The sequence below is a fragment of the Exophiala xenobiotica genome (assembly GCF_000835505.1).
Source record: "Exophiala xenobiotica strain CBS 118157 unplaced genomic scaffold supercont1.1, whole genome shotgun sequence".
NCBI lineage: Eukaryota > Fungi > Ascomycota > Eurotiomycetes > Chaetothyriales > Herpotrichiellaceae > Exophiala > Exophiala xenobiotica.
Window position 1 is genome coordinate 1,928,407 of NW_013562494.1, and position 252,518 is coordinate 2,180,924.

Genomic DNA, 252,518 nt, shown 5'->3' on the forward strand with positions numbered 1-252,518 from the left:
GTAAAGCACTCCTCATGATGGCTGCCCATGGCAGTGCATCTCATTTGACTGTGGAGGATACCATACAATCGTCAGCGCTCAAGCCCTGCATCTCATCTCTTTAAAACTGTGCGTCGAACTCATTCTTTTCACTCTCCCATGAATCGATCAAGCTCTTTGGAGAGAATAGCAGAACCTGTCCGAGTCTTGACCAGAAGATCATGAGGTGGAAGAGCGTGTAGTGTCAACCGCGAGCCTTGGCCTGCGCAGCTCTGCCAAAAAGTCTCTCCGATGCTGTACTGGTAGTCTGCAAACCTAAACCCTTCGAAATCCTTCAGCAACAATTCAAAAATCACGGCAGCAAAGCAGCACAGCGGAACAGCTCTTCACTTCGTTTAACTGTAGGGTATATACTCCGCACCCTACTTTAACATTCCACCTCTGCATGTACCTACTTTTCGATCGACGGCATACTGTGATTCCCTGCCGCGTAGGCTACACAGCTTGCTTAGGCCACGGAGCAGGCAGTGAACGAGGCAATATCTGGTCGGAAAACCTGTTGCCTAGCTTACAAGAAGCTGCAACGAGATTCTCACCCTTCGAGTGGGCGATCGCCAATGAAGCAGGCCCTCACCCGACTAGCCAGGTGCAAATCCCCTTTCCTTGGGGAGACGGCATTGTAGGCGCACGCTCCAGACTGGTGCTCCTAGGTCGCCCGCCGGACTGACCGTGCGTCAGCGGCCTGGTCGAGGCGAGGAAACATGGGAGGCCTCTGATGGCCAAGGTAGTCCATTCACGTCCATTGTACGAGCGAGGCTTTCAAAGGGTCCATCAGCAAGTCGTGGTAGCCGGACGTGAATTCAACCGGATCGTTTCTAGAAGGGAGACACACCCAAGATCTCCCAGCTATCAGATACAAAGAGGCAAGGGGCGGTGCGACAATTCCCTTCGTAGGGGAGAAAACGACGAGGCAAACACGACGGGTATTCCCTGCATTGGAACGATGCAGTGTGTCCTTTGAAGCGCTTCAATGGTGGCGGGCAAGACCTTCCGAATGACGCTCGCATCATTGAACGAAGGATTTGACAGACGTACCTAAGGCCTACAGTACTGTGTACACTCTGACAGTATGAGCCAGTCAAGTCCGAACAATGATGACCTACGACTGAAATCGGGAGTCGTCCCCATACGTTGATTGAGATGCGCTGACGTTAGATAGACGCATGGCATACCTTGATGGTAGCGACGTTTGCAGTCTTGATGGCTTGCCAGTAGCGGGAATAAGGCTAGGTAGTTCAACGCCATGCCAAATTCAGCAAAAGCGACCTAGTATCTCGTTTGCTATCGCTCGGTTTGTCCTGGATCTGTGATGAGTGCCGATCATTGTGTCGGGCAGGTTGGCTGTGGCTGTCAAGGCAGGGGGGAGACGAGATTCATCATGTCAAGTTTGACAATTTGTTCTCTGCCCAGGCTGTCATGGCAAGGGTAAACGAGATTCATCACGTCAAACTTGTTCGTCGGTCTGTTCGGGCTGGGCTGTCATTCCACGCAAGCGTAAAGTGGTTGCTTGAAGCAGAGTGACAAGTTCCTCCTTTCCCGCAGCCTTGTCAGCTGTCAACCCTTTAGCCTGTCGTCTGTCATCGCTCCGCTTGCCGTAGCTCCCTTTGCAGATAGCCGCAGATTTTGATCGAGAAGACAGGCGTCCACTTGATCGAGTCGACAGTCTCTCTCACAGAGACCACGGAGACCTACCGAAGCTCCGCGCGGATGCGAAACTTCGGATGGCTAGGCTAAAGATAAATCCAAGGAGCCACAAAGCATCTTTTCATGTTTGATGGCAAATTGGAAAAGGATGCCGAACTGTTCGAAAAACGCCAGGCAGAAATCACAAGCACACACTGATGCCTGACTTGCTCATGGTGGCTCCTTCAATGTCACCAGAAAGGCATGTGGTCCCCGAGCATTGCCACAAGAGACGGTGGAAGAAGTGACCAAGAGAAGATTCTGAGGCATCACCAACAACGATGATCACGTGGATGCTGATGAAGCCACACGTGGAAGACTTCCGCTTCACCTCAAATTCCGTACAGCAGGTCACATCACGTGAAAGTAATTTCACATGCCTTTGTCGGATTCTTCAGCGAATTTCCTCCTCGGTGCAGAATTCCCGAGACACTTTCCCTTCACCCACTTCGCCCAGTCTTACGAGTATCTTTACTTGCCATGTGGTGCCCCGTACCGAGGCACCGATTCTGGAAAGATCGCGCCGAAAGGTTCTAACGAAAACGAAAACGGACTGAACCCCCAGCACGGACCAGTCGCTGCCATGAAGAGCAGACAAGACACCGTGACACCTTCTCTATGGTGTCTATGGCACCAGCAAACTTGAAACTTTCAACACTAACCCCCATGTCTGAGACTCTTACCGACATTTCGCCTGACAAGGTTTTGATTGCTTTGCGCAGGTGGATGAAAGGCCATGTCAGCGTTGCAATACCGGCGCAAGTAAGGGCTGGCACGCTGGGCACAGCTGAGACTTCAACCTTTCGGACGTACCACAAATCAACCCAGCCGTTTCGGCAATAATGATTGCAAATCCTCGTGTCGATAATCGTCAAATGCAACGCACCATTATTACTCGGAAAGTGCTGCTCACCGATGGTCATAGCGGCATCCGCGCTTCGAAAAAGTCGAGGGTTGATCGGCGCGCGGTCCGAGGCCCCATATAATGCGGACTTCGTAAATCCAAGCTCTTGACTGACTCATCAGAGCAACCCGCGCTGAAACAAATCTGCCCTTACTGTAGGAGTACTCGTACACTAGGCAAACCTTTGCCGACGTTGTGGCGAAATGTTCAACCACGCCAAGTCCAAAGCAGTTTCCCAAGCAAGGAATCGGATATCCCGCATTGGTTGAAGGGAGAGCGAGGGAGAGCGTGGGAGAGGTAAGTCGTGGGATGGTCATGAGTCAACACCATTACTATCAAAAGTCTGTCCAGCATACATTACGTGTGCGAGGACGGAGTAAAGGTCCATCTTGTCGTTGGCAGCCGACTCGACCACATGGCCCACGATGGCCTGGTGTGGGAGGGAGATGCACGAAACACGAAGCGTAGGAGGGAGTATTCTGCCTGAAGTCGAAGAATAGTGCGTTTAACGCCTCGAGGACGCCTGAGGCAGCCAAGAGCGAGGTGGACAGTCGCCCATCGGGCCTGGCACCGGATACTGCACCAGGAGCTACCCTGCCGTGGTCAAAATCATGCCCTACAGTGACTCGTTGGATGAAATACTGTAGAACCATCGGTGTGATTGATTATTCACGTTGATGTTTAACTGTGACAGAAGCCTGATTGTAAGATATCAGAAGGCACGAGGACTCGGTACTGAACAGAAACACACCGATGCCGAACAATCAAGGTGCCTTCTCATGATTGTTGTGCTGCCGTCAATACTTACCGAGTCTCTTTCGCGCAAAGAGCAAGTCACGCTTGTTGTATCCGTACAAAGCAGAACCCAAGTGCCTCTGACCTTTGATAATTGGCCGCGAATGAACGCCGCATATTGTAACATACGTAGTATTTGGCTTCCATGATCGAACTTGACTGTCGCAGCTTAGGGCTTCAATGCGTTGAACTGTCTCCATCCGGAGCAGATTGTTTCAAAATCGTGGTTGACTTTTCCAGCCATTAACATCACCATCCGTACTACCGTCGTCGCCGCCGACGACATTTGCCTGGCCGTGCCTGGCGCAACCGGAAAAAAGGGCATGGCATGGGATGGCAGCAAGGTACAGTACTGTCACACTGTGTAGATCTCCGCGTTGCTTTCCTGTCGGCGGATTGCCTCTCTCGGAGCAGCGTGCAGAGCAAAGCATGCATTCATTCTTACTTTGCGCGAAAACGTAACGTTTGCGTCAGTCGGAGAGGCAAAATAAGCCATCCATCGTCACAAAGGTTGCCCTTGCTGGTGGGTTGTACGTATTATGATTTCTCTCTACGGTGTATCCGTCGGGTGAATCCGCTGTAAACTTCCAAGCCCTGGAGGCGTTTTGCAGTTGTGCAAGATCCTTCCGTCGTCAGTGGCGCTGGCGGTGGCCAACAAAAACAAACAAACCACCATCTCTGGGTGACCAGCACCTCCTCCACGGTTGCTTCTGCCGTCTGGCCGAAGTTCATTGCATCGCATCAATCTTGCAAACCTCGGCAGGCAACCGTCATCGTCATCAACTCGAGAGATCATCGTCGCCACTGCCACTTGCCGAGCGAACAACTCGCCAAACATGTGCAGGATTTACTTGTATACAGGGGAGTTCTCCGTATGACGACAACAACTTACCAGGTAGCCGCCACATGCGCAGCCACCGCCAGCGCAGGCACGTCGGTGCGCCGGATCTATTCACCCGCAACACCTAGGTGGGCAATAATTCAAGAAACTCGCTTCATACCTCGTATACGGGAGTAACATACTGTGTAGCTACGTAGTTACCCCGTCACCCTTCGTGCCTGTTTTACCCCAGAGCCGTAGGCTCCGGGCACCTGCCGGGAAAAGAGAAGAAAGTGACATATGCCGTGCCCGGTTGGAACGACTTCGGAGGAAGAAACCCTCGAAGATCTAACTCGTAATTCCCATTCGTTCGTTTTTCATCTGTGGCCGACATTTGCCGAACCACCACCATACTGGCACACCCATCCATCGCGGATCTCGGCGACTTTGGACTTGGGCACACTTGGGTGTGAACTGGCACGACTGGCCACGACTTTCGGGGTGTTTGGGTGTTGGGCAGTCATGGGCAGTGCATTGCAGCCGACGCCCTGGGGGGGCGAGGTTCAAGCCACCCTGCGTGCCTGCCCGTTTGCCCGCCTGACCTTGGTCACACTGGAGAGAGGATGAGGCCTGATGATGCATACTGTCCACGAAAAATGAGTGATGCCTAAAGCAAGGCTCACTAGGCACCAAGGCGGCGCCAATCGATGATACCGACCTCCTAGATAGTAGTACTACTATAGGTACCTAATCATTCGTACGTCCGTAGCTTGTTCACGGTGGTTTTGAGGCAGCAAGGCCTCGTTTTAGGCGCACAACAAAAACAAACGGTGACGGGCCGCAGAATACATTGTACTGGGCGAGTAAAGCGAGGCCCGAAAAGAAACCAGACATGTGCAAACAGACACAGCAGGATGGCCGACTATACTACGTAGTAGTAATGCTGGCAGACAGTGATGAAGAAGAAACAAAAGAGGCATCTGTGTTTGAGCTTTCAATAGTAGATTGATTAAGCTAGTAATACTATTTCATCGAGGTCACCGATGCCCATGCCATTCTGTTGCAGGGTTGGTGCTCGGGCTTGGAGAAATATTCCAAGATGCCATCGCCATACTACTGTACACGTAGTAGGCCTGGGGAGGGGGTATCGTAGAAGCCATAATGCCCCAATGTGTAAATATATGCGCGCTTCAGAATCATCGCTTCGCTAAATTAGACAATTAAACTCAACACATTGAATCATTAAACCCAGAGGTCAGGGACCAGCCCTTTTTCCCGTCCCAGCGCAGGTCTCATTGAGGTCCGTTGAGACTGTTCAACCCGCGGCGGACATTGGTCTGACGCCTTTTCAGCGTACTCGGGCGACGCTGCTTCTCGTCACCTGGGCCGGCGAAGCGGACGACCTTGCGCTTTGAGGACTCGGAGTGTTGCTGGTGATGGGGGGCTTCTTTCTCTTGCAGGTCCCGAAGGAAGGCGATTTGCTCTTCGGTCGTCAGTTCCTTCTTGGGTGCAGCAACGGTTGGGATGGTCTCAACCGGTAATGATTCTGTTGTGAAGAGGAGGTCGTCATCTGATAGATAGGAACTGGGTTCTGCACCGAAGGATGACATGCACGATCTGTAAGGACTAGGCATCCACGAGGAGTTGCTGCTGTCGCGGCGCATTGCCACTGAAGATGGTTGTGAGGTCGCCGTGGATGCATCACTGTCTGAGCGCATCAGAGTGTGTGAGATGGGCCATGATGACGATGGCGACGCGCTGACGAGTGCTGAATATGCAGAGTTGGGCGCGCATGATGTGTAGTTGTAGCATGTGTTGGAGCCGGTAGAGTCGCGGGAGTCTGAACGCGACATGGCTACTGAGGTCATGGCCGGGGTAATGGTCGAGGTGGGCGATGAGAAGAACATTTTGTATGTTGGTATGAGGTGTGTAGAGACGCGACGGCGAGATCCAGCTTTATGGGCTGATATCCCCGGGCGGATGATGTGTTTATGATTGTTGTTGGCAGCCAGGGTTGTCGGACTTGTTTTCCCTGAATCGGGACTTGTGGCCTAACTGGAGGGTGACTGTTTGCGGGTGGTGATGCAATATGCGAGCAGGGTGCGTATCGCGGACGTGAGTCGGGTAATAATAACAATCGACGCGCGCGTTGTGCAGGGGGGTTTTCGGGGGTGAGCAGTGACTCGGAGTTGATGTGGGATCTGATCGGTGGGATTCCCGCGGGTAATCCAAGGAAATGGGTTACTAAGGCGCCAGGGTGTTGGCGAGCTGCGAAGCAGTCGACTTGATGGTTGGTTTGATATATCGCTCACAGTCAGTCAGAGCGGTTGCAAGAAGTGGTTGATAGGATCAAAGACCGGCTCGGTCGATGTATATGAATGAATCGGAATGAGTGATTCTTGGAAAGTAGGAGCCCCCTTCCCCGTGCTTCCTTTTGGATTGAAATCTTATCGATGGGGAATGGGATGGCGAAAACCCGGTGTCTCCCTAGTTCGGATGCGACTGCGACCTCGGTCGGTCCAGGTTGGGCTGTGTGCCAGTGTGGACTCGTTGCCAGACGGGACCCGGTATTCCTGTTTCGGGCTGTGGGGAGAGAAAGGAAATGCTAGGGGGAGTCGTCGATGGGCCCAAATATCTGTCAGTCACTTTTTTGGCACCCGTGCCCGTGGTTCCGCGATCAAGCTAGAGAGTAGGGGAGGCTGGTTGCGCGGAATGCGGCGTTAGATCGCTGGTTTCAGCCAGAGGTGATGTGGGTGATGAACGCAGGGGGCGTCGTTTATGAGGTGCTAGAGGAGAATGAACCTGTCTGCTTTTCCGACCTGGAGAGCAGAGGACTCTTATGTGTGTTGTTCAGTCCAGGGGGAAAGGGTGCTTGATTTGTTTGATTTCCGTCCGCAACGCTGGCTGACCTGGAAAGGAGCGGATGATTGATGAAGAAAGCCTACCACAGTATGAGTACAGACGTTCTGGGTCGAGTCGGTCTACTGACCGCCGAAAGGCTCCAAATAAACTGGCTAGGTGACTGGCACCGGCCACTGGACAGTAGTAGTGGGTGCGGAAGATGGAGGGTTTCGCAAGCTGAAGGCCTGAGACCCTGGTCTGGTTCTGCTTGGGCAATGGGCATTCACCGTCGATTCGGCTTGCAAGGGTTGGTGGGTGGCTGACGGGGCCGCACGGATGGCGCCTGAGAATGAAAGCATGGGGCGAGCACTGGCGAGATCTCTGAAAGGGAACCCCACGTCACCTCGACTGTCGACAGAGCGAGTTCGACACAAAGCGAACAAGCCCGAGCACACGGCTAAATGGCTAAATGGTGACCAGCGAGCCAGATCGTGGTGTGGGATGAGTGCTTGGACCATTCCCACGCCGAGGAGGAAGTATGCACCCTCGACTCGAGAGTTCGTGGTTTGATTCTCGTCCTATGATGAGACCGTGTAGCTGAACTGAGATATGATTTGCAAAGAGGGCAGTGATAATCAAAAGATGAGACGGACAATAATTCATGGCAGTGGGCAGTGTTTGGTCAAGAAGTGATACGGAGTGCCGTAGGTCATCACCAAAAACAGCCCTGATGGCCAGTAACACACAACCTTCTCTCTGAGACTCTACACAGTTCAGCGTTATTCGTACTACAGGCGGAGTAGTACCCCCGGACAATCGGGCAACACAGAGTTTTCTAATTATCGTCCTTCGTATAAGTTGGTGCGGTGGTGCTCTTCGGACATCTTTTGTCGGAGGAGTATTTTGAACCTTGCGTGCCTTTCTAGTAGCACCTCGGTGGACTTGGTGAGTAGAACACCAATGTCCGTCCGTCCGTCCGCCTGGCACTCATTCTTGATGCCTGGTCTCACGCAGAATACCGCATCGAGGGTGTGTTGTGATTACTTCAGCCGTCGCCTGGACACCCTTACCCTGCATCCCTATCGGTCTGCCGTAGTATCGCGTGGCTCAAGGTTGCTCTAATCCCACGCCCGCCTTGCTTTTCTACAACACAACATCATGTGAAGCAGCCAACAGCTCTGACTCATCGCATGCCGATGGTTGCTGCCCAAACTCCTTCTCCTCCTCCTCGGTATAAGCCTGGGGAAGGACCATCATGGACCCATTCTCCAACTTCCACCTCGGTCGATACCGGGAGCCAGAAGACTACACGGCAGACTATAGTCTTACCGTGCACCCTAGGTACTCGTACTAGAGGACCCTGGGACGATGGTCGAATTCTTTGTTTCGCGGAGCACATCCCGTAACACTACTGGAGAGCTCGGAGGGTACATTGGTACTTCCCGATTCACCGCCTACAAATACTATGGTACAAGTACCTGCTACCGGTGCTTAGGCGAAATTATAGGCTGGCGTCCTCAAACACTTCGCCTCGTTTGGGCTGCAGCTCCACCGGCACCCTGGTGACGGGGAAGTCGGCTCGACGGGCACGTCTCAAGCCTCAGTTCGTCTTCTCCCGACGTTTGGTCGTCCCGTCCTGCCAATTCAGGAATGTTCCGGTGAGTCTCGTCTCGAGGCAAACTGGTACCTTGCCACCAGTCGTTCGCTGAAAGAGTACATCCCTTGAAGACTCGGGGAGACGGTGGTACCTCGATCGCCTCGGCCAGACCCATACAAGTATCCATTATGCCTCTTCTTCAGTTGCTTTTGCTTGACCCTTTTAACCCCTGTTGCTTTCTCGGGTCCGCTCCGGTTCCCATACGTGTACCAGCAATTTGGGACTTCCAGAACAAACCCAGAACAACGTTTGTGGACATTTTTCCATTCTTCATGTCAAGTCAAGTCGAGTCGCTGCCGCTCTGACCCGGCGCTCAGCCCGACAGCCATCTCGACAACAATACTGCTGTTGAAGATCCAAGCGCTGCGCTGGGTCAGTTCCACGTTGCCAGTCCGCTTGCCAGATACAGGTATAATCCGAAGTCTACTGAGTATACTATGTACACAGTAGTAACCTGCTCTGTGCTCCCGAGGACTCTGCTTTCCAATATTGAGGAACAATTTAGCCCCACATCCTACGAAGTTTTCCGAGGCGTCGCCCCCATCTTCGAGCTGTGGCCAGCTCTCTCGGAACATGCCTGAAGCGACACTGACCGATGAAGTTCACAAGCCATGACTAGCTTTCCACATCTGTCAAATCTCAAATCTCAGGGTTTCATCAGATCACATCCTTTCTGCCCAGTGTCAGGTCCATCAAAACTCCATCTTGCCACGTTATTCACACCGCAATTCATATTCCATCTTCGGCTTATATACTCCGAGCACTCTTGCCGCAATGGACTGTGATCCGGCAAAAAGTCTTCTAAACGTCCCGTTCAACAACTGTGGAAGAGAAGACGTTGCTCCTTGGCGGCAATGCCCAGCTGGATAGGCCTGGATTTGGGCATCAAGCAGGGAAATCTGGACTCGATGATTTGTCTCTTTTCTCGTCCCAATGCTCTGCTGACTGCAAATCCCACGCTTCGTCATGGTATTACACCATCAACGGCGCAGCTGAATCACTCTCGCTCTCCAAAAATGGTCGGGCTTCCCTAGGGCCACCTCGGGCAACTGATCGGTCCAGAGCTGACACACCACATACATGACTGCATGCATAATGAGGCTGTGTCAGCGCCAATATGATGCCTCCTCAAGATGGGAGGTGGTCTACGTGGCCAGCCCTACGAACGATGCACAGCTGACTCGCAGATAGCCGAGACTTGTAACACCCCAGAATGGGGACGCTGTGTCGCTCCAGGGCTCGAAATAGAGGGTGCAGATTCCGCTGCCCGTCTTCAGGTCTCAAAAGGCCAGCTCAGCTTCGCTCCTTTCTCGCTTCCGTTGGGGACATAGTCGCGGAGCGAATCAATTCCGAGCCGCTGTTCGCTGTTCGTTGCCAGAAGCACTCCGCTTCATCTGCATTGCTTTGCTCTGAATACGGAGCACTAAGGCGTGCTTCTCCCCGGACTTTACATCTGTGGGGTGATTCTCTCATGGCACAGCACATAAGCACCCTGCGTAGATTCATGGTGCTCGGACCCAAGTCCAAAGATCGGGTACCTCTCCCCATTGCGTTGCCCGTGATTGGAGATCGCTCTCCTGCTTTTCGTTTGTATGGAATGCCTTTTCGTCGTCGGCATGCACCCCGCAACGGACTGGACCCGTCTTTCGATGCTTCACTCTGCGGAGCTCTTCAGGCGATCGGCCAAATGTTTGTTGTTCAACAAAGATGGGGCAACATGTGTCCGCCTTTTCTACTGCCACACGGGGTGAGCTGTCACAACAACAGGTGGTCATGAGAACTGTTTTGTCCAGCCGTATGTTTGGGTTGGCTGCCGTGAAAGCCTCGAAGGGTCATCCACCACGTCTGCGCATCTCCACGTTCAAAGCTGCAGACGTCGAGACGAGGTCGAAAGACCCCACCCACAAACCACCCTCTGGAAGCGAGGCACGTGAGGGAATATCTTTCGGTGATGGCCACTTCGTGCCACTTCCACCCCCAACCCCACTGCTTTCCGTCTCATTGTTATCGGCCCAAGGAGCATTCCAACAAGGCCCAGCCTAGATCTAGCGCCTACGACAATGAAATGAGTGCCATTTGTCGCCTTGGTCAAAACTCATCAGAGATCCGTCTAGGCTTCTGACCATTAATGAGTCCAGACCGGACGACGAGGACAACCCCACATAAGACCAATTCCATTGTCAGGTATCTGTCATGCCACTCTTTGTCAACCATTGGAGTCCAGAACGAGATAGAGCCTCACTCAGTCGCAACGCTCTTTCATTGTCTGGGATCGACGCAAGTTTGCCCAAACAAGGCCATGTGGCATGAATGTGGTACGAGCCTGACTTGCAATGGTCAGCCATAATGGGAGAGACAGCCCTTCGCAGCCTTGCTTGACTCTCTTCATGGAAGATCTGTGATCTATGCCACGCTTACAGCCTAGAACACCGTGTGTGTACGTGAGTGTCTCGTGATTGTCCGTGCTTTGACGACATCGTCGATGATGCTTGTATGCGGGCTGTAATCAGAGCCCAACCATTGCAGACACGGAAATTCTCCGAGCACGTTTTGACAATGGCAAAGCGATCATTGATTGTCACTGCTTCTTTCTGTCTTTGACAGATAGAAGGGGTGCTTGTTGGTCGTCTCCTTCTCAAGGGCGACAAACGCAGCCTTCATATGTTTGTGTTTGCCAGCACAATTCAACAATGTGCCCATAAAGCTGACTTGCTTGTTTACTGGCCTTAGGCCAGATGGATTTACTTGTCCAGCTGTATGGGTATCTTATAACAGCGGCCTTCAGGTCCTCAACCCTCATGGCAGGCCACAGTTAGTAGTGGAAGACCTGCTCACACGCGCAATCCACGATGACGGTGCTGGAATCGTTCTTGCCGCAAGCCTCGACGGCTTGAACCGAGGAGATGGGGCCCTCCGCCGAGGTGAGGATACATCTAATCCGCCAGAGCTGCGTGACACCGCACGAAGAGTGTTAGCCAGCCTGGGCGATGTTCACGACGACCGTGGCAATGTCAAAGCCTAATCAAGAAGATTACGACTTCACCACAGCAAATGGATCTGAACCCCCCTTGTCAACAAATCCGAACACCGAATCTCTTGAAGCTTCGGTCTGAAGAAGCCTGTGCATATTGCAGGATGCCAGATTGCCCGATCCTTGACAAATCCGTGCCAGACGACCCGACTGATTCGATCGGACGCGCTTTCAACAATGTCCTTACCCACCATCAATAGGTTTGTTTATATCAATAGTACATGCAACGAACATGTGTCTGGAAGAGACCATCCACGAGGACCTGCGTCACAGCCGTCGGCAAAGGAGCGCGACACGATATTTCGGTTATTGTCTGCCTCACTCATTTTCAGGGTCACTGCAGCATTGTCTTGACAAGGATGCACCATGATTCACAGCGCCCGGTCTCCCTCGTCTTTACTGCATTTCAGGAATGTCACTGTCAGTGCCTTGCTGGTTGAGGAAGCGACAATCTGTTGTCCAGGTCACCTGGTCGTTGATCACTGTTTCACGTGTGGGATGCTCGCAAAAAGATATCTGATTGCACTTCTGCTCGTATTCGCAAGCTGTCCAAAATTCTCTCCAACAAACGATACCTCAATCCTCTACAGCAAACTCTTCTTCCATTCATCACCAGTCGACGAAAGCGAAAATGGCGCACCAACTATTCTTTGCTGGCGATCAAGGCAGATGGACACCCACACCGGAGTTTCCAAACTTGATGGAACCTGGAGCGTGGTATAGTTATCCTCCTGTTGAAGCCGGCCCTCCAAGACCTTTTAACGTGACACGTCTTGGGCGGCTGCCTTCATTCCTTCTCGAAGAAATCTTCAAACACCTCCGTGATTTGGAAGGAACCTGGGACGTGACGGTTTAAAGCAGATGGTCAGAAGGGCGGCGCACACTCATGCGCCCCGTATGGAGGATGAAAGATATTTCCAACCTTATGGCCACATGTCGCCAGCTACGGATGGAGGCCTTGAATTATCTGGCAACATCCACGGTCCACACCTCTCGAGCGGCCTTGACCCTGCCGAGGCTTCCTCAAGAGATTTGCCTTCACAACGTGCGCTAGATCCATGTTCTAAAGGTTGATACTCACTTCTTCCTGAAGACACGATCAGAGCGCCATTTCCCAACTATGCTCGGCTTTCTCTGTGAGAACCTGCCCAACTTGATGCGGTTCCAGTTGTCGAGCACTTATGCAATCTCCGCCCATCCCTTCCCTCCGAACGAGGCTCACGATCTTCCCACTACCACACGCCATCAGCAGGAGGCTCGTGCCCTGGTGGGGTTTGGTGCATTCCTGGTTCTACGCCGTCCCAATCTGGACCTCCTCGTTTGGCCGTCGGATTCAGGTCCAACATATGAAGCAGGGGAAGGCAGAACAACTGCGTACATCGACGCCATCTCCAACACACTGAAGACTGGTCGGAGGAGATGCTCAAAGAAGCTTTCCGCGGACGCTCAAGAATATAGCTTTCGTCGAGGTGAGCATGTTTTCTCCAACTCAAACGAAGAAACAAATTACTAACATATAAAAGGATTGAGTGCTTAACGCCACAAAACTCCGTCGCTACCTGTGGGCTGAGATACCCACTATGAGCATCGACCAGTTCACCTTGCCAAAAGACAGCGACTTCTCGAAATGTTTTGAGGGCCACGGTTGTTTTCGAAAGGTAGATACGCAAGGACACTGGCACCCTCTTGGAACCAAAACCAAGAAGCCCAAATTCATCCCGGTGGACGGGCTCATCAGAATGTGCCGTAAGCACTACCGGAATGTCTATAAAGAAGACCGTGAAGAGGTCTACACAGTCTGGGATTCAAACCACAAATGGGACTTCTGTAATTCAACTGGACACTGGTAAATGAGACGGGACGCTGTCGAGGATGTGGCCGTGGCATATTAGCTCAGAGTGTCGTGCAGCAGTAGTTGTTCGAGTCGGCGGGTGTCAGGAACAGTTTGTTTTGCTTTCATACGGATTATCAGCTGTCGGGGATCACGACCTTGCGAGCTAGTGTATGCTGGCGTTACCGGGTTGAGGCTTCACTAAGGTAGGCTGAAGATGTCGTCGAGGTACGCTGGAAGGGGATGTTCTGCCGCAGATTGTGCGGTATATTTGCGAAACTGCAAGCTGCACCGCTTCGCCGCTTCACCGTGTCACTCGGGCAGTGGGAAATCAGTGAATTGTTACCGCTCGAGATGTCGTCTGAGCAGAGTTTTCCTGTGTGCTTCTGGTCTTCGAGTCCCTGCAAACCTGTGTGCCTACATCTCTCGCTGCTGTTGGTAGGAGCAATGGCGTCTTTTATCAAGAGCGCAATGCTCTGCGCCCTGCTTTGCATGTTCCACTTCTCCTCGCTTACAGCATGTCTGGACCCTCTGAAAGATGAAAAACTCCAATGGGCATGAAGCACCTTCAGGGTTTCAATTGGACCGCTACGTTCACCACTGGAGGCTGCTCAATTGCCCAAGCCCGCGTGCTCGTTGAGGCGGCGAGGGTGGGTGTTCAAGATATGCTTTTCTATGCAATGAAATACAAAGTCGACAACAATTTGGAATCGCTTCTTCATGGACGATGGCGAGGCTGACTGGGGTTATGGCTGGACGACGCGCGGAGATGTTAAGTTCTACTATATGCTGGATCGTCGACTGTGGCCCATGTTCCCGCACTGATCATATTCTCTCCTGCAGCAAAAGAGCCACAAAGTCTTCGACGACACAGCCGGGAACTTCGGTAGAGCTTTCCACTTCTACACGGGCGGGGTCAATGTGCACACAAGAAAGGGGAAGAACAAACTCAAGATCAGCTGTATGGACAACGGAATCAAGGACTGTCGTGACGACGTTGCAGCATATACTGCCCAACCAGTTGCGACTCCCGACAGTCAATGGACAATGGTCATTTGTCCATTGTTCTGGACCAAAGACAAGAAGTTTATCAATACATGGGGCCTAGAGATGCCAGGTGTACAACAACTCCCGAAGCTATTGACGTACGAAGGCCTTCTCCTTCACGAGATGTTTCATTGCGACCTTCCAAGATTCCCGGCCCACATTACCGATGTCAATGTGGGACGACTCGCCGTGGAAGGTAGTACCCGTGAACGGTTCAAACTTGTGTGAAGACCTCGCCTGGAAATACGGGCGTTCCAAGCCGAAGAAGATCAACCAAGAAACCGCCTGGAATGCGGACAATTATGCCTGGTATCTGGTCAGTCGATGGTTCAACGGACGTATGAAATGGGATGTACGGCATGATGAGTTGATGGTGGTCAATGGGTATACGACTACTGGGAGTGCACCTTTCCAAAGGTACAAGCACGAGTCCAGTTCTCGACTTGTGAAACGAGACAGTTCACGTCCGCCGTGCTGCTCTACGTAAAACTCCATGCTTCTGGTGTGCAAAGGAAGAGCTGGATTAAACATGGCGGAATTATCATTGGGCTCGTGCTCTCATGGAGAATGGAATAGATTGCCTGCCTCTTGTCAGACTTGGTAGGCTGATGCGCAACGGATGATGATGATGATGATCATGAGCAGTTGGTTTTTCGCAACACAACAGGAACCTTTGTGAACGTGAAAGACTAAAGGATAAGTCAATTGAGGAGATAGCCACACGTTGAATTCCTATTGCCATTAAGTTACAATTGGAACAAGGTCATCTATGACCAACGATGCTTGATCATGATTTTTCGCGCCCAATACTACAACCCGCTCAGCATAAGTTCCATCATGCCCGTAGTGCAAGCACAAGTAGCAGATGGACGAGACTGTCGCCACTACAAGACCCCTCCCGATATTGCTTTAGAGCTCGGTCTTTCTGTGTACTTGAGGACGCCAGCCGTCAATCGGCCGCATCTGATAAGTATCCAAGATCCAGGCGTGACAAGCAGCTCCCAAAGCAGCTCGATACGGACTCTGCTCCGCAATGATTTTGTCTGTCGATATGTGCAAAGTGGCAGAGATAGCAGCCGCCAGGTGGCGCGCAGCGTCAGCTGAAAGCTCTCCAGCCACCATGATTGTGTCAATGGCGGCATGGGGGTTTTCGGGTGGTCCTCGTGGGAGGTGTCTCTGCACAAGTTCTTTCAGCTGCTTATGAAATTCTGCATCATCTTCCCAGCCTTCAGTGCTGTTCATGGCTGACTATGCAAAGATCAGTCGCCACCCAATTGACCGGCAAAACGCTCCAGACGTCTGCTTACCTTGTCCAGTGATACGATTCTCTGTCCCCACCACAAACGTGGCCCCATGCTGTCAAATTCTCCAAGCAATATTTCCACGCGATCAAGCTCGTGATTGATGATCAAGAGATTGTATTCAAGGGTCGTCGTCCGGTGGCGCTCCAATCCGGGGTGCGGTGCAGTAGTTATTGGAGAATGCAGTGGCGGCCATTGTGAAGAAGGCATGTACATACTGTGGTTCGTGGAAAACTGGGCTGAATGCCTGTTCAGCGTGATAGATGGATCTTCTGGAAGTCCGGTTGAAATGTTGTGGATGTGCAATTGCTTCGATCTTCACCGAGGTGTCCAGGTGGTTTTGGGCCGCTTCCATAATGTTTCGAAGCCCGTTTCTCAGGATGCTTTCGACGTCCGTATCGTTATGGATCTCTGGCGGAGCAGGGAGGGTTTGACCATCGACTTTCATATGGTAGGTGCCGTCATAGAGACTATCCAGGCCCTATCAGCAGTGCAATACGGAAGCATCTGGTGTTGGGGATCGAGCGTCAGGAAGGATCTCGTCAACCTACAAGCGAACCCCGTCATGCTCGATAGTGTCAGTCATATACTCCTTGTATGCTTCGTGGCCTTCAATTCGCGTCACTGGAACAGGGATCCCATCGTAGTTCAGGCATGCGGCCGAACTACGGGTCTGTCAGTATTCTTGCGGCACGAGGAACAGGCATCAGGATCCTCCTACATGTGAGTCAAACCAAGGTGGACGCCGAGTGTGACAATGCCGCCGTTGACAAGAGTGCATGCTGTCGAAGAATTGGCCGAAAAGTCTGCCGAAACCCAACTCAAAAAGATGGTAATGACAAGAGCATGGCTCCAAAAGCCCTGGACTGTAGTCTTCATGGCGACGAAGAAGATGTGGTTCGTTGTCGGAGACTAAGGGCAGGTATTAATCAAGGATTCGGCAAGCTCAATAGTCATGTCAAGAGAACTTCCTTTGGTGTGGAAGAATTGGCAACCTCTTCGAAGTAGCAGCATCTATCAGAAGGGTGCTTGCATTCACTCGGAAGCGCAGGCAATCAGCTGGATGCATCTCAATATGCAAGTCACGAACACTTGGACTTCACTGTGGAGTTGCCACAGGCAAACGTGGTTTGTTAACTTCCTCCCACTCCAGTATCTTAAGCACGACTGCTTGGCCACGTAAAGCTCCGGTGCCAGAAATTTTTAGTCAGTGGGAATGTGGTGCTGGCCAACGTAGAAAACTAGCAATATGCTCCGACGTCGACGTCGTAGAGATCACTGCAGTCGTGTCACCATGGAGACCTTTTTCAGTCACTGACATGGACTCAAACAATATCTCATGCAGGGTCCTGAACATGGATGGCTTGATGAATTCACTGCTGGAGAAATCTTGCCGACCTCATTCTCCCTTCAACTCAAGTCAAGGTCACAACGAGGCTCTTGAACCTTGCGACTTTCTTCAACCACCTTGTCTCCGCTGCAGATGAACTGTTGCACTTGTTATTGCCTGGCCCAGACTGATCATTGTCGTGAGCTTGCAGAAAGTAAGCAGAAACGATCGCCGTGACACACTGTTCAGCTAAAGCGTGCCAGGACCTTGTCACCATGCCTCCTTTCGGCCCCGACGAGGCGAGCAATGCCTTGAATGCTGTACAACAAACCTTCTACATGGCGGTTCCTGGCCACAACTTCAAGATGGGCGCCTTCAAGGACAAGGTCACCAAGTCGACCTCGGCCGTGGAAGCTGCTGATATCTTTTTGGCATCCGATCTCTTGACCGAGGAGGAGAAAGAGCCGCTCCGAAAGATGCGCATCGGTCTTATCTACATGATTGCTCGTGGTCCGCTTTTGACCAGCGATGAGGCCATTGCCTCAATCGCGAATACATTTGAAGTCACCAACATCTTCGATGCGGATAGGAAGAAGCAGGGCCAATACGTACCTCCTATGATGGCGTATACGATGGGCGCAGACAACAAGGTGACTAAGTCCTTCGAGATTACGGACGACGGCATGAAAGAGACAGCTGGTGGAGAGGTAGGACAGGTTCCAGGTGCGCCCAAGGGGTTCAATCGTCGTCAGAAGGAGCATTAGGATGAACTGTTTGGTGGAAACCGAGGCCAAACCCAGCCACAGGATGGTGTTGCAGTTGGAAAATTCGAACCTGTGTATGAGAAGGAACCAGGTGAGCAACATCCACCAGCATTTTCAGCAGAGGGACAGCCTGATTGATACAATATGCAGGGACCAACGCAGAACAGAAGACAACCAACTCGGACAAGGGCAAAGAAGGTGGCGATTTTCGCAGTGACTTCAAGAAGAACCTCCGTGGTGCCTTCCTCTGAACCATCTGGCATTCGTGGCCCGGTTGCTGGATGACTCAAAGCTGGAACATGAAGACATGATACGGACGTCTTGGTTCAGGTCTGAGCAATACTACTGGAGGTGGTCCAAAATAGGAGAGCCTTTCGAATCCTTTGGTGGTTGCCTTAAAGTGAAGGCGTCTTTCTTGTACCATCCCGCCATTCCAGTCGGTCCGCTCCTAAAAGGAGACGCAACAGCTCAGATCCGGTGTTCTCTGATATTGCATGCGGTAGCTGGCATATAGCTGGCTGGCCCCTTTTGGGCAAGTAGTAGTACGTAGAAACCAAAATCATCCGAGATCCAGGGTCGGAGCCGGCAGCCGGACGGACGAGGGAATTATGCGATGCAACGGATGCACACGTGGAGCTCGGATGCACCAGATCTTGGTTTATGCAGTTCATAAGTGGGACGGAAATTCTCGGGAAAGACGCATTCCGGGCGCAGTCGAGAATCCAATCTCCCCAAATGGGTTTGGAGTCCGTCGCCAAAATCCCTTCGTAGGGTCTTCCTTTAGGTGGTCCCCATCATTAACTTCGGGGCGCGACGGGCGGGAATCTCGTACACCATGCCCATTTCGAGTGCCTATCCAGTACCACCAGTAATAATGGCGCCCGCAACCCAGGCTGCCCTTTACGAGTTACGTTACCGCCCACTGCCACCGTCGCATCGTATTCTTGACGTATACGCAATGCAATTCTCCGTCCGTGGTGCGTCTTGCGAAGAGTCATGCCAAGAGATGGCTCGAGATCCCAAGCATGCAGCATGAGGATCATGGATGTGAACCATCCGAATCCGAAGGGCAGGACGCCTGTCGCTTTTTGAACTCCACTGCCACTGCCACTGGTGCGTTGCTATTACCACTACCAGCTAGGTGGCTCGTTTAATTTATTGTCGAATGCAAAACATCGAATCTACCTCATCATATCTCTCCCTTCAGGCCTTCTTCTGTTGCTTGTACTTGTACCTTTCCCACCTTTTAATCCCTCTTTCGCTTCTCGACTTCAGCCCTCTTCGTGGCCGCCGGACGAAATTGGGTCTACCGTGTTAATATGGAATGTTAGTTGACACTTAATCACCACCAAACGCGACCATCTCGCACACTTCTTCTCAGGGCGGTTTGTTCCCTTTTCCAACATGTCGACCTTTCTGGTGGGCAATATCACCACCAACTATGACCGCAGCCGCCGGATGGCTGGTGCCTCTCCTGACGACCCAGCAGCCGACTATCCATACCTCGACAAGACTCATTCATCGACAGGAGGCCCCGTCGGAGGAGACAACCAAGATGAAAACAAAGAAGTCCGCGACCTCGCTCGACAGTATTCCCGTGCCTCGACAGAACCGGGCTACCATCCCTTCGATGCAGCCGTGGCCGATTCAGAGGTCGATCCGAATTCCGACAACTTCAATGGCCGTGCATGGACCAAAGCAATGTTGAAACTCCAGAAAATGTCCGGCCAGGAAAATGTCGGTCGCAAAGCTGGTTTCGCTTTTCGAAATCTCTCCGCCTTTGGCTACTCCAAAGGAAGTGACTTCCAGAAGACTGTCAACAATTATATTCTTGCCGGGGCTGATTTTGCGAGAGGTCTCATTGGCAACAAGGGCCGCCGTGTCGACATCTTGCGCAACTTTGAAGGCGTCGTGCAACCGGGTGAAATGCTTGTTGTTCTGGGTCCCCCCGGATCCGGCTGTTCTACTTTCCTGAAGACAATTGCTGGTGAAACCCATGGCTTTGCCCTTAGCGACGACACATATATGAACTATCAAGGTACCTCGCCGTCTCTTGTCGGGTCATCCTCCATCTAACCAAGATCCTTCAGGCATCAGCTACAAGAAAATGCACCACGACTTTCGAGGAGAAGCCATCTATACAGCTGAACAGGATATCCATTTTCCCATGCTCACTGTCGGCGATACATTATTATTCGCATCACGGGCCCGCACGCCACAGAACCTGAAATTGCCTGAGGGAGTGACCAAGCACATGTACGCAGCCCATCTTCGAGACGTGGTGATGGCTACATTCGGCATTCGACATACCATCAACACGAAGGTGGGAAATGATTTCGTCCGCGGCGTCAGTGGTGGCGAGAGAAAACGAGTTTCCATTGCAGAGGCCACCCTCAATGGCTCACCGTTACAATGTTGGGATAACAGTACGAGAGGTCTGGATTCGGCCAACGCCATCGAATTCTGCAAGACCCTTCGAACATCAACAGACCTGAATGAAACAACAGCAGCCGTCGCCATCTACCAAGCCCCTCAAAGTGCCTACGATTACTTCGACAAAGTCATTGTGCTCTACCAGGGCCGCCAGATATATTTTGGCCGCACAACGGATGCTCGACGCTACTTTGAAGAGATGGGCTTCGAGTGTCCAAAGCGCCAGACAGACCCCGACTTTCTCACATCAATGACAAATCCGATCGAGCGTGTCGTCAAGAAAGGCTGGGAGTCAAAAGTGCCACGAACTCCTGACGAATTTGCGGAGCGCTGGCAGAATAGCGAAGCGCGCCAGAAACTCCTGGCAGAAATCGAAGAATTTGAGGCGGCAAATCCCATCGGTGGGCCAAACTTCCACGCATTTCAACAGTCTCGACGTATCCAGCAGTCCAAGGCTCAGCGCAAGTCATCTCCCTACACTTTGTCATACTCGGGCCAGATCTCTCTATGCTTATGGCGAGGCTTCAAGCGCCTCAAGGACGATCCTTCCATTACCCTGACCCAGTTATTCGGCAACTGCATCAATGCGCTTGTCGTATCTTCACTTTTCTACAACCTAGCGGCAAATAGCGACTCGCTTCGCGCGCGAGCCTCACTCATTTTCTTTGCTGTGCTTCTCAATGCTTTTGGAAGTGCACTGGAAATCCTCACGCTTTACGCACAGAGACCGATCGTCGAAAAACATACCCGTTACGCGCTCTATCATCCTTCAGCTGAGGCATTTGCATCAATGCTGACAGACATACCGGCGAAAACACTCAACGCCATTGGATTCAACCTGATTCTGTACTTTATGACAAACCTGCGGCGGGAACCTGGCGCCTTTTTCTTCTTCTTGTTCACCTCTTACGTCCTCACTCTCACCATGAGCATGCTGTTCCGTTGTATCGCTTCGGTGTCAAGGTCTTTGATTCAAGCTTTGGTGCCAACAGCTGTGCTAATGATTGCCATTGTCGTCTACACTGGTAAGTTCTGCTCTCCGTCACCACCTGAATAAGAAAGAATCCGATCAACCCACCAGCACAGGAGCCTGTGGGGGCACTGTGACGAGCGACCTGCCTTTTTCCCACCCTTGAAATGTTCCAGAGACTCTGCTGACCCACTGAATAGGCTTCGTTATACCTGTCAGCTATATGCATGGGTGGGCACGATGGGTGAGCATTCTCTACCTTACTGGGTACTTGACAGTGTCCGCTGACATGCCTGCAGATCAATTACATCAATCCTACGGCATATGGCTTTGAAGCCCTTATGGTGAACGAGTACAGCCATCGAAGTTATCCCTGCTCCACCTTCATACCCCCAGCGCCTCAGTTCGGCGATGGCTCAACAACACGTCAGATCTGCGCTGTCGTTGGCGCTGTTGCCGGTCAAACCCAGATCGATGGCGACGCCTACATCAATATCTCGTACGGATACTACAGGTCGCATAAGTGGCGAGACATTGGAATCCTCTTTGGGTTCATGATCTTTCTCCTTGGGGTATATCTCGTTGCCACTGAAACTATTTCGGCCAAAAAGTCCAAGGGTGAAGTCCTGCTGTTCCGTCGAGGTCACAAACCAGCCTTCTTGAAGGAAAAGACTGCGGATACCGAATCAGGCAATTTTGACACAGCTGTTGCACTCGAGCGGCAACAAACCAAAGATGAACAGTTGCAGCGCCAAGTTTCAGCCGTCATTCAAAAGCAAACCTCCATCTTCCAGTGGAGAAATGTATGTTACGATATCAAAATCAAGGGTCAACCTCGCCGAATTCTTGACCACGTCGATGGCTGGGTCAAACCGGGCACGATGACCGCGCTGATGGTAAGCCAGACAATCATTTAATGTCTTAACGTTAATTGACCTTCCCCCAGGGCGTTTCTGGCGCAGGCAAAACCTCTTTGCTCGATTGTCTGGCAACTCGAGTCACAATGGGTGTCATTACCGGCGAGATGCTTGTAGATGGAAGGCAGCGTGACGAGTCATTCCAGCGCAAGACTGGCTACGTCCAGCAACAGGACTTGCACCTTCAAACATCGACAGTGCGTGAGGCACTGCGGTTTAGTGCTTTGTTGAGACAACCAAGAGACACACCACGAGCCGAGAAGATTGCATATGTCGAAGAAGTGATTAAGTTGCTTGACATGCAAGAGTACGCTGACGCCGTGGTTGGTGTCCCAGGTGAAGGTCAGTTCTTTGTGCCCTTTACGACCAGCATTTTATCGTGGCTGCTTTTTTCTTCCCGCGGTGCTGACAATCCATCTAGGTCTTAACGTTGAGCAGCGTAAGCGTTTGACTATTGGTGTCGAGCTCGCTGCCCGACCCCAACTACTCTTGTTTCTTGACGAGCCTACATCTGGTCTTGACTCTCAGACATCCTGGTCCATTCTCAATCTTCTCGAAAAGCTTACCCATGCCGGGCAAGCCATTCTTTGTACGATCCATCAACCGTCGGCAATTCTGTTTCAGCGTTTCGATCGACTTTTGCTTCTAGCCGCTGGGGGCAAGACCGTGTATTTTGGCCCTGTAGGTCGAGATTCGGATATCTTGATCGATTACTTCCAGAGGAACGGAGCGCCACAATGCCCCCCTGGAGCCAACCCTGCCGAATATATGCTCGAAGCCATCGGAGCTGCTCCAGGATCGCATTCCGATGTCGATTGGTTCGAGACCTGGCGGAACTCGCCCGAGTATCAAGAAGTGCAACGCGAACTTGACGAGATGAAGGAGGAGAGATCGCAAATCGAAAGACCTGCCACAGCCAACAAGAGTGACTACTTTGAATTTGCCGCTCCTTTCGGCGTGCAATTCTGGGAAACACAGAGACGTGTCTTTGAGCAATACTGGCGGACACCCGAGTACATCTACTCGAAATTGATCTTGTGCGCCTTGACTGTGAGTATCTTGACGTCCTAGCTGTCTCGTGTCTGCTAACACATATGCAGGGTCTGTTCATCGGCTTCTCACTCTTCAACGCTCCAAACACCCAACAAGGTCTTAACAACCAGCTCTTCGGTATCTTCATGCTGCTCGTTCTGTTCTCACAGCTTGTTCAACAAATCATGCCGCTTTTCGTCACCCAACGAAGCTTGTACGAAGCTCGGGAGCGTCCTTCAAAGACATACTCCTGGAAATCATTCATGCTGTCGAATATCGTGGTGGAACTTCCTTGGGCCACTCTAGGCGCCGTGGTGCTGTTCTTCTGCTGGTATTACCCTATCGGTCTGTACAACAACGCTGCGTACACCAATTCAGTCACCTCGCGTGGTGGCCTGGAATTCCTGTTTGTGTGGGAATTCCTCATGTTCAGCAGTACCTTCGCACACATGATGATTGCAGGTATCGCTACGGCAGAAGCTGCATCCAACCTGGCCAACGTGCTATTCTCGCTGTGCCTGTTATTCAACGGTGTCTTGGTCGGTCCCAATGCTATGCCTGGCTTCTGGATATTCATGTACAGGGTCTCGCCTTTCACCTATCTCGTCGAGGGGCTCTTGGGCAACGGCGTCGCTCACGCGCCGGTACATTGTGCGGACAACGAATTCCTGCACTTCAGTGCACCATCCGGCTCGACTTGCGCAGAGTATCTGCGACCCTACATCCAAGCCGCTGGTGGATATTTGGTTGACCCCGACGCCACGCAGTGCCAGTTCTGCTCGTTAGACAACACCGACACTTTCTTGTCAATGGTGAGCATTTCATTCGCACATAGATGGAGGGATTTTGGAATCTTGTTTGTGTACATTATATTCAATGTTTTCGCCGCTGTGTTCATTTACTGGTTGGCAAGGGTGCCCAAGGGCAAGAAATACGCCGGCAAAGACGAGCAGAAAGGATTGCTCAAGACCGAAAGTCGTGCATCAGGAGCGGCAGAGGTTAGTAGGGTGTCCGGAAAGGGCATCTCCACGGACAGCTCGACAAATGGACAATCTACTCCCGCACAGGCGAGAGCGAACGAGGACGGCGCCGCTGCGGCTGCAGCACCGGAAATCACAGAGAAGGAGCCCGTTGTGCCGGAGTCTGTGCCGGCCAAGGAAGACCGGCCCGTTGCATCACAGTCCGTCCTCGAAAAGGAGAAGGAGCCGATTCAGGAACCGATCCAGCAATCGACGCCAGAAGTAATAGGAACGACGGACGGTGGACAGAAAGATGAAGCTGGCACAGCAACAACGGATAGACCGGGGCCAGAACGATTTGTCACAGCTCACGAATTTTGAGTGACGATGTGGGCATAATTATCATGGAAGCGAGGTGTACGATATGCAGAGACCAGAATCATAGACCATCGTCCTCTGTGGGAAAAACTTGAGATGGACTTTCAGACCATGTATTGGAGGAATTAATTACATCCTCGAGAGATGCGTTTGTGCCTCTCTTGACATATATTTCGAGACGAAGCATATCCGCTAAAAGAGACATGGCGAGCTCCTTGGAGCCGTCAATAGTCATTGACAATACGAAGGATCCAAGGCAACATGGGACTTGTCGGGATTGTGCCAGAATGGTAGCCTCATCGTACAAAGCAGACAAGGCTACCTGTCAGGTGCCTGTCAGGCAAGGCTGAGCGTCGACCAATGGAACACTGACCCTTGGCTTCAATGCAGCTGTCGGCGTCGCAGCATGCTCAACTCTACACCAGTACTCCAGAGTGTCCAGAGTAACTGTTGAACCCTCAAGGCCATCCGCAACCCATCTCATTCTCCTTGCTCTACAACGACCTTACGTCTTCCTCAAGCTCGCTCGCTCACTCACTCACTCACCCACGATCCCATCGCCTACTCGTCAAGCATTCATCGCCCTCCACCACTGGCAGACACCACATCACACCTCCTCACATCATTCACTCCCAAGTCACCAACAACCGTTTCTGGCACGTACCTTCTCGCACCACACCCCAGGCGGCTCTCTTGCCTTCCAGGGCCCTGACCACACAGACCACCACACCATCACCCATCACCCACCACTCCCGCTTTCGCTACCACTACCGCCCGCCGGTCCCTTCCCCCTCTCCAAGTCCAATTCCAGAACCGAACCGCACAGTTCCAAGTGCCAACCCGCCAAAAATGATCACAGACTCCCAACTCTACTCCCTAGCCATCTTCCTCGGCGCCGCCGCCATGCTAATGATCGTGCTGTACCACTTCCTCGAAGTCAACGCCCAAGACGACGACAGCACGGCGGGCAGCCTGGACAGCAACAACAACACCACCACCACCAACAAACTGGCCAACGAAAAGACCGGCGTCGGCGCCGTCAAGCCCGCGCTTGTTGATCCTTCTCACTCGCGGACACCCTCGTCAGCAGAATAACACATAAACACACATGCACAAGAAGAAGAGAAAAAAAAAAAGAGTGCCTCCGGACGTACTACCACCACCACTACTCCTATCACCGCCGCCTCTACTTCTACTTCTACTTCCCTCCCTCCTTTTTCTCGCTTTCACTCCTCTACGGGCAAGCAAGTCACGGAAATGGAGATAAAGCACGAACCGTCGCACGGCCGGCCGACCAGACGAGGAGATGCAGTGTAAGAGAGGTGTCATCTATCTACCAGACACTCATAGATCACTCTCCATTACTACCTAGGGTACACAATCCGTGCCTGCCGACAGCTGCTGGGGGAACAAATCCATTCTTGATCCTGGAAGAGAGTGTAGCTTATCATCTCTCGACCGGCGAGGTTAATAAAAAGGGAAAGTACTTTGTTCTTCCACATTTCTTTCACGGCAAGCGGGCGTTGAGCGTCAGATGCGCTATGGACCAAAAATTTTGGCTCATTGAGGATTCAGCCGCCACTAGACTTTAAGGAGAGTATTGTGTAAAAGTGCAATGGCGGATGACGATGCTACATTGCCAGGAGTCTCCGGGGTATGCTCGATATGACATCGCAATACCACGAATGGTGTGGGTACGGAAATCATAAAAGAATAAAGTGCTTTGTAATAGTTTCAAGCTTTTGGAGCATTAAAACATTCATACAATAGTGCAGGTTTACGGCCTGTTTCATGGGACAGGCTTGCCATTGAAATCTGCCATAGCCTTGATATGTCACACACAATCAACGTTGCGCTTTGTCGGTCATCTCTTCCGACTGCCTTCGGCTCTTCTCTTCATCCTCGAGTCGGCTCATACCTCATAGGCAAGATCTCATCTCATAGCCCTGATAGCGCCTTGATGTATTTGCACTTCTGCATTGTGCCCAGACCTTTTTTCTTTCCATGATATCAATAATCAGGATCCACGACCTTAGCGAGGCCCTCATTCTGAATCAACGTCTTTCTCCTCTCTTCAGTGACCAATATAGCGCCACCTCTTTCAAGGCCCGGCCCAATTTCCGCCTTCCTGGCAGTCATGGCTCTCAGTGTCTCTTCTGCAAGCGCTTTCGGACTGCTCTTGGCCTCTTTACGATGTGTCTTCATGAAGCTGCGCTGGGCCGTCTTGTCGTGATCGTCGGATTCTGCCTTGGTGAGGGTCATTGTATCGCGCTCGAGGTCGTCTTGGGCTTTGGTTGAAGATGTAGGGGTAGTCGTGCGTCCACTTTCGTCGGAAAGGTATCGGCTTCTATCCTGGAGGACGGTCTGAGGGTCTAAGTAAGAAACAGTTCTAGCTTTCTGTTTTGGTGGAGGATGGAATATGAACTGTGAGACATCAAAAACTGATGTCTTTGACGTTTGCTTACCGATGTGTTTCGTGGAGGGGCCATCTCCGAGCTTCATCGCGACCTGGTAGAGATGGTCCTCCTCAATGTGATCGAGCCACGCTGCCGTGTTGTCAAACGTCTTGCTCGGACTGATTCCACCTTTCCCATCATCCTCCAAGTATTGGCATCTCTTCCACCAGCAAATGTAACCGAATTGATCGACGTCCTCTTGTGTAGGTTGGTGGAGTTTGGCAACGTGCTGGCGTAGCGTCTCAAGGTTGTGCAGATGTGCCTTGCAGCCTTTCCAACGACATTTGAATTGAGGCATAGAGGATTGCGACGATACAGTGACGGAGATCTGAGCAGGGTTGGCAGCAGCTTTTAGGGCTCTGACACCTGCATGAATGTTTTTGGCACCCGGAGGACGTCCCCGTCGTTTACCACTGGGGTAGAAAGAGCCGGCTTCCATTGTTTGGATTTTGTCGCTCTCAACAGAGGGTCTGACGTGAATTGAAGTAGATCGTGTCGAGCGGCCACGAGCGGGGTCAGGAATGAGTGAAGCGACACTGGAAATACTGTTGTGGCGCTTCAGTGAACTCCCGCTCGGTACATCCTGCCGCAGAGGCGACTGAGCAACAATAGACGACCTTGAGTGGCCATTAAGCTGCTTGTGTGAATGTGGAAGTGTGAATCGCTGTTCTACTCTCGTCGAGGAGGTGTCTCCAGGCGCATGCATTTCACGCTTGTCCAGTTTCGGCAAGCGTGATTCCAGTGCCTTTTCCGTGTTCCTTTTGACCATCTGACCGAGCTGATAGCGAGGTGGCTCTCTTGGAACATCGACAAAGGCCACCTGCGGAACAGGGGTTCCTCCTGGATCAATAGCGTCCCAATCAAAGGTGCTCAGATCAGAATCGAGGTCAATGTGCTTCCCAAGCAACCCTGCCATATGAGCGTTGAGCGGCCTCTCAAATGGGTGCCTTCCAGCTGCAATGAGAATATCTCGGGCCACCGTTTTGGGGTTGTAGTAGTTCTTCCGTAATGCTTCTTCCTTTTTGATCGCCTTAGCGAGGATCTTTGTCGTTTTGAGTGTCATTGGTGCTGGGGCTTGCGCGGGAACCATCGCGGTAGGCCTCGGTGCGTACTGAGACGCATCATTGGGATTGAATTTCAGAGGCGTGCCGTTCGCAGTGGTATATGGCCAGCCCTGCGGCGGTCCCTGTGAAGGTAGTATCACCGGTGGTGGCGGTACCGCAGTCATTTTCCTCTGGTATTCTTCAAACGGATCGGGCTCCGGAGATGGACTTTCGACTCTTGCTTGTTTCCGTGAAAGTACATAGTCTTCATCGTCATTCAACGCGGTCAAATCCACTATCTCTGAAAAGTCGCGTTTCCGCGCTTGTGCTTCCTTCGTCCCTTGCGCAGGTTCCGATCGTGACGGTTTGATTACATTGAACGAATTGGGTCTCGGCACTCTCATAGAAGATTGTGTATGCGTTGCTTGAAAATAGACAGGCTCAGCGTGTGGATGGCCAGAGAAGGCAGACCCATTGACGCTGCGAAACTGAGGAGGAGCGAGCCTTGGAGCGCCCGGTGGAATCGCTGCATTTGCTGGTGGACCACTCAAAGGAGGCATTGAAGGATTGCGCGTTCCGGGGGGCTGTAGGACTGGTCCAGATATAGGAGGCTGCATGGGTGTGGCAATAGGGACTCTCGAACCATCCATCGGGACAGAGACCGGTGGAGGGGGCGGGTGATGCAAAGCTGAAGCTTGCAGCTGAGCCTGAGGTTGGGATGGTGATGGTTTTGGCTCGGGCCCATTCAGATTGGGGACGTTGCTCAATAGTTGTCGAGCAAATTGGCCTCTGTGGTATTTGAAACCCTTTGCTTCTAGAATCTCGCATAGATCAATATAGCTTGGATTCTTTTCCAGTATGGCGTGGATATCTGCTGGTGCAATTTCGATAGACTCGTTGCCCGGGTATGATTTCAATGCCTTCACAGCTGCTTCGGCAAGAGCATTTCTTCTCTCTTCCGGCCAGACTGTCATTCCATGTGCTCCTCGCAGCGGTAGCCCTTGTGTAAGTGGAGGAGACTTCAAGGAAGGATCTTTTGCTGGAGCAGCCGAAGGTTGCGGTGGCAGTACCGGTGGTAGAGAAGGTGGAACTTGTTGCTGATCTGCGGGCTGAGGAGGAGGTACAGTGGTCTGCTGTGGAATGACCTGAGGGGGAGGTGCATTCGTCGTTACCTCTGGGGTCGCTCGGGCAGAATTTGATGCTCTCTTGCTAGTATTGTACGAGGCTCGTACCCGCCTTTCGGCAGGGAAACGGCCTAAATCGGGTAAGCCTTCAGCATTATCCTCTACCACGACCCTGTACCCATTAGAATGGGGGTGTGCGGCTACCCTGGGGGTCCTGGCTGGACTTGGCTGAGGAGCTGATGGCTGTTGCTGCACAGCAGGGACCATCGAAGGCGCTGCTGATGCAGTATGCGGCATTGGGGGAGGCGGGGATCTTGTAGGTTGCGCCATCGAGGGCGATGGAGGTTGCACCGGAGCCGTGGCTTTCCGCATATCGTCCCAGAGCTTCTGAAAGAGTGAAGGATCTTTGGTACGGAACTCCTTCATCTTGTCCATCATAGCTTTCAGCTCAGCTGCCATGTCTTTTTCGGTAGGTTCAGTGTCCCCTTCGGCGGGCGCGGACGGGTTCTCAGTAACTCCTTGAGGCGGCTTCAAAGCCTTCTTCCTGGACCTCTTCTTGCTTGCCTTCGGTGTGGAGTCAACCGCGGCTTCTTCCTGTTTCTTTCTGGCAGCATCCTCCTCCTCACGCCTCTTCGCTGCTGCAGCTTCTTCTTCCCTTCTCCTCGCTGCAGCAGCTACCTCGTCGGCTTTTCTTTTGGCCTCGGACTCAGCCTCTTTGCGACGTCTCTCATGTTCTCTGGCGTAAGGATTAAAAACCTGTGCTGGGTCGATGTAGCTCGGCATTGTGTTCTGTGTATTCGATGTAGCAGGATACTGTGCTTGAGGCGGCTCTTCAGTAGAACGAGTCACAAGATTTGAGATGCTATTTACTTGGGGCGCCTGTTGTTGAGGCTGATCTGGAGATTGCTGTACGCCATGGCTCGCGGCACGTATAGGTTTTCCGTTTCGATCCTGGGATGCCTGTTGAGTTGTTCCGCGAGGAGTGTTGGCTGTGGCCATGGCCGAAACAGCGGTCTGCTGAGCGTGAAATGAAAGTTTCCGTGGAGGTGGAGGTACATTTGACTGAAAATAAGGTGAGGCAGATCTTTGCGGGACGGCGCTCGGCACGTTGGCACCATTCAGGACCGGTGACACTGATGCTTGTGTGGAAGACGCCTGCGGAAAGCGTCGACTGACGGCACCAGCGAGAGCGGCTGCCGCCGCAGGCATCTGTGGTTGCTGGCTGGAAGTAGATGCGGCTTCGTTCTGATTGGCACGATCCGCAGACTGATTGGAGCTGTAACGCCGCGCTCCTTGCTGGGTGACAGGAGACTGAACACGGTTCGGCGCGTTTCCCGTAGCATACATCGAGCTCGAGGACATGCTCGACTGTTGGGGCCGAGGTCCTTGCCTCTGCGATCCCGAATCTTGTAGTCCAGACGCATAGGCTAAATTGTTAAGACCTTGAGTGCTCTGAGTCGTTGAACGTGCATTATAGTATTCCTGCCTGTTGCTACCCGCCGAGCTTTGTGTCGCATAACTCAACGTCTGCCGAGTATCGCCGTAAGATGCACCCTGTGTCCGTTCATCTTTCCACGAGGAACTATTGTAGGTTTGCTGGCGTGGACTGTCTGCATAGTTCTGCTGGTTTTGTCCTTGTCCCGACCAGTCATACCCGGACGAGCCATACTGACTCTGTCGAATGTCACCCGGATATGGGGCTTGGGTGGTATAGCGATCGTTCGGTTGCCTCGCAGTATTGTACGAATGCTGCGTGTTCTGGCCTTGGTTCGCGGTCTCGTAATATTCACCGTAACTGGAGATTGGAGGATACGACATGACCGGCGACCGGAGGTACTAGGCGGGATGTGCTGGTGCAAGAATGCCCCATGAGGTCGGTCGGTCTCTATATCTCATTTTCTTTCCTTTTTACGCAGTGTTGCCGCTGCTCGATCTACCTCGGTCATTGGTGGTTTTGCGCGAGAGTGAGGGCAGCTCCAAACGACGAGGACCAGTACGCAGTATTAGTGGCATGCATCTTAGTTATCATTGCCAGGCGCGCAGGTCTTGTGAGAAGCGAGGCATGTAGGCTTTACGCTGCAATGAATCTCCTACTGACGCGCAGGTGGAGATGCGCACCCCCAGAAAGACCATGCATCGATCGGCAGCCTCGTACCATAGCAAAGCCGGCAAGGCGCAGCCAAGCCGCCATCAGCACGTGACTTTAAAAACTCTTGGCGAGCTTTTAGTCGCACATCGAAAACTTGAGGAGCGACACCACAACGGAACAACTCTTGTTGTCGACATTCATTCTCACGCCAAACCCGCCAACATGACGAAGCTAAACTCCGGTATGCGTGCTTCTAGTTTCTATTGAAGAGCCGACAGGATTTCTGACCGGTGTAACAGGTCTGGCCTCCTCGAGGCGCAAGTCTCGCAAGCTGCACTACGATGCCCCCTCTGGCACTCGACGACTGATCATGAGCGCTCCTCTCAGCAAGGAACTAAGAGAAAAGCACAATGTACGATCAACCACTCAATCAAGATACTCTGTCGTCCGAGCACGAAGGCCGAGGTACTGGGAACGCCATGTCTAATATAAAATGGAAAATATAGGTCCGCAGCATCCCCATCCGAAAAGACGACGAAGTCACCGTTGTGCGAGGCACCAACAAGGGCCGTGAAGGCAAAGTCACCTCCGTCTACCGATTGAAGTACCTCATCCACATTGAGCGAGTGTCCCGCGAAAAGTCCAACGGCCAATCAGTCCCCATTGGCGTCCACCCCAGCAAAGTCGTTGTCACAAAACTCAAGCTTGATAAGGATCGGGAGAAGCTATTGGAGAGAATCTCAAAGGGTCGTGAGGCCGTCAAGTCAAAGTCCTCTTGAGTTCAGTCGGTGAGGCATGAGCTAGTGTGGTGATGAACCAAAAAAAAAAGAGGAAACGTGCGACGATCGAAGCATTTTCACAAGGGGTTCGTTTCAAGAGAAGAGTTGAACGGAGTGGGAAAGATAACGTAAGCTCAAGGATTGATAGAGCTGCGTCCTACATACCCGGCGTGGCATGACAATCTTGCATGAATGGAACAAATTTCAGACAAAAAAAGGCATCGATGCATTCTTGGACTTCCCCGTCTCGGGCGCCTGTCCTGAAAGGATGTCCGGTCAGTTCTTTGATTATTGCATATTCTGCCAGTAATATCTCCTTGCCTACCCATCTCCCGTGGTTGAACAAGGTATACGGCTGGCACAGATTGATGTTTACACGTGCTTCGAAGCATTGGTTTTTAAGGACCAGTGCTCAGGCACGTTCTCTCCGGCAGACTGTCTACGAGGATACGTTCCAATGAGTTGCAGGATTTGATGGCGAGACACAATACCAGCCAGTTGCCCTTCCCTTGTGCTTGACTCGAATGGTTCCCAATAACTGTGGATTGGGCTTCTGTTCAGAGTCAACAGTGGATCAGCCCGTGAAGAATGCCTGCCTCGACTGTGCAGATATGGTAATGTGAGTCGATACCTTTCATTTCTGATAGTCATACGTTCAGAATCTCCAAACTTAATTATACATTCAAGAGCTACACACCGAGAACGGTGCCAGTCCAATCTATACTTGTGCCACACATTCAAATCTTCAGACCTTCCTACCCCTTATGAACACTATCTGCACACGTACACATTCACTGCTCCCTGCTATCATCTCATCAAATAAGTCCTTCCTCTCCACTCGCCCTCCTTTAGAACTGCTTGCTCCTGACGCCATCCTCACCCGCGGCATTCATAAATCCCCTGTTCGCCTGCCACGGCTCCTCATTGTCACTGCTCAGATTAGTGCCTGTGACCCGACTGATATGCCTCTTGAGGCCCTCTTCACCCTCCTCATGCTCGGCATGTCCAGAGTGGATCTTCTGCAAACTATCCCTCATCAAGAACTCATAGTAACCTGTGGCAAAGATTGTGGCAGGGATATTGACCAAGATGCTGATCCAGCTGTAGGAGTTATCATACGTGAACACCTCCTTTCCGAAAAAGATCGCCGCAACAATTCTGGTGCCCAAGTCCCTAGCCAGGTTCGTTGAAAGCGTATTGCCCGCAAAACCCCAGACCATAGCCGCGTACGCAATGCCAATGGTGAATGGCACGGACACGGGACTGACGAAAGGGTTCGCAGGGTCCAAGCACGTCCAGATGACGATGCCGATGTAGCTGTCGACGAAAAACTCCTGAAAGAACAAGTATCCCTGGTTGGTCTGGTCTGGATTGGGAAATGAGCAGAGAATACTAGCGACACCGCCGTTGTACACGGTCGTTCCGTGTTCCTTGATATCTAGGGCCTTCGCAGCTTGGATTTGCGGCCAGTAGCATCCCATAAGCATCAATCCGGCCATGAAGGCACCGAAGATCTGAGCGAAAATGTAATGAGGGACCTTCTTCCAAGGAAAACCTTGCCAGATAGCCAAGCAAATGGTAATGGCAGGGTTGAAGTGTCCACCACTGACAGGAGCACAGGTCTGCCATCGTAAAAGTGTCAGCAAGAGATCCAGGCGTTTGATGGGAATGGTATCGTGACGAGACAGGGCAGAAAAACTTACAATGATAGCAAACGCGATACCAATAGCAAAAGCCCAACCGATTTGGAAGAGACTGCCAAAGATGTCTACTCCGATCACCGCAGCTACCGGGTTGGTTGTTGCCAGGGTGAAAGAAGCGACCGAGGCGATACCAGGAAAGACGTAAAAGAACACGCCGGTAGCCTCGGCCATCATTTCACGTAGTAGTCGTGGCCGTCGATGTTCGAAATTGAGCTTACGTTGGGTGACTGGCTTTGGTGGGACCACATGTCTGGTGATATGACGCTGGAGAGCGTCAGATACACCAATCTCGATATCATTGGTGTGCATTCTGGCCATGTCATGGCCATTGGGAGCCTCGGAGGACATGACGCTGCTCGCTTATCGAAGATGATCGTCGAGTATTGTGAGGATTAGTGAACACTGATGGAAATGAACCTGGGGCAAGCGAGTCTGGGGTAGAGAGGTTGAAGAGTAATCATTCACACGAACCTGGGGCAGGAGAGGGTTGATGTAGCCCCGTGGGTTACCCTCATTTGTGGGCATTCGTGAACTACCTCGGCCTCACCATGTTCTTTGCGCCGTCGTCATGAATCAATAATGATTTCCGGGACTACCGTGCATGCATTGAGTGGGATCAGAATGGCTACATCGGCTGTAATGTCGAATCGGAGCTCGAAGGAGAATCAAACCAGTGGATCAACCGGGTCTCGCAACAGTGCGCAAGTACTCAAAGCAGGCGACCCTGGCAAGCATAACAGGGGTCGATCGTCGTTGCACTGGTGCATAGCGCAAGCACTGGGAAGCAATGCAATCGTCACGATGAGGCAAACACCCAAGCAGGCTGATGAAAAACGTGCTGACAAGCTTTTGATCGCACGCCACAATTCGATTAGCGAATTGAAAGCCAAGGCCAAAAAGTGTTTTCACATCGAAGCATCCACGGCATGCTCTCAGCGCCGGGACGGTGATGAAATGAGGAAGGTGGCTAGGTCTGGTGGATGGCGTTGATCAATAACGGGAGTCCATGCGGCAATCAGAGACCTGGAAGTGGTCAAAATGCCTCGGTGAAACGGGTTAGTGGTTCGCAGAGTGAACGCTCACGACGCTTGATGAGACAGCATCCGCAAAACATTATGTCGGTGGCGGAGACAAGCTCCATACCCCGGCGCTCCCTAGGCTTGTTTCTTGTGGGGTAAGTCTTCGTTGTCATCCAACTGGATTCGGTGTAGACATGCAAATGTGTGGTGGTGCTTTTAGCCCCATCATGCCCCGTACGGTGACACCAACCCAGTCTGGATAACACTCGCACGGCTTTTCATCCGCAGGAAGCCGGCGGCACCGCTATGTCTGGGAATGTCGAATTTACTGCTTGATCAGCAGAACGACCAGCAGAAAACTTCGGATATGTTAAGTCCTAGTACGACTTGTGCAGTAGACAGTAAGTCCTCGGTCGAAATGTCGGCGCAGCCGAGAGCCACAGCAAGATTTCTGCACAATGAAGAGGAAAGAATAGAATCAGACCACCATGACGCGACTGCAAGAGCATATATAATTTTTTCATAGGTATAGGACCTGTGGACCTCCATTGTTTCCATCACCACTTCTCAATGTAAGGGCGAATGTCGAGTTCATTGGTGAAACATGTCCTGGGCTGGGTATGGAGATACCAGTACGAGTCGGCAATCTGCGGCAGCATTATCTTGGTCAGCACTCTCCCTTTGTTATTGCGCTGTGTCTGGGGCCGGACTCTTACCGCCTCTGGCTTAATCTTCGCATCTGGATGATCAAATTTGTAGTCCTTGGTTCTCTCAATGTCAATCACTCCGTCGATAATGGCGTGGGAGACATGAATGCCCTTGGGTCCAAATTCTCTCGCCAATGACTGCGCCAACGCTCTCATGGCAAATTTACCGGTTGCAAACGATGCACAGTTGGCCGACCCTTTCATGGCTGCCGTGGCTGAGGTGAAGATCAAGGTAGGCGGATATTCAGGAGAATTCTTAACTCTCTCCAGTAGCAGTGGTAAGACTGCTTGTGAGAAATGGAAAGCTCCTCGTCTGTTCAGGCTGATTGTCAGCACCCGAATGTATCGAGCAGATATCTTGTTGAAGATACAGGCACATTCGACGTACCCATTGGCCTCCCATCCAGCCTCAAAATCATCCTCTGACAAGTCTAGGAAGGGTTTCCGGACGAATCTTCCACCAACGTTATAGATTGCCGCAGCGAGTGGAGCATCTCCTATCTCGTTCTTCAGTTGCTCGAATGCGCTTTTCACACTCTTGCCATCTGCGCAGTCGGTGCTGATGCCAACGGCCTTTCCGCCTGCAGCCTCGATCTCTTTGACAAGTGGCTCGAAATTCGACGGGTTTCGGGCAAGGAGGGCAACGCTATACTTCTGCGCGAACCGACGAGCGACGCTGGCACCACTGTTGACGAGTTAGCTTTGTGCACACTTGTTGAATTGACAGTAGCAAGCTTACGTGCCAGGTCCAACACCGGCAACGATGGCCCAAGCCTTTTGCGATGACATTCTGGATGCTTTCAGTTTCCGCACTGGGCTGCTGAGCTTGACTTGAGCGATTGGCGAAGAATATGTAGTCGCAAAGTCGCAAAGCTACCCTCACCGCAAGAAAGGTCCTAGAAGTAGATCAGCAGCCAAATGGAACGCACCGGAGAAGTCCAAGGAGGACTGTGTATATACTGTGTATGAGTATCATTCAACTCCACAATGATGTGCTCGTGGGTGACAAATCGAAGGTCTTTGCCCGCAGCAGATAAGTAATCCACCAACGTCCACGGAACGTCAATAGGCGCGCTTCCCCGCAGCCCAGGCGTCGTGACTGCACCTGATCTCCTACACTAACGTTACAAGGCTTGATGTACCTACCAGGTAGTTGACCAACATGTGAGAAGTTTCCTTGAGTCAAGACTCTGAAATTATGCTTCTCATGAGCAGCTCCTCAACACATCTTCCTTTCGAGCCTTCTGCATAGAGTGACGAAATGCGGCGACAAAAGTCCACGAATCCGGAAATCGTAGGCTAGCACGGATTCTTAGACCTAGAAAGCTGAGATCGAGCCCCGATGGGCCTCGGTGCTCCAGAAGTCTTATAAATGAGGCCACAAAACGCGCCCGCTCTGGCATGGGCAATATCGATGAAGTGAACATCAACGGCAGGTCGTCCTTCCCGCCAGTCTCGCGTTGTTCGCCGTATCGTCTCATGAATTCAGAGTACAATACCTTACCAAAATCAGATCAATTTGACATGACATGCACAAACAGCGGTGAAGGACGCCCCTTGCGGGAAAATGGCAACAGGCCCATCCGAAGGGGCTCGTGGTACCTGCATCAAGAGCCTCAGCAGCCCAGACTCCCCAGCCAACCGCTTGGTTCGCCGTCCATTGAACCCCTATTCCCTGCAGCATCTGCCAGCCTCGTTCTCCCAGACAAGCGGTCAGACGTGTGCAACAAGTCTAATCAGTCAACTGTGTGAGACTCTAGCAGCCTGCCGTTCGGGTTCGGGGTATCCGTGCATGTGAAACCCTATATGTGTTCGGTACAACTGGTCATAACGTAGTGTTATGGAAGTGGCCAGTAAGGAGTATGTCAAAACGGATATGCAAACGTCAAATCAAGCAACAGGTTGCAGACCGGTCGCAGGCACACGTTGCTGCAGGGAAAACGAAGCCGAAGATACATTACATATCGCGGTGTATTGGAGGATATCAAAACTCGATGATACACGAAACAATCGATTTGGCTCCCAGTGTTAGCCACTTGCGGGCTTCCAGGGGGCGTTTGTTTCAGGTGTTCAGCTATCAAAAGCCAGGCACTTCCCCGCGACGCCTGGTGGAAATAGTCCCGAGTGGCGTCAAGCCATTCATGATAGACAACAGCACGACAAGACACTTGATTGGGCGAGACAATACGGGCCGATCGACTTGTCAACACTCTCAAGTCATCCAAGGCGGCAGTATACGAACACTCCAGTCCAAACCCTGAAACACTTTATCACTCATCAAGCAACAAGACAGAAAAGCGAATCCAGGCAACAGGTCTTCTGCATCAGGGTCAATCCATCGCCATTCGATGCGGTTTCCATGCAGCGTGCAGACGACCATGGTCTCCAGCGCGAGGGGCACGAATCATCTCAAAGTCCGCGCTGCCTTGCACCAGCCTGGTTCTCATTTTCTGTTCGGACTGGGTTGGAGGCTGGCCCTTCTCGATTGCACAGGTCTCTCTCGAGATGGGGAGAATATCGAGCATGTGAACACAACCAGATGTCCGTATCACACCCACCCTCATCCATAGTTCATGCATGGCGCTTGAGCTGTCCCAGCATGGGTAACACAAGACTGTCAGTAAGAGTCCAAACACGCACCATGGCGAGCGCATCACGGCGCCTGCGGAGTGCCGTGTCTCTTTGACAATCCTCTCGAGGGAATTGGCCATCCTCACATCAATCTTCACTGCGCCTGAAAAGAACCTAGCGATCTATTGAAGTCACACGCGTCGGATATACAAGGGCCTACATATAGCCGCGCCGTTTGCTTGTGTCTCGTCCAATAGACCCGTAAGGCCCTCCGTGCTCGGTCTGGGAATCAGGAAGCTGAAAATCCAGCAGACAATCCTTTGTGGCGAAGATGGGAGACACTTCTGAGTCCTCCCTCCCTCGCACTCCTCGGTAACATTGCCCTTTAGAGCAGGATACTGTAAGTACAGGAACCGATGGAAGCGAGTACGACCTGTTCGAGTCATCCAGATCGCTCCCACTCCACCCCTCCACGCATCTTTCTCACAACCATTCACCATCTTCCTGTACCCGCAGCTAACCACTCTACTTGTAACCTCATGCTTACACTCGCCCGCTTCTCGCATTTTAATGCCTATCATCAGGATTCCATGCGAGGGCGTGCTGCTCTCTAGGGTAGAACTAGTCCACCCCGGCACAACAGCTACTCGTCCGATGAGAGCAGACTAGGGCATACGACGAAGTTATGTTGCTATCTCGGGCACATTTATTTTGCTCGCCGATGCCCGCTGCAGTATTCAAGAAAGCATTCTACGCGCCGGACGTCCGTTCACGCAGCCCCTCCTCGCTACTAGCAACGAATAGGCGACTTGTCGGCCATTATCTTTTCCAATCCTATGCCCTGCAACACACCACTTGCCGAACACCCCATTCCGCCTCTGACCCTATCGACCCAGTCAGTGGTCAACCTTTCCCTCGGCCCCCAATCATGGAACGTGGTACAACTGCTCCCAAGGGAACTATAGTTCGCAGTTGCATGCAGTGCCATGCAGTGTTATGCACATACTCGGCATGCGGCACATTCACTACTAGTATTCGACCACTCAATGTCACGAAGCTAGCTGTATCTCCTGTTCTTCTCGAAGCATGACCCTACCCTGCTCGTATCCGCTAATCAACCACAGCTGCAGGACTATTCCCTCCTCAAGGCACACCTTTGTGATAGTTCGCTCTCCTTCGTGCATACTCCATCGTTCTCACCAAGTTCATCGATTCGTGGATCAGCAAAGGCCACCCAGAAATACTTCTCCAGAAGCCTGGGGCATCAACTCGCACACCTTTCGCGTTCTCGTGACCCATCCATCGACATTCCTCGCTCGTAACATACCATAGTAGGACCCTGTATGGAATCTTCAGCGCTTACAACACCCACACAACGATTCAGGATGCCGAACAATGCTGGTAGCGTACGGAATAAATCTTGCCGGTTGGTTGAAGTTTGGACAATTTCCAATCAAGCGTGACTCAGCGTGCTAAGTCACGGCTGGATTCAGAATCTCGAAAACCCCCCGAGCCCCCCGACATGAACGCCGACAGACCTACCTGTGATATTTTAAAACTCACTTACGGAGGACCACAATCCATAATGCGGTGCGATAGCTCATGAATGCAAAGAATCGTGTATTGTAACCGCAACGATTGATACCGTACTAAACCTTTGGAACGAACTGGCTGGTAGACGAGTGTAGGAGCAATTCCGGAGTACCTGGAAAACGAACAGAGGTTTGTAGCAGAAAGCAATTATGTATTAGTTCATTCCATGAGAGGTATCTAGTTTAGAATAGTTCCTGGTGCTCCATAGATCCCCGGTCCGTGAGTCCTCGAGAACAAGAGAAGCCTGGTACTCAAGAGACCTTCCCATCGACTCCAAAACATGCGGGCCCAATTAGTCCTCGCGGACAATTTTATCACCATGTAGACAAAATCCCCCAGATACAAATCCCACGCTCAATGCCACAGGAAAATGGTATACAGAACAAGACATTCCAGACCAAATGCAAGCCAGTCTGGTACAACAAATTGAGGGGGTATCTCGCAAGAAGATTCAGAAAAAGAAAGGCCCGAAGACAGAACGCCAAAATCCCTCCACCAGAGAACAACGCAAGATGCAGACGGCCGTACCAGATGCGTAGAGTACAAGATCGTCTGTCATGATGTTTCGTCCTTTCATGGCTTCATGAGGTTAAAGTTCCTCCTTTTGGTTGAGTGCCCATTTCCTCGATTCGCCATAATGCCTTTCACGAATGATATACTCTTCATAGAACATGTTGCTGAAAATGAATGACTCATAACCATCCATCCTCGCCAAATAAACAAGATGGAATGTTGTTACAGGCTGCCTGATTTTGTGCGCCAATGACACCTCATAAAAGACTGAGGGATAAACGTTGTTGATGTGTATAAGTGTGGCGAAGTCGTTTCTCCTTTTTTTGCCACCAATGGACGATCTCTTTTCCTGGAAATCGCAGTGCACGCGCAATGAGTAGTCGCCTTGTCTAGGCAGCAGAAGGCCTACGCAGCGCGTCCTCGCAGTTGACGTCGAACCGCATGTTCCAGAGTCTGATCTGGTTCATGATCCTCTCGGTCGACTCGAGGTAGCGATCGCGCCCGAAGATCGAGTCGACAAACTCGGTGCCTGCTTTCTTGCCCATGGTCTTTGTGGCGTCGCGCTTAGCAGCCTTGAGCATGAAATGTTCCGAGTCTTTGAGAAGACCTTTGAACTTGTCCCACAAGCGGTGGCCACTGACAAGGAAATCCTCGACGGTTTCGCGCTTGTCGTGGTTGCGAATGCGATCAACGCATTCTTCGGCTCTCTTCATCTTGCCCGCAAGTTTGATAAGAAGTAGCCACAGTTCGCCCGCCATGTCGGCCATGGGTGTCGATGCGCCATGGTGAAACACTGTCCAATCGTAGATCCATTTGCCCAAGGAATTGGCGTCGAAGACACTTCCAAGCAGGATGATGGGCAACTCTGTAGGGTCCCAGTGTTTGATCGAGTACCCAGCAGGTATACCGGCTCTAGCGGCGTCTTCTTCGCTTGCCTGTGGCGCAGGTGTAGGCTGCGATTTGGACTTGGACTTTGGCGATGTCTTGCTGGCGGTCGAAGCGCGTCGAGTCCTGGATCGTCTTGGTTGCTCATCTATGATCTGTTCCTGCCCGTAGTAAAAGTAGGTGTCAGTGCTTGGCTTCCTCGCATGCTTTGGCTTCGATTTTGATGGTTCTCGGTAGATGTATGTAGGCTGCAATCCTGCATATTCAGCTTCATCGTCATAGATGTAGATGGGCTGATTCTGCTTGCGCGACGAGGAGCGGGTGTGATATCTTGAGGTAGGAAATGTGTCGAAGTAGCCCTCGGGCTTGCGGCCCTTGCCTGTTGCCTCACTCACATAGATATCATCCCGCGGTACCGCATACTGGACGCCAGATTCATAAGGTGGTGGTGGCGAACCCGCAGGTGAAAACCAGCCTCCGACTCTGGGCGAAGGATTGTAGCTGGTCTTTCGAACGTGTTTTTTCGGAGTCGTGTCGTATTGCGGCGCGTAGTGAACATACTCTCCGCTGCTGTACGGCGAGGATACCCCGTAGTACTTGGTATAATGTGGCGGCGGTACACCGTAATGGTAACTCATCTTGACTGTATGTTGTGCTGGTGGGCGTCACTCCTCACTCCTGCCCCTGTCCGCAACAGTCTTCCCCCCGGTCCGGATCTATGTCTGGTTGATATGCTTCAGCGGTGTGTCGAGAAATAAGGTAGGTTCGGAGGATGTTGAACTGGCTTAATATCATAGCGTGGATGGCTTCGCCGTTGGTTGGTTTTGGGGTCCTGAAATTGAGCCTTGCGACTCAATCTTGTCGAAGATATGGAGTAGCTGATGTTCGTCCGCTGTTGCGCGTGACGTGCAAGTGTGCAGTGAAGAGGGGAAAGAGAAAGAATCCAGATGGCTGGGAAAAAGTTCGCGAGATATGTTGCTTCCTGGAGGAAGTGACCAGCCCAGAGTGGATCTTGCTAGGGGTCGCGGAACTAGGCTGCCGGTGTGAGTCGATTGACAGCGCGACGGGATGAGTCGACGGAGGAGTTGATGGGTCTGATAGAGCAGGATAGTCTTCTGTTGGCACTGGAGGACCGCGCGTTTGAACGCGGCTGAGGCTTGTGACTAATGATGGCTAGTGTTTGCCCGAAGCCAGCAGAAAGGCCTGGGACCAACTGGAACCAGGTGGCGAAATAGACCAATAGACAGTCCCGTCGACTCTGAGAGAGTCAGATTCTCTGTTGAAAGTGGTGATTGATTTTGGCTAGGCCAGAGGTTGGGAAATCAGGGGCAAAGGGCAATTAAAAAGGACATGTTCGGTAAAGAGAGGATGTGGATGCCTCTTCGCGGATGGCTTGGATATGTCCAAGACTCCAAAGCTAGTCCTGGGCGCCGATGCTGGTGACGAGCAGGGATGGTATGATGGCCAGGCAAGGTTTTTCTCAAGGTGTGTGGGTCGAGAATTTAGTTTCTTCCCAGCCCCTGACACCCACCTGATGGTCAAAGGAGGGGGAGGAGACCGAAAGGATCAGGTTGAGGTGGTTTCGGTAAGGTAAGAAACGGTAAATACGGAGATACCACGTTTTATAAACCGTGCTATTCACCTGTACCTGTACTGATGGTGGAGGGATGCGAAGAAGTGTTTTGTACCAGCAGATCGGGGAACCAGGCTGCCGGTGGCTTTGCTGAAGACGAATTGACTGTCGCCTAGCCGTCGCCTTGCGAGTGAAGATCTCTGAGTCCTACAGGAGCACACTAGATGTCTTGCCGCTGAATGAACGGCGGCGAAGTCGATGGAAGCCACGACGCTCACGAGGGTCAGGACAAATACAAGAGGCGAGTTGGAACTCCGAAGAAGGAGATCCGCATTTTCCGGCTTACCAGATCATATCTCGCCGTGATGCCAATAGAGGCTCAGAGAGGCCTCTTAGGCTTATTCTGGAAGTTCTAGGGGTCACACGAAGCATTTAGGCATGCCCGCAACGCTACCACACACCTAAAATCCTTAAACCCACCGCCGCAGATCAGCTCCGCGTCAGCTTACGCAAATCCTCTGCTTCCCAACCACATGGCGCCACTGCACCATTCCTATTACTGCTACCCTGAGCGAGGCTCTGAATACCTTCACTCGTGACTCTACACGTATATCTGCCAGATATCCGTGCATCCCGCTGTACTTCCTAGACGATCCTCGCTCCTGTCAGTCTGCACTGCCACTCTTTGGTGCCAGGATTATTGCTTTGTTTTGGAGACATATCTTTTCTGCCATCAGAAAATAAATTGCTGGTATGATATGGACCAACATTATGGACCTACTGTGGATACAAGATATATTCTCAGTGGAGCTGATCAAAGTCAAACAGCACGCGGATATCAGGTTCCCCGTGGACCGGATTGCAGCGAAATACAAGTAAGATCGGTAACCTAACCTCAACCCATGCGAAAAGAAAATGTTGTTTACGGCACTCGCTTCGAGTACGAGGTGCATAACTGGGACGTAGTCGACCTCTTGAAATCGAAGGGTATCCAATCATGCCTCCTACCGAAGATCAACTCCTTCAGTGGGTGATCGATTCCAGCTGAATGCTCAGGCGATGAGGCCCAATCAACTTCGAATTTATGCAAGATGAAGCCTCGTCGGCTGCTTGACCAGGTCAGCCGGCGCCACTCAAGCTGAAACTCGCACTGCATTGTCGTCAACTGTCTTTCTTGAGCGATTCCAACGATGGCCGTGGACGCCGGTCGTAATGATCTATCTGCGGGCCTTTTAAACCATATTTCTTACGCAAGTCAAGCTGTGTCCAGCTTGAAGGCGCCATCCGGTCCGTGGCGCCGTCACTGGATGTGAGTTGCGCTGAATCCATGCAGTCGACCGCGCAGCGATGGGCACCATCAAATGTTTGATAGGTGCCAAACAACAAGTGAGTATCATCGTCCCTTTCGCGGCAGCGTGCATGATCATGTGAGTTGACTCGACCGTCGAGAACGATGAGGATGCTTCATTGGGGGTGACACAAGACTGTATTGTTTGGGGCTTCGAGATCCGCCTAGATCCTCCTGGCCACGGATCTGCTTTGTCCTACCCAAGCGCACGCACCTTCTGACCCATTCCTTTCGGTGCTGGCTTTTCGGATACCTTCACACGTCTTCGACCCGTTCGAGGCCGTCTGATATTTACAGTACCTCCTGTATCGTAACCATGATCAAAATTACCTTACCACCTCAACAGTCCGCTGTCCTTCGGCTCCTTCGAATGGCCCGTATCCTTAGGCTGTCTGTTGCATGGAGGAAGACGAGTGAGAAGCTGCCAACTCAGCGCTGCTGCGCATGAGCCTTGGCAAGGCTTGGGCAGCATGTACCGATTTCCCACCAGTCTTGTTTTTGCCTTCTATCGCCAAATAACTTCACATCAGCACTGCCTTAAAGGCTTCAGACTGCATTTCCTATTGATCAAGAAATTTGGAAATGAGGCAATCCCACATGGCCAGGGCGCTAGATGCATCGACCCGAGCCGCTGGCGTCTGCCTTTTTGAGCCCAAAGCGTCGTTCTGAACAATCTGTGAGCATTATGACTGTTGATGGCCTCCCCTTGGGACCACTTACACCGCTTCTTTTCAGATCTTCGAGGCATGAATGGTTCTGATGATCGAAGTGGGTGTACCTCTGCTACCGACTCAGACTGAAACTGCACACTAGACGAGCCTTTTCATTGATGCCTGAAGAAGAAATCCACCCGAAGCTATTTGGAAGACCTACTGACAAGGATGGGCATTGAAGGCGGTCCTTCACAGCCTGATCTAGCTTCACCGCTTGAGTCACGACTTTGTGGCGTGGCGGACTGCTCGATCAATGTAAAGCTCTCCTTTCAGTATCTTGAGACCTATGGAGCCGTGTGCCCGAAACGCATGTGGTCCAAGTCACTACTGGAGTGTTCTGTTCGAAGACAACTTCGATCCCTTTCTTCTACTGTCTCTCAGGCCGCAAGGCAGCGTCATTGATTACAATCAGCTTTGAGTTTGGAAAGCTGGTGACTCCAACGTCTCTATTTCTGGCGCACGTGAAAATGTCCTCAATGCTGGGGAAGGACATTAGCGCGCCTTTGTTGGATATTCAGACAAGGCTTGCGCGCAGCGAGGCTTTTGAAGGATGCCAGATCCCTGCCAAAATGAAATGCAATTTGAGCCGTCGTGGCCATGCCATGTAATGCAATTTAACCTCGAGTCCAGGTTCATTGAAATCAATACTACTAGTAAGCACAAGTGAGCCCGTCAGCCTCGTGACTCTTGTCCATGATGAGGGCCAGACCATCGAATACACCGGCCTAAAGAATTCGAATGCACTGCCCCTCTACGCGCATTGTGCCCATACAGGTACGAGTACCAGATAGCAAGCGTTGCAATCATGATCCGATTTTCTGTTGCTTTCTCCAATAATCCTTCTCTTGTACTATGTACTCGGTACCGTGGTTCAGCAAGAGTGCGGAACCTGCAGAGTGGAATCGAAGAAGGTGACAAGGGCGGTGGCAAGCATGGCGAGGATGCATGAAAGGCGTCTCCGGTAGACAAACATGCGAATGAAATGTCTCACTTTGGGAGACCTATTACCTTGCTAGCTTGCATCTTCCCACGAACTACGGATTATGCTTCTGAAAGTACTTTTATTTGTGCTTGACTATCATGTTGGGCGGTGTTCGAAGTACTGTGGGAAAACATCTTCTACCGTTTCCAACACTCTTGGCCGTTGCTTGCTTCTGCAAATCTTGCGGATTGGGAGATAACAGGGTGACAGCGAAAGAGGGACTGGTCGGGGTCCCCCGATATGCCCGACCCATACCTAGTAGATGGCATGATGATGGAGAGGGAGTGAGAGGGGAAACTCGAAGTCGGATTGCCGATGGGGGGCACCGGCCTCTTTCTTCCCTGTGCCCTGTGCATTTCCCTACGAGTACTCCGTAATCCCTACCGAGTAACACCCCTCCCAACCCTCCCGCCTCCATGCGCATTGGCCTAATGGTGCTCGGTCCAACTCTTCTCTTCGGAGGAGCTTCCCCCCAGCCAATTGCACCCTGTGATGCAGCTGATAGACACCTATCTTTTCCACGGTAAGCTCAAAGTGCATTTGTTAGCGTAAGAAGATCGTTTCTCATGAGAGCATGGCAGCTGGTAAAATCTGCTTCCACCGAGGCTAAACACCGTTGGTACACTGTACTTCCACACAACTCGCGGACCTTGCAAACTACCGATAAGTAACCCGGGTGTCCCTCGCCAGCACCGATTGGCCTTCGGCCGCCACAACCGCATGCACTGGAACTCCCCGCGAAGCCCTCCATCGATTTCTTGCGAATAGGTAGTGGTGGTGGCGGTCACGGTTTGCTGCATTGCAGATCTCTGTCGATGAGCTCTAGACGCTGATTCTCCGTCCTATTGTTTCTTCATCCTCCGATTCCTGTGCCAATGCGACTGAAATTCAGAGATTCCTCAGCCAGTCTGGACGTCCGCGCTGCTCACGCATCTAGGGTCGAGTGCAGGCGGATATGAAGATCGTTTGATCTTCGTCCTCAACCAGAGGTCAAACCACTCCCATCACTTTCGCGCGTGACGTCGCCCCCTCCTCCCCCTCCTCTTAACACGCTTTCGGATTGCGACGGTCCTCAGCTCAGGCCTCCGGAAGAAAATGTCTGGGGCTCAACCCGAGGCTCAGGCCGTGATCGCCCCAAGTCAGACAGACGCAAATGCTCCGCGTAAGAGAAGGAAGCGCGCCCCTGCCGCTGGAGCAGCGGATGACTGTTTTACATGTGTCGCGCGCAATCTCCAGTGCGACCGCCGAAGACCATATTGTTCAAAGTGTTTGGATGATGGACAAGACTGCGGTGGCTACAAGACTCAATTGACCTGGGGAAACGGCGTTGCAAGTCGGGGCAAGTTGCGAGGTCTCTCGCTTCCAATTGCAGGCGCAGAGAAAACTGCCACTCCTCCATCGCCGACGAAATCAAGGAGGAGGCCATCCCAGCGTCAAACTACACGGCTCCGTGCAGGATCGCAACAGACTCTGTCCTCAGAGCCAAAAAGCGGCCCAACACTTTCCGCGCACAGCTCGAACTCTGCAAGCAAGACCAATGCTGGCCATCACTTTCATCAGTCTAATCCAACCTTTCCGTTTTCTGCGCCCTATACCACCTCGCATTGGACTCCGCCGACAGCAACTGCACCTGCGCCCACTACCATCAAGATAGAGACGCCACACTCCGCCTACCCCACAGCTTCTTCCGTATCTTTAAACTCTCCTCTTGATGGCTATGATTTCCCTGCAGGTTTCAAGTCTAACGTTACCTACAGCGGCAGTACATCGCCTGGATCGTTTTCAGCCACATCTCCAGAGTCTACATATTTTGGACGAGTCCTGAGCCATGGCTCTATAGGAGCGTCAAACCCACTATCTGGTTACCCTATCTCACCTCGGATCCCCTCACCATACGATACTGCCTTTTCGGATCAAGGCCAATTTTCGGTTTACCCGAACCAGAAAAGCTCGCATGTTCGCAGTGATCCATATGTCCAATTGCCCCAACACTTGGAACCTGTGCTAGAGCAAGGCCACAACCCGGCTGCCGAGGAAGAAATCGAGGAGATCAAGCGCGATGAGTACGATGACGGCTGTGCCGTCGTTGATGACGATTTGAGCGTTGGTCTACCTCGGTTCGTCTTCGATTACAACCTGTCGATTTCCCCGTTCTCTGGCATGAGCGCCATCGGAGCGACTCCTCGAATACAATACCTGATAAACTACTATAGCGAGGTCATTTCACCTGTTATAGTAGCCTTTGACGGCCCTTCAAACCCTTACAGGACTCAGATCCTACGATTAGCAGCAAGAAGCGAGACTCTTCAACATGCAATCGCGGCCTTGTCGGCCAGCAATTTGAGGCAACGGAGAGAAACAGGAGCACTATCAACGGGCAAGACTGACCCAGCAAGACGGTCGTCCATTGCGCATATGACACTGACGAATGAGTCCTGGCAAGACAACAGCATTTTGTCTCCGCAAGAACAAGCTTGTGAGGAAGCATTGCACAAAGGGATTGCAATTCAGTCATTGAACATACAACTTGCTAACCCCGTTCTGCGAAAAGACGACTCTATCTTGGCTACTCTTCTGATTTTGTGTCTGTTCCATATATGCGATTCTGGAGTCGCCAAATTCCAGACCCAATTTGCGGGTGTGAAGAAACTACTCGGTATGCGGCAAAAAGAACTGGGGTTGAATACGAAGGAGGGAAAGTGGTTTACCAGGATGTTTACGTGGTTCGATGCAATGACAGCTACCGTAAATAATCGAGAAGGACAACTCCAAGGATATCACTTGGACGTTTCTGCGCTCTCAGACGAGGACTGGGCGCTAGAAAACCTCGCGGGCTGTGACGGCCAGCTATTCAAGACGATTGCGAAGCTGGGCCGGCTGAACGTTCTTGGTCAAGGCAAGCCTGTTGAAGAAAGCCCCACACTCGTGTCTAGGCCGCTGCCACAGACGCCGTTCGCATTGAATCTAGACTACAATGATTTTGACGGTAATGGATGGATGCGGATGCTTGAAGACGAGCATCTATTCTCGGAGAAGACGTCGGATCCGGACGTCCAAGCCCAATTTTGGCGAGAATGGAGGGAGGTGCGCCAGAGCTTACAAACATGGCAGTTGGACACGACAATGTTCGACCGTTCCAGTCCAGAAGCACCACTTCTCACGCCTGAGCAAAGGGTCGATCTTGCAAACATATCAGAGTCTTTCCGCTACTCAGCTCTGCTGTACACCGAGCGCCTGGCGAACCCAGCAGTCCCAAGTACAGATACGTCTATCAGGTTCTGGGTGCAGAAATGCCTCACATACATCAAAGCTGTGAAATCGGATGTATACTTACTCTGGCCGCTCTTCATCACAGGCAGCGAATGTGTCGATGAGGCCGATCGCAAGGTCATTCGGGAACGGTGTCTGGACATCCAGAAGGACAGCGGCTTCCTCAACAACAAGAGCGCTCTTGAGCTGTTGGAGAAGGTCTGGCGACGGTATGACAAAGAACGCGGGAGAAATCCTCCGAAGTTGGAGTCGAGCCATGATACAGGGCAAGACATCGAACATGAGACTGGATTCAGATTCACGACGATAATGAGACTGGAAGGAAATGGAGGGGAGTATATCGTGGTCTGAGGTATTTTCAGGTCCCAGATGACTGGCTCATGGTATTGGTTTCAAAATAGTCCTTCGTTGACTTGCAAAGCCTTATGCAGTATACACGAGGAAGCGATTACAGAACTTACAGAGACGAATCGTACACACAGGAGAGAGAAGTGACATTCCAATCGAGGATACAGCCTCCTCCCCGACCTCGAGACGCCATGTATGAACGTGGCCATCATGAGACAGATTTTGCCCAGTAAACTGTAGTTTTCACACGAGCGCTTTCCCCTTGTTGACGGACCCTCAAATGCCCACAACATGTTCTGATACTCTTTTAAAGCAATCTTGAAGTAACGGCTTAAAGAAGGATATCAATTGTAGCATCAGTGGGCGGACGAGGCCTTCTGTATCATGATATGATTGGTCAAGTTGCGAATCGCATGCGCTTCTCAGCCTCGTGCCGGCAAAACTTCCCTCGTGCAACTTGTACCAACTTCGCAATAGCAACCTCAGTTGAAGCACAACTTTCCACTATAGCGCCCTGAGAATGTCGGGGCCTTCGAATCCCCCATCCGGTGCCTCCACGCCACGAGCCTTCACCAGCACCGGCTCAACAGCAGAGGACTTACTCAAGTCGCAAACGGTGGGCCTCGTCAACCTCGCAGACTTCCGGAAACGTCGCGCCGATGTTCTCGAGCAGAAGGAGAAAGAAGCGCGGAGCCCTCGCGATGCGGATGATAGTGACGGGTGAGTCTTTTCTCTTGTAGTGTTCGGGCAGGACTAATTTAGAAAGCACAGTGCGGTGACACGACGAGCGGACCGACCTCCCCAGAAGAAGAAAAAGAAGGCTGCGAAGGGTCTTTTGTCTTTCGGCGATGACGAGGATATTGGAGATAGTGGTATATCTACGCCTACAGCACGAAGTTCGCAGCCATCAGTTGAGCCGTCGCCTGAGCCGTCAGGCATTGCCACGAAATTGACGCCGAATCCCAAGTCGGGTTTACCTCCGCCGCGAGCAGTCACGAAGGCTGCACTCGCTGCTGAAGCGCTGGAACGGGAGCGCCTGAGAAAAGAATTCCTCGAGATGCAGGAGGCTGTGAAAGAGAGCGAGATCGCGGTGCCGTTTGTGTTCTATGACGGCGCGAATATACCGGGCGGCACTGTAAGGGTGAAGAAGGGAGATCACATTTGGCTCTTTCTGGAGCGCTGTCGCAAGGTTGGCGCGGAGCTGGGAGTGAGTGGGAGTGCGAATGGGAGTGGTGCGACGTTGAAGACTATCGAGAGCAGTAAGAAGCAGTGGGCACGGGTGGGTGTGGATGATCTGATGTGCGTGCGTGGGGAGGTCATTGTGCCGAATGTGAGTCTTCCTGTCGGCTAGTGGACCATTTGGCTAACGAGAAGAAGCATTACGAGTTCTATTACTTTATCGCGAACAAGATTCCCGACCCATCCAGAGAGGGAAGGTTGCTGTTTGAGTATGAGGGAACAGCCCCGAAAAAGACAGATGGTGAAGAGCCATCGTTGATTCGCGTGCCGGGTAGGGAGGAGTTAGAAGGGCAGAATGACGATCCGACAATGACGAAAGTAGTTGATCGGCGGTGGTATGAGAAGAACAAGCACATCTATCCTGCGAGTGTGTGGAAGGAGTTCAAAGTTGGTAAAGAGTTTGAAGAGATGGCGAAGGGCAGGAAAGATGCACAGGGAAATGCCTTTTTCTTTGGCTAAACAGAGACATGCCAGCACCCTGTCGAGATCACGTCTGAAGAACGGGAGAATGAAAAGGTCGCAGAATGGCCGTTGACAGCAGCTTGCTCCTCCAAGGTTGAAGAGGTCGATTGTTGCTTTTGTTCCTGCTCTATCTGCCTACACAAACTCCCAAGAGTCTCTCCCCTTCATCCAACCTCCAACCTCCAGTCACCTTCAATCCGAGATTCAACACTCTCCTTCTCCGCAGCCAATACGAATCCGATTCTCGCCATCCTGCCTTGAAAACAATGGAGCAACCTCTCACCTGCAACAATCAGAACGGAGGTGCCTGCCGAGCTGTCCTGAAGCGGGAAGCAGTGGTCACGACATGCTCGTAGGGATGCTGCTGGTACACTGCGCACGGAACTGATATCTGCCAGGCACATCTTTTGCCTCTCCTGCGCTCAGACTACCGGCCTGGCTGAAGCACCACTAGACCGACGTCGCTGCCCTGCCTGCCAGAGCCAGCTACCCAGCCCTGACGATGCTGTCCAGACACGATTGAACCCTACAGAGGAGTACAAAACCAGCGTTCTCAGTGGCCTCGATCCGGGGGCTATTCTTGATTGTGCTGGAAGAGCTATAGCATTCTGGACATATCAGATCACGCATGAGATGTGAGAAACTGCAGGTCCCCGACAGCACGCGCTGTACTAACGGAGTGACAGTGCTTATCAGCAATATGTGGCCAAAAATCTCACGGACAGATACACCAACCTCAACGCAGCAATGGACAATGTCGTTCACGAAGCCAATACCGAGATTCAAACAATGCAGAAGAAATTGGAAGGTGCGATAACTTAGCATTGGCAAACAACTCATCTGACACAAACCAGATCTTAGTCGCGCCCATCAGGGCTTGCAGCAGAGATATGACGAGTTGGCTGATTCTTACCGAGAAAAGAGCCGCAAGCTGGGCACCATTCAGAAGCTTTACAACGCTATCAAGCAACGAGATCAAGCTCGGGAGATGATTGCGCCCGCCGCGTCGAAGGATGTTGAACAAACACTCCAGTCACTTGGCAGTGTTCGACGATCTGAAGCAGGATTTCCAAAGCCAGATCTGCGTCGACAGACACAGCCAGGAACAAACCCATCTCTGCCTGAGCGAGGACCACACCCAATCGGAGCTGCACATGGCGGTGTCGAGCAGCTCCATCCTCAACAGAGGTCCGGCAGCAGTGTTCTCGGTACCCATCAAAGAGGGATGCCATCTGCACGCACACTCCCGGTCACCAAGCTTCGTCAGCGCTCTTCCCTCGGCTCCTCTCCTTGATCTTGCTAACGGCTCGTAGCAACTGCTGGTGTCTCTGGCACTCCCTTACACCGAGAAGCTTTGCCGACGCACGCTAGGACAGCAGTCAGTCGATCACAAATCCCAGTGACGTCCACAAGGGCTCAATTCCAGCATGATCAACATGTCCCAGGCTCTAGCCGACTACAATCCATTCAGGCTAGTAGCGTGCCGGTTTCGATGCAGAGTCACAGTGCTATTCCGTCTGGCGTCAAAAATGGTCGACCAGGCACGGCTGGATCGGTTGATATGAATCCAAAGTTCGACCAATATGCTGGTGAGTCGAACTTCGTTAGTACGGTCTACGACTAATCAGCTGCAGGAAAATTCTACCATACCACTCACCCGTGATCGAGAATCTTGAGCAAGAGGGCCGCCTACATTTGCCCTGAGAGCACATCATGGAGTCACGAGCAGACTATGATGAAGATGAGAATCTATTTTTGTTATGATTGTGTTTGTTTTGCTATCTTCAAGATGCAGCACGTTCCATTGACACCAGTCTTTTGCTGCCCGGTAGGGTTCGGCGCTGCTGGCATACTCCAATGTACTCCGACCACAAGATGGCGTTGGTGCTGATTTCCATTTTAGCAAGCCTCACTTCTTCCGTCCCATGGTTTCCCGTCGTCTCATGTGAGAAGGAGTTCTCCTGCTTTGAAAGAGTCGTACAGTTGACGTCGGCCCAGCCAAGCCACGCGGGAAATGGAGACCGAACCCTCCGTCAACCAGTCCTTGACTGCTGTACGCTGCGTCTTTCTCGGCATCAGTACCAACCAATCAAGCGCTGACCTGCCTTAGCCTTCTCGCTCTTAGGCATCTTCAGGTCGACACGTTTGATTTTGACCGTGCGAGTCTTTGTGATTCGAGTTTGGGTGGTGATAGTGACGCAGTCAGCAGAACGGCTTTCTCTGATCGTAGCTGATTTTGTCTCGGTGTCTTTCTTGGTGATCTTCTTGTTCTTGGTTTCGCACCCTGCCGTGACGACCCGTTTTTCGCCCTGGGTTCGAGAGTGCACCTGTTGAGCAGCTCCTCTCACGGTCTCCCGTCGATATCGACCAAAAGCAGTCGAGAATTTGCTCTCGCTGGCCTTGGCCACCTTGGTAGAACCCATTGTCCAGGTCAACTCTGCAGATGTTAGCAGTGGAGGAAACGTTGTCGCAGTTCAGCTTCAAACTGACTTTACAACAAGCTAGCAGAATCCCCTGGCCGGAAGACAATGACCACAGGCCTCGGAGGTTGAGGGAGGTGAGTAGCTGATGAGAAAAGTGTGCCAATGTCGATCTCACAGAAGGTGTGAACTATCGGGAGCATGTGAAGGTATCAGTGCACTTCGAGACGAGTGAAGTGAATATCTGGGCCGGAGTCATGGATCTAATCTCTGGTTCACTGGAGGAGCAGGATGAGTTATTCCTTCCATTCCACTTCGCTATCAGGCTGTGGCACATGGCATTCAGCAGTGACGGACTCTTCGTGGAAGGTACGATGAACTTTGCATGACTTCTGAGTTTCAGAGCTGATTTCAGCCTCTTCTTTTGCTTCCTCTGCCTTATCCCTCACATTCCTCCATCTAACACTTCTTAGCTGACATCTATTCCTTCATCCTTTTTCTTGTACTCATTTATACAATTGTCAGTTTCGCATTTCCCTCCTTTTGTCATGGCTTACCTTCGGATCGAAGGATCAGACCACGACGACATCACAGATATCGACACGATAGATGTCAGTATGAGTCAGAATAAGCCGTCTCAACCTCCTCTGGCAGTGGTGAAGAAGGCCACGGAAACAGTCCGTGCACCGTTTCCACCCTCACTAGCAAAACCTACGAGCACCAGGTCTCTCGGAGTCATCTTCAACAACCGGGTATTGCTGTCTTCGTTCATTCGCAACTTTGAGAGGAAGGACTATAGGTTTTTGTCACAGCTGGCTGCATCGATACCCGGAAGCTTAGCCTGGCCTGGATGGGATCCTCTCACACAGCCATGGCCTCTAAAGCTGCCATTCGACATACGAGACTTCCCGGTATCTTGCCAGGATCCACGGCCACCTATGCGCCACCTCATTGACCAGGGACCTACTCAATCTGGGTTGTACAGGTGGAAGTAGGTCTTCCCAACAACGGGACCCGATAGTGGCTTTGAAGGGTGCACTTTCACAGAGAAGGATCAAGGCCTACGACCCAAGCCAGGGGCTAATCTAGAGAAAGAGAAGGAAAAGAAACCTGTGGAGTTCCTTGAATGTGCAGGGTACAGATTGATGCTGCCTGATTGCTCTCGATTGAGCAACGCCTTGTGTCCTGAAATGCTGCGAACCTTGACTGAACCGGATGTTCGGCGCTCTCGCCATACTACAATAACAAGCCTGGCCGATTCACCGCATGGTTCTAGCGTAATGATCTGCTCTAATTGTGCATTCCGAAGTCATGTCAGCAACAGTGGGTGTATCTGGCAACCTCAAAGGATTCTACCCCTCTGTCGGGACTGTTCTCAGAACCCGCCTGCTCATATGTATAACTTCAAACTCGAGCACGATAGGCCATCAATTGCTGAAAACATCAGGAAATTCAGCGGGGGCGAGTCTTACTACGAATGTGACTGCTACGAGGCATTCTCGCCCAAGAATGGGTTTCATCTGTGCTCAGGATGCTCGGCCTTATTTCACTGCACGTTGGCCATCCGCCGTATGATCCTGTTATACAACCATGTGTCCTTTGTCAGTGCCTCATCTGCTGGAATTTGCGACTTTCCTGACGAACCCGAGTTCACCAGCCGGTCGGCACGCAACAATTGTCCATGCGGAAAGACGTGGCCGGAGCTTCTAAGCAGCTGGGAAGGACTGTCGGAGGCAGAACGCAAAGAGAAGATCTATCGCATTTGCTTGTTCTGCACTGGGCATGTTCGACACAAGAAGATGTTTACAACTGTGCCAACGAACTGTATCTGAAGGACAGTGCTCGAAAGGAGCGAAGGAAGTGCTCGATAATGCAGGTGTCGTTCCGGGGTGGCAGGATATAGTCCTGGATAGTGTGAGGTTCGAGACGCGGGATTCCAGGTAGCCAGCCACGGTGTTTCTGTTTATGGTAGTCTCAAGAAGCGGATCAAGGTTCTGAGATCTCATCGAGCTTGTAATCAGCGACGATGTCTTTGCAACCCCGTGTAGTTCGCGCGCGTTCGTCATTTTGCCAATGCAATACACATTTTCTGCCTCGCTGTGATACTCCCCTCCGCATTCCTCTTGTGATCCGTGTTCAGGTGAAACGTTCCTGTGAAGGCAAAAGTCGAATCTGACCATGATTCGCGCCTGCAAAGAGAGCAGTATCTGAATGCCTCTGGACTTTGGGTATATATGGCCGCCCACGTTTTTGGTGTCGGCTTCAGTAATGCTCGGGTGAATCGGGATGACGAAACTGTCTCTACCAATTTCGTCTCCCACCTTTGCCTCGTCCACGCCCGAAGCCACCTCCACCTCCGCCACCCATACCTTGGTCGAAGCCACTGCCACCGCCTCCTCCAAAGCCTCCGGGGCCTGTTGGCGGTTGCTGGCCCATCATACCGCCTCCCCCGGCGCCCATGAATTGCATAAACTGAGTTGGGTCCATGCTTGTCGGATCCATCCCTTGGGACGTCATTGCCGCGAACATCTGCTGCATCTGCGCCTCGCTGGGCATGGCCATTTGCGACATGTCCGGAGCACCACCGGCGGGCGGACCGCCAGGCATGGCAGGCATCCCGGGCATTGCCCCGCCTCCCGGGATCCCCTCGACGAAGGCTTTCATTTGCTCTGCCTGCTGTGTGATTTCTTTGATTTCCTTGGGCATTTGTTGCTGCTTGAGACAGTACGATGCCCATGTGAACTCGTCGAAGCCGTAGTTGAAGTAGTCGGTGATATCGGCGCCCGGTTTGCGCCAGGGCTTGGTGGACTCGGACGGGAAGTCGACGTCGAAGTCGGTGGAGAGGATGGGTTTGCCGGTTGCAGGGTGGACGGGGTTCCCGTTGGGATCGAGTTTCGAGGTATGGCGCGCCGGGTAGTCGGTGCCAGGACGGTCGTTGGGGGGTGGTTGTGAGCCGGTTCTTGCTTCGGCGGGTATGGGTGTTTCTGGTTTCGTTGTTGCGGGTTGCGGGGTTATAGATGCTTTTCGTAGGTCGGTCGGGGCGGGTGTGAGACCAGGGGGGCGTTTTGCTTGTCTGTGGTAACACGGTTAGAGTAAGGAATGGTATATGTGATTGTGCCGTGAGTGAACTGACGAGGATGGCTCTGATTTCTCTTCTTCTTTGACGTCTATGATGAAGTCGACATCGTCCTGTGAAGTGTGTCAGGTTAAAGCTGTTCTAGTTTATCGTTCGAGTGTGTGCCATACATCGCTGTCCTCGACTTCTTCGCCTTCTTCTTCCCCGTCTTCGACATCCTCCATTTTGTCTTCGGCCTGAGCTTGATAGCCATTCGACTCATTGTGCTGAGGGTATATGTCGTCCTCGTCGGAGTCCATCATCTTGTCTAACTGCGAGATTTTCCGATGGTGTATGAACGAGAGTGAAGGAACGAGCCACTATGGGAATCACTCGAAAGTGATATCGCAGGATGTTTGTCACGTTTGGCGGCGAGGCTCTATGGCAGCCTTGTCCCCAGACTCGGGGTCCATTTCAGCAACTTCTGAGGAAAGTTTGCCGATTGGATTCTTCCAGAAAAAAAGCCCAGGAACCTTCTGATCTGTTTACTCAGTTTCCGATTCTCTCTCTTTGCCCATCTTTTCGCTATCCTTGTTCGAAGCCTCATTCCGTTGCTATCTCCCTTCTGGACTACCCGTCGCAGTTTCACTTGGACAAAAATGGTCAGTATACATGTCCAGTCTTTCCGACCAGCCCTTGTCCGTTGCGACCGAGAGAGCTCTACGTGCTAACGGGAGGTTGATTATATAGACTACCGCACTCAAGAGCGTCCGGTCCCTCGCTCCCCTGCTCGACCGAGTCCTGGTTCAGCGCATCAAAGCCGAGTCGAGAACTGCTGGCGGCATCTTCCTCCCCGAGAGCAGCGTAAAGGAATTGAACGAGGCCAAGGTTCTTGCAGTCGGTCCCGGCGGTTTTGACAGGGAAGGGAAGAGAATGGCAATGGGCGTGAAGGAAGGCGACAAGGTGCTGATTCCTCAGGTATACTTCTGACTCCGCCTGTCAAGATCCGGATCATGGAGGCTAATGCGCATGGACAGTACGGAGGCAGCCCCGTGAAAGTCGGAGAGGAGGAATACCACTTGTTCCGGGATTCTGAGTATGTGTCAATCTTCTCTTGTTGGACGGACATTCCATGCTTACAGTGACAGGATATTGGCCAAGATCAACGAATAGACAACCGACCACACCGTACCATCGATTCCGGCGTTCAGGCAACCCTTCCAGGCCAGAGCCCACTGGCCGGGGGACATAAAAGCTCGAATTTAGCGATTTGTACACAATGTATTACCGTCGAGGAGCTTCTACGTATCACAGAAACTGATGTCACGAAGGTGAAAGCTTGGGAAGAGCAGGAAGCATATGTTATACCAGCATCAGTGACCGCGCGAAGCCGATAGCACCTGCATATATCCTGTGTAGTTACTAAAAGAAGCAAAAACATTTTCTCCGCTCATGTATTGCCCCTGACACGCGACTTCGATCTGCTCTGATCCCTGTTCTCTCCGGCGCCAATTCCAGGCGTGAGACCAGAGATATCCTTGACTTCGAGGCCCCTTCCGATGACCTCTCTGAAATTCAGACCAAAATCGCCCAACATTTCCTTCTCATGGTTCCACACAACATCCATGCATTCTCTCCACAGCTTGCCGTCTTTCTCTATCGCGCTCAACTGTCGGACGAGGAGCATGTTGAACGTTTCAAGATGCGTGTTCGCCCACTTGATACACGCACTGATCGTCGTCGGCGGGAAGGAAGCTTGATATATAAGCACAGTGTTCTTGACAACCGTGAAGTAGACGTAGGAGATGGAGAAGACGTATCGATGTAAATCGCCATCGAAGATGCACTGTCTGGCGCGCTTCGTCAAGGTCTCGCTGCGTGCGTTCAGGTAAATTTCACGAGCTCTGTCCTCGAAGCCTAGTCGGATGAGAAAGGACGTGGTTCTCTTGGTAGCTTCCATGAAAGACGGAGTCTCAACGAGCTCTCGACAAATGACCCCTGCGAGCTTTGCCGCACGTTCGTCGACTTTGACGGCGATAAGTTCATGTGCGATCGAATTGTTGTTGAGGTTCTGGGCGATTTTCCGGAGTCTCTCGACTTTGTCTACGGCTTCGTCGAAGCGTTGCATGGAGATGTCAATGTCGAGGTCATCAATCTGCCCTTCGACCCAGCGAAAGTTTTGCTGTTTGCCGTCTACCTCGATGAGGATATCTGGCTTGTCTTTGGCAGAGTTGATACTGTCGAAAATTTCAATGTTCGTTGCGGAAGCTGGATCTCGTGCGGCGAAATAATTCAGACTCTCACTCTGGCTATTGTTCTGCTCCTCCTGAGTCTTGGTGGCTTTGCGGACGTCCTCGGTTGCTTTTCGCAAAGCCATCAATAGGCCGGTCTTTGCTTTCTCCTCGCGCTTTTCGTGCCTGTACGTCAATGACCGTGCGCCGGAGCGAATCATCAATGCGGAAGCAATGGCTTTCTCTTCTGCCGGGTTGGAAGCTCCGTTGGCCAAGCTTGCTGCCATATCGATGATCTCAATGTCTTGCAGAGGCCAGCATTCCTCAGCAACCAACTTTGTAGGCGCCGGCCCTTGCTGAGGTACGTTTGGGTCGACCCGCTTGCGTTTCTTAGACGCAATGAGTAGATGATCGTTCAGCAGGACGATGTGGACGGGGCGTTTTGGCTTCCAGGTTGCACTGTCGAGCTCAATCCAATTGCCTGTCTCGGCGACGATATGCCGACCGGGAACAGCGGGAAGGAACTTCTGGGATTTCTCGATGTTCTTCCACAGTGCTTGCAGTTGGACGTTCCACATCTGTTCCAGGTTTGCAACGGATGTCCTATTTGCGTTTCGTCTAGCCTGCGAGGACGAGTGACTGAGATCTGGTGAGAGTGTATTGTTGGAGCTTCCTGAGTTGCCCTGTCCGATGGTGCTTGTGAGCTCGGACATGAGGTTCTGTAGGATAGCCATTTCTGCTTTCAGCTTCTCAGCCTCTTTGCTGATCTTGATGAACGACGTCCTGTTCTGGTAGACGCTTTGTTGCAATTCTGCTGAATTGCGATTCTTGAGACGCTGCAGATTTGCCTGGTATTCTTGAATATCCGACTCGGAGGCGTTGGAGAGGAGGTCTGTAACATAGGCTTCAGGCTTGAGGTTCGGGTCGCTGAGGGTGTCACTATCGACGAGGAGCGGTCGAGAAGAGGACCCTGTTCCTGGGCGGCGTGGAGAGCCACCTCCGGAACGTCGCTTCAGGGCACCAGGGAGTGTAGGAACAGGGGGTGCACCGATGTTGCTGAAGTCGGGAAGCTGGTTATATCGAGTCGAATATCGCCGCTTGACGAGATCGGAGGTCTCGGTGGGTGCATTGCGATCTCGTGGGACATTAAGAGTAGCACCGCTCTTGTTCTGCTGCGGCGCTGGTCGGGTGATGCCTGGGCCGGAGGCATTTTGAGGTGCGCTTATTGTAGGACGGTCCTTACGCTTCTTTCTCAATGTGAGACCGCGTGTATCCATCGCGACGCCTGTGTAGAGTGCGACCCACGGCCTTGACCTATGCTCCTTCCGCGAGAAGCATCCGCGGACGTTGACAAGTGAGTGTGGAAGTAGCAGGGCACGTAATGGGTCAGAAGCGGAGGGAGAGTACGGAGTACGATCTCGAGGCATAACCGACAGTCACGTGTTATCACGTGGTGATGTAGAACTCAGCCTCGTGCAACCCAACCCCTTTTCGTTCCGTTGGTTATCACCAAGAGCGAGGACCCCAAGCGCCCCCTTAAGGTTATGGTCACCAAGAGTCCGCACCTTTCTAACCATCCAAGGATCGACTGTTAGACGATCTCTAGACTTCACATATTCTTCGTAAAACCACGATAGGCAAAGCCACTAGAAGAATGTGCTTCAGCTTCATCACGTCCACGGAGAGTACAAATACAACAAGGCAATGCACTCGAAAGTATTTGCCTTTGGGCGTGCCCCAGTCGATCTTACAATCCTGCATAAGCATTCCGACCATCCCCATCCCTCCGTGCTGACGTTCCTATCAACGCTCCCCAATCAATAGGCACTCGCGCCAGCGACATTCCCTGCTGCCGAGTACTGTGCCACATAAATCCTTCTATCACCATTTGCCGTGTTGGCGGCGCCAATCCCAACCAAGGTTGTTGCTGGCCAAATGATCTGTTCGAAAACAAGCAAGGTCAGAAAGAACACGCCTTCACCCCGTCATCGCAGAGGTTCGAGTACACTCACTTGCGTATAATGCCCGTATTGTGCAAAATCGCCGTCAACAGGCTGACCATGGTAGTATTGTGCTTCATCCAGCCATCCTTGGGTCGCCGCCATGACTGTGGCGATATTGGCGGGGAAAATCACGTAGAGATTCTCGCCCACGTCTGGGGTACCGGAATGATCAAAGCCCTCGATTTGAGCGAGGTGATCGGCCCATCTTTGAGCGCTGGCTTCAAGGCCTCGATCCCAGGCTAGGTCTGGACGAGAGTGTCCTGTCTGAGCAGAGATGGCACGACGGGCGTCGTTGTGCATCTGGAGAGCGCTGGCTTGGTGGGGGTTGAGGTCCGACATGTTCAAAGCTATTTTGCAGTTTGAAGATCGTTCAAGGTTCTGATGAGTAGATCAAGTCGAACATCGGGGCTGCAAGTGTGGGTTTAAATAGTCCTGGAGTGTTCAAAAAGACATTTGTGTTGCCCGCTTGCCAGGTAGCCTCCAGGGCTGAACCTTTGTTGCGAAGCTCAGTAGTTCCTGCTTGATGGACTCTCCCGTATAAGCTCATGAGGAATGTTCAGCTTTGTGATTCTGCCCATCCATCAGTTGCAACTTCCAAGTAGCGGTGAAGAAAAGAAAGATGAAACCAACGAAGTTCGATTGCGCTCTAGCTCTCCATGGTAGCCCTCAGTAACTCTGACGAAGACCGGCTTCCAGACGAAGCTGCATAGAGCACAGAGCGGTAAGAGTCGAGTCCGCGCAACCACCTTCCAAAAGGAGAACTTATCTGTCTCGTATTCCCATGCACTAAATCAGAGCTGAAACATAGCGTACGCTGTGGAACCACCTTGCTGATTGGAATCACACCTCGTGTTGAGTCGTATGCTGACATTTTCAAGAGAGAGGAAGAGGGAGAGAAACGGATCAGGTCGCTTAGCTAGATGGAACTGGCTTATGGATTCTACGTTCCGATCTCCGAATGTTTAGCGACACGATCAGATATGCTTGGCTGCTGTTTTCACCCGCCAATACTCTTTACACGGACCTTAAGATGGCCAAATGTTGCTGGAGTATAGCAATCATGCCAATCCATATCATGTTCAGTAGTATCGTAGACTTCCAAATCGAACTTGCGAAAGAGGTACGCAAAGGTTGTAAAAAGCTCTGCGTATGCAAGACTAACACGCAAAACGTTAGTCGAGAAGGTAAGGCCGTGGTAGTAAATGGAGACGTAGGGGGACGCCTGGAGCTGCAACCGGAAATGGTCATTGGTGATAAGTCGCCGGGATGCTAGTAGAATGATTGTGTGGGTCGGAAACAACTGAAGCATGGTAACGAATTGCTTACTTGATACCTAGACATCCCCTGCTGCCGGCGGAGAAACTCAGGAGACATTTCTCCGTTTCCAGAGATTCGGAATCTAACCAGCGGTCTGGCTTGAAAGACTTGGCTTCTGGGAAGTAGTGATCACTCATATGATACGCATATGCAGAGTGGGAAATCACGGTCTGTTTTCAGGCATCATGTTGGGCAGAACAAGCAGGTGTTAGAGCTCACTCACATTAGGTGGAATCTGCTGGCCGCAGAAGACTGCGCCATTTCCTGGTACTACTCTTGGAAGCCGACCAGGGACGCCGAATGAGAGGCGAAGAGACTCTTTGATGATTGCACGCTGTGGGAACAAGTCAGCGAGGTGATGCTCATATTAGAAAGGCATCATAGCTTACCAAGAATGGAAGCTTCTCCAGCTCGATCCAACTCAGAATTGTTGCTGAATCGACATCCACGATCGCGTTGCAGAGTTCTTTGCGCAGGCGTGCGAGTATTGTTGGATTCTTCAGCAGGAACCAAGTTCCTGTCGTCAAAGCGTGTGCTGTTGTATCAGTTCCTATCCAAAAACCCCTGAGTCAGTTGTGGCAGCCCATGGGCAGATCGGAGCGACATTGAACTAACCAGCGCCAAAGAACACCAATGCATCAGCTGTGAGCTCTTTCAACACAGGTGCAGATCTGCCATTCTTTTGTTCCGGGAGTAGTGCTGTCTGAAAAATAGAGGGCATCGATGGATCCGGAGTAGTTTTCTGAAGAGTAACGATTCTTTCTTGACAAGCCTTGCCAACGGATTAGCTCATGGAGACTTGATATTTTGGAGCGACGTACCTTGTAAATCTCAAACGAAGCAGCCAATGGTTTTGCGATCGTCCCGGTCATAGAGATGGGCGCACGCTCCAGAATTCGACATAGGAGATTGAAAAGGTCGGGGAAGTACCAAGTATACGAGGCTGTCCCGAAAAGACCTTCCATGTCCTCGATGACTTTGAAACGAAAGTCAGTAGCGTCAAGAGCACCAAAGTTCTTCTGATAACAATACTCCATGACCACGTCAGCGGTGAGACATTTGAAAGCTAGTGTAAGATCGACGACCTTGCGGGCCTGTGAAGCCTTATGTAGGGCATCAAGCAACTTGTGGATTTTTTCATGGATTGAACCTTCGAGTTTCTGGATGGCTGCTCGAGAGAAATGAGGCGAGTACATGTCTTTGATATGTCTAACCGCCTTGGTCTCGTGGATGTTGAAGAAGGATCCATCAATAACGTAAGCGTTATAGAAGCCTGGATACTTTTTGAAAGGTGTTCCGGGTCTGTAAACTCTGTACATGGTCAGATTTCAAGTTGCATGAAAGCATTTTTGGGTCTCACTCTCGAAAAGAGTCCATATCTCGGATATGGAGTTCGTTCGGCCTTATTCGCACAATTGGGCCATACTCATCATGTAGTCGGGGCAGTTCCTTGCAGAAAGAAGACGCAAATGGCAGATCATACGAGCCGGCGTACATCATTGTAATTGCTGCGAGTCGAGGACCCGGAAACCTGGCCAATGGGTGATACGTCAGTCGGTAGATGACTTGCGCAACAAAGTAGAGTATCCAGGTCGAAAAAAGTTGCAAGCCGATCCAGGCCCAAACGTGCATTGCCATTGTGTTCAGACTTGTTGTCAGACCTTCAGTTTGAGATCAAACAATCTACTCTGCGAGGGATTCAACCTAGCCTAGACAGTATTTATTGCGGTCAAGTGTGCAGGTGGGCCGGGATTACTTGATGGTCGCACTCTTCATTATTCCAGACCGCATCCCATATGCTAGGCTTTTTGGTAATGTAACCCTTGCCCCGGAATTATACGAGGTAGAGGATGCAGCCATTTTGCTGGGTGACTAGGAATAATAAGCTTGGTGAGCTTGTGTTACGACAAGAGATCCCGGATTGTGAGGGCCAACCGAGCAGAAGTTCGCATCAGACGGTCCGTGGTCACTGCTGCACGTTAACTTGACGCCTTCTCGGTGCTAGTCACCCACAGCTGAACATCCCTGTCAGAGTTGGAAACTTTCGATTCCTGGTATCACGTAGATTGGACAAGGGGAGCTCGAACCAGAGCAGGGCATTTTGGAGTAGGGATCTAAGGGATATGGATAGCGTAGATGCTCAAGAAAAGGTGGGAAGATGTCGCTGTCCATCTGCCGTCGTTCTCTCTAGCTTCAGAAGGGATGGATTAGTCAGGGATCACTAAGCAAGGGCTCCGAGAGACGAGGCGAGGTCGGACAATCGGAGTTTCAGTGCTTGGCGTGGCCTAAGTTAAACGTGGTTAAAGCAGCCACGAGCAGCCTTGCGGTTGCCAGCGAGTTGTTGGATTCGGCGCCAAAGCTGGGAAATTTCGCAGAGCTGCATCACCGTTGCCTTCAACCCATTCCATCCCATTTTACACAGGCATTTTCAGCGCAGCTATTTCCGGGATTTGCTGCTAGTTGCAGACTCTAGGTTCTATTACGACGTCCTCGACCTCTCGCTATTCTTGCGCAGCCCCAGTTGCCGTCCCCAGACACTTAAACCAACATGAAGACATCGACGATTGTCTCACTATCCGTGGGAACAGTTGTAACCGGACTACTTGGTCAGTTGACGCATGAAGGATATCCTCCGCTCTCAAATGGTCACAATTAACAAGACGACAGCATATGCAGTGTATTTCGACTACAAGCGAAGAAATGATCCCGACTTCCGAAAAGCTCTGAAGAAAGAATCCCGGAGACAAGCCAGGATAGCAAAAGAAGAGGCCGAGGTACAAGGCAAGAGACAGAAGGAAGAGATCAAGCAGGCTGTGCAAGAAGCCATCGAGGAGGGCTTCCCTACAGACGTCGAAGAGAAGGAGGCATTCTTCATGCAACAAATAGCACAGGGCGAGGCATTGGCCGGAGATGGTTTGAACACCTTTTTAACCTACCAGCGATATGATGGCTTATCAACCTTAGGTTCCGATCCTGTTGGTGCCGCTCTCTGCTTCTACAAGGGCCTCAAGGTCTACCCCGAACCCTCTTCGCTTGTCCGCATCTACGATAATACCGTACCGAAAGAAATCCTCGAAATCCTCGCAGTCATGGTCGCCCAAGACAAGAGTCTCAAAGTGGGAGATTTTGGCGTCAGCAGCGAAGGAGCTTCCGACAGTGGACATGGAGTTGAATGAGCGCATGTGCTTTGACGAACAACAACCTTTGTACCAACAAAATTTAATCCTTCATCATGCGGATGGGCGCCCTTTTTCCCGGACCCTACCCTCTCTGTACCTCGCCTCTCTGTACGACTGTTGCATACCAGCGCCGGGTTGATATGCGAGCTTTAATTTGAAAGATAAATTTTGCTTGGACATAAATTCAGTGGTCACTCGACTAGTGGTCTCTTTCAATCAAAAGCTTTGAATGATACACGGATATCGGCGCAGTCTCCATGTCTTTCCACGAGCGCTCTGTTTCCTTTGTCGCAGCGGCTGTTGAAGATCTTAATAGGGCCTGTCGAGAACGCGCTTTGCTGACATCATCCTACAGTCGTCTCAGGAGCGTACTGTCAGTTCCGGACAGGCACCAAACGCTGATTGACGGCAGGGTAAACAATCACACCGTTTCCAGCTTCCACCATGTTGCGTCCTCCACCAAACGTGCGACGCATGCCATGGTTCTAGAAGGAATCCGGCTCCTCCATCCTAGCTACTCACGATGCGGACTTTCAGCCAAAAGCTAGGTTGACTGCAAGCAAGCTTAGCATGTTAAGGATGAGTCCTGTGCAATGTCTTTACTAAATCTAGATCGCCAGTTCTGCAGCAGCGGAACTAGGACAGGACCTGACCGTTGCTCACCGAATAGTACCGCATTTTTGATGGGAAGGCGATCGTCGCACATTTCCGGGAGTCGCTGTCACAATGAGTATCCAGCGGATACCTCCGATTCGATCTCGGCCAGGGATGCCAACTCCTGGCCTTTGTGGAAACTAGTTAGCAACTCGAGATATCTACTTCTTTCCTTTGTCAATCAAGGCGTGTCAAAAGGCGCGTCGTACTGAGTCCTTCTTGTGTCAACTTTCTCAGTATCAACTTGAGCATACATTTCACTTCCAATAACAGGACAGTGAGACTTCGGACGCTGTTTTTAAGCCATACTACAACTTGACCAACGCAACGTTCATATCCTGTAACAACACCGTCAGTGAGCAATTTTCTTGCATCAAAGCGATCTGGAGCGTTCGGAAATGTCGAAACAGTGGCCTCACCCACTGGACCCATTGACACCCGAAGAAATTTACCAAGTACGCATCATGCACCATCTTGTTGGTTCGAGCAACAACTGACTTCCAGGTTGCGGATCGTGTGCGAGATGCGTTTCCGGGAAAGGATGCTTACTTTCGTGTCATCACTCTGTCAGAACCACCAAAGGTGGAAATGATACCCTTTCTGGAAGCAGAACATGGTGGTCAACAACCAACTTCAATACCAGCACGTCTTGCTCTGGTGCAGACATTCCTGGGTCCGAAGGACAGCAGTCATTTTTACCAACTCAAAGTGGACGTCAACTCGGGCAATATTGTAGAACAGAAGCAACTGATTGGCTGCCATCCTCACGTCGACGCCAATGACATGCAAAAGGTCGAACGAGAATGCCTGAATGATCCTCAAGTGCAGAGTGCCATAAGAGATATGCAGCTTCCAGATGGTGCTCAAGTGAAGATCGAGCCATGGACCTATGCTACTGATGGTATGAACGACATGAGCCAGAAAATCACGATGTGCTACTTCTACATGAAGCTTATCGACCATCCCGATGCAAATCATTATGCTTATCCATTGGACCTCTGTGTTGAGATGTCTGGAGATGCTCAAGTAATGAAAATCTTCTACTTGCCTTTCGGAACGTCCAACGACATCAGCACCGCAGCCCAGGCTTACGACAAGAAGAAGATTCATGGTTCGGAAATCGAGTACCATCCCGACCTGGTCAATAATCATCGAACCACAACAAAGCCATATCATGTATCCCAACCAGAGGGTCCATCCTTTGAGGCACAGGGAAATTTGCTGCAGTGGGAAAAGTGGAGGTTCCGTGTTGGCTTTAACTACCGAGAAGGCCTTACTCTGCACGACGTGAGGTATGATGGGCGTAGTCTCTTCTACAGACTGTCTTTGTCAGAGATGTTTGTCCCATACGGGGATCCTCGAATGCCGTATGCTCGCAAGGCAGCATTTGACCTAGGAAATGATGGGGCCGGCCACTGTGCGAACAATCTTCAGCTTGGCTGCGATTGTCTAGGTCATATCAAGTACTACGACGGCTGGCATACCACAAGCGATGGAGAGCCGATCAAGATCCCAAACGCCGTTTGCTGTCACGAAGCCGACGACGGGATTCTCTGGAAACATACAAACTTCCGAACAGGCCATGCCGTTGTCACTCGCTCAAGAATATTGATATTACAAACCATCATCACAGTCAGCAATTACGAGTACATCTTCGCATTCCAGTTTGGTCAGGACGCCTCGTTGAATTACGAGGTTCGCGCCACAGGGATCGTATCCACCGTGCCAATTAGCATTGGCGATAAAGTACCTTTCGGCACGACTGTTGCCCCAGGTGTGATGGCTCCGTATCATCAGCACTTGTTCTCGCTACGCATTGACCCTGCAGTCGCAGGATATAAAAACTCGCTTGTCGTGGAGGAGTCGCGTCCAATGCCCATACAAGACCCTAATATACACAATCCATTTGGTATTGGTTATACGACGGAGTCGCAGATCGTGCAGAATGAATGCGGGCTTGACCTCGACCACTCCGTCAACCGTGTGTTCAAGATCGTCAACGAGGATGTGATCAATCCTGTTACAGGCGGTCCGGTGGGGTACAAGCTCGCACCGTGCTATAGCCAACTCCTTCTGGCGCACCCTTCGTCGTATCACGCGAAGCGATCCGAGTTTGGCGCTCATGCAGTTTGGGTCACGCGACATGACGACGAAGAGCTGTTTGCCGCCGGACAGCATACTATGCAATCGATGGGCGGGCAAGGCATTGCGTCCTGGATCAAAAGTCGGCAGGAGGAGAAGCAAGCCAGCAGTGTGAGAAACGAGGATATAGTCATTTGGCACACATTTGGCTCGACCCATAACCCGCGAGTGGAAGACTGGCCGGTCATGCCGGTCGACAAGATGGCTGTCGGGTTGAAGCCGGTCAATTTCTTCACCGCGAATCCGGCAATGGATGTGCCCATGTCAACGCAGGAGAAGAATCAGAGTGTGCTCGTTGATGGGGTGGCGCCGGTGCCGATGAATGGACACTGCGCATAGACAAATCCTGCTCGGGAGAAAAGAATACATAGACGTCCAGCATTTTGGTAATACCGTATATATTTTAGATACGTAGCGGACTGGACACCTTGGTAAGACCTAACATATACATGCTCACGGCCGTTAGAATAGAAGACAGGACAGCCACGAGAATTAGTTGAATGGCATTCCTTCTCTGAACTCCGGCTCTGATATCGCCGTACCAAAGCCGTTCACCGGCGTCCCGACGGGCGACCCTCAGACCAGGCAGGCCGTCCAAAGACCGCACGTTCATCTTCGCGCGGTAGTCATCCATCTCGCCGGCGGAAATGCGCTTGCCTGCCCAGTGGCCCAGCGTGTGGCGGTCTTCGAGACATGCAATATGCTTCTCTGCAGCTACCGGGTCAGGTCTGGTGGCCAGATACGGTACGGCATAGCCACAGGACGTTTGTGCCTGACGGCCATATCAGACCGAGAAGTTCAGTATACTTGGGGGAGGGGGGCCAAAACGGAGCCCACCTTGAAAACGTCAAGGATTATAACAGCCCTTGCGCCAGTCACGTTCTTATTGCCCATCCGCTGAAGCCAGCCGTCAAAGCCCGGTTCATCCCAGCCGACCACCCTTCCGGTGCAGAAGAAGCGCATGATGCGCGGACTGGCTTCGAAGGAGCAAAACATGACGGTGCATCGGCCATTTTCTTGGATATGGGAAATGGTTTCGATGCCTGAACCGGTGGCATCGACGTAGGCGCACAGATTGGGGGTCAGAATGCAAAATGAAGATGATGGGAGGCCCTTGGGGGAGAGGTTGATATGTTTGCCTCGCAGGGGGGCTGAAGCGACAAAGAAGACTTGTTGCTTCATGGCCCATTCGGCCAGGTCGGGCTCAATGGAAGTGTAGAAGTTGACCATGATTGCTGGTGATGGTCAAGACGGCACTGTGGCGGGCAGGCCAGCTTCAGTTGTCGCAGCCTACAATACTAGTTTCACGAAGACGGTATGATGATGGAGATACTCCGTGAAGACACTCACAGGAGAGTTGGTTTCCTAGGTACTCGGATAGATAAGGTAAGCAGGAATCAAGATATCCTTAGATAGGTCTGGATGGAGTCTTTCGTCCGTTTTTGGATACCTAGGTAAGGACTCCGTATCTTTTCTTGGTTCGAGGTTGGGGAGCTCCGAGTCTCTCCGCTCGCACATTCTTCTCCGCACGAATTTTCGAAGGTGTGAAGTCCATCAAGAACCCAAAAATGGAAAGAAAACAATTACTAGTTAGTATCTCAAGCAGCAAAAAGTTGGTCGCAAGACAAGCCTGGAACTTCGCATATCTTGTCACGGTGTAATCTCACGCCGCCAACTCCGGGTGGAGATGTCTCTGCAGAATTGCTTCCCTCAAGTGTCATCTCCATTGCTTAGCATCCCGTAGCGATCGTGGTCTACACACACGAGTACGATGGACGACCCGAAGCTCCGAGTGAGGCACACATGAACAAGTGGTGTGTGAAGCGACGCCCAAGGCTCAAACGCAACCTCCTAACTTTATGACCACGACAGCCAAATGTCAAGAGCTGCTTTGAAAAATATATACCTTGATTCTATTACATAGTGAAAAGGTGGATAATTACCAAGCCACTAATGGACTAAATTAGTTTGGCTTCACTCCATCACTCCAAGCACTGACATACTCCTCGCAGTACCTCCTCGCTCGCTCTAAACGGAGAAGTTCCCGAGCCTGACGACAAGCTGAGTAATAATTGACGAAGTTGGCGAGCTAAGCGATCGTTCGCAAGAGAAACGATTTGTAAAGGGTGACCTACTCGGTAGGTGCGCTGGTTCAGTTCCGCCGGCTCCCAAATTCGGGCGGAAATACTCCGATTCCATTGCGGCTGCCCCTCCATAGCTTACACGTTGCCCCTCCATCATCCCCATGGTACCAGTACCTACCTGCTAGGATATCGACGGCTCCGGAAGGGCAAGAAACAAGTCGAAACTCACGATGTCTGCCGGTCTTGTGCCCTAGCAGCATTCCTGATCAGTAAACTTGACCTACTTAGTTAGTTAGCAACTCCCGGGCCAAATGTCTCTCCGCATCACATCAGCACCGTTTCTCTTGCGGCCGAAACGTGAAGACTGGGTCATCCCGGCTGTTGCAAGAAATGGATGCAAGCTACCTATCTAAGGTACCTATCTAGATACAAGCCTTCTTCTTTACGAGGATGGTCAGGTTGAGCTCTTTGGAGACTTGTGTAGAGATGTGAGATCGCGCTAGTAATCAGTGGTCTGTAATCAAAGTTTCATCCAGCTGCTTGTACCGTTCGACCGTGCCTGTGTATAGCGGTCCTCGTTTCCGTACGTTCTGGATGGCAGCTGTATCCTCTTTCTTTTACTTTTCCGCTAGTTCCGTCCTTCTCATCTCGAACTCTGTCTAATATCCGATCAGCGGCTGAGCGGCCGCACACATTTTACATTACCAGGTAACCATGAAGATGACCCGATGAGTGACCTGAACAAGAGCTAATCGGCCAGATACCCCTCATTCGGGTGATTGCCACAGCATCAGAAGATCCATCTGTCTTGTTCCCATCCACCAATCTCGCACTTCGAATCGAATCCTCTGACCCTTCGAACCGTCTCCTTTAGTCCACCCTGCCACTCGTTGTTTTGTCTGACCCTCCATCGAACCCCGCAGTCGTTGTTCATTGTCGCCAATCGAGCTCAAGGTCTGACAGAAATCCCATCCTGCATCGACTCCTCTGCCCTGCGCCACCTGCAGCTGCCGTTCGACCAGTGGAACATCTCCCCAGAAACCCTGCTCAGTGGTTCGGTCCATAGGAAAGCGAAGCTTCTTGTGGATATCGATGCCCAGGGTGTCATGTCAGTTGGACTCTGCGCTCACCTTTCCCCGCGCATCAAAGATTTCAAATAAATAGAAGTCTCGCCCTCGGTTGATCGTCTGTTCCTCTTCTTCTGTTTATCCACAACTCCAGAGGACTCTTTAATTCATCGTGATACCCCTGCAAAAGTCGTTCTCATCATACTCAATACCGCAAATATGTCGTTGTTCACCAAGATCGAGACCCCCAGCATCACCTATGATCAACCGACCGGCTTGTACATTGATGGCAAGTGGGTGAAGGGTACCGAGGGCAAGACCTTCGAGACCGTCAACCCCACCAACGAGAAGCCCATCGTCGCTGTCCACGAAGCTGGCCCAGAGGGTATGTTCTCCTCATCTGCCGCATGCTACAGTTACTAATACTGCTACAGATGTCGACATCGCCGTCAAGGCCGCCCGGAAAGCCCTCAATGGCGTCTGGGGCCAGACGCTCCCCTCTGCCCGAGGTCAAGTGCTGACCAAGCTCGGTGACCTCTTCGACGAATACTCCGACACCCTCGCTGCCATCGAGTCTCTCGATAACGGCAAGGCTCTTTCTATGGCCAAGGTCGACGTCCAGTTGTCCTCCGGCTGCCTCAGATATTATGGTGGATGGGCAGACAAGATCCACGGAAAGACCATCGACACCGACCCAGAGACCTTCAACTACACAAGACACGAGCCAGTTGGTGTTTGCGGTCAGATTATTCCGTGGAACTTCCCTCTGCTTATGTGGGCATGGAAGATCGGACCTGCTCTGGCCACTGGCAACACTGTCGTCCTGAAGACTGCTGAGCAGACGCCGCTGTCCGGTCTGTTTGCCGCCACCCTCTGCGAGAAGGCTGGTATCCCCGCTGGTGTCGTCAACATCATCTCTGGATTTGGTAAGACTGCTGGTGCAGCCATTGCCTCTCACATGGACATCGACAAGGTCGCCTTCACTGGCTCGACCGTCGTTGGCCGAACCATCCTCCAAGCCGCAGCCAAGTCCAACCTGAAGAAGGTCACCCTTGAGCTCGGCGGCAAGTCTCCCAACATTGTTTTCAACGATGCCAACATTGAGGACGCGATCTCGTGGGTCAACTTCGGTATCTTCTTCAACCACGGCCAGTGCTGCTGTGCTGGCTCCAGAATCTACGTCCAATCCGGCATCTACGACAAGTTCATCGAGGCATTCAGGGCCCGAACAGCCAAGAACGTTGTCGGTGACCCATTCAAGCAAGACACCTTCCAGGGCCCTCAAGTCAGCAAGCTTCAATTCGACCGCATTATGAGCTACATCCAATCCGGCAAGGAGGCTGGCGCCAAGGTCGAGCATGGTGGTGAGCGTCACGGTGACGAGGGCTACTTCATTCAGCCCACCATCTTCTCCAATGTCAGCCCAGATATGAAGATTATGCAAGAGGAGATCTTCGGACCTGTCTGCACCATCAGCAAGTTCGAGACCGAAGATGAGGTTATCAAGGCTGGTAACGAGACCACCTATGGTCTTGCCGCTGCCGTTCACACCCAAGATCTCAACACGGCCCTTCGTGTGGCCAACTCGCTCAAGGCCGGTACCGTCTGGGTCAACAACTACAACATGCTCAGCTACCAAGTGCCCTTCGGTGGCTTCAAGGAGTCCGGTCTTGGTCGCGAGCTCGGCAAGTACGCTCTGTCCAACTATACACAAGTCAAGTCCGTCCGTGTCCGACTTGGTGGTGCTCTTTTCGGTTAAACATCCCGAAGAGGATAAAATCGAAAAACCACAATTTAAAAAAAGTCGAACATATGCAAGGAACCAAAGCACCGAAGATGTTGATGACTTGATTGTCTTGCATCTCCACTGGTGCTGGCGCGCTGGGGGCAAAAATGTAGCTTCGACTCCGGGCGTCGGTAACTCAGTCTAGCGCTTTTTGGTCTTCAGATTTTATGTATAGGTTAATGAGATATGAAGAAACAAAACATAAATGTCCGTGTTCAACTCAATTACCTTCGGGTACTTAAGGTAGGTAACGTAGTCACGTTTCTTCTGTCAAAAGAGCAACATACTGTGGTAAATTCCGACCAATCTCGACCGAGAGAAAAGGGCGATCACGTGGTATGTTGCATTTCAACTGTCGATTACCTCCGTATATCATCGAAATCCGTGATATCAAGATCGACCTCCGGAGCTACGGGCACCTGGTACCTTCTCGCTTCCTGTACTCGTATCTACAAGTACAACTTTTTAGTTTCAACCTCACCCACTCGTGTCGTACTTGCACTTGCACTTGCACGTTCGTTGGTTCCATTGTGAATTGGTCATGCTTACATGAACCCTCCTCCTAGCCTCGCATGCAGCTGGTTGTCTGGTCATTTTCCTTGATAAAGTTCCGAATCGCCGTATGAGGCGGTACTTTTGGGTTTTGTCGAGTCTGAGTCTGAGTTTGACTATTCTTATGGTGGCGATTGCTCTGGCATCGGTTCTGAGAAGCCATATCACCGGTCTTGCCGCGTCAATGTTGAACGTTGCGTATAGTCTCTCGGGGAATTTACCTGGTGTTTTCGGTCGGCAAAAGGCGGCGTTGGCGTTCTATTCGAGTTCGAGTTCGGGGCTGTCCACTGCAGCTACAACTGCATTTGCACCAACGTCGCTATCGACCGCGTCAAGAATATCGCAAGCGCAGGTTTCGTCGAGTGGCGCTGAGAGGTCGAGCAAGTCGATCTCGACAATGACCACGCCCGAACAAAACGGCGCCATGCCGGAACCACCGCTAGACAGCACGCAGGCGGCAAAACAGCCTGAGCTGCCGAAACTCTCGGCTGAGCAGTTTCGAGTGTACAATCGGCTGGCTGTTATGATGAATCAGTATGTAAGTATCTCCATTCTTTCTTTGTTACACTTCGGTGCAGCTGTGGTGGGGAGCCCATTGAAACCGACAACATCGAATCGGTCGTCATGCTGCTTGCCAGACCTTGCGTTCAGCGCTTCTCGCATACTGTATCTTCATTGCTAACGCCAACCCTTTTCTAGCACAACCATTTCCGGTATACCTGGAACATGCTGTACAAGACCTGCACATCCGGCAGCCGGCCAGCGAGTATGTCGATCCGGGGCTTCATCTCCCAGGGCCTGCATCTGTGCCAGGCACTCACGATCCACCACACGATTGAGGAACGACATGTGTTTCCCGAGCTCGCCGAACGGATGCCGCTCTTCCGCGAGAACGATCATCTGATCGCGCAGCATGAACTGATCCATGAAGGCCTGGTCAAGATGGAGAATTACTTGGACGCTTGTCGGACCGGAGAGAGGGAGTTGAGGCTCCCCGAGTTGAAGGAAGTGATGGATAGTTTCGGTGAGGTGCTGTGGACACATCTGGATGATGAGGTCGAGCAGTTGGGCGCGGAGAACATGAGGAAGTATTGGACTAAGGAGGAGATATTGTCGATGAACTGGTAGATTTCTGGTCAATTGTTGGGCTACGCCAAGGAGTCATGGCAGTGGGTTGGGTTCCGATCATATGCTGAGCGGAGATATCGTTGCCTAGAGGGCGCGATCCTGTTGTCAAGGCGTTTGGTAGATATGTTTTAGATCTTAAGAATGATACACTTTGGCTCGGCTAGTCGGCCCAGACGAGAGCTGGCCGCAACCCAGCTTCATCATAGTAATCCGCTTGCAACAAGACCCATGTTCAGCCTCGAAGGGCCGCCAGAAATATGCGTGCGCTGGACTTCATACTTCGTCCCTTTCCAAAAAGCCCGGGTCGTTCTGGACTTTCCTTTCGAACTTTGACCACCAGTCTTGAAAACTTTTCAGTGGCACGACCTCGATGCCATTGGCAGTATTGCCGGCAAAGCTGGCTAGGAAGTTGAAGGCGTTCTTGATGATCCGTTGCGCAAGGACCCGAGTGTCCGGAGGTCGTTTAGCAACGACCATAGCACCGGAGGAGGAAGATGACGAAGAGTCTTGTTGCAGCTGAGCCATCTGTGCTTGAATGTTCTGCACAGGCTCGACGGAAAGGCCCAAGTTGACCTGCTGTCCGGGTGCCAACATCGCCTCCGGAATATTGACCCGGAACAAGGCCGAGGGCTTTTCATTGCCGATGGCGCCGAAAAACTTGAAGCCTTGCTCGCCTGGCAGTTGCATGTAGACTCCGGCAGCCGTGCCCGGTGGTAGCTCTTGGTTCGGGTGCATGAAAACGCCCACGTTGTGGAACTGGGGAGACGCAGGGAATGATATCGCAAATTGCGTCGGAGATATTGTGCTCATTTCCGGGATCACCGGACGTGATGGGATGAAGACGCCGAACATGGTGTGTGTGTGTGTGAGGTGTGGGAGTTTGAAGGCCCGTAAGTATGGATATGCTGATGCTGGTCTGTGTACGGTGTACGGAGAAGTGCACCAAATGTAGTTGCCGCGCTAAAGTTGAATGACGAGGACGTCAAAAGACCATGTATTTTCTTTTCCGTCGCTCCGGACAACTGTCCCCGGAGATATCGGAGCTCGTAGCTTTACCCTTAATACTCGCCTAGTCCTTATCTCTAAGCTACCTAAAGTAAATTATCTTTAGTTAAGACTTTAGTTAAAGTATGACTATTCTCGAAGATATCGAAGCTTATTACTTTATCTCTAATACTCGCTTAATCTTTTCCTTAAGCTACCTAAAGTAAATTATCTTTAGTTAAAACTTTAGTTAAAACTTTAGTTAAGGCCGCCTAGAACAAGAGAAAATTAGCTGTCAGGTTGTGATCCTTCGTCATTCAACTTTAGCGCGGCAACTACATTTGGTGCACGTCTCCGTACGTGCGAAGAATATAGCTTGCCTTGGCTGATCGATTGGGTTTCGATGATGGTTTCCCCCGGGGAACAACTACCTGTAAGCAGGTCAGGGGGCCGCACAAGGACCTCGTTTGTTCGCGTACGTGGACAGGTCGGAGCAGGAGATTTGTTACCACAAAATATAGGCACGAGAGCATGGACCACAGGAGGGTGCTTAAGATACCTTAGGTCTGATGATTACATAAGACTGACTCTCACGTGATCATTCCATGAGCCCAATCCGTCATTCTAGGGGTTAAGGACTTTGAAATGACGCCCAGATTGCTCCGTAATCGTCCGGTATTCAGCAGCGAATCTGCACCTGGTAAGCAGTACTAGTACTATGTATTGCCACACCCGTCAACTTCGGCTCAGCCTCAGCGTGAGCTGCTCAGCTTGCTCAGGCCGCTGCTCACCCTCCTCATCCTTCTCATCAGCCGTTTCACTACTATATAGTTAGGATGGACACCCCTCTGGAGTCCATCGTAGTCAACTTCGTTATCATCCCTACCCATACCTTTAATTAACCAACACCTGATATGCCAGACCTGTCTGCTATCCGCAGTTGATAGTTCTAGCATTGACCCAAGGCTCCCCCTTATCAAGAGAACGATAAGGTCTGACACACCCTCACGGTACCAGGTCTTAACACGCTGGGGGATACATCAGCAGTGGGCGGCACTGCAGTCCCCGTCACCTAGTCATTTTAGCCGCCGCGGTAAAAAGGAGGACACAACGGTTGCTCCGACGTAAAAATGGCTACTCACTAGATTCCTCTCACCGCTCCATGAAATCTCCTGCTTATGGCATCCGCCACCTCGGCCATGCAGGTCCGAGGATCTGGGTCCCTTTCTCTGCTGTCCCTCTGGAGGGCCTCCAGTTCGGACGAGAGCCACTTGGACAGCAGACGCAACTCCAGACACCTATCAACCCCAGGATTTCGATCCGCCTCCGAGGCCGGCTCTTCGCAGACGCGGTAGTTTCGAACGACTGAGGATTTTAGTGGGAGTTTCCAGTGTCGCCGATGCCTCTTGTTGCCCTGTTCACACCGGCAGTTTGCGATCGAGTCTACCCCCGGGAAGGATGACGTGAGTGCTTTGCATGACGGGTACCACTTCATACCATTTATGACACTGACCGTCCAGTGTATGGTCTCCTTGGAGTCCATTGCGTTGACACTTGGCTCTTTGATGTTTTCGAAGGCGGTTGTTGTCCAGAAATGCCGACGTGGTTTCCGGTGTTTCTTTCCTGCGATGCGAAACATTGGTGTCATCGAGTCAGGTCCAATGATTTCGGGACGTACTACCGTAGCTTAATTGTCAGCCATTACGGAATCCAGAGTAGCTCTAAAAAGGAGATACTTGTGGACATTGGAAATGGAAAGGACGATTCGAAGATAAGAGTCGTCTCACAGATAGATGAGCCACCACTGTCAGGTTCTTCATGGAATTTCCAGCTTGACTTTGTTGGTAGAGGGCTAGAAAAGTTGGCGACCTCAAACTCCAGAAAAGGTTGAAGCCTTGCAATCATCCACGCGAGTGAAATATGACTAAGGCCCTGAGACTTCCTTCCGCCACCAATATCGCTGTGGTATCCTACAAACCAGCACTGTCGTAATCTTCGACTCTTGTTTATAAGTGTTCCTTCGGTATCAGATATCCTCCAGACAAGCGGCAGAAAAGGCCTACGACGTTCGTGGAGGGAAAGTGCATGTACCGCATTTTCGATTTCGTTGCCCAGTTCCGAGTTGACAAAGGCGAACTCGCTGGGAACCCGTATCGGCTGGATTGCAAGAAGGGGCGTATTGATTGCCGCAACTGTATCCCATAGCGCGCAGACCTTGATGGGAACGTCGCGGAGTAGATACGTGCTGTGTTGCAACAAAAATGTGAAAAGGGCATCCTTGTCATTTGGATCCACATCTTTCAGGCTTGGAACAACTTCTGAGACAGCAACTTGCTCATCACCGGTTGGGGGAGTATCTTCAAAGTCAACTTGCACCAAATCGGGATCATGTCGTGGGTACAGGCGCCCTTTGCTTGCTTTCCATTTTTCAAAGACGAGGTTGACAAGATGGGTGGCAGCTTTTGTGAGCACCCCGATTCTGCCCACCATATCAGCCACACATCTCATAATGAATGTGCCCCTGGAGAATCCCAGGAGGATTATCTGATCGCCATTGTTGTGGCTATAGTTGTCGCAAATAATGGTGTAACCTGCTTTGATCCTGTCTTCGATACCTATACATCACAAGTTAGAAGGTACCAGGAGCAGCGTCGAGGCTTTCAAGCCAGTTTGAAGAGGGCTCCCAGAATTCCGAAAAAGAAACTGCATCGGAGCCATCGCTATCACTATGGCGGATTGGTCGGGATGCCCACCTTTGGCATTGGCCTGGTGCAGTCTATCTGTGTGGAAGCCCTCTGCGCCAATCCCTTGGACATAAAAAGTTGATTGACGGGTGTTATCGCTGGTTATGGCCCTGACGTAACGCTTGATCCGTGATACGTTTGTAGGTCGTTTGTCGAGGTTATATTCTGATTGGCCGGTCCCGTCAGAATATATCACGATCCTGCTGGGCTGTTGAGACATCGTGTCGAGTCTCTTGGTCGGTCCAAACGTGAATGGAGAGGAGATTGTGAGAGTTCCATGACGCGGTAATTATGATCCCCTTCGAAAGGGAGAATCAGCCACCAAATTTTGCAGGAAGGGATACCAAACTTGCTTCCGCTACGGCTTCAGCCATTCACATGGGGTGCACTCGTCGAAACCGCGAAACCAGAGACATCAGCTCGACGGGGTGCCCGCAGGCCGCAGCCCAACATTCACCTCCCGGCTTTCAGCCTGACAGCCGCATGCAGGCTGGAGCGGGTTGGCGTACAACCCATGCCAATCAGGTTACCTGAAGAGGGCATGGTGGATCGTAGCAGTCGGGCGCTGATGGCCAGGCTCGTCAGGGTACGAGAATGTGCGTGACTGGACCAAAGTGGCTTTTCAATAGTTTTCACGTAGTCGTTGCTTAACGCAGCCGCGAGCAGCGCAGCGACACGTGTATCCCATTATTTGGATCAGATCAGGATTACCCCGCCCTCTCAACCCAGCCATGGTGCTGTTAGGCTGGTGAGGCTTTGGCACCCTGCTTGTTTAGGCCAGCTTCCCAGGCTTCAGGCTGCAGCCAGTGGAGGCGTAGACAACTACGCTCGAAAATGTCGTCCGTTAGTCTGTACGCATTGCTCGAACCAGGGAAACTTACGAAATGATCTATTCAAGGGTGATGGACTGTCCGCACTACAACAATTCAGCAAGTTGTAAGTTGGCGAGATAGATCCTCCAGTACTGGCATATGTAGTAAGATGAGTAGGCACTGCTTGATCCGTTTAGAGTTATCGTTGCACTTTTGCTCGGTTGATCCCGAATCCAAATCTGACCTTATTGGCACCTCCACCCCGTGTTAGGCTGTGCTGCCTGGCTGTCCTCGTATCTCTGCGAACGGATGACGAAAAAAAGAAAATGTGAGACTCAAGGCCACATCTCCGTCACATTTTATCTATCCATCGACCTCGCCAGCCCAAAAATCATGGTGGTTATTACACCCTACCCTTCAGCCTATACCTTCCAGTAATACCAGACTTACAGGACTGCAGAAATGCAAAGCGCCGAGCTTTACACTCCTGGTGGTGCGTTTGTGCGTTCGGGAAGAGGCTACCACCAATTGTTCGGAGAGCCGGATGCCGGCCTGAGGTGAGTTTCACCGTGAGCAACGAAATGAAGAATGAGGATCAACGCGGTGGCTGTCCTATGTCACAATGTCGGGGGGTTTTAGTAGAGGGACAGACTTTCTCATTATACCGTCGTTATTCTTGTCTAGTAAACAGGTATACCTGGAAGCTGCACCTTACCTTTTGGTCTTATGCGGATATGCAATCAGTGTTCTCTTGCTTGCTGTGCTAATCTCATATCTCAGGCTAACGATATCAGGTTTGTAGTACTACACGACTATGTCATCTCTGTTACTCCCTTGCAACCAAAAATAATGAAGCAGAACCCTGTGACATCGTTCAAGCAAATTTCAGCAGCGCAGGCTCGATTGCAGCGACGGTCCGGTATCCATGAATTTGAGGAATTCTTTCGCTCCCTTGTGGACAAGATACCTAATAGCGGCGGTGTCGCACTTCCGTATATCAACCCACCCATCAGCTCAATACACAGAATCCTCTCCCAGACTGAACTCGAAAACCATACAAACCGTCTTCTAGACTTCCTAGGCCGAGGTGAACTTGCTTCCAGGCATGAGATACTTGTTGGACACGGTTATGGGGGGTTGATTTGTGAACAGGCCTTTATGCGGCTACAAACCGACTCGGCGAGCCCAACCAGGGCCCGAGCGAAGAAACAATTGCGCGGGATGCTTCTTTTCAACACACCACATTTCCGAGCCGGGTTGGCGCAGTGGACTTTTTTGACTGCGAAAGAACTCAATCTCAGCACGGCGAGGAGCAGGCAGGATCAAGATTGGTCAGCTTGCTTGGATGATTTCATCAAAATATCCAAGATGCAAGCTAACTTTGCCGATATCTTCCAGCAACCAGAAAGCCAGGTCAGACTTGCGTGCTGTTTTGCAAAGCAACCTGATCCGGTGACCAAACTCGTGAGTTGTTTCTTGCCGCATCATCTCTGTTTTTCGTAAGGTGACAAGTCTGACTTGCAATAGCTCCTATCTCCAGAGTTTTGCTGCCTTCCTACTGTCGAAGCAATCGAAATACATGACTCGAGCCATTTTTGTATAAGCACAGCAAAAGAGGATCTTACGTACATCATCGAGAGACTGGCGGACTGGGCTAAAGCAATACAAGAGGGGGAAAAGCTCACACATGATCTACTCCCACTGCGATCCCTAGCTGGTTCGTCGCGGTCTAATGATCCCGCTTGGCAGTGGGACCCAAAGTCGGCCTATCGTTACTTCATTCTGAGCTGGAAGGAAGAACCGAATATCCCTGCTGTGAGCCCTGCGTTGGGCGACATTGTCAAGGAAATATGGTCGCCGAGTTCGAGAAAGCCACCAATTGCAAGGCGAGATGATGTCGTGCCTTCCCAGTACAAAGAACTAATTGACTTCGGGGTGTCGCACATCATCAAGAATGACTTTAAGTACTGGAAGTATCTTCTGAATCCTGACATTGAGGGCGCGGGTTACAGGGTCGTGGTCAGGGAGGAGTGGTCGAAAGATCGCACAGTCGAGTACGTGAAGGCTGCCCTGCAGTTAAAGGCTGTGAGAGAAAGCCTAAAGGTTGGAGAGTTCAAATTCTACGTCGTAACTGGGGTGATCTATGGCAGCAAAGATCCTGACGGCATTACGACCGAGCGGTCGGCGGCTTTGGGATACCGATGCCAGAAAGCTTCGGTGGTGCAGCTGTTCGAAGCACCGACGATCAGCACAAGGCTTGTTATTGAGCAGGTTGAGGTACGCTCAACCATTACGGAAGAACCGATATCAGAGATCGAGGTTGGGTCATCACGAGCTCCACTTACTGAAATGGAATCCAAAGCCTGGAAATCAGAAGATCCAAGAACCAAGAAGAAGCCTCCGAGACGTGGCATCAGGAAGGCAGTCGCGCAGTTGGGTGATCGAGCTGGAAATGCTGCAAATGTGATATCAATCATGGGCAGGCGCGCACTGGCCGAGATAAGCTGATCTGCGTAACGGAAAAACAGAGAAACAGGGCGACAGGGAGTGTGACGGGACACCTCCTGGAGACTGCGGTTTTGAATATCATGTTTGCAACGCTTGAGTTGATGAAATTGTAGTACGAGGGACTACAAACAAGGATGGCGGCGCGAGTGTCAGAGACACGTGGTATGGACCCCGCTGCAGACTGACGGCCTTCCTCAGGTTGCTGAACACACGCCTCAGGGGGCGCTCAGGATCGCACAGCCACAGCTCAAGATCGCTCACTCAGGATTCACGCAAAGCAGCAATGTGCTCAGGCCTGGAAGTGGATATGGATTTGGGAGAGGTCAAGATTCGCCGCTGAGTATACCGGTATTCAGCTGCGAAATCTACACATCAGCGTATTTTTTAGCACCCTATCGTACTGTAACGAACTCTATGTTTCAACCAGTCTATCTTTGTGCTGCTTCACAGAAACGGAGTTTAGGCAAGAGAGGGCTGGTTATTCAAACCGCAGAGATTGCCCTATGTTCGACTTCTTTGCTTTATCCAACATGGCCATCCCCAGCGCAATATCGCTCAGACTGAGGCCTCGATGCCAGAAAAGTATCGTCTCATCGTCGTTCTCGCGGCCAGGCTTTTGGCCACACACCACCTGGCCCATCTCACCATAGAGGCTTTCTTCTGTGATTCTCTCACTATCTACATGTTGACGGAGCGCGCCATACGGAAGCCCCTTTCTACACTGGCCCCAGTCATCAACCAAGACCTTGGACATTACATCCGTCAGGGAAAGTTCCACGGAACTCATGGTCCCGTACGGCATCACCAAGGCGCCCTTCTTGATCCACTCCGTCTTCAGCAAGGGCTCGGGCTCAGACAGACGAGACGCCTCGACTACAATGTCCGCCCCGCGGATCGTGTCCTCCCAGTTATCGAGCACCGTGACTTTCTTGCCCAGCTCTTTGGAGAGCCGATCTCCGAGGGCCTGGCGGCTTTCCTGTCGTTTCGAGTGCAGTCGGATCTCGTCAAAGTGGAAGATGCTGTCCATCAATCGGATGTTCCAGTAGGAGCTCCCTCGAGCTCCAATATGACCCAAGATCTTGCTGGACTTGCGAGCAAGGTACTTGGCTCCAATGGCCGTCATGGCCCCCGTGCGCATGTCCGTGATGGTGGTGGCGTCGATGATGGCCAGGGGCACGCCGGTCCGAGGGTCGAAGAGATTGAGGATGGCGAATTCAGAGGGAAACCCCAACTTGTAGTTGTTGACGAAATCTCCCACAATCTTGACGCCGGCCGCGTTCAACGGGTTGACCACGCCTCGCAGCACATTGAAATGCCCTTCAGCCGAGTCGCGTGGCACAAGGTGCACTCGAGGCTCGATTACAGTCTTGCCCCGGCCTTGTGCGTCGAGAGCATCTTCCACAGCTTGGAGAATCTCATCATTGGTCATCTCCAATGCGACTATATCTGGGCCGTTCAGATAGGTGAGGTATATTGGCTTCATCTTGGATATGCAGGAGGCTGCTGTAGTATCATAGAGGCAAAAGTACAGAGTTACCTTCCTGGCAGTAAAGCCGGTTTGATTTGGTGCGGTCCTGCAATAGTAGACTGACGACTTCTTTCTCTGATACACAAGGAGTCGATGGCCAAGCGGAAGGGAGGCTTCGAAATCACGCCTTATCCTCGGAACCGGGGCCGCGTACCGTGAAGGATTCAGTAGTAGTAGCAGCATACACACTCATCTGCCAGGGACCCCCCCTGACCTGAACACGCGCACTTCGCGGAGTTTGGCGTCACCCTGGAGATGTCCTTTCGGGAAGTGGCCGCGTCTCTTATCACCGGATTGCCAGTCCCAGCCCAATGTCGCCATTCTGGAAACACAAAACGCAAGCGGCACAGTATCAAAGGGATTTGCGCCCCGAGTTGGGATAAGTTCTTCTGTGGAGGTCTGGTCAATCTGGTGGCTTTGGTATGCAGGCAGGTACCTTGATATGCAGTTCCACTCGTGGCGCTGCGCTGGGTCCGGATATGTGCTATATGTCTTTTTGATCTGTCTAGCCTTCGGATCAATAAACATACCTCATGAGTGTCTAGTGTCTAGGATTAGATAATCTCATGTTTTATGGTCCCCTATCCTCGTCAACCATCAGCCCTTCAGTCTTGATCAACCAACTGTTCCGGTCATTCCAGGCACACGGATACCAGCTACAGTTTCTCTCCTGCTCAAGATGGCTATTTCAGAGACAGTGGGCGTTCCGGCACCCCATACTCGGGAACTAAATGCCTATAAACCTGCCACATTCGACCCCGAGAAACACATGAGTTACCGTACGCCTGAAGAAATCATTACGTTCGACGACCTGGGTCTCAACCCCCCTACCGCTACCTCCCCGGTCGCCATCACCACGCCCTTCCCGCTGCTCTCTGCCGACGGGGTCCGAGAACTTCGTGCGGACATCTTTCGCCGCGAGGTGGTTGGAAAGTACGGCTCCCTGAAGTATCCGGGTGTCTATCGTATCCGAGGCTATGGCCCAGATGCGCCTTTCACCTACGCTCTCTGGCGCAGCGAGGCTGTGCGGCAAGCCTGCTCGGAAGCCGCGGGCACGGAGCTCGACATCATCTACGACTACGAGATCGGACAGCTGAATGTCCAACTCCCTGCAGACGTCAATAAGGACGCGCCCATCACCGAGAATCTCCCTCCACCGGTGCCTCCCCGGAATTCCGCTCCCCTTGAAGAAGACGGCGCGCTTGCCGAGACCGAAAGTACTAGTAAGGCGCTGGTGTCTGCATGGCATAACGATTCCTACCCGTGGGTCTGCGTTTTGATGTTATCGGACCCCGTGGGCATGAAAGGAGGCGAGACCGCGCTCCGGACCGGTGACGGGTCTATCAGGAAGGTCAAGCCCCCGGGAATGGGGTACGCAGTCATGATGCAGGGAGGCTCCGTCAACCACGCCGCACTGCCGTGCCTGGGCGAGGGCGAGAGAATCACCTTCGTCACTTCGTTTAGACCCAGAGACGCTGCCGTGCGGGACTCGAGCAGCCTGAGGACGGTGAGGCCGATCAGCAACTTGGACGAACTGTACAGACAGTGGGCCAGCTATCGATTGGACGTCATGTCGCAACGCGCAGCTCTGAAGATGAAGGAGTTGGACGTGCGTGGACGCTCGGCGGATGAGATACGGCAAATGATGAGCCAATGGGTTCGAGACCAGGTGGAATACCTTGAGACTACGGTGAAGGAGATGATGTAGTCATACATCCAGACAGATCGGACTTTGAGCAATGATGTACGCATTTACCCCGTGATGACTTGGGGTCTCTCTCTTCATCCTTGATTGGTATGCACTTCTCCGCCCTTGAGGCGTACCAAACATGGTACAAGATATGATGAACATCCGCTGGACGAGACTGGGCCCGGTGAGGCCTGCATCTTGCTGTCATTCTTCACCGATGTAGTCGAAGGCACCTGGAAGAGGATACAATACAAAAGAGAAATTGAACTGGCACGTGACTGGGGAAAGAAGTTATATACCCGAATATCTATCGTTTGCTGGCTGATGAAAAGAAAAGCGGTCAGCCAGAAACTGCCATATAGGGTAGTATGGCGGCAGTAATTTTTTCTTCGTTGGTAGCGGGACGCCAGACACAGTCACAGACACCGTGTTGGCAAGGCTCCGAGGTTGGAAAGATATTCTCTAAGGTAGCCTCGCACGTTTCTCGATAGCCTCCATATCACGTGCGTCTCCGTCTAACTGTTCCCAGGATAGTAAGATACTCTCCAGCATTTTGCACGTGTTGTGTTGGTCGTCGAAGAATATGAAGCAGATGAGTTGCGCATCCCCGATGAACTGCTCTATGGGTCTGCAGAGACACTTCGGGTGACTCTTGAGGAGGTCACCAGCTGTCTAGGATCTCCTCGCAGCCAAGCAGCAGAAAGCGTGGTATCTGCAGTATCTACGACGCCCATGACAGTGACGATCGGTCGAGCGACCGAGTCACATATTTCCGCAGCTTTTCTCATCTTCACGCTTCTTCCACACTCACCTTTTCAAGCTTCGTAGGTACTTGTCCAGTCTGGCACGGTGGGTATATTCAACCTCACCTTCTCGCCTCAATTTCCAACCATGACATCCTCTCCGCGGCCTGTCTCAGCCTCCGCGACTCCTACAACCTCTCATCCCGCCCACACTCTCCTCCAGCGAGCCCACTCCCCCGACACAGCAAGCCGCATCTTCACCGACAAGGTCCGCAACAAACCACTCCTCCTGCAAACGACATCGTCCTCAGACAAAGACAAACGCGCGCTCCGCCGACACGTCCGGCTGCGCAAGAAGGAATATCACCTACGCAAGCGCAAGCCCAGGCCTCTTAGCGCGAAGGAGAAGAGGCAGCTCGGCGTGTTTGAGCTCAAGAAGGAGGAAATCAAGTATGAAATCTACCGGAAGCTGCACGAGATGTGGAACGGATATATGCTCGAAGTCCTCGGGTACACTCGAGACGGGAAGGTCAACGCGGGCGGGCTGAACAAGGCAGTGACCGCACAGGGCCATGGAAGTCTTCTTGCGAGCGCAGATTTCCACGGAGCGCTTGTCGAGGTTGTGCGTGCGAAAGACGTAGGCAAGGTTGGCAGCAAGGGCATTGTGGTTCGGGATACAAGGTATACGTTTGTCCTTGTGACCGAGCAGGACGAGGTGAAGACTGTGCCTAAGAAGGATTGCGTGTTCAGGTATGGCGTAGAGATCCCTCTGTACCAACAGACGGAGGAGCAGAAAATGGTGGAACATGACGGTGTTGCGACGAAGGAACACGAGCAGCCAGTGAACGGCGACAACGATGAGATGGAAGTCGAAAAGAAAGAAGAGGCGAACAAGACAAGGACACTGGTGTTCGAGTTGCATGGGAATCAATTCGAGTTTAGGCCGGCGGAGAGAGCAAATCGCAAATTCAAGTGGAAGGTCACCGACTATCTGTGAACGAGAATGAAGGATTTGAGGCATGCAATTCTCTCGTCAAGGACGGATACGCTGGAATGAATGCGCCTGTGATGATCATCATCGAGAATAAGGAAAAGACACAGTATTAGAAACGATGGGTCCAAGGCAGATCAACCGATGCATTATTATGAACACAATGAGCGGCAGTACAGGGCCTTCTCAAAGGCCATTATCACATTACGGCCCATTCGATACTGAAGGTTCTCACATCGCCTGCTGGGCTTGCTCCACCGAGTAAGAAGCCTTTCTTCACGCCGGTCCCGAGTCTCCCACCACCGACAATATCCATCAACTCAAGGGGTTCGTCCCATTCAACACCCACCGCCAGAAAGTGAGAATGAAATCTCAAGGGATCGCCCGGATAGACGGTGTATTGACAACCAAATCTCAATCCGGGAGTCATGAAGAAGCCGTTCTCATGTAGGTGCTTGTACATCGGATATGAAGCTGGCAGATCTGGGACGGCCGACTTTGGTGTTTGAGGAGGACTTGAGAGCAGAAATTGCGACGTTGTAGGTGTCACATGGTAGTTGGTCGATGTAGTGTCACTGATTCGTCCTTTCGTGGTAGATTCTGACTGCAGCGAGGCTGTTTCGGCAAGAGTAGAGCTCTCTGTCGGCACTACTGTGGATGATTCACCATCATCAAAGTCCAATAAATCTGCCACAGGCTTATCCTGACGCGGAGTAGAAGTCCCAGCAGAGGACATTTTTGCTAGCTTGCTCAAGGCACGCTTCCGGGATTGCTCCTTTTCTTGGATTCTGAATTGCTCGACTTGCTCCGACTGTTTGCGGATGCTCGCGAGATAGTCAGCCCGTCTGGCCTTGTCGGGAGATTGCATTGCTTTGTCGTGAGATCGAGCGTCATCGAGGATGAAACCAACGCCCTTTTCGACAAGCAGTTGAGCTTCTTCGGGCATGATCTCAATGGGGACGCCCAAAAAAAGATTCTGCGAAGGCGCCAGGGGGAGGGTTCCGGTCTGCGTGCCGCATATTCGATGCTCTCGACGGAGATAGGTGGCTATCTTGATGTCGAACAGAAGATATCGTCCTCCAACCTGAGAGATAGGGACCGGGAGATCGGGCAAGAAGTCAAATCCAAGATCTCTCTGGCTCTCCATTGCAGCAACTGTCCACCTAGGCGAGTCCGGCATTAGTGCCTGATCTCACGAGCCAATTTGAAAAACATGCAATCAGGGAGGATGCTTTCATATTTCAACAACGATTTTTCGCTTCAGTCATGTGGCTTCCAGGAAGCTTCTCAGTGGATTGACAGATTAAAAAAATGGGATTAATCATGCAAATGAAGATGGAGATGATTATTTTGTACGTACCTGCGACTTCAGAAGAGCCTTGAAATCTTGGTAGACTAGCGGGCGGCAGCTGGTAAGTCTTGCGCGATCGGACGTGAAAGCAGAGAGAGAAAGCTGGCTTGAAGACTGGCCTTCAAGCAGAAGGACGGAAGCTACATGGCTTGTTTGCCTGGTGAAGCAATTGTAGAGAACTGAAAGGTCGAGTCGAGTTACGAGTAGCATCGAGGTAATTAGAAATATTCAAAGTCATTTTCTTGGCAGCATCAGCGGTGTGTTGATCCGCCGTAGTGAATTACTACGTACTGTAGCCCTTTTACCTGTGCAAGACTACTGGCAATGCTTGTCCCCTTGTGCTGTGCTGTTATGTGCCGTTTCAACTACTTCAGTACGACGGAATAGTAGTGCTTTTTAGCAGCCTCCATGATCGACTTGACTTCCGCAGGGGGTACCTTCTCTTGACGATCGTAAGAATAGAGGCCATTGACCTCTTGCTCAATATCACATCTGCTTCAGCGTTAGGGGCAAGACCATGGTGGCAGCCACGATGGTGCCGAGGGACAAAAAAGGAAGAGGAGCAAAGGGCACCCACAATTGAGTGTACACAAAGCCACATGAATGACCTCCTTTGACAACCGCCATGACCAGCTTTTCGAGCCGACGCAGCAGATCCCGGGAGTCGGCAGCAGTGGTATAGCCCCAATCCTTTTCGCCGGCAGTTTCATTTTGCGCAGCAGCAATGTTGACGCCGCCGAACTCCGTACAGATGACTGGAGCGCCGGCTTGATGCTGTGCTCCTGCATCTAGAAGGATGGAGCCGGCATAGATAGGTTGTGTGAACATTTCGCGATTGGACTTCTTGTCGAGGATGCCACCCTCCATTCTGGAACATGACAAAGACAGCTCTGGGGAATCTGCGTAGTCGTGGTACGTGGTCAGATCGGTCTGGACGTGCTCCCAACCGCAGTTGTCATTGATGGGCCGAGTTGGATCGAGAGCTCTGGCCCCATGATTAGTAGCAGGCCACAAAGAAATCAGAAGCTGTTCATAACTGTCCACTTACTTCGTCATATAGTACAGCGAACGTATATGATCGCGTTGCTCGATGCTATTCTTCAGCGAGGGATAGCCCCAGCTCTCGTTGACCGGTGTCCAAGTGACGATGCATGCGTGATTGATGTCGCGCTTGACAGCTTCCATCCACTCGGCGTTGAATCTCTCGACGTATTCCTCGGCGAATTCGTAGGCATTGGCCATCTCCGCCCAGACGAGGTATCCCAGTCTGTCCGCCCAGTAGAGGAAGATGGGGTCTTCGACCTTTTGGTGCTTGCGGCATCCGTTGAAGCCCATCTTTTTTGACATCTCTATGTCGGCTTTCAGCGCGTCGGGAGATGGTGGCGTCATACCTGTCTCCTTCCAATAACCCTGGTCAAGAACCAGAGCCTGGAAGTACGGCTTGCCGTTCAATCGAAAAGTTCCGTCGCCGGTCTGCCAAGATAGACTTCTCATTCCTGTCGCGGTCTGGACTTCGTCCACCAAGGTCCCAATAGCATCGTACAGGCGTAGAGTCACATCGTATAGGATGGGATGCTCTGGATGCCACAAGGCGACACCGTTGAGCCAGCTGCCATCAATATTGAACGGAGCCGTTTTCTGCAGCTCAGCCGCGTTGGGTACGTGCAGACCTAACTCCAAGCCAACAAAATCCTTGTCTTTCGGTAGGTCTCTTCTGGTCTTGCCCACTGGAATGCCTTCGAGGCTAGCCTCAATCTCGACGGCGCATCTTCCACCCCTGTGTCGACCTAGGACAGCGACGCGGGCATGCAGCTGACCACTCTCGATGTCGTTTGACCGCAGGATCGTCCCCTCACTGGAGCTACCAAGGCGCATAACAGGCACACTCTCCAGCCAGACCGACAGCCAGATGCCGCTCGTGGGAGAGTAGAAGATATCCGCCGACACAGGACCCCAATACTGCTTCCCACGAGGTTGGCTGAGATCATATGGCGAGTCCCGTACGCGTAGGGTGAGCCGAACCGTCCCCTCTGTTGTATCGGACAGAAAGGCGTCGGTGACATCCAGATCGAAAGGCACATGGCCGCCACGGTGACCACCGATCCATCGACCGTCTGCCCAGACTGAACACTCGTAGTCCACAGCACCGAAGCGGAGCAACACGCGATAGCCTTGGGCGATCTCATGCTTGGGCCGGATGTCACAGATAGTGCGCTCGTACCAGATCACCTCGTGGGCTTCATGGATACCGATGCCGGACGCCGGTGTCTGAAACGCGTATGGTACTTGGACGGCGCGTTTGTCATGCCCACCTGTGTGAACGGGAATGCCTGTTCTCTGCCACAACTCAGACAGCCCCACGTCGGTATCGTCGAAGATAAAATCCCAGGATCCGTTCAGCGACGTCCAACTCAGAGCCTTACGTTGGAAGTCAGGGCGTGGATAAGCAAAGGAGGCGGTCATGTTTCCGCAAGCGCCCAAAGTCGACAGTTGCGTGTAGTCGACCAAAGAACATACAACGGGACTCAGGTGAATGACGATAGCTCGTCTAGATCGGAGTCTCTCAGTGGGAGAAAGCCCGGTGTGTATGTGGCAGCCCTCAAAGCAGTAATGATTGCTCCGAAACTGGACAGTTCGATCTACAGTACGACATATAAGCGCACCTGGCGACTTTATTTTGTGCAATCAACGTTATGAAAGAGCTAGCGGAGGGAGTCGAGACCTGCCCGAACAATTCTGCTCTTACAACTATAGTACCTGATTGCATCGATACTCCGTTTATTGCTGCATTTCTGACATCAAACAACAGAAAACACCCCGAGGCTGGTTGTACTGAGTAGTCTAGTCGGTCTCGTACCTAGCCATCCCACATTTTGCGTCCTTCTTGCGACTTTGCCCTGCTTGTAGCCCAGCAATGAAATTCCCGTTTCCATGTCCGCCACCGTTCGCCAGTTGAGGCTACTATCCTCAGGAGTCCTTGCACCAATCTGCCAGACGGTGTGATGATGGATCAGGCTCAAGTTATGTGTTTGTTTTCTCCACAAATTCACCGTTGTGGTGCTCGGAGTCTCCCTTCCCATCAGGCAATCCTTTTGCGGCGCCACTCTCTGAGCCGTTCAGAAGAGCTGTGAGACCAATGTCATTCTCGATCTTCTCCTTGCGCGCTTGATCGGCTTGCGCAAATCCAATGTCGCCGAAAAGCTCGTCCATCTCTTCCAGCGTTCTGCCTTTTGTCTCGGGAACCTGGTGCATAATATCAGCTTTGGCTCCAAGGTGTTTAACACCGACTTGAACTTACGAAGAAGTATACCCAGATGACGCCCACTGTAGTGACAGCACCGAAAAAGATCTATGTACCGTTAGAAGATGATACAAATGGGGCATAATGACTCAGAAGCATTGTCCGTCTTGATTCTGTGTTTGTGGAAGACAACTTACAAAGGCTCCGAATTGAGTAGCGGAGATGAAGGGTGATGTGGAGACGGCAACCGCAAACTGGACAGGATATTAGCATCGAGCCACGAGGTCAGATGAAGTACTCACATTGTTCAGCCAGTTGGATGATCCACCAATACTAACCCCCTTGGCTCGCATCCCTAATGGGAACACTTCAGATATTACTACCCATGCCACTGGCCCCCACGAAAAGCCGAAGCTGACAGCGTAACACCATACAAACACCACTGCTACCCAGCCAGCTGCCCTGTGAGCCGGCCAGTTGTCGCTGTAGGAGCCGATGATGCCGGCCACGATGAAGTGCGAACAGGCCATACCGATACCCCCAGTGATGAGGATAGCCTTACGTCCAAAGCGGTCAACGTATAGAACGGCTGGAATGGTCGCCAAGAACATGACGATTCCAACAACGCCGGTCGCGAGCAAGGATGTCGTACTACCATTGAGGCCGAAGCCTTTGAATATAAATGGTGCATAGTAGAGGACAGCATTGACCTGGAGATTGTATCAGCAAAGAGATTTCTGTATGCGAGCGTGTTCACGCGCCCCATTCCACTGCTGGAAAACCATGATAAGGACTGCAACTGTGGTTCGCTTAAACATCGACTTGTTGGTGAGAAGAGACATGTAATCGTGGAAGCCGATCATGAAATTGCTTTTGAAACTGCCGTCCTGGTACTGTGGAAACTTCTCTGCCAGGCGAAGCCGTTCAAATTCGCGCACGGCCTTGATTTCGAGGAATTCGATACGGACTCTCAAGTCCTCCATCGTGGTGCTGCGGAGTCGTGCCAATGTTTCCAAGCATTCCTGTTCGCGTCCGCGATTCACCAAGTGGCGTGGGCTCTGGGGCATGAAAAGCAGCATGCCAGCAGCCAAGACCGTTGAGGGTAGGAGCTGGATGCAGACAGGAACCAACCATGCGGCGTCAGACTGGCCCTGTCCCGTGCCGCCGATAAAATTTGTCCCGTACCCAATCCAATAAGAAACCATGATGCCTAGGTTGTATGTCAGTAAACTCCTTGATACATCAGGAAGAGATTATACCGAATGTGATCGCTAGCTGCTGGAGAGCAACCAGCGCACCGCGAACTTCTGGTGGCGCTAATTCGGCATTGTATAGGGGCACCAGCATGCTGAAGGCTCCGACACCGAGACCGGTGACGAAACGTCCAGCGAGGACGTAGTCCTTGTTCACGGTGCATGCTTGCACAATCACACCGACGGTGAACACGACGCAAGCAACCACCACGGTCATGCGTCGCCCCACAGCATCAGCCAGCCATCCGTTGACCAGAGTTCCCACCCAGGCACCGAGCTCTAGGATGGCTGTCAAAATGCCTTGCGCGATACCAGTATGCCCACTGTAGTACGGATTGATCTATCAAAGATTAGTACAGTACTCCTCGTAGCAGGACTTGAATACTCGCCCGTTCAACGAACGAGGTCATTGTCAGGATCTGTCCGAACATTCCCTGGTTATCTGGACGACCGGGTTAGAGAATGTATGCCTCGACGTAATGCGTGACCAAGACTCACATCCATAGACAAAGCCACCAAGGGCCGCAAAAGTCGCAATGGCCGAAGTCTTGCCATTGTGAAGGATACCTTTGATACCAGACGGACCAGCGTACTGGGCTCGTTTGGCCGAAAGGGTTTGTTCTTGACCTGTTGGAGCCATTGTAACAGCTGGATTTGCAGAGCATAAACCTGGAGGCTTGAGGGATAGAGGGTCTAGGAGCAAATGCCTGATATCATGGTGCTTTTAAGCAGCCTCATGTACCCCGGACTGGCTCCGCAGCCGCCTCGTCAGCCAAGTCGGAAAACGGGACTGCTGCGAAGATGGGCAGCCACCGTCGTCTTGTCAAGATCTCTAAGAGTTGTAATGGGCAATGGTCAGGAGTGCCGCACCAAGGCTTGAGCTTTATTCTGGCTAAAAGGACGCCTTTATCCGTCGCCATGTGGTCCTTGCATGCCGCAGGGGTACATCATTTCATGGCCACATGGAGCCTCGTCATCGTGCCTACCGTTTGCCTTGCTTGTGCGGATTTTCGGCACATCTTTGTGTTATTGCATCATCCATGAAGTTGGCGAAGTCGTACATGCCGCTATGCCGTATGATGCCTGGGCTTCGTATCAGATCTCACACGAAGCAGGCATCGAAGTCGCCAATCTTCGTCGACTCCGGAACCCTGTCTGGTGGGAGACAGCCATGCTAGTTGGACTGCCGAGAAGCCTAGGAAGGGTGGCTTGTGAGATCAGCGGTCACCTGCGCAGACAGCGATGATCAAACAGCCGGACCTACAGTACCTGTCCAGCAGATGAAGGATGGACGCAGGATCATACTCGTAGCAAACTCCGATATAGTTGATAGCACAAGTCCAAGAATACCTGGTAAGATGAGCGATGACCACACGCTACCGCCGTATTACTGGAGACCCATCAGTCAGCTTGGCAAACCTTTAGGCGACAACCACGCCTTGACTGAGGAGGCATCATGCTTTGTTCGTCAACGATAGCCTTATGCTTTCCATGCTCTCCTCCTGATCGCTGTCCCATATCTGATTATCTAGATTGCAGTGGGCTTTGCTTCTAAGCTAGTGCGGACTGCAGGCTATTGCAGCACTCCTCTGTCTTCCTCCATGGGTGTCTTGTGGCTCTTAAGCTTGCTCTTCTTCGTCCCCTTGCTATGTTTCGTGGGTATTTGCAAAGTCCCGCCCTCGACGAAGCATCACAGGCTAATCTATCGCACAGTCTTCCTTGCGCTGTCGTCATGCTTAGGCGAAGGATTCAGAGCAAGACTTCCAAGAGTCAGCATCAACCCTCGGCATGGATCGTATGACCAAATTTATTTCCGGACAATGACCAATCCCGGACCAGGTTCTTCGGAGCACATCGAGATGGAAACTATGCTCAATGAACGACATCGGCATCCTGATGACGACGAATAGGAACTCTTGAACGACAGGCTCAAAATTCCACATCTGCCTTCTTACCCTTCGGCTCCGATCCAGAAGCATGCTGAGCGTCTGTGTCGCCTTCAATTGGGGGTAGATTGAACGGCTTAATAGTGAACTTCCTCCTGCTCAAAGTAAAAGTCCAGTCGTTTTCCGCAGGGGCCGTGCCGCTAGCCCGGTCGTGTAGCATCGGTATACGATGAACCTGCAACAGCCCTTGAGATGGCTCTTCTGTGGTTCCAGAAGGCCCACGCGAAGCGTTCGCGTCGGCGTCTGCTGAGTGAGGAAAAGGGGAGAGCTCGAAAACACCATCGGCAAGGAGCTCAATCCACCTCACCAGTCCTGATGATCGAGGATAGAGAGACAGGGGAAGTGACATCATTGCTATGATCCGGTTGGCGTGTCCTGCGGACAAAGCCCGCAGCCCATGGAGGAATTGGAGGATATGGCGAGGCTCATTGCAATGAGGCGGATAGAGGGCAGGAGAAAGCATGGATGGTATAACGACCCGGTGGACCGTACTGGGTGCTGAATTCGACATCGCGGCACTCAGCTGTTCCAGCACTGGCCCAAAAGGCGATTGGGATGGATTCATGTTCAGCTGCAGGAAATCCAGTCGGGACGAAGCTGGGTGGACAAGCCTCTTTGTCAGATCGAAGGTATGACAGAATGACTGGGGCGTTGTCTCTTCCCCTTTGCCTTTTGAGGCACTTGGTGGCTGTGAACGTTCTGAAGGAGATTGACATGTCAGTGAAATGATACAGGCGAGAATGACAACATTGTCGAATCAATAGCATTGGGTCTAGCTTTGCTACAAGGAAGAATCTGCCCACCTCTTGCGTTTGTACTGTCCCCAAATTGTCCCAAGCTCTCGTATCTCCAAGCAATCTTCATCTTTTCGGTGCTTCCAGCAGGCTTCTCCTTCTTGTCGGAGTCCCCAACGGCTCCAGGCAGTTCACGACCCCAATGTTCCGGCATCCCGATGACATGCACATGGTGATCTTGTAGAAGGCCTTCTGCAGCGAAGAATCGGAGCAGGGCGCCAGCATAGTCTGTGGTGCCGCTCTCTTCAATGAGGAGTGTGCAGCCTAGACTCAGACCGGAGTGTCCAGCCAAAAGCGCATCAAGGCTGGCCGTCCCAGTCGACGTGACTGCACGTCCGTCAACGGCCGAGGGTCGACAGCCAGATAGTTGAGCTTGGTCATGTGGTGCCGTCTGAGCAACTGGAGACCGCCCAGAGCCCGAAAGGCCTACATTGCGCTTTCGGAAGGACATCGATGTATCATAGACCTCGCGCGTAAGATGGTGCCATCGTAGGGGAAGAGGTGTTGGTTGAGTGCGGATGGTTTTGCGGGGAGAAATTTTGTTACCAACGCCGACTTCACGCCTGCGCCCAAAAAAATATTTCATGTGTCCGACGCCATTGCTACAAGTAACCACACACGCCCACCTACACTCCTTCTCCTACGATCTAAGGACCCCTGAAAGCCTGTCATCAAGATGTCGGAAAACATCCTCTTCGAAAATAGCTTCAAAATCACCGAGCTCAACAACGCAAAGTACGACAGAGTGTCCCGCATAAAGGCCTTCAGCGAGGGCGGCAACGAAGTCCTCCTTACCCTCGATGTCAACACTGAGCTGTACCCCCTCAATGTCGATGAGCGCATGACCGTCGCGCTTGCGCTTTCTCTGAACCTGGACGGGAGCAAAGATGATGGAAAAGGATGGCGAGAAATTGGACGAGGAGAGCAGACACTTGCAGACGAGTTCGACTACGTGTGCCACGGCAAAATTTACAGATTTGAAGAAGGAGAAGGAGACAACATGTGAGTTAAAAACAAAATGCAAAGTGTTTCGCGGAGACTGATCTTTTCAATAGCAAGGTCTATGTGTCCTTTGGTGGTCTTCTACTCTACATGGACGGCCCATACGCCCTGCTCAACGCACTGAGAATCGACTATGTCTATCTTCTGATCAAGAAATAAGTTTGTGGTTGTGGTCGTTTGTGGCCCAGCTTCCAGAGTGTGTTTAGCGAAGGCGTTGGTGGCTGCATCGGTCTTTCCAGATATCAGGGCGTGGGAAATTCCAACTTTCTATGGCATCTGGAGACGATTTCGATATAGTCAGGCTCATTTTCCGGAGTCAATATTCCGTGTCTCACAAAAAAATCCACCAGCAAGTGAGCGCAATTCGGCTTGAATTTCCCAGCGGCCATTGCTTCCTGGACCTCTTCCACCGACAGAAGCTGGAAGTCGATCGCTTCATCATCTCCAGGTTTTGGTATGACGTCCGATGGTAGTTCGAGGTCATAAATATATTGACATTCGGGTTGGCAAAGGCCTGTTTCACCTCCAGCTCTGGAGTCTCGAACATGGAAGTATGTCAATGTCCCGCAAGCTCGAACAGGTTGAACAACACCGGCAGGCAAAGAAGCTTCTTCCTCGCATTCCCTCACAAGGCACTCAAAGGGCTTTTCTCCTGTGCTCAATCCACCAGCAACTGTGTTGTCCATCATGCCCGGGTACGTCTGTTTGGTCAACGCACGGCGAGGTGCCCATATCTTCATACCTTCATCAGTCCTCACATATCCTGTCATGTGCACACCGTACGTAACAACACCGAAAAGAGGCGATGCTGAGCGTTCCATGCTCAAGATCAGAGACTTGTCAGGGCCATAGATGGGGTATAGCTCATTACGCCAACCGTCAAGGACACGGAAGATTTTTCTCTCGCGAATGTTTTGGAGGTACTCGGCTAGAATCCTGTTGCGCTCTTCTAGAGCCTTGACAGGTTGACCGCTAGCATCTCGAGGCTGAAAGATCAGGCGTCTGTTGCTTTCATCGAGGCTCCAATGTTTCGTGAGCGGCATTCTCGTCGCCACTTTTGATGGCATATACCCCAAAGATGCTTCACATCCTTCTAGCTGGAAGTGATAATAGTCCTTGAACGTTGCGTCGAATACCTCGGGATTGTCCGAGTAGTATGGAAAGCTTTTCAGTCAGTCTGTATTGCCTGGGGGATGTTTCCCGTACTCACTTGTCGCACTCCTTTACTAGGTCCAGATTTGATTTTTTGTTTATCATTGTGCGATGAGACCCTGTTATAATATGTGCTCTAACAACCACTTTATTCGTCTACAGCTGCTCACTTAATTGTCGAAGAGATCAAGAAAATATCACTCATGGCTACCAGTAGCTGCCCCAGAACTGTTCAGTGTCGATCGGAGTTACCTTTTTCCAGATTCCGCATCTTGGCGACTTATGTAAGGTGAGGGATAAGTTGGTTCACCACGTGACCAAGAGCTTTTACAGCTTGCTGGGAGCCTCACAGCCTTCTGCCTTCTGGTCACGTCTGAAGTGATCAGGAGTCATGAGATATCCCCTCATCCAAAATCCTGGGGCCCCGGAACGCCTTGCGCAGACCACTGTCATACAAGTCAAATCCATGATGAGGTTGATGTCTCCCCTGTCGACCGGCCACGTTGTTGGGCTGCTTTGTCCGTACCTTGAGGACAGAACGTGCGAATGGCTCTTTGATCTTGGCCAAAGCGAAGGCAGACTCGGAGTTCTTGGATTGTCACAGGCTTTGAGAGACACCTGCTGTTCAGTCGTTCCACTACCGTCTGATTGACAGTGTGATAGATCGTTGTGGCCAAGACTTTTCCACAGGATGCTATAGAACAGCCCCAGCAACATAGGAACGGTTGGACGCTTATATAGCACGAAGAAACAGCTCTGACGATGCGATAGAGGCCCCTCCGATTCACTCTATCAACCAAATCAAAACACCTCATATTCGTTTATAAACAAAAATCATCTAACTCTCTAACAAGAACTCCATCAGCATGTTTTGGTCAAAGTGCAAACCAAGCGACGCTGCCATCCGGGACATCTTGAGGGCCTTCTATCAAGCTGAAGCCTTGTGTGGCGGGGTAAGGCAATTTTCTCGGGTTTCTTGATGTTGTACCATAACCATGGCTAGCTGCACTAGGGTCTACTGTTCTTGATGATCTATCTGACTGACATTTTGACCTCGTAGGTCGTGCTCGGTATCGTCAGCTGGTATCTCGCCCACTGGAACGACACGAAAAAGTATCCTGGTGCACGTCTGTGCTTCACCGAGATCATCGCCGGGCTTGCTACCGTCTATGGCAGCATCTTCATCTGGACCTGGGATTGGTTCCCCAGGCTCTCTGCCTTGATCAACCTCCTTTTCAGCCTAGCATTCTTCGCCGCCTACGGCGCGTTGATCGCATGGGAGTACGATAAGAACTGGGTTGGCTGGAAGGCCGACATGGGAGAGAGCTACAAGGCCTGCTGGAGGGCAGTTGAGGCATTCACGTTCATCAACGGCGTTCTGTTCCTGCATAGCGCTGGCTTTGCTCTTGAAAATTCCGACCACACACCATACCAACATAACGCGCCGCAAGGCCACGGAAACAGCAGTACTGCGCCGATGCAACAAGTCTAACCGGGTCGAGAAAGCCGATCATGACAGACTGGCTCGCGCCCTTGTCACCAACACTCCATGCTTACGGACCTTGAACAAGTCACATTGAATGCAGGTTTCAATCTGTTTGAATTACACTAATATGGGGGATCTTCGTTGACATGCACTCTTCTTGAGCGAATTGAAGATATTCTAGTGCCGAGAGGGCAGCTTGATATTGGCAGTGACCAGCATGAAACAGTATTCCACAGCCATGAGAAGAGATGGTCTACTCTTGCCTTACAACTTCTATTCACACTGGCAACATGTTTCGCCAAGTAACACTATGGCTGACTCACGAACCTTGCTCGATCTTCTCAAGCCTGCTGCCACAATGTATAAGTACCTCCCTCCTGCACTGCTGATCGAGGACCTGTCCCCAGCGCACAACACCTATGGGCCGAAGAGGCTAGAGCTCACTTCCTCGGTCATTTATCAATATATATATCTTCATGATGCAGCGCCGAGCTGAAGTCGTTTCAGACCATTGACGACACTGCTCCGCTCACCACGCGTCCTATTCAGTCAGCGACCGCCTCTCCTGCGACTCCCGTTCGTCCTCCCCATGTCGCCCGTGAGTTCCATTCGCCGATGTTGCGAGAACTCGTTGCTTCTGCTGCGGCAACCTCTCCCTCCGCCTAGCCTGCGAGCCCCCTCCTGCCGCGTCCGTCGCGCTCCCGCCAGAGGTGGCTGCTGTTTTTACTCGCATGGCAACCGCACTTGACTGCCTGTGGTCTGGCCAGGACATGTTGGTTGTACGTTGTCTCGGTCCCTTGCACCACCATGCAGTGACCAAGGTTGTTATCTCGGTCAATTAACAGAACTTCAATCGAGGCTGTATGACGAAGCGGTGAAGTATGTTTACGCCAAGGCGCACGGGCGATGAACTTCTTTTTCTTCTCACACCTCGTCGGCACTCTGACCTTTCATCCGTTCTCGGTTTTTCCCGGCTCGGACCTACAGCGCCGCCTGCTTGGCGGCAACCGTCCAAATGATACAAAACGAGGATGACCAGCTCGTCGAACTGGTCGCGCTCGATGAGGACAACGACAGCGATGCTGCTACTGCTGATGACGATGATCCCAACGACAATGTTGATGGCAAGCATAATGCCGACCCCAGCGGCCATCACCGCAATCCCACGACACTAGGGCCTCTGGCGGCAGAGTTGAGAGAGAAATTGGCTCCGGTTTTCGGCAAGATAGGTCTGGGAGACGCACGGAAGCCCGAACTGTCTCGACGTTGCATGGTCCTACGCTCCCTCGTCGGCCAATTTATCAAGGCTGGGGAGGAGACACTGATCCTGTCATCCAGGCTGTATGATCTCGACTATATAGAACTTGCCGGTATCGATCCTCGGGCCAAAATCTACCATATTGACGGAAAGGTGCGTGTCCAGGATCGGACTTCTCTCGCCGACAAGTTCAACAACGAGGAGACGCCTAACGTTATACTTTTGTCTATGACGGCCGGCGGCGTCGGCATCAATCTTTAGGGCGTATCGTGCGTCGTTATACTTCATATATGCTATACCCCCAGCACGGTTGAACAGGGGATTGATGGGGCCTGGCGTATACTACAGAAAAACCCCGTTTTTGTTTACCATTTACTCGCCGAGAATACCCTGGATGGCATTACCTTTCATGACTCCCAACCGAAGAAGTGGCGGCTAGCGTCCTGGGTGGTCGACAACAAACAGTTCAGCAAGACCCTCCAGGAGCGACGAAGCTGGAACTCTCGAATCTTTACCACTCGTCATGCAACAGCCGTCCACCAGCAATACACGACGATTCGAATTAGTGGCGCAGTCTGATCCGAACGGTCTCGCGTCAATCTTACCGGAGCTCGACTCGCTGGTTATCGACATCAAAGACCTGAGCACCCTTATTAAGGAGAAAGAGCACAACCGGTCACTATCGATTTGACTGGTGACGAAGATGTAATCAATTTGACCTAGTCCGAGTATAGAGCACGGTGACGAGGCCGCAATCTTCTCGCGTAGTGACGGCGCCAGGAAGGGGTTTGTGACAATGGCCTCGCTCAAAGCAAGAACAGATGCACAACAAGCGGGGGCACCTCACTGGCTTGGACGATGAGAGACTCCTCTGAATGTCGGCATCCCTTTGTCTACACTTCCCAGCATACCTTTAACGTAAGATTGGCAGCCGGGCGCAGCCGACTACAGCCTCATGCGATTTGATTGGACACCTATTGTCACCTATTGTTGCTGGTTTTACCTATTTCAACCCCAAACCGCCAACGGAGTCGCTTGAGGACCTGACCAAGAAGCCAGATTGGAAACGTCGACTAAGAATCGAAGTATGAGAATACTGGGCTGGTGGGACTGGCCTGTGGATACATCATACCTAACTTCACACCATCATTTGCGCCATGTATGATATGAGAGGGATATGCCATCAGTTATTTTCTCTTCGAGGTAAGATTGAGGTTCGGTTGGTACGCTGATGCCGGAACCAAAGCGGTTATTTTTTCTAGACTCCCCAGGTATTTTTCCCGCACTCAGGGGCTAATTACGGACCATCGACCCGAGCAGTCCCAGGCCACAAGATTACACCGCGTATTGCGCTCTATTATAAGATATCAGAAGCGGAATGGCAATTCATGGATAACCCTGCTGGGGTCCCCTATGTCTACATTCAGAATTACACCTTGCTGGGAGAATCATCTTGCGACAGAAGGGACCATCATATATCTGCGAAGTTGTCATCAAGCAAGTCAGATCCAGTTTATCGACGTTGTGGAGCGACTGAATTGTGCTACGCAATCTGCAGGATTCAGGCCTGGATCAACCGACCTCGGACGTCAAGGGTGCTCGAGGTGGCAGACTTGTGATTCGAATCGTTGACAACAATCCACGGTCTCGCGTGTCCGATCGCGTAGATAACCAGAACCCTTCTCCGGCCACAGAGAGTGCTTCTGTGGTCGCACCAGGATGCTAGGAGGCACAGCCTGATGATGGACCATGTACCAATTCTTTTCTGGAGCCAGAAAGTCAATCGTTCGTACTGGATATACCTGCACCACCGTTACGACCTTCTGTTCCGGCACGCTCGGACGGTTCTGTTGACGTACTCCAATCGGTCTCCCGTCTGACACGATCGGGGACTGGTCCAGGCATTCCCGCACGCATATGGAGGCCATCTTTGGTAAAATGCAGCGTCTGATACCTTCCCTTCGGGTCGCAACTCTACAGGTCAGTGTTCAAGGGCCCATTCCGCAAGCAGAGGCCATCTGAACTACACCACTCCGTCGGCACTTTGAGGCCCATTTGGCCTGTCGGTTTAGCTGAGCGCATGTGTCCAGAATGTGGGGATGACAAGGACGTTTTCTTCGAGATCAACGAGAACCGACCGCGTTCCAGTCACCGAACCGGCTCTACCTATCATCGCCCCAGCGAACCCGATACCATGGGGATACGATATCGCGGAGCAGAATGTCACGGACTTGCCCGTCCTGACGGAGATGATGGAGAGTCGCAATATTCGTCGAGATCAGTCGGATCATGAAGAAGGATCTCAACTTGATGCAGCAGCACCACCGTCGTTGATTATCGAAATGCTCTAGATGCCGCTGCCTAGAGGTTTTCATAGATAAGACGTTGTTGAAATCTCCATCGCCCTGTCACTACCATGTTTTGCTCACTTCGGCCGTAGTGATGATGAGTCCCACGAGTTGTCAGATAAAGAAGTGCCTCCAAAGAAAAGATCGATTGGTAGCAACGGTATTTGCGGTATTCATTTCCGTCCGTTCACAGTGGTAGTCCCACGCAGACATGTACATATACTCATCTCATATTGACATCGTTAGCATTAAAACAAGCGCTAATAAGCCCTTTTCAAGAGGAAATCCATCACTATATCCCGTTGCAGCCGTCATTTCTGACCCTGTCTTTCCGTTCCCGTCAAGTACGGCGTGGGTATCCCGTGGTAATTGCAGTGTAAAAGCATCCTTCAACTCCCAAGTCTGTTGTCTTCCCAGAACTGCTGGTCCTGTCCTAGATCAAACCAATGCCACGCCAATGTGAATATCTGAGCTGCGTTGAAAGACATATCCTCTGAGCGCCATGCTTGCATGTGTAATGGGGGCAGAGAAACCAGTTGTCAGTCGAATCCGCCTCTTGTCCCAGTGAGGGCAGAGAAACACACTAGGTTCCTTTAACGCCGAGTCCCCAATGCGAAATCTTGGTGAATTTGGTTCATAAAAGCGCACACATGTTCGTGATAGTGGAACTGCTGCTATCAGGACTGCATCATGGTAGGTATGCCAGAATATCCATAAATCTGGGTATTGTGCATGATGTGTCCAGGGGCTGGAGGAACGTAATTTCCTTCGTAGGGCGGATTCTGCGCCGAGAAGTCGGCATTCTTGTACAAAGGGTTAACAATACCGCTTGGATACGTTGGTCGCGGAGGCGTTGTTGGTGTTGGTGCTGGTGCTGTAGGAGCACTACTAGGTCCGGCATAGTATGAGGGTGTAGCGCCCATGCCGCCGTACTCTTGCGGACTGGTGTTCCAACCCCATTTCTCCTTGAGGTCATCATGGATGAATGTCACACGCCAACCTGTCTCTTTCTTGATCCGATCAAAGATCGAAAGGACCTCTTCTTGCTCTCGTCTGACTGTGAGATGTTCTCCGGCCACGGCCAGACAGCGTATCGATGCAGAAGCTACTCCTCTGTCCTTGACATGAGCCACGATACCGCATATTTGCCTCGAATGATAGAGTCTCATCTCCTGCATTTCCTCTGCTGTTTGAGGTTGCATATGAGCAAAGGGATGGACGGAGCCGAGCAATGCCATGGCTGTATGATAGAATAATCTCGCCACGATTGTTGCCCTCTTGATGAGCCAGACCTCGGGAAAAGCACTCTTCGAGTTGGTCATGTAAGGCGGGATGGAAGCTATTGCGTGCATAGTCGGCGGCACACATAGGTTCCAGCGGTCACAGAGCTGTCTCAGAGCAAGCCACTGTTGATGTCTTTGGTGTATACGTGCCTGCTCGGCATGAACAGAAGCCTCCTGGTATCGTGGCTGTACTGTCGAACGGAAATTCGTAATCTTGGACAGTATCCATAGCATCTTGTGCGCCCAATCCTCTTCATTTCCGCCCGTATGCTGAGGATTCATGGTCATGTCTATACCCCAGGTGTCGGGATCCCAAGCCACGCCCCAATTGAAGTGCAGGCAACTGAACAACTCAAGTCCGACATTCAGCCAGAAGCAGGCAGCTCCGATACCAGCAGACTGAGCGTCCCAGCGACATTCTTTTATAAGGGCACGGGCGCCGGCGATGTGGTTCATCCTCTGCAGAGCTTTCTCCGACATGACTTCGTAGACGTTGAGAATGGTGGCAGTGGTGGCACAAAGAGCGCTGTCCCGGTCGGGATTCTGGAGCGACTTCAGAAGTAATTGTGTTGCGTTGTTGTAATAGTTCAAGGCATGCTCTTCGGGGTAAGCAGCATTTACGAGCGTCAAGTGTCGAACACCACACGCAAGTAGTGCATACTTGAGCATTGGTTCCCTCAGCGCCTGGAAGGGGATGAGCCGCGAGAAATGCTTTTCTGCGTCCATGGAATCCATCCAGAGGCCTACCTCTTCAACAAAGACTTGCATGTACAGGACTTCGTCTCTGTTCTCCAGGTACGGCGGCGACGGACTCCGGTCGGTAGACACCAGCATTGCCTGCTCATATGAGTGTGTCACAGGTTGACGAGGTTCCGAATACGAAGCCATGGCATTCGCGGTATTTTCATACGACTGAGTGGAAGAACTCGCATACGCCGGGTGAGATGGCTCGACGTATGCATGCGAATATGACTGAGGTGCCGGGAGCTGTTGATGAGCCAACATTGGAGCAGTGATCTGGCCATATTCGTACTTCAGAAGCGGAATGCTCAATTTTTGTCGTTTGTGCTCTGGTTCGAGAGAGTGGTACTTCTCCAGGCCGCCGTGATACTCTGAAGCAATATCGCGAGAATCATCTTGGAATGTGACCTTCCAGTCAGCAGTTGGCGGAAGGAGGTGAGGTGGACGCTCGCATTGGATGTCAATGAAATTCAGCCGGACACCGCGTTTGCATTTCCTGTTCGACTTCCGGCAATTTTGACACTTGGGCAGCCCTTCATCGCACTTCAGGTGTCGCTCGCGACAAGTCAGACAGCCGGTCCTCACGCGTTTCGGTTTGGTTGTTGGGGGATTTTCAGGGTTGGCCTGGGAGGGAGTCTCAGGCTCAGTCATCGAAAGAGGGCTATGCTGCAGGGTCTGCGATGTGGGTGTCGATTTGGTCGACGAGGCCCTGGTCATCGAATGCTGGTCATTGCCCGTCGCATCTGCAGCCGCATGAGGTGGTGTTAAAAGTGTGGATCTTTTCCTGTATTGCTTGTCACCGTCGTGCTCTTGGGCCAGCTGCGGTTGTCGCGATAACGGGAGGTCGGGGTAGGTGTAGTGGTATGCGATAGCAGAAACTGAGGACCGATGATCGCCGGAGAGGAGGGGAGCCGCCGCGGGCAGGTGTGAGGAAGGATAGTGATGCGCCAGCTTGAATCCTTCACTGCGGTGTCATGGCCGCATACCTCTATGGCAGGTCTTTGTCGCTCTGTAAAGCAGGCGGACTGCTCTGTATTCGGACCAACTGTGGTAAGGTGTCGGAGGGGTCAAGCCAGGTCGTGGAAGATGATGGAGGATCGTGATCTGCAAGAGTGGGATTTATTGAACCGTCGGAATGAAGTTGCTGGAGGTGAGAAGTCAGTATGGGGTGCCTGAAATGCATTCGGACCACAGCTGTCAAGCTCAAAATCTTCATGAAAAAGAAGACCAGTGTTGCTGCTGCCAGATTTTGTAGCATAGCAAACCGAGCAATGTCGCACTTCCAGGGGGGTTTCAGTGCGAAGGATTCACCAGCTCCGTTGCACGCAGCAGATCAGGGCCTTGCTGCGGCGCCAATGACGGCATTCCCACCATCCGTACAGAGGCCGCCCCCAAAATATTGTTTGGCAAGGCTAATAAATGGAGTAGATCTCATAAGGAACAAACATCAGACGTACCTTTCTGGGTCGCTGTTCCAACGACACCTTTCTGAGAGTATTTCCTTGGATGTAACAGCTGAGGTTTGCGAAGGTTTGACGAGAGGCAGGTCGAGTCGGCGGACATGGAGCATACATATTGTGAAATGAAAGAACAGACGACCTCTTGACTTGTACGCAAGGGCCCAGGCTTTGCTCAAGGAAGTGGGTTCGGCGGCGTGATCAAGGGTCGATCCGCTGTTCCAACACTCTGGCTCGCTGGTGAAATTAGGGTGTGGCTTTCGACTAACTCGTATGAGTTGTGACTGGCTTGAGCATTTGACAGGAACTAGAGATTCGGAGTCGACGAGAGCCAGAACACAGCGGGTGATTGGCAGAGAGGCATCTCTAGCATCTCTTTGCAGCGGCGGTCGCCAAAGAGCAGCAGGGGTGAGAAGGAGATGCCGAGAGACTAGACATTGTAGCCGGGGTTGAGACTATGGGGCCGCCCAGGGCTGCACCAGGCACTTGACCAGGCCACCCAGGCTGGTGCAGGGCTGCTCGGTTTGACTTTACCATTCTGTGGAATAGGCGTCACCCGGGCGTCATTATTGTTGGCGTCTCCAGTGCATCTCCCACAGGTACCTTGTTCGCCTTGTTGACATGAAAAGCTGTACAGCTTTAACACGACACCTGCCAGCCCCAATGCTCATCAACTCCTCTGGCAAGGATATCCCTCCACGAGTAGGCAGACTATCGAAAGACGAAGAAACAAACAATACAAATTCAGAAGATCCCCCGGGAAGTACCTCGCCCACCTCGCCGTGCTCCCATCTGGCGCCAACACCTCGAGTATTGCTGGGCGAGTCTAGATGACCTTGATTTGTATTTTCCCTAGGCTGATTGACTCCGGTAATCGCTCTTGTCGCTAAGGATCTGTGGTCTGTGGTTGACGTCGCCAGCCTTAGTCCAAACGGGCAATCAGGACTGTCCATCCGTCCATCTCTTCTTTTTTCAGCTGTTGCATGTCTTCTGAATTCGTCATGCTTCCCTCATTCAGGACACTGGCACCTATCCTGTTGTTTCCTTCAGGTTCCTTCTGTCCTGGACCTTCCCTCAGCCCTCTGACCCGTACCCGCCTAAGGAATGAGCACTTCTGTCTTCTCTTTCAGGCTGTCGTGACACCAGTCGTCACTTGCTTGTGGCGAGAGGATCCGAACCTGCTGGCGTCGTATGACCTGTGCACACCCCGGTCATGTTGATGTGAAATAAGGAAAGATTTGGCTTTCTCCGCTCGCTTGGAATTCTCTATCCGCCTGAAACCGTTATCCTTCTTCGTCTTCGCTTGCTCTCTTTCAGCTCGACACTTCGAAATCAGCGGTACTATTTTCCCACCGTTTCTGCCGGTCTTTGATGGGCAGGATAAATCCGAAATTCCGGTTGCTCTAGTACTTGCATTGGTGTGGTCGACGAAAAGCAGATGGCACTTCCGTTTTAGTCCACTTCTCTGCTTGTGTCTTCCTCTCTAGGCAACTCCCCCGGCTACCCCTGCTTACCGCAGCCCTCGGCGCGCCCGACCAGCATCCTTCTGGACTCTTTCCCGCCCTGCCAGCTTCTTCTATCGGTATAGTCCTCGCTTCGACATGAGGTATCTGTCATCTTGTGGCTTCATTCCACGTGGCAGATAGTATACCCCATGTCCGTGATTTATGCAAGTGATGTGACTAGAGCTACTGTATGAAGCACGAGGTTTTGCGGCGGCCCTAAAATTTTGATGCCATCCGTGGGGCTGGACTCGCCAGTACCCCTGCACACCGCAATCCAGCTGAAGCCATTCCCCCCTAGCTTTCTCGCCTATAGGACGAATCGCCTTGTGCATCAACTCATGTTCAAAAAGGGATTCTTGTTGCGCAGAGACGTTTTTGGGGGACTTGCAGATCACCAGCTTGATCGTCTTGCATCCGCGATAATCGACGAGCTGAAGATTTAGTCAATGCAGGCGGCTTGCGAAGCTGGATAACCACTACAGTTCAGGAAGGGCTATCAATGGTGTCTCAAGAAGTAGACAATAAGGTAGTTATTGTTGACCTGCACTTGCGGTCCCGGACTTCTCTGTTGACACATCTTGAGAGCGCGAGGAGCCGAAGCCTGGATGGGCCCATGCTATTGTAGAAAAGCGTAGCCTAACTTAGTCTGAGTGAGGGTCACGCCTATTACACCATTGGCTGCAACAGAAGGTCACCTAGAGTCAGATGATACAGCTTAGCAATATCATATTCCGCTATTGATCTATGCAAAGCTAGAGACCGCCAGGACCATAACAGTGACTGATATGTTGGACTTCTGGTGGAATGCCGGAAATCGGAAACGCGGATTTTGGAAGGGAGTCTGCTGTGTCAGACAATGCAACTTTTAAATAGTCTGAGTGAAGCGTACGCTCTAGGTATAATCTCAACAGCAGCGACCTCCCAGAGAAGGCATACAGCCAGCGAATGCATAAGAATCATCTCTGTTATAGCTTTCTGTAGACCGTGAAAATATGCAAACTGGATGTAGCCTTTTCGCCTCGGGTTGCCGTGGAAGTCATGGTGTGTAATACGCCTTGTTTTGGCGTTGATGGTGCCTAAGACCCGCCAATCGGTGCCCAGGATCCACAATTATTGATCAAAGAATAGATAATCAAGAAGCACAATTCCGGGTGTAAATTATGTCACAGAATCTGCGCTCGCTTGGCCCAGGGGTAAGGCGTGTCACTCGTAGTCTCAAAAAACCTTTTCCAGTGAGATGACAAGATCATCGGTTCGAATCCGATAGTGAGCATGTCTTTTTGCATCCTCAGCAGTAGCGATGATAGAGAAGTTTGCTAAGTAGTATTTTTGCATTGATGGTCGAATGCTGAAAGTGCTTGGTGGACTCGATCGCTTTTTCGTGTTCTGTGCTGATGACAAGATGGGATGTGCGGCGTTCGGCCAATCAAGAATATGGACCTGCGGGAAGGAAGGGTCCACGTGATTGCAGTCTTGGCATGATGTCTACGTGTAGTATTATGGCCTGCATCGCTTAAGCCGTCCAATGTTGATTGGCATATGATCCGGCTTTCCAGACGTGTCAAACCTCAGCCTGAGTGATTCTTTATTGACCACGAGCTGGGCGGGAAATAATCTACTGGTGTCGTAGGCGACGATGGCCCTTAGTCGAAGGCTGTGAGCAATGGAACAGCGGCCAGCAGTGCCGACTTACGTCCTACGAGGCCACGACGCCCCCATTCATGCACTTCACTATTTTTGCAGGAATGCTTATCTAGCTTCCGGTGATAGTCAAGGTTGGTTGGTGATATGGAGTCTGGCGACTAAACGTCCCATGGCCGTCTGGAAAGGCCACGAAGGAGCAGTCATGGCCATCCGGCACTGGACTAATGACAGACTTGTCAGGTATGTCGCCCCGTCATGTTGTTCACGCAGAAAGCTGAACTGTACTCCTGCCAGCCATGGAAGGGATCACAAACTTTGCGTCTGGCAAGTTCGAAGCCAAGACATTGCGGTTCTGGATACGAAATTACCCGGCGATGGAGCGCATCCTGACCAAGCGCAGCCGTGGCTGTTGCATTCTATGCCAGTCAATGCCCTGAACTTCTGCGCATTCTCCATGTGCGACGAGACTCCCCAGGAGCATTCCGATGCCGAAGCCGCCCCTCAACTGATCGCCTCCCCCAACGGCCTTGATTCAGGAGGTATCGACATGTTTCAACTTCCTTCCAAGCGTCGAGTGTCACAAATCCCTTCTGACAAGATCTCCCCAACCGGCATGGTTATGGCAGTCTTTCTGTTCCACGACCCAAGTTCTAGACTCCTCTTGGTATCTGGCTACGAGGATGGACAAGTGATAGTCCATTCACAGCAAGAGGAAACGAACGCTAAGAGCAAATGGAAGAAGCTCATGTCGAGCAAACCACATTCGCAGCCTATTCTCTCACTTGATGTTTCACCTTCCAGGGGACATTTCATTACCTCGGGTGCCGACGCTACAATAGCGAAATTTGCACTGCACCTAACCGACGTCCCCGACGAGACACGACTTGAAAAGGCTGTCAACACTAAACACGCCGGCCAGCAAAGCCTGAGCATACGCTCGGACGGCAAGATCTTTGCCACGGCTGGATGGGACGGTCTTGTCCGGGTCTATTCCGTAAAGACAATGAAAGAGCTGGCTGTTCTACAGTGGCATAAACAAGGCTGTTATGCCACAGACTTTGCCGCAATCGAGCCTGACAATGGTGATGTGCATGCTGGTACTGTTACCGAGTCAGAGCCAGACATATCAGGCAGCCAGTCTGCCGAGGTCGTACCAAGGCCTACAGCACTTGAATTGATCAAGCGTCAACGAGAAGAAAAGGCCCTTCGCACACACTGGTTGGCAGCTGGTGGCAAAGACGGCAAAATTTCGTTATGGGATATTTACTGATGCCCATGCATAACGTGCTTCGTCCTGCTTTGAAGCCTTTTTGGTCGATATAGTGGACCAGCTGCTGACTCCTCCGATCGATATCTCGGAAAAACTGTTATAAACAGAACCATAGGTCGCATAAGGCATTCTTGCACTGGATAACATCATACCCGCCCTGATGTACCAATCATTTCGTCTCGCCCTCCCTTGGTTCCAGAATAACATTGTCAATCAGCCTCACCACTCTCTGGCCCACCTCCTCCTCACTTCTCGGCTCATCAACAGGCTGCACGTACACGGCAGCACTCAAGATTGCTCCTCGTCTGGGGTCAACCTTAGCAAAATCCGGAATCATCCCCATACTGTCCGGCTCGCTCAAGGCGATATAATCAATCTCCAGCTGACAACTTCCTCCCAGCTGGCCATCTTTCCTCTTGACTAGCGATCCTTGGTTGAAAACATCATACGCTGCGTTTCTGATCATTTTACCCCTGAGTTCGCCAGAGTTGTACAAATCTCTGGCAGCAAATAGTGCCCTGGACAATACAACGGCATCCTGCCTCCGTCGCTCACCGAGATATACATTCCGACTGCTCATAGCCAAGCCATCGGGCTCTCTACTCGTGGGGATGACACGTACTTCAGTCGGGATGTGGAAGTCCTTGACCATACGTTTGATCAGGACGCATTGCTGGATATCTTTCTGTCCAAAGTACACACGGTCGGCTTGCATGATGTTGAACAGTTTTGTGCAGACTGTGGCCACGCCGCGAAAGAAGATGGGCCGAGATGAACCCTCGAGTTGGTTTCCAAGGGGCGTGATTGTCACGAAGGACCCAGAACCTGCAATATCCGAGCTAGGCGGTAGAGTAGGATACATGACTTTGACGGTGGGCGCGAAGACGCCACGGATCTTGGAGCCCGAGTTTGGCCCCGATGAGGCAGCATGCTCGTCTTGTACTTGTTTCAGCTTTCGCAGATCGTCCTCCCAAGTCTTGGGGTAAGAATCCAGGTCTTCATGTGCAGCAAACTGTGTGGGGTTGACGAAGATGGAGACAAATACGTCTGTGTTTTCTTGTAGAGCATGCCTTACGAGAGACAGGTGCCCGTCATGTAGTGCCCCCATTGTAGCGACAAAGCCCACCTCCTTGCCTTCTCGAAACATCTTTTTGCGCATTTCTCGTAGAGGAGGGACGTCGCGAAAGATCGGAAATGGAGTTTGTGCCTCGCTCACGGTAGAAGTCCATCGTGAGGCAGACGTAGTCAGATGAGTAGGTAGCCGTCGTGAGTGAGACACAATTTGTCGTGTGCCTAGTCTAGTGAGTGCGCAGAGGCTGAATGCTCTCAATGCAACTCGTGTCATGGCTGGAGAGGGTGCCACTGGGGGTCTTTTGAGCGGCGGAAGACGTTGAAAGGGAAACGCAACATCCTCATCCTGAGCGACAAGGAGTCACCGCCCTTCGTGAATGAGTCCAAGTGTTCATGATGAGAAGTGCAGCGTGGTATGTAGAAGGCTGGCTAAAGGGTTCACGAGGGCTGTGAGCTGCATACCTAGGTAGGAGATGGAGACCGTCGTTGACCAATCGGAGTAGATTTTCCTCCGCATCGTCTTAAAAAAAGTCTCGAGGTTCTGATCATTCCGGTCTTTTCTTCCACCGCCAGCCTGCAATCTGGCCAGGCCATAAGACCACCGCCCTCTTTCTCGATAATGGCCGACGATGGTATGCTTCTGAACTTCTCCCTTGGAGAGAACATCAATACCAAAGCCCAAAAGTTCAAAGGTGGGTCCTGGAGAGAACGACTGCAAGCAAAGAGAACGGCTCAGCGAGGAGGGCAGAGAAAACCAAACGATCCGAACAGTGTGCCCTTACAACCACGACCTCACCCAAAGGAGCAAGGAGAAGAGTTCCCAAATCCTCGGCCGGCGAAGAGAAGGCGTGAAGATGGATATACGCCAGCTTCAGGCGAAGTTGCAGGAAATCCCCAGAAGCCCGTTGAGCAGAAAGCCTGGAAAGGACCACGCGAAGTCATATCTTCTCTCTTCACCTACAACCCGAAGCCAGTGTCGACAGTAGACAAGGAGAAAGAGAAGGATGCAGAAGACACACCTGCAGCGCCTTCAAACGCACCTCTCGTGGACGGCATCGACACGTTTACATCTCTCGGCTTGTCCCCTACAGTTGCTGCCCACCTCCTGACGAAGATGAACCTGAAGAACCCCACGGCCATCCAGAAGGCAGCCGTATCCCAAATGCTCAAAGAAGCAAACGACGCATTCATACAGTCAGAAACCGGTTCGGGCAAGACCTTAGCATATCTTCTCCCCGTCGTACAGCGCATCATCACCATGTCCGAATCGCAAAAAGGCGCCCACGATCCAGCCCTACACCGCGATTCCGGCCTTTTCGCAATTATCCTCGCACCAACCCGAGAACTATGCAAACAAATTTCCGTGGTCCTCGAACGTCTACTGGGCTGCGCACACTACATCGTCGCCGGCACTGTCATCGGTGGGGAGAAGAAAAAATCCGAAAAGGCACGCCTGAGGAAAGGCCTGAACATCCTCGTCGCCACCCCGGGCCGCTTAGTCGACCATCTCGAGCACACCAAGGTCCTCGACGTAAGCAATGTACGCTGGCTCGTCCTGGACGAGGGCGATCGTCTCGTGGACCTCGGCTTTGAAGAGGATATCACCAAGATTGTCAAGACTCTAGACCAAAAGAAGCGCAAAAGTGCCCGGCCGGGCCTTCCTGATCATCGCACGACCGTCCTTTGCTCAGCGACGCTGAAAATGAATGTACAGAAACTCGGCGAGATCAGTCTCAAAGACGCCGTCCTCATCAAGGGCGATTCGGACGGCAACGAAGAAACCAACGAGAGAGGCTCAGAATTTCTAGCCCCCGCACAACTCAAACAGTCCTACCTCGTCGCAGCCTCGAAGTTGCGTCTGGTGACGTTAACGGCCCTTCTCAAGCGAACATTCGCGCGCAAAGGCTCCGTGATGAAGGCCATCGTTTTCGTGTCGTGCGCTGATTCCGTCGAGTTCCATTATCGAGTCTTTTCCCGACTTCTGGATGATGGTTCTGGTGACTCTCTGACTACCGAAAAGACCACAAAATCTACCTCTGTTGTTACATCTTCTGACTCAGACTCCGATCCCGACCCTGACAGCAAACGCGCGCCATCCACCTCAAACCCCCTCAATCCTTCCTCTGACGCCACAAAGCCTGCCTCTAAAAGTCTAGCTATCGACCCCAGCGCGGACGCGATATCCCCATCCCCGATGCTCTCCACCCCGGCCAACCCTATAACCTTATACAAACTGCACGGCTCCCTCCCTCAAGCCACGCGGACGAGCATAGTCCGACACTTCGCGTCCACGACAACCCCATCCCTCCTGATCGCCACGGACGTCGCATCACGCGGTCTCGATCTCCCCAACCTCGATCTGGTGATCGAATATGATCCCGCATTCAGCTCCGATGACCATCTCCACCGGATCGGCCGGACAGCTCGTCTCGGCAGGGACGGACGCGCCGTGGTCTTCCTGTTGCCGGGCAAGGAGGAGGGCTACGTTGAGATCCTGAAGAAATCTTACAAGGCCTCCTCCGAAGCCGACACCTCACGGAATGTAACGCACCAGTCCGCCGAGGACGTTCTAAAGAAAGGCTTCAGCACACTAACTGGCGTGGTGTCAACCAAACGACAAGCAGCACAAGCCGACAAGAGTAAGCCGCAAGCAAATGGGAGTGGGAATGGGAATGGGAATGGCGATGTCGGGCATCCGGGAAACTGGGAAACGCAAGCGACTCAATTCCAGCTCTCGATCGAGCGCTGGGTCCTCTCGTCTCAGACCAACAAGGACCTCGCGAAACGCGCGTTCCAGAGCCACGTAAGAGCGTACGCGACCCACGTCGCCGCCGAGAGAAAGTATTTCGACATCAAGGACTTGCACTTGGGACATCTGGCCAAGAGTTTCGGCCTGCGGGATCCGCCTGGGAGAGTCAATGTCGTGGGCCAGCGAGGAGCTGCGTCGTCGGGCCAGGGCCAGGCACGGAAACGAACGTGGAATGGCGGCGAGAAAGCGGCCGTGGATGAGACGGATAACCCAGACGATGCGGCGAGGAAGATGAGGGAGAAAGTCCGCAAGGCCAACAAGATGATGATGGGCGGAGGCGCCGACGAGTTTAATATTGCTTGAGTCTCCCAAGTAGTTTCTCGTCAGACCTGATTTGGATGCTGTTTGTGCTTGTCGATGGAGCGAGCGAAGACCGACGAGCGAAGAGCGAAGAACGGCTTTTGGGCCAAGTCACTTTGTACCAAGTCTGGTCTGGATGGTTGGATTTTGACTTCACAGCCTACCTTAGCTAGTATGCAAGGCACGCACAACACCAGATTCTATCCCGCGTGAGCAAGTACCTATGATTCCGCATACTCGGGACTCAACTCGCTGTCCAGTCTATCTCTAGAATTCGATCTTGACATCTTCTCGTTCTATGTCGTGCATGCGCATGGGGCTTTTCAGACCACCATCGTTGCTTTTGTCCCTCCATTTCCATACCAGCCGGCCTGCTTCTTGGTCTCTTATCGACGTCTCGAGATCTACTTTTCCTCAGCAGCCCAAACAGCTATCGACGATTCGAGTGCCCATCAGAGTCGAGTTCTTCAGATCTTGAAGATGCCACTCTTACTCCTCACCCCATCAAACACACAAGTTCCTTCCACTGGCACATACTGCCTGGTGAGCAACTTGATCGCCTCCTGTGCGACCATTCCACCAAGTACACTCGAAATGTTATGCATTTCACCACCCTGAACTCTCTCAACCTCCTCCACTGCCTTTTCGTAGCTTTCCTGTACCTCGGCATCCTCTGAGAGTGTGCTTACATCGAGCGTGTTCGCCGCGTTCAGCGCAATGAAGACAGGCAGCATACCCTCCCAATCGTTCTCAACCAACCTCGGCAGTGCCGATAACGTCTTCGCATCGGAAACTGCCAACCGCAACGCCGGGACCGACGCATTACTCGGACTTGTCAGCACACGGACATGAGAGGCGTTCTTGCAGAATGCCTCGATCTCAGAAGCTTCAATCTTGGTCATCCTCGACAGGTCGTTCTCCAGTTGTCTGACGGTCTGCGTAACTTCAGCGACATCTGCACGTGCCTTGGCCTTGTAGATGCCTTGCAACTTGATATACTCTGCGCTGGTGGCTTTCATGTCTGGCAATGATCCCGGTAGAGGCAGAACGCCGTGCGTATCGTAGAACTTCTTGATGGCGTTGGCTATGATCCAGAAATTCGGAGAGCCAGCAGTCACTTGGGTACAGGACGGCATGCTCATCATCTCTTTACAACCGCTACCTACAGGCGGTGGTGCTATGCTTTTCAGCACAGAGGCACATGCTTCGTCGTAGTTCTCTTCCCCGCCTTCGGGATTGTTTGTTCGTGCACCGGATCGGATCAGGTCACGGAACTCTGTCTTCTCTTTAAAACTAGATGGGTATTTGCCATTGTGAGAGGTCTTCCATTCTCTTAGGTAATGCAGCAGGAGGAGGATATATGGGATGTGGCCATGGTCGTGGTCCGACAGGGTGTGGATGTCGCCTATTGAGTCTACTGCCTCTTCGAGTTCTGTCCAGGGAGCGAGAAGGCGGAGATCTTGTGTGCTCTCTGGATCGGGATGAGTGTCGACGATCGGAAATTCGTGAGGTAGTTGAATTGAAAAGGAAGCGTAAAAGCCCGCGGAGCGGATGTAGACGATTGGGATTGAGTTCTCTGACCCATAGGCGCATATTCCTTGGAGATATTCTGGCGAAATCGGGGCGCAGATGAGAATGAGGTTGTATGGTTGTAAAGAGTTCTCCATGGGGAGCCATTCTGGTAGAGGAGCTGTGATAGCATGGCCTGTAACGTCTGGGTTCAATTCTGAGAGAAGCCGTCTTGTCTCTTCTGCTCTGGACTTGTGAAGGCTGCCTGACTCGAGGAAGAAGTTGACGCCGAGATCAGCATCTGTAACTGTGGCAGAGTCGACAATGGTGAAGTTGCCGATACTGGGCAGGATGAGGTTCTTGAGGGTCTCGACGCCTGCGACGGTGCTGTTGGAGCCGTGGTTCTCATCTCCCACGATCAGGAGGACATGTGATTCCTCCAATGCTCTTTGGCCTGAAGCCGCCCATAGCCGCAATTGTCTGTCATATTTCTTCTCTTTGACCGTCGGAGCTTGCAGCGGAGGAGGAGTGACCTCGCGAGGTGCGATTTCGGTCATTGTTTCGGATTGGTGAGAGGAGGGAGGGGAAGGGAAATTGTCATTGCACCCAGATTGTAGAGTCGACGAAGGTTTTAGACATTCCCAGCTCTTGTCAACCGCTCATGATGCCCAACGGTGCAGGCACAATGCAGTGAGAACGAGGAGGGTGGACAGTGACACTCAACGTTAGGCATGGACAATTTGTCAATCGGGGGAAAGTCAAGCGGGATCGGATCGACGTCACTGGAGAGCAGCCACTAAAGCAGCCCAGCTTCATTCCTCACCCCACGTTCTTGGGATAAGAGATTAAAAGACTCATTTTTTCCTAGACCTGGATACAAGGCACTGTGCTGGACGACAGACAAAAAACCCTCTCAAGCCATTGCGAATTCTTCAATCGGCAGTCTCGACAGTCCTGTATATGCATGCTGTACAGTCAACCTCCTTCGGCGTACGTAATCTGCACTCAATAGAGGTGAATGCATGTACCTGACCGTCCTGTGTAACCGCACCCTGTAAGTAGACACGGAGCACAGCACTTTTATACCAACTCATCTAAAGTAGTCAGGACCCTCTCTAGCATATATCGACTTGGACACTCCTTCTTCACTCCCTGGCAGAGACCGGCACCGTCACTTCGCTTCCTCAGGCCCTTCCATATCACTCCCACGTTTGCCCACAAGATGGCAGCCGAAATAGAAGCAGCCAAGAAAGCTGCGGCAATAGAAGCAGTGCGAAATCACTTCCCCGAGAACCCGCGCTTCGTGGGAATCGGCTCAGGGACGACGATAGTCTACGTGGTGGAAGCCATCAAAAACTGCGGAGCGGACGTCTCAAGAATAGGCTTTGTACCGACGGGCTACCAGTCCAAGCAGCTCATCATAAATGCTGGCCTTGTGCCAATCGAGTTTGACGCTCTCCCAGACAGTGCCATGATAGATATCGCATTCGACGGCGCAGATGAGGTGGACGAAGAACTAAACTGCATCAAAGGAGGTGGCGCCTGTTTGTATCAGGAGAAGCTTGTCGCCATGCGTTCAAAGCAATTTGTTTGCGTCGCTGGTATGTCTCTCTTTTGCCGCATGTATGCCTGCTGACTGTCGACAGACTACAGAAAACTCCAGCCTCGCCTGATGACAAAATGGCCCACCATCCCCATCGAGGTGGAACCTAAGGCTGCTAGACAGGTCATTCAGCGGCTGAAAACGCTGGGAAGTCGCAGTGCCACCGGCGCCGGCCCCCTGATTCGAGAAGGCCACATGGCTAAAGCCGGACCCATCAAGACCGATCAGGATTTCTTCATCGTCGATGCGCCCTTCCCTCATCCTCTTCTAATATCTTCCGATGTGACCTCGGAGAAGTTAGGTAATGGTGAGCATGGCTACTGGGAAGTCGAGCAGCTCGCTCGTGCCATCAAAGAGATCAATGGTGTCCTCGCTGTAGGCCTTTTCTGTGGTCCGACCGGCCCAGAAGCCTTAGCAGCTCAGGTGATAGGAGGACAGAGACCGATTGCATGCTACTTCGGCATGGCGGATGGCACTGTTGCTTTGCGGAGAGCCAGAGAAAAGCGGCCTTCGATCGTGGCCCAGTATCCACCTTTGATACCTGTTCGCTCGTGCGAGGATTAGGGATAGACTCGATAGCCCACTTGGCATCCTGAAAGAGCCCGGGTAGATTTTCGCACCAAGTAAAAATAGACCGAGTCCGCAATCACTTCGCTTTCCTCTTGACTTCGTTCTCGCCAAGTTCCCGAATAAAGATACCGATCGAGCCTTCAGCGGTTTCATCCTTGCCGTCTTCGAACCCTGGACTGATTGCCGTCGCGAGGTACTTGCCATTGGAGCTAAACGCAACGGCCGCGACACTCGCAGCCAGTTTTGGATAGATACGTATCCTGCGCTTTGCAATAGCATCCCAGATGGCTACCACTCCGTCTCCACCACCAGTCGCAAACGTGCCATGAATGGGATGGAACGCAATGGCATTGACCGGGTAGACCACATCGACGTCGTCCACCGGTTGCCGATGGCATTTGAATGCATATTTCCGCGCCTGTGACTCATTCGATGGGTCGAACCATTCAACCGCCACACGACCCTCGATGCTGGAGGATGCATACCCTTCGTCGTTTGGCATACAGTCAACCGCCCTCGTCATAAACTTCAGGCTGCTCTCTCGTCGCTGCCATGGCTCAATATCCAACCGATTTTGTAACGAGTTCGCCGAGCTCTTGCACTCATTCGCCAGAATCTTCAAGTCGTAGATGTGCAGTGCCCGGTTCGCCATTGCTACCACGAGCTTCGAGGCCGAAACTGCCAAGGAGAAGGGTTTCGAGGGTAGGTTTATCGTCGCGGTTGACCAGGTCGCATCTCCACTTGGGTGGATGTGCAGTGTTGAGTCCCATGCAGCTGAGACAACGAGGGCATGTTCCTTGCTGTAGACGACAGATCGGACGCCATTGTCGTGTGTGCTCAGAACTGTCTGCGTCCCGGAAGTAGCGTCAATTCTGCTCCGTCAGCGTGGCTTGCTCATTGTCAGGATTGCTTGCGCACCTTCTTACATCCCAATCCAAGCACGCAGTATATATCTCGTCGTCGTCTGTGCCAAAACAGACGTCGAGGACGGGCCCTCTATGCTCAAACTTGGCGACCAGCTTGCATGACTTGCCGTCGATGAGTTCGTAGATGTATGCGTGCTTGTCCCATGAGGCCACGGCGAAGCGATAGGAATCTGGATGTGGTGAAAATCTGAGGGCAGAGATGGCGTCCGCAGGAGGATCGGAGATGGGAAATAGGCCTGCTGCAAATGTCAGTGGAGGTAAGGAAATCAAAGAGGTCAGACTTACTAGACATGTTGAGACGTGACACCCACAGAATTCATAGATTAATCATAAGTTGATTGATCATGGGCGCACGGTAGAAGCGAATGTTGTTTGAGGGGAAAACAACGGGAAAGATTCTGCCAGTCGTCACCGCCTTTGGATCTGGCATCATTCAGCCTTGCAGACGCCCGTTGCAGCCTCGTGACAGCCTGCATTGTGGCGGTTCTTGGACTTCAATGCTTGACGGACCATAGAGGATTGGTAAATTCATGTTTTTGAAATATACATCTAAATATCTAACCCTTTCAGGATCGATCTATCCATAAGGTATCCTGAAAGTATTACAGAGTAATGGTGCTGGAAGACCCATTTTCCTCTCTGTCGTTCGCTGAGCAATGATAAATTAACATATGCAACGGCGAATTTCAACGGAGTGTTCCGCTAAGAGTACGTCCAACTCCCGGATTCGGACAGGAAGCTTCAAGTGGGAGATGCCTGTCAGACCTCACGTCCTAGGCTACAAACCATATCAAGAAGAGAATAAGCCCGACTAGGGGTTGGCGAGATCGGGTTGGTGCAGGTCAGATAAACTCCCTCCATTCCTCGGGCACTTCGTCCACCGTGATCATGCGTCTCAGATCTTTCAAGACTGCATCGGTGCCCTTCTCGACAACAGCGAGTCTCGGGACGCGGAATCTGTTACCACTGACTTCGAGCGATCGCAGCTTTCCGGGTTCCTTGACACTGCCAGGCTTGTTTCCCAGCAGGCCAATCCTAGTAGGAAGCATCTCAATCTCGTTGTTGCGGATGTCGAGCACCTCGAGACCGCGGACACCCTCAACATCGACACTTGAGAACCAGTTATCCGTCGCAAGCAAGGTAGTACAGGTTGGCCACCACGCTCGCACCCATGGGACACGACCCGCCAATCGATGGCAGGAAATGTTGAGTTCTTGCAAAACCGGCGCTTTCAGATACGTCGTCAATGCGTCCAGAGAAGTGAGACCGGTGCTAACGATATACAAAGACTTCAGGTTCGGAAGAAACAGTTCGGAAGTCAGGTACTCCGTTGAATGCAAGAGAGGGTTGTGACTGAGGTCCAACAACTGCAAAGAGTACTTTAGCATCGGGTGGGCGAGGAGTTCGACCGGGAACATGGTGAGGTCATTGTTGGAAAGTTTTAGAGTCCGGATAGGGCCCTCTGATCCGTCGAGCTCAATATCGAGCAGGTTTATTGCCGACAGGGACTGAGAAGACATATCGAGAGTGCCCTGAGATACCTTAAATCGACAGTCACTTTCTGGCTTCGATTTTATCTCAGGTGATTCAGTTCCATGCTCAGGCGCTTCGAATTTCTTCTCAAGGTCCAGCTTCAGTTCAGCGGTGCTCATAGTCAGGTACTTCTTCTCTCGGAGCGGGTTTCCTGCCAGATTCATGCTCGAGAGGCTCTTCATGCCTGCTATCTCGGGAGGAACGATCCTGATGCTGTTGTGACCAAAGTCTGCAGTCACCAGAGCTTCGAGCTGCGACAGACCCTCAGGCACATCATGCAGCTGATTTTCTGCAATCGTCAGGGTTTGCAAGTGTTTGCACCTCGTTAGTCCAGGCAGCTTGACAAGTCGATTGCCGTCCAGGTTCATCGAACGTAAGCTGCGGAAATCGAGCACGTCCTCAGCTAGGCCTTCCAGATTGTTGTACGACGCATCCAGAACACGGATCTCTGGCAACGAAGTCGACTGTTCGAAGAGCATGCCGGACAATTGATTCTTAGAGACATTCAATTCTGCAAGCGGCAGGCTTACAAAAGCACCCCATGGCAGCCTCGATAGCTTGTTAGCACTGATGTCCAATTTCTTGAGACCTTTTAGCTGAGACAGCGCCTCTTCCTCCAAGCACTCTATGGCATTGCCATGAATATCGAGCACTTGAAGATGCTCGAATGTCCTGGATCCTAAAACTATTGCTCCGCCAATGAGGTTTTCACCTAGCATGAGTTCTTTCAGCTGCGGGATCTGCCCAATGATCTCAAACGCATTGTTGGTCAATCTGTTACCACTCAGGTTGAGTGAATGTAGTCTTGTCAGTCTCCGAATTCCGACGGGCAGTTGATGAATGTGGTTTCGGTGGAGGTCGATGACTTCTAGGCCGCCGAACTGGTTACTCTTGTCATCGTCATCCTGGAGCTGAGGATCCGAATAGCCCGGGAAAAATCGTTCCTCGAGTTCCTCAATTTCATTATCTGCTGCGTTCATTTTCGTGAGGTCCACCATTTCGGACCAGTTTAACTTTTGGTCTTCTGGATCATACATGTTCATTACTTCTGGAGGTATTCGTTTCAAGCTCATTCCGGCAATGTTCAGTTGCCCTGTCGTGACAGCCTGTTGGACACGTTTTCGTAACAAACCCTTGTTATCTCCACGTTCGATCGTCTGACCAGGGACCTCAAGCTCCCAGGTAGGATCTGTCGAAGCTTTCTCCGGTGCTCCAGCAGACTTTCTTAGCGCTTCTCTTTTGGCGGCTTTTGCTTTTGCGATCGTCTCTCGTAGAACCGCCGACGACTTTGGAGACATGGTCGTCTGCGTATCTTGCCCCATTAGGGGATCTCGATCCTGCTCCGACTTCGAGCTGCTCTGACCCTGGAGTTTTGATCTGGGCTTTGCAACAGTGGGCTTCGGACCAGTACCCGAAGCATTGTTCTTGGTCTCACGCTTGGGTGTAGGGGCAGGATCTCGGGCAGGATCTCTGAATATTGACGCAAGCGATGGCTTCGGTGCTGTAGAATATGACGATATTGTTTTGCTACTGTAGACCGGCTTCGACCTCATGGTTTGGGCCGGGGGTTCCCCTGACGGATCAATGTGGTGATCTAAAGACGGAATTTCGAAAGCGGAGCTGGCTGACCTCCTGGGATCTCGTAGAGGCTTTGCAATCCTCGACCGCTGGCCTCTCACGAAGGCTTTAGGTGGAGTATAAATGTCGCCTGGTGAAATGACTGGCGGAAGAGGTACGACGTCTTTCGCTGGTGAGCTCCTTCCTGGAGGCCGAAAATGTCGCTTGCTCGGGGATTCTGGACGAGGTGTTGCTGGCGTTGTGGGACGGGATATCCTCGAGGTCGGCCGAACAGGAGGTGGGATGCCGTCAGTGCTAAACAGGCTTGATCTCCTTGTCATGGGTGCCGGACAGGGTGATACTGTCGATAGAGTTTCGATTGTCCGTTCTGACAACGATGGTCGAGGTTTCGGCCGGTCTTTCGTCTCATTAATGGCTTCACCATTGCTTGGATTTTCAGAAGCGTCCTCGAATACCGGCACATCGTGCTTCGTGCCTGGTGGTGTGGTATCCAAGACTGCGGTGTGCGCGTCACGAAGAGCGTCTCGGACGGGAGACGCGCTTCTTGGTTTCCCGGATTTGTCGTTCCATGCGTAACGAGAGCGGATTTTGTGATTAAAACTTTCTCCCAACGGCCCTGGAGGGCCTGCTGGGCGAGGTAAGTTGGACTTCTTTCGTAAGTCATCCTGGTGCATTCCTGGAACAGTTGATGACCTGGCGGCGAGCTTCAGGTTGTCGATAGACGCGCTTGGACGTGGCATGGGTAGCCTTGACAGACGTGGAATGCCACCGCGCAGCGGAACGTTGGACCCGTACTCTTGGTCCATGCTCCAATACGGGATGAATCTTTCCGTCAGAGAGAGGTTGCTACGTTTATGGATCTTGGACAATTTATTGGAAACCCAGACATTGCATGCGTGGAACTGGTACTCGCAAGGGACGTGGAAATGGAGTAGATGGGTACCAGGTAAGTCCAAGCTCTGTGAAATAATGAGTTCCGGTGTTGACGGGAAAAGGGGGGGTTGCGGAGTGTGAAAGATCGACTGGTTGTCGTAGCAATGCGTGGTGCGCCATAGAGAGCGCCCAGTGGCGCCGATGATGGCTCGGATGGCCCTCAATGCCCCGAAACTGAACTAGCGGAAACGCCCCTGGGAGCCTAAATCTTCGACGCGTCTTGATGGGAAAGTCGCGGTGCTCGGTGGCCGCTAGTGGCAGTCTGCGAGTCGACCAGTCTCATCCATCGCTAGAGCCTGTGAGCCTTGTTCGTGCTGCTCCACCGTGACCACCTCACAGGCCTTCCCGCTTTCCCAGCCTCTTCTTCAATGGCCCAAACCCAGCCTGTCAAATATCATCCCTACTTCAACTTCCCCTCCGTACTATGCGCACTGTCTTCGACCTCTTGAATATTTACTACAACTCCTCCAACCAGCCGTCGCGTCTCACAGACATCAATCACAATGTGCCATCTGGCGGTCCGATCATCAACATAGGTGTTGCGATCTTCCCGTCACTTGACCGTTGCGCCCTCTTAACTCTCGACTCCACCGCTATCGATACCAACCCAGAGTGACAGCACATTCAAAGGTCGATCTTCGACATCCTTCATTTTTCCTCTTCCTCAGGTCGTGCGCAGCTGTAAACAGACTTCTCCGACCCGGGTTTTCTTACTCACTATGGCGGATACGGAAGACGCAGCGCAGGATTCCCAGTTACCTTCAACTCCTGCGCCCGCCCGCAGTCGTTCAGCAGACAGCATGAACAAGTCGGCCGCGTACGCTTCACCCCCACCAATGTCAGCAAGCATGACCCCTCCTCCGTCGACGCAGCCGCCTCGATTCCATTCACCCGTCAATCGCATGAGCGCTGGTCCTGCCGATGGATTACTTGCGTCGCCGCCTAGCACTGTCAAAACTAATGCCCTACGTGCATTGCCTACCCCAGACGCAATTGCCAAAGCCGACATTCAAGAACTGCGAGACATGGCGAAAGAATTGGTCGCAGCCGTTCAAGATGCCAGGACATCCGCGGCGCATTTCAAGCTGCAGCACAGTTTGTTGAGCATGGAGTCAGACGAGGCTGCCCAAAGAGCCGAAGTCGAGCGTCAGATGATTCGACGCGAGATCGAAGTCCTTCAAACAGTTGAACACAAGAACCGCACGTCGTTCTCAATGCGCAGCTCACAGCCACTTCCACAGCCACAGATCGAAGCATTGACAAGAACGTGCAGGATGTTGGAGGATGAGCGAGACGAAGCGGAGCACGAACTCTTGCGAGTCAAGAAAGTCCTCGACGCGGAAAAAGACAAGGTTGAATTACTGCTGGAGCAAAATGAGCGCCTCAAGAAACGCATTCGCGACAACAGAGAACACTTCAGCCGACTCAAAAGCTTGTCTCCATCATACACAACACCACGCGATGCTTATACGACACCACAACGCAAAGCGGTACCAAGATTCGCAGAGTCCGCACCAAGTCACGGAAATATAGCTGCACTTCTAGCAGCGGATCAGGTTTTGAGCCGTGAAAGTCTCAGTGTACCATCCACTCCCACGAAAACCCATGCGTCGAAGCTGAAACAGGGCCATACTCGAGGTGCTCATTCAATGTCCTCTTTGCACACCACACCTGCCCAACACCGTCCCACGACTAGTGATGGTTATCCGGAGTCCATGGTCCCATTCTCGGCTCCCGCTTCTCAACTGGTGATTGAATCTGCAGAAAGAGAACGACATGATCGAGACAGCACTATTTCAATCTCGGATGCTGAAGAAGGTAGCGCGGATGATGTTCCGCAGTCCCAGGCTAGCTCGCTCGCTAGCGATATGCTGCGTCGCAATCCTGGAAACCAGGAAAGCTTGCGACTATCTCAAGGTGCCGAGCGGTCAAGCAACCTTCTTCAGAGCAAACTTTTTGGTCCCGTCAAGAAGTCTGCTCATGGTAAGAAGCGCAGAGGCAGTTTTGGCGAGACAGATGTCAAAGTGAAGAAAGCAAAAATATCTCAGGGCGTTGGACTGGGTATTGAATCTTGGAGCCAATGATTGAGGCTATCAGTGCCAGCTTGGGCGTTTTTGTATGTGATATTCAGGATACCCACTCAATCCCATTGTTGTAATGGATGAAATACTCGATGTACCAAGTACAGTAGCTTAAGCTCAATCTCATGAATCAAGAAATCGTCCTCAACGTCCGTTCTTCAGTTCATACGAGCTTGGTCAATTCTTGTAACATTGTGCCTGATGACTGCTGTAATTTGGCTGCTTGCAACTGGATGGGAAAGCGTTTCCCAGACTTCGCTGAGTTTCCCCGTCAAGATCTTGTCTCATGTCTATTACAACAAGCTCTTCGTCGAAAGTTTCGGCACAACACGGCTAGGCAAGACGAGGCTGGGCTGAACTCGGCGTTCACCGACTGGTTGGGTCACATGACATTGAATGCCTTGGCGCACAATAATTTTCGCCAAGCCCGCTTCCTGGCGGCTTCACACTGGCATCTCAGCAAAACAAGCCCATTCGCGGCCAGATTTTCGAAATCCAACAACGACAACTCACCCTCCTTTCAGTTCAAGGTTGTGTAGCATCCTGCATCGTCGGACACAATGGCGATCAAACACAACCAGCAACTGCCCAACAACCACTTCCACAAGGACTGGCAACGCCGGGTCCGCGTGCACTTTGACCAGCCAGGCCGCAAATCTCGAAGACGGGCTGCTCGTCTATCCAAGGCCGCCGCCGTCGCTCCCCGACCAGTCGACAAACTCAAGCCCGTCGTTCGATGCCCTACGATCAAGTACAACCGTCGCGCCAGAGCTGGTAGAGGATTCACTTTGGTTGAATTGAAGGTACGACTGCACTCCCTCTTCCAATGCGAGCACAATGAGACTGTGGGTGGGGACGAGAAGAGAGGGACGAAAATATTACATGATCAGCTGGAAGTGTACTGCGCAACATGGGATTCAAAAGCATGGAAATGCTAGTCCCGGGGGGAATTGAGTCGTGCTTTGAAACATTCTTACACACAAAGTCCAATTGAGGCGGCGATACTAACAACGAGTCTCTACAGGAAGCTGGCATCCCCCGCAAACTCGCCCCAACAATCGGTATCTCTGTCGACGCTCGCCGTCAGACCACCAACCAAGAAACCCTGACCACCAATGTCGCCCGCCTCAAGGCCTACAAAGCCCGCTTGATCCTGTTCCCCCGAAAGTCCGGCCAGCACAAGAAGCTCGACAGCTCCGCCGAGGACGTCAAGATGGCGGAGGACGAGAGCAAGATCGTCAAGAAGGTCACCGCGGCCATCCCCATCGACAGCGGTGTCGGTCTCAAGCACGCCTTCCAGGAGATCAAGAAGGGTGACATGCCCAAGGGCGAGGAGAACGCTTTCCGCAAACTCAGAATCGCCAGGTCAGATGCCAGACTGGCCGGTGTCCGGGAGAAGAGAGAGAAGGCCAAGGCTGAGGCTGAGGATGCGAAGAAGAAATAGACGAATCGCGGGTTGGCGGGGCCTTGAAACAGAAAAGTGCGAAAGATTCCTAGCAAGTGCAGCGGTCCAGCAGAAGATGATGTTCCTTATCGGCTTCCCAAAGCCTTGCAAATGTTCATGGCTGGAGTGCATTTCCGAAAATCAGCAGCGAACATGGTCGAGGGTTGTGCCCCATTCACCATGGTCTCGCAATCGGTCTTCTCATGGACTAGTCCTTTTTGTCGTCCTTTCACACGACACGACATCAATGACAGGGAGATATCAATGAAATCAAGTTAACATCGGATCTTGCTCTCTACCACTTTGGCTCAATTATTCCACTCTCCAAGCTCACATACCATGAATTGGATTCTCTCGTCAACTTGAACGCATGGTATATTATCTCCATACAGCGTCGCTAATTCAACTTGACAGCAGGTAGCAATCCTCATCACCACCGATTTCCGGTATCTCAATCATAGTCATGACTCATACATCGTAGCACATCTCGCTTACACTTCATTTCGAAGGACGTTTTCGCTTCTTTCCTGTCTGCTTCTGTCCATCTGCCAGCTCTCGCTCGGTACCTTCATCCGCATGGATCATGTCCCAAACGTTGTCAAACGCTGCCATAACCCCCTTCGTCTGGTACAAACTCGAAAAGACCTCCTTCAGCCCTGTTTCTGCCTTCGTCGAGACCCCATTGAACGCCAGAGAGACATCAGAAACGACTTCCCCAGTCCAGTCGAGGTCGATGTTCCATATCAGCATGACTTTAGCTTTGCAGGCTGGATGCCTCTTCTTAGAGGTCGGCGCTTGGGCCACCATTTCGATCTGTGTCGCCTCGAGAAATGGGGACAACTCAATGGCCAGTTCTTGAGTCAATATCTTGTCGTGCACTTTGAATTCACCTTCGTTGCTGGCCGAAGAAGACTTATTGTACCGGACATCCAGCCTACGAAAGATTTTGGCGCGTTCAACAGTGGCGCCGAACCACTTTCCCATTCCCCAAATCACACCAGCGAGATCGAAGTGCTGTATGCATAGACGATCTTGCCGGTCCTGCAAGCGTTCGCTTGCCCACCTGTAAATTCCCCGTCTGGGTGTTTTGTAAGGTCGATTGTCGTGCATGAAATCTTTCATCTGGGCATGTTCCACTTGTCCGATCTCGGCATCGACGACCACTCTGAAGGCGCAAGCAAACACATTGGGGAGCCAAGGAGCTGGCGCTGAAATAGTCAAGATGTGGACAAGCTTTATTCGGCCATGTTCGTTTGAGGTCTTAGTGCGGCTCTTGAGCTGGAGATTGCCAGGTGAGAATAAGGTCAGATGTACGGGAGACGAGGAAGAATCAGTAAGACTTGAGGATACTCCGTTCTGAGATGGAAAATGTCGCAAGATTGTTAAGACACCATCAGTGAGAGCCTCTTCACTCTTGATCGAGTTCTCCAACTGCTCATTCTCTTCATTGAGCCGATTCAACTCCTCTCGGAGTGACCGAAGAGTTGAGTGCTTCTCTTGTAGTTCCGCAGGGAGATTTTCGGTCCCTTCATCTTCTGGTGCTTCAGGCTCGCTCTCCGGTGCTTCAGCAACATGGTTGTCTGTATTTGTCCGGGCTTCATCGCCATTCGTAGCTGGTGCGCGAGCCTTGGGTTTCAGAGGACTACTTGTGACGGCGACACCTGATCTTGTCCGTCTTCTGTGTCTTCCACTGCCTGCCTGTGAGCCTCTCGGACTGCTGCTGGACGCTAAGCCTCGAGGTCTTTCGGGTGCCGGATCCAGTCCCAACTGAACAGGCGTTGGAGGTAGCTCTGGCTCATTACTTCCTGGTCGAGTTGCAGCCTGAGCATTTGAATCTGTTCGACGTACAAGAGTAGGCATTATGGGCGGAGGTAGAGGATCCTGGCTAAAGTGTCTTCTTCTCGATCCATTGAGTTGCGACGGTTGACGTTCACTCAGTGGTGACCGAGTATTCCTGCTATAACGTGCCGAAATAGCAGGTGCAGTCTCTTTTTGTATATCAACTGACTCTTTCTCAGGCAAGCCCTCCTCTACTTGGTTCAGTGCTGGGCTATTGTCCTCGGTGTGATTGGTGTGGTTGGTGGGACTGGATGGCAGGGCCTCGGGCACTTCTGTAGGATTGGATTTCTTACTGGGGATTTCGTCTCTCAGAGTCTTCCCTCGATTTTCCGTCAAAGCGCCGCCGGTGGAACGTGTGATGAGGTGCGGATGAGATCGTGCTAGGGAACTCTTGGTGGGCGAGAGGTACGAGGCTCTGGTAGGAGTCGTAGGTTGTTGACCGTCATTGTCCGTAGGAATATCCGATTGTGGTTCAGGGCCAGTTATTCTCCGTCTCTTTGCGGGCGAGTTCAGCATTGTGCTTCTGTTTCCTAGAGATGTTGGTCTTCAGTGGACCTTCCTGCTGAGTACTTCGAGGAAGCGCGCCTTGAGGCCGAATAACGCGACGGACTGCCAAGACCAGGACAAGCAGTGACACGGTTTGGATCTAAATGACGATCATGTGATATATATTGTTCCACCAATCACCGTCTGGCTAATTCGCACTTTCCCCGGAAATGGAACCCGCGCGGATCTTTTCGCTTGGGATGTCTACAATGACGACATGTCACGTGCTTCACGACGTCATGAGCAGAAATCTCGGGCTTTGGACTAACCCTCGGTTCTGTCACTTGCGTAAGGAAGTGATTGGGAAGACGTGGGAAGGTAATTCCGTAGCTCCTTCACGTCCTTACAACTTCAGACCGTCTTCTTTTACCAGTCACAAGTCCAACAGCACTGCCCTGAGAGAAACTCATCTTGACACAGCATTCCTTGCAGTCCCGCTGCGTACCATTGACCATTTCCACCATCATGTCCTACCTCAGCCGCAGCTTGACCCCTCTACGGGCAACAGGAAGAGCTTTTCCATCACGATCAGTGGCAGCATTCCATATCTCTTCAGCACGCCGAGGCTTGAACGAAGAGAACATCCGTACGTGACTCTCTGTACTACCGCTGAATTCGAACGATGTCTACTCTTTGGTAATTGCCATCTGTTCCCAGCAGCGTCGAACAATCCACCACCACCGTAGCACAAAGGTTGTCTGTACCCAAGAATTCATATGCTGACACGGCTATCTTCTTAGACCGCGAAGACCGAGACAAGCACATCGAGCATCACAAATCCGATAGCTTGAAGAAAGCAAAGACTGGCCAAGGAGAGTGGAAGCCCGAGCTCGGAAGCAACAGTGAACAGAACGTCCGCGGTGACAAGCATAATATGACGATGGAGCAAATGCAGAAGCTGGGACAACAAAAGGCGAACGAAGATAAGAACCCAGGTGGGAGTGACAGCTCCAAGGGATCGCACCAAGTATAAATGCGAGTTCGAGACTGAAATATCCATTTCCAACGATGCTCGTGGCGGACATGGAGTTCGGAGCTCAAGATGAAATTGATGGCATCAAACCTGCTGATGTCTTGTACATAATATTATAACAATGCTCTGTACTCGAATCCCGGGGCAATCACATTTCATCGTTTGTGTCCCAAATTCTCAGGCATGTGACATATATATTTCAGAACTATCACGTCAGAGCATATATCGAAATCCGCCATTTTCGCTGTTGACCTTTCTGGAGCCTCCAATGAGGGTCTCCTCAACGTCTCCCAGCTCATCGTCCACTTCAATCTTGCCTCCAGCCCTCCCTACTAATTCATACTCCCCACTCTGTGCGGGCTTTGACAGACCATGCCGCTTGTTGGCATGATTGAGCACCAATCTCAATATTCCGGCCAGTCCAGCAACGCCGAATGCCATAAATCCAGCGCAGATGGCCATGCCCTGTACGTATAATGGACCCTGATCTTTAGGAAACACATGTACGCCAATAAGCGGACCGCACTGACCCACGATGTTCAAGAGGGTAAGCCCAGTCCCCTTGCCTGTCGCTGTAGCCTGATTATTCAACGTCCAAGTAATGATCAATGTGACCGAGGAGAATAACCCCATGGCTGCACCATATACACCGACGTAGCGTATCGTTATACTGCCAGCCTCACCCAGGGACTCATGAAGATATCCGGCAATGGAGATGCCAGCGTACGAAAAAGCGCTGAGTAACGAAACGCCTATAAGGAAGAGAGACCTTGAATCGGGCATTCTGTCGCTATACCGTCCTATCAGTAGGACGAAGAAGAAGGCGAAGAGATAGGGAGGAGCTGCTAGTGCTTGAGACGCTAATGGTGAGAAGGACATGCTGTTTATGATTGTCGGGAGGAAGACGGGTAGAGAGCTGAACGACACATTGACGCTGAGGAACATTAGAGCCGTGAGATAGGATTTGGGGTCGAGAATAGTAGAGAGGACGTCCTTGAGATCTAGGCGCCGTGCCAAGGTGGTGCCAGACGCGGACCCGTGCGAATGTGAGTGGTGCTGCTCGGACTGGAGCCTGAGAACGGCGACTTTCCGCTCCCTCGCTGTCAAGTAGCGAGCCTTCGCTGGCGAGTCTGGGATATAGTACCAGGCCGCAACAGCGGCTAGCACTGAGGGGAACCCTTCGACCAAGAACAGCGCCCTCCAAGGCGCGATGGGACCATTCTGACTTATCTTCACGATCACCCAAGCCAGAGAACTTGCAAAACTCGTCGCTAGTGGCGCAGCTGAGATTTGGAGTCCGACTCTATACGCCAGTTCAGACCTTTTGTAGAAATAGGTCATGAAGAAAGGCACCCCAGGACCAAATGCTGCTTCAGTAATCCCCAGGAAGCCGCGCAGGATCAAGAGCTGGCTGAACGAAGTCGTCAAGCTTTGTAGACTTGCGACAACACCCCAGGACATCACGCAGAGTGCGATGTAAACATGTGCCGGGACGAGCCGATATAGCAGAATCATCCACTCGAACCCGATATAAGTGATGTAAAATGCGGTGAGTAGCCAGTCAAATTGCGAAGAAGACAGAGCGAGGTCCTTCTCCAGGCCAGCGATGCGAGCATTACCGATATTAGACCGGTCCAGGAAACTCAGCATGTATAGAAAGCCCAGGAAGATGACGAGTTTCCTGTCCAGTTTGCGGACAACGGCATCCTCTTCTTCATCTGTGTATTCCTTGGATTGTGTCGCGACTCGCTTGAGACGCCTGATCGGCTTGTTCTCCTCTTCACTCTCGCTCTCGTTATCATCACTTCGTTCAAGAGCTGAGGCATGGTGGTGCAGTTTTCGCAGCTCCACAGCGTCGCTGTCGATCTCACGTGAGGCTCTCGCTACGGCGATTGGCGAGTCTTCGCTACTAGACTGCGGCGTCAGAACTGTAGGCGCAGGAGTCACTCTGGAACTAGACCCTGGATTACTGGACTGAGACGAAAGCATGGCCGAAGCTGGGCTTCCTAGCCGGACGTTATCTCGGTTCGAAGGCGCTGCTGACTTCCATGGAGTGGATCAGCACGAGTATTGAGGTCTCGGTGCGATGACCTTGAGATGAGCCCCGGCTGAAGAACCAAGGTCGAGGCAGCCATGTCCTTCGCAGTCATCCGCACGAAAGCAAAGTTGTAGCTGGAGGTAGCCAATCAGGGTCCCACGGGCTGACATACCCCGGCTTAGTCATCAGTACAAAAGACATGAACCTGTGCGCCTCAAAAGTCACCGTGTTTCTGACACTTGGCTTGGGACAAGATGTTTCTTGTTAGCAGGGCATCGAAGGCTCCTTGCGGTAGGAATAGCGCTTTCCTGCTTTGATGGAGTCAAATGGCGAGGGTTTCGAGGCAAATCTCTGCTGCCTGACGGCAACTACGCGAACGCTATCGCACACACGCTTAGGATGTATACTTGTGGCTGGCACAGCGAGAATGCGCTTCACCTGCTTCGACTGTTTGCAGCGGGTTAACTTGACAAATTTGCTCGATTGACGCTCATCATCGGCCATACGGGCGAGATGCTTCCATTTCAGCTAGACAGAGTCACTCGGGTGTCAGGAAGCCAACAGCCCATGGTGGGAGCCAAATTGGAGAGGCAGCTGCAGCAGGTCTGGGATGAGGCGAAGAGGGCGTGATCCTCTCAAGGGCAAGGATTTATCATCCACTATAATATATCGTAGGAGATGAAGCAGTCTGAGATCAAGCAGACCACCATTCTAAAGCAATGTCATATTCCCATCTGAAATCTTTAGTACTTCCTTTTGGCACTTGAAGCAACAGTTGGACAATTCCCCGGCCCGGAAATTTGTAACGCTTCTCGGAAGTGCTGTGCTAAGTGACATGCATGATCTGGTAAAAATGGTCTGCAACAGTCTCCATCGATCAGAAAAGTGAGTCCGAGGAGATCAAGTCTGAAGGAAACCAGGAGAAAGTTTCAGATATTGATACTGAGGCCAGGGGGAAACCTTGGCATGTCATCAGCGTGGCTACCAGGATGTTCAGTGCCTGAATGTCTTCACTCCACAATTCCGGTACGCATCGTGGCATTATGCATCTCAGATCTCGTCGATCACAACACGATTCAGTTTGACGAGTCGATGCGTGCGGTCTTCAGTACATCAATCGTTTATCTTGCGCAAACCGAAATCTCTCAGCGTCCTCGCCCGTGGAGATCCTCGAACAGAAACCTCCATCCAGCTCCTGGTCTCAGCTGGAGCTTCCGAGCGATGGCTAATCCAGCGAGGCTCTTCCCCTACAGGCGAGAGAAACCAATGTCTTGCTACACGCACTTCGATACCACCGTCACCAGCCTAGCTTCATGAAATCTTCTATTTTTGGGGGCGAAGCAGCTCCCTAACCATCTCGTTGGTGTTCAGAAATCAAAGGCTCGTATTTCCCGACTTCTAGGGGGATGGTGCCGTCGTGTTACGCGTGCAATTTCCCAAGCCGTCGAGCCGTCGACACACGGGGTCACGGATGGAGGCTGAGCAGCCGCTACTGAGTACCACCCAACGTCCTTACCCGGTAAGTTTTATAACCCGCCAAATCTCCCATTATTCAGCTCTGAGGTTTGTGCTCGAATTTTGCATTTTGAACATTTTCAGCTGGCCTGTTCGTCGTCGTATTGCATTCACAGTCACTCTTTGGACACCTTTCGTCGCTCATTACAAAAAGTCGGTCATTATCATCTTCGTTCCACCAAGCACAACCTTCCAACAACCGCTGTCAGAAGATCAAGTCAAGCCTAGAATATACGTGTAATCCAAGATGCATTCACTCATCGCTCCCCTCCTCGCTGCAGGCCTTGCTAGCCTTGCGCAAGCCTACACCAAGCCCGGCGCAAACACCTGGGGACCATTGCTCGAGCCAGACTTGAGTCATGTATGTTCCCCTCGACCCCCGAAGGTCCCTTGACTGACAAGCTCCCCAGCCCATCACCCAAGGCGAAAGCTTCACAGTGACATGGGACCCCGAGGACCATCCCACTAGCGACGTAACTGTCAGCTTGGTTCTCTGTCAAGGTCCATCAACCAACTGCGTCCCCTCCGACAGCGCCATCGCCTCCGGCATCCCAGCCAGCCAAAAGTCCTACGATTGGGAAGTCCCATGCGACCTGGCTCCAGGCACCCAGAACACCGCCACCGGCTACGGTATGATGATCATTGTCGACGGAACAGGTGAATTCCAGTACTCCACTCAATTCTCCTGCCTCGCCAGCAAGACCTGCTCGACCTCGGGTTCCAGCTCCTCCAACAGCACAGGTGCCACCACAACCACCAGCGGCAGCTCCGTGATCGTCATGCCACCCACGCAACAAACCGGATCATGGTCCTCCGGCGACTCCTCCCACCCAACAACTACGGCCAGCGGACCGTGGAGCTCAACCACCGGTCCGTCCTTCTGCTTTGACTGCTCTTCAACCTTGGCTACAATAAGCTACAGCACCGCTTCAGAGGGCAGTGTTGTTACTGCCAGCGCGACGGCAACCATTACCTCCGCTGCCGCCGGCACCACAGTCGCCGCGACGGGCACCTCATCTGCCCCGGCTTCGACCTTCACTGGCGGCGCGGTGGCGATCGGTCTCAATGGGGCTGGTATGGCGTTGGCTGGCGCTGTCGCGTTATTCGCCTTGTAGAAGGATCATGTCAATGGCGAAGGCGGGTTTATCGATGGTGCATGGGTTTGTGTTTGCATATAGCAAGGGCGTTCCAAAGTGGGTGAAGCATAGAACGGGCATTTGGGAACCAACTGAACTTCATTCAATATCATTATCTGGTGAGGAATACTCCGTACTCCTGGCGCAATTTCTATTCGGATCAACGCTAGGGGCATATCGATGCTAAAGGGGCCTTGCCGCCTCTGAACATGATGCTTAGAGATGATGACCACTTGAAAATTAAGGCCCATCCATGCGTCTTTCTGCTGAACCATGTCCACTTACGGGCATAACCATGGTCAGAAGGCAGTCGGGAATCGCTGGGCACCTACGAGTAGCTGCGCCTTTCTAGTAGCATTTTAACAAAGCCTAATATGGTTGGTTCTTGGCACATGCGGGGCACAGTTTCTTTCTTGCTTATCTAAGCTACTCAATCTGACACGTGACTCTGATGGTCCCGCTCACACGGCTCGTCTTTCTCGGTCATTCGCTGTTCGACATCCTTCACGAGTACCTCAGTGTACCATCCTTGATTCAACTCTGAAAGATCTCCGTACCACTTTAGAAACTTCATCCTTTCACTTGCGAGGCTTGTACGAGTCCACCTCTCGTCTCGAGTACCCATAGCTGCGACGACGCTCTCTCGGACTTGCACTTCGTGAACGGCACGCCTCGTCATCGCTGCGGTCGCGCTCATCCCTGTCTCTGTCTCTTTCTCGATCCCGATCCCTATCTCTATCTCTGTCCATGATGTCCCTGGCTGCGCCGCCTTCATATGTGTATGCACCTCCTCCATAGCCACTGTCGGAGCTCTTGGACGGGTAGGGGTTCGATCGACGGCGTCCTGCTTGTGATGAGCCATAGCCTCCTGCACCGCTTGCATTAGTACCACCACCTGGACCACGCGGCGCGCTTCTGAGACTGTCCATCTCGACGGTGTCGAACTTGCGCTTCTTGCCGCCGGACAAGGAGACCACGGTTGCCTTGGCCATGTTGAACGTCGACTGCAGCTCGGTCAGCGCGTTCGGGTCGATGACTTTGTCGCTCAGATATTGGAGGGTGTTTTCGGCCGTGTCGCGAAGAAACTTGGCTGCTTCGATGGTCTCGTGGCCCTCCACCCCGGAGACGGCGAAGTAGTCTGCCTTGGCTCGTTCGTAAACCTGCAGGAGTCGCGCGACTTGTGGTTCCTTGTCTTGTTTCGCGCCTGTTTGGTGGACGGAATCGCTTGGTTCTGGCTCGGGAGCAAGGCTTCGTCGACCGGTATCTCTCGGGTTGTTGGTGGTCATCTCTGGCACACGGCAAAAGTCAGACTAAGACAAACCCGCGAGATCTGGGCCTGGGGAAGGGTGAGTTACCTCTCGTCAACAACTTGGGGACATCCATGGTCTGATGAAGAACTCGGCTGGTCTCTTCACAGCTTGCTCCAGTATTGATGCCCAGGTACTCCTCGCAGTAGTACTGGATCGCCGCTGGGTTGTCCAAGTCTGTGCCGTTCTGCGTGAGCTCCAAAAGCACTTTGTCGAAGACGGTGATGTGAGCATCTTCAAAGGCTTGTGAACGAGACCTGATCAACTGCAGCTGGCGATTGAACATCTCGAGGAACGCAGCTTTGTGAAGCGCCATGAAGCTGTTGAGGGCTGGACTGAAACCCGCCATGTTGCGCGTTTTATCAACCAGCTCTTGCACCTCGTCTTGCGGATCGCGTTGCGTGGAGTGGAGTCCAGGAGAAGAGAAGAAGAGGTCGTCGTCTGGGGTGGTCGTCTCTCCTAGTGGCGACATATTGCCGGACATTTTCACAACACGCGTCCAAAACAAGACGACGATCGCGACGACATCAAACAATTGGTGAGTGGAAAGGTCAGAACTCAGTGAAAGATGAGTGAGCCATGATTTTGAAGGAGATGCATTGCCTTTTTTCTGCCAAACCGATAAACAAAGCGAGGCTGCTAACACTCCGCCTTCACTTCACCGGCTCACCGGCGAAGGATCACTATGACAGGTAAGTGAGCCGACTGTCTTGAAGCCATTGTTAACCTCCTGCCTTACTTGCTACTGCTTGTGGAAGAAAGGCGTTGTGGTCCCTAGCTACAAGGCGGCCCATCGTCGTTCAGTTGGAACTACATTAATTGATGCCATTCATTAGATGGACGCACTTCTCCCATGGGGAATAGTCAATCCAAATGACTATTGCTGGTGGAAAGGAGCAAAGAGAGGTATTCTCAGGCTTGGAGTGCCTCTACTGCTCCTGTTCCTCCGTCCACCTCGGACGGACAGCCTCATCTGGCAAGAGAAGAGCAATCCAAGGCGCCATTCACCAGTTTCGAAGGGGTACCGCAGCTGTAAGCAAGGTAAAGCCCGGGCATGGACAGTGTACAATATTGAAGATACCAAGTCATGGTCAAGAATTATATTGCTCTGAACACTGCCCTTGTCCTTTATTTGTCAATCGAAGCAGCTGAGCTTCTCTCCAACGTGAAACAGTCTGAAAGATGTGGAACCCTGCAGAAGGTAGATAAAGTTGTCGTTCATGAACCGACAATAAACCTACTGGGAAAGGCCATACGATACACAGTCAACTATCAAGCTAGAAGGGGACGAGAATATGATTGACTTGTTTCGCATTAAGCGGAATCTATCTCTGTGCAGGTAGTGCAAGATGCAGACCTATCTCGAGTTCCATGGTCGAAATCTCGGATGATAAGAGTAGTTAGCTAGATGCCTGTAAGCTGCTGCTTTGCTTGCTTGTTTGATTGCTTGTTTGCATATTCAAGCTCCAGGAGCCATATCACCAGTCTATCATACAAACAAAAGGAAATAGTTGATCACCACCCAGCCAGTGGAAGAATGAACGAGCTTCAGCTCAAATAAGAAGGACGCCGTTCGCCTGCCTGCCCACATCAGCTCCATCCATCCCTGGCCCCATTCAAAGGCACCCGATTGCACAGCACTCAAGTCGATAAGAAAACTTTTGGGTAAAGGCATGATTGCCTAACATGAACACGATGATCATGCAATTTGAGAGGATGTTCTGTTGAGACAAGCGATCGGACGAGAAGAGAACCGACTTAAGCAGTGGCTTCAGGGCCCTCTGCTTTGGAAGCGTCCTCCTCCTTAGTGCCGTTGGGACCAGCCTCGCCGCCACGGCTCTTCATGTAATCGTCGTAGACACTGAGAGCTTCATCAACCTTGGAGCGGAGAGCAGCGTCATCATCAACCCTGAAAATGGTTAGTTCAGCATCGACAAATAGTACAAGAGCATGACTCACAAAGAAAGCAGTTCCGAGTTGTCCATCTCGAGCAGCATACCAGTAATCTTGCCTGCAAGTTCTGGTTGCATTTGCTGGATCTTGGGATAGATGGCCTCGCCGAGCATCTGTTTCTGTTGGCTAGGAGGGAGAGATGCAAGGTTGGAGAGAGTGCTAGGAGCAGCGACCTCCTCACGATTAGGCATCATCTGTCCACGACCTTGAGGAGGCATGCGGCCGGCACCTTGACCACCTGGCATGTTCTGCATACCACCTCGGCCGCCGCCTTGTGGGAAGTTGGGTCCACCACGAACTCCGCCCATGGCCTGCATATTGGGAGGCATACCCTGCATACCTTGCATCTGACCGCGACCACCTGCCCCACGACCCATTTGAGCTTGCATCTGAGCCAGAGCTTGAGGGTTGTTGTAGATGCCATTGACTAGAGCAGGGTTTTGCATAAATGGCATCTGGCCAGGCATACCGAAGTTTGGTGGCAATTGTTGACCTTGGGGCATGCCACGGCCTTGTTGGGGGAATCCACCTGGGAATTGACCACGACCACCTTGCATGCCAGGAATGACCATACCTGGCTGACCAGCAAAAGGCATGCCACGCTGTGCACCTGGGGGCAAGAATGATTGACCGGGACCATAGAAGACCGCAGGTTGAATGTAACCCTGGGGCATACCAGCTGCTGCCGCTTGCTGCTGTTGGCGAAGGGTGTTACGTGCCTGGATACTAGCCTCAAGCTGATTCTTGCGAACATCCTTGCGCTGAGCGAGAGCAACATACAGCGGCTTTTGGTTGACCATCTTCTGGTTCATTTCCGAGACAGCCTTGGAGGCTTCATCGGGGTTGCTGAAGCAAACGAAACCGAAACCTTTGCTCTTGCCAAAGGTCTTGGAGGAAGACTTCTTCTGCTCCTTGGTGTCATCCTTGGAGTCTTCCTTGGATTCGTCCTTGGCCTCTTCCTCGGACTCTGGCTTAGCCTCCTCTTGAGTCTCGCCAGCTTCTTCTTTCTTGTTCTCCTTGTCCTTGTCGGTAGCTGGAGAGGCGCTACGGTCAGAAGTGTCGCGCATGACCTTGGCAGATGTGATGGTGCCAAAACTGCTGAAAAGATCGCGGAGTTTGTCATCATCCACGTCGTCGGACAAGTTCTTGACGTACAAGTTGACACCTTGATACTTGGAAGCCTTCTCCATGCGGGCAGCCTCGTACTGCCTACGAAGCTCCTCCTCACGTTCGTGCTTCTTCTGAGCACGACCGACATAGAGGTTCTTGCCATGGAAGTCTTTGTCGTTGAGTTCATCGACGGCTTGGGCCGCGGCTTCGTGAGAGACGAAGTTGACGAAGCCAAAACCACGGCTCTTGCCAGTCTCGTCACGAGTGATAGTCGCGGAGACAACATCGCCATATGGCTCGAAGAGTTTAGTGAACTCTTCATCAGTAACGGACTCGTCAATATTCTTGATGTACACGTTTGTGAAGTTGGCCTTCATCTCTTCGAATTTGCTCTGACGATCTCTCTTGGCGATGTGGTGGCCGACAAAGACCTTCTTATCGTTCAGCAACATTCCGTTGACAGACTTGATGGCTGAGTTGGCGGCTTCGGCAGTCTCATAGTGGACGAAGCCGTAACCCTTGGAGTTGCCCATTTCATCTTGAGCAACCTTGCAGCTGAGAATGTTGCCGAATTGAGTGAAGGTATCGTGAAGCGCCTTGTTGTCAATGGCTGAGTCCAAGTTCTTGATGAAGACATTGCCTTGACCGGTGCGGCGGAGCGCGGGATCACGTTGCGACCACATGATGCGGCATGGACGGCCTTTGATGCTGGTATAATTCAGATCTTCCAAGGCTCGTTCTCCATCAGCGGTGTTGTTGTAGTTGACATAAGCATAGCCCAAGGAACGACGGGTGACGGCATCGCGGCAGACACGGATAGAGGCGACTTGACCGATGGAGGAGAACAACTCGAAGAGCATGGCCTCAGTGACGGAGGGATCCAGCTCACCGACATAGAGGGAGGCAGAGTGCTGCGCGGTGTTCGGGGTGGTAGCCGAGTAGGGAGTCTGCTCGTCGTTGGCACCTTCAGGCTGCGCAACATTGGTGTTGATGGCAGGTGCGCCGTTCTGGGTAGGAGCATCGGAGGCACCGTTTTGAGCGGCGGCCGGGGCGGCACTGGAGGTATCGGCTGCAGACATATTTGCTATAAACCGTCAGTAGGATCTCAGGAATGTGACATCCAAAGGCAGGACGGATTATGGACGTCTTTGTTCGACAGTTGCCCCAATGAAAGGGCACAGAACAAAGAAGCGCTCACCTTTCTTTTCGATTTTTTTTAGTCGTCGTCGAAATGAAGGTATTGACAGGGACCGTGAATTGTAAGGTAGAGGTATGGGTAAGCGATATTGGGATAAAGTCGGAATACTGCCACTCAGTTAGATGAATGCCATTTTTGAGCGCGGCTCACATTTGGATGAAAAAGGGTGCGCAGGCTCAACTTACAACACGACCCGAGGGTTTTTGAAGAGGTCTTTTCACGTTTTTTTGGGGCACGAGTAATTTTCGAGAGGGAAGGGGCAGGACAGCAAGCGACTGCAAGGAAGACAGGCAGACGATGCTGAAGAAAGAGTTGAAGCTGAGATTTGTAGATGCGGTGGTGGTGAAAGGTGCGAAGGCAGTCCGCTAAAAGTGTCATGCAATCAAAAGAATTTCTAATCGTAACGCCATGCCACATCCGGTAAGCGCGATCCAGCTTACAACGGCCACTTGTTTCTCTCTATCCCCTCGCTTCCAGCACAGCGCGCGAGCAGTCGCAAGCCTCTCACCCTAATTGTACATAGTCGAATAATACAGCTTGTAGAATTCATGCAGCAGTTGGTCTAGGTCGAAGACCGATGGACTGTCTCAAACGTTTCTCTTTAGCTTCTCTTCCCCCATTTGTAGGTAAACCCAACTCCTGTAGGACAGTATCAAGCCTCTGGTCCTCCATGTTCGGAATATCACCAGATTTTGTAGGAAACCATTCGATCAAGGTATTAGTCAATGGACTTATTAGTGGTGTAAGTCGATCGGAGGATCTCGTAAGATAAGAGTTTTGAACTCGAGCTGAGGCGTTATGATCACTATAAAGTTAGTACTTATTATTCAAGAATATAAGTAATACTTACTTTGCGGCGACTCGAGTAGCGAGCGTGTCAATTTTGTTATCAAGCTGATCAAATCTTTGAGCGAATTGAGCGTTAACTTGAGCGAATTGAGCGTTGATTTGAGCGAATTGAGCGTTCATTTGAGCGTTGACTTGAGCGAATTGAGCGTTGACTTGAGCGAATTGAGCGTTCATTTGAGTGGTGAGCTGTTGAATAGCATTGCCTTCAGCCAGCGCCGGTACGTTTGGAAGCTTTGTAAATTCCTCGGTGAAACCGTGGAGATATTGTACCATAAGATCAGTATCTGGCTGTGGACCGATAATAATTGGGTCCGCCATGATGGTGGTGGTGATGGTGGTGAGAGTGTTGAGAGTGGTGTTTTGTTTACTTTTGAAGGAGTGAGTCGCGTGCAGTTTTACCATTCCTTGGCGGACAACTGCCAGATCTGGTTCGCAGTTTCCGGATTACGGACTGCGGCGATAACCTGGTGACCCTCGTCCAGCAATTGACGCACAAATTCGAGACCGATGCCTCTACTGGCCCCCACGATGAGCCAAGTAGACGGAGGCATTCCGAACAGCAGACAGGAGGAAGAGGGCACTTCCAATACACTACTCTCATTCTCGCACGATGGCTGGATGCTGAGAAGGGAAATTGTGGAATCGTAACATGGGTTCAGAGCGGAGTGTCGGCAAAAGATGATGGTTGCTGGACGAAACCTCTATTCCTCGACTGGACCTTCTCCAGCTCTGCAATAGCTGAGGTGACGGGGAAGTCGAAGCGAGAAATGCAGAAGCATACCGAAGGAACGTGCATCAGCCAGGAGTTCAAGGGCTGAAGGGCACCAACCAGAGCAACACATTACTACTGATTTGTGAACAACTGTGCATAACATGCAAACTACCGCGGAACGTTGTTGGCGGCTGGTCTATTCATTTAGCCTCTTTTGTTTTGCTAATTCTATATGTAGCGTAGATTCGTATAGTGCATAGCCATTCCATGCTTCCAAGGGTTCCCATTGACTTGAGAAAGCTGCAATTCAACATACTTGGGGTCTGACTCGGGATCTATCGCGAGCTGCAGCCACAATCCCATCCCTTAGATGAGTTGTTGGAAGGCACGGTTGATTGGCGATCTAGGCTTCAAGCCTTTGTAGAAATCGACCGTGGCCGATGCACGTTTGGCAATACCCTCGGGAGTGAACTCGAATTTCTAGGTAATGTTAATTAGTGTAAAGCGTCAGAAGTCGCGGGAAGAATTTACCTTGTACACCTCCTTATACGGGCCGGAAGCACCGAACCGGTTGAGACCGAATTGCTCATGTGAGTATTTCTCCCAGCCCAAGGTGGACATGACCTCAACCGACATGGTAGGAATTCCGTCAGGAATACACTTGAGTTGGTAGTCTTTGGGCTGGGCATCGAACACCTCTGTGCAAGGCATAGAGACGACGCGGCCTGTAAGGTTGTACTGATCCTTCAACACTTTGATGGCCTCAATGCAGATGGAGACCTCTGAACCGGTGGAAACCAGGGTGACATCCGCGCTCTCAGCCTCAACAGCGACATATCCACCCTTGATGCCGTTTTCTATCGTGGAGTTCTCAAGTTGAGGGAGATTCTGTCTTGTCAAGGCAAGAATAGATGGAGTGCCGGTCGAAGTGAGGGCCATGTAATATGCGGCGGATGTTTCGTTGCCATCGGCAGGTCTCCATACCATCATGTTGGGAAGAGCTCGGAAATGCACCAAAGTCTCAATAGGCTGATGTGTGGGTCCATCTTCACCAAGACCGATAGAGTCGTGAGTGGCCACGTAGATGACTCGTTGATGTGACAGCGAGGATAGACGGACAGCACCGGCAGCGTAGGAGACGAAGTTCAAGAAGGTACCTCCTGCAGGGATGAGAGTACCGTAGGCGGACATACCGTTCATGATAGCGGCCATGCCGTGCTCTCGCACACCATATCGAAGGTATCTCCCGGTCCAGTCGCCGATGCCGAGAGACGGTGGTTGGAAGTCAACAGCATCCTTCCATCGGGTGTTATTGCTGCCAGTCAAGTCGGCAGAACCGGACAGAAGCTCAGGGACGGCCTTGTGAATGGCCTCCAAGACGCTCTCGGAGGTCTTACGGGTAGCAGTAGCTGCGTCGGTTGGCTTCCAGACGGGCAAGCTCTGCTCCCACCCATTAGGAAGTTTTCTCGTCAGCCGTCGGCTGAGTTCATCTGCGAGCTCCTTGTGTTCGCCTGCATACTTCTTGAAGAGATCGTTCCAGGCTTGTTCAGCGGCTGCACCCTCAGCAGCGTGCTTGCCGTACATGTCGTAAACTTCTTGAGGCACGACGAATGACTCCTCCGGGTTGAAGCCAAATTTAGACTTGACTTGCTTCGCATCATCAGTCTTGAGTGGGTTGCCATGGACACCACCAGTGCCTTGGAGCTTGGAACCAAAACCAATGGTGGTTGTCAACTTGATCATGGAAGGCTTGTCCTTGACCTCTTTTGCCTTCTTGATTGCAGCTTCGATGGCTTCGAGGTCGTGGTCGGCGTCCGCAACATGCTGCACGTGCCAACCATAGGCTTCAAATCGTTTATCGACGTCTTCGGTGAAGGCACATTTGGTGTCACCATCTAGGCTCGTCAGCTTTTCCTTACAATTCTCAGCTTCAGCTAAAACCCACCAATGGAAATGTGATTGTCATCATAGAGGGCGATCAGGTTGCCCAGTTGAAGATGACCAGCAGTCGAAGCAGCTTCACTTGCTACACCTTCCATGGCACATCCGTCGCCGAAGAACGTGTAGGTGTAGTTGTTGATCAGGTCGTAGCCTGGCTTGTTGAACACGCCAGCGGTATGCGCTTGAGCTATAGCCAAACCCACAGCATTGGAGAAACCTTGACCAAGTGGTCCTGTCGTTACCTCAATACCTGGGGTGTCGTGGGCTTCAGGGTGGCCAGGAGTGATGCTGTCGACTTGCTAAAAACAAGTTAGAATACAGATAGTCACCAGATAAAGATCCGGACGTACACGGAAGTTCTTCAGGTCGTCCATTGACACACCGTAGCCAAAGAGATGGAGGAGAGCATATTGCAGCATGCAACCGTGGCCATTTCTGTATCATGTCAGTTATCTGCTCAACCTCGCTCGTAATTTACATGGTGAATGCTCCATTTGCGCCGGTCTCGACAAACATGACGCAAAGCCAGCTGCTACAGAATGCTGAGACCGGCTAGCTGCCGGAAAGGGGGCATTGAACAACTCCCAGAACCTCCATCTCTTACGCTTGTGGGGTATGTCAAAACAGCAAGTCTGTACTCACGAGAGGACGAATCGGTCGCGGTTAATGAAATCTGGGTTCTTGGGGTTGAAGGTCATGAATTTGTTGAACAGGACATGGGCGGCAGGAGCCAGGCCTGAAGGAGGAGGGCGTCAGTCTTCTTTCTGGCGATGCATCAGTTGTTTCTTACCCATAGGGGCACCAGGATGGCCACTGTTCGCTTTGAGAGTGGCATCGACCTGAAGCATATCAGTAAATAGCCCCGTTGTTGCGGTTGGATGGCGGGGCAGAAAACATACCGCAAGCAGTCGGATAGTGTTGATGGCCTTCCAATCGAGATCTGAGTACCCCATTTTCGCAGCTTGGTGTGAGATGTGAAGATGGAAATAGTTCAAAGGAGAAAGATGATGGTCTGAAAAGTCTCGAAAGGCTGTTGAGAAATTTTACAGCTGTTGAACCACCGGGATTGCTCAGTTGCGGCTAAATCTGCCAAATCTGCCTGCGCTGTAAATGGCGGGGCAGTCTCGCGCAGTAGTTCTGGATCTGGTGAAGTCACTGTGACCAAAATTGCTGTGTCCGCCGGCGGCCGCTTTCTGCCAATAATGCCGCTTGAAATCTGTTCCGACACTGTTGCTGGGCAATTGGCGTCTCAATGGAAGTTTCAAGGAGATAATTCAAAACCGAAACGTCTATCAGCAGAAGAGCAAACACTCAGATGGTGTCAGATTGAAGGCGGACGGCTTGCGTCAAACATGTCCATATAATAACATAACTGTGTATCGTGTTGCCGCGATGCCTCAAAATGCATGCAAATCGCTTACGGAAGCAATTCTGCAGGTCCCTTGCTGACTACGTTCTGGCAAAGCCAGTCAGGCCAGCACATCCTGCTTTCCGCTTCGAGCGAGATTCACAGCTTGCAAATGGCCTGATTGTCCCATGGTACCTGCTGAGGTGTGCATCGAGAAGGACGACAGGCACCCGCCACGTGCTTGAGTACGTTCCCACTGCCATGCCCCTCCATTTTTGCTGGTCCCAAGTCAGCTTCGTCTTATCAGGCACTCAGGATAACCAGACTATTCTTGTCGAAGTCGGAGGGGCCTGGCTTTGGTGACAGTTAGCAGCGCTTTCTGTTCTCGGCATTCACGGAAAGATCGATCTCAACGATCTTGTTGCCATCCCCTGTGTATTCTCATACCATGTCGATTCATGACCGAACGATGCCCCTTTTGTAAAACCTGAATCCGGCCCAGAACCTTCCACGCCTCGCTATGCAATAAACTAATTCACCACCTCATCATAATAGGACAAGTACCATCTAGTAAGATCCGTATCCTCCACCGTATGGAGTTGCGCCGTAAGGAGCTTCGCCTGGACGCAGCGCACCATACGCACCATAACCTCCATTAGCTGGTGCAGGTTCGTACCCATCTGGACTTTGTGCGCCGTTCATGCCATTGACTTCGGGTCCAACACCATCCAGCACTCTGACTGTGTCTGCGAGTTTGTTCTGCAACACCTTGATGCCCTCCCTTACAATGTCCACAGGCTCAAGAGTACCGACGCCCTCGACATCCACGAAGAAAGCACTTGGAACTGCATCGGGGTCGAAGGCAGCATCAGCAGCTGTGTCGTCACCTTCCCAGTTGGCATTGCGTTGGTCGACAGGCCACTCTTCCTTCGCATCGGTCTCGTACCAGTAGTCCACATGTCGTAACTTGTTGTTCGGGTCGTACTCAAACCCCAAGGCTGAAGTTGGCGCCCACTTCGCGTGTTCTTTCGCAATGCCCTTTTTTGCTATGCATTTTAGCTCGATCTCCTGGCCTTGTCTCAATTTGGCTATCAGGGGACCGTCACCATTGCCATCTCGGATGACTGGCGAGCCAATACCATCGGAACGTAGAGAAGCTGGCATGCCATCGGGACGCATGGTAGGTACGACGGTGAGATCGCGAGCATAGACCATCATAGTGCCCGGTCTTGTACACTTGACATGGAGCTTCAGCTCGACAGAACAGTATTCGCAATGGTCATCACAGTCGCACTCTCTGGTGTATCTCAATTTTTCCGCCACGCCCTTGCTGAAAAGAGGCACTAAACCTAGTCTATGCGCTAGGTACTCGTCCGGCAGAACTGAGGAATTTGTGGTAATGTCGACAAGATCGATGGCGATTGTTGGGATTTCAGCGAGCATGGCGCGACGCAAGGAATTGGCCAGGGCAAGGGAACATGATTGCAAAACAAAGTCGCAGCGATCTTGCTCGACCTGTATTCGTTAGATCGGTGCGAAGCGAGGGCGAAAGGAAAGATGACTGACTTCTCTCACGGTCACTTTGGGCCCGGAAGTCTCGACACCATCCATCTCTTCACCATAGCCATTATAACCGTTGTACGCCATCTTTGCCAGATCTCCACTGGCTGTATGATGCGCTGCTCACGCAATAAGGAGACCAGAGGCGGGATAACCACAACCCGAGCAGTTGGAGTGGAAAGTGAAATGCGAAGAAGAACGGAGAGAGGCGCCGCGACTTGAATCTTTTGCATGCCGCTTACCCTCACTACTGTACAGCCTTGCCCAACGTCCTTGGCAATAACTCACGTGCAAGGCTGTACCATCATCAGCACGTGCAGCACCCTCTTGACTGCGAGGCTCGACAGTTCTGGGACGATTGACGTTCCGGAAAGCATTCACGGCTCTGGATGGCCAGCTATAAAGTACCTCCGAATTGGTTTACAGACGTCGTGGCTAGAACATTTGCGAGACATTCCATGCAGACAGCGCCGAGTAACTTACGTACCTGATAGCCTTCAGCGAAAACTCGTGTCGCTGCTTGGCTGCATGCCTCGGAAAATATTGGCCATGGCCCTGGAGCTAGGAAACGAGGATCCCGCCTGGCGCCTGTGAGTGGCACTTACTTGCGAGCCAGTCGTGGCCAGTGTCCAATGGATGCGGAGTCGAAAGCACATTCATTCTCCAGCATCGTGGCATCCCACCTTGTCTACACTTTGCGGCTCTCGCATATTAGTACCCTTTGACACTCGTTTTGTTGCGCTCCGAATGCTTCCTTTCAACCTCAGCTTGCCTGCAGCCTCTCGTTTCCTGTCCTACACACCGCCATTCGCAACACGAGTCCCCCTGCCTGATTCACCCGCCCATTGACCTGTGCGATTTATGCCTGCAGGATCACCTGCCTTCTCACTCTCGCACTTTCTCAACGAAGAACCAGCTGGGATTAGAGCACGCGGACGCATGGTTAGGCTCGAGCCAACACCCAGACTTGTCCAGAGCTTGCGTTCATAGTGTCGGACGCGCAAGATTTGACCACATACAAGAATATCCAATGCGTTACCGTCGATAAAGTTTTTGTCCAGAGGAGTGTTGGTAACGGCTGATGAAGCGCATGGCCGTACAACGACAATGGCTCAACTGCATTTTTGTTGGCCTACTGATGCTTGTCTCTGCATCTCTATCGCAGTATCCCTTGCCGATTGCCAATGAGTCTTTGAGAGTAATATCTTCTCCGCTCAATTCAGACATCACGATCAGTTTCAAAAACCCCTCGGTTGGGACATGCACAACAGTTTTTGCGACTCAGAAGCAGTTTACCGGTTACGTGACTTTGCCACCGAACGTGCTGGATCCTAGCCAGGGGAATTATACGATCAATACTTTTTTCTGGTTCGTAGAAGCAAGACAGCTACCGGAGACGGCTCCTTTGACCATCTACATCAATGGCGGTCCGGGTTCAAGCAGCATGGTGGGCCTTTTTCAGGAAGTAGGTCCTTGTCAAGTCATCGAGATTGCAGAAGGAGAATTGGGAACTATTGCTCGCGACTGGGGCTGGGATCGTGGTAGCAATATTCTCTTCATTGACCAGCCTGTCCAAGTTGGGTTTTCCTATGACACCTTAACGAATGTGTCTCTCAACTTACTCAACGAGCTGATTGTCAACCCATCCACATCCGTACCTGTCACCCAGCCTGACTACACCTTTCTCAATGGCACATTTGGATCTGGAGTTCCCTCATTTACTGCAAATACATCACAGATCGCTGCTCAATCACTTTGGCACTTTCTCCAAACATTTTTGACCTCATTCCCTGGGTACAACACAGCACTTCGCTCTGACAACAACCGGTCATCGGCAGAGATACATCTGTTCACGGAGTCGTTCGGGGGCAGGTATGGGCCTGCCATCGGAGATTTTCTCCAGTCTCAAAATGCCCGCCGAGCGACCGATGTCGACTTTGCGAACGGCACCATCGACATCAGCCTTGTCTCGCTTGGTATCATCAACGGCTGGATCGACTTACTTGTCCAGACTCCTTTCCATCCGAAATTCGCTTATGAAAACAGTTATGGCATAGAAGCGATTACCCAACTTGAAGAGCTTAACGCTTTGAGCGCTTACGGCAATGCTGATGGGTGCCAGCAGCGGACAGCAAATTGCAGAGCACAGGAGGCTGCCCTCGACCCGCTCAGCTATGGCAATGTTGACGTTGTCAACGACGCATGTTCAGAAGCGCAATTGTATTGTCAAACATACGTGGTCGGCGCTTACACCATGTCGAATCGCTCCATTTATGACATTACCCAAGACCGCCTCATGCCATTTCCTGATTCCTACTACCTCGAGTATCTGAATCAGCTCTCCGTGCAACAAGCCATTGGTGTCCCAGTCAATTACACGCAAGATTCGATGGCGGTATTTACCGCATTCAACGCGACGGGCGACTATGCGCGCAACGGCATGATCCAGGACCTTGTCAATCTTCTCCACTCCGGTGTCAGGGTTGCACTTATCTATGGCGACAGTGACTACATCTGCAATTGGTTGGGGGGTGAGGCTGCCTCCTTCGCTATTGCAGGCGCCGCCGGACCAGCCTACCAGCCCTGGTATGCAGCTGGCTATGCTCCTATCGTAGCGAACAGCTCCTATGTTGGCGGTGTAGTTCGACAATATGGGAACCTGAGTTTCAGTCGGATCTACGATGCCGGTCATTTGGTCCCTGCATATCAGCCAGAGACAGCTTTCACAGTGTTCTCGAGGATTATTAACGGTGACGATATCAGCATGGGCAATCCGGCTGACCTGTCCACATATGGTTCTGTGGGAGACAGCAATGCCACTTTCCAGAATGCTGCCTCGCCTATGGCCAGTCCAACGTGCTTCAGGCGCGCCGTAAACGAGACGTGTAACACAGACCAGAAGAATATGCTGGCAAACGATGCAGGAGTACTCATTAATGGTGTTCTCTATGAGCAGGAGTCGGATTGGCAGTCGCCCGACCCGAGTCTGCTGACCATTGCGGGAGTCCCTGGCACAGCGCCGACGAGTATGATCACAAGCGCGCCAACCCCGGTTTCCGCTACACACGTGGCGTCATCAGGACCTTCGAGGACTCTTACTAATGTCGGGACGAAGACAACGACAACAGGAAACAAAGACACTACTTCCCTTCCCACAGGAGTGTACACTGCGACGGGTGTTCCGCCCACCTCGAGTGCAGAGAGAAGTGGCGCCAGCGCGACAAGTGCGGCATCGACGCACACGAAAAGTAATGTATTCGGTTCATTTTCATTTTTCAGAGATACCCAGTCTGGCACAGCGGCGTTGGTCTATGTTTCTGTGGTTGGTTTATTGAGTCATGGCTTTTTAACATAATATAACTCCCTCAATTGGATGGTTCGTCGCTCGATCGTCGGCCAGAGAGACCTCTCCAAAAGGATGGATTGTGCATGTATTACAGCAAAAGGAGGGCAGATACGATTTGACGTGTCTGTTATAATCATAACGTAGCTGAATGATGCATGGGTAATGGATTACTTTTGTGTGAATCAGGGGATTAATCTTTCCGAAGGAGGCTGCAGTAAATGCGTGATTGCGCACATCTATGTCCATACAAGTCAAGCCATCCCAGATACCACCTGTTTGGATGTTGGTGATTGAGAATGAATTCCATCCACCGAGCCACCTTTCTCCGCAGTTGCCTTCGACTCCACAAAACAATTCTCGTCGCGGCTGCGCTGTTGATAGGATCTCGCAACTACCTTGACCACGATTTGCCATTATATCTTCTCAAGTCTATCAGCTGGGAAAGCAAAAGCCCAGACTCAAGCCGCCGGGTGCAGGAAATCGAAGTCTGCGCGTGTTCGTCTAGGATGTATACGCCATCATGACAATAACCTCCATCTCTCGCATCACGACCGAACGTCGACTCCCTACTCCCCCCCAAGATGGCCAGCCAGATTCGCAGCCTCAAGTATATCCTGCTCCTGACTTCCCTTTCAGAGGATGGCAGCCTCCTCAGCCAGAGGGTTACCGGCAAAGCGCAGCGAACCCATCAGAGAATGCCATCGTCATTGACAATGGTACGCATCCTGCGCCTTTGAACCACTACAATGCTAACTGCCACTTTTGTAGGCGCCAGCACTATCAAAGCTGGGTTTTCCTTCGACAAAAACCCTCGACTCCTCGTACCCCCACTCGTTGCAAAATACAAGGACAGAAAATACAACAAGTATTGCATGTTCGTAGGCCATGACGCTTACGCAGATGCCACCACTCGTGGACAGATCAGAACAGCCTTCGAACAAAACACGAGTATTCCGACGAATTGGGACATAATGGAAAACATATACGATTACATCTTTCTCAAGCTCGGAGTGGACAATGAAGGAAGCGTGGGGAGACCACTTGTTGTGACGGAGCCAGTGGCGAACCTGGGTCACAGCAGAAGGATGATGAACGAGATGCTGTTCGAATGCTATGGAGTTCCCAGTGTCACATATGGAATCGACAGCTTGTTTTCATACCGTCACAATAAGGGTACTTCTGGTCTGGTTGTGTCCTCGTCTCATACCTCGACACACATCATTCCTGTCCTAGACCGGAAACCTCAGATGCAGTCTTGCGCCAGGCTGAATTGGGGAGGGTCACAGGCGCAGGAGTTCCTCTTCAAGCTCATCCGTCTGAAATATCCGAATTTTACGGGGAAAATGACGACCGAGCAAATGGAGACATATATCAAGCAGTATTGCTATCTCTCCAACGACTACTCTGCCGAACTTTCTACTTATCTTGATTGGTCTGGACTGGAGGAGGAACGAGATATCATCATCCAATATCCTTTTACCGAGCAGGTTGTAATCGAGAAATCGGCTGAAGAGCTGGCCAGAATCGCAGAACGAAAGAAGGAATCCGGCCGCCGCCTGCAAGAGCAAGCTGCAAAGATGCGCTTGGAAAAGCTCGTTAGGAAAGAGCAAGAGCTAGAGTATTACCAGCAGCTGCACCAGTCTTACATCAATGCACCCACCAAGAAGGAGCAGCGAAGAATACTCGACAGTGAGGAGCTCAAGGACGAAGCAGCCTTGGAGAGGATTGTTCGCGACCTGGACAGATCCATCAAAAAGTCGAGAAATAAAGATCTTGGAGCCCCAGAAGAAGAAGAAAAGCTCGAAGAACAGCTGAACAAATTCCCGCTCCTAGAAGTGCCAGACGATCAATTAGACGAGGATAGTCTCAAGGAGAAAAGACATCAAAGATTGATGAAGTCAGGTGTCGAAGCCAGGATACGAGCTAAAGCGGAAAAAGAGCGCGAACGAGCCCGAGTAGCAGAAGAGGAACGACGAGATGTTGAGATGCGTGAGAACCAGTTCGACGAGTGGCTTTCGGGCCGTCGTGAACAGCGGGACACCCTTCTGTCAAGGATCAAAGAGCAGGCACGCCTCAAAGCAGACTCTGGTAACCGAAAGGGCATTGCTTCTCAGATGCGGATGAAGACTCTGGCAAATCTTGCGTCGGATGGTCCAAAACGGAAGCGCAGAGGTGGAGGTGAGTACGATGACGATTTTGGTGCCAACGACGAAGATTGGGGAGTGTATCGAGCCGTGGCCACCGAGCCTGCCAGCGACGACGAAGAGCCAGAGGAAGACCCTATGGTAGCTCTAAGGGCAGTGGAGAGCGAATTGCTGCAGTTTGACCCCGACTTCTCCGAGAAAGATACGCTTGAAGCACAGAACGATTGGACAAAGAGCACTCTGCACGCCTTCCTTCGAGGCGCAAGACCTGCTGACCCCGAGAGTCAGCGGGAGGCTAATCAAATCCATCTCAATGTTGAAAGAATCCGCGTACCCGAGGTGGTTTTCCAACCAGGAATAGCCGGAGTTGATCAGGCTGGTCTGGTTGAAATCATTGAAGGCATCGTAACAGGTCGCTTCTCAGACGTGGCGCAACAGGCGCTTCTGAAAGACGTATTCCTAACAGGCGGGAATACTATGTTTACCAATTTTGAGGAGCGGCTCAAACGCGAGCTTGTCGCCAGCGTACCAGACAACCTGATGGTCAATGTGCGGAAAGCGAGAGATCCTGTCCTCGACGCATGGAGAGGAGCAGCCAGTTGGTGGAGCTCGGGAGGAAGGTCGGAGAGAGAGGCTGCCACCGTCACTCGGGCGGAGTACATGGAGAAAGGAAGTGATTACATCAAGGTAACCTAGGTCCCATTGTGGCTCTTCTGGCAATTGCTTACCTTCCACAGGAGCATGATCTCGGTAATGTCGTCTCGCCAAGCTATAGCTTTGGTTGAAGTGAACCTTCGGGTTGTTGATCTTGACAAATGCAGAGACCCTGCCCACGCAACACAGCTCGCCAGCTCGGCCTTTTTTCTTGATCGGATGGCTCAAATTTCTGGCAAGCTCAAGCGCCCACAATCATTAACGCCAAGGGTCCATAAACATTAACAGCAGAAGTCGAGGAGACGAAAGTGCCTCGTCCGAGAAATCGCACGAAACAAGGTCAGCCAAGCCATTCAACGGCTTCTCAGATCGGCATGCGGGCCCTGTCAATGTTACAATGCTTCGAGCAAGCTAATGGTCAATTGGAGGGGACCACACAATACTGAGAATCTGCCTATCCCTCTTCAGAAAATTCACCGTTGGCGGTGACTTGGGTTCCTTGTGAAATTGGTAGCTGACTTGCGTATCTGGGATATCCGTGGCCGTTCTCCGCCTTGGCTTTGATGCTTCGGACGAGCTTTTCGATGATGACACCTGGAATACGAGACTTGAAGATGTCCATCTTTACGTCATTGCTTCTGGGATTGTTCAAGGACATGGGCGGTAAACGACGTTGTCTCGATGGGCTTATCGTTGCTGTCAGATCTGAGACAGGGAGGAATGGTCGTATTGGTAGCCCTTGGAGGAAGGGTTGAAGGAGGTCAAGCGTCTCTCAAACAAGCAACGAAATTTGCGGTCTGCGAACTGCAATCCTTCTGACTAAGATCTTATTTCACAAATAGCTTGAAATAAGTGAGCTTGATTCGGCCCCCGACAAGACCTGGCATAGACCCTCTACGAAAGAGAAGGTCTGTCTTCTGCCCAAGCGATCTTACGGCCGAAAAGAACACATGGAAGTAATACGTAAGAAGCAGATTTGATCAACGTACGCATCCAAGAGAAGCTTGAGCCTTCGAAGCAATGGCTTGGTGTCCTTGGTGTGTAATCAAGCGCCACTCGGATTCCGCATGAGACCATCCCTGTCGTATGCTTGGATGACTTTTCCATTGTCAAATCGGTAGATGCGCGCCCGTATTATTTTATGGACAGGATCTCGCAACATCATCCAGAAACTAGAAGGGGGAAACCTCCGCAAGGAGGCGGCGAAGATCGTTTAAGATCCATGGCAAAAGCAAAACATATCCATACTGACTCAGCCCTTGCGTAAGCGTGACCACTTGACGCTACAAGTACGGAGTACATACCTGGTACTGTTGAAAATATGCCTTAGCACAAGAGTTATGCCTTTCGTTATCTCCCCTAAAGACCAATCCACTGATGCCCGAGCCGCCCTGGAGAGCAACACGCAATCCGAAAAGAGGAAGTGATGGATGACACGCCATAAGGTTTCTTTGTACTACTAGTAGGTACCTACTCGTACTACATAGTACGTAGTAGGGACATAGTAGGTGCTACGTAAAGTATTGAATGGGCCATGTGGCAACCAATCCACACCACAAGGCTCGATGACTCAGATTCACAGTACGCACCAGTGTCAAATGACGCTGTATCGTGCTAACAATATTTGTACCGTCAGACAATCCCGAGTCGTCTTTTCATCTCAGGGCTTGGCTTGTTGCTTTCAGGTTGGTTGCCTTGGCTTTCTCGTATTCATCCTCTATTAGCATTTAAAATGGTAAGAGACCTTGCAATCTCACGCTCCATCGCCATATCAACCGTCTAACTACACGCGATCCTTATGGCATTTACTCTTCTTGGTCGGGCAGCCAAGACACGATGCATGGAACAAAGGTCAAACTTGTTCAACCGATTCTGGACAATGCGCTACTGCACTGCGATGGATCATGTCATGAACGCGATCTGTCAATGAGGTTTCGTCTTTCTTCCATGCTGCTACGAGCAACTCAAGCGACAAAAGCCTGAGTCAGATGGATTGGTCGGCAGTTGTAGGTAATTCGTGATCGGAGAATTCAATATTGATCGTGGTGTCTGTGATCTGCAAATGCTCCTGCGCCAGCCATATCGAGTGCCGTCAGTGGGGTAATTGACTACTAATCAATACGCCTCTGAGGCGAGCAGATACTAATTGGTCACAGTCAATTCTGGATGGCTATGCATCGTGCTGCGCATCCGCCTTTGATGGCTGGATTCGGGAGATTTGAACATGTTCAGGAACGCATGTTTCTGCGGTCCCGTTAGCTGTCCATTGGGCGCTGTCAGCAGCTGGGAACCGTATGCGAATCATAGGTGGGACACAAAGGAGGACAACCCAGCATGTCTACAACCATTGATGACTCATGTCTTGTAAGTCGCTCCTCCTACAGCTCCTTTCAGTCGTCAGAGCTCTCCACTCAGTGCCAGGGCGAAGTACTGACTCCCGGTGTTGAGGTCTCGAGAGCATCGATATTGTCCCCATAGCCTGCGTCATACCTTTAATCTTTGACCGGAGTTGAAGGCCAACCCTACCTGCTTTAGGCAAAGGTCCGCTTGGGGTTGCTCTCATCGCTGACGCCCATGTTTCGAGTTTGCCCCAGGTCTCCACATGATCGACCTAAGATGGGGCAATGACCGGGGCCACCAAAGAGTGACCAAGATATGCGATAGTCATGTAATCACTTCTCAGCCTCGTCTAGTACCTAGACTGGACGACCGTCGGAAGGCGTACGAAACGCGGAGCCCTCTCACTACCGATCTGTAATGACGCTCACAACACTAGGGAAGGTATCCTTCATCGGTGTGTCCATTGATGCTCGTACCCTCGCCTCAAGTGGCTGATACGTTTGGGACAAATATCAAGACTAGGAAGGTGGAGGAGCAGTCGAAACAGCTCGACCACCACCTGGCAAGGCGATTATCTGTGGACAGTGAGTGAGCTGATTACTCAAGTGGTCCAAGCAAGCACCGTGTTCGGCATGTCAGCCCAAGCAATGGACAAGCATTCCGTCTTGAGCTTGTCCAGCCCTTTCTTTGGCTCCGTACCGACATAGTCGCAGCAGCACAACTCCAATACGACCTGGATCGTTATTGCCAAACAACTGCCCCATCTCCTTAGAGACAGGGCTCACAATGATACTCAGGATCAATTGGGCCACGACTTTACCTGGGATACCTTGTTGCAATCAAGGGCCGGCGTCGATACTCTTACGCTCAGCAAACGCTTAGAGCTCCTGGTTCGGGAGGAACGCGTTGTATGTTACCTGTAACTGGTGGAAGAACGCGCCGATCCTGCCTTCGAAGATCAATGGCCACGTCGTTGGCAATGCTGCTTTCAAGTCACCTGCCTCACCTTCGGCCATCGCAGTGCCGCAACGAAAACAAAAGGCCATTTCGATAAGATTGGGCAAGCAAACAGGAGATAAGAATGTGGTTTGACCCAAACACGCCCCCACAATCTGCTCAAGACCTCCTTATATGGCCAGAGCGGCACACGTCACGACATCCTGCCCCTAGCGATGGACTTTTGCAAACCCTCAGATTCTTCTTCTACAACGGTCACGGAATTTGAGGGTGACGACGATATCAACCGTCGGCATTCACAGCAGTACTCTCGCCGCCGAGTCCGCCTCGCTTCTGATCATTTGGGGGATGAAAACCGGTCGGAAGTGAGCTGTCCTTCTCTGAGCAGGGACTTCCGCTGCCAGGTTGTGCTGTGAAGATGGCGCGGATTCATTAAGTCTACATATCGGGCGTTACTCCACCCTCATGCCACTGCTTTCTGCGTGACTTTCTGCAGTCTACAGGCCCAAGATCGATCACGCCGAATCGACTCGAATTGGCATGAAATGACTCTGTACGCCAAGTCGATGCTTTAAGCAACCGAGTGAGTCCATGGAGAGATTGAGTTGACACCCTAGAGCGGGTTGGGCTGTTCAAAGGCTCCTTGCGATGGGCAGCGGTGCTTGTAAAGAGGGAAGAAGAATTACTCCGACCGTCATTTTCCCTGGACATCACCGAGTCGCATGCTGAGTGTTGCATGACCATGCCACATAAGGCCGTTCGAAATCTTGTGATGTTTGTGGGAATGCCCTTGGCGCTTCCGCATAGCAAGGGATCTCCGATCTGTTCTGTTGATCACCTGTTAAGCGTCACGCTTCAAGACCCTTCAAATCTCCGTGTACATCTACACGCTTTGAGGGTATGTTTAAGGATTATGTCGGCAGGTAACAAGTGGCCATACCTTGATCCTCTCACCCTCACAAGCCTTAGGTGCGTAGGACACATCCCAGTAAATCTCCTGATCTTGTACCCAATCCGGTGGCGGGTTCGGTATCGTGATCAGTCATCCGTCGCAAGATACTACCTGATGTGACTCCTTACCTGGCAGTACTAGTTGCAGAGCTCACCACAGCAGGGCTTTTCTCGAACCGAGTCTGGAGGGCAGCCGTGGCAGCCTAAGCCTGGTGAGCCAACACCTAGGGCCTAGGTTAGTGAGCCCCTTGAAAACTTACAACACAAGAGTCAGCCTGGCATGTAAGTACGGCCACGATCCCTAGGGAACCAAGTACAATTCGGGGCCACACATTCAGTGTTTAGAGATGTCAGCTCCTGAGTCAGGTCAACTGGAGGCCTGAGCGTGATATCAGAGCGACTTTCCCTTCCTTTCCTTGCCCTCTGGATAGGCACCTAGCTCGTTAGGTGGGTTGGAAAGTGATGGCCGCGGTACCGAGCCGAACTTCCCCATGTCCGAGTCCCGACTCGCTCGCATAGACACCATAGATTCCCTATGTCCATAGTGCTTCCTTGGTCCAGGGTCCAGCAAGGTGCTTAACCGACTGATCGCACATCACGCCGGTTGCCCAATGGATGCCGCAGCCTGGAACGAACATGCGCTACTTCACGAACCGCACCGGGATGGGCCTTCGCCATCGTCGTCCCCACAAAGGGTCGATATCTAGGGTCCCTCGTAAATTACGATTTGTTCTCGGGCTCCTTGATCGTGATCGTGATCGTGATCCTGAACGTCAGATGTATCGGCCATAGTCCTGACTACGTTAGTAGTGCTCTGTGCTGGCTTAGGTAAAATAAGCTAAGATACGATCGATACTAGTTAGTACAGGAGGTCGACTGACCGAGAAGTTGAACAACGTCCAGCACATGACGAGGCTTTCGAGTCAAACCTCCAGAGTGTACAAGTCCAAGTCCAAGACCAAGTCCAAGCCCAGGCCTAGACTTTGTTGGTGGATTGGAGACGCACATGCGTGAGCCTTAGTCACGATTTGACTTTACGGGGCACATGGCACTACGACTACCTGGGTAGACACGTAGGTAAGCATCTCTGTTCGTTGTTCTCAGATCGTGCCTGGAACTCTGAAACCCCCGCCGGAGATATGTCGTGCGAAGTACGGAGTGAGATCCAGGTTCACAAGATCGCGTGATGCTCAGGCCATGAAACCATAAGGTTTCCTCGCGTGCAATATCGCATTTTACCGATCCAAAAAGAAAACTTTGAATAAACTCCAGCATGTCATTTCTCACGAGGGCTGCCCATTGAGCTCGACTTACAGGGTTGGGCAGTACGCAAACGTAAGGCTGACAGGAACGAGCGGCATTCAAAAGACACTGCAGGAGGAATCATATTGATCCTGATCCTGCTGTTGAAGCTTTTTCACAGGCTGTTAGTACTTAGGGCATCTCATGACTCTCATCTGACAATTCTCTCATGCTTCGCAAGCAGGAAATAGGGTCGTGGAAGAGGAAAATGCAAGGGGAAACCGCCATGAGACCCTTTTCATCCCGAAGCGAAGGGTTTGTTCTCCGAAAGATTTGTCCAGAACAACAAGATCAGCGTCTTTCATTTGACACGGGTTGCTGCTGTTGCCGCTCGGAAGGGTGCAAGGCTGCTTATCTGGGTGAGAGTCTCAGGCCCTGATGATGCGCAACCTCGTGGTCATGATATCAAATGCATGAGGGGTTTCGTAGTAGATACTTGAGTAAAACAGCAGGGTAAAAGTCACCTGCGATTGGCACAGCAACCGACTCAAGCATGGCCGTGACGGCATCTCTGCTCGATGCTGTAAAGCGCGCTTTGGGCGTGCTGCTGTCGCAGGCATGGATATCCCAGCCTTTTGGGCGGCGAGCCTGACAGCATTGAACTGGCAGACGAGAAAACTTAACAGGTACCTGGTTCTCCACAGGGATGCGGGAAGAAGACTTGAAAGTTGAATCGGACCTCGAAGCGCCGTGGCTAGATCTCGCATGGCTTTGTTATATCCCGCGAATGAATAGCATCGTTTAGCCGGCATCACCCGGCCAGTTGTGCGAAGTCTAGGTATGATAATAATATATGTCTTAAATCCTAGACAACTGCAAGTCCATTAGTAACATGGGTCGTGGGCGCACTTGCTCCCTCTATCATCGCGGGGACAAATGGTCTCGTGGTGTAGCGAGCAAGACCGTCCAGTACCGGCCCGCGACTGGCTTACGCAAGCAAGGCCACAGGGGGCCGAAAATGGGAAGGATCCAGATCCCACTGAAGGGCAAGCTTGCTGATATGGGAGGCGTTCTCGGCGCGGCCGAGGATGGTGCGGAGCAAGCATTCGCACAGAGATGCAAAGAAGCAAGGAATTTGTTCAAAGTCTACTCGTAGAGTATTGTAGATTCGAATGGAGACCGAGTGACATTACATAGTCATTGGTGTGAACCGTGGTGGTCCAATCCGTCGGTGCAGTAGGAGGGAAGCGGAAGCTAACAATCTCGAGACCTGAACAAGGGTACGGAGGACTTAGGTGGTAGGCTGAATCTGCAATAAGAAAGGCTCGTGAGCGAGAACAGAACAAGGTGGGAAGAAGTTGATTCCCCTCTCGAGGGTGATAATGCGAGATAGGATAGGGGAGTATCTTTTCGTCGTCTGCAATCGGCCACAGAGTATACTATGGTATTGTAGTAAGACAAGGCGAGTGGTCAGCCTTACGATGGTACAGTACGTGTAATGTAACTTGTTACGAGCCTTATACCATCCATGGATGGTACTCGTAATCGGCTGATCGAGAAGCGTGTGATTTATTTAACTCGTCCTCCGTCGTTTGTAAGGGGGCGCAAGAATTGTTTACCTGCAGATGGAACACTCTACACAAGCCTTCGAAACCACGAGGCTAGGATACGAATTCCGTGCCCACAATCGGTCCCCACGAGCCTCTTCATATTGCCGCTACACTGTCCTGGTCTACTTTTGGAGCTTGCTTACATATTGCTCGCAAAGTCATCCGGATCCTGAATCACCGCATATGCCATAAGTATCATAATCAAACGAATCCTACCGTCATCCAAGCCGACGGTGGCCATCGGCGTGGTCTAGTAAGACTTGTCGCTTGTATATCCTCTTGAGGTCAAGCTGGCATGCCATCCTTCCTTTCCCTCGCAAGAACCTACTCTAGCAAACTTCCCGACCCCTAGGCCATCCGTATCGCGAGAGCACTAGTGCAGGCTGCCTGCAAAGGCCCGCCCGTGCCCAGCCAGGCGATCCGCGTCCTTCGAGGTGATTGGACTGGGTCAGCTCAGGATCACTAATATTCCCACTTACTCCCAACACCTGGCCTGGCCGGAGTTAGGAGCCTGAAGCCACAGTCAAATCCCAAGGGAATGCCAGTGAGTGGCGACCTCGTTCATCCTCGCTTAGTGCCTCTGATGGTGGTTAGCAGGTCAATCCAGCAAATCGGTGCAACGCCAGAGATGTAATTCGAAGGCCGTACATGGATACTATGATCGCACATCATCATACCCCGCGCAATGGCGGGCTTGATTGATCTCACTCTTGTACACTTGCTAGATAGAGTAATGCAGCAATAATTGGTAGGTACACCTCGCCAGCTATGGCGAAGGCTGACCTCTGTCATCGGTCTCTCTTTTCGACCGGAATCTAAATCATGCTTCACACACCCGAGGTCATGTTCAAGGACCTGATTCGGCTCGTTGTCCTGAGCCCACTCCAGACGCCGGTACATTTATCATTCAATACAGCAGCACCAGCACCCAGCCTGTCGATGCCTGGAAGATATGTCCCGTGAAAACGCCTTCCTACCGAGACGCCGACGTAATCGGGTTTTGACGTACCCGTGTGAAAACAGAACGATGACTATCATCGAGCACCCGTAGATGTTTGTGCCAATATCGCTGGTCCTTGCAATGCAGCCTGGGAAGCTGTCATTTCAGCTGATCCGGTTCTAGGGCGCTTGTTGGCTTGAGATTCAGAATAAGTCGGATCTGGGTATCGATGAGGGTCGTGGTGAATACTGCTGACACCATCTTGTGGTTGACCTACGGCACCAAGCTCAGAGAGGCGTGGGAGGGTACCCGACTGTTGAAGGGGTCCTGCCTTGCCAGGTTGAAGTCCGTCGACATTGCTTGGGGGAGGCGGGACTTCACCCTGTGACTCTAGTAACCGCGATTGAAGGTTGATGATGTAGTCTCGGAGTTGGTAGTTTTCGGCCTGGACTGCCTTGAAATTCTCACTCAAAATTTGGTAATCCCGGACCTGCTCCTCAAGCTTCTTGATGTATCCTTCCTTCCGCTGTCTAAATGCTCTCTGCAACGAGGTCAGTTAAAATCTCAAGCACGCCACAAACACGAGCAACCCTACCTGAGCAGCTCTATTTTGGGCAGCTCTCTTGCCGGTGCTCAATTCCCGCTTTCCAAAGCCTTTGCGACCATCGCCAGTCATCTCGCCTTGATCACTTTCTGCACTGCCGGTGACAGCGTCGTTGGTGGTAGCATCGGTAGGTGGAGATGGCTGATGCTGTGGCATGGCGTCCATAGAGTCTGGCAGTACTGAGGAATGAGGCGGGGGATAATGTGGTTGGTCGCGCAAGACTATTGAATGCTTAGATACAGGCCATGGGGACAGCAGCTGAGTGATGGAAGTCATGGTGGTAGAGAGGGTCGCGAGTGATGAGGAGTCCTGCTCGTGACAAAAGATCAAAGCAGACGAATGATGGGGTCGAGACGCATGTACACGAGACAAGCTCCAATGCAAAAGGTAGACAAGGCTGGGAAGGAGGATGGTGATTGAAGGGTATATGTATGTCATCGACAAGAAATGGGCTCGATGAGGGGAATGTGGTACCCTAGTAATAGGTACATGAGCAATGATGCAAGTGTTCGCAGGTGTAGGTAAAAAGACGAGGACAGGGATGCGCAATACGGTATTTTTCGCACAAGCCACAGATCGCCGATAGCGGAATGGGAGGTGCGCAAGATACGAAGTGAAATGACAGAGCGGCAAGAAGAGGCGACAAAGGGGAGGTAACAGGGTATCAATCGTCCGTTGTTGGAAGAGGGCGGCTGAGTGGGGCAAGGATTGCTATACGTACGTGATTCGGAGGCGACTTGGTCCTGCTAGTCAATTAGGTCAGAAACGCTTGTCGCAAGAAAAGACAGAGGGAGATGGGATCAGGAATGGAAAGACGATGGAGCCAGGCACCGATGCATTCCTCGGCATGATTGGTGAAGGAAAGGTGGATGATGATTGCAGTCATGCGACGGGGTGAAGGAGGACGAGGTGTGGATGAAGGATGCAGCCATCAATCGTAAAGCTTGGGTACGAGGTGAGGGTGTCCAAGACTCCAGGGATATTCCCAAAGAAGTCTGAGTAAGGACCAGGGTGGAATAGAATGGGCTGCTTACCTGAGGCATGCTCGAAAGAGAGCTAGCCGCGCGAGGGGCGAGGTTGGGCTGCATCATGGGAGGCCGAGTTGGGACTGGCACGACTTGGAGAAGTCGTGATCGGTCGCGGATTCGTAAAGAGTAAAGGGTTTGGGATGAGAGCGAGGCGGAGAGAAAAGAGTGCTGCTGTCGACGAGAGACACACAGTCCTCAATGAGTCTGATGAGATAAGTAGCAGCGCGCAACGAGTACGGAGAACTATGAACTCAGGCCGACAAAAGCTGAGTAATAACAACAATGGCGAAAAGCGAAGTGAAGAAAGAGAAGGGAAAGTGAAGAGGCAGGAAAAGATTAGCAATTCCTTACATAATAAAAGGCACAAGTCAGAGTGCGAGCGCGACTCCTGCCCACTACCGCCGACCACACTGCCTCCTCATTGGTTGTTGCACCTCGCTTCACATCCACTCTCCGCGTCACTCCTGTCCTTGGCATCTATTCCTCTTTTGGCCAGGTGAAGCCTTCTGGTTCCCTCGGCTGGAGTCTTCAAGAGACGACAGCTCAACCTGCGCCCCGGCCAACCACTCACCTAACTGCCCAATAATTCCTTCTCCCGTTGCTTACCACATATTCCGGTTTCAGCACGTCTTCTCCCGGCCATTCCGGATTCCGGACTCTTTGCCGATTCAGGCTGTCTACGGCCATTGCTGACTGTTCTCTGACTGTCCCATTCCATGGTTCTCTTTGGCCACCCATGATCCATCATCTGTCGACTTCGCTCACCGAGCGAAGCAGGTTGCCGAGTTCCACAAGAGCTAATTACTCCAACAAGATGTTGATTCGGATCGCGCCCCTCGCCTCCTTCGAGGTCGCATTCCCTATAATCCCGAAATCCTTCGCGAGTTCTTCGAATCAAAATTAGACATGTTCGGACATCATGCGTCACACAAGGCTCCCGACCATTTCGCTCTCGGAACAATTGGCATTCGCCCGTGTTGGGCTTAGAAGGACAACACAAGCATAGAATTTCTGTTATCAGCCTTGTCTCAGCCGGTTTGAGGCTGCTGCACGTCATCGAGCCAGCTTTCTCTGATTCCCGGGGCTCCTCTACAGCCTCATTTGGATAGTCCTGCTTACGATATTCTATTCTAAAGCAGATCCATGCTCGAGCATGACGCTGCATGCGACAGGCACCATCCCTTGCCCGGTCGCTGATTCGCAGCTCAGCCTTACCGCATAATCCAGAATCTCCTTCTGGAGCAACCCTCAAGGACTCCCGACATATATGTCGCTTGCCTTTCCTTCTGTTTTCATGCACAACACAATACTGGACAACACAGGACGTGGAGACAGTCTCATCTCGTCTTAGTGCCCGTACCCAGCGCCTGCTCACATCGACCTTTCTGCTGAAGTGGAAGTTGCACTAAACTTCATCAGTTATTCGAAGACATGTACTGCCCGCCGAAACTGATGAATCAGAATGGTACTTGGATGTTCGCATCATGACAGGCATTCTTGTCCGGGCCGTCCATAGGGGCTTTTCGATCATAGCTCTTACAACAATGCCGATTTGTGGTAACTTTTGTTACTGTCCTGCTCAAGAGGCCTTGATTTCCCAGTCACGACGGTACGGTGCACAGTAGTCTGGAGAATACCTCGGTAGAAGCGTCAACCAAAAATGGCTCATTCCATCTGTTCTCTTGCTTCATTCAGTTATCAACTCTCAGGCTTAAAGGTCACCAGAATACTTGGAGTCTTAGATCAGGAGGTGCTCTCTCCTTGCTTGTGTCGTCAGCAGCTCGTCCTTGACCTTGACCATTGTACAACTCCCGTTTCTTTTGCAGCCTTCTGATATACAGAAGCCGCGTTGGGGAAGTCATAGGCAAGGAGATCTCTGCCTCAACAACAAGAGCGCGCTTCCACCGCTGTTCTCGGACTGGGAGCAGTCCGATCATCACGTCGGTACTTTTGCAAATGCCATGCGGTCTGCGCGTGGTCTACCAGGAGCTTGCGTTGTTGGAGAAGATATCGCGAATCCGCTTGTCCTAGCCGATCGTCAACCCTGGCCATTGCTGATAGCCTAGCCATAGCCTGCTTCAATCTCCGCGGCATTCGCCCGGACTGAGCACCATCACAACGCCGAAACAAGGGACTTTAGAAGCCGAAGAGCCCTATGCCATACATTCCACGGGTGGTGTCGACACTGTCAGAGGAAACAACCTTCGCAACCAGCCAAGCGAGCTGCACAAGGGCTCTTGCGAACTGCTCGTTCCACCTTGCCCATTCCCGCCGTGAGCTCACCACAACATCATTAGCACAGAAGAGGTAGGCAGGACAGTGCATGCAGAAGGCAATACTCTTAGCTAAGCTGAGGGCGTATGTCGCTCGTTTGATCTAGAAGACCGAGATCGCTGGTTCCATATACTGACCACGCTTCCATAAGATATCTTGGGGAATGCCTTCTAAAGGTAAGATTTTCGGACTTCTTGGAGGATATTGATCTTGCTTCTGATCTGCACAGTGTTTATATTCTTGAATGAGTACTGACCTTTGTGGGCAATGCAAGGCAAGAATTGTTCGTCGCTGTCTTCTGATAGTCCATCGGTGCTTGTGTACAAATGCTGGGCAAGCTCAGCAACCGCTGGAAGCTTTGATAACTTCAACAAAGGATGGTCACGAGCTGTCTCGTCGACTCGTTGACTGGTGCCATCTCGCTTATCGAGAGCCTTGACCTCGGCTTGCGCTCCATGCCACCTGTATCATGCTGACAGTGACTGCTCAAAGCTTGCCTGTTTCAGGGGGCACTGGTTCCTTGAACGTCGTGCCGGCGTCATTTCCCGCCACCTTCCTCTGCATTTGCCCGGCCTCTGCTTCGCGATTGGTGACAGCGAGGAAGGCCGGACTTTGCATGATCTCCCTGGCTGTACCGCTGCATTGCAACTCCTCAGAACTGGCAAACAAAGCCCCCACTAGCTCTGCGGTCGCTCGTATCGTTTCGTGGTCTGTCGCCAGCCCGTAATGTGTTGCCTGCCTGCTAATAGGATCTCCGCATCAGGGCATGCCAAAGGCCCTCAAATAGGATCCTTCAAATTCTCAGTCGCTAGTAGTCTGTCAGCGCAACGCATAGCAGAGCCGCCTACGCCATGTCAACGAACCCTCGAGATGGAACAGCACGTTCGACTGGTAGTTCTTAAACATCTGGGCGACAAGCTCGACGTTCATGTTTTGTATATTGACCTCCTGCAAGCCGACTTTCAGCATCATACCACTCGGATCAGCCTCTGATCTTATCATACTTGTAGGTTCTTGTTCATCATCGCCACGGCCTCGTTCAGTTTCTCCTGTGTCTGCGTCAAAACTTGCTGTAAGGCTTCCCTAGGATGTGTTCATACAATGTTCGTGATGATTCGGGAGAGGAGGAGGCTCTGTTGTTGTTCATGCGGGCTCTCCTATTGATGCGCGTAAGCAGTCGCATTGATGAAAACGCGGGCGGGGCATCTACCATAGCTTCGAACCTTGACGATGAGTTCACGACGACTGTACTATCGTCCTAGATGATGGCCCTCGGTATGGTGGACATGAATCAATAAACGTGCGTTGTCGCTTCACACGAGCCAGGTGACACATCAGAGACATCAATTGGGAGATGTAAACAATTGACGCTATATGCCAAGACATTCGGGATGTACCTGCGCCTGTCTTGAGTGCCTGGTCAACTTCTTGCTGAGTCTTTTCAGGATCCTTCATTGCTTTTTCGCCAGAGACAATATTCAAACCCAATTCCCAAGTCGATGATTATCTAGGTGGGTCATGCAATCAGAACTTACAAGCCTCTTCCACAGGTTCCCAGAGTATCTCGAAGGCATTGGAACATCATAGGATCTTGCCCTGAGGTTACGAGCCATCACAGCCTGCGAAGTACGGCCCGCGCAGGAACCGCAGCTGTAAGGGCAGCGCAAGAGGCTCCATTTGTCTTGATTCGTCAAATATTCTACGTGCAGGAGATACAACATGTTTTCGTTCTTGGTCGAAGGGGATTGAGCCATCGATCGAATTTGGAGGATGCGGTGGCGGCAATCTCCATCAAATCTGGATTCACTGAACGTACTGGACACTGCATAGTTTGCTCCTGACGTTCTCAATGTCTGCTCAGCCCCGGTGTCTGCCTCGTTATCATGCTGCTCTCCCACTGTTAGGGGATCGATTGGTGCAATTCAGGGCCAATATACTAGCGCAACATACTTCCCCTCATTCAAGTTCTACTGGCAGCCTCATTATGATCTTCTTCTTTCAGCTTTCATTAGCTGCATGGCCTGTCTGTGGGATCCAGACGACGGCATGCGCTTATATATCCCAAGCAGTATAAGCGGTGGGATCACATCTGTCTCGCACCAGTACACAAGGTCCAGCTCTGGACTTCGACTCAAAGTTCAGCCTCACGATCATACATAATCATGGAGCCTTTCACTGCCATTGGGCTGGCCGCCAGTATCATCAACATAGTCGACTTTGCGCTCCGGGTTGTCTCAAAGGGCAACAAAATCTATCACTCTTGTGATGGGGTTCACTCCGACCACGGCGATCTGGAGCTCGTCGCCAACGACATGCTGTTGTTGCAGAACAAGCTTCAGGTTGCCTCGTCGCCGTTCAATCAAAAAGCCAAGCTCAACGATGATGATAGGGCACTTCACGAACTCTCAACTGCCGCCAACGAAGTTGCAGCTCAACTTTTGCAGAAAATGAACAAGGCCAAGGTTCAGGGACGGTTTCGTCGGTGGAAAAGCCTTAGGCAGGCTGTCAAGAGCGTGTGGTCCAAACCTGAAGTCGATGGGATGGCTACTCGGTTGACCACGATCAAAGACCAGATTCAGTTGAGGGCCATGGTGTCACTTAAGCCAGTCCACTCCTCGATCAGTTTCCTTGGCTTTGCTAACCGCAATCCCAGGCAGGATGTTGAGCATACGAGCTCCCAGAATTGGCAAGACCAGATGACTGTGCGCCGGGCGATAATGGATTTGACGAAACAGGTACAGAGGAGCAACATTTACGATTATAGTGATCCGGACCCTGCAGACACACCGTTCATAGGTCAGGCATTTCCAACCATCAAATCAACTTCCAGAGGGGGAAGAAGTGCCCTATCTGTATTCAAGGGGTTAATGGAAGCATACATGCAGCATTTTTCTAAGCCCGGCTTCAAAGTGCCGGAGGACCACCGCAACTCTGAGCAATTAGAGCAGCTGTGGTTGAGGACGATCACGAATACACTATTTGTGAACCATGTGGACTCTCGCCTCGAAGCAATATCGGAGCGGCACGCCGAAACATTCTCCTGGATATTCGAAGAACGTCAAAGTAAGACCTCACCCTGGAGCAGCTTCCCCGCGTGGCTACGATCAGGAACCGGAATCTATTGGATTCATGGTAAGGCGGCCTCTGGGAAATCCACCCTCATGAAATATGTCACTTTGGATACAAAAACCGCGAAGCTCCTTCAAGAATGGGCAGGTGATCACTCTTTGGTCGTTGCGCATTTCTTCTGCTGGAATTTAGGCGCGGAATTCCAAAAGACTCAAGCTGGTTTAATCAGCTCCCTTGTACACCAGATTTTCACCCAACACCCAGAACTGGTCAAAATCGTTCTTCCTGAATTATGGGAAGAAGTAAAGGCCCAACCGAGCTTTCTTCTGGAGATTTTGTCAGTCAAATGGTACTCTTGGACCTTCCAAGGACTTCGAGAACTTCTCACCACCATCATGTCTCATCACCAGTTTCCAGCGAAGTGGTGTATCTTTATTGATGGTCTCGACGAGTTCGATGGAGAGCACCAGGATATAATCTCGATCGTTCAGCAACTTGTCTCGATCGACAATGTCAAAATCTGTCTCTCCAGCAGGCCACTTGTTAGCTTCGAGGACGTGTACGGACCTTGCCCCCAACTCCGCCTCCAAGATCTCACTGCTGGAGACATTAAGCTCTATGTGTTCGAGAATCTTGCGAAGAGTAAGCGGTTCCAGGACTTTTCTGGCCAGCAGCCCGTCCGGGTTGAAGATCTTGTCCAGAAAGTCGTCGACATGTCCTCAGGGGTCTTCCTTTGGGTCATTTTGGTCGTGCGGTCATTGCAGCAAGGCCTGGCAAATAGGGATCAGTTGTCTGACCTCGAGACGAGGCTTCGTCAGTTGCCGCCTGAACTTGAGGATCTCTTCCAGCTCATGTTATCCAGCATACGGCCACGTTTCTACATCGACCAAGGTTCGAGGTTGTTCCAAATCACGTACCAAGCAGGGGAGCAAATCTCGGCGTTACAATTGTCCTTTGCCGATGACAGTGATGACTCGTTGTGCTTGTCGACCTCCGTCGGCAGTCTGGATCCATTTTGCGCAGAGTCTAGATTCGATTCTATCAAGGCTCGTGTCAAGACCAGGACCGCTGGTCTCCTGGAAGTTTTGGGCAATGGTCCTTCAGCCATAAAAACGACTTCTGGCCCATCTTTCTTCACATCAGCAGCTCAAGAAGTACGGTGCAGATCGAAACAAGATGGAACTGCGAACGGCGACAGTATCTCTTCCTGGTCGTCACAGCCAAAAAAGCGCTACCGCAAGAGACCTTCTCTTGTGTCGAATCTTCGAGACCTAAATCATCAAAACGAACGTCCTCTACGAAACAACACAGCAGCTGAGAAGTCCACATCACGGCCTCCGTATCTATCGTGCGACGTGGCCAACTCCCTAAGAGGACGTGGAAGACTTAATCCCACGCTGAAAGATGGTCATGTGATGCCTATATCGAGCCCAGAAGACTTGGTTCACAGCGTCGAATTTGACGACTCCGAAGCATCTCCCGGGATCCCCAGACGGATTGCCAGAGATGTTACTCCTGAGAGATCGCCGCATCCAACACCCAGCCCAGAACCTGCCCCACAACTCGGCTTGAGCTCTTACCCGGTGCAATATCTTCATCTGACAGTTCGTGACTTTCTGGAGAAACCGGATGTTTGGGCGTTCCTGCTCGCTCGCACCAACAACTCCGACTTCGACTCCAGCGTCTGCTTGGCCCGAGGCTCTTTATTGTCTCTTAAGTACCACGCAACTCTCAATCCGGGCAAATGGGACTCGAAAGTAACTTCTCACGTAAAATCTACAGTCCGGTTCGCTGGACAGGCTGAGAGCAGCACAGGAGTTGCCCCGATTCAACTGCTCGAGGAGCTCGATCGCGTGTGCACCGCCTTGCATGGCCCGCAAATGGGAACAAAGCACTGGTGTTCCGGAATGCAACATGGCCTGCCTCCCTGCTCACGCTGTCCTACTACATTTCTCACCTACGCAATTGCTCTAGGCATGACATTGTTTGTCCGAGCGAAGATCGGTCCTTGCCTTGAAGAAGTCAACCGTTCATCCCGCACTCCGCTTCTCATCCATGCAACAATTCACTGCCACGGTAACGATACGGTGCATCAGTCGATGATCGCATTCCTTCTACGGTCAGGACTCGATCCCAACGAGCGGAGACACCCGGCACTTCTGACGCCATGGGAAGAGGTTTTGGCCAAAGTCGACGAGCGTGTGAATAATCAAACCACTCGCTGGTCAACGGACGTCTCGTGGCTCGAAGTCTGCAACCTATATCTGATGTACGGCGCCAACAGCACCGCGTGCGCACCGAGCGGGACTCCTGCCACAGAACTGCTACTCACGGCGTTCTATCATCTGCCGCAAAGGCATGTTGACCAACTCAAGCCTTTACTTGGGATCACGCCTTACGACTCGGATGAAAGAGGGGTCAAGCGAAAAGCCGCATATCTAGGTGAGTACTTCCCCTCAAAGAGGCCGAGAAATGGAGAAGACATTATGCAGCCTTGATGAATACCGCTGCGCCACACGTGGCAGTATTTTCAAGTGACCTTGAGCGCAAGTTGCAACTGCCAGCCGCAATGATTGCGTATTTGTCGAACACCAAAGCATGGGGCCGTCCTCGTACAGTCAGAAGTATGAACAACCAGGTTCGAGAGCCAGACACTTGCAACGAGGCCCGAGGCGCGGAAAAACACGGCGTACACACGCTCAGGGCAGATGCTATTATGAAGCAAATTCAAAGGGGGCTTACAGGTTCATTGGTTGGGTCTTGTTGGTTACGCAGCACAGGTGAAGGATCTATCCAGATATAGAATTAGCTGCATGTAAAACAATGATACGAAATGATACTCAAGTCGAATATTCGTCAAAGAAAGAGGCAGCTGGACATGGGATAGCCCACGTTTCTCACTGGAGGTACCGCTGCAAAGTTCGACCTCGACTCTCGAAGACGTAGTTCCTGCGTCATTAACATGTACCCCTCTCAAGCAGTCATTTGCAGGCCCATACAGCAAAAGTTTAAGGGCAGATCTGTTATAGAGGGGGAAGTCAAAGCGACAACTTGAAGCGACTTCAAGAATCACTTTACCGAGTGTTGCCAAGGTCAGTGTATGCTCGCGAGCTCGCCTCCTCGCCCCCTGGCTTGTGGCCGCCGGGTGGGCGATCATCCGCGACTCCTGTTTCAAGCTCCTGAGCAGACAACATCACCCCGGAGAAATGTGAGAATTAATCGACATCGTGACCCCGTACTGCCACACAACAATCGAGGCTTGCGGCGAATGACTAGTGTGGAAGTTGAAACACCACGCCGCAATCTCAAAACTATGGGCGTCTCGCAAGCGCTACAGGCTCCGTCAACCTCATCTTGGCCACGACGAAATATACTACCAAGCCACTGCTCTGACGCTATCAATAGTGTCAGGAGGAGACATGGCTCTTCGATAACAAGCACGATGGGAAGGATAGTTCTTGTTGTTTTTCCTGTTCATTTTTCTCTGAGATCTCCTTGCTATCAGTCGCTAAGATGAAATCGTCCTCTCTTTTGGTAGTGTTGGCGCTGGCCGCCGCTGTGAGCGCTCAATCGGCACCTGATTTCCCTGTGCAAGTCGACACGGAATTAGCAGTGGATTTCCAGAGCTCCTCGACCAGCTTCATCGACCCGGGTCAAGAAATGTCTCTGGATGGTACGTCTACTAAAATCGATGAAGCATTCTTGTGACTATCCCAACTGACCATGCTCTACAGACGTTCAGGATGCACCAACAGTATCTGGACCACAAGGCTCGACCAGGACGCTGACTTATATGCTGTTCATGGTTGACCAAGATGTCAAATCGGATGACGGAACGCGCGTGCAACTCCTTCACTTCTTCCAGCCCAATCTTGCTGGTGCATCTGAAGTGCTCTCCGACTTCTCAACAGATGCCGACAACGCCACCACAGCAGGGACTGTCGAGTACATTGCTCCAAGCCCACCAGCAGGTGACGGCCCTCACCGATACACTCTCTTATTATATCGACAATTCGAAGATTTCTCCATTCCAGACGAATTCTCGTCTTTCTTCCCACCTGCTAATACCCAGGCGAGAATCGGCTTCGACATGGCAGGATTTGCCAAAGCGGCTAACTTGCCCGCGCCTGTTGGCGCCAACTGGTTCCAAGTCCAGAACGGCGAGGCTGCACCTTCGAGTACTACTAGCTCTGAGACATCCGGCAGCACGACCGTGACGGAGACTACATCGACCTCCAGCACAGAGACGGTCGTGACTACGAGCTCCGAGACTACAGCTAGTACGACCGCGACGGAGACTGCATCAACTTCCGGCACAGAGATTGTCACGATCACCACCTCCAGCAGCACCGAAACGGCCGAGGCGACTGCGACAGCTACTGCTACAGCTACAGGAGGGTCTTCTCAGGCCACATCTTCATCCAGCGAAACAGCCAGTGCCACGTCAGCTGGCTCTAATGCTGCCAGCTCCGTTGATGTGCGGAATAGCTTGACGGGATTGATCGTTGGGCTCTCGTTGAGCATTGTTGGAATGTGGTTCTAGATGAGCAACGGCCTAGTCTGTGACGTCGAACTCTGGGCTGGCTGACGCATTCAGCTCAGCACGGCGCATTCGCATTGCGGTGGCTGCGATTATATATTATGCTAGTAATGGGCAGGGCAGAATAGACATCAATACAGCACAATAACTTTACACTGATGGTATTTACAGGTTTTAATTCCATTCTTAGCAGCTTCAGCATGTAGTCAACCGTCATAGGGCGCTTGAAGTTGAGACTTGGAGAAAGAGGGGCAGAGCTCATCGACGGATTATTAAATGATCGCAAAGGAGCTGGCCTACTCCCCTCGAAAGGATATCGACGGCTTCAGACACAGAAGAATCGGCTCAAGAGTCAAGACTGTGTAAAATGCCTCCAGATAAGCCAACGGCATGTAAGAAGCTCTTAATCTTTGGAGCAACAGGCCTGATCGGAAAATATATCACGCAAGCGATCGTCGAAAACAAGGACAAGTTCGATCGCATTGCCATTTTCACCTCGCATGGGACTGTGCAAACTAAGGCCGACCAAATCGATACTCTGAAGAAGCAAGGCATAGAAGTCATTATCGGAGATGTCACAAACTCTGAGGATGTAGTCAAGGCCTATCAGGGTGGGTGCCTCTGCATCTGATGATATCGCGGAGAATGCCTGATTAATCTGGGTGCAGACATCGACACAGTTATCTCGGCTGTGGGCAGAAATGTCATCGAGCAACAGGTCGAGCTGGTTCGACTTGCCAATGAGAGTTCTTCAGTCCAGAGGTTCTTCCCGTCCGAATACGGGACTGATATCGAGTACTCGCCGGCTTCTGCCAATGAAATACCGCATCAGAAGAAGTTGAAAGTCCGAGCGGCGTTGCGGAAGTGCGACAACCTAGATCATACCTACGTTGTCACAGGGCCATACTCGGACCTTTTCTTGAGCAACAATGAGCGTTTCAAGCAGGCTGGGACATTTGATGTCAAGAACAAGGAGGCTGTCCTGGTAGGTGACGAGAATACCAAGATCAGCTTCACGACCATGCGAGAGTAAGTACACTCAAGCTTTGAGGCTCAAAGCCCGATGCACTGACAACTGCTGGGGTAGTGTCGGTAAATTGGTTGTCCATGCTGCTCTTCATCCCGAAGCAAGCCGCAACAAGGCGTTGCGAGTGAACTCATTCACAGCAACCAACAAGGAGATCCTCAAGGCTTTCGAGACAAAGACTGGTGGCCAACCTTGGAAGGTATCGTACACCAGCATAGAGGAGCTGAAGAAGATGGAGCATGAAGCAGTGGAGGCTGGGAACCCGTTCGCGACGCTGTTCACGCTGAGAAGAATATGGGCAGAAGGCGGTACTCTGTACGAGAAGCGGGACAACTATCTCATTGATGCTGAGGATGACATGGACTCCTTGGAAGACGCTGTGAGCGAGGCTGTCAAGGCTCAGACAGGTTGAAGCAAAGGATCGACTTCTCAGCCGGGTAGATTTGGTTGTCCGTTCAGAAGCGCATCAGAAGGTTGGATAGCTTGTTCCTGTCTGTAGAGTAGTCGAGCGGAATGAACGACGACTGATGTGCATGGTAAATACTGGACGTGATGCTTTAATAAGAGACTTAGTGTATATGGTACGGTTTGGTGGTACGATGTTGAGTTGAAATGAAGGTGATATTGTGAAAGGTCACTTGTGCTCGGCGGCTTCAACCGTGCGGAGCACGTATTCAAGATCGCTCGCTACAGTATTCTGATGCAGCGTACCTTAATGTAATTCTCGCACCGACTCCTGCTGTTGCCCTTTCTGACCATTCTTCTCAAGCGACCTGAACATCTACGACTTCTCATCGCCACGCGATTATCCCACAATCTTTGGACAGTCCCGGAGACTCTCATACAATGCCTCCCTCAACTCCTCAACCCGCCGACGACTCCCACCAGCAACTCCTCGATCAGATGGACATATACTACACTCTGAAACCCTTTCGAAATCCCAATTGGAGACCCAGTGGCCGCAGAAACAAGAATACCAAGCAGATCATATCCGAGACACAGCGTAAAGAAGCCTCAGTCCTTGCAACGCAGAATAACTCCGGCGCATCTACACCCGTGCCTGCAACAGGCGGCACCTCAGATGGCGCCGCCACGCCTGCATACTCTTCTGCGGCATCAAGGCCAGTGAACATGGCACAGGCGACACAGAGCTTGAGTACCCTGGTGCTGGAGAGGAATCTGCAGAAGGCTACAACCGGCTTGGGTGGTGGATTCGGGGGACCTGCAGTTACGTATACCAACATCGAGAGCGCCCCGAGCCTACATCCTGCAAACCACAAGCACTACTGCGACATTACGGGCCTACCTGCCAAATACACCGACCCCAAGACGAAGCTGAGATACTACGATGCAGAGATATTTGCGGTGGTGAGAAGCTTGCCGCAGGGTACGCCGGACCAGTACCTGGCTGCTAGAGGAGCGAACGTGGTTCTGAAATAAGCTTGCAAGATATGGACGAGCATGATATTGTCTACACAAGGAAACGGCAAAGGCTGGAAAAGGAGTCTGACGGGCACACGGATGTCAGTCCATCTAAGTCAAGCCCATTCCACCCACTGGTGTCTTTCGACGGCCAGCTCAAGGAAGCGCTCCGGCTTAATTGTGAACTAGATGAGGATTCCTCTTCGCCAGGTTGACACATTACCGAGACTCCATGATGAGCAGAATCAGTTACAGCAGTATAAAAGAGCTGTGGTCAAGGCGGGATGTGACGCCCAGGTCAAGGACTGTTACAGGTCGGCTAGGAAGACCTCTACACTCAACGCAGGAGGAACTCCATCAGCACTCAGCCAAGGATTCATGCACCGCAAAGCGATGAATAAGGAGGAGGGCTGTTGTGGTCACTTGCAAAAAGTGCATTTTGGCAACTTCGAATCTTGTGGGCACATGAAGAACACAAATGCTGGCCGCGTCGCTTGATGTTCCTTTCAAGGCCCGACCGCCCCCATGTTTAGCCATAGAGAAGATAGAGCAGAGTGAGGCCAAGACAGAGGGCAGACGATATTTCCTGGCTAGCAGGAAAATTTTTGTACAAGTTCCCCAGAAAATGAAGAAGCAGGAGGTGATGGAGACGTTCTTTATTATTGACTCCGAATGTTCCTCCGCGTCAAGTATCCAACTGCGGAGACCCTGATCTTTCCATGAACGCGCTCCATTACCGGGCGGACTTTCTTCACGTTGCTTTTGGGCTGGTCATAGCCTCTCTACCGCAAAGCTGGATATGTTTCAGGTAGGAGTTCTTCGTCGCTGACCATGCGCACCGTCCTAACTTCGCCGTCAGCGCCTCAAGGGCGCCATAGACAGGGGAATCGCCGAAGAGCAAGCCCGACAGCGCCAGGTTGGCCTTAGCAATCCACCCTCACGAAATCCTCCACGAAGACGGCCGCAAGCCCAGGATGGCACTGCCCAACGAGCCAGCTCGAAGCAAAGAGACACGAGCAACGTTTCCACCGAGAAAGGCCCCGACCCTGCTCAATTCGAGCCTGAGTTTGCCATTGGAGACGATGAGAGCGCTGGGCCAAGCAGGGTAGCCACTCCAAAGCCTGATGTGAAGAATGAGGCAGCGCAAGAAACAGAGAAGGAAACAGTGGCCATAGAAAGTGATGGACAAGAGACCAAGAAGGAGACAGAGGATCCAGCGAGAGCCAGCATCGATGGGAAGCCATCAGACTCCAATGGCGGCACTGCTCTCCCTATCCGCTCTCAAGAGCTGCCGACCGAAGTCCGGGTGAAGCTGCGCAAGCTTGATCGTATGGAAGTCAAATATGCGGAACTCTTAAAGGCTTATAAGACGGCCCACTCGAGAATCCAATCGATCGAGTCCTTCGAAGCCTCGCTAAGGGAGAACACACCTTTAACGAGCATCAACGACCCGGGAGCTTTGGTTGAATATCTTAACCAGATAAACTTGAAGAGCGATATGGTGCTGGACGAGCTGAAGCGTGTGACAACGGATCGAGACGAATACAAGAAGAAGTTCCAGGCTGCTGAAGAAGACACTGGGAAGCTGCGCAGTGAAGTTACAGACCTTAAAGCCAAAGCCGAGTCAAACCAGCAGGGCTCCTCAGAGTCAGAGAAACCAATACCTATCACTGTGGTGGCGAGTGACGATACTTCCGCTAAAGACATCACCGAACCAGATCATGGAGCAAAATCGCCCGCATCTACTTCATCCCGAATTGCAAGCTTCTCGCTGTTTTCTCCTCGCTCGAAGGCCGTGTCAGAACGGCCCAAGGACAGCTCGGAAGATCTCTTCTCCTACGAGTCCGAACACACAAAGCTAGAATCCGAGTTACACGAGCGTCAAATCGAGGTGGAAGATTTGAAAAAGCAGGTTACCAATTTACACAACGATCTGAAAGTCGCACGCGAATCTACCGAAAGCATGGTGGAGAGTCTCGAGACCGCCACGAGGGAACTACATGCCCTTCGCGAGGCTAAGGACAAGTTCGACCAGACCAACTCAGAGTTGCAGAAGAAGATCGACGACCTCGAGTCCAAAGCTGCGTCGGATACCAGCAGAGCAGAGGACCTGCAAAAGGAACTTGATCAGCTGCAAGGTCAAAAGAGTGAAGCTTCTGAGCGAGTGCAACAATTACAGAATCAAATACGTGATTTGGAATCAGACAACACGGAACTGAAAGCACAAATCGAGTCGAACGACAAGAACGTAAATATATTGAACGAGAAGCTCGCGCAGAAGGATTCTATCGTGAAGGATCTTGAAGACACGTTGGCAATGTACAGATCCACCGAACGACAAGAAGCCGCGCAAAAGAACAACGAAGGAGCTAGCGAAAAGAAGCTTGCAACCATGCAAGGCATCATGGATTCTCTACGCAACCAACTAGACACGGCGGAGAAAACAGTCGCAGACTTGAAGTCAGAGATCCAAAGGAACCAAGAGGACTTTTCAAAGCGACCATCAACCACAGTATTCGGCTTCCTCAACGACAACAAAGACACGAAACTCGATTCACTGCGTACGCGCGAGGATGTCGTGAATTATCTCGCAGAGAATTTCGGTTTGCAGAAAACCCCGTCTCAAAAGACGACGGCAGAATCGGGGAGGCCCTCGCCTGCTCCTTCAGAGGCGGCTACCGGTACATCTAAAAAGAAAAACAAGAAAAAGAAGAAAGGCAAGGGCCAGACTGCTCCCACGGAAGATGGCGAGCTCGAAACACCAGTCAAGGTGTCCGAAAATCTCGCTGACGTCGAAGAGAGCGTGGCCCGGACTGATAACGCTTCCCAGGGAGCAATCTCCAGGCTGGAAGGAGAGATTGCCAGTCTCCAAGTGGAACTGACTACCAAGACCGACACAATTGACCGTCTCTCCAAGCAATTGAAAGATCAAGAAGAATTGCAAGAGGAGATCGAGACATTACGTGATGACCTCTTACATCAGGGCGAGGAACATGTTGAAGCGCGTGACGCCTTGAAGGAAGCGCAAAACCAGAAACAACGGCTGCAAGAGTCTGTTGACAAGCTTGAGAAAGAGCTAATCGAGGCTCGTAATGCGGCTGCAACAGGCGCAGACTCGGAGAAAGCACATAAAGAAATACTGGAACAATTCGACGAGCTCAAAAGTCGATGCTCTACCTTGGAGAATGATCTTGCCGCTTCTGAGCAACTAGCCGCGGGTCGCTTCAAGGACATTACAGATCTGAAGGATCTGCTGTCAAAAGCACAACCTGAGTTGCGAAGCCTGAGAAATGAGGTCGCCGAACTCAGGTCTGCTAAGGAAGATCTGAAGAACAAGGCTGGCGAGCTCAACAGGCTTGAAGCCCGTCATGAAGATATCAAGGCTGAGCTTAAGGGGTTCAGCAAAAGACTTGGCGACAAAGACACAGAAATCAAGGTCTTGCAGCAGAAGATAGACCAGGAGGCAAAGGCACGGAATAGACTTGAAAAGGACCTGGAGAAGACAGAAGCGGATCTCCGGATGGCGGAATCCCGACGTCAAGAGGCAGCAGCGTCGTCTGAGCAATTGACCAACGACCTCACGAAAGCAAAGGAAGAGTCAACAATGCTCAGGGCGAAACTGCGCGACCTAGAAGAACAAATATCCCTCCACAACCGAGAAGCGACAGCATTGAGGGAAGAAATATCCATGAAGACTGCTTTACACTCGTCTTCTCAGTCTTTGGTCCAGTCACTGAGAGATCAGACGCATGAGCTGAACTTGCAAGCTCGCGAAGCCACTACTCGCGCGGACAGCCTAGAAGAAGAGCTGGCCGAGGCGCAACGGATGCTGTCAGAGCGCACAAGGGAAGGCCAGACCATGCGGATGCTGCTAGATCAAGCAGAAACCGGCACCGAATCCAGAATTCGCGAAATGAAAGAACGCATGGATATAGCAATTGAGGAACGTGACCGCGTGGAGGACGAGGCGAGCGTCAGCAGCAGGCGCATGATGCGCGAGGTCGAAGAAGCGCGGAGTAAAGCTCGAGATGCCCAACGGGCGCTCAAGGTTGTGGAAGATGAGAAAGAAGAGCTGGAAATACGCCAACGTGAATGGAAGAGGAGAAGAGGCGAGCATGAACAAGCGGCTTCTCGTGCTTTTAAAGAGGTGGAGGAAGTCCGAGCTGCGATGGCTGGGCTTCGTGAGGCGCTGGATGAAAGTGAGCGGCAAGTTCGTGAGCTTGATGGTCAGAAAATGGATCTGCGCAGGATGGCAGATGAAGCTAAAGATCGTGTTGAGAAGCTGACCAGAGCAAACAAGAATCTCACCGAAGAACTAAAGACCGCCCAAGCTGGTGCTAAAGGTCCACGAGCGTCAAATCGGGCCGCAACAGGCCTTGACTCTGGAGTACCTAGCTCGCGGACATCCATCGATTCGTCAAGTGCGAGATCGCCCACGCCTAAAGAGAGGCTGTTATCGACAGCGACGAGCCGAAGTGAAACCCCGACAGGTGGAGGACTCAGTCAAGGAACGGTTGATTACGTGTATCTGAAAAACGTGCTACTGCAATTTCTGGAGCAGAAGGATAAGGGTCATCAGAAGCAATTAATCCCCGTGCTCGGGATGTTGTTGCATTTTGACCGGTGAGTCTACTTGGTCTCTTTCGCTGCGGCAACTTTTAGAATTGGTTCTGACTATGTGAACAGGAAAGATGAGCAGAAGTGGATGGCTGCTATCTCGACGCGTTAAACCGCGATCGAAGGGGTCAGACTATGTCGTCACTGACAACTTCTGACCGATTGTCGGGAGTGAGTTCATTGGTATCAGGTGCGACTTGCCTGGCTGACAGCATTTTGGTTCATTGTCAATCAGCCTTGGACTGCTTCACGGTACCGATTGGGGCCGACGTACAACATCCAGGGAGACCACCAGAAATTCTATCCCTTTGCCAGAGGCGCTGCTTGTGGTCTGGTCTTTGCACGATACGATGTCCTTTTGCACGATTCGAAGCACTGAGACATTCTTCAAGGACCATTCAGCACAATTGAGTGCACACGCAGTGAAATGGAAGAAGGGTCATAGCATTCAGACTGCTCCAGGGACGTTTACTCAATGCCCAAACAAAGGCCAAATCCCAACACGATTCAGACTCCGTACGCTCATTAGTCTAGGGAAGACCCGAACCAACCGAGCGTGACAACAACCCCCTCCCAAAACCAACCTATAATAACAATACAGCATACACGCCATTCTTACCACTCACGGTAAACTGCTTCGTACAACACGAAATCGATGACCTACCGGCAACTTACCAGTAATCAAATCTGTCATCCTCCAAGGCACACATCTCGCCAAACGCCATGCGCGATCCGTTATAATGCAGTCGGCCGCAATCCGCTCTGCTCCAGGCCCGAGCGTATGGTTCGATTCGAACTCGTCTGCCGGCGCCGGCACCGGTACAGGGCTTCACGGGTCTGCTGGGCGGGGTCACAGGGGGTGTCGGTAGTACGACCACGGGGTGCGGGAGATCTTGAAAATAGCATGACTCACCGGGTGCGAGTGTCAACGGCGAAACTTGCACGTCAAATGTGTTGTCGAATGCCTGCGCGTGGAGTTCGGGTGTCAGGACTTGAAGTTGATGCACGCTCTGCTCAACCTCGCCTGTGTCGAAGGTATCTTGCTGGAAGAGATGGTCAGCATCACCGTGGCTCTGCTTCGTGGTGTCCTGCCAGGTTTTTGTCTTCGATCGTCGCGATTTCACACCAGCGCGCTGGTCGAGAAGGACGTTCGCAGGGAGGTGCTGGCTTTCTGGACTCACACGGCCCCAGGGCGTGACGATTGCTCGTCTGTCCATACCTTTGTTGTTGCTGCCGTTGCCGCGGCTGCTTGCCGTCGAAACGCCAGACGACCAGCTTGGACCATCGCTATCATCGTCAGCCGACAAGGGCAACGCAAAAGTCTCGCCGTCGTGCCATCTGGGCTTGGCAGCTTCAGCTTGCAGCACCGAGCTCTCCATTTCGATCTTGATCTCAGGGCTAGCACTCCGACTGATACTGTCCAGATCACGTCCACCCCAGCTTGTGACCCAGAACGTCAGCAGGGCGTACAATTTAATCAGGCTGTGGAAATACGCAAAACAGATGTACCCAGGCAGATAGACCAGATCTTTCGGATGTCGAGTGAAGTGACTCACCAACTTGACCATTTTGCTTGCAAAGATCCACAGGGCCAGCAGTTTCCATGCTTGTGCACCCGCGAACGTGGTCCGATTGAGCGTGTAAAACAGCGCGGCGTCGTAGAACAGGGCGAAATTGACGAAACTGGTCAAGTACACGGCGTACACACACCACGGCTGCGTCCGCCAAACATGCCCGCGCCGCAGACTCGCCGGGTTCGAGCGCCAGCTCGTGCGCGCCCAACGGAGGCACTGTGACAAGAATTTGGGGTAGGTGCCCAGGGTCGTTTCGATCATCGCGTCGTCCGAGTACTGGATCTTGATCTTCCACCCAGCAGCGACCACGCGGCGCGTGATGTAGTTGTCGTCGTCGGCGTTCAGGGGCCCGAATATGCCCAGCAAGAAACGTTCATGCAAATAACCGGCTAGGAATTCGGGACACTGGAGAATACTCGTGCGGTAGGCGCATGTGCGTCCGGAAATGACAAAGACACCGCCGTCGATGGCGTTGGTGCTTCGGATCTCGAAGTTGTGGCGCTCGAGGTACAGCGAGCCCATGACGTTCCAGAAGGCGCGGAAGCCGAACAAGGGCGTGTCGAGGCGGCGGACGCGCTTGTTCGTGCCCACGACGCCGACAGAAGGGTTCTCGAAGGGCGCGATTGCCGTGGCGACGAAGCGGGGCGACGGCCAGAAGACGTGGTCGTCGACGAGCAGTGTGATCGAGGTGCGCACACGGGGCAGGACGTGGGCGATTTGGCGGCGCTTGTTCGCTTGGCTGGTTGCCGTAATGTGGATGTCTGTGTTGGGATGGACCAGCGCGAACGGCCGGATGATGCTCCGGGCTTGCGCGAGCAGCTCAGCGCCAACTGTGACGACGTGGATGGTGCGCGGGTGGTTCGCGAGCACCGAGGCGAGACATTCGGTGAAATCGGGATTGCCGGGTTCGACGGTCGGGATTATCACTGTCACGTCTTTCTCGGTGATGGTGCGACTGCCGGTGCTGGGGATTGGTGTGGATTTGTACAAGCAGAAGAAGGCTATCATGTGGACGAGCAGGCGGAGGTAGCGGAAGATGAAGAGGCCGATGAACGGGGCATTGGGATGGTGCAGGACTGTAAGGACGAAGGTCGTCAGTGTTGCGTACAGAGTTGGCCAGTCCAGCTGGTTGAAACTGATGGTAGAGGTGCGTGGTAGATCTGGGAACATAGCGGCGGTATGGCTTTTCTTACCTTACGGTACTATAGCCGTGGCAGGGCAAGGCTGTCGGGAGATTGTGTAGCTTTTGGAATTGAAGAAGGGGAAATTCGAGGTCGAGAACATGGCAGATGGGCAGTTTCGAATATGCTGAGGCAATGATCTGAACAAAGACTAGACAGTTGTGGTCCATTGTTCGATGAACAAGAAAATGAACAATGAATGAAACAAGGGAACTCGTTGTGGACATGCTCCTCCTTTGTTAATGTATATTCGAATAAAGGAGCTACTCCATAGCACGGCCGGTCTCCTTTCTTGACACGACAAGGATGAGTACAAGCCGCCTTTGTTGTTGTGGTTACGGCAGCTGTGGGAGCAGCGAGCGACGGACCCGACTAACTACCTGAGAAAATGTAGCATCTCAACACGCGGGCAAAGGATGGCGCAGCTGATCCCCAAAGTGCCAGCTTAGGTGGTGAGTAGGTATATTCACACATGCAAGAAATATCAACGTGGAGGTGATGGTGGAACCATATCTCGAATGCCTTAGGCATGGAATATATACCGAGGATAAATATGAGCAACATAACTCCGAGCCCAACGCCTCGCTATGCAGAGTGAATTTGTGATCAAATTCATTCAAAAGTCATGCTGATGCTCCCACGGTCACGCCCAAAGGTCTCGTCATCATCATCGGCCCAAGCATTCCGCTCTATGTTCAGATCAATCGCTGGTGAGCTACGGCCCTCAGCCGAAGCTGTCGACAGCCGATTCCAGCTAGAAGCCGAGGGTGCAGTAGCATGCTGTTTCAGATCGGGCCTTGCAAGTGACGGTGTGCTGTGACTTGTGGTCCTGGATAAGGCCGGATCAAGCGCAAGCGGAGGCATTGTGCTGACCAGTTCCCTCGGTTCTGAGTAGGCAAAAGATGATCGCCCGTCAAGGCCCGGAGAAGGCTGGGGCGAGCGTTGCGGACTAGAGCGTGGAGACCATTGAGGGCTGGAACGCGACGACGGCCGAAGTGATGACACTCTAGCCGGCCGTATAGGAACAGATGGAGCAAAATCAATATCGACCTCATCCGGACGTGGTGGAAGGTTCATCCTGGCGACCTCTTCAGGCTTGAGGTCTGGTGGAAGTCGCAAATACTCGACATGCTTCTCGCCGTTCTGAACCGATGTGATCTGCATTGGAGGTAATGTGCTGTCCAATTCTCTGACTTCGATCATTTCGCTTTCTAGCTCCTTTCGAATCGCGTCAATATCAAACAGAACATTTCCATCGAGTTCGCCGCTCGGTCGATGCTGGCTTAGGCTTGTCGACCGCTTGTGACCATTTGCTTTCGCGTCGTATGTTTCCCAACCCTTTTTCTCTGCCAATCTGCCTCGGTTGAAGAGTCCAAATCGTTTCTTTTCGGGCTTTTCCTCCGCCTTTCGACGCGCTTCGTCGATTTCTTGGATGAGCTCTCGCTGTCGCCGTGCATGGTTTTCTGGATCCGGGTCCTCAATTTCAGTAAACTCGTCACTCTCCACTTCCCAGCCGACTTCTCGCATAAGCCTGGGCATCGCAGTACGATAGGCCATATGGCCGTTGACCATACTACTAACATCAAGGTTTTCGATACCTGGAATGCCTTCCACAGCAGCGAGACCTGCAACACGCATGATGCCACCAGCTGTTGCACGAAATAGATAGCCCAAAATCCAGTCATTCGAAGCATAGCCGTTCAGGAATCTGCCCGAAACAACTGATCGCGCCCGTAAATACTCATCCTTCTTCGCGACAACAGGCGAGCCGAACAGATATACGTTCTGTACAATGCCATAGGCTCCTCGGTTGGAGAGTTCTTTCAAGCATGAGAAGATGAGCCGCGAACCCAGAGAAAATCCAATCAAGGTGATTGGTCTTTGTCCTAAGTGTCTGTCAATCAGAGAATCGGCAAGAATGAGGCCCGCTGCATTAGCTCTGTCCAAGGAGACACTCCAGGGATTGTCAATCAGGTAGGCTAATTTGGACAGGACGACTGGAAGTTGTATCGACGCCATCAGGGCAACTAGGATGGTACTGCCAAGGACTTGTTGCACGGTTTGAGTCAACGCCTCAGTTGCTAAGATGTTAATGGTGTCACCCATCGACTGCAGCATTTCTGGCTCCCAAAGTAGAGAATATATGTCGCCCATTATAGGATCAACGGTGCTGTAAGGCAAGCGTACATCGTCGATTTTGCCATTCATCCAGCCGGAGACCGTTAGCACCAGATTCAGTCGCTTATTGTTGTGTAGTGGTCGATATTCGAAGGTTTTCACATGTCCTGTCCTCCGGTCTGATGCTCGGACAGCAATGGTTCCGCCTGCTGCAGTGGCAGCAGAAGTGATCAGAGCTGCACCACCGACTCCTCCGAGGAAACCGGCAGTGCCTGTCACACCAATCGTCGTGAATCCAGCAGCAAGACCCGCTCCAATGACAGGTGCCAGTAGTCCAGCAGACAGTCCAATAACAAGACCGCCGCCAACAGTCGCGAGTCCCATCATCATGTACTTTCGTTTCAGACCGAGCTTACGTCTCTTCTCCAGGTTCTCGGACTCGTCCCAGTTCTCTTTAGTCTCATCTTCTTGCATCTCCAAGGCATCAATGACTCTCTTCTCGAAACGACAAATCTGTACCCAACTGATGTCCATTGCCGATGCAACCCTCTCAAGAAGCCGTCGTGAGCGAGCATCATAATCACTGCCAGAGATGAGCATCAAAAACAGGTCGCAGAGGACAGTCCATCGCAAATCCAGCTCTATCTGTTTTGACTGGGGCATGTCCTCGGGCCCGTGTACTTCTGGGACTTCTTCGTCACCCTCCACAGCTTTCGGTTGCCCATGATCGCTGTTCATTGACGTTCTGGAAGGTGTGGAACTTCTGTTGCGTGAGAAGTCCGGCCTCTGTTGCTCCGATTTACTATCAGCCATGGGATTGGCAACCTTGGCGTTGAGCATCAACGGGGCGACGAGGTCCGAAGGCTCGACGCCATGTTCTGCAAGTTGTTCGATCATGACCTGTTCAGCTGGGTCGATGTCCATATGGGTGTATAATCGAAGCATTATGGTCTGACCCCACATATCCATGTTCTCCAGGGCTTTCGTAATCTCCTTTTTCGTGCCTTTGGTCTTTTCGAGATTTCCAAGGGCGTGGAACATTTTGTGGATGGTTAGACGTACCACGCCCACGTAAGCTATCCGTTGGCCTTCAGTCAGTAGATCTTTTGTGGCCTGCAGTTGAGTAAGAGCGTCTCGCTGCTCCTCATCCTCGACACCTTCGTCGTCCTCTACGCGCTGCGGCTTCTGTCCATTCTGGAACAAATAGTTGGTATCCTCGTCCATGCTAGTGGCAGACTGTGCGTCTTCATCCAGCTGTAATTTTGTATAACCTTTGCCGGCACCTCCTAGCCCAACATAGGCGTCGGCCTCCTCTTCGGTCTGTTTGTTGCCTTTTGCAACAAGCCTCCCATTATCGTCATAGACATCAAACTCGTCAAGGGCTTGCATGGCTTGCCACTCTTCCTCCTCTTCCTCTTCCTCTTCATCATCTTTGTTGGCAGGTGGAAGCTGTGTCTGGTGAGACCACGTCGAGATTGCAGGACCTTCCGATTTTTGTTCACGCTTCGGTATTTGCACAGTTGGTGAAATTTCCGACCGCTTCGGAGAGGCAATATTGTTCCCTACGGCACCATTGGAGAGATCTGCATGGTCGGATGGCGGAACAGCAATGGGTGCAACAGCATGAGCAGCGTCCTCAATGTCTGAAGCCCCATCTTTCCCACCCACTAGATCCGCAGAGAACGGTGCTCCCTCTTTCGCGACCTCAAGTGCCTTTGGAGAAGACTCGCTTGCTTGACCCCCTTCGCCGTTCACTGTGCCTGCTGCGTTCCCACCACTGTCGTTGCCCTGTACTTGCTTTGTGCCATTTTCCTTTTGATCTATATCTCCTTGTTCAGCCGTCGCTTCTGCATCGTGGAACGTATCGCTCTCATCGCCACTATCGTCCGACTGGGCATGCCGTGCTGCGCTGACGGGTCTTTTGGGCAGTCCAAAGTCGTCAAGTTCAGGTATATCCGTCGAGGAAGACTGCTCATTGGTCGAAGGCGGTTCCGTTTGCGATTCTTCAGCGGAGGCATCCTGCTGAAGATTATTGTTGCCGGTCATAATACCATTGAGACATGTGTCTCGAGGTCATTTGGGGAGAAGGCACTACGTTTCGCAGGCCGTTTTCGCACGATGGAACAAAGGACACTCCGACACGAAAAAGGACCCCCGATCAGGATATTCGAGTCTATTATTGAGTCTGGGGCGCATTGACTTCTGACACGTTGTCACTGTGCAGTTCAATGCATTTTGGTGGCATGTCGAATTGCTTTGATGATGCGGAATTGGTGGAGCTGACGTTTGCCAATAGAGGGCCCCTGCCGCTTTATCCACAGCCATGACAGCGGTGACTTCGGGACTCGTTTATATATCAAGACTACTCAAGGATGATTGGGAGTTCATCCACCGTGCTTCAGGAGGTTGACTACGACGATACTTAGGAATCCCGCTTAACAAGTCAAGGGAAACTTCCTGCGAGACGATCAAAGGCGACACAAGAGGTAGCATCCCGCAACTGCTGACTTGTTGGCGAGGGCGGTATCATAACATAAATCTTGGGATGGCCGGCAAAAGGCGATGAATGGGAACCGATTCTGGTATGAGGAAATGCAGCAGAGAACTCATTTAGTGTAGATATGTACAGCAGTTGCCGATGCCTGAAAGCGGACTTCCGGTACGAGGTCGAAGTCGAGTCGGGGACGCCAGGAAATGCAAGCAAATGCAAGCAAACGCAGCGGGTAACCAATGTGTCTCGTGAATACACAATCACATCCTCTCATTGTTGTTTCGTAAATCGTTCTAGCGCAGAGTAGTCGCCTTGATCCATCTTGTCCCAGACAGCCTCTATCCTAGCTCTTCGCTCCAGGCTGGTCTCTCGGTTCTTCTTGCTCTTCCTCTGTCTCTCGCCTGACAAGCATTTGTTCACTTCTCGTTTGATGTCATTGCAGCCACCAACGGCTTTGTAGAGGAAGCCGCGGGCATGGCATTCGTCGAGTGCGTTCATGATCTCTTCGCACCCTATGAAAGGTCAGCATCCTGTCCTAGAGTCTTCAACAAGAGAGGCCCTTCAAGCGGAAGGTATTTGAGACGGCAAGGACTTGCAGCAAGCAAGGGCGGGCACAAGCCCAGCTCAATGGCTGGTCATGAGACAAAAAAGACTGGTTTGCCACATACCGACGTTGTCCTTTGTATGGAGGTGAGAATGCATTCTCGTGGAGACTCGTCTCCAATATTGATCATGCGGTTCAAGCCACGCCCACATGTGTTGTACAGATGTTGTTGGTGAGGAGGCAGTTGGCGGCTCAAAGGAACGCCTCTTGATCCTTGAAGCCCGAAATGCAGTGGAACCAGTTGCTAGCGCCAAGGGTCAGCCTTGCGCAGGCGGAGCTCAGCCTCACTAGCCTTGCAGCAGCGCCTAAAAATTGTCCCTCACCGCCCAAAAGTTCGCGGATTCTGCCGTCTTTTCCCCAATGCCCGCTCAAAATATTGTAAAATCTCAAAACACCGAGGCCATTAAGACTACCACTTGATCGCAAACATGTCGATGACACTGGCAACGACGTGGGTGAGGAGGGGAGTTGCCGCACAATTTCCCACGAAATACCAGGTCGACGAAGCCGAACTAGACCGCATCTCGAGATTAGCCCGTCTCCAACTCGAGGATGCGCAAGAAGATTTAGAGAATTCGCAGAATCCTAAACGGGACGACGAAGAATCTGAAGACGGAGACTCAGATAATGGCGTGTCCACGGCGGAAGCCCCCGAGGCCAACGGCACCGCTGCTGAAGGCAACGACGATGACTTGCGAGAGTACAATCTCGACGACTACGACGACGACGATGCGCCCCAGCAGACCGAGAAGTTCGCCATGTTTGGCAACGTCGGCTCGCTAGCGTACCATGCACCCCACGAAGAAGATCCGTACCTAGTGCTGCCCGAGGGCGAGCAGGATTCAGAAGACGAAAGAGAAGAGCTGCAAATACTTCCTTCAGACAATCTCATCCTGGCGGCAAAAGTCGAGGATGAGGTTGCACATCTCGAAGTGTTTGTGTACGAGGATGAGGCGGACAATCTTTACATTCACCATGATATTATGCTCCCCGCAATTCCACTATGTGTAGAATGGATCAACGTGCCGGTTGGAAAAGAGGCCGAGAAGCGGAAGGAGGGCAACTTTGTGGCTGTGGGCACCATGAGCCCAGAGATAGAGGTCTGGGACTTGGATCTCGTGGACAGCATGTATCCCAACGCCATTCTTGGACAGGAACCCGATGCTACAGCTGAAACAGAGACAAATGACGAAAGTTCGACAAAGAAGAAGTCCTCGAAAAAGAAGAAAAAGAAGCTAAAAGCCAACGACGACTACCATGTTGATGCTGTGCTCGCCTTAGCCGCCAACCGGCAGCATCGGAATTTGCTTGCCTCGGCGTCGGCGGACAAGACCATCAAACTCTGGGATCTGACTACGGGCAAATGTGCCAAGTCGTATACCATGCACAACGACAAAGTATGCGCACTAGACTGGCATCCGACAGAGTCAACAGTGCTTCTCAGCGGGAGCTACGATCGTACGGTGATTGCTACTGATATGCGAGCACCCGATGCTGTTGCACCAAAATGGGTGGTGGAAGCGGATGTTGAGAAGGTCAGATGGGACGTCCATGACCCTAATTTCTTCTTTGTCACGACCGAGATCGGTACGGTGCACTATTTCGATGCTCGGGTGGTGCCAATATCACATGACAAACCGAGTAAGCCGGTATGGACGTTGCATGCACACGACGGTGCGGTAAGCGCGTTCGACATCAACCCGGCCGTCCCTGGTCTCCTTGCAACTGGGTCTGAAGACAAGAGAGTCAAGCTATGGAATATTGAGAACAACACACCTAGTATGGTCGTCGCAAGAAATCTCGACGTTGGCCGCATCTTTTCTGTACAATTCGCACCGGATCCGGATGTGGCCTTCAGACTTTCTGTGGCTGGAAGCAGAGGTCAACTACAAGTCTGGGACATCAGCACGAACCCTAGCGTACGAAAAGCCTTTGCAAACAAAGTCAAACTCCCGGAGACAGATGGCAAAGAGAGATTCGTGGCCGTGAATGATGCTAGTGATGAAAGTGATGACGACGAGGAGGGAGATGGTGGCATGGAAGCAGGAGGTCAGGAGGGCTGGGAATCCATGGACGAAGACTGAAAGGTCTTCGACCAAAATCATCCTTAAATGAATGACCGCCGGGAGGGCTCCGAAGCCTGCATGCGCTCGACGTCCACCAAAGACTGAGCCTTTCGCCGTAATGGATGGAAGACTTTCCAGAAGCACAGCTTGACCAGTTAGTCGCACCCCCCAGGCATGCTAAACGCAATGGAGGTGTTTCCGGGACAGCTACAACTGCGGAGAGTGCGTGAACTTAGCCCACCGGGCAGAATGGTCTGCCCCTGTCACTGGGACCAGTCCGGAAAAGACAGGAAATGGATAGCCCACATGGGCATTGTTGTCGTGTTGGGGAAGGGATTGATGTGGACCAAAGCATATACCACGGCGGCTCGATATCAAGACTCTGAGCCTTGGCCTGCTCCCTGATACATAGGGGTAGCAATGTTCTTGGTGAATATGATTGTTATGAATACCAAGGGGACAGCCGCAGAGAACAGCCTTGATAGGAATGTTTGTCTGCTTTCCACTCTTGTTGAGCATACTGTCCATGACATAGGATGAACGATACCCTTCATATAATGCCCGCCAATGGTTTTGAACAATGAATACCTGCCTGTGCTGCTCACGAAAAGTTCGTGTGGTTTTGCGTACATAAGGTAAGTATTGGCTGCCAACATGCACCCCCTGAATACGGCATATGGTTCTTCCGACTTCCGATGCAAACATTTCGTCAAACCTGCCTTACCGGGGATTCCCTTTGGAGACTCAGCGCGTCGCCCTCTGTGACGCAAGTCTCGTCGCCAGTTCCTGTCGCAAATATGGCCTGACAAGGGTTTCTGAAGCAGGGTTTGTTGACAGATTCCCCTTCCGTCTTTCCAGGCGACGGAAGAGCTGACTATCCAGACGCCCACCAGAGGGCCCCATGATCGACAAAGAATTGAGGCCAAAACCCCGCCGATCACGGCATCATCATTTGTTCGGCACACTGGTGCGTTCTGCAGGCGGGATGCATAGCCGACGGATGTCTCGACCCTCGATGGCTGCGACGTCGGGAAGAAAGATAACAGATGTAGACCTGCTATGCGGCATTGCGGTCCACGTCCGAAGTCCGAGCGAGGATTGCCCAACAATGAGTTATGTTTGTTTGGACACGTCGCCTGCGTAGTGAAACTAGAGGTCCGGGGATCCACGAAAAGAGAGACGAAACCGAAGCCGTGCGGAACAATATCTCCAGACTAGCCGACCTCCACAATGACCTCTGAGCGCTGCCACATTTTGGCGCTCCCTGCAGAGGTTCAGATAGAGATATATCGATACCTGTTTGAGACTTTGAGATATCGATTGACGGCAGCAATGCGAAATGCCTTCAATGTGCAGTTTCAGTCTGCAGTTGTGCCTTCCCCTGGCATGTCCTTTCCCCTGGCATGTCCTCGATGCTTGTCATCAGCTTCGGGGCGAGGCTTTGCCTTATCTCATGTCCGCAACGACACTTCAAATATCCGGCACATCGATGGGAGCCGCTTGCCTTCCAACAAAATATATCTCGACCATACCTCGAGCTGTCATCCTGGATCCAGCAGCCTTCTCAAAGTCCACGACTTCCCTGGAACAGGTCCACAGCTTGAGGGCCCTGGAGCTCAGTAATATCACGATTTGGTGCAAGTACCATGACGAGTCCTATCTTGAGAGCCCAGCCTTGCTCTTTTCAACCTGAATAGAATCGGTGTTCAGATCACCCGGTTATGCAACGATAAGGCAAGAGCATTCGAAGTACTGCTTGGCTGCCAGTATGTGGCCTCTTCATTGTCCGACAAGACCATTGTAAGGGTATAGCTTTTTTTTCTCCGCGGCATGATGGCTGACGTACATACAAGCATGCCGTAATTGACGTGGACCGGAAAGTCGTACTCCACAAGTCCAAGGGGCCAGCTATCCGAGATAGAAATGCCTGGGCTGGCTTTTACTGATTGCCTGTGCCGTCGACGCTCTTGTTAGCACTCTCGAAGTGGCAGTGGCAAGCTGTCGATCTCTTGTATGCTTTGTTCTGCCGCTTCGCACTGTCATTGGCTGGTGGTAGGAAGGTGTTCTCGTCCAGCCTGGGACTTATTCAGAGCTCGAAGGACATCGATACCTTTAAGCCTAGAATGTCAGCACCCCTCTTCAAGTGTTTGCTCAGGGACAGTGACCTGGAACGAGCTTTCATCGTTTCATCCCCTGACTACCCAAATGTTGCATACTTGGAGGTACCTGAGTGGGAAGACAATCACAGATCTGATCTCGTTCCTCGGTATTCAATCAAGAGAGCATGGAATAATGTGAGAACGCAAAGCCAGCCAGATCTGAGCAGCGAAGGTTGAAAGAATGCGTTCGGAGAAAGTGAGAGCTTGCATATATGGGTAAGATGGTGCGGTTGACCTACCTTTCTCGACTCACTTTACTGGAGGGCATATTTCACTTCCACCCTCCATCTCTCACTTTCAACGGTCACCTCAACACAAACACCACTGTATTTGCCTTCTCACTCTGTCTGGGATCTTATTGAGAACATTTTCTGTCTTGTTCAGGCGTTCTACTTCCCTCCGACTGGCTCGACCCGCGGAAATCCCTTCCTTTCTGAATCACCATCACCTCGTGGATGAGACCAGTTTTCAAGATGTCAAATCACCTCAACAACATGAAGAATTCTCCTGTTTTGAATCCTAGCACCGGACCATCTGCTCCACCTGCGTTTGATCAAGGCTTTCTCGACGCTTCAGACGACGAGGATGGACAAATGACTGACGCTCCGCTCACCATCAACCCCTACCAGATGCACCTACAGCCTCCTGTCATCTACGAAGACGACGCTTTTCACGTCGAACGAGCCGCCACCTATGAACTATATCTGCAAGCAAACTCTGTTCAAGTCCAGACTGTATTTGCACCTGTTTTGCTGCCTCCACACCTAAACGACGACCTCACGACGGCTGCTCCAGTGCAGTCGAACGTCAATCCCTATTTCCACAGCCTCACTCCGATCAACATGCTTTCTCCAACCCTCGCGCCAGACGCTTACCTCCAGTCAGTGATGACTCTGACTCCTCTGATGTTGTCCCAGAACCATCAACTGACGAACCATCCAATTCAAAACGCTCCCACACGAAAGATAGCTGTCCCTGTCTCTGTTATACAACGACTTGAAGGTCTCAGGCAGCAGCAATGTACCAGAAGACCTTGTCACCGTCTTGAAACTCTGCCTGCCGAAATCAGATTGATTATTTATGCCTATGTCTTTAAAGGAGCAGAGCTTGAAGTCTCTCCCAGTCATTTGACAAGAGGAAGATGCAGTCCCAACGACTGGTTGTCTCCTTACAGACTGATCACGAAAGTACACACAGACCTCATACGAACGTCCAGATTCTTCTTCCATGAAGCACTACCAAGTCTCGTCAGAGCCACAACCCTCGAAGTCTGGTGGGTTCCATCCCAACGAGGTGTTGACCCTCTACACTACCTCCCAGACGACTTCCTGTCGATAATTGAAACCATCAAAGTCGAGTTCAATGCTTTCGTCCACATCAAACGTATACGGCTTCCGAAGCTGAAGCAGGTGGACCTCTTTCATGGAATTGATTCTCCTGGAGGATTTGCCGATGCTATACACATCATGAACTGTCAGAATTGTGGAGGAATGCCGCTCATTGTGAAGGAGTCGTTTGCGGGGTCTGTTTTCAGCTGGAAGTGGAAACAGAGGCAATACGCCTACTTGGGCCGCCTGGAGGGCTTCACGGTCAATATGACCGCGGTCTGGGAGGTCTGGTGTCCTGTGCCTGGAATGGCAAGAATAGTAAGAGCATCCATCCCCAATTTCATTTGTGACCTCGTCCTGACTTGTCTATCAGGAGATCTCCATGAACTGCACCACCAATGAGGTGGTCGGGACCCGAGCTTTCATCGGGAGCCAGGAGGTCGGTACCAAAGACGGCGACCAGGCTGCCAAAGACTGGGCCACTTATAGTGGTCTGTAGGCTCCTGGTTCGTCGTTGGAGGTGCCGGCCTCCTGGCGGATGATGTACGAAGATAGCTGCTTGTTTTTTTGGTGGGCATCGTTGTCAATGAAAAGTGTGAACTCTGAACATATGGCCCTGCTGCCATTCAATCCTGACCTCGTGTGTTATTGTTATTGACGTTCGCTCTGTCGCCATATGCCCCTTTTGCAGAGCCATGTATCAGGTCTGTGACCAGCCAATCACGTGGAATCTTGGCAGTCTCAACGCGCTTTGAAACACGTGATCGTGAAGCGCGATTTCACTTACTGCTTCACAGTGTCCAACGTGCTTCTTCAATAAACATTCAAGAATCCTTTGCTTTTTCATCTTGTGAGCGTTCCTCGTTTCTCAGTCTCTTCGTCTGATACCGCCCGTCATAGTTGCACAATTGCGAGCCGTTGGAGTCCGTTATTACGTCCGAATTAAGCTTGTGCTCCTAAGGTTAGACTGGTGCCCCCGGTCCTGGTTCAGTCAGCCTTGTCCGCTACCGTGGTTTCATCATGGAACAGCAAGTTCTCGACCTGTTGCAGGCGACAACGCGACCAGACACTGCCGTCATTAGGACTGCCGAGCAGGGTCTACTCAATCTTTATCCACAGCCAGAATTTCCTTTCGCACTCCTGACCATCGCATCACATAACGATATCGAGTCCGGGTCGCGAAAAGCTGCTCTGACCGCCCTCAAAAATTACGTCCAAGCCACATGGTCGCCGCAGTTTGATGAGACTTACAGAGGAACCACATATCTGGACGATGCCGGCAAAGCTCGGGTACGCGATCAAGTCTTTGCCATTTGCACAGTCGAAGGAGACCGAGCGAAGGATGCTACTGTGCAAGCGCTAGCAGCCGGAGTAGCCAGCAGAATCGCCAGTATTGATTTTCCAGATGCATGGCCGTCACTGTTCCCTTCGCTTCTCGCGATCTTGAACACATCCACCAACGATGCACCTGTTCATGGGGCTTTGCGTGTTCTTGCGGAATTGATCGACTCCGGGTTGACCGAAGAACAATTCTTCATGGTCGCCCAGGACTTAGTCAATGCCTTGCAACACGTAGCTGTTGACAACAACCGCGGTCTGATCGTACGCGCGATGACTCTTAACGTGTTCCGTTCATGTTTTGAAATGCTGGAGATGGTTATGGGAGATCACGGAGCTGCGGTCAAAGCATTCTTGGACGAGTCAATGAAGACGTGGATGCCCTTCTTCATGGACATCCTGAAGGCTCCTTTGCCAGTTTCCGACTCATCAGCTGTAGCTATCGATCAAAATGATGGCAATTTCCGTGGGCTTGTGGCGTTGAAGGTCCAGGTTGTCAAGGTATGATATCGTTTGGCCCGCTAGTCGATAACTTCGTCAGAAGAACTAACCTGTGTCAGACCCTCGACAAACTAAGATCAGTCTACGTCCACGCCATCTCCCCTCATGCCGTCGCTCTTTTCCAGATTGTCTGGGAGGAGCTGTCGAGGATGGCATCCTCGTATGCAGAACTCTTCCTTGATGGTCCTGCGGAAGGCAAACTCGTTGACAGCGACAACCTACCATGCAGCTTAGATGCATTAGTCCTCGAAGAGATTGACTTCTTGCAGATCACGATCAAAGCACCACCCGTGCGGTCAGAGCTATCTGCGCAAATGAAGCAACTGGGTGATGCCCAACATATTGTTCCATGGCTACAAGAACTGATCCGCGTCCTCGTCTTGTATGCAAGAATACCTCAAGAAGAGGAAGGCCTATGGGAGTACGATGCCAACCTTTACCTATCGGAAGCGACATCACTCACAGCAAATTACACACCCCGAGCAGCATGCAGCGAACTAGTTGTTCGTAGCCTAAGCGAATGGTTGAAACAAATCCCCATCGTCGCAATGCTTCACTTCAACCAGCACTCACTGTCCAACCAGTCAACAAGCTGGAAGGAACGCGAAGCCCTCCTTTACTTGCTGAACCAATGCCTCATCGATGTCGGCGAGGTATCCGGCAGACTCGACAACTCAATTGCCACAGCACTGCTCGAGCAAGTCTCGGCTTCCCTGCAAGACTCACACGCCTTCATGCGCGCAGCCGCACATCTCGTACTCGGCGCTTTCTTCAAGGTCGTGGGCGACGACTACTTCTCCGCCGGCGCCGCATCATTGACCAACGCCATCAACACCGCCATTACTGATGCGTCTGAAGTCGTCAAAATCGCCTGCCTGAACATCATCCCGACCTACCTGGAAGCCCTGCCTTCAAACGTCACACAACCCATGCAGGGCGCCGTCGTCAACGCAGTCTCTGAGTATGTCTCCTCGCACGATCTGAAAGACGAACTCGAAGACGCAGACGACGTCAAAGCCGCACTCATCCAAGCCCTCCGCGATGCCATCATGCTCGACACCAGCTCCATCACCGAGACGAGCGCCATCGACCTGTTCTTCACCCTGGCCTCGGACAGCGCAGGCAATTTCCAGCTCTTCACTCTCCTGACCGAAGCCTTCGAGGGCATCGTCTCATCCGTCTCTACCCATGGACAGGAGAACTACGTGCGGCTATGCTCGAAGACCATCCCCTCTCTTACAGGCGCGTTCGATGTCGCCAGCATGACGCATATGTCTGAATTGACCAATCTGGCTGCCGAGCTGGTCTCTGCGCTCGCTGAATTTGGATCTGAACCACTTCCCGCGGGCTTCGTGTCGGCCGTCATGCCCAAGCTCCAACGCGTGCTCATGGAAGCCACCGACGCCGAACTCGTCCGCCCCGCCACCCGCGCTGTTGAACACATGCTAGACAAAGGCAGCGCGCAGTTTCTCACGTGGACTGACCCGCATGGTAAATCTGCCATTGAAGTCCTACTGACGATCGTCAATCGACTACTCAATTCTCCGGACGTCGACGAGAACGCGGGTCAAGAAGTCGGCGGCCTCGCCTCCACTCTGGTGAACAAATTCGGCGCCGACAAGTTAGGCCCGTACCTCATGGATCTGTTACGTGCTGTTGCAATCCGCCTGGCAACAGCAGATCGCATCCAGTTCATTCAGAATCTGTGCATGGTGTTCGTGGGCCTGAGCCTGGCCGCGCCAAAAGAGGTGGTCGATTTCTTGTCGGAAGTCAATATCAATGGCGTCAACGGCCTGACGGTCGTGCTGACTAAGTGGCTCGAGAACTCGGTGCACTTTGCCGGCTTCGAGGAAGTCCGACAAAACGTCGTGGCCTTGTCGAAGATATTCAGCTTGCAGGACCCGCGCGTAAAGGCCGTTCAGGTCAAGGGGGATCTGATCATCGATGCGAACCTCAGCGGCCGGATCAAGACACGCTCGCAAGCGAAACTGAACCCGGACCGGTGGACGAGTGTCCCTGCGGACCTGAAGATACTCAAGATCATGGTCGATGAGCTTGCGAGTGCGGCGACGAGTCGCTTTCCGAACCTTGCGGCGGCGCAGGCTGCTGCCGAGGCGCTTGATGATGAGGATGAGGAAGGGGGTGACGACGACGGCGAATGGGAGGATGTTGGTTCGGGCGGGGCTGTTGATCTCGCCAGCGCGAGTGTGCGGAATGATTTGATGGCGATGGTCGGCGAGGGTGATGGCGCGGCAAGTCCGACAGGGAGTAGGGCGAGGGATGAAGAGACGGCCGAGTACTTGCTGGGGTGGTTCAAGACGGAGGCTGCAAAGCAGGGATTCGAAGGCCTGTTTGACCAACTCAACGAAGAAGAGAAGGGTAAGTTGAGGGAGCTGGTTGCCTGAATGTAGAAGAAAAATTACCCTGGCATATTCAGGCGACTTGTCGACGTGGAAGACTTGAGCATTCAAGAAGGTGTTCTGAGCGTGTGCCGCTGGGTTTGGCCGCAAGAGAATGAATCACAGGTCATCAATGAAGAGGAGCGAAGAAGGCTGAAGCGTCTCAGCGAAGCATTCTACGAGTACCGAGTGAGTACGAAAAGGAGGCTCTCCCGGGCATGGGAAGATTGCTCCTCCACAGGTCTTTACAAAACATAACCCCTTGAAAGAAATTACTGTCTAGCATCGAATGCACATATCCGGATTGGAAGCTTAGCAATGGTGAACTCTTCGAGAAGTCCCTGGCGCCGTAAATGATTCTTGACAAGTCCTGTCAGCAACGAACTTATGTACGCCATCATACGCTCAAGTCATGGCCAACGATCTCATGCTGACACGAGTACGTTCACATCAAGGCTGTGCACAACCTTTCCTCCACATCTCTCGAGTTCGTTCTGTTCATCCAGCTTGACCAGCATCACAGACTCATTCAGCAGGTGCAGGTTTTGGTACTTCATCAAAATATGAAGTCTCACCTCGTCTCATCTCTTCGTACCAGCAGCATTCCTCTGTGCCCCAAACTTCTCATGCCATTTCCTCTTCTTCTGCGCTTTCGCATCATCATCGGCCGCCGCTGTGCTCGTCTTGGCTGTGACCGACACACCTAGCCTTTTGACACTTCCGAGTCCAAGGGCCAAAACATCATCTGTCCCTTGGCCTGCAAAATGAAGGACTTTCGTGCCTTGATCATCTTGTACCATATCCACGCCTTCGACCGCTTTGACCAAACCCACGACATCACACTCCTTCGCCCAAGAGTCTGGAAGATTTTGCGTCCAATGCTGATTGAATTCGTCCACCGGAACTGGCTTTGACGATGACTTACTTTGTCTCTGCAAATCGTCCAGTACCCAGCGCCCGACGTGTTCAGATGCTTCGGCTTTCCTCCAACTCGTAATGTCAGGTACAGCAACGAATTCCTCTTCTACATCTCGCTCCGAGCCGCGCTGTGGGTTTGACATCTCCTTTGCAAATCGTCTGAAGATCGCCTTGACGACGTCCCCCAGGACATGCCATTCCTCGTCACCATCTGCACTCCTTCTCAGGTCATCAAAGGCGACCCCAATCTGCTCACTGACCATCTCATCTCCGTCGATCATAACGCCTGAAATAGCACATTGCTGCATGAATGCCCTCCACGCTCGAAGCAGTAATGCTGAACTCGGGATATATAGCCCTTGCATATCCCCTTCCTTGCCCTCAACGCTTCTCGACAGATAGAACACGAATACTCTCTTTATAGCCTCGAGAATAGCATTTGTGGGAGCCGGAATATCCTCGAGAATATCCTTCAGTCTCACCATCTTCTGCGCTTCAGTTTCGTTGTCCCGGCTTGTACCCATGTGCAGTCCGCCCTCCTCCTCGTCAGTCTGGCCCTGATACATGGGAACAGTCTCGCGTACTCCTCTTTCGACGTCTTCGGGGTCGGGTTTGACTTCGATTAATTCCAGTATATTCCTGACCTGTGATATAGTGGTGATCCCACTTTCAGCCTCATATGCACGTTTCTCTTTGCCCCCTCCGTGTCCTCCTTGTATGATCCCTTCTCCTGCTTGATCTCTCGGGCTGATACCCCCTTCATCGTCCATGCACATGTCCTCGTCGCCATCATTTCTTTCGGTGTTGATACGTCTCCTCTTCCGCCGTGGTTCGTCGATCGACTGTGTGACGTAGACACTATTACTCGTACTAACTTGCTTGACGGCCCAAATCTTTTCATCTGTGCAGAGATGTAGAAATCCTTGTCCCGCACCTCCTCCTATATCTCTATTTGATTGAGCACCTCTATTTCGTCCTGCAGACTGCACGCCATTCAAAGGTCTGTTCGAAAGAGTAGTGGGCGCGGATTTCAGGTATACCCTGCACCCCACAAGCTCGTTAGCCCTAGTCTCCGACCACAGCAAGAAACTGGACCTCATGCCTAGCATGTCTGGACGAGCACGTGCCGGAAAAGGTAGAGGAATAAGGAAACTTACCTAGCCCCATTACCACTCCTCCGCTGTTCTTCAAGAACACAAGCCAGCTCGGCCGGCAACTCTAACAATTTGAAGTTCTGCTCGGGATATGTGGACGAGAAAGGGACGGGCGGGAATTCGGGGCGTTGAGACGACGACATCTCTTGAAACCGGCTATCCTGAGCAGTACTGCAGTAGGAGACACTGTAACACTCTGAGAAATCTATCCATAATTGATCGACTCTCAAAGAAGCATGTGCGAGAACACGTCCCCGAATTTAGACGCGTTGATACTTTAATTGGTTGAAATGACATCATCTCATCATACCATGTCCACGCATGTCCACGCATGTCAAACTGCACTTGTGCTGCACCGAACGGCAATTGTACAGTAGAATTGAACTTCATGTACGACTTGCTAGGACAGGTTAACAAAATCAGCCTTGCAGAGTTCCTGCAGTTGTCTGATGTAGAGGCATTGTGTGATCTGAGAGGTCGGCAGTACTTCCCATTCCGTGCTGGGCCGTGCAGTGCAAAACTATTTGGCGTGTCAAGCATAAGACCTAGGACAAGGAACATGACAAGAGCAATATCACAAGTACAGAGGTCCACAGCTCGACAGTAGACCATCCGTGGCCATCTTTCGCACAATCAGAAAAGGAACTCAGGGAGGCGCCCGCGCGTTTTACGCTCTGATTCACGTGCTTTGGCCATGTCGACTGATGAAAACAACACGAAGCGGCTTAAACGGGCAACCTGGGCGCCAGAATGAGTAAGAGATATGCACGTGCTTTTTCCCATGTCGACCGATCAAACCTTCAAACGCGGCTCAAACAGGAAATATATCGCACCAGAATAGGACGATCGATAGCGAAAATGTTCCGCATTAGACACCAGGAGCGCATCACACCAAACCCCCAATGTCTCGAATGAAGCTGGGTAGCTAGCTACCTTTGGATCCAGACGATGGTTTGAAGAGAAATCCCACTGATGCTGGTAGAGCTTCGGCCCGTCAAGCTTCTATTGTGATAATTCGGTCCTGGCTGTTGATCTTCTCAACTGTGAGCACGGCACGCAGAAGCAAGATATGACACTTTGATCAAAGGGGCACAATGTATTGTATTCCCTTTCTACAGCCATATCGCTCATGCCGGTCAGAAGCACCATACTCGGCTAATTCATGAAAGCTCTTGGTACATATACCTTTAAACTTTTGTTCCTGCTCCTGTCATATCAAGACATTGGATAGCTGATATTTCCCGGTATCATCCATGCAACAAGTAGAGATGTCCTGTGATACGCGATGGTCGATGCTGAGTATCTGCACTGGTAGCAAAAAGGTGTGCTCCAGCGGATGTTGCACATGTTCATAGCAAGAATGAGCAAAAGAAGACAAGATGAAAGTACCAGCCGACCAAGAACGGAATGCAGACCAAAAATGATTGGAAGCAATAGTAAGTCCTCAGTGTCATTGACGTGGTTGGCTCATTTGTTGGACTGCGGAGTGTTGGTGAGGTTCTCCTTGCCACTTGCAGGCTCAATTTTGATAGTGACTTTCTTTGGGCTGGGTGTCTTCCGAGTGGATTCACCAGTGTCCGGGACGATTGGAAGAATGCTCGCAGTCTTTGGAGGGATTTCGATGTAGCCGTTGGAAGCTGCCGTGACTGGAATATTAGTGCGGACGGTTGTGGTGTTGGTGATAGACTGAAGTCCACCTTGCATTGGCCATTGGGAGCTGCGAGTCGCACTGACTGGTTTGTTGACACCAGGCATGTCACTGCAAGAAGCATAGTCAGCGCCTGAAAGTACAGGGGGCGTGCAGTAAGGCAGAACTTACGCCGGAGAGACTGACGTCGCTGGGGTGAAGTTATTGCTAGCTCCAGCGGGTGACTGGTAGCTGCCATTTGGACTGATGTGGTTGCCCATGTTTTGAAGGCGAGTCAAGGTTGGCGACGGGGTGTGTTCAACCGAATAGCTGTATTCGCGACTGCGCCAGTTGCGACGTTCTTGACTCTGTTGCTTGAGTTGCTTCTGGGCTTTGGTGTCGGCGAATCGAAGGAACAGCTTGACACCGTCATGGTCGGTGAGGGCGGAGTGGTATTCTTTGATGACACGTTCGGCAATCTCCCGACTTTCGAACCTGGCAAAGTCAGTGTCAAGAAGAAACCCCTGTGGATGATCAAAAGTACCTGGCGAAGCCGACCTCTTTGCTGACTCCAGAAGGCACATCTCGGCATATCTTGGTGGAAACGGCCCGGTAAGGGAGGAAGTGCTTAGCAAGGTCCTTTCACAGGTCAGCAAGACAACATGGTAGTTGTAGAGGCCAACAGACCGATTCGTTCCAATCAATAGGGACACCGGTGCAGTAGACGTTGGTGGAATTTCTGTCTTCGAGATCTTTCAGACGGGAATTGCGGGATTTCTGCTAAGGTCAGCAAGGAACAACATGTTTGTGGGCAGTACGTACCTGGGCATAGCTGGCTTGGAAACCAAGATGGAAGAACCCTCGAATACAATTCTCTGCAGCAGCAGGAGAGTAGTACATGACGAAGCCAAAGCTTTGCATGGTCAGTCAAGCTGATAATGTTGGAGGACAGATGAAACATACCCTTTGCATTTGCCAGTGTCTTGTTCAATGATGGCTTTGCATGATTCGATCTCACCAAAGCGGGAAGCCCAATGTTCGAGGTCTTCGTCTGTGGTATCTGGCATGAAGCCGCGGATGTACACATTGGTGATGCCCTCTGGATTCTGAAGGCATTTGGCAAGACTGAGTTCCTCTTGGTTGGTCCACAAAGCTGGGACAGCACGAGGAATCGGTGGATCACGAGCGACGAGTTCGTCAAGATTGACCATTTCGTATGACTTGTTGTCGGAGCACTTCATAGGCTGGATGGGACCAGCAATGTAGTGTGCACTAGTGGAAGTCGTGGACAGGTAAGGGAAGCCTGGATAGTAGTCTGATTGTCCTTGGAGAGCAACAGCCGGATTGTTGGGAGCGTTCTCTTCATTAGATGACCAGGAGGCTCGACGAGTAGGGTCAAAGCCGTTGACATTAGAAGCCATGCCATAGGGCCAGCCGTAGGCAGGGAGAGTACCAGCACCCATGTTGTTTCCCATGAAGCTAGGGAACATTCCAGTAGGCAGGTAGGGCAGCTGTGAGGCGGTGTCTGCAGCTGAGGTCTGATTTTGACCATAGAAGCTGCTGAGTGGGACGGTCTGACCCGAAGGAAGAACCATCATTGGACTATTGTAGCCTTGACGACCGGTGCCATTGACCTCGTTGTCCATTTGTCCAGATGATGGAAGGGTAGCCTTGAGGTTCTGCATGCTGGCCAATGGATTGGTATTGGTCATGTTCATACCTGAGCAACGTTGAGCAACTGTCCACACGGTGTCAACATCCATCTCTTACCTCCAGCGTAAGGTTGATAGCTTGACCCAGCGTACGGCATCCGAGATTGAGGGTAGCCAGGGTAGGCTGTGCTTGAGGCAGTTTGAGTTGCAATCTTCTCAGACATGACTGTTGGATTTCTAGTAGCAGAAGGTCAGCTAGGTACTTGAAGAGGTCTCGGCAGAACTGTTGAAGTCGATGTAGGTAGAAGATTGCTGTCCCATCGACTCACCTGCAGTTGTGTTTACCAAACGAGCAACCTGTGACGACCGTCGAGGCTTTCTTGCTGAGGTTTTTGATGGAAATGAATAGAGCAGCAATGGGATGGTACAATGAGCAAGCCAAAATGCAGTCGGGATGGATGATAAGGGTGAGGAGATGCTAACAGCGGAGAGTTGTGTTGAAGCAAAGCTGTAGCTATGTGTCTTGTGTAGGGGAGAAGAAAAGAAAAGGATGAGAGGGAAAAGAGACGGAAGACATCTTCGTTAGGTGGGTGACCGACTCAATGGAAGGAGCGACGACAATAGGGAAGGTAGTCTTTGAATGGTCGACAATGGCAATAGCGACGCCTATTCAACTGTCTGACCTCGTCCCGGCTTCTTGATTGACCACAACGGGAGAGCGTCCAAAGCCCTCATTAGGGTAAGAGGTATGGGACCTCATTGCCGGGAGCATCTCCTCATTTAGAGACGACGTCACGTAGTATGATGTCCACATCAGAGTCTTTGCAACACCAGACCTTCACCTCCATTGATGGGCAAAATGAAACTCGTTACAACTCTTTACCAAGGGCTTCTCATCGTCGAACGCGTCATGAAGACTTATGATCCAGTGCGCATGGACTGCGACTCCAACGTGCTGACTGCTGAGGGAATGTTTTGAGATACCAGACAACATCATCGGATAACTCTGCATTTTACCAAGTGAGTTGGGGACACCAATGGAGGAAGTTGTAAAGGCAGTCCGAGGTGGAAGTGAAGTCGATTTCGACGCGATTCGCTCAGTGGTTCACCCTGCAACTGCTTTAGTTCGATACGGTGGATCATATGCATCACTCTGGTGGTTGGAGAAGTTCAGCCTCGACTCCAATTCGAGTTTACCAAAAGATTGAGATTTTGTGGCAGTCCACGAGAGTCGTACCGTACTTGCACATCTTGTTGTCTTTTAGACGGTACACCATACAGCCATGGCCAAAGACGCTTCCGAGAATATATGGCAGAATGTTTGTCCCTCAAGTTTCGTGGGCTTGCTGGTTGCGTGGCTAACATTATGAATAGTTCTTCCAACAGCACGATTCCATTGTATCGTTACTCGACAGCCACGCTTCCCTCCTCGTTCAATTGCGCGAGCATTGCGCTGGGAGCACCACGGTCCTGGATGCCATCCAAGCGCGCTTACTTAGCACAGAAACTCTCATCGCTGGTTTCAGGTCATCTGCGGAATCATTGGTATGCTCTACCATGCTCCCGCTGTTCAACGTCAAAGGGTGTTTCTGAGACTAACAGATTCTGTCTAGAGATCGATCACCAATCAGGAAGACTTCGAGTCAACAGACTCAGTCAGCCGTCCACAGCCGAAGCCATCCATTTCCACTGAACGGACGACTGACCCAAGCGGTCTGTTCACCTTTGATACCACTCCCTCTATCGTCAGTGATTTGCTTAAAGAAAACACAACACCCAAGCGCAAAATGAACGCACAAGGGCATGATGCTCATGGAACAACTGAGGACCAACGGGAACACAAGAGACCGAGACTGAACGGCCATGATGAGCAAGCAGTGTCAGAAGAGGATGATTCTTTTGTACGAGGGGTAGACGCCAGAGTACAGGCAAAAGCGAATCGTAAAAAGGAAAGATTCGACAAGAAACGCAAGAGACAAAGTGATGGCTCGATGACCAGCGTAAACAACGGCCAACAGCACAAGCGACCTAAGCATGAGGGCAAATCGCCTGCGAATAAGCCTTTGGAGATTAGACAGCACCACAACGGCAAGAGATCCCAGTCGGCATCCAAAAGCAATCGTACACAGAGCGGTCGACCAAACAAGAAAAGAAGGAGATAACGTTGGAGATCCCAAGGGAAGCATTATTCTTTTGGTCGATTTCGGTGTAACCAATACAAGAACTGCAATGCAGAAGACATGCTGCATGTGACCGAAGTTGTGTCGCCGGCTAGCTCCAGTTCCGAACGGCACATGGGCCCAAGCTGCCATTCCGCTTGCTGTACTACAGCAAGGTCGGCCTCTGCAACTTTACCATGACGAGAGCCCCCTCGACGAGGTAAAGTTCTCTGGGTATACCATTTGACGTCTAAAATGACATTGACAAGTCATGTCCGGGTAAGGTTTCCAATGGTACACACCATCACCTCATGTCGGCCAGCCGGACCGACCAGAGGTCTTGAAGCCACCTTAAAACACATCAGGCGAAGACTATAAAAAGCTGTCATCGCCCGAAACCACCCACAACTCGAAGTGCACTTCGATATGCCCAGCCAAATTCCGGACTGGACATCGGTCGTATTTCCCCGAGGCCGAGTTCAGCTCCGGCGCCGGATATGTCGACTTTGAAGAAGCATAGAAAGAGCCAGTCAGACGGTCAAACCACCTGACATACTCGCTTCGAATGCCCTTCCTGTGCACTGACCGTGACGGACGGCGCCGCAGATAGCAAGTGTTGGAAAGTCGCAATGAGCTTTGGAGCATGGTATCAAACTCCGGGGTATTCAAGCAGATGCTAGACAGCGCCGCACTCGATCCAAGGAGTGTCTCTGGCACGTACTGGACTAACGGGTCCTTGAGCACACTATGGTGCTGAGAATCGAGACAGTCGTGTTGGATAGATCAGCTCACTCAACGTGTGCCGTCGGCAGGGAGTTGGCATCCAGAGTCTCCGGAGTGATAGGTGGTCACGGAGCCAACTCAGCTCTTCTTCTCACCCTCTAGCACTGCTTCATCTTTCTTCTTGAGCTCCTCGCCCTTTTTCTCACCCCATGTCCAGACTTCCCATATTTGATCCATGATCATGGAGCCATAGCCTTCACCTTGTGAAATCTTTTCCTGCTCTTCTCGCAATCGCCGTTCCTTCCATCCTTCTGTCTCACCACCCATCCAGATTTCTTTTGCCTTTTCTTCGAGGAGGGAGCCCTTCTTCAGCTCGACAGGTTTGCCAGGTTCCTCGAGTAGACGTCTCTGCTGCTCGCGCGCTTGAGCTTGGGCAGCTTGGATCTCGCGAGCTCGTTTCGGCATTCCAAAGGGCGTGGGTACATGACCGAGAAGTCCTGAGCCGGTACGCTCTTTTAGCTGGTAGTTGGCCGAGACCACAAACGCACCGGACAGTGAAAAAGTATAAAAGTCTAGTTTCCGCGGTGGAACGACTATGAGAATCGGGGCAACAACAAGGGTTGCAAGGGACGCAGTGTACAGAAACTTGTGATAGTCGTCGATCATATGGTTGCGCTGCAGCAGCGAGGATTCCCCCTCGGAGGAGCCCATCATGGGTCAACAAGTCAATAGAAGTCGGTTTCTTTGCGAACGTCGATGATGCGGAGAATCAGCGAGTGTTACTATTGCATTTCTATAACTCAATACTTCACCGTAATCATGTTGTACCGTATTATTTCCAACCTTTAGCGCACCAACTTCTATGTGGGCACCTTTGAAGTTTGATCATTGTTCGAACATATTTTCATCAGCTTCCGTCGCTATGATTCCTATGGTCTAGAGTCAGACGCTCTGAGGCTGACAGGACAGCCGCATCCTCGTACTCCTGGTGACGCGAAGATGGTGAGTTTGCCAGGGTTCCCCTCTGAACAACTGCTGATGCTCTCCTCGCAGGCAGCCGCAACAGCTCATCCCTTCGAGCGCCGGGTCGCTGAGACTCATATCTCGAAATCGTACGTGCCTCCATATTCTCCCAGCCTCTTACCGAAAGGATGTTATTTTTGACAAAATGGGAATCTCTCTGAAAACACTTGAAGAGAACTATGTTATTTTGCTTTCTGAAAAAATTTGAATTTCAACGCACTACAAACTCACAAATTCGGCGGGCAATAGCTGACGCTCAACTTGTACAGTGATGTAAACAACCTGATCATGGACTACCTCATCACAGAAGGCTATCCATCGGCTGCCGAAAAATTCGCTGCAGAAGCCAATATCCAGCCCAAAGCAGATCTCAGTTGCATCCAGGAAAGAGTACAGATCCGAGACTCTATACACCGGGGAGATCTGCAGGCGGCTATCGAGCTCATCAACGAGCTCAACCCAGAAGTACGTTCTTTTAGCATCCCAGCCCCTTCCCTCTCCTTTCATGATTAGATTAGTTTTCATGCACCACTCATAGCTTTCGGGCAGAGATGAGAGCAAAAACACCTTCAGTCCTCAGTATGAATCACATTTTGTCTTTACCAAATGGTCGTCGCAGTGCCCTTCACTTGCAAAAAGCTGATCCGCTTTCATAGCTCCTTGACGCCGACAAAAAGCTGCATTTCTCCTTGTTACGTTTGCAGCTGGTCGAGCTCATTCGTCAAAGTTTCACTTCTTCAGACGCGACTCTTGTCGGCAGAGCCATAGAGTTCGCTCAGAACAATCTTGCGCCATATGCACCTCTGGAACCGCAATTCAAGAACGACCTCGAGCGAGCAATGGCGCTGCTGATAGTCCCTAAAGAGTCATGGACTAAAGCCACGTCGTCGGCCCCCTCGGGCTCGTCAACATCACAAGTTCAAACAGATTTCGGCGCTCTAGCTGAGCTAGTCGACCCATCATTACGGCGGAAGGTCGCTAAGGACGTTAATGAAGCCATCCTAAATTCTCAAGATCAGAGGAGGGAAGCCAACATCAGGTACCTCGTTAGAGCCAGGGCATGGGCTGAACAACTCGCCCGAGAGAAGAAGATGGACTTACCACAACATATCAGCCTCGGCCTCGATGGTGATAAACATTCAAAAGATAGCCAAAACGGACACAATGGAGACACTGAGATGACGGAGAATGGCGGCGAAGATGCCAGTGGCGGTGATGCCGAATTGGCACGCTATACTAACATTCCGACCTGAAATACTTGGTGGCCACGATTTATGATACCACGTTAAATTAGCGACGGCGTTGGGGCTTGGTGAATATATTATTGATGTTCGATACCATGCGAATGTAACCATAACGATCTTGATCCCCGCCCAGTGTTAGGCAACCCATTGATGGCGCGCGATTCTTTGCTCAATCCCACCGCCAGCGCCATGCTAAACAACAAACCCAAGAAGCCACCCCTGCCGTACAACTCGACTACCAGTTCCAGGTCCGACTACTGGCCGTGAAAACAGGCGGTTTCCAATTCAACCTACTCGCATCGATCCTCCTGGCGCCCCTGAGCTTCTCCTTTTCACGCCTCTTCTCTTGCCACTCGAGCAACTCGTCCCTGACGACGATGATCCAGGCGCCCTTGTGATACCTCAACAGCTTCAACACCTCAAGCTGCTCATGAACGTCCTTCTCCGTCATGCTGGTCAGACTTGCGATCTCGGCAATACTCGTACTGAACTGGCTACTGGGCGAGCCGAACGCGAGACTGCTATGCGGGTGCAAATGCTCGGACGAAGGGGTATGGCTTGCGCTGCCCGGCGGCGGCAACCGCGCCGGATCACTAAGCAGTTCCACCAGCACTTCTTTCCAGTATTGCCTGTAACCTAGCAACCCTAGATCGCTCAGCGGCTTTTCCGGGCTGCCCAGCTTTCCCTCCCGCTTGCTCAGTTCGTAGCTGAACGCAATGAGCAAGCGTCCCAGGCCTTGGCGCTGGTATTGCGGCAATGTCAAAATACACGCGACATTGTACCCTTCGGCGGACTCTTTCTCTTTGGAGAAATAGCCGGTGAGATGGCACCCGTGTTCGTCGCGCGTGACCATGCAGTAGAACAGGAATGGATCGACGTCATAGTACAATGTTTTGTGGTCGAGGAACAATTTGGAGAGGAGGCACAGATTGCGACACCACGTGCGCTGCCGCCGTCCATCGACCTCAAAAAAACTCACAAAGTCGTCGCGGTAGATCTCGTTGCCCGGCGGGTGGCGCAGCTCGCATTTACTCCTGTGCCGCTCGAAGGCCTTTTTGGAGCTGAAGTATGACAGGCAAAATTCGTCCACATACACCATATCGACATCTGCGAATTCTTGTGGGTACGGGCTGAAGTACCACGGCTCGATGACGTGCTTGCCCATCTGGATCTTGTTGAGGTTGCGAACGAGATGGAGCTGCGCGTGGTTCTGGACCATTGAGCCGCCGGTCCGGAGTTTCTCGATTTCTTCCTCAGGTTCCATGATCGGCGCCACCTTCTCTTCTGTCTTGGTCACGTCGGGCATCTCGACATCACCATCCCTGGTAGGCAGCTCCAAGCTGTCTTCATGACTGAGGCTGGCTAGCGGCGTACCGGCCTGTGCGAGCAAGGGGTCGCCATCGCTGTCCTCGCGGTTCTCCTTCCCACCGGCTTTCGAGGGGACGACGCGTTTCCGGTCATTGCCGGCTTTTGCAGTCAGCAGGTCGGGCGTCGCAGAGCCCGCGCGTGAATCTGCACGAGGGCGGCCGGCTTTTGTGGCGATGGATTTCGCTTGTGGCGCTTTCGTAGAGGCCTTGGTTGTGACGGTGGTTTTCTTCTTCTCGGGCTTTTCGGGAGCCGGCCATTCGACCTCTTGTGACAGATCGATGCGGTCGGCTGAGATCCATTCTGCCAGACGTTAGAACTGCATCATTAGGCTCTGAAGGGTGGTTAGGACTTACCGTCTAAACGCTTATTGAACTCGACGTAATGAACGCTGGCGCGCGGTTAGCTGATATCTAATAGAATCCAACCCTTGAGCATACTAGAATGTCAGATCTCCCCCATTCCTCTGCTTTATTGACAGGATCTCTGCCTTTCTCGCTTCACCATTCTGGAAAGACAACAGTCAGTCTCGTCCTCAGGTCTGGAAACGTGTCACGTGACACAGATGAAGAATTGAAGAAACCCTCACTTTTTCGACAAAAGCTTTCACACCGATTCTGGAATCAATAGATCAGTAGATGTCCCGGAAAATTCGAACTGTATAGTGATTGAAAAGGCCAGGAAGGATGACTGACTGCAACTGATTGAGCGTGGCGAAGCTTTTGATGACTGGCTCAGGTGTATCATTCGACTCGCCACCATGGTCACCGCCCGCCATGATGATCGCCCCGTATAGGCGACAATTTTTATCGAAAGAAAAGGGTATCCGAGTTGTGGTTGTAGAGTTGTGATGGAATTTGATCTGTATCGTCTTGTGGTGCTGCTAGGGCAAAGTTGGCGAGAAGTTTAGACGAGGTTTCGCTGCTAATAAGATGGTTTTTCCCGGCGGCAACTTTTAGGCGCCACTGTCACTCTGGAGGCACGGATCTGGCTGCCTACCACTTCACTCTTGGACGCCTGTAAATTCTACAACATCCCGACTGCAATGATTGAAGTACATGCATATTATGTATTGCTGGCATATACTACCGATCATGCCTCCCTCAGAGGGTAACTCGAATAAGAATACGAAGATACAGGTCTCGGGTGCGAAAGTGCAGAAGTCCAGCGCTTCAAGACACTGCTCAGTCCTGTACTGGCATGCTCTCAAGTTGATCAACCATACTCCTCCAATTACTCGCCTGTAACTCAGCATACTTGACCCGCTCTTGACTCCAGTCCTGATGCATACGGGTGATAGCGTAAATGGAAGTCTGGAAAGTCACAATTTCATCCCTCACGCACTCCTTGATGAATACTCCTCTGGCATGTTGCTGTACGATACTCTCCTTATCCGCCATAATACTGCTTTCAACTTTCTCCATTTCTCCTGGTTTGACTTGGCCCTGGGGCTTTTGTCGCAATTGTTGTAGTTTGTGTTCTGACGCTTCGATTCGTCGCTCAAGTTGAGGTATATTGTCTCGCGCGTACCGATCCCGCCTGTCGAACATATCGCGCATCGAGACATAGCTGTCGCGGATTGCTTTCAAGTCTTCGAGGACTCCTGTATCCCATGCCTTTGCTTCGTCATCCAATAGTGTCTGGTAAGTGGACAGGTGTTTCGAGGTTGAAGTGATACCCTCATTCAGAAGCGGTACGTCATTTGTGTCAATTGCATAAGTTGCGGTGGTGGCTTCTGTAAGGTGGGATAGCGCAGTGCTGAATTTTGCATTCTCCGCCGCAATATTCTCATTGCGCTTCACCAATCTTTCCAACAAAATACATAGGTTGATGTATATCTCAGCCGATCGCTTCACGCCAGCGCGGACTTCTTCGAAAATTTCCGGGAGATTGTCTGGTAGACTGTCCTCAAGTGTAGGGGGAAGGCTCTTGCCTGTGAATTCTTCCTGTACAGATATCGTGGCTTGCTTTCGCCAAACAGATAGTTCCTGATCCTGAAGTTAGTTGTCAGTCCACTCAAGGACAATTCGTCTCGATTGGACTTACAGTAGGAACGGTCAAGAACATCACTACCAGCGTTTCCTGGCTCAAGATGGGATGTTGGACAAGAGCGTTTGTGAACCTGACCAAGCCTCTTCTTCTTTTCTCCAAGAAGACAGCTGCGTCGGCTGAAAGGTGTGTACCATTTACTGTAAGTCTGGATCAGCTTGGCTTGGTAGTCTCCCAGGATTGCTAACCTTGAACCCGTTTTGGTGGCAGCAATGGCAGGCGCCGGAATGGGTACCGCTTTTGTAAGCAGTCAAGCAGCCAAACGAAGTCACTGTACCGTCTGACGACGGTGCTCCCTCGTCGAATGGTTTTGACTTCATAGTTGCGATGTTGAAATAAAAACATGCCTTCCTTCTCTGGTAACATGGTTACTGTGACACTTTCGCCGGTACCTGGAGGTAGCGTGATGCTCTGAGAAACGGAGGCCTGAGGTCGATGACCTGGAGCGTTGGACTGATCGTCACCCTGATCTCCGAACCCCCCACCAAGAGTTGATGGCGCTGGGAACCCTCCTGAGCTGCCATTATAACTGTTCCAACCTGCACCTGCGCTGCCCGATGAGGTATCATTTGGAGAGCCACTGTTAGTGCTGGATTGATCGCCCTTCGTAGTGAATATACTTGTAGTCCTTCCAATGCCATTGGGAACGCTCTTAACGTCGTCTGGCAATCCATTGGACGCCATGGTGTGGGCAGCGGTAGATGGAGGTGGCAGTCTATTGTTGGACGGACTAGCCCATGGATCTGATGTTGGATCGTTTCCGAACGACTCTTGTCGAGGCTTTTGCGGTTTCACAGGGGTCGGTTTCGAAGCTTGTGGAAGGCTGGGCTGTGGCCGGGCATGTGATCGCAGTTCATCTATGTAGCCCACCTTGGGTTCGGGCAACTCTGGGAGGACGTCAGTCATGAATTTCTGTCACATAAACCTGCACTTACTTCGCCGCCTCTCATCGACGCCGTCAAGGGTGATGTCTTCGCCCTCTTGACCCAGCCCGATGAGCGCAAGCAGTACATTGAACTCGCTCCTGCCAACTCCATTGGCACTTTCCTGTCCTCCCGGTATTACGAAGTTTTGAATCTTATGTTGCTCCTGTTCGCTCAGATTGCTGCTTTGTATAATGCTCCTGATTGCGGTCAAGCTGACGCCCACTCCCGTTCGCTCGCTCCCATTCAGTACTACGTCGTAAGCATCGACGTAATATTCAGGTACATCGGTGGCCGGGAGAAGGTTCTTCACCAAATTCTGTCTGGCATTCCGCTTGGGCGTTGGCATCGACCAGGGTGATTCGCCGCCATCTTCGGCGAAGAGGGAAGATGCGGAAGGCGTTTGGGCAGATTCATCGCCGAACAAGGACTTGGAGTTTAGGGGCGCGGTTTCTGTGGGAGATGAGCCGAATAGAGACATGGTCAAGAATGATTGTACAAGAACAAGTGTGCGCTCAAACAACAAGAATAGAAAAGACGCCGATCACATTGAACGCAGTTGGCGCATTGAGCTGCGCTTGATACGAGTACAGTAGCAAGCACAAGACTCGAGGCTACTTGCTATCGCAAGTTGGAGACTTGGATCGAGCTCGAGCCAGTCAATGACCTCAGACGGCAGTCACGTGCCTCATCCACGTTAGTTGAAGCCCACTACAACGTACGCGTAACTCGATTATGTATTGGTATGCGAACCACGATGAGCCTACTGTGGTACTAATGTGATATCGCCGCTGTCAATCCCGAGTGTCCCATTTACTTCTTGTCAAAGCATTCCTGAGTTGCAGCAGATTGTAACTCCCTCCCCTAAGGTCTCTCTGTGACAAAAGGCTAGGTATGGGTTGGACAATGTTCATTCAGAAGCGTAAATTCATGCTTAGGCCAAACAAGATATGATCGCGCAACTGGAGACTGCATCACCGTGCCGGGCCATGCATCTTTGTACTCAGCGCCAGTCCGCTTCAGTTCAGACCTTGACAGTAAAGTCTTTGTACGACCATTTCTCGGTGTAAGTCTTCTTCGCCTTCTTGGGCTGCAGTATCGGTTTCCGCGCTTCCAGTTTCCCATTGACCAGCAAGCTTCTGAACCGGTCATTCAAAAGATTCCCTTCAGGCTTCAGCCTCCGCAGTGAATCCTGGAGTTCATCGGGCAGAACAACCTCAAGTGATTTCTCTGGTATCACAGAATTGCCCATCTTCCGCCGCCGTAGTGTCTCGTCATCGCCTTCCTCGGACTCGGCATCGCTGTCGCTCTGCTGCGCCAACTCCATCTCGTTCTCCTGACGCTTGATCATGGCATTAATGATTTGCTCTGCCTGCTTCTGCTTATCACCCATTCTCTTTTCGTGCTTCGCCAATCTTTCGCCTTCCCTTCTCCTCTTGAGCTTGTTACGCTGAGCAGGGGTCTTACGTTCAGGCCGTTTCTTCTTCAGAACTTCTGGATCGTCGTTGTCTGTCTCAAAGCCTTCCCACGCACTCTCCTCATCTGCTGGATTCGGTTCAGGTCTGGCGGCTATTTCCCGAATTTTCGCCTCCTTTTCTGCGGCAATCTGAGCCTGAAGCAGGCGAGCCTTTTCAGCCTGTAACTCTCGCTCGCCCTCTTTATTCAGCAAGTCATCCCAATCTTCGAATGCCGGATTGTAGCTAGTCCCGGCCCTTGGGTGTTGCACCGCTCGCACGGGTCTGCCACTGGCGGTCATGGCAATTGGTGCTTTTCGTATGGTTGCTGGCGCGACCTTGGCCTTAGGTTTGGGCACGTATCCTCTTGATTCGTTCTCCTCCGGTTCGGAGTTGACATTGGCGGCCCAAGGGTCGAATACAGCGTTCTCACTGTCGATATTCTGGTTGTCCAAGAACGTACTGTTGTTCAGGTTGTTCTTTAACCGTTGTACCTCCTTCTTGCTGACCCAGTCAGGCTTTTGCCGTTTGCTGGATGTCTCAATGACTCCATCTGTGACTGCTGAGTGTGGTCTCTTCCGAGAGTCCAGTGCGGGCACTGCAGATCGTCGTGACAGAATCTCATCTACCTTCAAAGGCTTCTGTAACTTGTACTTCTTCTTTATTTCTTGTGAACCTTTGGTATCAAGTGCAAACAGCTCTTCCGACGATTTCTCTGCTACCGGACCACCTTGAATAATTTCTTCTCGCAGACTTTCCAGGCCTTGGTGGACTTCCGTGATGTCGACATTCTTTCGCCAGGCTTTTTTGCCCTTCCTCGAAGATTGCTTGTGCTGCTGAGGAGCACCTGTAGCGGAATTCATCTTGGAATCACTTAATGCCATGAATCTTGGACAAGCCCTGGACGTATCAATTGGTCTCTGGGAAAAAAAGTCGTCGCATCCACCTGGAGATTTCTCCGCAGGCGCCAAGGCGAGCGAGAAATGTGGTTTGTCTGACTGTCATTTGTTCACGCTATTTCGCAGTGAATCATGGTATTCTCTTTGTCTGACAGTTTTCTGGCACAGTGTATCGAAGATTTCAGATCATCTGCCTGCGCCTTCTCACTCTCTACCCGCGCGACTTCGCGCCCTACGTATCTTTGACATAGTCCACCGACAAGGACACCAGACATTCAATATGCCAGTCGTCAAAGGAGGTGTATGGACCAATATTGAGGACGAAATTCTCAAAGCCTCCGTTTCCAAATATGGGCTGAATCAGTGGGCACGAGTATCGTCGTTGTTAGCACGAAAGACACCGAAGCAGTGTAAAGCAAGGTGGACGGAATGGCTGGATCCAGGGATACGCAAGATCGAGTGGTCGAAGGAGGAGGATGAGAAGCTACTACATCTGGCAAAGCTGATGCCCACACAATGGCGGACAATTGCGCCTATCGTTGGCCGAACTGCTACCCAGTGCCTTGAGCGGTATCAGAGACTTCTCGATGAAGCCGAAGCACGAGAGAATGATGAACTGGGGCTTGGAGGGCCGGAAGGTGGCGAGGCGTCCGCGCCCACAGGGGATACTGTGCGAAAACTACGACCTGGTGAAGTTGACCCCGATCCAGAATCTAAGCCTGCGAGGCCTGATACGATCGACCTCGACGAGGATGAAAAGGAGATGCTAAGCGAAGCAAGAGCACGCTTGGCAAATACACAAGGAAAGAAGGCGAAGAGAAAAGCTCGGGAGCGACAGTTGGAGGAATCAAGGCGGCTAGCAGTGCTTCAGAAGAGACGAGAGCTGAAAAATGCGGGCATTAACATCAAAATAACGACGCGCAAGAAGGGCCAGATGGATTACAATGCAGATATCCCGTTCGAAAAGCAAGCTGCGTCCGGGTTCTACGACACGCAGGACGAACAGGCAAAAAATGAGCGCGAGCGGGAGATGTTTAATCCCAGAAAACAACAGTTGGCGAGGAAAAGACAAGGAGACCCCGAGGACAACGTTGATTCGAAACGGCAGAAGCAGGACAAGGACAAATCGTCGTCAGCGGCTATGGCTGCCGCGGCAAAAGCTGGTCAGATGCAACGAATTCGTGAAGCTGAGCAGAAAAGCAAGCGGAGGGCACTGAATCTTCCAGCGCCGCAGGTCAGCGAGAGCGAGTTAGAGGAGATAGTAAAGATGGGTATGGCAGGCGATAGGGCGATCAAGGCAGCTGGAGAAGATGAAGAAGACAGTCGTGGGCTTGTGTCCAACTACGCGAATATGGTCGGTGCGACACCTATTCGGACACCTCGAGCGCCGGCGCAAGAAGACCACATTGCCAACGAGATCAGAAATATCAGGGCCCTGACAGAAACGCAGTCATCCTTGTTGGGTGGCGAAAATACACCTTTGCTTGAGGGCAGCAGTTCTACAGGATTTGACGGTATTGCTCCGCGAAGAAATGAGATGGTCACCCCAAACCCCATGGCCACACCATTCCGCCAGGGAGGACCGGACGGCCAGATAACCGGTGCCACACCGCTGCGTACGCCACGGGATAACTTTACGATCAATGAAAAAGGGGAGCGGCAGCTGGTCGGCCAAACGCCCCGCGACATTCGACTAGCTGAGAATGCAGCAAAGAATTCACTGAGGGCGAGACTTGCTTCTCTTCCAAAACCCAAGGAGACTGATTGGGAACTCGAGCTGTTGCCGTCAGAGCAGGAAGAGGCAGCTGCCCAGGCGAGGACCGAGAGGGAAGATCAAGAAGAGATCGACCGGCGAAGGCGGGAAGCTCAAGAAGCTGCTGCTGCTGCGGAGTTCAAGCGGCAGACGCAAGTATACCAGCGTTCCTTACCTCGTCCGAAGACAGTTGACTATAACTCACTCGCCTCCCAAGCGCTGTCAATCACCGACCCGATCCAAGCCATGATAGCCGAAGAAGCTGCCCTTCTTATGGCGCAGGACGCCCAGAAATATCCTCTGCCAGGCTCAAAGGCCATCGGCAAGCCTCCACGATTGAACTCGCTATCGGACGATCTGATTGCCAGAGCGCGTCAGGAGTTGGCCGCCGCATGTAACGAGGCTGACCAGCAATCTTACGTGTCTGCTGTGGAGGGAATTTACGATGCTGGAATGGAGCGCGATGCAATGCCTTTGAAATTTACCGAGAACACAACGCCTGAGGAATATCAAGCTGCATTTCAGGCCGCACACAAGAATCTCCTCGATGCCGCTGAAGCTGGCAACAAGTTGGAAAAGAAGCTCGCCCTACATCTTGGTGGGTACCAAGGGCGGCAAAAAACGCTGAAACAAAAGATCGCGACGGTCTATTCACAGATCGAGGAACAACGCGCACAGCTGGAAGCTTTTAGGGCATTGCAGATTGGCGAAGAGGGCGCGCTAGCCAGACGACTCGAAATGCTGAGGGATGAAGTCAATTTTGTGAGCCGAAGAGAACGAGAAGCGCAGGAGGACTATCGGGCTGCTAGAGACGAACTGCGAGAATTGGAGGCCAACCGCGCGGTCGAAGTGAACGGGATCAATAGACATTCTTGAATTGGCGGATCTTCCTTGAGGAGGCAACAAGCCATGATTACTTATCCGACTGCATTGTGCTGCAAAGCTTCCCTGGACTTGGGTGTCCTAGCACCAATAGCGGCACATAGACAATCTTATGTAATACGTATCGTCTGAGTTACTAGTAATCTCGTAGAACTTGCTGCAGGACTTCCGTTACCCCGTACTTACTATATATTTGGCGTCCATCATTCTGCTGGACATCCCTCTGGATTCATCGTCCACGAGTTGCTGGCTGTTCGACTGATTGCAAATCCAAGAATAATCAAATGCACTCATCTCTCTGGCTCATCGCCCCAAGCGACGACCATGCTTTCAACAAGTCTCTGAAAGAGCTTATTGGGAGCACTCTGCCGTCTGACTTCCCCCATGCACCCAAGAACAATTTCATCCCGCACGTCACGATCACGTCCGACGTTGATCCCTCGAAGACCTATGGTTCGAAGCCGCAGGAGTGGCTCGACAGCCTCGCCCTGCCCGAATTCAAGCGCGAGGCGAACGAAGTCATCATCGAGCTTGAAGAACTAGAAGCCGGCGAGCCATTCTTCAAGAAGATCACTCTGCGAGCCAAGAAGGATGCGAACTTTGTCGAATTGGCCGCCAAGTGTAGACAGCAAGGCCTGAACTTGTCTGAAAGCGAGGCGCAGAAATGGGCGGAGAATGAGTACCTTCCGCATCTGAGCTTGTTCTACGGCGACATTCCCAAGGACGAGGTGCAGAAGAAAATCGGGCTTATTGAGTTGCAGTTGGGCTTTGAGCTGGGCAGTCTGTTCGATTGCTGTGGTGGGACGCTGGCGATGGGTGCGAAGTTGGTGCTCGTGGATACGAGCAGGGCAATCGAGGAGTGGAAGCCGATTGCGGAACGAGAGTGTCCTTGGGTCATGTGGAGGATGGCAAAAGGTCTTCTATGACCGCTGCGATCAATCAAGAGCTTGCGCTCCATGGTGTTCTGCGTATGTAATACTCCAGTTTGCATAGGATCCTGTTCATAAGCGGCGCTGTTGAAGTGCTCCACACGTATGTGAAGAACATGATCTACGTAGTCGTTTCCCACATCTTTAACAGGAATGTCGAATGAGAACATGGTGAGTTAGAGAGGCAACGACGGAGAGTATATCAACCTGGTTGTAGTCGAGTGGCAGCTAAAGTAAACGGCCCCAACCCGCACATCAGCTTCAGAAGCGATAGTCGCGGACCTCTTCATGTTCATGGCTAGCAAGTAATGCTCGGGAGTGAGAACACGTCCAGTTCTTTGACCTTGTGTGCAAGCGTCAAATCCCTATGGTTCCACTCCATCTTGTTGCACTCTGGCCGAGTCGGAGTATGCGTGAAGCTGACCCCCTCGGCAAGATGTAGAGCTGTCGATCTGGAGAGTAACAGAGCCGGTGGCGGTCCTGTATGATCACCCTAACGTAAGACATATCGTTGTGTTGAGGATTATCAAAGCACCTGTAGATCAACAACAGTTGTTATTCGGGTTCGATCAGAAATATGGCACTGTCGGTCGGTCCCGGTACGTGGCATGACTGGATGATGGGAAGATCTTACGAGTACGGAGTACCTGGTAATATCAGTAGTTACTAGTAGTACTCATACTCTTCTTGAAGGCCACGTGTGTGACAACCCCGCAAGATCTTTGGTCTTTTCGAACCAACACCCTGGTTATTGACCATTTTCGTCTACTCGCACACGAGGATGCTCCTGCTTTGCGGTTCCGAGACTCGTTTCGAGAAGGAATAAACGAGGGGAAGACGGCCTGTGCTGTATGTCTTCTCGCTTACGCCTCCTCATCCAGGAGCCAATCATGAGACCCCAAGAACCAGGTACCGTCAAGCGGTACGAGTTACAAAGTGGTGTGAGCATCAAATGGTTCTGAGATCAGACTCCACCACGCAACAAAACAATCTTCAAGTCAGCAGATTTGCGATGGCTCGACCTTCGTCAGCTCCCATTGTGGTACAAATACGAGGAAACTGCATACTCAAATCCCGCCATTCAAGATGAGTTCCGCTGCAAAGAGACCTATATTGCGAACCTTGTCGCCGGTCGTGGGCTCGTCAAGGGAGAGTATATTTATATCTTGTCGGATCAGACCTTCCACTCGGCTTTGTACGACTCCTGGAGGACGATTCTACACCAATACACACTGTTCCGGCTCCGCAGCGAACACAAAACTAGAGGCTAAACGAAGCATTCCTCTCACAACCTGTCAGCACCCTGTCGTGAAGGGATCACATACGCACAACTGCTGGAGTAACCGAGCTTACATGAGCACGAGCACGAGCACATCGACCATGAAAGCACTTGTGTACAAAGGAGAAGGCCAGTGTGCCCTGGAAGATCGACCGATCCCACAGGTTCAAGAACCGACGGATGCTGTAGTAAAAGGTAAGTCCCTTCCCGATCCAAGGACCAGGAACATGTCGCCGATTAATGTCATAGTTTTGTATACGACAATCTGCGGCACGGACCTGCATATTGTGAAGGGCGATGTGCCGACTTGCACGCCCGGTCGAATTTTGGGTCATGAAGGTACGTCGTTCTCAAGCAAACTCCGGATTCTCGGCCAAAGCACCGTGGTTGGGACTGACGGGAGGCGGTGTGTGTAGGTGTCGGTATCGTCCACGAACCCGGCTCCGCGGTCTCCCGCTTCAAGAAGGGCGATCACGTCCTGATCAACTGCATCTCCAGCTGCGCGACGTGCGAGTATTGCCGACGCGGCATGTACAGCCACTGCGTCAAGGGCGGGTGGATCCTCGGTAACACGCACGACGGCACGCAAGCTGAGTATGTCCGCATTCCCGTCGCAGATAGCAGTCTCCACCCTGTGCCCGAGGGTGTGAGTGAGAAGGCGCTTGTCATGCTCTCGGACATTTTCCCGACAGGTTTCGAGTGCGGCGTGCTCAACGGCAAGGTCCAGCCTGGGTCGACCGTGGCAATCGTGGGTTCGGGACCGGTGGGATTGGCAGCGCTCATGACGTCGCGATTGTACTCGCCCAGTCTGGTCATTGTGATCGATAAGGATCCCAACAGGCTGAAGGTCGCGAAGAAGTTTGGCGCGGATTATGTGGTGAATAGTGGAGAGATGTCTGTCGAGGACGAGATCATGAAGATCACGAACAATGTCGGGTGTGATGCTATCATCGAAGCGGTGGGTGTCCCGGCGACGCTGGAGATGGCGCAGGATCTGGTCGCGCCGGGCGGGACGATCGCCAACGTCGGTGTGCACGGGAAGAGCTGCTGTTTGAAGATTGAGAAATTGTGGGATAGGAATATGTCGCTCACGACGAGGCTGGTGGATACGGTCACGACACCCATGTTATTGAAGTTGTTTGCTGCAGGCGGGTTGAAGCCAGGTGATTTGATCACGCATGAGTTTGCATTCAAGGAGATGGAACAAGCATATACCACGTTCCAGGCGGCGGCGGAGCATCAGGCGCTGAAGATGTTGATATCGATGTAAATCTTTTGGGTTTCCAGGGTGCTCTGGGGGTTGGTAGCGATGGTCGAGGAAAAGGGGTCTGCAGCAGCTCAGTAAGGACTCGAGCTTTGGCACGAATTGAAGTTGTACAGTTCCGTGATTGGTTTCATCTCTGTCCACGGGCGCGATGGGCCTATGCATTGAAACCCATCCCCTTGACCTCCGGATCAGCCATGAGCGCGCTCTTCACCTCTTCTTCTCCGACCTTGAACCTGACCTTCCCTGCTCTCTCTCCTCTATTTCTTGCTTCCATGGCTATGATACCTGCCTCCACTAGCTCCATAGCTGCGGCACCAAGGGCGAGGACACGAGGCATCTTAGACGATGTCTTCCCTACCTCGGTGTCAACAAGAAGGAAATCATGGATCGCACTGTTCTCGGCAACATGCACAATGTGCTTGGCTTCGACAACGACATCGCCCAGGGTGGACTCGGCGACGCCTGTGCGTCGAGACCGTGCAAGGAGAGCTGCCAAAAAGAGCTTCGAAGAGAGCGGCACAGACTTGAGATGTTGAGCCACTGGAGAAGATGTTGCTTCGTTGATGGCTTGCCTGATCGTGGCTATCGTGACCCGCGCCAGTCGTTTCGTCTTATCAGTCTCCTGAATGTCAGCCTTGCTCCTGTTTTTACGGCTGGGCGTGCCAGCTGCCACTTCTTCGGCATCTGCATCGGACGCCACGTCCTTCTTCTCCTGTGACTGTTCCGCAATTTCGACTGCTCGACGACAAATATCCAAAGCTCGGCGCGCATCTCCTGATACTGCGGCAACCTTCTGGCTCGCAAATTGGACAGCGTCTTTGTCCACGATGTTACCGGCAACGCCCTCCAATCGCGAAGAAATGATCTCCATCAGCTGGGTGTGCGTGTAGCCAGGAAATGTTATTCTGGTCAGCCCCAGTCTTGAGCTGATCTTGTTTGACAGCGTCCGCTCGGGCAAATCCATGGTATTGGCGACAGCGAGGACAATGAGCCTCGAGTGACGCATGGCGGGCCAGTTGAAGAAGTTGTACATGACACTCTGGTTCCTCGTTACAAGTTGGTCGAGCTCGTCCATCAGAACTACACATGGGATACGGCGAGGTGACGGGTGAGAGAATTCCTGTTCTAGCAGGCTCAGAGCGTGGTTCGGGCTGACCCGGTCGCCTTTCAATGCTTCCCACAGGAGTGAGTATGATTGGTGTGGTTCGGTGACTTTCATGCCGTTGATCTCGACAAAATTGAAATCATCGAGCTCGTCATTTAGAACTGCTTGGTGAAGTGACGTTACCACTTCTCGAACAGTGGCCGTCTTGCCGGTCCCGGGCGTCCCGGATATGTAGATGCAAGCCCCGGAGCCATCGACGATGGCTGAGTAGAGATGTGAGTAGACTGTACTGAATTCGTTGGAGCGACAGGGAAGTGACGTAGGGACGGCGGAAACGTGCAACGTGGTTCGCGCATGCGAGTATGGAGTAGACATGCATTGTGAGGGAGAAAGGACTCGGGTTCCTAAAGGAGTGATCTCTATAGGCTTCTTGATGAGTATTCGTTTGTGCGTGGGAGTGGTGTATTTGGAGGACTTGACAGAAGAACGTGGAGTCGAAACGGCCGAGGTCATCTTTCGACGTTTACTGGGTGTCTTTGGTCCATCGTCCGCGGTCTCTTTCAACTGGTCATATTCGAGGTCTTCTTCCTTGCTCGCATTCTCTCTTTTGCGAGTTTTGGTCTGTTCCTTGATCCAGTCGATCAGGTCCAGCAAGTCTTCTGGGCCCTTGTAGATCTCTTCCCAGACAAAGTCTTCGGTGAATCGCAGAGTTCTCTGCTTGACTCCTCGTCGGCATACGATGGTTTTGGCATATTTGCTGGCTGCTGATTTTGACTTAGGGGGTTTCCCATCAGGATACTTCTGTAAGAAAGAGTCCTTTGATAAAACTGTAGCCTTCCCATTGATTGCTGTTAACGGGTTCATGTTGAAATCGGTGGTGATATAAGATTCATTGGGTAGCACATCCGGTCTGATCTTGGACCGCTTCCCAAAAGCCAGCTCCTCGGGGGTGCAGAACCATTGAATATACACGGACATTTCGTCCTCACCATCCTCGTCGGTTTCTGAGAAGGAACAAATGAGCCCGACCCAGTCTTTGCCTTGCTCTGGTGATTTCAGGAGGATTGAATCCCCCACTCGGACACAAAAGGAGCCCATTCGTGCACCAACAATCTGTCGCTTTCTTGAAGATTGGCTAAGAGAACTGGCTTTTCGTTTCTTTGTCGGTGTTCTGTCATCATCGGGAGGTTCGGGCTTTTCCTCGTCGTCGTAAATCCATTGCCAGGGGTGATCTTCGTATCCAAGCTCATCATCAGAATCCTCCCGGAAAAGACCGCCTTTTGTTGAATAACTTTTCTGTCTATGCATGGCGGTTACCTTTCTGGACAGACCTCTGGTAAGTTATATGCTGATCTTGAGCATTGAAAAGCTGATATTGGAAGTGGACACGCTCAGAGACGGGAACACGCCGAGACGCGCGGAAGAAAACGCGAACGTGACACGAAATCAATTTAACCAGTTGGGATTAGTTCAGGCAAACGAAGACATCTTTCTTGGCGCGTTTGCGTCTTCTCAGCCTTGCACAGTCGGCTCTACATAAACAGCTTGAAGAAAACCGACGTACGGAGTACGAGGACGGAGGCTATCCGAACTTGAGTCGCATAGCAAGCAGGACGTAACTAGGATGCGCGAGATGATTTCCTTCTTGTACCCAGTCTAAGTGACAATCTCACGAAGAAACCTGATCTCCTTTTGTCTGCAGAGAGGGAAGCCGAAGGACCACAGGAATACCTGGATCTCGCAGGCAGAGTGGCGGTGGCTGTGGTGATAGATCAACCTCGATATCTCTGGCGTGCCCGTCAGGCATAACGAATTGTATCTATAAAATGCAGGTTTGGGCACACCATTCATAAGCTTGACCTGGTTTGTTTGCCATGAAGACGACCGAATGACAAAGCCTCCTTTTCCACAAACGGAGCACGTCTCTCCTAAACTATAGGACTCTGCGCTGATCGGAAGGTACAGCTAGTGAGGAAGGCGGCCATTTGAAGTTGGTGTTGCTTTCTCAACCATTCCATCGCCATTGTGCTTCCCGCCCTGTTTGCCGCCAACTCAATCGCTTCAATCCATTGCAGGTTTCTTTCCCTGCTGAGGGAGTTCAACAAGAGGACAAGGCATCAACAACACCATCAGATTCAAGCATACGAGGCAACTCAGCTGGCCTGCTATACCTACCTACTCCCATATCTCTTCGGTCGATCTCCTTTCCTCACACCTCGATACCCTTGGGACTCATGGTCAACCGATCGGGCTCCTGAAGTCTTCTCTTCATGTCTCTCTGGTTATTCATTCGCCTTTGATTGTATCTTGCATTAAGACAAGCCGCGACCATGAGCGAGTGAGTCTGATTCATTCCCTTTCATCACATTCTGGGTGGCTGACTTCTCGATCTAGCCATGAGGGCGAAGGCCTCGACCTTGAAAGTACGTGGTCCATTACCCGTCCCTCACTTGGGATCCTCCTCTTGTCGCCTGCAGCCCTTTTTCTGACAACCTGTAGGATGGGAGGTAGCCACCTTGCCAGGCGCGTCAGTCTACTCCTACGCCGCATCAGACGTGGCCTATCAAACATTTGTTCCCGGCGAGACATCATTTCACCCGCCCACCGCACCTCGTTATATGCCTCCAAGAGAGTCCTCAGATCGGGTCATTTCTCAGAAGGTCCTTGGCCACGCACCTCGCTATCCTACGACTCACGGCCAATATATTAGGATCCAAGATCAGTCTTCCAAGAGCTCTGCAGAACTACTATGCGATGCTGATCGTACTCCAAATGGCGAACTCAAGCTGCTTACGCCGTGGAGTAGGCTTCGGTACATGGCGCTGAAGATGGGATCACTACCACATCCACTTCAGCATATTCAGGATGTCATGAACAAATTTGATACATTCATCCGAAAGCCGGAAGACCAAGATGAGACGCTCCATGTATGGGGCGAACCCAAACAAGTTGAGCTCACCATAGCCGAACTATCACAGTGGGAGCAGGATGTGCGCAACACTTTCGGCGAGAATAAGACGTCTACCGCCTGGACCAAGATGCATGCGCTTGACGGTCGTGCGGAGCATCGTCTGGACCGACGAAGCAAACAGAAGGCGTTGCATCAACATCTCAGAGAGGCCTCGCTACCCTACCCTTTTCAAGCTGCGCTGCTCTGGCCTAAGGATATGGACGTGGATGAGTTTGAAAGTGTCAATGAGGACGCTCTCGACCAACTGAGGGCCTTATATATCTGCCGCATCGGGTTTCCCCCGGCCGACATTCAACACATTATCATAGAAGCATACCAAGAGCAGGACGTCATGAAGCTCATTAGCAGGATACTCAATCTTATCAAGGAAACCATCTCCAGAAGAGATCAGCTTGTCATGGTCAACATGGTGCATCTTCCAGAGTATGAGATCTACAGAGACAGAGTTGGATTACAAGACAAGGACCCGCGAACGGATTCATACCTTCCTACGCTGCATGGGAACCTAGCACCCAGTGAACAGGGATATGGAAAAGACCGACAATCGACTCACAACAGCAACCGCAGAAAGACCCGAAGAGTACTTGACTCCTCACTCAAACGCTTGAGGTTGTCACAACAGCACGTACGCCTGAGAGTTGTGTTTGGGGAACTGGGTTTCACCCTCTTTCAAAAGCCGGCAGGTGGAGCAGACACGTACACATTCGACGATTTCAGTGCCATGGTCACCAAAGGTCGGACCAAACTCACTCTCAACAGTCTTCCCGTTCGACAAGGCGACATCATGGACTTGCCCGACATACTCGATTCAATGGAAGCATTTTCGAACCGTACAGAAACCTACGGAGCATTCTTTGACTTTCCTGCCAGAAGTGCATACACCACACTCCGATTGAATACCTCATTCACTCCCAACGCCATAGGAGAATTCGATACTTTGGAGCAGCAGTGGTTGGAGATCGGCGACAAGGTCTCAAAGCTGCAGGTCAGTTTGTTAAGCTTCGACCGACCCGACTTCCAAATCACGCTGGACGCCTTCCCATTGTATCATGATGCAGAATCCAGGCCGGATATGGAGAAGTTTCGGACCAATCTGTCGTTTGAAGCAGCGCCTACCGGCAGTGGATCAAGACCTCGCCGACGAGTCAAATACCCTCCAGCTCCGCAAGTGCAGACCATGTCCGAGCTGACAATGATCAAATGGAATTTCAAGCAGACAGACGGCGTCTTCGAGCTTCGTCGCAAAGACGTCTATGACGAGAAACCAGGCAAGAGAAGCCCTTTCCCGGTTGAGACGAGATGGCATGCACTGTACTACTATCCAGAATGGGACATCTTAATGGGACAATTCTCTATCATTAAGCCAGGAGAAGATATCAAATGGGCCAAGTCAGTCGCAACCTTCTTCCCAGAGAGCGACAAGACGGGAAGCGCTTTACCACAAGGCTTCAAGAACTTCATGACAGAGGTGGAAGAGATTCAGGAATTGCTAGCAGAAGCAATCAGCCGGTTGGCCAAGGGAAAAATGAGGGCGAATGGCGTGAACGGAGGCCCGCAATCTGTGAATGGAAGTTGATGAAGCCTCGTGGAGGACATTGAGCGGCGAGTCCTGATACTCAGTGGGTGCCCGGTGCCCGAAAAAAGATTGAAGCTCGACGCAAATGGTGAATTTGTCTTGTATTGGAAGTGAGGAAGACTTCAGCTGGCAAAAGCGGTGCAGATTTTATTTTTCTCCCTGCTGGTTTGGCTCATTCTACCCTGCGGTTGCTTGCGCTTGTGGTCGACTGGTTCCTGAACTACCGGTCTGTTCAGCGAGCATTTTTTGCCTCAGCACTAGATGGAGCCATTTTGTCAGAGTTGCGATCTCAAAATATTACCAGGAACTTCACCCGCTTGAAACGCGTGGTACCTACCATCTTCAATAAGTCGTAGATTCTCATTCTTCCCTCCGACTGCCTTCTCGATTTCCGCCAGATTCTTCGTCAGATCGTCCACTTTCCCCTTGTAGAAAATGATTCCATCTTCTGGTGACTTCTCGACGAAGAAGCCTGTGCCAATGTCCACCAGGATGGAAGGTGCGGAGGACTTTTCTGAGGACGAAGAAGAATCTGAAGGATTCGCAAGAGTAGCAGGGACGTAGAGAGAGGTCGTGAGCGGGATCAGGAGTGGTGTTTCTGCAAGCAAGACAGTGGTTAGCGGGTTGCCGGACATGTGGTAGGAATAAAGGAGGGTAGCACACCTCCGCTTTTGCCTTTGACGCCGTCCTGTATGCTTTTTATGCAATCTTTGAACCGGGACTGCGCGGCTCGGAGACGCTGGTACGAAGAGCTCAGGTGCTCGAGTTCTTGGGACAAGCGGGCTTGAAGGGCCGAGAGTTGTTGAACGGACAGGGTGGATACGTCGACTGCGCCTGGCTGGGACATTTTTGCTGGCCTGGCGCGTGTGGAAGGCTCGTCCCTCTGTGACAAGAGAGTGGAGGGAGGTCGATCGGGAGGTTGTCAGAGGCGGCAAGAGTTGTGCCACTGGATTGCGGCCGAGGAGGGATTTTTTGGTAGAAGTTGCGTTGCGTCGCGGCTGCGGGGAGATGGGGAGTTGTGCAGCCTTGCAGGCAAGGCTGTGCACGGCTGTGACGACGGCCAGATAACTTACAACTCGCTAGTCTTGCACCGACCTGAATGGACACGGCAATGGCCTTCGAGTCAGGTGTTAATCTTACAGTTTGCGAGAGGGGTATCTATTCACTAAATGTACAATTCATCCTTCACAGCTTACTGAGCAGATCCCGCACAAATTCTGCCACACTATCGATGTCGACATCTTGTTTGACCTTGAGCCGCCGGCATTGGACTTCGAGTTTGCCTTGCTCGAAGGCTTTCCCCACCACGACGATAACAGGGTATCCGACCATATCGGCATCTTTCAATTTCCAACCCAGACCCTGCTCCTGTCGGTCGTCGAGAATCACATCAACAGCGCCAGCTGTGGAAGAGCTGGCTAGCTGATCGTAGATCTTCTTCGCCGCACGCATTTGTCCTTCTTGGGATTTGTGGACTATGACGATGGTCTCAAATGGGGCAATGACACGAGGCCAATTGAGACCGACTTCATCGGACAGACACGACGCGACAGCGGCGATGAGTCGAGACACACCGATGCCGTGACATCCCATCTCGACGGGGACGGGTTGCTTGCTGTCTTTAGAGCGAACGGTGAGACCGAGTTTCGAGCTGTACCGTGTGCCGAGGTGGAAAGTATGACCGACTTCGATGGCTTTGTTGAGCTGGAGTTCGCCTGTCTGGCATTCGGGGCAGGGGTCGCCCGTCTGGTGTTCGAGAAGATTGATGCCGCCTGTGGTGTCTTGCGGTGCGCTGATGATATAGAATTCCATCTCTGGCGTTGGACCCGTTTTCGAACGCATCTCGGTCATGTCATTGGCGACCAAGCTGTTGATTGATTCCGGGTCCACTCGCGAATCAAGAAGGTAATATATCGACAGATTGTTGGAGGGGTCGGTTTGGGTCACGGAATGGAGACGCTCGTCAAATTGGCCAAATGGATTCTCGAGTCCAGTGTCAACATCGAGATGGCCGTTTAATGCGGCTTTGACGGCGTAGGAGCTGATAAAGTGTCCATGAGGTTCGCTGGCGACATCTTGCTCGGGACCGGTTGGTGCTATCGCGCGGATGAGGCTTCGTCGGTCGAGGCTGAGGAAGTCTTCCTGAAGGAAGGGTTGGACCTGCGTGGTCCTTGAAGGTATCTCCTTGATTGGGTGCGGCGGATAGAATGGCTGCGAGACGAATTCTTCATTGCGAGCGTAATTGCATTTTGTGCAGGTAATGACGATGTCTTCGCCTGCACTATTTGGGAAATGGTATTCGTGACTGAGATTACCTCCCATGTCTCCGGACACAGCTCTAGCTTCTGTATAGGGGACTGTGAGTTCGTCTAGGAATTTGCGGTATGCACCTCGAATATGGTCGTAAGTTGCGTGGGCCTCTTGAGGAGTCGCATCAAAGGTGTACAGGTCTTTCATGAGGAACTCACGGCCTCGAAGGAGGCCACCACGTGGTCTTTTCTCATCGCGATATTTCCGAGTGATCTGGTACAGCCGTATGGGTAAGTGTTGCCGGGTTTGCACAAGATCTGCTAGCAATGTTGTGATTTCCTCTTCATGTGTGGGGGCTAGCAGCCATTCTGATTGTTTCCTGTCTTTGAAGGCGAAGAATTCTGCGCCAGGTTTCCAACGTCCCGATTGCTGCCATAATGTTTTCGAAGACAGTGATGACAGAGAGACTTTGGAAGCTCTGACAGATCGCATGTGCTTGTCGATTAAGCGCTCTAGCTTCTCTTGGACACGGAGACCCAGCGGAAGCATCTGAAAAATGCCCGCATAGGCCTGCCGCAGATAGCCAGCCCTGATGAGGAGTTGTGTTGCGTCTGGAGCCCCTTCATGCTTGTGTACGTTCACCGTTGGGATCCAGAAATCGCTGACTCGTTGTCTGGAATCGGTGTGACTACACCGAACAAGACCGATTCCTGTTGTGGTGCCCTTAGAGCTCCCTCTGGTAGAAGCTCTAAATAGAAAGTGGTGCTTCATGACCAACCCCTTGAACTGCCCATCAAATTCTTCCACGACGCTGTCTACCAAAGGTGCATCTTCAGTGAGGCATCCGAAGATCAGGCACCTTGGAGTTCAATTCTTTACAATATACTTGTACAGGCACATCCAATGTTCAAATGTTGTTGCAGAGCGTTCCTCGGGCGAGTCGCGCACAAAAAGTCGATACTTCATTTGCGCCACCGTAATCAGGCCGTACGGAGAAGTGTAAAGACCTTCCTGCCAGACCGACTGCACACATCGCTCATACCGACTCGTAATCTTCTGATTATTCGCAACCACAGTCCCTTCCAGTCCCAGACTATCTCGGCCCTTCACGCTACGTCGTTTATCCGGTCTGGGCTCTGAGATGCCCCAATCGATACCCGGCTGTTCTCAGTAAGCAGGTGGCGTCAAGCCTGTGGTAGGCCGAAGCACGTTTTTCTATGGAGCACTTCCTGTTCTTGTTTACATTCCGCGAGATGCTTCAGCGCCCTGCGCGACCTTCACGACCAAGACTAATCTGTCGTCATTCATTGGGAACCTGGTGACCGCCGTGAATCAGTGGCCTCAGCTGGCTGACTGTCCTGTTCTGATTGGCGATATCTCTCAATCCACGACCGGGGTGCTTGATCGTATTTCCCTTTTCGGCAGCGTTCCACGAGAGCTGAGATTGGCTCTAGTGCATCCAAGGAATGTAGGTATCTGGTGCGAAGCGCACTCACCATATTCCCTTCCACATGACTCTAATGGGCTTTGATCTGTCAGATCTGCAACGCTTGAGCAGGGAGCATCTCGAGCGGACTTGCCTGTTCAGGTGCTGGGTGAGCTTTTCGGGTCCTGCTACCATCAGACTTAAAGTGCTACGTGCGCCCCTTTCCCTCAATGTGGTCTTCCTTCTTCTACTCCTTCACTCGAGAATTCCTTACTACTACTGTCTTTTACAGGTTGTTGTATAGGCTTTGGTCCCCATCATGTTGTTTCAATCACTTCTGCTCCTCACATCTGCTGGGGCTGCACTTGCCCTACGCCCAAGCAACATCAGCATTTGTGACTATTATACCCCCATGGTTACTGGGAAGGACAACTCAGCAGATAGCCAGTATGAGCTTATGCTGAAGGTCACACACACGTTTATTCTTGGCAACTACACGACGCCTAATGTTGGGGTCGCAGTTCAAGGCATTGCTGGAGTCTTCCCGTACAAGGGCCATGATGTCAATTTGCTCCCATACTTCGTTGGTGGTTATGCATCAACGAATACTGGGGGTTCCGAGGGCAAAGCGGTGAACTTTCTCGACGACGGCGGTGCTGGTGCGTTGTTGGCCAACATACCCTCAAATGGCACCCAGTCCAACCAATAGTGAGTTCTACATCTCCAAATCAAAGTAGTACCCTGACTGACCATTGCGCAGCAAGCTTCTTACCCATGTGTACCAATACTTCGGCGAATTTTTTGGCTGTAGCCTACAGGGAGTCGATGCTTTCCCAAAATACCAAGGCGAGGCCAGCATGTATGAAGTTCACAAGTAAGCATAACACCCGTGGGAGAGAATCCAATCGCTGACATTCCCAAGATTTATGGACCCAGATGTCTTCGAAACTGGCTGGTTCAATTTGCAGATTGTCCTGGCAGTCCAGTCATTAGGGTTCGAGGACCCTGATGTCACTTTTACCCGGGAAGGTCTCGACAAGACCTTCACCGCACGATGCATACCTCCTGCTGCCGTCATTCCAGCCTCTGCTGGTCCACAATTGCAGTCAATCTGTATCGCTCCAGATTGTTCACTTGACCCCCAAGCCAACTGCTCAGCATATCCGAATGATGGATATGGTGCACAACCTGCCGTTGTAAACGACACAATCGTCGGCCCAGCAGTGAAGGTGAATGGAACCGCAGCTCCAGCCACGTCTTTAGACAGTTCTCCATCCATGAGTTCCTCGTCAACTGCAACTGGATCTGCCACCGTTGCTTCTACCACTGGTGGTGCTGGGCACACTTACATGGGATGGACAACCTTGAAGACCATCGGTTTCGTTTCGCTTGTAGGAGCCGGAATGTCTGTATTTCCTTTCTGAGTACGAGCGATCAGCATCAATCTAACTAAGAGGAGGTTGTAGTAGAGAATCAGGGATACGGCAGCTGAGTGTTGACAAAGCATTAGCAGTAACGAGTGTAGCAGACAGACAACGAAGCAATAGAACCTAAAATGGAAGCAGAGGTGCGTCGCATTTCTCCTTCAACGGACTTGTACTGGACCTGTGAATCCTGAGGTGGATCTTCATCGTTGCTCAGCCTTTCGTGAAGACATGCGGATAGATCTGATGTCCCTTGGCAGATCTTATCTTATCGTGCCGCAAATTAATTTTTTGGGACCCATAACGGCCGAATCTACACATGAGCCCTTCACGTCTCGAGCAGCATAACAACGTGCGGTTCAATGGTGTACAAGAGGGTGCTAAGTACTAGATCTCAGAATGTCTAGAAAGCCTGATGCAGCGGGCGCTCCGGCCAAAGCGTCAAACAACCCTACCGCCGAGCCCTCAGAACCCGCTACGACTGCACCCCAGTCTGCCTCCTTCGAGAATTTGCGAGACAAGATCCAGACACGCTTGCAGTCTTCCGACCGAAGAACTAGAAAACAACAGTCCAAGAAGCAAGGCAACGCCCCGTCTGGTCATAGTGGCAAGCCAAAAAGCCAGCATGACGCAGGCTCTGACCGAGGAAAAAAGCGGGATCGAAATGGGGAGGTACTCAACGCTTCGAAGCCAGAGCGCCCGCCACAGGAAGAGGGTGAAGACGATGTTTTTCGAACAGAAGTTAAGGCCCTTGGAGGCACTGCCGAGGATCTGGATCTACTGGCGGACGCCGAATCGGAGTCAGAAGTAGAGGGCGCAGCTGACGAAAGACCTCAAAAGTCCCAACCGGCCAAAAACGATGCTGGTGGTCTAGAAAAGGGCATAAAAAACATTCTCGGAGAGATTGCCTTGGTACAAGGCGAGCTCGGCGAGGATGATAATGCCGACGAGGATGAAGAGGCGGAGCCAACAATTGCAACCAGCTCCAAATCACAAGTGGCTGGAGAGAAGCCGCAAGATAAGGCAGACAAGACAGCCAAAGGTGTGCGTGGAAAGCAGCCGCAATATCTTTGCGAACCTAAGCCGGACTGGTACGATGTACCAGAACCAATCGTCGATACTGAACAGAAACCGAAATACACTCCTTCACTGGAGACACTCAATGAGATCGCTGAGTATGCCAAATCCCTGCTTGAGGAAGAAAATCAGAAGTTCAAGGAATCGCAACAATCGTCTTCTGCGCAGTCATTCTACAATACTGTGATCACCTCTGGTACGTTATCAGACAAGATCTCAGCCCTGACACTGGCAGTGCAAGAATCACCCGTCCACAATATGCGTGCGCTTGAGTCATTGATTGCACTAGCGAGGAAAAGGAGTCGGTCCCAAGCTGTCGACGTTCTTCGAGCTCTCAAAGACCTTTTTGCACAAGGGTCTTTGCTGCCCGAGTCAAGAAAACTCTTTTCCCTCCAGACTCAACCAGCCCTACCATATGTGTTCGGACAAACGAAAACGTGGAGGAGGGGCGATAGACTACCTCGGGCCTTGGATCAGGTCCACCTTGTGCTCTGGGCATTTGAGAGCTGGCTGAAAGAGCAGTACTTTGAGGTTCTGAAGATTCTCGAGGTTTGGTGCAATGACGAGATCGATTTCTCCAAGGCACGAGCTGTCAGCTATGTCTATGAGCTGCTCAAGGAGCGGCCGGAGCAGGAGTCCAATCTGCTGAGGCTGCTAATCAACAAGCTGGGGGATCCGATCAAGAAGATTGCTTCACAGGCGTCATACTTGCTCATGCAGCTGCTAATCGCACATCCTGCAATGAAAGAAATTGTGGTCTCCGCGATTGAGAATGACTTCATCTTCAGGCCGGGCCCGGGCCAAAGCGCCCACGGAAAGTATTATGCAGTTGTCACACTGAACCAGACGGCTTTGAGTGGCAAAGAAGAGAACGTGGCCAAGAAACTACTTAATATTTACTTCAGTCTGTTTACGGGATTGTTGAAGCCTGTCAGTGCAACAGCCGGTGACAAGTCGGAGCAACGCGAGCATCCAGAACAGGGGAAGAACAAGAAGAAGCCTCAAGCCTCGGGTCAAATGCAGACAGAAGAACTGAGAGAGAAGCTGATTTCGGCTATTCTGACTGGAGTCAATCGTGCGTACCCATACGTGGGTGCTGATGAGACAAGCTTTACCAACCACATGGAGACGTTGTTCAAGATCACCCACTCGTCCAACTTCAATACAAGCGTGCAAGCCATGATGCTCATTCAGCAACTATCTACCACGCACAAAGCGTCAAACGACCGGTTTTATCGGGTGCTGTATGAGTCTTTGCTGGACCCTCGGCTTATCATCGCATCGAAACAGCAACTGTACCTCAATCTATTGCACCGCTCTCTCAAAGCTGATTTGAATGTCAAGCGGGTTAAGGCGTTTGTCAAGAGATTGGTACAAATATTGTCGCTCCACGAACCATCCTTCATTTGCGGTGCGTTCTTTCTCATTCAAGATCTTCAGTCCGCATTCCCGTCACTGTCAGGTCTTATAGACCAGGCGGAGGACCATGACGATGATGAAGAGGTATTTCGAGATGTGGATGAAGATGGCACCGAAGTCCCCACTGACCTAGCGGACACGCCGCTAGGAAACATCTACGATGGACACAAGCGTGCGCCGGAGCATGCCAACGCGGACAATAGCTGTCTTTGGGAAATCCTACCTTTCCTCGCGCACTTCCATCCATCTGTATCGGTAAGCGCAGATCATGTCTTGCGACACGCCAAGTTACCTGGAAAGCCCGACCTCAGTTTGCATACCCTTAGCCACTTTTTGGATCGCTTTGTCTATCGTAATCCGAAACTGTCATCTGGCGGATTGCGCGGATCGTCCATCATGCAACCAATGGCCAACGATACACAAAATGTGCTCATTAGTGGTTCTTTGGGTGTTGGTCGCAGACTGCCTGTGAACAGCGAAGCGTTCAAGACCAAGAAGCAAGATCAAGTAGCGGCGGAAGACGTTTTCTTCCATCAGTACTTCTCGAGCTTGGGTAAGGCAGGGAGCAAGAAGACGAAAGCGCAGAAGAAGCGCGGAGATGGGGATGAAGAGTCGGGCGACGAAGACGAAGTGTGGAAGGCCATGATGGAGAGTGCACCTGATTTAGAGGGTATAGAAGATGATGAGGACGATATTGATTTGTCCGACCTTGAATCAGAGATGGGAGAGTCGGACGAAGGAGGAATGGACATTGATGAGGGTGACGAGGGAGTGGACCTCGATCCTGCGATCTTCGATGAAGACGACGAGGATCTAATGGGCATGGATATGGAAGAGCCCGATCAAAGCGATGCCTCTGACTTTGAAGGCTTCGACGAGCAGCCCTCTAGCAAAAAGACAAAGAGCAAGGATGAGAAGGAGAAGCAAAAGAAGGCCAAGAAGGCTAAGAAGAACTTGCCGACATTCGCATCTGCGGCCGATTATGCCAAGATGCTCGACGACGACGAGGATGAAGATATGGGAATGTGATCAGAAAGGGGGAAAGATATCCTCGTGTGGTCCGATTGAAGTGCTAGTCCAAGAAATTCCAAGAAATTCCAAGAAATTGAAGAAGCAATCCAAGCAATCCAAGCAATCCAAGAATCCAAGAATCCAAGAATCCAAGCAATTCAAGCAATTCAAGCAATCCAAGCAATCCAAGCAATCCAAGAATCCAAGCAATTCCTGGGCATCTTGTCCATGAGCTTAGCTTGACCTGCAGCCCATGTTGACCGCGTGGGGGATAAAGGGCCTTTTTGGCATTATCTAGCCTTGGGCTTTGGCCTGGTCACCCTGGTGCAACCCTTGCTTGCTGACATTGTGCCCGACGATCAAACACCCTCCTTGATCTCTAGTGCTATGCAAGACCTGTGGCACACGACAGCAAGGTGTGAGTGAGCTGACATTTCCAAGCCTTGCCTCCAGGATCTGTTAGGCGTGCAAGCTAACGGCAGCACGCAACGTGGGTGGCTATCAGATTTAGCGCCGCCTTAAGCAACACCTAGCGAGCCTGGTGCAGGCCCTTGTTAGGTGCTTGTTGACATACATACATACAGTGCGTACTCGTAGGCCACACCACAGGCCACACCACAGACCACCAACCAAGTATGACACCTAATTAATGATTAATGTTACTCCTCGCAGTACCGCCGAGAGAAAGAAGTCATTTGCCGCCTGATGCCGCCATCCATTCTCCATCGTCCTTTCCCACTGTCATCATTTCATTCAACCTGGACCTCGCTACTCGTATCATATTTGAATAATGGACTTGTATTGCTCCACTCGTCATCTAACTTTTCACATGGGGTCAGAATTTTCATCCGGAATGCATCTCCTCCACTGGCCCAGAATTGTGCGAGCTACCAGGGACGAGTACCACCGCATTATTCACCACGAGAGAAGGGGAGTCCGATGCGCCACGGGCCTGTGAAGATGGTGACATCTCTCCTCCTTTTCCACCAGGCTTATTGGTCTTTGCCTGCCAGACTATCGTGCCGTGCGCCCGCCGTTGCCATTCGCTATACCACACCCAGTATACGACGCCTTGCCCGACCCGCCTTTGCCATTCCTGTTGGTCATGGGCTCCATCGAGATCGTCAACCGAAGCCGTGCACTGTTGGTTCTGTACCGCTGCGCCATGTCGTCACCATGCTCCATCCTCCACACTGTGCCGAAGCCACAATCCACCATGTCATGGCCCATGATGGCCCCATCGTTACTCTCGCACCCTCACGCACTCCAGCAGGGCGCGCTTCCTAGCGTTTGGATCTCGCTAGAGGTCCCTTTGCGAACACGTCCCCTGGGTTCTTTTGGACTTGGCTTGCATAGCACGCAACTCTCAAAGCTTACCCATGCTTTTATAAACAAGCCTGTTCTCTAGCCTGGGCATTTGCTTTTTCTTTTGTTCCCTCCTTAGGCGCTCTACCCTCGAGGGAAATCATCCATCTAGCCAGTTCCGACACCGGTTATCAGAGCTCTACAAAAGCCATATGCTGCCGACACATTATCTGGATTCTGCCTGTCCTTTTTTGACCTGTTTCGTACGGGCCATCCGTGCGATCAAGTGGCGTTGAGCGATACAACTCTTGCATAATTTAACATAATTCAACTCACCAACCCACCTGAGATCATCATGACTGGACTCACCGAAAAGGACCAGCCGTTTGGCGAAGCCGGGGCCTTCAAGCCTGGAGATAATGTCGACCTAGAACGACGTGGTTCGACCACCGTTGCTGGTCGCAAGATGAGCAGGATCGGCCCGCCTCCAAGAAAAAGCTCCATTGTGCCCGTTTCTGACGACAATGGAATCGTTGATGAATACGGCAAGCTCGTGGAAATGGAAGCTGGCGATGCGATCAAATATCGAACCTGCTCATGGCAAAAGGTCGATTATAGCTTGCCTTTTCCAATGAGATTTGTGTAGCTAACATGCTTTGCAGACTGCTGCTCTACTCTTCTCAGAGTATATCTGTTTGGCCATCATGTCGTTCCCATACTCGTACTCGGTGCTTGGCCTTGTACCCGGCCTCATCTTGACCGTGGTACAAGCCGCATTCGTGCTTTACACTTCGCTCGTTGTTTGGTAAGTGCACTATCAAATTAGATGGGGGACAACGCAATACTGATCTGAGAATAGGGAATTCTGTTTGCGACATCCTGAAATTAGAGATGTCTGTGACATTGGGCAAATGCTCTTCTGGGGCTCCAAGTGGGCTTGGTATTTCACGGCCGTCATGTTCTTGCTCAACAACACCTTCATCCAAGGTCTCCACGTCCTCACCATTTCGAGATACTTGAACACCATGAGCGGTATGCTGATCAAATTACTTCTCATCAACAATGCACTAACTCAGTCGTCCAGGCCATAGCATGTGCACGGTCGGCTTCGCCGCGATCGGCGCCGTTGTTTGCTGGCTTTGCTCTATGCCACGAACATTCAGCGCCTTGTCCAAGCTCGGCGCCATTTCTGCCTTCACCACTTTCATCAGTGTCATTCTTGCCGCGGCCTTCGCTGGCGCGGAAGGCAAGCACGGCACTGCCGGCTACAACCCAGATCCAAACCACATCAACGCCAACGGCGTGAAAATGGGTGGCGAGCCATTAGTTCTTGTTGTTCCTCTCGCCGGAACCACTTTCGTCTCCGGCATGAACGCCTTCTTGAACATCAGTTACACCTTCATCGGCCAGATCACCCTGCCTAGCTTCATCGCTGAAATGAGAAATCCTTACGACTTTCGAAAGGCTATTTGGGTCGTCACCATTTGCGAAATCATCTTGTTCAGCTTGGTTGGTGGTATTGGTAAGTCAAATTCCTTGGTGCCTGGCCAGTCTTGGTCCTGCGTGTCTTGTTGGTTTTCAGATTCTGACAATGGATAGTCTATGGCTACACGGGCACACAATACAACACTGCGCCGGCCTTCTATTCGCTCGGCAATGAAGTCTACAAGAAAGTCAGCTTCTCCTTCATGATCCCGACCTTGATTTTCTTGGGCGTTCTGTACGCCTCGGTCTCGGCACGCTTCGTTTTCTTCCGCCTCTTCGAGGGTACTCGGCACAAGTCCTCGCACACAGTCGTCGGATGGGCCGCGTGGGCCGGTATCCTGGCAGTCACTTGGATCGTCGCATTCATCGTTGCGGAAGTTATTCCCTTCTTCGCCGATCTCTTGGCCCTGATGAGCAGTTTGTTCGATTCGTTCTTCGGTTGGATCTTCTGGGGCGTCGCGTACCTACGCATGCGCCAGGCCGACTTGGGGCAGGGCTTCTACAAGAAGCGAGGTATCCGTGGCTGGATCGGGTTCTTGATGAACATCTTTATCATCATTGTCGGATTCTACTTTTTGGGCGTGGGGACTTATGTGAGTTTTGACCCCGGGACATGGAGCCTCAACAAAGAAATGCTAACAAATTCGCAGACCTCCGTCGAAAGTATCATCCTCGACTACGATGCTGGAAACGTCAAGGGCGTCTTCACGTGTGCGAACAACGGCTAAGGTTTTCGAACACTGCACTTGGGCCGCTACGAATCACTTTTGCCTGCCTGCTTCTTCAGCAACAGAGCTTTGACTCTTCTGGACGACACGGCAATGAGATTTGTGGTCGACAACAGGATGGTGTCTGAACATTTCGACATCTGAAGGAAAATAACGAAAAGAATGATCCTGGTCATGACATGGGGAAAGTGGCCACGTAAACACGAACTTGGAAATGGTATAAACCTTTGGATCAAACTAAAAATACGAGGGTGATGCGTTACATGATTGAGACTGTAGTGGGCAGTCTGGAGTACAGCAGGTATAGATCGAAAAGGGAAATGAAATCAATCTTTCACCCTCTCGATCATCTATGAATAAGTCACACCTTTTGAGGGGGGTGAATGTTTTGGCTGCGGAAGGGGCACTATTCTGGCCTGCAACAGTTGTGTGTGCATGCGCATCAAAATTGACCGCAGGATTCTATCTCTAAGTTAGTATACCTCACACTGCTCCTGTCGGATTCGTGATCGGCAACGAAAGTGTGCGGGACGAGTAAAAATGCCCTGCCTGTTGTGCCCGACTAACTTAAGGGAGCTCGCAAAACCGTTGTCACTCGGAGTAACAAATCCCTCATTCTAAGAGCAACTTCAGATCTCCATTCTAGAATCTTTGCCTCATTCGGATGGTATTCTATACGATTAAGGTACATATCATATCTCCGTTAACCATACAGCCTCGTTCTGTGATGACCCATTTTAAAACCCACCTTGGACGTTGGTTCATGACAGCAGAACGGGATGCCTGCTTGACCCCCGCGTGACGCGCAAGCATTGTAAGTTATGCAAGAAAAAGGAAGGGGGATGGTAGGCTTCAGGCGGCCAGCATTCAGCATCCACTAACCCGACTCAACTCAGCATCCAGAGTGCACATATACGACTACTGCGAGTCGTATACTTGCGCTAGTGTCGGTGCATTTATCGCCATGTAACGCCAAAGGGGCCGGGCGAGGCATACCAGCATCTCAGATGCACTTTCCGCAAGAGGTGGAAACCTCGAAAACTTCCTTCTAGAACAACCCACGCGCAAAGGACGCCTAAAGAATCCACTCCTTCTAGAAAAGAAAAAGAATAAGAAAATAAAAACACGTCGTACTCGCTTGGACTTGCATCGAAAGAGAGGACCTGACAGCGCCGAACGCGCTCGAAACGTGTTGCCCAAGTCCATTCCTCTTGCCTCGCCTGGATGGGACGTTGCACTCCTGACAGAGTCGCTTGACATTGGGAAGCTCAAGGAAGATATCGGTGGACAAGGTATAGCCTGGTTGTTTGCAGTGCAACGAACTCTACCTACCCTGGGACATGCGGACTGACTTAGAGCTGGTTACAAAAGAGATCTGGATGTTCCTCGGGGCTTTTTCAACGGGTCATGGAGATACTGACCGTAAAGATATGTCTAGAAGAGGGCCATCTCTTTTCTCTCTCTTCGTGAAAACCCCGATTGAACGATCTCAGGTGTTGTAGTAAGTAGTAAGCCCTTAATGATGAAGCCGCAAGCTATAGTCGAAGGGGCCTCTGAGCGGTGTCGACGCTGTCCGAGTGGTTTTGTAATGCTTGCCGATGCTCGATCTCAGACCGGGTTCGGAGGCTTTGAGAGTCTGATCTTGATTTTGGCGCGCCAAGCAGGTATTGCAAAGAGAGGCGCGGCTGTGGTGTTGCCTGTTTGTGAAATGGCAGCATCTTTGTAGTGGCGCGGTTCGTTCCGTGTTCGCTGCAGTTGTTCCTCATGTGCGTCCACATTCACATGACTTTTATACGTTGTTGCGATATGAATATCATTCTCAGTGGAAAGTCGTACTTCTCTTCGAAAGACGGACCAAAGGCGCAATAACAATCTTGTTTTGAGCGGTGCGCACAAGACACTGCAGACAAGTCAGCAGAATTACATTGCTCCTCCAAGTCACGAAGCGTGAGTGCTTGAATGTCCAGAATGAACAGATCCTTGAGTTAGCGACACCAAAATACACACGGCACCTTTTCGTTCTGGAAAAAAAATTCCTGTTTCAGAGGCGATGATGTGGCGGTCTGTCTATGCCTCATGCTGACCAGCTCTTGTGCAATATGTCCCCGGCAGATTCATGCTTCGCATTGCAAGGGACAGCGAGCCCTGGATCCGGGGTCTGATTCACGGCACCAACAGCTGAGGATGAAGTGCTGTTCACGTACACCCTTACGCTTTGCTTCATAATGTCTTGGGGCTCCAGGGGAGTCACAGGCCGATTCGGGATTGATCTCCTCTTTGTGAAAGATCAGCAGAGTGACATGGAAGTTCTCATACGGCGTTGTCTCAGGTATGCCCAGGGGTGAGCCCAATTGGAGCACATGCGAAAGATCACCCATCAAAACACCACCAGCGCCGCTTTAAGAGTCGCATCACGCTTGCCTGATTCGTCCTTGATAGTCGTCAGCGCAGTTGCAATGGCTCCTTACGAGTCCGACTACTCAAGCCCCGAGAGACAGGATCTGGCATCTTCTTCGACAGCAGTTTGACGGCTGATTCCTCTTCCCTACTTGGTTCTTCAAACTGTTCACAACTTGCTTTTGTCCTAGTACAGCACAGTCCTTGTGACAAGACAAGCCTTCCCTGTCCGACCGTACGACCTCCGCATTGTGGTAATACAAAGCAGGTACACTTTCACACCTGGCTTCTTCTCGACAAGGTCACCCAGAACCAGCGACTTGAACCCGGAATCAGACACCCCCTCAATTCACGCCAGTTTCTTGAATCCTTCGAATCCTCCCGGTGCCTCGTTGTTTCCTCACGCTCCGCTGCGTTGTGCGAAGACGTTTGACCTTCCTCTCTCCTCTCCATCAGCGGCCCACCAAACCCCTCTGTATGCTGTGATACTGTTGCTGGTCAAGAGTAGCACATCGTCCGCTGCAGCAAGACAGGTGATGCGGTGAAGGGATGAATAGGCATCACGCCTTCGCCAACGGCTATGCCGCCAACAAGAAAAGAGATGATGAAGTCTACCACAAGTACTCTGACAGGTCCGACCTGGAGAGCAAATACATATGGGGCATGCGAGATCTAGTCGAAGACGAGAAGTCGGATACCTCATTCACCCGCAAATTCGAGCCTCGAAACCGAGCCTTTCACAACCGCTCGCGTCTAATACGTCTGGGGCTTTTCGCTCTAGGAACGTTTGCCATAATCCTGTGGCTGCTTTTCCCCTCAGCTACGCACCTCCCATCGTGGTCAAGCAATGAAAGACGTCTGCAAGACCACTCAGACATCGAGACGCTGCGATATTATGACCTCGAAGATGTCCAAGGGACTTCAGTGGGCTGGGAAAGAGAAGAGCGAGTCTTGCTTTGTACGCCTCTAAGAGATGCTGCGGCACATTTGCCTATGTTCTTCGCACATCTGAGGAATTTCACCTATCCGCATCACCTCATCGACCTAGCCTTCCTCGTTTCTGATTCCAAAGACGAAACAGAAGAGTTGCTCTCCAAAATGCTGGAGGAGCTGCAAGCCGATCCTGATTCATCTCAACCTTATGGAGAGATCTCAGTCATACACAAAGATTTTGGACAAGCGGTCAGTCAAGACTTCGAGAGCAGACACGGTTTCGCTGCGCAGGCAAGTCGCCGGAAGCTCATGGCACAAGCACGGAATTGGTTACTCAGTGCTGCTTTGAGACCTTACCATAGTTGGGTATATTGGCGTGATGCTGATGTAGAGACTTGTCCGTACACCATTATTGAGGACTTGATGAGACATGACAAGGACATCATTGTTCCAAGTAAGTCAATTTCAAGACTAAGTCTGGTGATTCGGAAGCTGACTGATTGACCAGATATCTGGCGGCCCCTACCTGATTGGCTAGGAGGAGAGCAGCCGTATGACTTGAATTCATGGCAAGAATCCGAAACTGCCATTGCGCTAGCCGAGACATTGGACGAGGATGCAGTCATTGTTGAAGGTTACGCTGAATATGCCACTTGGCGTCCTCATCTCGCCTACCTCCGAGACCCATATGGCGATCCAGATGTCGAGATGGAGCTCGACGGTGTCGGTGGTGTTTCTATTCTTGCCAAAGCCCGTGTATTTCGAGCCGGTGTACATTTTCCAGCTTTCTCTTTCGAGAGACACGCCGAGACCGAAGGGTTCGGTAAGATGGCCAGACGTATGCAGTTCTCTGTGGTTGGTTTGCCTCATTACACGGTTTGGCATCTTTACGAGCCGTCCGTGGACGACATCAGACACATGGAAGAAATGGAGGCTCAAAAACGCGAAAGAGAGAAAAAGGAGAAAGAAGAAGCAGAGAAAGCAAAGAAGGTCCAGGAAGAGTTTCAACAAGTCGATTCTCAGTGGGAGAAGGACAAACAAGCAATGGCCGCTCGCGTCGAGAAATCAGAAACCACGGACGACACAAAACAAAAAGATGAGAAGACAGATCCGAGGAAAGAGCCAAGAGACAAGCAGCAAAGAAAGGAAAGTGTTAAGAAGATTAACACCTACAAAGCCGAAACCCAGAAAAAGGCTGATGCGGATGAGAATGACGCTGAAGCCAAGCGACCTGCTGCCAATGAGCCGAAAGCTGGTCAAAAGAAAGACTATCATGACTGAGATTCCAACTGGTGGAATGGCAATGTCTCAAAACGAATTCATAATGATTGTATCCAGGGAAAAAAGGGCACGGTATTCGGGTTAGACAATGAGCGATCACAGTTCAGCGGCATTGAGGCGTTCGAAAGACACGGCGCTGTCTGTACTCTGCGGCATGGATTCAGTAGAAGACGTGCTAAGCGGTTTCGCGCTTTTGTACAAAACTGGAATATCATCACTGGCGTTCATTGAGAAGCGTGGAGGCTAGATTTCATGCATGTATGGAGGTCTGAATCAAGGAAAAGCTTAGAAAACAGGAGCCCACATACATCACTGGCGTTGCATACCTGCTGTATTAGTAGTACAAAATGATCGAGAAATTCAGAGGATTCCAATCCAAGTTATGCAATGTTCACGGCCAAAGCTTCGCTCGTCACAGCCAAAGAATTCGTTTGGTGGCAAGGCGAGGTTGAGCAGTGAGGCTACTGTGGAAGAGGCCTCGTACTAACTTACCTTCTCTGCCTCACTGAAGGTACTTCGGTGGCAACCAGCGAGATGGACGCAAACGGAAAAGGAAAGGAAAGCAGGTAGCCTTGCACGATATGATTGGTTAGCAGCCACATAGAACTTTCATTGATCAAACTCTGACTCCCACAGACTGGGTGGCAGTGGCCACGCATTCAACGCGCATTGCACGGTTGCAACACAAACAAAGAGAAAAGGCAATTGGTCCATGATCATATTCGTAGATTTCTCGTGTGCACCCAGAAAGCGCCTCAATGTCACGTTAGTATGGCTCATCACGCAAATCGCCTTCATGGTCCAAGGGGTATGCATGTTTCAAGATCCATCTCAGGTTCGCAGACTCATGAGTAAGATAAGAAGTATTTTGCGCCTCAAGTCGTGCTGTCAATAGCCTCCACTTCACCGTCCGTGGCCATCGATGAAGACGGAGTATCTGGTGCAAAATAAGCCTCCTCTGGCTTCAACTGGGGCCACGCGTTCCCCGTTGCAAGAACAGCAGGGAAGTCAAGACCCTCGGGGAACCATTTATCCCGGCGGGTGCTGCCCTTGCTTCCACCTTCGAGAGCTGCTCGCGCCGCCCGTGTCTTCCGTTGTCGCTTGCCCTGTGGCCCTCCACCAAGCTCGTTCCGGATCTGTTCCAATCTTTGATCGTGCGCGACAATACATCGCACGTAGGGAGCCACGTCTGTGACTACAGACTGAGCAGCGTTGTCAAGAGAAGGAGCCTTGCGTCCAGGTACCATCGGCAACCCAATCCTGTTGTCCTCCATCAAAGTCTCAAAGGCATCCGTTATATCCAGTCTGGACATATGCCTGGTAATCAAATGCTCAACATGCAGCTGAACAAGATCATCCCTGGCACAATGCAGACTATCGTGAGCGGAGGTACCTTTGACCATACCAGCAACGACTGGGGTGATCTCGCAATCGAGCAGATCCATGGCGCTTCTTGCTTCGGACAAGAAAAGCGCCTTGTCAAGGGCCTGGAGGCAACTCTTCCCGGGATCTTCAGTGGAGAAATCGTCCTTGACCCAGTCCAGCGTAGAGACGTCTAAATCCTTCTGCGTGTAGTCGATAATCTCTCCCCAGTCACTGAACTGGACAGGCAGAAGGTCAAGACCGGTAATGAAGGTGTCTTGACTGACTATTCTGATTATAGAGCCCTCTAGACCTGACTGATGTTTCTCATCGTGTGGCAACATCCAATCAAGTCCACCTTGGTGCGATCCCAGAGTCATCTGGCACCAAAGATTGAGCTCAGTTATGGATGCACGGAGGTCTTGGCCTTTACTCGCATAGAGATTCTGGATCGATTGTCTGCCGAGGAGGTGGCCTTCAGCTGCGGCTATGCATTGTAGATGGTCCACAGCAAGAACAGGGTCAGATCGGTCAAAGGCCAGGACAGAGAAAAGGTCGAGCTCGTCAAGCGGAATAGATAGAAGGTCATTACATGTCATGATGACCGGTCGTTTGGAGTTGCTGATCAGAGATTGGACTCCAGTCCAGAAGCCTTTGTCCTCGTCAAAAAGTATATCAACTTCTTCGAAGAGGATAAGAGACTGTTTCTGTGGCCTGGCCTTGCTCTCTTTGTTACTGCTCCCCGTAGGATTTTTCTTTTCTCCTGTACCCACAGCCATGAAACTTGCTATTGAATGTTGGCTTGCCGGTAAGGACTCGGACATCGGTTGAGTGGCAACGGCGTCATCCAAAGGAGTACCCGGTCTTCCGCTTTGAATATGTGCCTGCTGGACAAGGTGATTCTGCGTCATGTCACCAACCTTCTCCTGGATATCCCTGGCGCTTCGCCTCATGCCGGGGTGAATCTCGAAAACTTCAAAGCCAAGCTGCTGTGCAACTGCGTAGACAGATGCGGTCTTTCCACAGCCGGAAGGACCGACAATCAATATTGCATTTTTTCCAGAAGAGTTGGAGCTGAGGGTCTCGTCGTCAGAGTCTGCAATGAAATCATCCATCTCATCTGACTTCCTCTTTCGTCCTTTCTTCACCGCACTGTGCTTCGGATTCGTCTGCAATTTTCCTGTTTGGACCTGATGGATCCGCAAATTGCTGAGCCAGTCGTATAGTACTTGACTTTGTCCCTGAAGGACTTCTTGCCAACATGTAGGACCATATTCTTGAGTCCACATGTGCGGGCCAGCTGCCATGCCTTTGTCGAAGGGACTAGGTGTGGATTCGATCCTTCTTATGAGCGGATATCTCAGTGCATTGAGTCGGGCAGCACTGCCGTATGCTGCTGTAGCTTCACAGTTAATGGTGCCCGCCAGTTCCTTGCCACTCATGATTCTGCGTGTCGGCACATGAAGCAGAGCTGCCGGATCTGTATCATGTTTCAGACACTCAGCAAAAGCTTGCAGAACGTCCTCGTCCGCTCCGATGGTAGAGTTGCGTTGTTTCGACTTTAGAGAAGCTATGATGGGTGGCAGGACTGGCAAAGACCTAATAACATCATTGTCCGGCTGTACATTCTGGATGGAAGCTGGAGGCCAGATCGAGGGTGGGCTGAGACTTTTGTCTTGGAAAGGTTTTTGGGACTTAAATACGATATCCTTCCACGGTTTGGGTGCTTTTGGACTCGTAGCCTCGTCTTCAGAGGCTGGCGCAACGGAAGACGTTTCGCTCTTGATTGAAGACTGCTTCTCGGCCTTTACGGCCAATTTCCCCAGGAAGAACGGATGGGTTGTCTTGTTTCCGATAGTCGCGCCTCGACCTTTCTCTCCTGGTAGTATTGATGCTAACGACTCATTCTTCTTGCTTGAAAGTATAGCCTCGATTTTCTGCCCGCATTCTTTTGTCGGATGGGGAAGAGTAATTCGAAGCGAGGAAACAAATTTCCCATTCTTCATTCCGATCTTTTTAGATTGGCGGCCAGGCTTCTTGACCTCGTGGCTCGGATCGTTGGCGTCATTGTTGTTCGTCCTCGGAGATCTTCTAGGTGACCGGTTCGGCGAGTTAGTGAGTTTGCCCTTACCGTTAAGCACAATTATCCTTCTCTTTGGGGTAGATGTGGACATCTCCTGTAGTGGGGAGGCTTCGGTTGGCGGACCAAGGACTGAATGTTCCGGTGCCCCAATGTGTATAGGTTGAGTCTGTGTTGTAGGTGTCAGATGAGTAGGAGTCTGAATGCTTCCAGACCTTTTTACCGGTTTGTTTATATGTGGCTGAGCGGGGGCTGGGTTCAGATTGAAGGGTTGCGAATTCAGTTCGTTCGACTGAGGATCTTTCGGCACCACAGTTTCTGGAATCTCCCTCGCTGCTGCCTCAAGTTGATCGTGCCATGTCTGTTGGATTGTGTTCGTGCCATCCTGAGCCCCAATATACAATTCTTTGGATTGAGAGGATATTCTGCGCCTTTTGATTCGTCTGTGCCCGTGCTCCAGGTCATCGCCCTCTACGATACTCCAAGATCCGTCTCCAGAAGCCTCATCATGAGAGTCTGAGAGCGTGATATGTGAAGTCGGGGCCCAACGATTCGGTTCGGGATGTGATACCCTCTCGTTTGTAGGACCATTCTCCTCCTCGGTTGTTCCATCAAATCCCAAATGACCCTTCGGTGAGGGATCGCGGCTGGGAAAGTCATGATTTGGGGCCGCCGCTGCAGTCCATCAGCGTCCGTAAGGATGGGCGAGGTGTGAAATACCTTTCCTAAAGAATGGATGCATCTGGGCAAGTTGTCTTGACCCATTGCTGCAGTCCAGCAACGCAGCCATTCATTACCTGGTCACGTTTTTGGAACGTCATTCGCCGAATGTGTCTACTTGCCAATAAAGCAAGAGAGAATGTGTACTCTAAGCAAAGGTAGATCAACAAATCCAAAGGTGGAAGACGAAGAATTCCAGATGTCGACGTAAAGCCCGCGGCGGACGCAGGGCCATGCGCGTGTAAAATGCAGAAGTAACCGGGGGATTCAGCGCGTCAGTGACGCGATTGTTAGCGCTGTAGATAGTGTCATGTTTTTATGGCGGGAGATCGACCGCTAATATTCTAGGCTGGGAATCTTTCGCTGTGGCAGAATCTCCGCAGTCGGCTACGAATTTTTGGGGCCCAAAGAATGCACCCTGCTCAACTTTCTTCACCCAGCGACACAGAATGTCAACGACATGACAATGGAGATATATGCTCCTCAGCCTCTGGTGAGGCTGCCGCGGACCACTAAGGTGGGTGCTACCACTCATTTTGGAAGTGTTTTTACGGTGCGCGATGGAGTGAAGAGAAGAAGGAAAGAGATTTGTGCGGCGACAGATGGAGACTCTCTAAGCATTTACGAGGTACGCAGGAGCATATTCTGCTTGGATTGCAGTGCTGATACAGGCTACAGGCGCAAAATGGGAACATCTTGACCTCTTTCCCTGTGCCTCCAAACTCTTCGTTCTCTGGTCCACCATGCTCGATTCGCGTTACCGCAGACGGACAGCTACTTCGAAGATCCTACTGTGCAATAAAGTTGCAGTCTCTCCACATCCAGCTTGTTGAAAGCCATGAGAAAGACCAACAACATATCAAATCGGTCAAGAGTCCCGAACTCCACGACCAGCAGAGCCCGTTGCTGCTCATTGACGTACTCCCTCATGCCGCAGACCAAGTCTTAGTCATACAGCAAAATGGAAACTTGACCACATTTTCCACGGACTTGGGCAGAAAATTATCCGACCTTTCATTGCGTGATAGTGGACAGCTTAACATTCAGGTCCTGGCCGTGCAACATCTCACCCCAGCAGAGGCACGGAAATCTGTGTTGAACCAAAGATCTGACATACTAAACGAAGCCAAGGCGCACACGTCTTACCTGGCTCTTGCATACACTAAGGTCGTGACGGGCGATGACGGTCGAAAACTTTTCTACGGTATTTGGTCGATTGAGACTGCTGAATATAAAGCTCGGCCGGAACGAAAGTCGATTTTCCCCTTGTTGGAACATGAGCTCGGTCCGGAAGGCAGTGCGAATGACAGACATTGCAATCTTGGACACCTGGCTTCGCATCTCTATCTCAAATCAGGGCCGACTTTCTCGACATATAATCTTTCAGGTCTAGTACCAACACTGGCCTCTACCTTGCACACTGGTATCAATGGTGGCTATGAAATCATGGCCATCTCTCCTGCCTTCGCCATCTGCTCTTTTCAGGATAGTTTGCGACTTTATGACCTCCGTTATCAGTCGTTACGGCTACAAATTGACGCGGAGCGAACGACATTAAAACGAAAACGAAGCAGGATGGCCGCAGAGGGTCAGATCGGTCCTGTGGAGTTTGTGACCTACTTATCCCATTCAGCACGTATTATTGGGAGGCGTCGCCACTATTTGGTTGCCATCGACATATCAACGGCTGCCAATTCCAAAAGGGAGTTACAAGCTGGAAGCAAGCTCATCCAGAACATTGGACTTGGCGTCGGCCTTCACGATGAAGGGCGTCGGTTGGGTGGTATTGTCCCGAAATTGGCCATCAGCGCTTCTGCAGGAAGTGCGGCAATGAACAAGGACTGGCTGCCTGTACGGAGACGACTTGATGAATTGGCCCAAGCTGGCGATGTGGCCGGATTCGAGGAGGTCTTTGTGAATGACATTCGGTCAAGTTCGATGCAATCGTCCCTCCCTCAAAATATGGTCGACGATCTACCTTCGAACCGCTTTCTCATTCCGGACGTTAAAATCAACTACCTACTATGCAAAATCTTCCAGATAGTTTTGAGCCCCGACTCCTCAGGGACAGATCATCCTGCCGACATGGGAGTCAAGGTCCAGGTACCAACGTTCAGATTGATTGCATGGCTCTCAAGGCTAGGCTTAGTCTCTTACAAAGCAGTAAAACGAGCGATGTCAGCCACCAACCCTGGCTCGAAGGATGTGCTCTCAGCCAGCTCAATTGTTCGCTCGCTTGTTGACGTCGACTCCAGTCTGAGTCTCCTCACAGAATGTCTCGAGACTGGCTTCAGCCCATACGTCGAAGAGCAAGCTGGTGCGGTGCAGGTGCTGTTGCAACAAGCACTCGCATTGGTAGCGGATGCGGCACAAGCACCAGCGTTGGATGAAACGGAGCCTGAAGAGAGCGGGAAACAGGAAATGCAGATACAAGCATTGGCCACGTCGACGTCTGATCCAACGTGGCTGCCATCTCGATTGCAGCGAGCACTGATCATGTCGTTAGACAGGTTTGGAGCCGCTTCGGCGCCCACCATATCTACGACTCTGAGAGGTCTTTTCAGTCAGCGAGAAGTATTGGCCCTAATCCAGTTTCTACGGCAGCAGCTCTTCCAAGGCGGTCATACTCGGTCCTTCCAGAGCGTTCATTCGGATACCGACAGTGCTAGCCTACCAGCGATGAAGCTCGATGCCATTGTCAAGGTCCTGTCCAGCTGCATCGACGCCATCGGCCCTCTCGGTTTTATTGGTGCTCTCGAAAACGAGGACTTCGTCGGCAACATCATTCCAGACCTCGTGACAGAGATTACTCACGCAACACAGAGCCTAGAAGATGCTGCTGAGTTACAGGGTACTCTCCGGGAGACACTCCGGTATGAAGAATCCATAAGAAAGCACAAGAGTGCAGGAGGTCGCCTTCCAGTCGGAGGTCCTACTGCCGGTGTGAATCAGTGTCCTGGAACGATAGTGACATTGTACTCGGAGGATACTAAGGGAGACGACAAATTCCAAGTTCGCGATGGACTTCCCCTTTCTCTACGTGCGGAAAATGTGGTTAATCCTCTCAAAGCGAGAAAGGGCGGTGGGCCGGTGTCGAAGCGAAGTGTTCGACACATGAACATGATGGAAAGCATGAGTAAGGGGCAGTATTCATTTGAACGATTGGTTTTGTAGCTAGCGGGCTGGAAATATCGAATGCACTTGGGACAATATCCTCTTTCTCTCTTCTTTGGCTCTAGGCCGACAGCTTATTCTGTTCATCATTTCCGTCTAGATACCAAGCTGACAAGGGTCAAGGAGAAGCGAGATGGTCACAGTCAACTAGCAGTAAAAACGGGCTTTTCAAACGGAGCCTTCTTTCCATCGACCATCGCCCTATACCTAGCCTCTGAGGTTTTTGTCGTCTTCACTGGGACAGTGCGAGTATGTGCAACATGCAGGATGTCTCTTCTCTCGTTGCCATAGAGGTTGACAAAGAGGAAAATGGCGCCCCCTGGTCAGATCAAGCCAATTATAAGCACAGTAAGACTTGCGATAGACTAGCCTCGTCGGAGGCCGCTAGACTCGCAAATGTAGATCCTCGCTTCACTCTGCAACTCCACCTACTCAAGTCTTGACCAGAAAGAGCCTTGAATCTGTTTGAACGTTTGAGAGTGACCGAAAAGTACCGCAGTGTCCTACCGACATACTTTGAACGCAGCCAACCTCCGAGATCGTGGACGAACGCACCCCTCCTGTCTCGCATCTGCCGATTAGCCCAAAAGGCATAGCGCCAGACAAGTCGAATTGAAGCCTCCACCTCCGCATTGGACGAACCGAATACCAACTGATTTCTGTCCGCGAAGAGTGCCTCGGAACCATTTGATGGGCTGGGTTTGTGAACCTTGCGCCTGCGAATGATCCGCTATTGACGGGCCCCCTCCCTACGGCTGAAGAGCGAGGATCAACGGATCAACCCCAAGCGCCGCATGCCAGTGCACTAGAGAGGACACAACATGGCTTTTCCCAGCGGAACACCATATCACGCAGACTCTGATGCCGACGACGAATACGAGAGAAGCGTCATGACTTCACCAACACAGTTACATACGGACTCCGAGACCTCCTCCGAACCTGCTTCCAACGAACACACCCCGACCACATTTGACGCCACTGGGGATGATTCCAGTTTACCAAGGACAATAATAACAGAATGGACGCCGGAAGAGTGTGCACAATTTGTGGCGAGCCTGAATTTACGGCAGTATGGTCAGGCTCTAATAGGTGAGAGCAAATGCTCACGAGGGGCACGTAAAACTGACTGGACGATTAGACCATACCATCTCAGGCGAAGCGCTTGTAGCCCTCAAGCATGAAGAGCTCAAAGAAATGGGTATAACCAGCGTGGGACATCGGCTGACCATACTGAAAAACGTCTACGATTTAAAAGTCCAACAGGACATTCCCGTTGAACCAGACGATTACGTTCCGCCAAGTACGTCCGCTGCCCTTCAGACTGATTCCATGTATCTGACTGACCTGGTTGTGAAAGCCGCCGAGCAGAATCCTCAACACGCGATGGCCACGAAAGAAGAAATCACACGTCTAGCCCGATCAATTATCCGCCTCCGTGACGAGCGAATAGCCCAAACCGAAGCTCAGTTGACCAGGTTGGCGGACGACTACCGCAAACTGCGCCAGGAACTCTTGCCCGTCTTCAAAATGGCCAAAGAACGCTCCGAACCTCTCCCTTACGCCCCTTATCAACCTTCCTCCTTAAGCCCCGAGATGTACCAGCAGGACAGTGTGCCCTCTCCCTTGCCTCCGGTCGTCACGCCGCAGCAGCTTCCCGAAAAGACAAGTCTTACTAGGACGTTCTCAAAAAAGTTGGGACTCAGCTCAACACCCAAGAACAATTCACCCACACATATCCCGAGCACCATCCACGAGGGTAGAACACACCCCGAAAATATGTCGCTCGATCCTAGCGCAGCTGCGAGCCTGGCGAGCAATTCACTGACGACGCAGATGTCGGGTGGGATCTTGCCGCATCCGAGTCCCGGGATCCCGAGCCCGACAAGCCCGATGCCATACCAGCACCAACCGCTCGCGCCGCGGTCGTACCAGCGCGACGGAGGAAGCTTACCGAAGTATGATGGCGCAGAGGACGGCGCGAGTAAAGAACGGGAGCCGCCAACTTCGGCGAAAAGTGTCGGCGCGAAGATCAACCCGACGAACTCGATGCTGAGCAATGCAAGCACGTTCATCCCTCCAAGAGAGCTGTC

At 51.7% G+C, this 252,518-nt stretch overlaps 96 protein-coding genes and 1 non-coding gene across 107 annotated transcripts in view; 49 read left to right on the forward strand and 48 right to left on the reverse strand.

Annotated features, from left to right (window-relative positions):
* Positions 1 to 5,220: 5,220 nt before the first annotated feature.
* Positions 5,221 to 6,862, reverse strand: PV05_00742 (uncharacterized protein). The gene has a single exon (XM_013465662.1). It carries the CDS (start codon positions 6,146 to 6,148, stop codon positions 5,534 to 5,536), a length of 615 nt encoding a protein of 204 aa, XP_013321116.1. The 5' UTR covers positions 6,149 to 6,862; the 3' UTR covers positions 5,221 to 5,533.
* A 7,290-nt stretch (positions 6,863 to 14,152) lies between these two features.
* Positions 14,153 to 14,876, forward strand: PV05_00743 (uncharacterized protein; the record flags this gene model as incomplete). Its single annotated transcript, XM_013465663.1, has 2 exons — positions 14,153 to 14,251; positions 14,445 to 14,876. 2 exons carry the CDS (start codon positions 14,153 to 14,155, stop codon positions 14,874 to 14,876), a joined length of 531 nt encoding a protein of 176 aa, XP_013321117.1.
* A 681-nt stretch (positions 14,877 to 15,557) lies between these two features.
* Positions 15,558 to 16,003, reverse strand: PV05_00744 (uncharacterized protein; the record flags this gene model as incomplete). The annotated part of the gene is made up of 2 exons (XM_013465664.1): positions 15,558 to 15,896; positions 15,956 to 16,003. The coding sequence occupies 2 exons, from the start codon at positions 16,001 to 16,003 to the stop codon at positions 15,558 to 15,560; spliced, it is 387 nt and encodes a 128-aa protein (XP_013321118.1).
* A 67-nt stretch (positions 16,004 to 16,070) lies between these two features.
* PV05_00745 (uncharacterized protein) lies at positions 16,071 to 16,828 on the reverse strand (the record flags this gene model as incomplete). Its single annotated transcript, XM_013465665.1, has 3 exons — positions 16,071 to 16,419; positions 16,501 to 16,614; positions 16,671 to 16,828. The coding sequence occupies 3 exons, from the start codon at positions 16,826 to 16,828 to the stop codon at positions 16,071 to 16,073; spliced, it is 621 nt and encodes a 206-aa protein (XP_013321119.1).
* A 726-nt stretch (positions 16,829 to 17,554) lies between these two features.
* PV05_00746 (uncharacterized protein) lies at positions 17,555 to 18,294 on the forward strand (the record flags this gene model as incomplete). The annotated part of the gene is made up of 3 exons (XM_013465666.1): positions 17,555 to 17,986; positions 18,044 to 18,134; positions 18,194 to 18,294. 3 exons carry the CDS (start codon positions 17,555 to 17,557, stop codon positions 18,292 to 18,294), a joined length of 624 nt encoding a protein of 207 aa, XP_013321120.1.
* An 824-nt stretch (positions 18,295 to 19,118) lies between these two features.
* PV05_00747 lies at positions 19,119 to 24,975 on the forward strand. Of its 2 annotated transcripts, XM_013465668.1 has the most exons (7): positions 19,119 to 20,081; positions 20,134 to 21,501; positions 21,647 to 21,690; positions 21,746 to 22,342; positions 22,393 to 22,705; positions 22,785 to 23,413; positions 23,464 to 24,975. In XM_013465668.1, exons 1-7 carry the CDS (start codon positions 19,448 to 19,450, stop codon positions 24,733 to 24,735), a joined length of 4,857 nt encoding a protein of 1,618 aa, XP_013321122.1. In that variant the 5' UTR covers positions 19,119 to 19,447; the 3' UTR covers positions 24,736 to 24,975. The 2 variants fall into 2 exon arrangements, with proteins under 2 accessions (XP_013321122.1, XP_013321121.1); XM_013465667.1 differs by having other exon boundaries at positions 19,119 to 21,501.
* Positions 24,976 to 25,089: 114 nt separating this feature from the next.
* On the forward strand, positions 25,090 to 25,881 carry PV05_00748 (uncharacterized protein). The gene has a single exon (XM_013465669.1). It carries the CDS (start codon positions 25,582 to 25,584, stop codon positions 25,825 to 25,827), a length of 246 nt encoding a protein of 81 aa, XP_013321123.1. The 5' UTR covers positions 25,090 to 25,581; the 3' UTR covers positions 25,828 to 25,881.
* A 595-nt stretch (positions 25,882 to 26,476) lies between these two features.
* PV05_00749 lies at positions 26,477 to 31,447 on the reverse strand. 2 transcript variants are annotated; one of them, XM_013465670.1, is made up of 2 exons: positions 27,198 to 31,447; positions 26,477 to 27,096 (listed from the first exon to the last, which is right to left on the reverse strand). In XM_013465670.1, the coding sequence occupies exons 1-2, from the start codon at positions 31,171 to 31,173 to the stop codon at positions 27,080 to 27,082; spliced, it is 3,993 nt and encodes a 1,330-aa protein (XP_013321124.1). In that variant the 5' UTR covers positions 31,174 to 31,447; the 3' UTR covers positions 26,477 to 27,079. The 2 variants fall into 2 exon arrangements, with proteins under 2 accessions (XP_013321124.1, XP_013321125.1); XM_013465671.1 differs by having other exon boundaries at positions 26,477 to 31,447.
* A 175-nt stretch (positions 31,448 to 31,622) lies between these two features.
* PV05_00750 (ribosomal protein L24) lies at positions 31,623 to 32,454 on the forward strand. The gene is made up of 3 exons (XM_013465672.1): positions 31,623 to 31,685; positions 31,744 to 31,856; positions 31,951 to 32,454. Exons 1-3 carry the CDS (start codon positions 31,667 to 31,669, stop codon positions 32,221 to 32,223), a joined length of 405 nt encoding a protein of 134 aa, XP_013321126.1. The 5' UTR covers positions 31,623 to 31,666; the 3' UTR covers positions 32,224 to 32,454.
* A 482-nt stretch (positions 32,455 to 32,936) lies between these two features.
* PV05_00751 (uncharacterized protein) lies at positions 32,937 to 34,274 on the reverse strand (the record flags this gene model as incomplete). Its single annotated transcript, XM_013465673.1, has 2 exons — positions 32,937 to 33,845; positions 33,927 to 34,274. The coding sequence occupies 2 exons, from the start codon at positions 34,272 to 34,274 to the stop codon at positions 33,072 to 33,074; spliced, it is 1,122 nt and encodes a 373-aa protein (XP_013321127.1). The 3' UTR covers positions 32,937 to 33,071.
* An 821-nt stretch (positions 34,275 to 35,095) lies between these two features.
* On the reverse strand, positions 35,096 to 36,801 carry PV05_00752 (uncharacterized protein). The gene is made up of 4 exons (XM_013465674.1): positions 36,392 to 36,801; positions 36,041 to 36,337; positions 35,662 to 35,965; positions 35,096 to 35,592 (listed from the first exon to the last, which is right to left on the reverse strand). The coding sequence occupies exons 1-4, from the start codon at positions 36,439 to 36,441 to the stop codon at positions 35,503 to 35,505; spliced, it is 741 nt and encodes a 246-aa protein (XP_013321128.1). The 5' UTR covers positions 36,442 to 36,801; the 3' UTR covers positions 35,096 to 35,502.
* A 3,145-nt stretch (positions 36,802 to 39,946) lies between these two features.
* On the reverse strand, positions 39,947 to 42,646 carry PV05_00753 (uncharacterized protein). Its single transcript, XM_013465675.1, has one exon. It carries the CDS (start codon positions 41,850 to 41,852, stop codon positions 40,719 to 40,721), a length of 1,134 nt encoding a protein of 377 aa, XP_013321129.1. The 5' UTR covers positions 41,853 to 42,646; the 3' UTR covers positions 39,947 to 40,718.
* A 3,893-nt stretch (positions 42,647 to 46,539) lies between these two features.
* Positions 46,540 to 49,676, forward strand: PV05_00754 (uncharacterized protein). Its single transcript, XM_013465676.1, has one exon. The coding sequence runs from the start codon at positions 46,926 to 46,928 to the stop codon at positions 49,449 to 49,451; it is 2,526 nt and encodes an 841-aa protein (XP_013321130.1). The 5' UTR covers positions 46,540 to 46,925; the 3' UTR covers positions 49,452 to 49,676.
* Positions 49,677 to 49,968: 292 nt separating this feature from the next.
* Positions 49,969 to 51,146, forward strand: PV05_00755 (uncharacterized protein; the record flags this gene model as incomplete). The annotated part of the gene is made up of 3 exons (XM_013465677.1): positions 49,969 to 50,168; positions 50,220 to 50,778; positions 50,826 to 51,146. 3 exons carry the CDS (start codon positions 49,969 to 49,971, stop codon positions 51,144 to 51,146), a joined length of 1,080 nt encoding a protein of 359 aa, XP_013321131.1.
* A 269-nt stretch (positions 51,147 to 51,415) lies between these two features.
* PV05_00756 (uncharacterized protein) lies at positions 51,416 to 52,812 on the forward strand (the record flags this gene model as incomplete). Its single annotated transcript, XM_013465678.1, has 6 exons — positions 51,416 to 51,501; positions 51,548 to 51,784; positions 51,836 to 51,957; positions 52,004 to 52,411; positions 52,463 to 52,738; positions 52,784 to 52,812. 6 exons carry the CDS (start codon positions 51,416 to 51,418, stop codon positions 52,810 to 52,812), a joined length of 1,158 nt encoding a protein of 385 aa, XP_013321132.1.
* A 412-nt stretch (positions 52,813 to 53,224) lies between these two features.
* Positions 53,225 to 53,572, reverse strand: PV05_00757 (uncharacterized protein; the record flags this gene model as incomplete). Its single annotated transcript, XM_013465679.1, has 1 exon — positions 53,225 to 53,572. One exon carries the CDS (start codon positions 53,570 to 53,572, stop codon positions 53,225 to 53,227), a length of 348 nt encoding a protein of 115 aa, XP_013321133.1.
* A 1,433-nt stretch (positions 53,573 to 55,005) lies between these two features.
* PV05_00758 (uncharacterized protein) lies at positions 55,006 to 57,003 on the reverse strand. Its single transcript, XM_013465680.1, has 3 exons — positions 56,816 to 57,003; positions 56,703 to 56,758; positions 55,006 to 56,642 (listed from the first exon to the last, which is right to left on the reverse strand). Exons 1-3 carry the CDS (start codon positions 56,945 to 56,947, stop codon positions 55,871 to 55,873), a joined length of 960 nt encoding a protein of 319 aa, XP_013321134.1. The 5' UTR covers positions 56,948 to 57,003; the 3' UTR covers positions 55,006 to 55,870.
* A 179-nt stretch (positions 57,004 to 57,182) lies between these two features.
* PV05_00759 (uncharacterized protein) lies at positions 57,183 to 58,075 on the forward strand. Its single transcript, XM_013465681.1, has 4 exons — positions 57,183 to 57,286; positions 57,375 to 57,602; positions 57,662 to 57,720; positions 57,773 to 58,075. The coding sequence occupies exons 1-4, from the start codon at positions 57,284 to 57,286 to the stop codon at positions 57,795 to 57,797; spliced, it is 315 nt and encodes a 104-aa protein (XP_013321135.1). The 5' UTR covers positions 57,183 to 57,283; the 3' UTR covers positions 57,798 to 58,075.
* PV05_00760 (uncharacterized protein) lies at positions 57,969 to 60,226 on the reverse strand. Its single transcript, XM_013465682.1, has one exon. The coding sequence runs from the start codon at positions 60,130 to 60,132 to the stop codon at positions 58,075 to 58,077; it is 2,058 nt and encodes a 685-aa protein (XP_013321136.1). The 5' UTR covers positions 60,133 to 60,226; the 3' UTR covers positions 57,969 to 58,074.
* A 258-nt stretch (positions 60,227 to 60,484) lies between these two features.
* On the reverse strand, positions 60,485 to 62,015 carry PV05_00761. 2 transcript variants are annotated; one of them, XM_013465684.1, is made up of 3 exons: positions 61,883 to 62,015; positions 60,868 to 61,810; positions 60,485 to 60,795 (listed from the first exon to the last, which is right to left on the reverse strand). In XM_013465684.1, exons 2-3 carry the CDS (start codon positions 61,195 to 61,197, stop codon positions 60,673 to 60,675), a joined length of 453 nt encoding a protein of 150 aa, XP_013321138.1. In that variant the 5' UTR covers positions 61,198 to 61,810; positions 61,883 to 62,015; the 3' UTR covers positions 60,485 to 60,672. The 2 variants fall into 2 exon arrangements, with proteins under 2 accessions (XP_013321138.1, XP_013321137.1); XM_013465683.1 differs by lacking the exon at positions 61,883 to 62,015 and having other exon boundaries at positions 60,868 to 61,428; positions 61,489 to 61,627.
* Positions 62,016 to 62,180: 165 nt separating this feature from the next.
* PV05_00762 (uncharacterized protein) lies at positions 62,181 to 63,813 on the reverse strand (the record flags this gene model as incomplete). Its single annotated transcript, XM_013465685.1, has 6 exons — positions 62,181 to 62,345; positions 62,399 to 62,509; positions 62,565 to 62,725; positions 62,791 to 62,937; positions 62,975 to 63,486; positions 63,536 to 63,813. The coding sequence occupies 6 exons, from the start codon at positions 63,811 to 63,813 to the stop codon at positions 62,181 to 62,183; spliced, it is 1,374 nt and encodes a 457-aa protein (XP_013321139.1).
* A 910-nt stretch (positions 63,814 to 64,723) lies between these two features.
* PV05_00763 (uncharacterized protein) lies at positions 64,724 to 65,351 on the forward strand (the record flags this gene model as incomplete). Its single annotated transcript, XM_013465686.1, has 3 exons — positions 64,724 to 64,781; positions 64,843 to 65,088; positions 65,140 to 65,351. The coding sequence occupies 3 exons, from the start codon at positions 64,724 to 64,726 to the stop codon at positions 65,349 to 65,351; spliced, it is 516 nt and encodes a 171-aa protein (XP_013321140.1).
* A 1,055-nt stretch (positions 65,352 to 66,406) lies between these two features.
* PV05_00764 (uncharacterized protein) lies at positions 66,407 to 68,489 on the forward strand (the record flags this gene model as incomplete). Its single annotated transcript, XM_013465687.1, has 2 exons — positions 66,407 to 66,463; positions 66,513 to 68,489. 2 exons carry the CDS (start codon positions 66,407 to 66,409, stop codon positions 68,487 to 68,489), a joined length of 2,034 nt encoding a protein of 677 aa, XP_013321141.1.
* Positions 68,490 to 68,553: 64 nt separating this feature from the next.
* On the reverse strand, positions 68,554 to 69,507 carry PV05_00765 (uncharacterized protein; the record flags this gene model as incomplete). The annotated part of the gene is made up of 2 exons (XM_013465688.1): positions 68,988 to 69,507; positions 68,554 to 68,922 (listed from the first exon to the last, which is right to left on the reverse strand). The coding sequence occupies exons 1-2, from the start codon at positions 69,378 to 69,380 to the stop codon at positions 68,554 to 68,556; spliced, it is 762 nt and encodes a 253-aa protein (XP_013321142.1). The 5' UTR covers positions 69,381 to 69,507.
* A 1,443-nt stretch (positions 69,508 to 70,950) lies between these two features.
* Positions 70,951 to 73,312, forward strand: PV05_00766 (aldehyde dehydrogenase). The gene is made up of 2 exons (XM_013465689.1): positions 70,951 to 71,686; positions 71,736 to 73,312. The coding sequence occupies exons 1-2, from the start codon at positions 71,521 to 71,523 to the stop codon at positions 73,058 to 73,060; spliced, it is 1,491 nt and encodes a 496-aa protein (XP_013321143.1). The 5' UTR covers positions 70,951 to 71,520; the 3' UTR covers positions 73,061 to 73,312.
* A 174-nt stretch (positions 73,313 to 73,486) lies between these two features.
* Positions 73,487 to 74,952, forward strand: PV05_00767 (uncharacterized protein). The gene is made up of 2 exons (XM_013465690.1): positions 73,487 to 74,177; positions 74,339 to 74,952. Exons 1-2 carry the CDS (start codon positions 73,710 to 73,712, stop codon positions 74,765 to 74,767), a joined length of 897 nt encoding a protein of 298 aa, XP_013321144.1. The 5' UTR covers positions 73,487 to 73,709; the 3' UTR covers positions 74,768 to 74,952.
* On the reverse strand, positions 74,870 to 75,646 carry PV05_00768 (uncharacterized protein). Its single transcript, XM_013465691.1, has one exon. The coding sequence runs from the start codon at positions 75,617 to 75,619 to the stop codon at positions 75,041 to 75,043; it is 579 nt and encodes a 192-aa protein (XP_013321145.1). The 5' UTR covers positions 75,620 to 75,646; the 3' UTR covers positions 74,870 to 75,040.
* Positions 75,647 to 77,052: 1,406 nt separating this feature from the next.
* On the reverse strand, positions 77,053 to 78,743 carry PV05_00769 (uncharacterized protein; the record flags this gene model as incomplete). Its single annotated transcript, XM_013465692.1, has 4 exons — positions 78,505 to 78,743; positions 77,539 to 78,366; positions 77,249 to 77,428; positions 77,053 to 77,165 (listed from the first exon to the last, which is right to left on the reverse strand). The coding sequence occupies exons 1-4, from the start codon at positions 78,713 to 78,715 to the stop codon at positions 77,053 to 77,055; spliced, it is 1,332 nt and encodes a 443-aa protein (XP_013321146.1). The 5' UTR covers positions 78,716 to 78,743.
* Positions 78,744 to 79,654: 911 nt separating this feature from the next.
* Positions 79,655 to 82,020, forward strand: PV05_00770 (uncharacterized protein). The gene is made up of 3 exons (XM_013465693.1): positions 79,655 to 79,864; positions 80,102 to 80,771; positions 80,835 to 82,020. The coding sequence occupies exons 1-3, from the start codon at positions 79,770 to 79,772 to the stop codon at positions 81,813 to 81,815; spliced, it is 1,746 nt and encodes a 581-aa protein (XP_013321147.1). The 5' UTR covers positions 79,655 to 79,769; the 3' UTR covers positions 81,816 to 82,020.
* Positions 82,021 to 82,293: 273 nt separating this feature from the next.
* PV05_00771 (uncharacterized protein) lies at positions 82,294 to 83,298 on the reverse strand (the record flags this gene model as incomplete). Its single annotated transcript, XM_013465694.1, has 2 exons — positions 82,294 to 82,489; positions 82,538 to 83,298. 2 exons carry the CDS (start codon positions 83,296 to 83,298, stop codon positions 82,294 to 82,296), a joined length of 957 nt encoding a protein of 318 aa, XP_013321148.1.
* Positions 83,299 to 84,022: 724 nt separating this feature from the next.
* On the forward strand, positions 84,023 to 85,051 carry PV05_00772 (uncharacterized protein; the record flags this gene model as incomplete). Its single annotated transcript, XM_013465695.1, has 1 exon — positions 84,023 to 85,051. The coding sequence occupies one exon, from the start codon at positions 84,023 to 84,025 to the stop codon at positions 85,049 to 85,051; it is 1,029 nt and encodes a 342-aa protein (XP_013321149.1).
* An 873-nt stretch (positions 85,052 to 85,924) lies between these two features.
* On the forward strand, positions 85,925 to 86,773 carry PV05_00773 (uncharacterized protein; the record flags this gene model as incomplete). The annotated part of the gene is made up of 1 exon (XM_013465696.1): positions 85,925 to 86,773. One exon carries the CDS (start codon positions 85,925 to 85,927, stop codon positions 86,771 to 86,773), a length of 849 nt encoding a protein of 282 aa, XP_013321150.1.
* Positions 86,774 to 86,966: 193 nt separating this feature from the next.
* PV05_00774 (tRNA-intron endonuclease) lies at positions 86,967 to 87,914 on the reverse strand (the record flags this gene model as incomplete). Its single annotated transcript, XM_013465697.1, has 1 exon — positions 86,967 to 87,914. One exon carries the CDS (start codon positions 87,912 to 87,914, stop codon positions 86,967 to 86,969), a length of 948 nt encoding a protein of 315 aa, XP_013321151.1.
* A 690-nt stretch (positions 87,915 to 88,604) lies between these two features.
* On the reverse strand, positions 88,605 to 90,581 carry PV05_00775 (uncharacterized protein; the record flags this gene model as incomplete). The annotated part of the gene is made up of 2 exons (XM_013465698.1): positions 88,605 to 89,103; positions 89,167 to 90,581. 2 exons carry the CDS (start codon positions 90,579 to 90,581, stop codon positions 88,605 to 88,607), a joined length of 1,914 nt encoding a protein of 637 aa, XP_013321152.1.
* Positions 90,582 to 90,854: 273 nt separating this feature from the next.
* PV05_00776 (uncharacterized protein) lies at positions 90,855 to 93,252 on the reverse strand (the record flags this gene model as incomplete). Its single annotated transcript, XM_013465699.1, has 8 exons — positions 90,855 to 91,361; positions 91,417 to 91,467; positions 91,557 to 91,613; positions 91,662 to 92,029; positions 92,117 to 92,569; positions 92,619 to 92,952; positions 93,011 to 93,054; positions 93,111 to 93,252. 8 exons carry the CDS (start codon positions 93,250 to 93,252, stop codon positions 91,140 to 91,142), a joined length of 1,671 nt encoding a protein of 556 aa, XP_013321153.1. The 3' UTR covers positions 90,855 to 91,139.
* Positions 93,253 to 93,981: 729 nt separating this feature from the next.
* PV05_00777 (uncharacterized protein) lies at positions 93,982 to 95,843 on the reverse strand. Its single transcript, XM_013465700.1, has 2 exons — positions 95,362 to 95,843; positions 93,982 to 95,257 (listed from the first exon to the last, which is right to left on the reverse strand). The coding sequence occupies exons 1-2, from the start codon at positions 95,801 to 95,803 to the stop codon at positions 94,542 to 94,544; spliced, it is 1,158 nt and encodes a 385-aa protein (XP_013321154.1). The 5' UTR covers positions 95,804 to 95,843; the 3' UTR covers positions 93,982 to 94,541.
* Positions 95,844 to 95,947: 104 nt separating this feature from the next.
* PV05_00778 (uncharacterized protein) lies at positions 95,948 to 97,647 on the forward strand. Its single transcript, XM_013465701.1, has 2 exons — positions 95,948 to 96,354; positions 96,408 to 97,647. Exons 1-2 carry the CDS (start codon positions 96,029 to 96,031, stop codon positions 96,511 to 96,513), a joined length of 432 nt encoding a protein of 143 aa, XP_013321155.1. The 5' UTR covers positions 95,948 to 96,028; the 3' UTR covers positions 96,514 to 97,647.
* PV05_00779 (uncharacterized protein) lies at positions 96,411 to 97,676 on the reverse strand. The gene is made up of 2 exons (XM_013465702.1): positions 97,565 to 97,676; positions 96,411 to 97,518 (listed from the first exon to the last, which is right to left on the reverse strand). Exons 1-2 carry the CDS (start codon positions 97,609 to 97,611, stop codon positions 96,597 to 96,599), a joined length of 969 nt encoding a protein of 322 aa, XP_013321156.1. The 5' UTR covers positions 97,612 to 97,676; the 3' UTR covers positions 96,411 to 96,596.
* Positions 97,677 to 98,075: 399 nt separating this feature from the next.
* Positions 98,076 to 98,998, forward strand: PV05_00780 (uncharacterized protein; the record flags this gene model as incomplete). The annotated part of the gene is made up of 2 exons (XM_013465703.1): positions 98,076 to 98,459; positions 98,567 to 98,998. Exons 1-2 carry the CDS (start codon positions 98,373 to 98,375, stop codon positions 98,996 to 98,998), a joined length of 519 nt encoding a protein of 172 aa, XP_013321157.1. The 5' UTR covers positions 98,076 to 98,372.
* Positions 98,999 to 100,007: 1,009 nt separating this feature from the next.
* On the forward strand, positions 100,008 to 100,569 carry PV05_00781 (uncharacterized protein; the record flags this gene model as incomplete). The annotated part of the gene is made up of 1 exon (XM_013465704.1): positions 100,008 to 100,569. One exon carries the CDS (start codon positions 100,008 to 100,010, stop codon positions 100,509 to 100,511), a length of 504 nt encoding a protein of 167 aa, XP_013321158.1. The 3' UTR covers positions 100,512 to 100,569.
* Positions 100,570 to 102,646: 2,077 nt separating this feature from the next.
* PV05_00782 (uncharacterized protein) lies at positions 102,647 to 106,199 on the reverse strand. Its single transcript, XM_013465705.1, has 2 exons — positions 106,080 to 106,199; positions 102,647 to 105,766 (listed from the first exon to the last, which is right to left on the reverse strand). The coding sequence occupies exon 2, from the start codon at positions 105,337 to 105,339 to the stop codon at positions 103,276 to 103,278; it is 2,064 nt and encodes a 687-aa protein (XP_013321159.1). The 5' UTR covers positions 105,340 to 105,766; positions 106,080 to 106,199; the 3' UTR covers positions 102,647 to 103,275.
* A 436-nt stretch (positions 106,200 to 106,635) lies between these two features.
* Positions 106,636 to 107,381, reverse strand: PV05_00783 (uncharacterized protein). Its single transcript, XM_013465706.1, has one exon. It carries the CDS (start codon positions 107,030 to 107,032, stop codon positions 106,646 to 106,648), a length of 387 nt encoding a protein of 128 aa, XP_013321160.1. The 5' UTR covers positions 107,033 to 107,381; the 3' UTR covers positions 106,636 to 106,645.
* Positions 107,382 to 108,760: 1,379 nt separating this feature from the next.
* PV05_00784 lies at positions 108,761 to 108,857 on the forward strand. Its single transcript has one exon. It is a non-coding gene; the product is annotated as a tRNA-Thr (tRNA).
* A 282-nt stretch (positions 108,858 to 109,139) lies between these two features.
* On the forward strand, positions 109,140 to 111,563 carry PV05_00785 (uncharacterized protein). Its single transcript, XM_013465707.1, has 2 exons — positions 109,140 to 109,468; positions 109,523 to 111,563. The coding sequence occupies exons 1-2, from the start codon at positions 109,248 to 109,250 to the stop codon at positions 110,496 to 110,498; spliced, it is 1,197 nt and encodes a 398-aa protein (XP_013321161.1). The 5' UTR covers positions 109,140 to 109,247; the 3' UTR covers positions 110,499 to 111,563.
* PV05_00786 (pantoate-beta-alanine ligase) lies at positions 110,429 to 111,987 on the reverse strand. Its single transcript, XM_013465708.1, has one exon. The coding sequence runs from the start codon at positions 111,841 to 111,843 to the stop codon at positions 110,668 to 110,670; it is 1,176 nt and encodes a 391-aa protein (XP_013321162.1). The 5' UTR covers positions 111,844 to 111,987; the 3' UTR covers positions 110,429 to 110,667.
* A 157-nt stretch (positions 111,988 to 112,144) lies between these two features.
* On the forward strand, positions 112,145 to 114,877 carry PV05_00787 (uncharacterized protein). The gene has a single exon (XM_013465709.1). It carries the CDS (start codon positions 112,189 to 112,191, stop codon positions 114,679 to 114,681), a length of 2,493 nt encoding a protein of 830 aa, XP_013321163.1. The 5' UTR covers positions 112,145 to 112,188; the 3' UTR covers positions 114,682 to 114,877.
* Positions 114,811 to 116,904, reverse strand: PV05_00788 (uncharacterized protein). The gene has a single exon (XM_013465710.1). The coding sequence runs from the start codon at positions 116,742 to 116,744 to the stop codon at positions 115,146 to 115,148; it is 1,599 nt and encodes a 532-aa protein (XP_013321164.1). The 5' UTR covers positions 116,745 to 116,904; the 3' UTR covers positions 114,811 to 115,145.
* A 117-nt stretch (positions 116,905 to 117,021) lies between these two features.
* On the forward strand, positions 117,022 to 118,439 carry PV05_00789 (ribose 5-phosphate isomerase A). Its single transcript, XM_013465711.1, has 3 exons — positions 117,022 to 117,241; positions 117,295 to 117,788; positions 117,834 to 118,439. The coding sequence occupies exons 1-3, from the start codon at positions 117,210 to 117,212 to the stop codon at positions 118,352 to 118,354; spliced, it is 1,047 nt and encodes a 348-aa protein (XP_013321165.1). The 5' UTR covers positions 117,022 to 117,209; the 3' UTR covers positions 118,355 to 118,439.
* Positions 117,251 to 119,634, reverse strand: PV05_00790 (uncharacterized protein). The gene is made up of 3 exons (XM_013465712.1): positions 119,572 to 119,634; positions 119,279 to 119,525; positions 117,251 to 119,232 (listed from the first exon to the last, which is right to left on the reverse strand). Exons 1-3 carry the CDS (start codon positions 119,576 to 119,578, stop codon positions 118,437 to 118,439), a joined length of 1,050 nt encoding a protein of 349 aa, XP_013321166.1. The 5' UTR covers positions 119,579 to 119,634; the 3' UTR covers positions 117,251 to 118,436.
* Positions 119,635 to 119,805: 171 nt separating this feature from the next.
* On the reverse strand, positions 119,806 to 123,317 carry PV05_00791 (uncharacterized protein). The gene has a single exon (XM_013465713.1). The coding sequence runs from the start codon at positions 123,201 to 123,203 to the stop codon at positions 120,129 to 120,131; it is 3,075 nt and encodes a 1,024-aa protein (XP_013321167.1). The 5' UTR covers positions 123,204 to 123,317; the 3' UTR covers positions 119,806 to 120,128.
* A 419-nt stretch (positions 123,318 to 123,736) lies between these two features.
* Positions 123,737 to 125,553, forward strand: PV05_00792 (uncharacterized protein). The gene has a single exon (XM_013465714.1). The coding sequence runs from the start codon at positions 124,050 to 124,052 to the stop codon at positions 125,412 to 125,414; it is 1,365 nt and encodes a 454-aa protein (XP_013321168.1). The 5' UTR covers positions 123,737 to 124,049; the 3' UTR covers positions 125,415 to 125,553.
* Positions 125,554 to 125,868: 315 nt separating this feature from the next.
* Positions 125,869 to 127,314, forward strand: PV05_00793 (uncharacterized protein). Its single transcript, XM_013465715.1, has 2 exons — positions 125,869 to 126,214; positions 126,436 to 127,314. Exons 1-2 carry the CDS (start codon positions 125,972 to 125,974, stop codon positions 126,853 to 126,855), a joined length of 663 nt encoding a protein of 220 aa, XP_013321169.1. The 5' UTR covers positions 125,869 to 125,971; the 3' UTR covers positions 126,856 to 127,314.
* PV05_00794 (uncharacterized protein) lies at positions 127,210 to 129,244 on the reverse strand. The gene has a single exon (XM_013465716.1). It carries the CDS (start codon positions 129,208 to 129,210, stop codon positions 127,354 to 127,356), a length of 1,857 nt encoding a protein of 618 aa, XP_013321170.1. The 5' UTR covers positions 129,211 to 129,244; the 3' UTR covers positions 127,210 to 127,353.
* Positions 129,245 to 129,526: 282 nt separating this feature from the next.
* On the forward strand, positions 129,527 to 130,416 carry PV05_00795 (uncharacterized protein). Its single transcript, XM_013465717.1, has 2 exons — positions 129,527 to 129,826; positions 129,981 to 130,416. The coding sequence occupies exons 1-2, from the start codon at positions 129,706 to 129,708 to the stop codon at positions 130,211 to 130,213; spliced, it is 354 nt and encodes a 117-aa protein (XP_013321171.1). The 5' UTR covers positions 129,527 to 129,705; the 3' UTR covers positions 130,214 to 130,416.
* PV05_00796 lies at positions 130,374 to 132,330 on the reverse strand. 2 transcript variants are annotated; one of them, XM_013465718.1, is made up of 2 exons: positions 132,174 to 132,330; positions 130,374 to 132,122 (listed from the first exon to the last, which is right to left on the reverse strand). In XM_013465718.1, exons 1-2 carry the CDS (start codon positions 132,200 to 132,202, stop codon positions 130,427 to 130,429), a joined length of 1,725 nt encoding a protein of 574 aa, XP_013321172.1. In that variant the 5' UTR covers positions 132,203 to 132,330; the 3' UTR covers positions 130,374 to 130,426. The 2 variants fall into 2 exon arrangements, with proteins under 2 accessions (XP_013321172.1, XP_013321173.1); XM_013465719.1 differs by having other exon boundaries at positions 130,374 to 132,330.
* A 1,484-nt stretch (positions 132,331 to 133,814) lies between these two features.
* PV05_00797 (uncharacterized protein) lies at positions 133,815 to 135,272 on the forward strand. Its single transcript, XM_013465720.1, has 2 exons — positions 133,815 to 134,127; positions 134,177 to 135,272. The coding sequence occupies exons 1-2, from the start codon at positions 134,014 to 134,016 to the stop codon at positions 134,879 to 134,881; spliced, it is 819 nt and encodes a 272-aa protein (XP_013321174.1). The 5' UTR covers positions 133,815 to 134,013; the 3' UTR covers positions 134,882 to 135,272.
* Positions 135,273 to 135,480: 208 nt separating this feature from the next.
* Positions 135,481 to 136,693, reverse strand: PV05_00798 (uncharacterized protein; the record flags this gene model as incomplete). The annotated part of the gene is made up of 2 exons (XM_013465721.1): positions 135,481 to 136,190; positions 136,258 to 136,693. The coding sequence occupies 2 exons, from the start codon at positions 136,691 to 136,693 to the stop codon at positions 135,481 to 135,483; spliced, it is 1,146 nt and encodes a 381-aa protein (XP_013321175.1).
* A 1,274-nt stretch (positions 136,694 to 137,967) lies between these two features.
* On the reverse strand, positions 137,968 to 140,351 carry PV05_00799 (uncharacterized protein; the record flags this gene model as incomplete). Its single annotated transcript, XM_013465722.1, has 2 exons — positions 137,968 to 138,118; positions 138,169 to 140,351. 2 exons carry the CDS (start codon positions 140,349 to 140,351, stop codon positions 137,968 to 137,970), a joined length of 2,334 nt encoding a protein of 777 aa, XP_013321176.1.
* A 665-nt stretch (positions 140,352 to 141,016) lies between these two features.
* Positions 141,017 to 142,062, reverse strand: PV05_00800 (uncharacterized protein; the record flags this gene model as incomplete). The annotated part of the gene is made up of 2 exons (XM_013465723.1): positions 141,321 to 142,062; positions 141,017 to 141,275 (listed from the first exon to the last, which is right to left on the reverse strand). Exons 1-2 carry the CDS (start codon positions 141,719 to 141,721, stop codon positions 141,017 to 141,019), a joined length of 660 nt encoding a protein of 219 aa, XP_013321177.1. The 5' UTR covers positions 141,722 to 142,062.
* A 335-nt stretch (positions 142,063 to 142,397) lies between these two features.
* On the reverse strand, positions 142,398 to 144,925 carry PV05_00801 (transketolase; the record flags this gene model as incomplete). The annotated part of the gene is made up of 7 exons (XM_013465724.1): positions 142,398 to 142,511; positions 142,563 to 143,926; positions 143,977 to 144,271; positions 144,323 to 144,407; positions 144,615 to 144,708; positions 144,763 to 144,811; positions 144,872 to 144,925. The coding sequence occupies 7 exons, from the start codon at positions 144,923 to 144,925 to the stop codon at positions 142,398 to 142,400; spliced, it is 2,055 nt and encodes a 684-aa protein (XP_013321178.1).
* Positions 144,926 to 145,887: 962 nt separating this feature from the next.
* Positions 145,888 to 146,967, reverse strand: PV05_00802 (uncharacterized protein; the record flags this gene model as incomplete). The annotated part of the gene is made up of 2 exons (XM_013465725.1): positions 145,888 to 146,835; positions 146,887 to 146,967. The coding sequence occupies 2 exons, from the start codon at positions 146,965 to 146,967 to the stop codon at positions 145,888 to 145,890; spliced, it is 1,029 nt and encodes a 342-aa protein (XP_013321179.1).
* A 592-nt stretch (positions 146,968 to 147,559) lies between these two features.
* Positions 147,560 to 150,393, forward strand: PV05_00803 (uncharacterized protein). Its single transcript, XM_013465726.1, has one exon. The coding sequence runs from the start codon at positions 147,962 to 147,964 to the stop codon at positions 150,233 to 150,235; it is 2,274 nt and encodes a 757-aa protein (XP_013321180.1). The 5' UTR covers positions 147,560 to 147,961; the 3' UTR covers positions 150,236 to 150,393.
* Positions 150,394 to 150,490: 97 nt separating this feature from the next.
* On the forward strand, positions 150,491 to 154,034 carry PV05_00804 (uncharacterized protein). The gene is made up of 3 exons (XM_013465727.1): positions 150,491 to 150,942; positions 150,995 to 153,057; positions 153,108 to 154,034. Exons 1-3 carry the CDS (start codon positions 150,747 to 150,749, stop codon positions 153,153 to 153,155), a joined length of 2,307 nt encoding a protein of 768 aa, XP_013321181.1. The 5' UTR covers positions 150,491 to 150,746; the 3' UTR covers positions 153,156 to 154,034.
* Positions 154,035 to 160,785: 6,751 nt separating this feature from the next.
* PV05_00805 lies at positions 160,786 to 163,002 on the reverse strand. 2 transcript variants are annotated; one of them, XM_013465728.1, is made up of 4 exons: positions 162,703 to 163,002; positions 162,390 to 162,411; positions 161,660 to 161,889; positions 160,786 to 161,605 (listed from the first exon to the last, which is right to left on the reverse strand). In XM_013465728.1, the coding sequence occupies exons 1-4, from the start codon at positions 162,757 to 162,759 to the stop codon at positions 161,159 to 161,161; spliced, it is 756 nt and encodes a 251-aa protein (XP_013321182.1). In that variant the 5' UTR covers positions 162,760 to 163,002; the 3' UTR covers positions 160,786 to 161,158. The 2 variants fall into 2 exon arrangements, with proteins under 2 accessions (XP_013321182.1, XP_013321183.1); XM_013465729.1 differs by having other exon boundaries at positions 161,660 to 162,411.
* Positions 163,003 to 167,132: 4,130 nt separating this feature from the next.
* Positions 167,133 to 170,537, forward strand: PV05_00806 (uncharacterized protein; the record flags this gene model as incomplete). The annotated part of the gene is made up of 1 exon (XM_013465730.1): positions 167,133 to 170,537. One exon carries the CDS (start codon positions 167,133 to 167,135, stop codon positions 170,535 to 170,537), a length of 3,405 nt encoding a protein of 1,134 aa, XP_013321184.1.
* An 878-nt stretch (positions 170,538 to 171,415) lies between these two features.
* On the forward strand, positions 171,416 to 172,698 carry PV05_00807 (uncharacterized protein). Its single transcript, XM_013465731.1, has 2 exons — positions 171,416 to 171,712; positions 171,774 to 172,698. The coding sequence occupies exons 1-2, from the start codon at positions 171,553 to 171,555 to the stop codon at positions 172,580 to 172,582; spliced, it is 969 nt and encodes a 322-aa protein (XP_013321185.1). The 5' UTR covers positions 171,416 to 171,552; the 3' UTR covers positions 172,583 to 172,698.
* Positions 172,699 to 172,872: 174 nt separating this feature from the next.
* On the forward strand, positions 172,873 to 174,185 carry PV05_00808 (uncharacterized protein). Its single transcript, XM_013465732.1, has 3 exons — positions 172,873 to 173,190; positions 173,248 to 173,608; positions 173,667 to 174,185. The coding sequence occupies exons 1-3, from the start codon at positions 172,947 to 172,949 to the stop codon at positions 174,016 to 174,018; spliced, it is 957 nt and encodes a 318-aa protein (XP_013321186.1). The 5' UTR covers positions 172,873 to 172,946; the 3' UTR covers positions 174,019 to 174,185.
* A 137-nt stretch (positions 174,186 to 174,322) lies between these two features.
* On the forward strand, positions 174,323 to 175,674 carry PV05_00809 (uncharacterized protein). Its single transcript, XM_013465733.1, has one exon. The coding sequence runs from the start codon at positions 174,453 to 174,455 to the stop codon at positions 175,044 to 175,046; it is 594 nt and encodes a 197-aa protein (XP_013321187.1). The 5' UTR covers positions 174,323 to 174,452; the 3' UTR covers positions 175,047 to 175,674.
* A 61-nt stretch (positions 175,675 to 175,735) lies between these two features.
* Positions 175,736 to 182,613, forward strand: PV05_00810. Of its 2 annotated transcripts, XM_013465735.1 has the most exons (3): positions 175,736 to 175,836; positions 175,888 to 179,651; positions 179,715 to 182,613. In XM_013465735.1, the coding sequence occupies exons 1-3, from the start codon at positions 175,828 to 175,830 to the stop codon at positions 179,755 to 179,757; spliced, it is 3,816 nt and encodes a 1,271-aa protein (XP_013321189.1). In that variant the 5' UTR covers positions 175,736 to 175,827; the 3' UTR covers positions 179,758 to 182,613. The 2 variants fall into 2 exon arrangements, with proteins under 2 accessions (XP_013321189.1, XP_013321188.1); XM_013465734.1 differs by having other exon boundaries at positions 175,736 to 179,651.
* On the reverse strand, positions 180,317 to 182,389 carry PV05_00811 (uncharacterized protein; the record flags this gene model as incomplete). The annotated part of the gene is made up of 1 exon (XM_013465736.1): positions 180,317 to 182,389. One exon carries the CDS (start codon positions 182,387 to 182,389, stop codon positions 180,317 to 180,319), a length of 2,073 nt encoding a protein of 690 aa, XP_013321190.1.
* PV05_00812 (uncharacterized protein) lies at positions 182,614 to 186,767 on the reverse strand. The gene has a single exon (XM_013465737.1). It carries the CDS (start codon positions 186,562 to 186,564, stop codon positions 183,013 to 183,015), a length of 3,552 nt encoding a protein of 1,183 aa, XP_013321191.1. The 5' UTR covers positions 186,565 to 186,767; the 3' UTR covers positions 182,614 to 183,012.
* Positions 186,768 to 187,090: 323 nt separating this feature from the next.
* Positions 187,091 to 187,815, reverse strand: PV05_00813 (uncharacterized protein). Its single transcript, XM_013465738.1, has 2 exons — positions 187,678 to 187,815; positions 187,091 to 187,521 (listed from the first exon to the last, which is right to left on the reverse strand). Exons 1-2 carry the CDS (start codon positions 187,763 to 187,765, stop codon positions 187,280 to 187,282), a joined length of 330 nt encoding a protein of 109 aa, XP_013321192.1. The 5' UTR covers positions 187,766 to 187,815; the 3' UTR covers positions 187,091 to 187,279.
* Positions 187,816 to 187,991: 176 nt separating this feature from the next.
* On the forward strand, positions 187,992 to 190,153 carry PV05_00814 (uncharacterized protein). The gene has a single exon (XM_013465739.1). It carries the CDS (start codon positions 188,042 to 188,044, stop codon positions 189,695 to 189,697), a length of 1,656 nt encoding a protein of 551 aa, XP_013321193.1. The 5' UTR covers positions 187,992 to 188,041; the 3' UTR covers positions 189,698 to 190,153.
* A 316-nt stretch (positions 190,154 to 190,469) lies between these two features.
* PV05_00815 (uncharacterized protein) lies at positions 190,470 to 193,773 on the forward strand. Its single transcript, XM_013465740.1, has 3 exons — positions 190,470 to 191,479; positions 191,533 to 193,484; positions 193,540 to 193,773. Exons 2-3 carry the CDS (start codon positions 192,294 to 192,296, stop codon positions 193,663 to 193,665), a joined length of 1,317 nt encoding a protein of 438 aa, XP_013321194.1. The 5' UTR covers positions 190,470 to 191,479; positions 191,533 to 192,293; the 3' UTR covers positions 193,666 to 193,773.
* A 197-nt stretch (positions 193,774 to 193,970) lies between these two features.
* Positions 193,971 to 197,737, forward strand: PV05_00816 (uncharacterized protein). The gene is made up of 2 exons (XM_013465741.1): positions 193,971 to 195,005; positions 195,065 to 197,737. The coding sequence occupies exons 1-2, from the start codon at positions 194,187 to 194,189 to the stop codon at positions 197,408 to 197,410; spliced, it is 3,165 nt and encodes a 1,054-aa protein (XP_013321195.1). The 5' UTR covers positions 193,971 to 194,186; the 3' UTR covers positions 197,411 to 197,737.
* A 1-nt stretch (position 197,738) lies between these two features.
* On the reverse strand, positions 197,739 to 199,755 carry PV05_00817 (uncharacterized protein). Its single transcript, XM_013465742.1, has 2 exons — positions 199,480 to 199,755; positions 197,739 to 199,363 (listed from the first exon to the last, which is right to left on the reverse strand). Exons 1-2 carry the CDS (start codon positions 199,617 to 199,619, stop codon positions 197,986 to 197,988), a joined length of 1,518 nt encoding a protein of 505 aa, XP_013321196.1. The 5' UTR covers positions 199,620 to 199,755; the 3' UTR covers positions 197,739 to 197,985.
* Positions 199,756 to 200,551: 796 nt separating this feature from the next.
* Positions 200,552 to 203,141, reverse strand: PV05_00818 (the record flags this gene model as incomplete). 2 transcript variants are annotated; one of them, XM_013465744.1, is made up of 8 exons in its annotated part: positions 203,085 to 203,141; positions 202,874 to 202,992; positions 202,067 to 202,823; positions 201,926 to 202,016; positions 201,791 to 201,880; positions 201,648 to 201,742; positions 201,296 to 201,598; positions 200,552 to 201,235 (listed from the first exon to the last, which is right to left on the reverse strand). In XM_013465744.1, the coding sequence occupies exons 2-8, from the start codon at positions 202,977 to 202,979 to the stop codon at positions 200,944 to 200,946; spliced, it is 1,734 nt and encodes a 577-aa protein (XP_013321198.1). In that variant the 5' UTR covers positions 202,980 to 202,992; positions 203,085 to 203,141. The 2 variants fall into 2 exon arrangements, with proteins under 2 accessions (XP_013321198.1, XP_013321197.1); XM_013465743.1 differs by lacking the exon at positions 203,085 to 203,141 and having other exon boundaries at positions 200,944 to 201,235; positions 202,874 to 203,016.
* An 840-nt stretch (positions 203,142 to 203,981) lies between these two features.
* PV05_00819 (uncharacterized protein) lies at positions 203,982 to 205,193 on the forward strand. The gene is made up of 3 exons (XM_013465745.1): positions 203,982 to 204,074; positions 204,130 to 204,300; positions 204,369 to 205,193. Exons 1-3 carry the CDS (start codon positions 204,039 to 204,041, stop codon positions 204,915 to 204,917), a joined length of 756 nt encoding a protein of 251 aa, XP_013321199.1. The 5' UTR covers positions 203,982 to 204,038; the 3' UTR covers positions 204,918 to 205,193.
* On the reverse strand, positions 204,895 to 206,372 carry PV05_00820 (uncharacterized protein). The gene has a single exon (XM_013465746.1). The coding sequence runs from the start codon at positions 206,349 to 206,351 to the stop codon at positions 205,776 to 205,778; it is 576 nt and encodes a 191-aa protein (XP_013321200.1). The 5' UTR covers positions 206,352 to 206,372; the 3' UTR covers positions 204,895 to 205,775.
* A 147-nt stretch (positions 206,373 to 206,519) lies between these two features.
* PV05_00821 (uncharacterized protein) lies at positions 206,520 to 208,058 on the forward strand. Its single transcript, XM_013465747.1, has 4 exons — positions 206,520 to 206,639; positions 206,691 to 206,749; positions 206,930 to 207,125; positions 207,317 to 208,058. Exons 1-4 carry the CDS (start codon positions 206,637 to 206,639, stop codon positions 207,911 to 207,913), a joined length of 855 nt encoding a protein of 284 aa, XP_013321201.1. The 5' UTR covers positions 206,520 to 206,636; the 3' UTR covers positions 207,914 to 208,058.
* On the reverse strand, positions 207,968 to 210,168 carry PV05_00822 (uncharacterized protein). Its single transcript, XM_013465748.1, has 5 exons — positions 209,965 to 210,168; positions 209,859 to 209,886; positions 209,710 to 209,777; positions 209,626 to 209,660; positions 207,968 to 209,572 (listed from the first exon to the last, which is right to left on the reverse strand). Exons 1-5 carry the CDS (start codon positions 210,045 to 210,047, stop codon positions 208,140 to 208,142), a joined length of 1,647 nt encoding a protein of 548 aa, XP_013321202.1. The 5' UTR covers positions 210,048 to 210,168; the 3' UTR covers positions 207,968 to 208,139.
* Positions 210,169 to 210,288: 120 nt separating this feature from the next.
* On the reverse strand, positions 210,289 to 212,854 carry PV05_00823. 2 transcript variants are annotated; one of them, XM_013465749.1, is made up of 4 exons: positions 212,254 to 212,854; positions 211,507 to 212,205; positions 211,316 to 211,437; positions 210,289 to 211,257 (listed from the first exon to the last, which is right to left on the reverse strand). In XM_013465749.1, the coding sequence occupies exons 1-4, from the start codon at positions 212,720 to 212,722 to the stop codon at positions 210,454 to 210,456; spliced, it is 2,094 nt and encodes a 697-aa protein (XP_013321203.1). In that variant the 5' UTR covers positions 212,723 to 212,854; the 3' UTR covers positions 210,289 to 210,453. The 2 variants fall into 2 exon arrangements, with proteins under 2 accessions (XP_013321203.1, XP_013321204.1); XM_013465750.1 differs by having other exon boundaries at positions 211,316 to 211,458.
* A 161-nt stretch (positions 212,855 to 213,015) lies between these two features.
* PV05_00824 (uncharacterized protein) lies at positions 213,016 to 214,599 on the reverse strand. The gene has a single exon (XM_013465751.1). It carries the CDS (start codon positions 214,577 to 214,579, stop codon positions 213,266 to 213,268), a length of 1,314 nt encoding a protein of 437 aa, XP_013321205.1. The 5' UTR covers positions 214,580 to 214,599; the 3' UTR covers positions 213,016 to 213,265.
* A 216-nt stretch (positions 214,600 to 214,815) lies between these two features.
* PV05_00825 (uncharacterized protein) lies at positions 214,816 to 217,393 on the forward strand. The gene has a single exon (XM_013465752.1). It carries the CDS (start codon positions 214,875 to 214,877, stop codon positions 217,221 to 217,223), a length of 2,349 nt encoding a protein of 782 aa, XP_013321206.1. The 5' UTR covers positions 214,816 to 214,874; the 3' UTR covers positions 217,224 to 217,393.
* A 28-nt stretch (positions 217,394 to 217,421) lies between these two features.
* PV05_00826 (uncharacterized protein) lies at positions 217,422 to 218,340 on the forward strand. Its single transcript, XM_013465753.1, has one exon. It carries the CDS (start codon positions 217,514 to 217,516, stop codon positions 218,153 to 218,155), a length of 642 nt encoding a protein of 213 aa, XP_013321207.1. The 5' UTR covers positions 217,422 to 217,513; the 3' UTR covers positions 218,156 to 218,340.
* An 803-nt stretch (positions 218,341 to 219,143) lies between these two features.
* Positions 219,144 to 221,191, forward strand: PV05_00827. 2 transcript variants are annotated; one of them, XM_013465755.1, is made up of 3 exons: positions 219,144 to 219,632; positions 219,687 to 219,776; positions 219,854 to 221,191. In XM_013465755.1, the coding sequence occupies exons 1-3, from the start codon at positions 219,245 to 219,247 to the stop codon at positions 220,705 to 220,707; spliced, it is 1,332 nt and encodes a 443-aa protein (XP_013321209.1). In that variant the 5' UTR covers positions 219,144 to 219,244; the 3' UTR covers positions 220,708 to 221,191. The 2 variants fall into 2 exon arrangements, with proteins under 2 accessions (XP_013321209.1, XP_013321208.1); XM_013465754.1 differs by having other exon boundaries at positions 219,687 to 221,191.
* Positions 220,859 to 223,140, reverse strand: PV05_00828 (uncharacterized protein; the record flags this gene model as incomplete). Its single annotated transcript, XM_013465756.1, has 1 exon — positions 220,859 to 223,140. The coding sequence occupies exon 1, from the start codon at positions 223,115 to 223,117 to the stop codon at positions 220,859 to 220,861; it is 2,259 nt and encodes a 752-aa protein (XP_013321210.1). The 5' UTR covers positions 223,118 to 223,140.
* A 222-nt stretch (positions 223,141 to 223,362) lies between these two features.
* Positions 223,363 to 226,668, forward strand: PV05_00829 (uncharacterized protein). Its single transcript, XM_013465757.1, has 3 exons — positions 223,363 to 224,147; positions 224,204 to 224,232; positions 224,309 to 226,668. The coding sequence occupies exons 1-3, from the start codon at positions 224,140 to 224,142 to the stop codon at positions 226,354 to 226,356; spliced, it is 2,085 nt and encodes a 694-aa protein (XP_013321211.1). The 5' UTR covers positions 223,363 to 224,139; the 3' UTR covers positions 226,357 to 226,668.
* On the reverse strand, positions 226,147 to 227,321 carry PV05_00830 (prefoldin, alpha subunit). Its single transcript, XM_013465758.1, has 3 exons — positions 227,020 to 227,321; positions 226,694 to 226,954; positions 226,147 to 226,613 (listed from the first exon to the last, which is right to left on the reverse strand). Exons 1-3 carry the CDS (start codon positions 227,201 to 227,203, stop codon positions 226,534 to 226,536), a joined length of 525 nt encoding a protein of 174 aa, XP_013321212.1. The 5' UTR covers positions 227,204 to 227,321; the 3' UTR covers positions 226,147 to 226,533.
* A 164-nt stretch (positions 227,322 to 227,485) lies between these two features.
* On the reverse strand, positions 227,486 to 229,502 carry PV05_00831 (proline-tRNA ligase). Its single transcript, XM_013465759.1, has one exon. The coding sequence runs from the start codon at positions 229,375 to 229,377 to the stop codon at positions 227,542 to 227,544; it is 1,836 nt and encodes a 611-aa protein (XP_013321213.1). The 5' UTR covers positions 229,378 to 229,502; the 3' UTR covers positions 227,486 to 227,541.
* Positions 229,503 to 230,351: 849 nt separating this feature from the next.
* On the forward strand, positions 230,352 to 231,456 carry PV05_00832 (uncharacterized protein; the record flags this gene model as incomplete). The annotated part of the gene is made up of 3 exons (XM_013465760.1): positions 230,352 to 230,740; positions 230,793 to 230,906; positions 230,955 to 231,456. The coding sequence occupies 3 exons, from the start codon at positions 230,352 to 230,354 to the stop codon at positions 231,454 to 231,456; spliced, it is 1,005 nt and encodes a 334-aa protein (XP_013321214.1).
* Positions 231,457 to 231,855: 399 nt separating this feature from the next.
* Positions 231,856 to 235,108, forward strand: PV05_00833 (uncharacterized protein; the record flags this gene model as incomplete). Its single annotated transcript, XM_013465761.1, has 1 exon — positions 231,856 to 235,108. One exon carries the CDS (start codon positions 231,856 to 231,858, stop codon positions 234,979 to 234,981), a length of 3,126 nt encoding a protein of 1,041 aa, XP_013321215.1. The 3' UTR covers positions 234,982 to 235,108.
* Positions 235,109 to 236,323: 1,215 nt separating this feature from the next.
* Positions 236,324 to 239,044, forward strand: PV05_00834 (uncharacterized protein). The gene is made up of 6 exons (XM_013465762.1): positions 236,324 to 236,875; positions 236,931 to 237,073; positions 237,128 to 237,300; positions 237,353 to 237,790; positions 237,868 to 238,346; positions 238,404 to 239,044. The coding sequence occupies exons 1-6, from the start codon at positions 236,624 to 236,626 to the stop codon at positions 238,479 to 238,481; spliced, it is 1,563 nt and encodes a 520-aa protein (XP_013321216.1). The 5' UTR covers positions 236,324 to 236,623; the 3' UTR covers positions 238,482 to 239,044.
* A 1,917-nt stretch (positions 239,045 to 240,961) lies between these two features.
* PV05_00835 (uncharacterized protein) lies at positions 240,962 to 243,455 on the forward strand. Its single transcript, XM_013465763.1, has 2 exons — positions 240,962 to 242,265; positions 242,320 to 243,455. The coding sequence occupies exons 1-2, from the start codon at positions 241,428 to 241,430 to the stop codon at positions 243,090 to 243,092; spliced, it is 1,611 nt and encodes a 536-aa protein (XP_013321217.1). The 5' UTR covers positions 240,962 to 241,427; the 3' UTR covers positions 243,093 to 243,455.
* A 268-nt stretch (positions 243,456 to 243,723) lies between these two features.
* On the reverse strand, positions 243,724 to 247,519 carry PV05_00836. Of its 2 annotated transcripts, XM_013465764.1 has the most exons (3): positions 247,255 to 247,519; positions 246,758 to 247,209; positions 243,724 to 246,703 (listed from the first exon to the last, which is right to left on the reverse strand). In XM_013465764.1, the coding sequence occupies exons 1-3, from the start codon at positions 247,322 to 247,324 to the stop codon at positions 243,968 to 243,970; spliced, it is 3,258 nt and encodes a 1,085-aa protein (XP_013321218.1). In that variant the 5' UTR covers positions 247,325 to 247,519; the 3' UTR covers positions 243,724 to 243,967. The 2 variants fall into 2 exon arrangements, with proteins under 2 accessions (XP_013321218.1, XP_013321219.1); XM_013465765.1 differs by having other exon boundaries at positions 243,724 to 247,209.
* Positions 247,520 to 247,697: 178 nt separating this feature from the next.
* Positions 247,698 to 250,476, forward strand: PV05_00837 (uncharacterized protein). Its single transcript, XM_013465766.1, has 2 exons — positions 247,698 to 247,882; positions 247,933 to 250,476. The coding sequence occupies exons 1-2, from the start codon at positions 247,715 to 247,717 to the stop codon at positions 250,426 to 250,428; spliced, it is 2,664 nt and encodes an 887-aa protein (XP_013321220.1). The 5' UTR covers positions 247,698 to 247,714; the 3' UTR covers positions 250,429 to 250,476.
* A 383-nt stretch (positions 250,477 to 250,859) lies between these two features.
* PV05_00838 (uncharacterized protein) overlaps positions 250,860 to 252,518 on the forward strand; it is a 2,386-nt gene continuing 727 nt past the window's right edge. The window contains exons 1-3 of the mRNA XM_013465767.1: positions 250,860 to 251,517; positions 251,567 to 251,728; positions 251,786 to 252,518. The exon at positions 251,786 to 252,518 is cut by the window's right edge and continues 727 nt beyond it. Coding sequence (XP_013321221.1) covers positions 251,250 to 251,517; positions 251,567 to 251,728; positions 251,786 to 252,518 — 1,163 coding nt within the window. The 5' untranslated portion in view covers positions 250,860 to 251,249. The remainder of the gene's footprint in view (positions 251,518 to 251,566; positions 251,729 to 251,785) is intronic.

Bases quoted from the DNA above. Each gene is read 5' to 3' on its own strand.
- PV05_00742 (XM_013465662.1), bottom strand. From the start codon at position 6,148: ATGTTCTTCTCATCGCCCACCTCGACCATTACCCCGGCCATGACCTCA.
- PV05_00747 (XM_013465668.1), top strand. From the start codon at position 19,448: ATGTCGACCTTTCTGGTGGGCAATATCACCACCAACTATGACCGCAGC. The intron at 21,502-21,646 runs GTAAGTTCTGCT...CCCACTGAATAG, and splicing joins TGCCATTGTCGTCTACACTG to GCTTCGTTATACCTGTCAGC. The intron at 23,414-23,463 runs GTGAGTATCTTG...ACACATATGCAG, and splicing joins TGATCTTGTGCGCCTTGACT to GGTCTGTTCATCGGCTTCTC.
- PV05_00748 (XM_013465669.1), top strand. From the start codon at position 25,582: ATGATCACAGACTCCCAACTCTACTCCCTAGCCATCTTCCTCGGCGCC.
- PV05_00749 (XM_013465671.1), bottom strand. From the start codon at position 31,173: ATGTCGTATCCTCCAATCTCCAGTTACGGTGAATATTACGAGACCGCG.
- PV05_00750 (XM_013465672.1), top strand. The intron at 31,857-31,950 runs GTACGATCAACC...TGGAAAATATAG, and splicing joins AACTAAGAGAAAAGCACAAT to GTCCGCAGCATCCCCATCCG.
- PV05_00752 (XM_013465674.1), bottom strand. From the start codon at position 36,441: ATGTCATCGCAAAAGGCTTGGGCCATCGTTGCCGGTGTTGGACCTGGC. The intron at 36,338-36,391 runs GTAAGCTTGCTA...ACTCGTCAACAG, and splicing joins GCCGGTGTTGGACCTGGCAC to TGGTGCCAGCGTCGCTCGTC. The intron at 35,593-35,661 runs GTAAGAGTCCGG...ATGCTGCCGCAG, and splicing joins CGAAGATTAAGCCAGAGGCG to ATTGCCGACTCGTACTGGTA.
- PV05_00753 (XM_013465675.1), bottom strand. From the start codon at position 41,852: ATGAGTTACCATTACGGTGTACCGCCGCCACATTATACCAAGTACTAC.
- PV05_00754 (XM_013465676.1), top strand. From the start codon at position 46,926: ATGTCTGGGGCTCAACCCGAGGCTCAGGCCGTGATCGCCCCAAGTCAG.
- PV05_00758 (XM_013465680.1), bottom strand. From the start codon at position 56,947: ATGATGGACTCCGACGAGGACGACATATACCCTCAGCACAATGAGTCG. The intron at 56,759-56,815 runs GTATGGCACACA...CACACTTCACAG, and splicing joins AAGAAGTCGAGGACAGCGAT to GACGATGTCGACTTCATCAT. The intron at 56,643-56,702 runs GTCAGTTCACTC...GTGTTACCACAG, and splicing joins GAGAAATCAGAGCCATCCTC to ACAAGCAAAACGCCCCCCTG.
- PV05_00759 (XM_013465681.1), top strand. The intron at 57,603-57,661 runs GTATACTTCTGA...GCGCATGGACAG, and splicing joins ACAAGGTGCTGATTCCTCAG to TACGGAGGCAGCCCCGTGAA. The intron at 57,721-57,772 runs GTATGTGTCAAT...TTACAGTGACAG, and splicing joins CACTTGTTCCGGGATTCTGA to GATATTGGCCAAGATCAACG.
- PV05_00760 (XM_013465682.1), bottom strand. From the start codon at position 60,132: ATGGATACACGCGGTCTCACATTGAGAAAGAAGCGTAAGGACCGTCCT.
- PV05_00761 (XM_013465684.1), bottom strand. From the start codon at position 61,197: ATGTCGGACCTCAACCCCCACCAAGCCAGCGCTCTCCAGATGCACAAC. The intron at 60,796-60,867 runs GTGAGTGTACTC...GTTTTCGAACAG, and splicing joins AATACGGGCATTATACGCAA to ATCATTTGGCCAGCAACAAC.
- PV05_00766 (XM_013465689.1), top strand. From the start codon at position 71,521: ATGTCGTTGTTCACCAAGATCGAGACCCCCAGCATCACCTATGATCAA. The intron at 71,687-71,735 runs GTATGTTCTCCT...ATACTGCTACAG, and splicing joins CCACGAAGCTGGCCCAGAGG to ATGTCGACATCGCCGTCAAG.
- PV05_00767 (XM_013465690.1), top strand. From the start codon at position 73,710: ATGAGGCGGTACTTTTGGGTTTTGTCGAGTCTGAGTCTGAGTTTGACT. The intron at 74,178-74,338 runs GTAAGTATCTCC...ACCCTTTTCTAG, and splicing joins CTGTTATGATGAATCAGTAT to CACAACCATTTCCGGTATAC.
- PV05_00768 (XM_013465691.1), bottom strand. From the start codon at position 75,619: ATGTTCGGCGTCTTCATCCCATCACGTCCGGTGATCCCGGAAATGAGC.
- PV05_00770 (XM_013465693.1), top strand. From the start codon at position 79,770: ATGCAAAGCGCCGAGCTTTACACTCCTGGTGGTGCGTTTGTGCGTTCG. The intron at 79,865-80,101 runs GTGAGTTTCACC...TAACGATATCAG, and splicing joins GAGCCGGATGCCGGCCTGAG to GTTTGTAGTACTACACGACT. The intron at 80,772-80,834 runs GTGAGTTGTTTC...GACTTGCAATAG, and splicing joins CTGATCCGGTGACCAAACTC to CTCCTATCTCCAGAGTTTTG.
- PV05_00777 (XM_013465700.1), bottom strand. From the start codon at position 95,803: ATGTCCTTCCGAAAGCGCAATGTAGGCCTTTCGGGCTCTGGGCGGTCT. The intron at 95,258-95,361 runs GTGGGCAGATTC...AATCTCCTTCAG, and splicing joins GGACAGTACAAACGCAAGAG to AACGTTCACAGCCACCAAGT.
- PV05_00778 (XM_013465701.1), top strand. From the start codon at position 96,029: ATGTCGGAAAACATCCTCTTCGAAAATAGCTTCAAAATCACCGAGCTC. The intron at 96,355-96,407 runs GTGAGTTAAAAA...TCTTTTCAATAG, and splicing joins GAAGGAGAAGGAGACAACAT to CAAGGTCTATGTGTCCTTTG.
- PV05_00779 (XM_013465702.1), bottom strand. From the start codon at position 97,611: ATGATAAACAAAAAATCAAATCTGGACCTAGTAAAGGAGTGCGACAA. The intron at 97,519-97,564 runs GTGAGTACGGGA...CTGACTGAAAAG, and splicing joins CTAGTAAAGGAGTGCGACAA to CTTTCCATACTACTCGGACA.
- PV05_00782 (XM_013465705.1), bottom strand. From the start codon at position 105,339: ATGACCAGGGCCTCGTCGACCAAATCGACACCCACATCGCAGACCCTG.
- PV05_00783 (XM_013465706.1), bottom strand. From the start codon at position 107,032: ATGGACAGTCCTGATTGCCCGTTTGGACTAAGGCTGGCGACGTCAACC.
- PV05_00785 (XM_013465707.1), top strand. From the start codon at position 109,248: ATGGAACAGCGGCCAGCAGTGCCGACTTACGTCCTACGAGGCCACGAC. The intron at 109,469-109,522 runs GTATGTCGCCCC...TACTCCTGCCAG, and splicing joins ACTAATGACAGACTTGTCAG to CCATGGAAGGGATCACAAAC.
- PV05_00786 (XM_013465708.1), bottom strand. From the start codon at position 111,843: ATGACACGAGTTGCATTGAGAGCATTCAGCCTCTGCGCACTCACTAGA.
- PV05_00787 (XM_013465709.1), top strand. From the start codon at position 112,189: ATGGCCGACGATGGTATGCTTCTGAACTTCTCCCTTGGAGAGAACATC.
- PV05_00788 (XM_013465710.1), bottom strand. From the start codon at position 116,744: ATGACCGAAATCGCACCTCGCGAGGTCACTCCTCCTCCGCTGCAAGCT.
- PV05_00789 (XM_013465711.1), top strand. From the start codon at position 117,210: ATGTACCTGACCGTCCTGTGTAACCGCACCCT. The intron at 117,242-117,294 runs GTAAGTAGACAC...TAAAGTAGTCAG, and splicing joins GTCCTGTGTAACCGCACCCT to GACCCTCTCTAGCATATATC. The intron at 117,789-117,833 runs GTATGTCTCTCT...GACTGTCGACAG, and splicing joins GCAATTTGTTTGCGTCGCTG to ACTACAGAAAACTCCAGCCT.
- PV05_00790 (XM_013465712.1), bottom strand. The intron at 119,233-119,278 runs GTGCGCAAGCAA...CTGACGGAGCAG, and splicing joins TTGGATTGGGATGTAAGAAG to AATTGACGCTACTTCCGGGA.
- PV05_00791 (XM_013465713.1), bottom strand. From the start codon at position 123,203: ATGGACCAAGAGTACGGGTCCAACGTTCCGCTGCGCGGTGGCATTCCA.
- PV05_00792 (XM_013465714.1), top strand. From the start codon at position 124,050: ATGGCGGATACGGAAGACGCAGCGCAGGATTCCCAGTTACCTTCAACT.
- PV05_00793 (XM_013465715.1), top strand. From the start codon at position 125,972: ATGGCGATCAAACACAACCAGCAACTGCCCAACAACCACTTCCACAAG. The intron at 126,215-126,435 runs GTACGACTGCAC...GAGTCTCTACAG, and splicing joins TCACTTTGGTTGAATTGAAG to GAAGCTGGCATCCCCCGCAA.
- PV05_00794 (XM_013465716.1), bottom strand. From the start codon at position 129,210: ATGCTGAACTCGCCCGCAAAGAGACGGAGAATAACTGGCCCTGAACCA.
- PV05_00795 (XM_013465717.1), top strand. From the start codon at position 129,706: ATGTCCTACCTCAGCCGCAGCTTGACCCCTCTACGGGCAACAGGAAGA. The intron at 129,827-129,980 runs GTACGTGACTCT...CTATCTTCTTAG, and splicing joins CTTGAACGAAGAGAACATCC to ACCGCGAAGACCGAGACAAG.
- PV05_00796 (XM_013465719.1), bottom strand. From the start codon at position 132,202: ATGCTTTCGTCTCAGTCCAGTAATCCAGGGTCTAGTTCCAGAGTGACT.
- PV05_00797 (XM_013465720.1), top strand. From the start codon at position 134,014: ATGCATTCACTCATCGCTCCCCTCCTCGCTGCAGGCCTTGCTAGCCTT. The intron at 134,128-134,176 runs GTATGTTCCCCT...CAAGCTCCCCAG, and splicing joins TCGAGCCAGACTTGAGTCAT to CCCATCACCCAAGGCGAAAG.
- PV05_00803 (XM_013465726.1), top strand. From the start codon at position 147,962: ATGAAGCGCATGGCCGTACAACGACAATGGCTCAACTGCATTTTTGTT.
- PV05_00804 (XM_013465727.1), top strand. From the start codon at position 150,747: ATGACAATAACCTCCATCTCTCGCATCACGACCGAACGTCGACTCCCT. The intron at 150,943-150,994 runs GTACGCATCCTG...CCACTTTTGTAG, and splicing joins TGCCATCGTCATTGACAATG to GCGCCAGCACTATCAAAGCT. The intron at 153,058-153,107 runs GTAACCTAGGTC...TACCTTCCACAG, and splicing joins AAGGAAGTGATTACATCAAG to GAGCATGATCTCGGTAATGT.
- PV05_00805 (XM_013465729.1), bottom strand. From the start codon at position 162,106: ATGACATACATATACCCTTCAATCACCATCCTCCTTCCCAGCCTTGTC. The intron at 161,606-161,659 runs GTAGGGTTGCTC...ACCTCGTTGCAG, and splicing joins CCCAAAATAGAGCTGCTCAG to AGAGCATTTAGACAGCGGAA.
- PV05_00807 (XM_013465731.1), top strand. From the start codon at position 171,553: ATGAAATCGTCCTCTCTTTTGGTAGTGTTGGCGCTGGCCGCCGCTGTG. The intron at 171,713-171,773 runs GTACGTCTACTA...CATGCTCTACAG, and splicing joins TCAAGAAATGTCTCTGGATG to ACGTTCAGGATGCACCAACA.
- PV05_00808 (XM_013465732.1), top strand. From the start codon at position 172,947: ATGCCTCCAGATAAGCCAACGGCATGTAAGAAGCTCTTAATCTTTGGA. The intron at 173,191-173,247 runs GTGGGTGCCTCT...ATCTGGGTGCAG, and splicing joins TGTAGTCAAGGCCTATCAGG to ACATCGACACAGTTATCTCG. The intron at 173,609-173,666 runs GTAAGTACACTC...CTGCTGGGGTAG, and splicing joins AGCTTCACGACCATGCGAGA to TGTCGGTAAATTGGTTGTCC.
- PV05_00809 (XM_013465733.1), top strand. From the start codon at position 174,453: ATGCCTCCCTCAACTCCTCAACCCGCCGACGACTCCCACCAGCAACTC.
- PV05_00810 (XM_013465735.1), top strand. The intron at 179,652-179,714 runs GTGAGTCTACTT...CTATGTGAACAG, and splicing joins ATGTTGTTGCATTTTGACCG to GAAAGATGAGCAGAAGTGGA.
- PV05_00812 (XM_013465737.1), bottom strand. From the start codon at position 186,564: ATGACCGGCAACAATAATCTTCAGCAGGATGCCTCCGCTGAAGAATCG.
- PV05_00813 (XM_013465738.1), bottom strand. From the start codon at position 187,765: ATGTGGGCGTGGCTTGAACCGCATGATCAATATTGGAGACGAGTCTCC. The intron at 187,522-187,677 runs GTATGTGGCAAA...GACCTTTCATAG, and splicing joins CCATACAAAGGACAACGTCG to GGTGCGAAGAGATCATGAAC.
- PV05_00814 (XM_013465739.1), top strand. From the start codon at position 188,042: ATGTCGATGACACTGGCAACGACGTGGGTGAGGAGGGGAGTTGCCGCA.
- PV05_00815 (XM_013465740.1), top strand. From the start codon at position 192,294: ATGAGACCAGTTTTCAAGATGTCAAATCACCTCAACAACATGAAGAAT. The intron at 193,485-193,539 runs GTAAGAGCATCC...CTTGTCTATCAG, and splicing joins TGCCTGGAATGGCAAGAATA to GAGATCTCCATGAACTGCAC.
- PV05_00816 (XM_013465741.1), top strand. From the start codon at position 194,187: ATGGAACAGCAAGTTCTCGACCTGTTGCAGGCGACAACGCGACCAGAC. The intron at 195,006-195,064 runs GTATGATATCGT...AACCTGTGTCAG, and splicing joins TGAAGGTCCAGGTTGTCAAG to ACCCTCGACAAACTAAGATC.
- PV05_00817 (XM_013465742.1), bottom strand. From the start codon at position 199,619: ATGTCGTCGTCTCAACGCCCCGAATTCCCGCCCGTCCCTTTCTCGTCC. The intron at 199,364-199,479 runs GTAAGTTTCCTT...TGTGGGGTGCAG, and splicing joins AGGAGTGGTAATGGGGCTAG to GGTATACCTGAAATCCGCGC.
- PV05_00819 (XM_013465745.1), top strand. From the start codon at position 204,039: ATGGCCAAAGACGCTTCCGAGAATATATGGCAGAAT. The intron at 204,075-204,129 runs GTTTGTCCCTCA...CATTATGAATAG, and splicing joins CCGAGAATATATGGCAGAAT to TTCTTCCAACAGCACGATTC. The intron at 204,301-204,368 runs GTATGCTCTACC...GATTCTGTCTAG, and splicing joins GGTCATCTGCGGAATCATTG to AGATCGATCACCAATCAGGA.
- PV05_00820 (XM_013465746.1), bottom strand. From the start codon at position 206,351: ATGATGGGCTCCTCCGAGGGGGAATCCTCGCTGCTGCAGCGCAACCAT.
- PV05_00821 (XM_013465747.1), top strand. The intron at 206,750-206,929 runs GTACGTGCCTCC...CAACTTGTACAG, and splicing joins GAGACTCATATCTCGAAATC to TGATGTAAACAACCTGATCA. The intron at 207,126-207,316 runs GTACGTTCTTTT...CCGCTTTCATAG, and splicing joins TCAACGAGCTCAACCCAGAA to CTCCTTGACGCCGACAAAAA.
- PV05_00822 (XM_013465748.1), bottom strand. From the start codon at position 210,047: ATGGCGGGCGGTGACCATGGTGGCGAGTCGAATGATACACCTGAGCCA. The intron at 209,887-209,964 runs GTCAGTCATCCT...TATTGATTCCAG, and splicing joins GCCACGCTCAATCAGTTGCA to AATCGGTGTGAAAGCTTTTG. The intron at 209,661-209,709 runs GTATGCTCAAGG...ACCGCGCGCCAG, and splicing joins GGGGGAGATCTGACATTCTA to CGTTCATTACGTCGAGTTCA.
- PV05_00823 (XM_013465750.1), bottom strand. From the start codon at position 212,722: ATGTCTCTATTCGGCTCATCTCCCACAGAAACCGCGCCCCTAAACTCC. The intron at 212,206-212,253 runs GTAAGTGCAGGT...ACGTCCTCCCAG, and splicing joins CGTCGATGAGAGGCGGCGAA to AGTTGCCCGAACCCAAGGTG. The intron at 211,459-211,506 runs GTTAGCAATCCT...CCAGACTTACAG, and splicing joins GCCACCAAAACGGGTTCAAG to TAAATGGTACACACCTTTCA.
- PV05_00824 (XM_013465751.1), bottom strand. From the start codon at position 214,579: ATGGCATTAAGTGATTCCAAGATGAATTCCGCTACAGGTGCTCCTCAG.
- PV05_00825 (XM_013465752.1), top strand. From the start codon at position 214,875: ATGCCAGTCGTCAAAGGAGGTGTATGGACCAATATTGAGGACGAAATT.
- PV05_00826 (XM_013465753.1), top strand. From the start codon at position 217,514: ATGCACTCATCTCTCTGGCTCATCGCCCCAAGCGACGACCATGCTTTC.
- PV05_00827 (XM_013465755.1), top strand. From the start codon at position 219,245: ATGAGTTCCGCTGCAAAGAGACCTATATTGCGAACCTTGTCGCCGGTC. The intron at 219,633-219,686 runs GTAAGTCCCTTC...TTAATGTCATAG, and splicing joins GACGGATGCTGTAGTAAAAG to TTTTGTATACGACAATCTGC. The intron at 219,777-219,853 runs GTACGTCGTTCT...CGGTGTGTGTAG, and splicing joins TCGAATTTTGGGTCATGAAG to GTGTCGGTATCGTCCACGAA.
- PV05_00829 (XM_013465757.1), top strand. The intron at 224,233-224,308 runs GTACGTGGTCCA...GACAACCTGTAG, and splicing joins CGAAGGCCTCGACCTTGAAA to GATGGGAGGTAGCCACCTTG.
- PV05_00830 (XM_013465758.1), bottom strand. From the start codon at position 227,203: ATGTCCCAGCCAGGCGCAGTCGACGTATCCACCCTGTCCGTTCAACAA. The intron at 226,955-227,019 runs GTGTGCTACCCT...TCTTGCTTGCAG, and splicing joins CGTCAAAGGCAAAAGCGGAG to AAACACCACTCCTGATCCCG. The intron at 226,614-226,693 runs GTAGGTACCACG...GGCTCCATCTAG, and splicing joins TCTACGACTTATTGAAGATG to TGCTGAGGCAAAAAATGCTC.
- PV05_00831 (XM_013465759.1), bottom strand. From the start codon at position 229,377: ATGAAGCACCACTTTCTATTTAGAGCTTCTACCAGAGGGAGCTCTAAG.
- PV05_00834 (XM_013465762.1), top strand. From the start codon at position 236,624: ATGACTGGACTCACCGAAAAGGACCAGCCGTTTGGCGAAGCCGGGGCC. The intron at 237,074-237,127 runs GTAAGTGCACTA...ATCTGAGAATAG, and splicing joins TACACTTCGCTCGTTGTTTG to GGAATTCTGTTTGCGACATC. The intron at 237,301-237,352 runs GTATGCTGATCA...TCAGTCGTCCAG, and splicing joins ATACTTGAACACCATGAGCG to GCCATAGCATGTGCACGGTC.
- PV05_00835 (XM_013465763.1), top strand. From the start codon at position 241,428: ATGAATAGGCATCACGCCTTCGCCAACGGCTATGCCGCCAACAAGAAA. The intron at 242,266-242,319 runs GTAAGTCAATTT...CTGATTGACCAG, and splicing joins CAAGGACATCATTGTTCCAA to ATATCTGGCGGCCCCTACCT.
- PV05_00836 (XM_013465765.1), bottom strand. From the start codon at position 247,324: ATGGCTGCGTTGCTGGACTGCAGCAATGGGTCAAGACAACTTGCCCAG. The intron at 247,210-247,254 runs GTATTTCACACC...GATGGACTGCAG, and splicing joins GCATCCATTCTTTAGGAAAG to CGGCGGCCCCAAATCATGAC.
- PV05_00837 (XM_013465766.1), top strand. From the start codon at position 247,715: ATGACAATGGAGATATATGCTCCTCAGCCTCTGGTGAGGCTGCCGCGG. The intron at 247,883-247,932 runs GTACGCAGGAGC...TACAGGCTACAG, and splicing joins ACTCTCTAAGCATTTACGAG to GCGCAAAATGGGAACATCTT.